Source organism: Budorcas taxicolor, chromosome 4 (genome assembly GCF_023091745.1).
Source record: "Budorcas taxicolor isolate Tak-1 chromosome 4, Takin1.1, whole genome shotgun sequence".
In the NCBI taxonomy this organism is placed as follows: Eukaryota; Metazoa; Chordata; class Mammalia; order Artiodactyla; family Bovidae; genus Budorcas; species Budorcas taxicolor.
This window is the reverse complement of record NC_068913.1, coordinates 22,063,771-22,310,678: the sequence shown is the minus strand read 5'-3', so window position 1 is coordinate 22,310,678 and position 246,908 is coordinate 22,063,771. Positions and strand designations below refer to the sequence as shown.

The window sequence follows — 246,908 nt, the reverse complement described above, 5'->3', positions numbered from 1 at the left end:
CTTTTTTCAGACAGATAAAAGCTGAGCAAATTCATCTCCAGAACATTTCCAGCAGAAATTCCAGAAGTTCTTCAGGCTAATGTGAAATGAAATCAGATGAAAGTTTTGATACATAACAAATATATAGAGAAATTTTCTTTTTCTAAAGCTACACATACCTTTAAAAGATTATTGACTAAAATAGAACAAAGTGGTGGAGGAGTACGTGGACGCGGAGTACGTCCCTCTCCATGGATACATCAGGAATACACCTTCAGACTCAGAAAACCAGCTGAGAGCAGATAAGAATACCTGATCTGAACCATGCAAAACTCAGTAGGAGGAAGGAACTAGCAGGGAAAACAGGAGTGTTAGTAGGACTGGACCTGCCTTTGGCAGGTGGGGGAACTGAAACAGGGGTCCGAGCTCCACACTGTGGCAATTGTCTGAATCAGAGGAGAAATGTTTAAGGCTGAGAGTGAAACAGCTGATCTGTGGCAGCCTAAATGGAATGAGAATCAGACAGTCCTTGCTGCAGCCATACATACCTGGCACAGGGACATGGATCAGCTAGAAGACGCAGCAGCTGCGAGCTGGAGTTTGGGGACTGTGGAGCGATCCCAGGGTGAGGGCTGCTGTTGACGGTGGAGAGACAGATTGAGGGGAGGTGAGGAGGGAGATTGTGATGGGAAATGCCTGTGGAGGAAAGCTGGGCAGCCATGGAAGCAAGGTGATACTTCTGGGTCATGCATAGGGGGTTGAGCTGGTACCATAGCCCCTCTCTCCCCACATGCCAGCATCAGCAGCTGAACAATAGAGAGGCTGGTCCACCAAATGCCTGATGCACTGAACTACAGAGCAGGACCCCACCCAGGGCGCCCCCTTAAATGCCTGATGTGCCAATACACAGAGTAGGACCCCAGCCAAGGGGGCCCCTCTATGTGCCAGACTCGCTGAACAACAGAGAAGGACCCCAGGTAAGGAAGCGCTCTAAGTGCCTTATATCAACTACAAGAAAAAAAACTAAGAGACGCAAACACATGGAGATTAAATAACAGGTTTATAAATAATCAACAGGATACTGAATAAATCAAAAAGGAAAACAAAAAAATTCTAGAAACAGATGACAGTGAAAACACTGTTTTGAAAACTCAAAACTTTGGGGATGCAACAAAAGGAGTCCTAAGAGGGACGTTTGTAGCAATACAATGCTACCTCAAGAAATAAGAAAAATATCGAATAGACAACCTAACTTTACTCCTAAAACAACTGGAAAAAGAAGAACAAAACACCCCCAAAATTAGTAGAAGGAAAGAAATCATAAAGATCCTAGCAAAAATAAATGAAAAGGAAATGAAAGAAACAATAGTAAAGATAATAAAACTTTGACAAGCCTTTAGCCAGACTCATCAAGAAAAAAAGAGAAGAATCAAATCAACAAAATTAGAAATGAAAAAGGAGAGGTTACAACAGACAGTGCAGAAATACAAAGGATTATGAGACTATTGTGAACAACTGCTGCTGTTCCTGCTGCTGCTAAGTCGCTTCAGTCGTGTCCAACTCTGTGCGACCCCATAGACGGCAGCTCACCAGGCTCCCCCGTCCCTGGGATTCCCCAGGCAAGAACACTGGAGTGGGTTGCCATTGCCTCCTCCATTATGAAAAACTGTATGGCAATAAAATGGATAACCTGGAAGAAATGGACAGATTCTTAGAAAAATGCAATCTTCCAAGCCTGCCAGGCTCCTCAGTCCCTGGGATTCTCCAGGCAAGAACACTGGAGTGGGTTGCCATTGCCTTCTCCAGTGCATGAAAGTGAAAAGTGAAAGGGAAGTCGCTCAGTCGTGTTGGACTCTTAGCGACCCCATGGACTGCAGTCCACCAGGCTCCTCCAACCATAAGCTGTTACTATTGTGTAAACTGTTGTACATAGGACTCTGTCCTATGGTGAACATGTGAAGCAACTAAAATGCTCATAAATTGCTAATGAAAATTGAAAAGTAAATTCTTTGGAGAACCATCTGGCAGCTTCTTATTAAGTTAAACATACATCTATACTATGACCCACATACCTGAAGGAATATCAAACATGCCCATAAAAAGACTTATACAGGAATATTCATGTCAGTCTTATTCTTCCTACATCAAAACTTGAAGAAAAAACCCAGCAAATATCCATCAACAGGGTAAAGCAAATGATATACATTTGTACATTCAGATAATAGATTACTACTCAGTAATTTTTAAAAAAGAAAATTACTGATAAAAACAGCGTGAAAGACTCCCAAGAATATTTTGATGTGCAAAATAATCTAGATTTTTTTTTTTTTAGTCTGTCATAAATGGCTTTTATTAGGTTGAGGAGGGTCTCCTCTACACTGACTCTGTTAAAAGGTTCTATCATAAATAGATGTTGAATTTTGCCAAAAGTTATTCTTTTGTCCTCTTAACTTGTGATTTATTATTTTTACTGTTATGTTTGGAATTTCTTTTTTAAATTTATTTATTTTTAACTGAAGGATAATTACTTTACAGAATTTTGTTGTTTTCTGTCAAACCTCAATATGTATGTGTATATATATATATATATATATATATATATACATCCCCTCCCTTTTGAAACTCCCTTCCATCTCCCTCCCCATCCCACACTTCTTGGTTGTCACAGAGCCCCTGTTTGAGTTTCCTGAGCCATGCAGCAAATCCTCATTGGCTACCTATTTTACATATGGTAATGTAAGTTTCCATGTTACTCTTTCCATACATCTCACCCTCTCCTCCTTCTCCCCATGTCCATAAGCATGTTCTGTATATCTGTTTCTCGATTGCTGCCCTTTAAATAAATTCTTCAGTACCATTTTTCTAGATTCCATATATATGTTAGAATATGACATTTATCTTTCTCTTTCTGACTTACTTCACTCTGTATAATAGGTTCTAGGTTCATCCACACCATTAGAACTGACTCAAATCCATTCCTTTTTATGGCTGAGTAATATTCCATTGAGTATATGTACCACAACTTCTTTAGCCAATCATCTGTTGATGGACATCTAGGTTGCTTCCATGTTCTAGTTACTGAAAATAGTGCAGCAATTAACAGTGGGATACATGTGTCTTTTTCAGTTTTGGTTTCCTCAGGGTATATGCTTCGGAGTGGAATTGTGGGGTCATATGGTGGTTTTATTCCTAAGTTTTTAAGGACTCTCCATACTGTCCTCCATAGTGGCTGTATCAATTTACATTCCCACCAACAGCACAAGAGGGTTCCCTTTTCTCCACACCCTCTCCAGCATGTATTGTTTGTAGTTTTTGATGATGGCCATTCTGACCCGTGTGAGGTGATACCTCATTGTAGTTTTAACTTGCATTTCTCTAATAATGAGTGATGTTGAGCATCTTTTCATGTGTTTGTTCATCATCTATATGTCTTCTTTGGATAAATGTCTGTTTAGGTCGTTTCCCACTTTTTGATTGGGTTGTTTGTTTTTCTGGCATTGAGTTGTATGAGCTGCTTATATATTTTGGAAATTAATCCTTTGTCAGTTGTTTCGCTTGCTATTATTTTCTCCCATTCTGACGGTTTTCTTGTCACATTGCTTATGGTATCCTTTGCTGTGCAAAAGCTTTGAAGTTTAATCAGGTCCCACTTGTTTGCTTTTGTTTTTATTTCCATTACTCTAGGAGGTGGGTCATAAAGGATCTTGCTTTGATTTATGTCATCGAGTGTTTTGCCTATGTTTTCCTCTAAGAGTTTTATAGTTTCTGGTCTTACATTTAGGTCTTTAATCCATTTTGAGTTTATCTTTGTGTGTGGTGCTAGGAAGTGTTCTAATTTCATTCTTTTACATGTAGCTGTCCAGCTTCCCCAGCATCATCTATTAAAGAGGCTGTCTTTGCCCCCAATGTATATTCTTGCCTCCTTTGTCAAAAAATAAGCTACCCATAGGTGCATGGGTTTATTTCTGGGCTTTCTATCTTGTTCCATTTGTCTATATTTCTGTTTTTGTGCCAGTACCATACTGTCTTGATGACTGTAGCTTTATAACATAATCTGAAGTCGGGAAGGTTGATTCCTCCAGCTCCATTCTTCTTTCTCAAGACTGCTTTGGCTATTTGGGGTCTTTTGTGTTTCAAAATGAATTGTGAAATTTTTTGTTCTAGTTCTGTAAAAAATGCCTTTGGTAATTTGATAGGGATCGCATTGAACCTGTAGATTGTGTTTGGTAGTATAGTCGTTTTCACAATATTGATTCTTCCTACCCAGGGACATGGACTATCTCTCCATCTATTTATGTCATCTTTGATTTCTTTGATCAGTGTCTTATAATTTTCTGTGTACAGTTCTTGTGTCTCCTTCAGTTCAGTTCAGTTCATTTCAGTTCAGTCACTCAGTCGTGTCCAACTCTTTGCGACCTCATGAATCGCAGCACGCCAGGCCTCCCTGTCCATCACCAACTTCCAGAGTTCACTCAGACTCACGTCCATCAAATCAGTGAGGCCATCCAGCCATCTCATCCTCTGTCATCCCCTTCTCCTCCCTCCCCCAATCCCTCCCAGCATCAAAGTCCTTTCCAATGAGTCAACTCTTCTCATGAGGTGGCCAAAGTACTGGAGTTTCCGCTTTAGCATCATTCCTTCCAAAGAAATCCCAGGGCTGATCTCTTTCAGAATGGACTGGTTGGATCTCCTTGCAGTCCAAGGGACTCTCAAGAGTCTTTTCCAACACCACAGTTCAAAAGCATCAATTCTTCGGCGCTCAGCCTTCTTCACAGTCCAACTCTCGCATCCATACATGACCACTGGAAAAACCATAGCCTTGACTAGATGCACCTTAGTCAGCAAAGTAATGTCTCTGCTTTTGAATATGCTATCTAGGTTTGTCTCCTTAGGTAAGTTAATTCCTAGATATTTAATTCTTTTTGTTACAGTGGTGAATGGGATTGGTTCCTTAATTCCTATTTCTGATTTTTCAGTTAGTATGTAGAAATGCAAGTGATTTCTGTGTATTAATTTTGTATCCTGCAACTTTGCTAAATTCACTGATTAGCTCTAGTAATTTTCTGATGCTATCTTAGGGTTTTCTATGTACAGTTTCATGTCATCTGCAAACAGTGAGCACTTTACTTCTTATTTTCTGATCTGGATGCCTTTTATTTCTTTTTCTTCTCCGATTGCTGTAGCTAAGACTTCCAGAACTATGTTGAATAACAGTGGTGAACGTGGACACCCCTGTCTTGTTCCTGATCTTAGGGAGAACGCTTTCAGTTTTTCACCATTGAGAATGATGTTTGCTGTAGGCTCATCATATATGGCCATTACTTTGTTGAGGTAGGTTCTTTCTATGGCCACTTTCTGAAGAGTTTTAATCATAAATGGGTGCTAAATTTTGTCAAAGGCTTTTTCTGCATCGATTGAAATGATCAAATAGTTTTTATCTTTCAATTTGTTAATATGTTGTATCACATTGATTGATTTGCATATATTGAAGAATCCTTTCATTCCTGGAATAAACCCAACTTGATCATGGTGTATGAGCTTTCTGATGTGTTACTGAATTCTGTTTGCTAAAATTCTGTTGAGGATTTTTGCATCTATGTTCATCAGTGATATTGGCCTGTAGTTTACTTTTATTGTGTTGGTTTTTCTGGTTTTGGTATCAGGGTTATGGTGGTCTCATAAAATGAGTTTGGAAGTGTTCCTCCCTCTTCAATTTTTTGAAGGAGTTTTAGAAGGATAGGCATTAGCTATTCTCTACATGTTTGATAGAATTCTCCCGTGAAGCCATCTAGTCCTGGGCTTTTGCTTTTGGGGGGATTTTTGATCACAGCTTCGATTTCAGTGCTTGTAATTGGGTTGTTCATAATTTCTGTTCTTCCTGGTTCAGACTTGGCAGATTGACTTTTTCTAAGAATCTGTCCATTTCTTCCAGGTTATCCATTTTATTGCCATATAGTTGTTCATAATAGTCTCTTATAATCCTTTGTATTTCTGCATTGTCTGTTGTAACCTCTCCTTTTTGATGTCTAAATTTGTTGATTTGATTCTTCTCTTTTTTCTTGATGAGTCCAGCTAAAGGCTTGTCAATATTGTTTATCTTTTCAAAGAACTAGGTTTTAGTTTTATTTATTTTTACTATTGTTTCTTTCATTTTTTTTCATTTATTTCTGCTTGGATCTTTATGATTTCTTTCCTTCTACTAATTTTGGGTTTTTGGTTTTTTTTTTCTTCTTTTTCCAGTTGTTTTAGGAGTAAAGTTAGGTTGTCTATTCGATATTTTTCTTATTTCTTGAGGTAGGATTGCATTGCTATAAACTTCCCTCTTAGAATTTCTTTTGCTGCATCACATAGGTTTTGAGTTGTGTGTTTTCACTGTCATCTGTTTCCAGAAACTTTTTGATTTCCCTTTTGATTTCTTTAGTAAGCTGTTAGTTATTTTGAAACATGTTTAATCTCTATATCCTTGTGTTTCTTACCTTTTTTTTCTTGTAGTTGATATCTAGTCTCATAGTGTTGTGGTCACAGAAGATGGTTGATGTGATTTCAGTTTTCTTAAATTTACTGAGGTTTGATTTGTGACTGAAGATGTGGTCTATCCTGGACAGTGTTCCATGTGCACTTGAGGATAAGGTGTATTCTTTTGCATTTGGATGGAATGTCCTGAAGATATTAATGAAATCCATCTTATCTAATGTATCATTTAAGACTTTTGTTTCCTTATTCATTTTCAGCTTTGATGATCTGTCCAATGGTGTGAGTGGGGTGTTAACACCTTCTACTATTATTGTGTTATTGTCAATTTCTCCTTTTATGTCTGTTAGTGTTTGTCTTATGTATTGAGGTGCTCCTGTATTGGGTGCATAGATACTTACAATTGTTATGTCTTCCTCTTGGATTGATCATTATGTAATATCCTTCCTTATCTCTTGAAATTTCCTTTATTTTAAGGTCTCTTTGGTTTGATATGAGGATTGCTACCCCAGGTTTCTTTTGCTTCCCATTTGCATGGAATATATTTTCCCATCCTCTCACTTTCAGTCTATATGTGTTTTTAGGTCTAAAGTGGGTTTCTTGTAGACAGCATGTGTATGGATCTTGGTTTTGTATCCATACAGCCAGTCTTTGTCTTTTGTTGGATCATTTAATCCATTTACATTTAAAGTAATTATTGATATATATGTTCCTATTGCCATTTTCTTAATTGTTTGGGGTTGATTTTTCTTAATTGTTTGGGGTAGATCTTCTTCTCTTGACTACGTAAGTCCCTATAACATTTGTTGTAAAGCTGGTTTGATGGTTCTGAGTTGTCTTAATTTTTGCTTGTCTGAAAAGCTTTTTATTCCTCCATCAATTTTGAATGAGATCCTTGCCAGGTACTGTAATCTTAGTTGCAGATTTTTTCCTTTCAATACTTTAAGTATATCCTGCCATTCCCTTCTGGTCTGCTGAAAGATCAGCTGTTAAGCATATGGGGTTTCCCTTGTATGTTACTTGTTGCTTCTCCCTTGCTACTTTTAGTATTCTTTCTTTGCATTTAGTCTTTGTAAGTTTGATTAGTATGTGTCTTGCTGTGTTTCTCCTTGGGTTTATCCTGTATGGGACTCTTTGTGCCTCTGGATTTGATTGACTTATTTCCTTTTCCATGTTGGGGAAGTTTTCAACTATAATCTCTTTAAAAATTTTCTCATACGCTTTCTTTTTCTCTTCTTCTTCTGTGACCCCTATAATTCAAATGTTTGTGCATTTGATATTGTCCCAGTGGTCTCTGAGACTATCCTCAGGTCTATTCATTCTTTTTATTTTATTCTACTCTTCATATGTTATTTCCCCCATTTTTTCTTCCAGCTCACTGTTTCGTTCTTTTGCTTCAGATATTCTGCTATTGATTCCTTCTAGAGTATTTTTAATTTCAATAATTGTGTTGTTTGTCTCTATATGTTTATTCCTTAATTCTTCTCGGTCTTTGTTAATTGATACTTGCATTTTCTCCATTTTATTTTCAAGGTTTTTGATCATCTTTACTATCATTATTCTGAATTCTTTTTCAGGTAGTTTTCCTATTTCCTCTTCGTTTATTTGGACTTCTGTGTTTCTAGTTTATCCCTTCATTTGTATGGTATTTTTCTGCCTTTTCATTACTTTTTTTAACTTAGTTTTGTTTGAGGTCTCCTTTTCTCAGTCTTCAAGGTTGAATCTTTCTTCCTTTTGATTTCTGCCCTCCTAAGGTTGGTCCAGTGGTTTGTTTAACCTTCGTATAGGGTGAGATTTGTGCTGAGTTTTTGTTTGTTTGTTTGTTTTTCTTCTGATGGGCAAGGCTGAGTGAGGTGGTAATTCTGTCTGTTGATATTTGGGCTTGTATTTTTGTTTTTCGTTTAGATGAGGCTTCCTGCACAGGATACTACTGGTGGTTGGGTGATGCCAGATCTTGTATTCAGTAAGCTTCCTTTGTGTGAGTTCTCACTTTTTAATACTCCCTAGGGTTAGTTCTCCTGCAGTCTAGGGTCTTGGAGTCAGTGCTCCCACTCCAAAGGCTCAGAACTTGATCTCTGCACCACCATGCACCAGCCCGGCTCCCAGATCCTAGTCCTGGCCAAAATAATCTAGATTTTAAAAAATGTATACAATGTAATTCTGTTTACATCAATCTCAAGAAAAGGCAAAGCTAATATATGATTATAGAGGTTAGAAAGTGATTGTCTCGGGTAGAGGTAGAAATGGATAAAAGCGGCATAAGGAAATTTTCTGGGATTATATAAATGTTCTTTTATTTTAATTTTGAGAAAAAAGTGTTGCATGCAATTACACAAACTCTTTGAACTGAACACTGTAGATCTTTCTTGTATTATATGAAAATTATACTTCAATAAAAAATTTTTTAATTTATACCTTAGATGTACTTTTCTTTGTCTTACTTCGTCTTCCATCCTGGAGGTTTCTGTTTGTCTTGACGTTTCATTGTAGAGGCTTAATATTCCATACTTTTTCCCCATGAGACAATAAGGTCATATTCATTAGTTTGGAGCTCTATTTGATGTTTATATCTTGTTACTCTCATTAATATTTAGTTGGGCTCTAAATTCCTGTTGTATAGAGGGTGTGCCTTTGTCTGGCCTGTGTTGCCCAGTCTTTTTGCTGCTTTATTTCCTTACCTTGAATTTTTCTTGAATTTTGAACTTATTACCAATTCTGACCTTCAATACCTGTATAAACTTTAAAGTTCCTCCTTGTGTCTATGTTTTGTTTTCATTCATTGCACTATCTCTATAACGCTGTTCCATGAATTGGAGGAAAGAAATACTTTTTTTGAAATAAATGTTAGCATTGCATACAGTACATTTGAAATTACTTTTAAGACAAGTAAATTAAAATAATGAAACTGAGCAATAAATGAGTTGATGCTTTGACTGTATTTGAATAGATGTATTTTCTTCTGTATATCTAGCCTGATTTGATCAGAAATAATTTGGATGAAATTTTAAAATTCAATACATGTTTTGTGTCATGGAAATCACTGTGTATTATATATCTTAAATTATTTTTTAGTATTTGCTATTAAATAATTGTTTTGTGCTTTATTTTTAAGGCTTTTCTGGTCAAAAACTAGGAAGAGAGTGACGATAGGCACAATTAATTATATGTATTGATTATTAATAATAAATCTTGTTAAATAATTAAAATTAAATAATGAATACTATTCAGAATTTTGAAATGGACAATAGATACAGATTGAATACTCTAAACCAAAGAGGCAAAGTTGACAGTAGCTTTGAAGAGCTGTTATCAGATAATAATAGTGAAATGCTATTTGCATTTTAATCTAGAGAAAGAGTTAGGGAAGGTTGTCAGATACTGGAAAAAAGAAATGAAAATTGTGTCCTGCAGAACTGGCTCATTAATTCCACTCAAGTGTGCCCTTTTGTACATCTAGTCACATTTGAGCAGCTTAGCCCCTCCATGTCTGACCCCAGACGTGGGCTTGAGTATTTGATAGGATGGCTATTGAACAGGATACTGGTGCCTTCTGCAAGGGAATTCAAGTGTAAACACTGCCAGGAGTCTGCAGTCAGTCCTTGGTCTTCTGCCTTTCCTGTCGTGTTCTTTCTGTCACCTTGATTTCATTCCTGCTCTGCTTCTAATGTACTCATCACCTTGCAATCGAAATTTTATATGTTTTTACGGCTTAATCATTATTTCCCAGCTAATGTTAAATGCTTAGTATATCATCAGTGCCTTACTTTTATTATTCTCATTATATTAAGAATTAATGATCTACATGGAAGTACTTCCGCCTTCCCCAACTCCCCGACAGATGGATTTGACCTTTTCCCCTAATATAATCATTCCTATGACACTTGCCAACCTATTTTCATTGAATTATTTTGGAGAGTTCATATAATACTTGGCAGCAATACTTTGAGTCACAAATACAAAACTAAACAGCAAACAGGGAACATTTGAACAGGCTTTGGCACCAGCTAAATAAACCAGTTGGAAGACACAATCTGTTGCTTGAATCTAGTACCTGATGACTAATGGAAAATTACAGAGCCTCACTTCTAACCTTGACATTGTTATAGGATGTGTTTCACAAGAGATCAGGCATGTATATGCAATAAGTAGAACACCCAAAGACAAGCTCTGTTAAAAACAGCATCTATGAGAACATTCTACTTATTTTGCTTCTCCTATCATGGCACTAGAACTTGACTAGAATAATTACGTAGAGGTCACTGTCACAAATATGCCTGCAATAATTCTTTTATTAGGACTCTAAATTATTATGTGCTTGTCTAGAATCATTGAACTCACTATGGAATGAGAACTATATGAACTTTACTATTCAGTCAACTGGGAACATAATTATGTGTAACAAACAGTGGATTTCCATATTCCTTTTTCACTGAGAAATTGCCATAAAATTTATCCTGAAGTATGAAAAGACATCACCTTCTTTTAAATCAAGCTTTGGTTCATTTCTTTTGTTCTTTAATTATGGTAGGTATGCTGTTGTGTCTCTGTGCTTATGTTTCCTGTTTGTTTTGTAAATTTTTCTGATTCTTACTCCAAGTCTTCAAAGTTTAATTGTCTTTAATAGTTATATTTTTTAAAGGTTGAAATCTTTCTTATCTGTTTCATAAAATACATAATGCCAGTTTTATATTTCCAGGTACAGTGTGTTTTTCTTTTTAGAGAGAAGGTGAGAATGTGTTGCACCTCTTTTTTTTTTTTTTTTTTAGGGATATCCATGTTCTTTGGGTAGCTGACTAAGTGGTTTCTTCAAAAGAGAGGAGTGGGGTGGGATACAGAATTCCAGTTTTGAAGAGAAGAATCCAAGTTGGAAAGAGCAGAAATATACATATGTTTTTGTGTAATGCCAAAGAATAGCTTCTTAAATATTCACTGTAAACTATTTTATACTGATAATGTAGATGTTATACAAGTAATTTTAAGCATAGTAATACAGATTGTTGAACCTCAGCATTTTTGTCTACAGTGTCTGAAAACAGGGGGTCTTAAAAAAACAGGTCTTAAAAAACAAACCAAAACTGCTGAGGGATTTCTTCTTAACTATTAAGACCCATGTGCCAACAGATGATATGGTTGATGATAATTGTTGGCATACTTAATTTTATAATTTTTACAGTGAAAGTGACCTTTTTTTCTTGGTACAAATCATTGTAAACTTCCACTGATCCTTTTTCCACACGGGAACCTCACATAGAACATAGACGAGAAATTACAATACATACACAACTACTTGCCAATTGATATTTTTTTCACAAAAAAGTAAAAATTAATTTCATTTTCACAAATTACCTCAGGAAAGAATTTTTGATCACCGTGGTGGTTATCAGCTCAGTCCCTCAGTCTTGTCCGACTCTTTGCAACCCCATGAACCAGGGCACGCCAGGCCTCCCTGTCCTTCACCAACTCCTGGAGTTCACCCAAACTCATGTCTATTGAGTCAGTGATGCCATCCAACCATCTCATCCTCTGTCGTCCCCTTCTCCTCCTGCCCTCAATCTTTCCCAGCATCAGAGTCTTTTCCAATGAGTCAGCTCTTTGCATCAGGTGGCCAAAGTATTGGAGCTTCAGCTTCAACATCAGTCCTTCCAATGAACACCCAGGACTGATCTCCTTTAGGGTGGACTGGCTGGGTCTTCTTGCAGTCCAAAGGACTCTCAAGAGTCTTCTCCAACACCACAGTTCAAAAGCATCAATTCTTCAGCACTCAGCTTTCTTTATAGTCCAACTCTCACATCTATACATGACCACTGGAAAAACCATAGCCTTGACTAGATGGACCTTTCTTGACAAAGTAATGTCTCTGCTTTTTAATATGCTGTCTATGTTGGTCAAAACTTGCCTTCCAAGGAGTAAATGTCTTTTAATTTCATGGCTGCAATCATAATCTACAGTGATTTTGGAGCCCCCCAAAATAAAGTCAGCCACTTTTCCCACTGTTTCCCCATCTATTTGTCGTGAAGTGATTTATAGACCTATGAAATTGCTAACAACAACATAGCCTAGACCTCTCTTGGGTGTGGCAAATGGGTCAACAAACAATGTGTTTTTCCAAAGTGAAAAATGTAACCTTGTAAGCATAAATCTGTTTTCAAAATTAATGTTTTAATTAGGATTTTATTCATATATTTTAAGGGATATGAATGTTCTTCTTTTGTTAGAGTTGTCAACTTAAAAAAATGCACAGTGTGAGAATTGTGAGTTAAGTTTTATTTGGGGCAAAATGAGGACTGCAGCCTGCAAGACAGCACCTCAGATGGCTCTTTGAGACTGCACCAAAGAGGTAGGGGTGGGAGAAAAGTCAATATATATGTGATTTTGGTGTAGGGGGATGCAATCAAGCATTTATCTTTGCCAAGGTTTTCTGCTAGTCACAAGGAGCTGATGTCACCATGAAGGGATTCAGTACTTTTCTAGATATGAGAAGATTCAAGGATTGGGTTAATAAAACCAGTTCCTGAAAATATCTAACTATTTGAACATCTGTTCTGCCAGTTTTCCCAGAGCATGGAGTGCCTCCTTCTTGATACTCACCATGAACTCTCTTCTTGGGGAGTTGAAGGTCAGCTGCTGCAGCAGTATTTGTCATTGGCACAGTGTTTTGTTCACCTTTGAAAAGTTTTTCACAAGTTGAAGTCAGAAGGTACTTATCTTGTATAAGTTCAAAAGCCAAGGACCTAAAATTCATTTTTATCATGACATTTAAAAAAATAATTTTATCTCCAGACACCATTGCCAGAAATATCACAAGCAGACAGTAAATAGTTGTTGAGTGCATAAAGGAATATCAAGGGAGGAACAATACTTTACTGTAATTTGAACCATATATATTTAATCCAGTTAAATGGTGCTAAAGCCTGAGATACAGAAAACAAGCCAGCTTCACTCATCATTATTATTTAGCCTTTCGTTATTACTAGTTATCCCCATTTGTGTTGGCTCCTATATTGTGTCCTCCCTCCCCACCAGTATCAATTCTTTGCCTCCCACAAAACATTTTACTGCCCTGAGCTCTTGTAAGCATTTGAACTTCTTAAGACTTGAAAGATACTCTGAAAAAAATGAAGAAACTAAGGAACCAATTATAAACTACAGAATGATAATAAGACATTATATAGTAACATGCTAATTAATAGGCACTCAGGAGGACTCATTAAAGTGGACCACCTGGTCTGACTGTAGCACTTTATTGATAGCATGTGTACTATAGAGGCAGGAAAACAAGTATCTATCTGACCCTCCTTATTTGGAACAGGGAACATCTGGCAAACATTTTCCTCCTCTGTTTCGTCCACTTCCCAGAGGAAAAGGGACTATTTATTTCAGAGATTGATTTTAAGATTAAAAACTCACGTGATTGCAATTTAGATTTCTTACTATTCTCCTGCTCTCCGCCTCTGTGTCCTGCGGCCCCACAAGCCTCTTCTTTCTAAAGCCTCATCTTCTTTTTCTAAAGCTCGCTGACTATGAATCTATCTCTGTCTATGTAGATTGAACTGAAATACTCTCTCAAAACATATACCTTTACATTCACAAGTTTATTTACATCAAAAAATTTAAAATTTGCACTAGCAAAACTCAGACCATTTTGGTGCAGTTAGAAATGCCTTGAAAGTGCCCTCCCTGCACTCACCTTGGAAATTTACAAACACTATGTTCAGTAGTGATGATAGTATAGCAAGATAACATTTCCTTACTCATATTAACATCAGTATGAAGTAAAATTTATATCAGTGGTAGACAAAAAGTATACAAAGTCAGAGATAAAAAATTTTTTAAGGACAATGCAAAATATAAACATGAAACATCATGGCATATGTTTTTTAAATTTTATTTGTAGAGTATAGTTGCTTTACACTGTTTCTATGTTTCAATTTTGAGGAGAGAAATGTAAAAATATCAGTCTTTTAACATGACGTTGCATACTTGAAACATTGCACATTTCCATGTTTGTCACACAGAATAGGTATTCTAGTGTGAACAAATGTAGGTTTATTGATGACAGTTCTAGAAAGAAATCTCCTTTAACAGGATCATAATTCTTCTGAGAAGCCCTATTCATGCTGTTTCACTGTTCTGTCTGAGCTTCCCCTATGGATTTAATTTACCTATCATATTTGGTTTTCTAAACATCTCCAGAAGGGAAGAGAGTATTTTGTTTTACTACAGCTGTTGTATTGCTTAGGTGTATGATACCTTTGTAATATAATGTAATAAGATGTATTACAGTTTAATGAGTGTTGTTTTTTTGAGTTAGAAGATCACATGTAATTGAATCAGACTGAATTGAACAGGTTGGTTTAAGTCCTGGAATGAGTAGTGCTAGATCTGCTGGGAAAGCCCACCAAAATTATTTTATCAATTATAGAATTGCACATGAAATAATGGAGACCATAATAGACTCCAGATTCAGAGGATGTTATAACTTAATGACCAAGCAGTACAGTTAAATGTCATTTTCAAATAAATAATACTATCGATCCAATGTCAGCAGCATATATACTTATAGCTTTTCTTCCTGATATCCAGATCATTTACATTAATCTGTATCCCCTCTCTCTCTCTCACTCTTTCTGTCTTTCATATACAGACACATACACAGTCTTCACAGTCTTCGCATTTAAGAGGTACGAAAGATCCTGAAATTAACTAATGTTATAGAGGAACCAAAGTCTCATTAGCACACTGCTCTTATCAACTGGTTAGTCCATCACTTATATCCTAAAATCTTTCCAACAATTATTTAAAAGCCTAAAGAATTAAGTTTCAGTCAGAATGTTTCATATTCTAAGTATCATCCATATTTTATATGGATACTAAATAGTTTATGTATTTTAAAGTAAATGGTAAATATATTTTCATTGTAACCTTCAGATTAAATGTGCCATGTCTCATTTAAAATGTCATGCAGAAAAAGAATTTCTTTATCACTTATTAGAGACTACATCAGCCTACAAGTGTTGTCACTTTTAGGTTTACTTCAGAATATTGTGGGTTTTCTTACAATGACATATTTGCACACAGGTACAGACTATAACTTGGTCATTACTTTCATTAATGAGGATTTTAAATAATTAATTATTGCCTCTTAGATGTAGTATATAATAGTTTGAAAACAAGAAAAATAAAAAGTGGTTATTTTCATGCTGTAGTCATTCCATATGCAGAGGAAACAGAGTGGCTGGAAAACACAGGGCTGAAGATTCAGACAAATGAGAGTCTGAATCCAGATGTGTGGATTTATGTATGTATGTGTGCAGGAATATATTAGCATAAACATTATAATATTTTACTTTTTAAAAAACATTGTTTTTGTGTTTTGATTTTCTTTTAAGTTTTTAATTATTTTTGACTGTGCTGGGTCTTAATTGGTTTGTGGGCTTTTCTCTAATTGTGGCAAGGGGGTTGCTACTCTCTAGTTGCTGTGTGCCGCCTTCTTATTGCAGTGGATTTTCCTGTTGCAGAGCACAGACTCTAGAGTGTTCGGGTTTCAATAGTTGTGGCTCCCAGGCTCTAGAGCCCAACCTCAAAAGTTGTGGCTCATGGGCTTAGTTGCTCCATAGCATGTGGGATATTCCCAGACCCCACCCCAGATCCCCACTGGGATCAAACAATGTCTCTTGCATTGGCAGGCAGAGTCTCTATCACTGAGCCACCAGGGAAACCCTAATTCCCATTTTAAATTTAATTTTTAGCCTGTTAATGAAAATTTATTTTGTCAAATAATAATTATGTTGTTTACTAATGATTAGAAGGTTTGGATTAGCACACTGGTCGAAGAGACATAGAAATCATTTCAAGAGTGTCATAGCATTCCTAGAAAAATGGATAGTTTCTTTCTGAAAACAGGAATTAGAACCTAGAGGCATAATTTATAAATTTGTCCTCAGTACAGTGGCCAGTGGAAGAATTTTTTACCATGTTGGAGTAGCCTTTTCCAAAACTTTGCTATACCCACAGACCCAGTTAATGTATCAGAAGCCCAGTTTCTAGACAGTGCTTTCCCACAGAACTGTCTGCAGTGATGGAAACGTCCTTTATCTGTACCATCAAATAGGACAGTCATTAGCAGCCACATTTGGGTACTTAAAAGGTAGAGACAGTGGAGATGAATTTTACATTTTCTGTAATTTTTTTTTTAATTTAAATAATCACGTGTGCCCAGTGAGTATTCTGTTGGACAGCACCCTAGAACTTAATCTTTATTGTGGTGTTCATTTTAGGAGATATTTTTAATAATTGCATTTTGACCCTTACTCTGATCATCTGTGTTACTGTGGTTCATTGTGTCACAAGCAACAGAAGTCAACTTTAAATAAATTAAGAGGGGAACTTATTAGAAATGAGTTAACTCATGAATTAAAATATGAATTGATCAACTAAGCTTCAAAAAGACAGACAGAAAGCCAGCTCCAAGGACCTGAGTATCAGGAGCCTGAGACTTCTAGAGGGGCTACTACTAAAGTGACTTAAGTTTTAATAATCATCCAGAAAGAATCTTACTGTCTTAATGGATCAGGTGTCTAATTGGATCAATTTATCCTTGATCAGAGCTCAGCTGGTAAAGAATCCTCCTGCAGTGAAGGAGACACAGGAGGCGCAGTTTACATCCCTATGTTATGAAGATCCCTTAGAGAAGGAAATGGCAATCCACTCCAGTATTCTTGACCGGGAAATCCCATGGACAGAGGAGTCTGGTGGGCTATAGTCCATGGGGTCACAAAGAGTTGAATACAACTGAGTGACTAAGCGCAGCACAGGGGTGGAGGTATTTAGGAAATTATCTTGGTACTAAAGTCAGTCAAAAGATCAGTGTAAGCTGGGTAGTCACTCCAACTTGTGCCTAGCATAAGTACTAATTTAGATCAATATTCAGGAGGTTGGCATGACCTATAGGAAAAGACTATTTACAATAGTTCAACTCTAGTGTGTGAAGTATTTCCTAAAGTCTTCCCTTGCTACTCAGGGTGTTGCATATATGGTCTCTAAGCACTGGCATCGTTGGACATTATTAGAAATGCACAATCTCGGAGTGCAACCTAGGGCTACTGAATCAGCATGTGCATTTGTTAATAAGACATTCTAAGTGATTCGTATGCACATTAGGTTGGAGGAGACCACATAAAATGTTTGTCAGGTCAGCTTAATGAAAGCTTTCACGTGATAATTTTTAATAAGATAGTACATATTTATTTACTATAAGTATATATGGATATGGATAAGGGCCACATGGCAGGCCACTGAAGGTACCTCTGGGGCCCGAGAGTGGCCTCCGTCTGACAGCAGCTAGAAGCTGGGCCCTAAGTCAGCTGCAAGGAAATTAACTCTGCCAAAAACCTGGAGGAGTTCGAGAAGAAAACTGTTTCTTACCTGAGTTACAGAGCAAGAGCTCAGCTGTAAACAGAGTGAGCCTAGGTGACATGGTGATTGCCATCTTTTGAGAAATCAGGAGACTCAGCTAAGCTATGTCTGAACTGCTGGCACACAGAAGCTGCTAAGCTACTAGGTTTGTGGCAACTTATTATATAGTAGTAGATAACTGATAAAATTCTCATGACCCATAGATGCTGTTTGGTCTGTAGAATTGGATGAAATCACTTAGAATATAATGCCCAACAACTGTCAATCCAATACTGTTTTATAGGTCACTTTTTAGTCAACTTTTAAAAGCATCTAAGTGCTGTGCTAAGTCCCTTCAGTTGTGTCCAGCTCTTTGCAATCCCATGGACTGTAGCCTGCCAGGCTTCTCTTGCCATGAGATTCTCCAGGCGAGAATACTGGAGTGGGTTGCCATGCCCTTCTCCAGGGGATCTTCCTGAACCAAAGATTGAACCCTGTCTCTTAAGTCTCCTGCATTGGCAGGCAGGTTCTTTACTGCCAGCACCACCTGGGAAGCCGTCTAAGTGCTATGTCTAAGCCTAAATCCAAGTTTTCAGGAAAGAAACTGTTATTTGGCACGCTTAGATGAAGTGTCTAATCCATGAACTAAATCACACTATCTAGGAAGAAATCAGGGCACCTAGAAAGAATACTGGCAAGGCCTCCAATCTCTGTGAGTAGGGGGAAGGAAAGTGCAGTTGTCAGAGAAGAAAGCCACGGGCTTGGCAAACACTTTCACATTTGTCTGCAAATCTGTCCCCTTGAAAGACTGTAGAATGATACATTTTAATTTTCATTTCTTGGCTACTGCATTTAGGGTCTGTATCAATCAGAATTCTGCATAACAGTTTTGCTGTTTCAAGACCTATTTGTTAAGGAGCTTAGATTCATTTCTAAAAACCACACTTGTCATAGTATTATGTATCAAGGGAGACTTTGCACTGATGTTTTTAAAAGCATGTCTGACATTCTCTGACATGTAGTGTTTTTATTTTACTTAATTATAAAAACAAACGACTGAGCACACACAAGCACACACACACACAAAGTGCATATACCAGATTCGGAGCTGGCCATGCTTCTTTCTCCTTGACCTATAAACAAAATGATCAGGCTGCCTTCATAAGATGCACTTGATCTTCCAAATTCATAGAATGCAGTAATACTGAATTTCTAAAGAGGTCAAAGAAAGGATAATCTATTTAGCAGGAGGATTGGCTGATACCACAGCCCATCCTTTAGAAGATTACTGTCACTCTATATAAGGTTTACTAGAGATGTTATTGGCTCTCTGCTCTCATCTTCTATGAGACTTTTCACTTTGGCTTCAGTCTAGGAAGGGGCAGGTGTATATGACCAAGAAATCCTTGCCTCCTGACGTCAGTGATATGTTCCTGAGGTATGTTTGTTACTCTGGCTAGATCATTCCAGTTTTCTCTTGTGCCAGTGAGTGGGGGAAAGTTTTGGAATTGTAATATGCAGGAACTATTGGTTTAGTTAACTGTGGATATCAGAGACGAACACTATAAAGTACTGGTGCTGAGGTTATTCTTTCGACATGGCCTCACAGAATTTTATGATGAAGGAGATGATACTGGTTTTTGGAGAAGGCTGATGTACTGGTTAAACGGAGGTGGTGGTGGTAAAGCATGGATCAAAATTACTTTTGTTTCAGAGAAAGGGAACAGCTCTTGGCCAAAGAGAAATACCCCCGGAGGATACAAGGGTTGATGGTCTAATCATTCTTCATCTTATGAAACAGAAACATCCAAAAAATTAAACTGTCATATACCTTAAAGAATGGAGTAGGAAATGGCAACCCACTTCAGTATTCTTGCCTGGAAAACCTCATGGACTGAGGAGCCTGGGAGGCTACAGTACATGGGGTCACAAAGAGTCGGACATGACTGAGCATGCACACACGTACCTTAAAGAATAGGTCAAAAATTATTTTAGTGTCTTTAGAATAAAGGAGGATTGCCTCAAATTTTGTCCACCTGCAAATTATTCAAAATAAAAGCAGTACATTAACTATTTTTACAAATAGTTTTCTTTTGTGTGTGTGAAATTCTCATCAATTAATTTAAATGTTCATTTGAAAATGCTTATGAAGTATGTGGTAATTAATCCTAAAGTTGAATATTCTTAGCTTTTCTTTCTAAGTAATGAGATGTTTTGTGTCTTTAGAATTCTTCATTTTATCTTGTTATAGTTTAGAAATCTCAGAAATAATGAAGTCATAACCAGAAATATAGGATAATCTTTAGTTTGAAATATTCCTAGACAAGGAAGAGACATAAGCAAAATGGCCATATAGGAATTCCTAGGACCTGTTGTTATCCAGAAACTTCAGTTTGTGTAACTATCCACACAGGAAAGTGTAACTATCCCCACTTCATAAGTGCTAAGGATTCCAGGTAAGGGATTTCAGGCCTCTGACTTATTCCAGCAGCTGCTCTTTCCAGGAAATCAAAGAGATATCTGCACTCTCTCATTCATGGCAGATTGTACTCACAGTAGCCAAGACACAGAAACAGCCTTAGTGTGTGTTCATGATGACCTCATATCTACGATGAATGGGTAAAGCAAACATGGTTTATATACCGCGTATGAAATATTATTCAGCCATTTTTTAAATAAAGGAAATCCTTAACTTTTGTTGACAATATGGATGGACCTTGAGGGCATTAGAATAAGTGAAATAAGCCAGAAAAAGAAAGGCAAATAACCATATGTTGTCACTTAATAAGTGGAATCTGAAAAAGCTGAACTTAACAGAGATAGAGAGTAGAATGGTATTTATTAAAGACTGAAGCGGCTGGGAGGGGATGGGAGATGTTGGTTAAAGTATATATTGAATACTGCCAGCTGGATACTGCCAATACTGGAGAAGGAAATGGCAACGCACTCCAGTATTCTTGCCTGGAGAATCCTGTGGATGGAAGACCCTTGTGGGCTGCCATCTATGGGGTTGCACAGAGTCAGACACGACTGAAGCGACTTAGCATGCATGCATGCCAGCTATAAGATGAATAAACTGTGGGGATCTAAAGTACATCACAGTGGCTATAATTACCAATGTGTATTATGTGGCAACCGAAATGTGATAGTACTGGGAAAATCAATAAACCACTGAATCATTTTCTCAACCAAAATTACCAGGCGATTCTGCCCTTTAGAGGAATACTCAAAATTCAGTTCTCAGAAAGAGTGGTCAAGGATGTTCGTGTTGAATAATACCTTTCACCCTACATTGAGGACTTTGAATTCTTTCCAGTTTTGCACTGTGTCCTAACAGTGTTATTGCCGAGGTGCCCGATTACACTCACTTGGTTTGGATATTATGCCAGCTTTATAAGTTATCACACTGAAGCTGAGATGAATGATATGTTCATCCTTGTCCTTCTCAAGTTAGTGCTAATATCCAAAATGATCTTAGATAATTGCCTTTTATATCCTTCAAAACATATCTATTATATGGGTGATTCATAACTTAGAATTCATTATAGGTGTTTATTTTCTTAATATACAGGCAGCTCAAAGCTACTCCAAAATCTTTGACGTCTCATAACCCATTACTGGTCACTCCACTGCACTCCAGAGAGAAGAAACCCAGCTCCACCCACCAGAACTCCAACACAAGCCTCCCTAACCAGGAAACCTTGACAAGCCACTGATACAACCCCACCCACAGTGAGGAAGCTCCATAAGAAAGAGAACTCCACAAATTACCAAAATATTAAAAGGCCACCCCAAACGCAGCAATATAACCAAGATGAAGAGACAGAGGAATACTCAGCAGGTTAAGGAACAGGAGAAATGCCCACCAAATCATTTTCTTAATAAGGGCTTCACTGGTAGCTCAGACGATGAATCCACCTTCAACGCAGAAGATGTGAGTTTGATCCCTGGGTCAGGGAGATCCTCTGGAGAAGGGAATGGCAACCCACTCCAGTGCTCTTGCCTGGAGAATTTCATGGACAGAGGAACCTGGTGGGCTACAGTCCATGGGGTTGCAAAGAGCTGGACATGACTGAGCGACCAACACTTTCACTTTCAGTTTCTTAATAAACCTATGCCAGATCACTCCCTAGGCTTCAGCTAGAATAGATTCAGGTGTAAGATATCACAGATGATCTTAGTCCCTACAGTATACTTTTGAAATTGACATCATAAAAGGGTGATACTATCCTGTCATTTGCAACTTTTAAAGAAAAATAAAGGATTTCTTCTTTTGCAAATGCATTATTAACTTTTGTAAATTATAATCAGAATTATGCATTCACTGTGCTTAACTATGCAGTGTTGAGTAGAATATTTCAATTAATTATTATTTAAAAATTTATTTTACAGAAGTAAGCACATTGATTTACATTGTTGTGCTAATTTCTACATTATAGCAAAGTAATTTAGTTATACATGCCTTCTCTTTCATATTCTTTTCCATTATGGTTTATCACAGAATGTTGAGTATAGTTCCCTGTGCTATACAGTAGGACCTTATTGTTTACCCAATCTGTATAAAATACTTTGCATCTGCTAATGCCAAATTCCCAATCCATCCCTTCTCCATACCCTTACCCCTTGGCAACCACATGACTGTTCTTTATGTCTAAGCGTCTGTTTCTGTTTCATGGAAAAGTTCATTTGTATCATATTTTAGATTCTACATGTAAGCGATAATCATGTATTATTTGTCTTTCTCTTTCTGATTTACTTCACTTAATATAATCTCTAGGTCCATCCATGTTGCTGCAGATGGCATTATTTCATTGTTTTTTTTATGACTGAGTAGTGTATCATTGTACATTTGTACCACATCTTCTTTAGTCATTCCTCTGTTGATAGGCATTTAGGTTTTATCCATGTCTTGGCTATTGTAAGTAGTGCCACAGTGAACATTGGGATGCATGTATCCTTTGAATTTTAGTTTTTTCTTGATATGAATGTTTTATTAATCTCTTATTCATTAGATGACTATTTATGACACCAAGTTAAAATGTAAAATTTACAAGTCACATGTGAATTGATTGTGTAAACCTCATAATGCTTTCTTTATATGTAAATTTAAAAAAATGAAAGAGCTATCTGGATGTTAATATTTTATTCTGTTATTCCTAAGTTGTTTTGTTGAATATAACACGTTAAAGAGCACTGTCTACCTTTACTAAGCCAGTATTCTTTATATTTTCTTTCCTTTCCTTATTTCAGTTTTTTAGTTTTCTTGCTCATACAATTAGGTTGAACCGTATGAAATTACAGTTTCTGCCTTTTCTTTTATTTGGCTTAACATAAGAGAAATTGCAATAGAAAATGAATAAATTTTTATGATACCAAGAGCATTTGTCTTTGAAGATTCAATGAATAATACCATATGTCATAATTTTTTCTTGGGAAAAAAGATAACCTGGAATTTCCAGACAAAAATTACATTTAACTGCATCAAAATAAACATTATACTTAGTTCCATTATGATTCTAAGAACAATTCATCTGGGGTTAATCATGTTGTAGACATTATTATCAATGAAATAACATTTATCTTACAGAGATGATGAATATTTCTACCTGAAAGTACACAAAGCATATTCCTTCTTGATTAATTATCTTGTCTTCAAAACTTGATATATGACCAGTCATTCAAACTACTGAATTGTGGATTTTGTGTAAATTCTATTTATTTTTACAAGTAACCTACCTTAGTAGGAGGAGCAGTTTTCTCAGAACTACAGAGATGCTGTCTCCCATTATTAAATCCTAGAGTGCTTTCATTGTAAACAACTGTTTTGTTGGTACCTATAAAACAAAAGTCAAATTAACCTAAGAACTTCTTTGAACAAGAAAAAGCAGTTTTGGAAGCTTCATTGAGGCCTTCTCAATGGGCCTTACCAATGCTTATAAGAGCAATTAAGAATATCAACAAAAAACTTGGAAAAAACAAAAAAGTTCTAGCTATTATTTCAGTGAGATAAAATTTTTAAAAAAAAAATAGGAGTTGCCACTAACGAATTTAAAAATATTCTTTGGATGGTTATTTAGCATGGGATAACAAAAATAGACATGTATGTGATTACAATAAGATTTGATACTACACACCTAAAGCTGGCTTCCCTGTTATGTCAGACTGTAAAGAATCTGCCTGCCAATGCAGGAGACCCAGGTTTGATCCTGGGGTTGGAAAGATCCCCTGGAGGAGAGAATGGCAACTCACTCCAGTATTATTGCCTGGAGAATTCCATGGGCAGAGGAACCTGGCAGGCTACAGTCCATGGGGTCACAAAGAGTTGGACACGACTGACTAACACTTTCACTTTCACCTTGGCAGGATGATTCTGCAATGTCTTTTTCTTGTTTTACAGTCAAGCTGTAAAACTGGTAGCCTTGTAAATAAATAAATAATGATAATATGCTACAGTTATATTCTATCTTAATATAAAATAATAAACAACTAGGTACCTCACTGTTTGCTCATGTTTTGTTCTAACATGATGGACTATTATACAGCGATGATGCAAACAAAATAGAGTCAGTATTAAAAACAGTATCTACTGTTAATATTATTTTGTATTCTAGTCACATTAAGATTGAGTGAAATCTTTTTTAACTGAAAATGACTTTAGTTCTGTTTTTAAGTATTGGAACTGTTGGTAGATGTATCAAGCTGTTTGGGATTTGGTGGCAAATCCTTAGATATCAGGACAGATAAGAGAAAGCAATATAAATATAGAATAAAAGAAATATAAATTTTTAGTTTTTAAGAATATTGTTTGAAGTTAGAAGAACAACAGAAAGTTTGTCTATAGTGATCCTTTATAATACTTTAAAAAAATTATGGACATGGACTGAATATAGTCATTATTAATATCTAACTAAGTTTCTTAAGTAGTTTTCAAAATGGGCCTTTCAGATATTGGCTAAATTGTGTTTTGGTGAAATTAAAGGAAAAGAAGGTACAAGATTGGCCAGTAGTTTAGTTTTTATCTTGTAGACTAGAGGTCAATGTGAATATTATTCTATCACAGAAAAATTATGTTCCATTCCTCCTCTGCTAACCTTTTTCCTTTTTTGCCTCCCTTCCTTCCAACCTCCCACCTTCCTTCATTTTTTAATTTCTCTTTTCTCCTCTCAGTGAAATTAAGACAAGGGGGAAAAATGAGTTGAGAGGAGAGATGGGAAATGCTCTTAATACCACAAAGAATTTCATTGACAAAACAACAATCTTAAAGACAAGGAATCATCTGTTAATTCCTTTGTCCATGTGCTTTGGAGGCCTTTTCTCCCCAGTAATGCTGTTTGTGAGATGATGATGATCTATCTTAGATATCCTTAGTGTTACTCTGGCCATCATGCCCACTGTAAGGCTCTTTATCCAATTTTACAGAAGATAATTTCTAGTTTGTAAACCATTGGTTATCAGTTAAAAGAAATCATGCAGAACTAATGCTTTGGCTACTGTAATTAATCTTTATACAGTTTAATTGCTGTTTGATGAATTGATCTGCATCAAAGAATGGAGTATTTATTCCAAATCATATCCTTGGTGTACTGATAATCAATTTTTACTATCATCATAGTCATCTAGAAGAAAGGAGGAAGAAAATGATATATTTTGCATATAGACCATTAGTCATCATGTTGCATATCATAATGTTTTACTAAATGAGGAATTCTGAATTCTTTGCCTTCCTACACAAGGTCAACTCTGGATATGAAATAGCAAGGAACAATTAAGAATAATAAATGAGTAATGACAAAAGTTGAGCTTCCCAGGTGACTCAGAATCTGCCTGCCAATGCAGAAGACAGTTTGGGTTCTATCTCTGGGTCAGGAAGATCCTCTGGAGTAGGAAATGGCTATCCACTTCAATATTCTTGCCTGGTAAATCTCATAGACAGAGGAGACAGGTGAGTTACAGTCTGTGGGATTGCAAAAGAGTCAGACACGACTCCACGATTAAACGACAACAATGACAAACATATTAAAGATTTAGCTCTTGTTTAGTTTATAATCTATCACATTACATTCTAACTCTTAATTCACTTATTTTGCCAAATTATTATATGTAGTATAAAATATAACTAGTAAATCTTGCTTTAAAATCTTTTAAAATTCTGTAGCTACTCCAGGATTGGATATGTTATTTTAACCCAGTGGCTCTCAAATGGGGATGATTCATTCTCTTGGGGGGACATTTGGCAATGTTTAGAGATATTTTGTTTGTCATGATTTAGCGTTTACTCTTGGCATCTAGTAGGAGGCCAAAGTTACTGCTAAATATCCTGCAATGCACAGAAAAGCCCCCTTTAACAAAAAATTATCTGGTCCAAAATAACAGTAGTGCTGAGGTTATGAAATCCTGAGTTAAATATACATTGAACACTTCCTGGGTCCTTGATATTGTGCTTAGGAATATCTGGGATACAAAATAGGCTAGGTAATCGATACACTCAAGAAGCTTGAAATTGCAGAGAAGAATTGAGTTGAAAGTGCAAATAATTATAACAATGATAAATTGATTAATATATCACAAAAAGACAAAGTCATAAAGACTCAGTAGAGTCAACTCGCACTTTCTTGGGAACTTATTTTTACAAAGAGTGCATATCTGGAAGATTGGCTAGAAGTTAAACTTTGGTTCCAGAATTTCTATGAAATTGTTATTTTTAAAAGTATTTTCCAAGTTTTCCCCCAAGTTGTAGCCAGTCTCCAAGATGATCCCCAGTTATCCTTTTGTCCTGAATGATGTGCTTCTGTGTAGGCCCCTCCCACACTGAATGGTGCTGACCTATGTGACCAATAAGATATGGAGAAAGTGATATGTAAACTCCAGGGTTCAGTCATAAAAGGTATCGCAGCTCCTACCTTGCTTTCTTTTGGATCTCTAACTGTAGAGGAATACAGGTGCCGTGTCATGAGGACATGCAAGCAGCCTTGGGAGAGGCATATATGCAGAAGAACTGAGGATTCCCACCAACAACCAGCACCAAATTGCTAGCCAGGTATGTGAGTGGATCACTCAGCTATCATCAGGCCTCAAAATGACCGCAGCCCTGACAAACATCCTGGTGCAGCCTCGTAAGGGACAATGAACTAGGACTGCCCAATATAAGCAGCTCCCAAATTTCTAATGCAGAGAAACTGTCAGAGAAAATAAATGTTTATTGTCATTTTTAAGCCTCTAAGTTTTGGGGTAGTTTGTTATGTAGCAATATATACCTAATACATTCTTAATGAAAGTTGTCTCACTTTATGCTTCTAATAACAGTGTATGAGAGCGCCTGATGTCCTCTGTCTACACTTTCTAACACAGTGTGGTGTCATTTTTTTTTTTTTCCTTTACAATGAAATAGGTTAGTTGGATTGCATTTCCTTAGTGTGGTTAAACATATTTTCACATATTTAAGAATTATTTAATTCAATATGGTATCTATTCACATACTTCACTCATTTTCTACCAGGTATCTGTTGTTTTCCTATTTATGTTTAGGGACTTGTCATATATTGAGAAAATTTGCAATTTGTGTTTGATACAAGTTGCAGATTTTTTCCTCTGGGTTTTTAAAAATGATTTTTCAATAAAAACATTAAAATTTTTTGTGGTAAAAATTTTCAACATTAAACAAATTACTTTCAGACTTTCTCCCACATTTATAAAACTCATCCCATTTCTGAGGTGACTCAAAATCCTACCATGGATTTTCTAGCATTTCTTGGTATCCTTTTTATATTTAAATATTTAATTCATCTGGAGTTTATTTTATATTAAGGTATAAAGTAAAGATTCAGCTTCATTGATTTTCTTGTTCCAAATAGTTACTCAAGTCAAAACAACAATCATTCTGAACCAATCTTTCTCCTAATTTCAAATATTTTCTTTCTTTTATACTAAATTGTGTTTGTATGTGGGTAAATTTCAGGTTTTAAATCTATCTAATATATTCTATTGGTTGAACTCTCTGCCTATGTTACGTTACTATAGAGTTACATTATTTTTATGATATACTACTTTGCAGAATGATTCTATTTACTAACTCAATTCAATATTTTTTGAGCACTTGCTGTATGTCAGATATTGTTTTAAGTGTTCAGGAAAAAGAGTGAAAATATCTTTGTGAAAATATACTTCTCAGTGGAGGAAATAGACAATCCTAAACCAAATAAGTTTATGATATGAAAAAAGCAAATTGGTATAAATACTATATTTTATATAGGATTTTCACTGGCAGTTTCTCTGAGAAGGTGACATTTCATGTGGAAATAAAATGAATATGATTTAATAGAGTAAAAGCATTGCTGGCAGAAGGAAGAATGAGTGCAAAGCTGATAGGCAGTAGAACTGCACATTTGAGGATTATTACTGGAGCAAAGTGGGTTTCCCAGGTGGTGCTGATAGTAAAGAACTCGCCTGCCAGTGCAGGGGACAAAAGAGATGCAGATTTGATCCCTGGGTGGGGAAGATCCCCTGAAAGGGCATGGCAACCCACTCCAGTATTCTTGCCTAGAGAATCCTGTGGACAGAGGAGCCTGGTGGGCTGCTGCCCATAGGGTAGCTAAGAGTCAGACACGACTAAAGCTACTTAGCATGCATACATGCACTGGAGAAGGCAATGGCAACCCACTCCAGTATTCTTGCCTGGAGAATCCCAGGGATGTAGGAGCCTGGTGGGCTGCTATCTATGGGGTTGCACAGAGTTGGACATGACTGAAGAGGCTTAGCAGCACCAGCAGCACCAGAAACAACTGAGGTGCTCATCAATGGATGAATGGATAAAGAAGATGTAATACTAAGTCAACCATAATAAGAAAATTTTGCAATTTTTTACTATATGGGTGGATCTTGAAGGCAAAATGCTAAGTGAAATTAGACAGAAAAAAGACACACTGCGTGGTATCATTTATATATGCAATCCAAAAACAACACAAAGAATACGTATAAACAGAGAGTAGAAAAGTGGTTCCAGGGGCTGGGGAGTGGGGGAAATATTGAGAGGTTGGTAGAGGGGTACAAACTTTCAGCTCTAAGATGAATAAGGTCTGCTAGTGCTACTGCTAAGTCACTTCAGTTGTGTCTGACTCTGTGCAACCCCACAGACGGCAGCCCACCAGGCTCCCCCATCCCTGGGATACTCCAGACAAGAACACTGGAGTGGGTTGCCATTTCCTTCTCCAATGCATGAAAGTGAAAAGTGAAAGTGAAGTCTCTCAGTTGTATCCGACTCTTAGCGACCCCGTGAACTGCAGCCTACCAGGCTCCTCCATCCATGGGATTTTCCAGACCTAATATAAAACATGTGGGCTGCAGTTGATAATACTATACTACACAATTGAAATTTTCTAAGAGAGTAGGACTTTAGTGGTCTCATATTTTAAAAAGAAAGCAAGGAAGAAAGAACAAAGAAAGGAATTGCCAGGCACCTGGAGTGGAGGACTCCTATACTGAACTATCCTGTTCTCAAGAAGGTCACAGTATGGAGAGAGCAGTAGTCACTAGGATTTGATGAAGTCATGAGTGATCATGAGGCTCAGTTTAGCAGTTTTATGTTTATTTGCTTACTATTCATATTTTTTCTTTTGGTGAAATATATGTTCCAATATTTCATTCATTTTCAATGAGATTGATTTATTTTTTATAGCATTTTAAGTATTATATATTCACGAAATATTCATTTATAAAATACATATTTCTCCTCTAGTGTCCTTTTTCTAATTCTGGATGTAATCCAAGATTTTGCAATGTATTTAAGCATCACATCTCCTAGTTTCCTCTAGTTTGTGGAATTTTCTCTGTACTTTCATGAAAGTTTTAAAGATTACTGGTTAAATGTTTTATAGAATATTGCTCAGTTTGGGTATAGATGATATTTTCTCCTGATTTCCCTGAGATTGTGGGTCTTGAGGAAAAATATCACATAGATGAAATGCCCTTCTCATTGCATCCTATCAGAGGCACAGAATAGAAACATGTATTCACTGGTGAGCTTTACCTTAATCACTTGTTTGACAGTGTATCTGCAAAGCTTCTCCCCTGTAAAGTCATTATTTTTCCCTTTACATAGTCTATTCTTTACAAGTTTGAGTCATTAAGTCTAGCCCAGAGAAGGAGAACTGAGCTCAGTTTTCTGGAGTGAAGAGTATGAAGATGTTTGTGTAGGTGTTTAAATGACTGTAATAGTACATATCTTTTGAGGGGATACTTTGACACTATGCAACTATCCTGTTTCTCCTCAAAGTTTTGTCCACTAATTTTAACATCAGCATATCTTGTCTGCAGCAGTTGTTACTGTTGTGTTCCAATGGTGATTTTCTGTTTCTCACACTTGTATATTTAATCTTTGGAATTCTTCTGTAAGAAGGATTTATTCTTTCTCTCCCATTTGTTTCTTTAATTCTAGGGTTTGAAAAACTTTTCCTGATAAGGTCCAGATAGTAAATATTTTAGACTCTGAAGGCTGGATTTTGAAGGCAAAATCCAAAGTATCTATTACTCTAATAGTTGCTCTAAGACATTGTTCCAAACTTTGCAGTCACTTTTAACTAAGTTGTGTCTGAACCCATGGACTGTAGCCACCAGGCTCCTCTGTCCATAGGATTTCCCAAGCAAGAATAGTGGAGCGAGTTGCCATTTCCTTCTCCAGGGGATCTGTAGTCTACTGTTAATTGTGTATGTGTAAAAGAGCGTTTCATAATTAGACAAATATTAAAAAAAAAACTGAGGCATTTGGACATTGTCTTCTGGATACATTTTAATTAATGGAACATAAAATATGCTCTTGAGAGAACTTGGAGCTGTCTAAAGATTTGACAATTGGAAGATACTTTTTCTTAGTGGAAATACAGTCTCTTAAAACTTCAGCCAACTTCAGACATAGGTTGCTATATTTTATAGATAATAAAACTGATGCTTAGAGGACTTAAATTTTGTGAGGTCCTATATAGGGCTGAGACCAGAGTCTAGACTCTAATACTAGTGAGTGGTTTTTTCCCATTATCCTTTGCTGCCACGTACAAGGAGATATGACTATGTCAGATAAAAAAAATGTAGAGTTAAACTAGTCTTTTAAAAAGTTTTACAACTATAATGATTTAAGAGTGACCATTACCTGTAATATTGGAAAAAGAAAATCCTTGTCTATTTGGTGTTTATGACTGCTTACTGCCAGGGAAGGTGGCAAGCAATAAAAGAAGTGCACAAACATAAAACAAGTGCTCTGGCTACCATTTGTTTCAGCAATTGTCAGGGAAGATAAATTAGTCAGCACAAATTCCCCAGAGGTGGCATGATGTGTAAGACTAATAAAACCATACCTGATGATTCCCTCAGAGAACGAAAGAATAACCTCAAAGAAGAATCAGAATTAACAAGAAATGAGGCCAATCTTTCACAGCACCATGAAGGTTAGAAAGATAAAGCTATAGTACTCCAAAAGCCATGAAATTACTTCTAAAGGCAATAATCGATTTAGTGGGAAACATTAGAAAACTACAAGTCAAAAGCAACATCAACAAGAATGGTAAGCCCTGGAGGTCACAACCATCCAACAAAATGCCAGCTAAGCCCTGTTTCCCTCCGCCTGCTATTCAGTTAAGATTAATTCTGTCCTGAATCCTGAGCCTGAAACAACTGTTTCCTGGGGAGAATTCTTTTCACTTACTAAGGATTACATTTCCTTCACTGCTTTTACAAAAGGGAAGTAAGGAGGGAAGATGGGAGGAATGGAGGGAAAGGGGAAAAAGAAGAGCAGAAAAAGTCTTGCATTTGTCCGTTTTCTTCCTTGATTATTTGCTTTACTTGACTGGTTGATCAGAAGACCTTCAAGGAGATAGATTAGTTCACCATTTTTTATGTTTCTCACAATAATATGTTTATTATAATAATAAGTAATGATTTTCTTGATCATTTCAAGTCTTTTCTGAGTAATATGCATTGCTCTGTGCTCTGATAGGGCTTCCCAGGTGGCGCCTGTCAATGCAGGAGACACAGGTTCAATTCCTGAGTCAGGAAGATCCCCTGGAGAAGGGAATGGCAACCTGCTCCAGTATTCTTGCCTGGGACATCCCAGTGACAGAGGAGCCTGGCAGTCCACGGAGTCACAAAAGAGTCGAACATGACTTAGCAACTAACAACAACAATAATTTTACTTATACATTTAGTTTTTGTCAAATAGCTATACTTTCTTGAAGAAACAATTGATTCTTTCACATACTTTTCCTGTTTACTCTCAAGTGCCATTACCTAGAGACAAGCACTTCCAATCACTTAATTCATTGTTCTAGTCTTTAGCTCATACTTCTAAATAACATGCACATGCTGATACTCCCTGATTTTCAGTTACAGATATCTGTTGAATTCCTTGGATGAGGTTTTACTTCTCTTTGCCTCCTCCCTTCCCATCACAAATACTTTCCCTCTTCCTGTATTTCCATTGTACATATTCATAACTGTTGGCTAAATCAACATTTAGCATCTGTAATATTTATACATACCTAAATATTAATCACAACAAAGGCTGTATATTTTTCTGGCCACATAAAATATACTTTTGATTTTCTGGGAAAAGTTATGTTGACTGTCTCCCATTGGTAGCTTCTGATTTCTCTCTATAATAACATGGAATTTTTTTTCCAGTCTCCCAAAGAAAATACACTACAGTGAAGCAGTTAGTGAAAAAGATTTTTCTAAAGACCTGTTAAAAGAGGAGACTTCAGAAGAACACGGATCATATATTGTACGCCACATAATATTTTTACATCTTTAAAAATCTCCCTGAAGAATCGTTCCCATGTCTTTTTTTCTCAGTTGCCTGATAGTGAAGGGCAACTTTTCTCAGTTGCCCTCCCTCCTAATAATTTATGTAACTCCCTATGCATAGAGCTCTCTCTAACTCTCCCATCTTTTGATTTGCCTGAATCTTTCTTTTTTTCTTTTTACTTTATGGCTGTGCTGCTGGGCATGCAGCATTTTAGCTCTGCAACCAGGGATCAAATTCACATCTCCCGCATTGGAAGGCAGAATCTCAGCCACTGGACTTCTGGAAAAGTCCTGCCTGAATCCTTTCTGATGCCATGTATTGTAGTCCTCCTCAGGCTTTTCATCCTCAAAAACAACATATGACATCAGTGGTATGTCTGTGAAAGACCTTTGTGTCAGACAGATTAGTCGGTTATTTCCTGGTGATGTTGTTTAGTCACTAAGCTGTGCCTGATTCTTTGTGACTGCACGGACTGCAGCATGCCAGTCTTTCCTGTGCTTCACTGTCTCCTGGAGTTTGCTCAAACTCGTGTCCATTGAATTGGCTGGATAGAGTTTGCTCAAACTCTATCCAACCAGCTCATCCTCTGTTGCCCCCTTCTCCTCCTGTCCTCGATCTTTTCCCAGCATCCGGGTCTTTTCTAATGAGTGGGCTCTTTCCATCAGGTGGCCAAAATATTGGAGATTCAATAGCAAACGAAGCAACTGACAAACAACTAATCTCAAAAATATACAAGCAAATCCTGCAGCTCAATTCCAGAAAAATAAACGACCCAATCAAAAAATGGGCCAAAGAACTAAACAGACATTTCTCCTGGCTAACAAACACATGGAAAGATGCTCAACATCACTCATTGTCAGAGAAATGCACATCAAAACCACAATGAGGTACCATTTCACGCCAGTCAGAATGGCTGCGATCCAAAAGTCTACAAGCAAAAATGCTGGAGAGGGTGTAGAGAAAAGGGAACCCTCTCACACTCTTGGTGGGAATACAAACTAGTACAGCCACTATGGAGAACAGTGTGCAGATTCCTTAAAAAACTGGAACTAGAACTGCCATACAACCTGGCAATCCCACTCTGGGCATACACGCCGAGGAAACCAGAATTGAAAGAGGCACGTGTACCCCAATGTTCATCGCAGCACTGTTTATAATAGCGAGGACATGGAAGCAACCTAGATGTCCATCAGCAGATGAATGGACAAGAAAGCTGTGGTACATATACACAATGGAATATTACCCAGGCATTAAAAAGAATACTTTTGAATCAGTTCTAATGAGGTGGATGAAACTGGAGCCGATTATACAGAGTGAAGTAAGGCAGAAAAAAACACCAACACAGTATACTAATGCATGTATATGGAATTTAGAAAGATGGTAATGTTAACCCTGTATGCGAGACAGCAAAAGAGACACAGATATATTGAACAGTCTTTTGGACTCTGTGGGAGAGGGAGAGGGTGGGATGATTTGAGAGAATGGCATTGGAACATATATATTATCACATCTGAAACGAATTGCCAATTCAGGTTCGATGCATGAGACTGGGTGCTCGGGGATGACCCAGAGGGATGGGATGGGGAGGGAGGTGGAAGGGGGGTTCAGGATGGGGAACACATGTACACCCATGGCAGATTCATGTCAATGTGTGGCAAAACTACTACAATATTGTAAAGCAATTAGCCTTCAATTAAAATAAATAAATTTATATTAAAACCCCAAAGTATTGGAGATTCAGCATCAGTCCTTCCAATGAATATTCAGGATTGATTTCCTTTAGAATTAGCTAGTTTGATCTCCTTGCTGTACACAGGACTCTCATAAGTCTTTTCCAGCACCACAATTCGAAAGCATCAGTAGCTCCTAAACATAAAGTGGTGGTGGTGCTGGTTTAGTTACTAAGTCACTGACTCTTTGCAACCCCATGGACTATAGCCTACCAGGATTCTCTGTCCATGGGATTTCCCAGGCAAGAATACTAGAATGGGTTGCTACTTCCTTCTGCAGGGTATCTTTTGAACCCAGGGATTGAACTTGCATCTCCTGCATTGCAGGTGGGTTCTTTACTGCTGAGCCACCAGGGAAGACCAAACATCAGGTACTTAATATTAAAAGATTTCTTGTTTACAACACATGCCCAGTGCAAGTTGGTGGGAGGGGGTCTGCACCAGGTTGATTTATGCTTCCATAATCATGGTCATAACACATTATTTTCACTTACAATTTTAGGAAAAGCAAGTCACATGTATATACTTAACTGTAATGGTTACCCTACTGTGTGCCAGGAAGGACAAACAGTATTTTAAAATAGCTCTAATGATAATTTTAACCATTATAGTAACTATGTGTGGATGCATGCTAAGTCACTTCAGTCATGTCTGACTCTTTGAGACCCTATGGACTTGAGCCTGCCAGACCCCTCTGTCCATAGGACTCTCCAGGCAAGAATACTGAAGTGGGTTGCTGTGCCCTCCTCTAGGGGATCTTCCTGACCCAGGAATTGAACCCACATCTCTTACATCTCCTACCTTGGCGGGCAGGTTCATTACTATTAGCGCCACCTGAGAAGCCCTTAGTAAGTATGAGTAAGTGATAGTCACTAAGTCTTGTCCAATTCTTTGTGGCCCCATGGACTGTAGCCTGCCAGGATCCTCTGTCCATGGGATTCTCCAGGCAAGAATACTGGAGTGCATTGCCATTTCATTCTCCAGGGTATGGTAAGTATAGGGACTCCCTATACTGCAAACAAAGGAGACTCTTACAAATAACATATATATATCTATATATCTATATATATATATATATATATAGTTACTGTTGTATGTACTTTTCCTAGAAAAATCTTGACAAAATACAACAGAAGTCCATGGTTTCTCTTATGTTTACATTTCCTAGGTGTTGTTGATCTTCTTAAATCATTAAGCTTATGTTCTCCTAAAAACTTATGAAATGTTTGCCATTTGCTGCAAATATTTTACTGCACAAGTTTCCTTCCACTTTGCTTCAGAGAGTCCAGTTATTATATTGTTTGATATTGTCCCACAGGTCACTGCAACTCTGTTCACTATTTTTCAGTTTCTTTTACTCTTCATTTTGCATAATTTCTATTAATCAGTCTTCACATTCTTCAACAATTTCTTCCATTATCTCCAGCAACTTTTCATTTAAGTTATTGACCTTTCAGTTCAACTTTAGCTTTTTTTTTTTATTGTTTTCACTTCCCTGCTGTATTCGCTTTCTACTTACTCGTTATTGTTGTCGTCCTTGTTGTTGTTCAGTCGCTAAGTCGTGTCCAGCTCTTTGCGGCTCCATGGACTACAGCACAGCAGCCCTCCTTGTCCCTCACTATCTCCTGGAGTTTGACCAAATTCACATCCATTATTTACTTATTATTACAATGAAATAAACATTTTATTTTTCTGCTTTAAACATATTTATTATTTTATTTTATTATTATTATTAATTTATTTTACTTTACAATATTGTATTGGTTTTGCCATACTTCAACATGAATCTGCCATGGGTGTACACGTGTTCCCAATCCTGAACCCCCCTTCCACCTCCCTCCCCATACCATCCCTCTGGGTCATCCCAATGCACCAGCCCCGAGCATCCTGTATCCTGCATCGAACCTAGACTGGCAATTCGTTTCTTATATGATATTATACATGTTTCAATGCCATTCTCCCAAATCATCCCACCCTCTCCCTCTCCCACAGAGTCCAAAAGACTGTTCGATACATCTGTGTCTCTTTTGCTGTCTCACATACAGGGTTATCATTACCATCTTTCTAAATTCCATATATATGCGTTAATATACTGTATTGGTGTTTTTCTTTCTGGCTTACTTCACTCTTTATAATCAGCTCCAGTTTCATCCACCTTATTAGAACTGATTCAAAAGTATTCTTTTTAATGCCTGGGTAATACTCCATTGTGTATATGTACCACAGCTTTCTTATCCATTCATCTGCTGATGGACATCTAGGTTGCTTCCATGTCCTGGCTATTATAAACAGTGCTGCGATGAACATTGGGGTACACGTGTCTCTTTCAATTCTGGTTTCCTCAGTGTGTATGCCCAGCAGTGGGATTGCTGGATCACAAGGCAGTTCTATTTCCAGTTTTTCCATATTGTTCTCCATAGTGGCTGTACTAGTTTGCATTCCCACCAACAGTGTAAGAGGGTTCCCTTTTCTCCACACCCTCTCCAGCATTTCTGCTTGTAGACTTTTGGATCGCAGCCATTCTGACTGGCGTGAAATGGTACCTCATTGTGGTTTTGATTTGCATTTCTCTGATAATGAGTGATGTTGAGCATCTTTTCATGTGTTTGTTAGCCATCTATATGTCTTCTTTGGAGAAATGTCTGTTTAGTTCTTTGGCCCATTTTTTGATTGGGTCGTTTATTTTTCTGGAATTGAGCTGCAGGATTTGCTTGTATATTTTTGAGATTAGTTGTTTGTCAGTTGCTTCATTAGCTATTATTTTCTCCCATTCCAAAGGCTGTCTTTTCACCTTGCTTATAGTTTCCTTTGTTGTGCAGAAGCTTTTAATTTTAATTAGGTCCCATTTGTTTATTTTTACTTTTATTTCCAGTATTCTGGGAGGTGGGTCATAGAGGATCCTGTTGTGATTTATGTCAGAGAGTGTTTAGCCTATGTTCTCCTCTAGGAGTTTTATAGTTTCTGGTCTTACTTTTAGATCTTTAATCCATTTTGAGTTTATTTTTGTCTGTGGTGTTAGAAAGTGATCTAGTTTCATTCTTTTACAAGTGGTTGGCTAGTTTTCCCAGAAACACTTGTTAAAGAGATTGTCTTTAATCCATTGTATATTCTTGCCTCCTTTGTCGAAGATAAGGTGTCCATAGGTGTGTGGATTTATCTCTGGGCTTTCTATTTTGTTCCATTGATCTATATTTCTGTCTTTGTGCCAGTACCATACTGTCTTGATGACTGTGGCTTTGTAGTAGAGCCTGAAGTCAGGCAGGTTGATTCCTCCAGTTCCATTCTTCTTTCTCAAGATTGCTTTGGCTATTCAAGGTTTTTTGTATTTCCATACAAATTGTGAAATTATTTGTTCTAGCTCTGTGAAAAATACCACTGGTAGCTTGATTGGGATTGCATTGAATCTATACATTGCTTTGGGTAGTATACTCATTTTCACTATATTGATTCTTCCAATCCATGAACATGGTATATTTCTCCATCTATTAGTGTCCTGTTTGATTAAAATAGCTTCCTTAACGTCTTTGTTAAATCCAACATAGGTACCTGGTCATCACTGATGTGTTTTAGGGATTGGCGCTCATCCCTCAATACCCAGGCACCTTTAATACTGATAATTCCACTTGGACTTCAGATGTCTGATCACTCACAGCAATGGTGGAACCACAGATTTAACCCTGGCAGAAGACAGCCTTTAATGGATGACCACCCCAGGAAAAGTCTAAAGCACCATGATCTGTACTCAGCCTGAAGTACTGTTGCTTTTTCTGGGGCCTACTAATACATCTGCCCAAATTGTACTGCCAAGAAATGGCTATTAGGACTTGGAGGAAACGAACTTATGGTTCTCAGGGGGAAAGGGTTGTGGGGAAAGAAGACATAGTTAGGGAGTCTGGGATAACATGTACACACTGGTATATTTAAAATGGATCACCAGCAAGGACCTGCTGTGTAGCTCAAGGAATTCTACTTAATGTTATGCATCAGTCTGGGGGAGAATGGATACATGCATATGTATGACTGAGTCCCTTTGCTGTTCACCTGAAACAACATTGTTAATTGTCTATACCCCAATACAAAATAAAATGTTTAAAATGAAAAATGAAAGAAAGAGATGACTGTTAAGGCACTGGTGACTCCTTTTACATGCCATCAGATTGAGCTAGTCTCTTTTTGGAGTGCCAGCCTGTTACTCTACAGTCTCCTCTTTAGTCAGGGATCTTAGTTGGATTATGGGGCCAGGAGAGGACTCTGCAACTTCCCTTATGTAGTTAAATATTAACTGTGAGGCCTAAGAACCAAAGTAAAGTACCACTCATTTGGGAAGTATTTACATAATGTGCTAAAAAAGTTTCATCTTTCGTGTAGATAATTCGTCAAATATTTTATCACCCCTTAGTGTCTGGGGTCTGTCTCCATGTTACCAGTTTTATAGCATATATTTTAAAATTATCTTTTAAAAAAGATATGTATATTTTTTAAAGTAAAAATAACATTTCCCATTTTATATATTTTGATAGCTTCTAGGAAAAAGGAGGGCCCAATTAGCCTGACTCACTTCTAACTCATCCATTCTGACTCACTTCTAACTCATCCATTATGGAATGGAGTTAGATCCATTCCATCTCATAGAGGAAAATGTAACCTCCCTTATCTTAAAATGTCTAAAGAAAAACATTCTTCTGTGAGTTTACTTCTAAATTCATTCATTATTACATTAACTTAAAATATTGTAAAAGCTATTTAAATTTTCCAAAAGGTGACATACAAACTTATGAGAAGTGAAAATAGACCTAAGGCAAAACCTTAATTATTACATGCATATTTGATTTGTTATTTTAATAATTTTAGTTTTAATTATTAAAGTCTAAAATAAAAATTAGTTAATGCTGAGCACATTGAAAACACTAATGTAAATTTATCTCAAAGAGTAAAATTCTAGTGAGAAACTGAATATCAACTATTAAATATTAACTTGTAGTGTCTTGAGAAAAGGATATTAGCATAATGACAATCTAGGCATTTACTCACAGCAGAATATATTTCTGATTAAGAGTATTATTTCAGGCCCAGTAAGCCAACTGAGAGCACCCATTCATTTCATGCAAACCTCTGACTAGCTGCCTATGGAAACAAATGTTTCTTGTTGCTCAACTAGGCTGGGTTCAAACTGGTGACCTGGAGGTGAAAGGTTGTGGATTCTGTTATCAATCATCTAAGTGACCCATTCCTCTAACAGCAAAGCACTGGCTCAGACAAGGGAGGGGAGAATTATTTAATTCAACTCATCAACACATTATGCCAGTCTGTTAGCAAATATCATCGTGTATAAAATATGAACAGCATAAAAAGTAGCTTCCTTTTATTGGAACATATGGAACATATGTGAGGAAAATGTGCCAAATCCAATATTCTGCAGATTGCTACGAATTGTTAGTGAGAAGATTCATTGGCAGTTCCAAGGTATTTCTTGCCTGTGACTGTCAAACAAACGCCAGTATGATGGATTGAGTTACCCCAAGCAGATCTCCTGTGAATAGTCTCTGGCCTCTGTCGAATAACATTACAGACATGACTTTTACACTCACTGTTAACATATGTGGGGAATAAGTTATTTCACTTTTCTATCACACTATTTTTTATTTCTTTGTATTAGATAACACAATAGAGAGTTAAAAAATGATTGTGGATATATAGCTAGCAGAGAAGTCAAGAACTGCAGTCTGGAATACCCATTGCTTCATAAAGATCACTCACATACATAATTTCTGAAAACAGAATATAAAAAAGTGGAGACAGAATGTTGTCTTATGATTACTTAGCAATAAATAGTCAATGCAAATATGAAATGTACTCTTGTGCTTTTGTCTGAGATAACCTGACTCCTAAAACACTGTAGCAGAATGTCTTCTCTGAAATGGTTTCAGCTGTAATTTTATGACCAATTCATCAACGGCTTACTTTGTGCCACATAGTGTTCTAGAATACAGAAATGGACAAAGCCAACAAGTTACCTAGCATTGTGTGAACATAACTGATGCCCTACTGAGAAGAGATAATACACAGAGAGAAACAAATGATAATGACAGTTTTAGTAAGTAATAGTTTAAAGAACCCAAAGCAAGGTAAGTGAAATGGGAGTCATGTAGTTTTATATCATTAGATAAGTTATTCATAAAAGGTCTGTGTGAGCAGATAACATGTGGGAAGAAGTATGAATAAAAAAGAAAGCAAGTTTCAGGTAAAATTCATTTCAGGCAGAAAGGACAATTAAAGGGCCATGCTAAGGAATTTGCGTGGAATGCTCAAGAACTGACAAGAAGATCAGTGTGTCTGGAGAAAATTGGATGAAGGAAGGAAAGGCAGACTAGGGGGTGAGAGTTATCCATGGGCTAGATCATTTGGGACCAGAAGTTATATAAATGCTTTGGGATTTGTTCCAAGTGTCATAAGTATGTTTGGAGGGCTTAAACGCAGGGATAGATTATTTACCTGTTAAAGAACTTCTCTGGCTGGGTATAGAAATAGACTCTAGAGGGTTAAGAAGTGAAGAAAACAGTTCATTGCAGTAGCCCAGGCAAGAATTCCTGATGGATGGAACCAAACGATTATAAGTAGTACTCCTACTCTGGACATAATTAATGCTGATAGGATTTTGAGTCTGAGAGGACCAAAAGCATCAAGAGTACTTATAAGAGGTTTACCTGATAAGCTGAGTGAATGGCTGGGCCATTACCTTAGATATGGAACATTAGAAGAGATGCCATTTTGAATGGCAAAGGGATCAACACTCTATTTTGGACAGGATAAATGTATGAGAAAATTCCTGTTGGATAGCTGTATTTATTTTCTATGCTGCCTCACAAATCATCACAAACTTAGTGATTTAAAACAACACAAGTTTATTATTTCACAGTTTCTGTGGGGTTGGAGTCTGGCTGTGGCTTAGCTGGATTCTCTACAAGCCTGGAAGCAAGCTACCAGCCATCTGGGTTCTCATCTGGCAGTTTGATTGGGGAAGGATCAGCTTCCAAGCTCATTCAGATTGTTGGCAGACTTCTTTTCCTTGGAGCCATTGGATTTATGTAGTCTTGCTTCTTTAACATCAGCAAGGAAAGCAAATGCAAGGAAAGCAAGACTCTAGAATAATCAGCTAGCAGGATGGAGACTTATATAATACCAGAGTTGGAGAGATAAGTTTTAGAGTTGTCAAAACATTGATATTTCACAGTCTTGGGTCTGGAGGAAAATATAATCAATGGTGACATGGAAATGGTAGTTTATTTCAGTGGACATATAGAGGGAATATTCCAGTCAACTAGAGTTTATTAAAAGGTGCAGAAAATAATCCTAAGATCAATTTTGCTACGTAATGGGTCAGTTCTTGTCTGCCTTCACATGGCTATTACTCTTAACTAATTGTTGGCTGCTATAAGAGAGTTGTGTGCTTAGTTGCTCAGTCATGTCCAACTCTTTGCGACTCATGGACTGTAGCCCGCCAGGTCCCCTGTCCATGGGGGTTCTCCAGGTGAGAATACTGGAGTTGGTTGCCATATCCTCCTCCAGGGGATCTTCCCAACCCAGGGACTGAACCCATGTCTCCTGCATTGCAGGCAGATTCGTCACCATTTGAACAAGCCCATCAAAGGTTTAGGATGTGCTTCCCAGGTGGCTCAGTGGTATGAATCTGCCTGTCAGTGCAGGAGACATGAACAACACAGATTTGATCCCTGCATCAAGAAGACCCCCTGGAGTAGGAAATGGCAACCTGCTCCAGCATTCTTGCCTGGAAAATTCCATGGATAGAGGAGCCTGACAGGATCAAAGGGGAGCTCCTCCTTTGCTCCCCATGGGGTTGCAAAGAGTTGGACATGACTGAGTAACTGAGCATGCACACATACACACACACGACAAATCCCAACACAAATACTGTTCTAAGAGCTTTTAAAAGGTCCTCTAATTTTATCCTTATAATAAACTAATGAGATAGACAATATTGCTATTTTAATTGATGAGAAAGCTAATGCTCAAGATCATAGAGTTACTAAGTTCAGTGCAGTTCAGTCGCTCAGTTGTGTCCGACTCTTTGCAACCTCATGAATTGCAGCACACCAGGCCTCCCTGTCTATCACCAACTCCCAGAGTTCACTCAAACTCATGTCCATCAAGTTGGTGATGCCATCCAGCCATGAGGTATAACTAATGGATGTGTTGTGACTTCATAATCTACACATTTAACCACATCCTTCATAGTGTCTCCCATTGTGTCCAAATTGCCTGGGTCCCAATTCCAATTCTCCACTTCTGATCACTGACTGGTATTCTTTATGCCTGCATAAATTTTTTTGATTTGTTTTCTCTCATCCTCCATCCAGATAGTGTCTAGTTACTTCCTCCTTCCCTTAAGAGCTCTCTACATATACTTTGTAGACTGCAATTGATTCAATATTGTGTAATAGAGGTTATCTTTCACAAACTTTAGTCTCATCACTAAAGACTGTTACCTAACAAATTCAAATCTGAATTAAAGTAGTGCACAAGAACAAATTAGTTAAATCTGTTAGATTGAACCTAAAGAAAGAGGAAATCCAAGAGAAAGGAGGAAGATGATTTTGAGTAGGAGAGAAAGAAGTAAACACATTCATCATTCTTACAATTATTATGCAAGTAGGCTATATGCATTATACATAAGAATAAACCAGGAATTATGACTTGAGAAATAACTTAAATATTTTAAAAGAGATGGTGCAAAACATGTCTCTCAATCATAATGGAATGCATTATAGTAGAAATTTTAGTTGATTCCTTTTTGTCTTACTGTACTTAGCTCCTGGTGAATGGTTATAACTAATACATCTTATACAGCACATTCACTTATTTTTGTTCAAATTATATAGAGGATACGGTTTAGTATATCTTTTTCACTCTAAGCATTTTTATCCTTGATCCAGTATTAGCATTAATGTATATTTCTATTGCATATTCAAATCGAGGGGTGCAACTATATAGAAGATCCTTTTTCTTACTGAAAAACAGTCCAGATAAATTATTACTTTAAAAGATCTGATATTTATAATAGTTTTTACTATGGAAAACCCCAATCTAATTTTCCTGGATAGATGTTTTAAAGAATACAACTTAAATAATTCTCAGTTCAGTTCAGTCACTCAATCGTGTCCGATTCTTTGCGACCCCATGAATCGCAGCACGCCAGGCCTCCTTGTCCATCACCATATCCTGGAGTTCACTCAAACTCATGTCCATCAAGTCAGTGATGCCATCCAGCCATCTCATCCTCTGTCGTCCCCTCTTCCTCCTGCCCCCAATCCCTCCCAGCGTCAGAGTCTTTTCCAATGAGTCAGCTCTTCGCATGAGGTGGCCTAAGTATTGGAGTTTCAGCATTAGCATCATTCCTTCCAAAGAAATCCCAGGGCTGATCTCCTTCAGAATGGACTGGTTGGATCTCCTTGCAGTCCAAGAGACTCTCAAGAGTCTTCTCCAACACCACAGTTCAAAAGCATCAATTCTTCGGCGCTCAGTTTTCTTCACAGTCCAACTCTCACATTCGTATATGACCACTGGAAAAACCATAGCCTTGACTAGACGGACCTTTGTTGGCAAAGTAATGTCTCTGCTTTTGAATATGCTATCTAGGTTGGTCATAACTTTTCTTCCAAGGAGTAAGCATCTTTTAATTTCATGGCTGCAGTCAGCATCTGCAGTGATTTTGTAGCCCCCCAAAATAAAGTCTGACACTGTTTCCACTGTTTCCCGTCTATTTCCCATGAAGTGATGGGACCAGATGCCATGATCTTCGTTTTCTGAATGTTGAGCTTGAAGCCAACTTTTTCACTCTCCTCTTTCACTTTCATCAAGAGGCTTTTAGTTCCTCTTCATTTTTGCCATAAAGGTGGTATCATCAGCATATCTGAGGTTATTGATATTTCTCCCGGCAATCTTGATTCCAGCTTGTGCTTCTTCCAGCCCAGCGTTTCACATGATATACTCTGCATATAAGTTAAATAAACAAGGTGACAATATACAGCTTTGATGTTTTCCTTTTCCTGTTTGGAACCAGTCTGTTGTTCCATGTCCAGTTCTAACTGTTGCTTCCTGACCTGCATATAGGTTGCTCAAGAGGCAGGTCAGGTGGTTTGGTATTCCCATCTCTTTTAGAATTTTCCACAGTTTATTGTGATCCACACAGTCGAAGGCTTTGCCATAGTCAATAAAGCAGAAATAGATGTTTTTCTGGAACGCTCTTGCTTTTTCCATGATCCAGCGGATGTTGGCAATTTGATCTCTGGTTCCTCTGCCTTTTCTAAAACCAGCTTGAACATCAGGAAGTTCACGGTTCACGTATTGCTGAAGCCTGGCTTGGAGAATTTTGAGCATTACTTTACTAGCATGTGAGATGAGTTCAATTGTGCGGTAGTTTAAGCATTCTTTGGCATTGCCTTTCTTTGGGATTGGAATGAAAACTGACCTTTTCTAGTCCTGTGGCCACTACTGAGTTTTCCAAATGATTCTAGATATAAAAAAATCACTTTTCATATCAGAAGTATAGAGTATGTGCCTATATAAAATTGCATGTTCATAAAGTCATCATTGATCCTCTTAAACTTGTTCATCATAGTAATCTGATCTAAAGACTTAGGTATAATGTGTAAGGTTGACTGTTCCTGAGAGGGCTTCTGAATAGCAAGCCTAGTTCCAATAATAAGTATTATTGATAGAATATATTCCCAACAAAACTAGGTCTTTATTTTACTCATTCTTTATATAATAGAATCTGCTGTCATTAAGGGGAGAAAAATTATAGTCTGTAAATGCAAGTTATCCCAGTTTGTATGATATCTACCTATGCTAATTAATTCTAATATTTTACAGTGTTTACTTGGAGTTTCTTTTACATTTTATTATGAAAAAAACGAAGTTGAATATCTAGCCTTATTTTTAAAAAATTAGAGTCATCTTTTCCTCATTATTTCTACTTATAGTACTTATATAGAATTTTTTAAAATGTTAACTCAGAACTATGCATTTGAGAGCTGACCCCTCAAAATACATAGGGAACAATCCTCCATAAGTTCACACTGCATTGGGCAAGGATGTGGTTGGCTGTTACTCACTTTGCTCACCTTCCAGTTCCCTGAAAGAGCAGAATGATGCCAAATACTACTTGCTCACACTTTCATGTTTCCTGTGAATCAAATTGTAGGTACTTTCTAACAGTTTATTGAGAACATAGAAGCAATAACAAATTTATCAATAGTGAATGAAACAATGACCAGTCGTCTCATATTTTTGTGTTCTGTAGGAAAACATCAGTGCAAGGAACCCAGGCTTGCTTCTCTGGACTCATGATTTTTTTTTTTTTCCCTGAAAGGAATCATAATTTGTGCTTTAAAAAGAAAATGTAAGTGGCTTGAAGAGATTTCACCTTTCTGGGACTTAGTTATGCAGGCTGAAGGAAAATTGAATTTAGACTACAGGTAAAACTTAATCTAAACTGTTTGGCCAGCCAGATGGGCTTCCTACTGTTTATACTTCACTTCATATTGAAGACAGCCTACATTTAGTAACAGTATTCTACAGAGTTTTCCTTAATCTTCCTGCTTGCGTGCTAAGTTGCTTCAGTTGTGTCCAACTCTGCGTGACCCTATGGACTGTAGCCCTCCAGGTTCCTCTGTCCATGGGATTCTCCAGGCAGCGGGTTGTCAGGCCCCATGTGTCTTTTTGTGGGAACTTTGAAGATTCTTTGTATCCATTTCTAGTACATATGAAAACATAGACAACCTCAAAAGTGTTAACCAAACTGACATTAAATTAATGCACTATATTATCTATGTGAAATTAAAATATGTGATGTATTCTGATTTCATTCTGGATTTACTGCTTAGAAAGTGATGATGATCTTTAACCACCATGACTAAAGAAGTTGACTCAGTCTGTTCTGGCATATCTCCTTTGAATCTCCTTTTTGCTTGATCTATGTGTCTATCCTGAGGCCTCGGTCACTAAAATGACTTCATGCTATAACTACGAAGTTTTTGTACACAAGATTTCAATGTTAATTTTTTTATTAATACACTTTACATTGTGATATAGTTTATTTCTGGAAAACAATTTGACACTTTATGAAGTTAAATATACAGTTGCTGTATGACCTGCCAGTTCTACTCCTGGGCCACTCTCGAGAAATAAAAATTTAAGTTCACACAAAAACCCATACATGAATATTTATAGCAGCTCTGTACAGTGAATGGATAAGCAGATTGCTGCACAATCACTCTGTGAAAGACTACTCAGTACCAAAAGGAACAAACTTCATACATGCATCAACTTGGATGAATCTCCAAAACATTATGCCAAACGAAAAAAAGCCAAGAGTTTAAACATTGTGTGGTTCCTTTGATGTGGCACTCTAAACAAAGACAAAGCTATATTGACAGATCAGTGGTGGCCAAGGGGAGAGGAGGGGGTATGACTGTGAAGGGAGAGCACAAGGGAGATATTCTGGGGGTGATGAAGCTGTTCCATGGGGTTTCCAGGATGGCTCAATGGGTAAAGTGTCTGCCTGCAATGTAGGAGATGCAGGTTTAATTCCTGGATTGGGAAGAACCCCTGGAGAAGAAGATGGCTACCCACTCCAGTATTCTCTCCAAGAGAATCCTATGGACAGAGAAGCCTGGCAGACTACAGCCCATGGGGTTCCAAAGAGTTGGACATGACTGAGCACGTACCCACACAGAAGCTGTTCCTTATTCTGATTGTGATGGTGGTTATACAAATCTGTCTCTATATGTATAAACATCATTGAATTGTATACTGTCTGCTGTGTGCTTAATCACTCCATCATGTCCAACTCTTTGCAACCCCATGGACTATAGCCCACCAGGTTCCTCTGTCCATTGGGATTCTCCAGGCAAGAATACTGGAGTGGGTTGCCATGCCCTCCTCCAGGGGATTTTCCCAACCCAGGGACTGACTCCCAGTCTCCCACATTGCAGGCAGATTCTTCACCGTCTGAGTCACCAGGGAAGCCCAAGAATACTGGGGTGGGATCTTCCCAACCCAGGAATCAAACTGGGGTCTCCTGCATTGCAGGCGAATTCTTTACCAGCGGAGCTACCAGGGAAGCCGTGAATTGTACTCTAATAACAGTTAATTTTACTGCATGTTAATTTGAAAATGCAATAAAAACAACATCATCACACACTCACTAGAATGGCTAAAATTTAAAAACCTATTTGGAGTCAGGTATTTGGATAATTGTTCTTCAATTTAGGTTCGTCTCCCTGGAGAGCTGCAGTCCGTGGAGTCGGAAAGAGTCAGACATGACTGAAGCAACTGAGCGAGTGAGTTTTTCTCGTGCTTAGACTGAGATTACAGGTTTTGGGGACGAATGTCCAGAGGTGAAATGTACTTTTCATCACATTTTATCGGGGATTACATCAGATCAACATGATTTGTCACTAGTAATGTTAACCTTGATCACGTGGCCAAGGTGGTGTTGGCTTTTCCCATACAGGGCTTTGAACTTATACACAGGTTGGCTAGGCAGGTGGAAGGAGTGGTCCAGAGCTTAGCCTTGACACAGTTAGAAAGCAAGCAGACCAGATTCAGTCCCGCCTCATCTCAGAGAATACTACTGTAAAGGTCGGAGCCGGGGTCACCCCTCTGACATCTGCTCTGCTCAGCCCTACCCTGGACTTCTACTTTAGGAGGGTTTGAGATTCATGGCAAATAAAGAACCTGCTGCCTCCTGCTCTCCGTTCTGCTCAGGGCAGCCAGAGCTTCTCCACAATCAAAATCACTGGACAGCTCTCTCAAATTCATACCCTTCAGCACGTTTCCATGGTGTTTCAGATGGAATCCATATCTCTCACTCAGATGTCTGATCTGCTTCTGCCCCCATCACACCCTCCCCTCACGCCTCCCTGACTCCAGCCACAGTCCCCTCATTTCTGCACCAGGAGTACACAGACCCCACTCCCAACTCGGGGCCTTTGCACTTACTCATCCCCTGCCTGGAACTCTCATTTTCCTTAGATTTCCTGATGGCTAACTCACCCTGCACATTGTGGCCCCTCTGCAGAGAGCTTTTTCTTTCTCCACTTCTCCTGGGTGGCTCTTCTTCCTTCTAGTTCCCCGCTTCATAGTCATTGGTCCACTCTGAAATCACCTAGTTTATTTGGCTGTTGATGCCCATCTCCCCTGTGAACTGTGAACTCCAGGAGACCAACAGCCTCATCTGCCTTGGTCACCACTGTTCCCTGGGGGCTAAACACAGGGCCTGGCATGCAGTAAGTTCATAAACTCACAAATGTTCTATGAATTAATAAATCTTGTCTTTTTCTGTATTCTTGAAATCAATCAGAGGTTTTAACAGGAATATACTTGTGACTTAGCATCACATATTCTATATGTTGAACCAATCAGGAGTTCAAACTGGAGGATAAATGCCAGTAACTGAAACCCCACCCAGTTCATTCAGAAATTTCCTAGGTGACAGAGCCCTATATTCCTCAAATGGAGCGGAAATCTCAACTAAACATTTGGGACTCTGCCCTTTATATACACACAAGAATATTGGAGTGGATTGCCATGTCCTCCTCCAGGGGATCTTCCTGACCCAAGGATCAAACCCACGTCTCTTTATATCTCCTGTACTGGCAGGTGGGTTCTTTACCACTACCGTCACCTGGGAAGCCCATATACATATATATGGTGGCTCAGTGGAGTTCAAACCGGAGGATAAATAACTGGGAAGGCCCCAGTTATTTACTGGGCAGGTTTCAGGGCATAGGGAGGGGGAATGGGGGAATATGCATGTGTGTGCTAAGTCGCTTCAGTCGTGTTCAACTCTTTGTGACCCCATGGGCTGTTGCTTGCCAGGCTTCTCTGTCCATGGGGATTCTCCAGGCACGAATACTGGAGTGGGTTTCTGTGCCCCACTCCAGGGGATCTTCCCGACCCATATACCCATATATATAAATATTTTTATTGTGGTAAAAGTCACATAATATAAACATACTATTTTAACCATAATCGACTATATGGTTATAGTGGCATTAAGTACATTCACGTTGTTGTGTAACTCTCAACACCATCCAATCTCCCAAACTTTTCACCTTCCTAAACTGAAATTCTATCCCCATTAGACACTAACTTGCCATTTCCTCTCCTCCGGCCACCTACCCCACAGCCCCTGGCATCTACCAGTATACTTTCTAACCCTATGAATTTGACTATTCTAGGTTCCTCGTATAAGTAGACTCAGTATTTGTCTGCACCTACTGTATATTGGAATGCATTTTTAAGTTTAACTTAATATGTCCTATAAACAGATTGCACCTTTTTTTTTCTCCCTGTGCTATACAGTAGGTTCTCAAAAGTTATCTATTTTATACACACTCTATATATGTCAACCTCAATCTCCCAATTTATCCCACTCCCCCTATCCCCCCTTGGTCACCATACATTTGTTCTCTATGTTTCTGTCTCTATTTCTGCTTTACAAATAGGTTCATCTATACTATTTTTCTAGATTCCGCATATATGCGTTAGTTTACAATATATTTTTTCTCTTTCTGACTTAATTCACCCTGTATGACAGTCTCTAGATCCATCCACACCTCTGCAAATGGCATAATTTTGTTCCTTTTTTATGGCTGAGTTATTCCACTTCGTACACGGACCACATCTCAGTCCATTCCTCTGTTGATAGACATTTAGGTTGCTTCCAAGTCCCAGCTATTGTAAACAGTGCAGCAGTGAACATTGCAATACATGTGTCTTCTGGAATTATGGTTTTCTCCAGATATATGCCCAGGAGTGGGACTGCTGGGTCATATGGTAAGTTTTTTGTTGTTGGTTTTTTTTCATTTTTTTAAGGAACCTCCATACTGTTCTTTATAGTGGCTATATGAATTTACATTCCAACCAATAATGTAAGAAGTTTCCCTTTTCTTCACACCTTTTCCAGCATTTATTGTTGTAGGTGTTTTGATGATGACCATTCTAATCACTGTGAGGTGGTACTTCATTGTAGTTTGATTTGCTTTTCTCTAATAATTAGTGATGTTGAGCATATTTTTCATGTGCCTCTTGGCCATCTGTATGTCTCCTTAGGGGAAGTGAATATTTAGGTATTCCACCTATTTTTGATTGGGTTGTTTATTTATTTATTTTGGTGTTGAGCTGCAGGAGCTTTTTGTATATTTTGGTGATTAATCCCTTGTCAGTTGCTTCATTGCAAATATTTTCTCCCATTCAGAGAGCTCTTTACATCTTATTTATGGTTTTTGTTTTTTTGTTTGTTTGTTTGTTTTGTCTGTGCAAAAGCCTTTAAGTTGAATTATGGTCCCATTTGTTTACTTTTGTTTTTATTTTCATTACTCTGGAGATGGTCAAATATATTAGATTTGTTAAAAATGTTAAAAAGAATGTACAGAGAGTTCCTGAATGCCCTTCACCTATTTTCCCTTTATATTGACATTGTACATAACCAAGGCACATTTGTCAAAATGAACAATTAGCATTGGTATGCATCACTGACTCGATGGACATGAGTTTGGGTAAACTCCAGGAGCTGATGATGGACAGGGAGGCCTGGCATGCTGTGATTCATGGGGTCGCAAAGAGTTGGACATGACTGAGCGACTGAACTGAACCTCACTATTAAAAAACAAAAACAAAAAAAACTACAGACTTTATTCAGATTCTTCAGTTTGTTTTCTAGGATCAAATTTCCATTTCAGGATACACAGTGGTGATGGTCAATGTTTGCAAGCACCAGGCTTTTATCCATTGTCTTCCTCCGTCATACTCTAGTCAGCTTGCTTAATGGTCCTGAGAATGTCTTCCTCTTCTTGATGTTCTAGTTAACAGTGTACTCATTTGAATTCGCTGACCTTAGTGAGTCCTGTGTCCATTTTGTTGAATTTCTCTTCATGGTGGAATCCATAGCCATCAATGACTATAATAATGCTAGGAGGAAGATGATGATGGCATAAGGAATATAGAGAAAGAGGTTTAGTTTAACTGTTTTTGGTAGAAAGACCTTTTTTATTTGTGAAATCTCAGCTTACAATGTAGCTTCATTACTACAGTGACATGAAAAGACCTAGGACATGTTAAACATTCAAAGGCAACAAGAATCAGGACAATTAATAGCACACACATTAAGCCTTTGAAACTGAATGTATCAGTTTAGTTTTCCTAACCAATCAAAAGAAGAGGTCATTATTATATAAAATTTGCTCTTTAAACTTATTAGATTAAAAATCTTAAGAATTAGACTTTAATATATATTTTAACTTTTATTTTATACTGGAGTATTAACAATGGTTAACAATGTTGTGTTAGTTTCAGGTATACAGCGAAGTGATTCAATTATACATATACATGTATCTATTCTTTTTCAAATTCTTTTCCCAGTTATATTGTTATGTAATGTTGAGCAGAGTTACCTGTGCTATGCGATAGATCCTTATTGGTTAGCAGTGTATACATGTCAATCTCAGACTCCCTAAGTATCCCACCTCTCCTTTTTGCCCTGATAACCATAGATTCTTTCTCTATATCTGTGAGTCTATTTCTGTTTTGTAAATAAATTCATTTGTAACATTTTTGGAATCTGCATATAAGGGATATCATGCTAGATCTCTCTATTTTAAAAATATATCTAATTTATGTATTATATATAGATGTCTACATAATACATACACATATGTACACATATACATAATACATGGCCATATATACATTATATATATATAATTTAGATGCACTTTAAAGTATTTTAAAGTGTGATACTTAAGATCTTTAATCTGCTAAATTTCTAAACAATTATATATGTGACATACACACACACAAATACATACACATTCAGTGTCAGGAATTTTATTTTCGGCACTACTTTAGCTGTCTTCTTAAAATTTTGATGTTTTATTTGCATTTTTAGAGTACCATTTATAATGGATTTTTCTGTGCTGTTTTGAGTGTATTCTATATAACTCTTTTATGCTTGCTCTATTACATTATACATACATATTTTGTGTGTGCATGTATATATATTTGTGGTAAATCTATATTGTTGTTGTTGTAGAATCATATGTTTCTGTGTTGTTGTAGAAGCAGAAAAACATCTACTTCTGCTTTATTGACTGTGCCAGAGCCTTTGATTATGTGGATCACAACAAACTGGAAAATTCTTAAAGAGATGGGAATACCAGACTGCCTTACCTGCCTCCTGAGAAATCTGTATGCAGGTCAAGAAGCAACAGTTAGAACCAGACATGGAAAAAACAGACTGGTTCCAAATTGGGAAAGGAGTATGTCAAGGGAAAGGAGTACATCAAGGCTGCATATGGTCACCCTACTCACTTAACTAATATACAGAGTATATCATGCAAGATGCCAGGCTAGATGAAGCACAAGCTGGAATCAAGAGAAATATCACGATGCCAGGAGAAATATCAATAACCTCAGATATACAGATGACACCACCCTTATGGCAGAAAGCAAAGAAAAAATAAAGAGCCTCTTGATGAAAGTGAAAGAGGAGAGTGAAAAAGTTGGCTTAAAACTCAACATTCAGAAAACTAAGATCATGTAATTTGGTCCCATCAGTTCATGGCAAATAGATGGGGAAATAGTGGAAACAGTGATAGACTTTATTTTTGGGGGTTCCAAGATCACTGCAGATGGTGACTGCAGCCATGAAATTAAAAGACACCTACTCCTTGGAAGGAAAGTTATGACCAACCTAGACAGCATATTAAAAACAGAGACATTACTTTGCCAACAAAGGTCCATCTAGTCAAAGCTATGGTTTTTGCAGTAGTCATGTATGGATGTGAAAGTTGAACTATAAAGAAAGCTGAGCACCAAAGAATCGAGGCTTTTGAACTGTGGTGTTGGAGAAGACTCTTGAGAGTCCCTTGGACTGCAAGGAGATCCAACTGCCAATGGTAAAGGAAATCAGTCCTGAATATTCATTGGAAGGACTGATGTTGAAGATGAAGCTCCCATACTGGCCAGTTGATGCGAAGAACTGACTCATTGGAAAAGACTCTGATGCTGGGAAAGATTGAAGGCGGGAGGAGAAGGGGATGACAGATGATGAGATGGTTGGATGGCATCATCCACTCAATGGACATGAGTTTGAGCAAGCTCCAGGAGGTGGTGATGGACAGGGAAGCCTGGTGTGTCACAGTCCATGGGGTTGCAAAGAGTGAGACAGGACTGAGTGACTGAACTGATAGTTAACTATGTTGTTTAGTCACTTAGTCCTGTCTGACTCTTTGCAACGCTATGGACTGCAGCCTACCATGCTCCTCTGTCCATAGGATTTTCCAGGCAAAAATGCTGGAGTGGGTTGCCATTTCATCCTCCAGGGGATCTTCCCCACTCAAAGATCGAACTGCGTCTCTTGCTTGGCAGATGTATTCTTTACTACTGAATCACCAGGGAAGCCTGTGATATATCTACATATTTGTATTATACCTATATATCAATATCTGTGTCTATACTATGATATTTCTTTCTTTTTCATTGTTAATCTTTTTATTATTTTAATTAAATTTTTATTTTTACTTTATTTTACTTTACAATTTCTAACCCCATCATTTTTGTCTTCTCCTGGGACCCTGATGACAAGAAAGTGAATTTTCTGTTACAGTCCTGCAAATCTACAAGGGTGTGTTTGTCTGTTCATCTGTTTGTCTATTTATTTATGGATATGTAGCTTTCTCTTTGTTGTTTGAACTGGTTAAAGAGTTAGATATGAAAGTCTTTTGAATGTTCTCTCTATGAAGTGCAAATAGAAAAGGATATAATAATAGAATATAATATGTCTATGTAATGAACAAATATTTATATAGTTATAATGAGATAAATGCTGTTATGGGCTATAAACTTTTATAATTAACCAATATTCTAAAGACAGGAAATTTTATTATTATTATTGAATGGGACATAAATATTACCAATCTTGCAGTAAAAATACAATGTATTGGTGGCAGAAATTGGATGATAGGCTGAGGAGAGGTGGGAGAATTATAATACTGTCATCGTCCAAAGTAGGCCATCAAAAAATCATATATGTAAATAATGGAGTAAAAAATAAGATTTTAAATTGTTACTATTCCACAGTGACTGTGTAATATATAAACTAGATGCTCATCAAACTTTTAAAATACAACTAATCTAAATTTCTGGTTATTACTACAGCTTCCTAAAACTGAATTATGGCCAGTAAATTGGAAAAAGAACTAATATACACTGATTACTGATTTCTGAAAATCAGAACATGTTTTGTTTTTCTACATTCTCCCCCATATGTTTCTTATGCAGCTTTATTTTCTCTGGAATATTTATTGTCTTTCATTTTTCTTTATGGAAGAAAAAGTGTTTCCTTTCCTCACTATATTTTTATTATTTCTTTATGGAAGAAAAAGTGTTTCCCTTCCTCACTATATTTTTATTATTTTCAGCATCTCATTCACTCATTCAATTTCTTGGTATCCAATCTGTTATTCTTCCTCAATCCTGCTGACTTCTTATTTTGTTTTGAACACTCACTTCATACTTGGACTACAAACTTTCCTATATAGCTTTTAAATTTTTTTCCACAAGATTCTGGTTTGGTTTGTTCTGATATTCTATGCTTTTCTAAAATCTATAAGATGTTCTAACTTATGAGTAAGAAGAGGTATTACTGTGCCAAATTTTTCATCTTAAACCAGAAGCTCATGATGGCATTATAAATTAGTCATGATTCAAATTCATAGCAAACACCAGGACAGGAAATAAATCATAGAAGCAATAGGTATATATGATCCATGAATGCATCTAAAGATTCTGCCCCATTTTTATGTTTGAAAAGGTGACAGTTTTAAAATAATATTTATGTAGATTTAGTATAATTGTCCTAAAATCTGAACAGAATTGAATAATCACTGGAAAACAACTTTCAAATTTGAGCAAGACAGAGAGATATTTTCATTTAGAATTGTTAATATTTTTCTTTCTCACAGTTTCTAGCTGAACTCTAATACATTTTAATTGCATCTTAACTCTACTGATCACTCAAGGCTAGTAAGAAGTGAATGTGATGATGGTGAGGAGACGTTTTAATGTAACTGATAGATTAATTAACATTTAAGTATTTGAGTGTACATAAATCTTGTGATCAGGTTCTGTATCAAATTAGTTAAAATTTTCAATGTTATTACTAAATTAAGATGCTGAAGTCTCTTAGGCTTTATTTTATCATTTGCTCCTTTATTACTGGAAAAGGCAATTGTGATAGCTTGTAAATTTTTGTAAGCTAATATTAGAAATGTTTGATAATAGCATATCATTTAGTTAATTTAAAACTTGGTGCTAATAATTTTATACTTGTCAAGTCTTCCCAAAACTATAGGAAGTGTTCTGCTATCAATTTAGCAAAATTTAAATCATTGTGAGATATAACAAGCTAATATTTGTATGTTGCAGTTCAGTACTTAGCAGACTGCTTTGCTCAAAATAGGTGTTACACTAAGCTTGAATGGATGAGTAATTTTGGGATTACTGAACCAAAACCTGTGGTTGCAGAATGAAAATATTTTGAGATAATAGAACTGGCTTTGTTTTATAGAAAGAATACTCAAAGCAGCTTTGGATAATCATTTGACAGCTTTGGGGTTTGTGTGTCTGGGAAATAGATAAATCGTAGCCTGTTATGTAGAGAACACAGAACTGTAAGCCCAAATTGAAATGTTCAGTGGCAGAGGGATAGATGAGAAAAAAATGGTTTAAAGTTCTTACTCCTTCCTGATGGTATTACTTCCATCACTAGAAATTCCTCTTATAATTTTGAGTACAGCAAGAAGTGAGACATAGTTTTCAACCCTCCTTTAAGCATGTCTTCTTTTCCTTCATGAGAAATAAATTACTGGGCACACCCATACTTGAAAATAATTGTGATATTCATTTTAAGTACCTAGATTTTCATGGAAAATTGGAAATGTTTTAGTAAGAAATGGACTATTAAATCATATACCCAGAACCCTTATAATCCCTAATAAGGGCAATTATTAATACAATTATTGATAATTAAATATTTAATATTCACTTAGCAGTTAAGTTTTAGTTAAGCTTTGTGATCCAAAGCTATATTCATATAGCCCATCTAAGAAATGTTTTCCTAACTTCATTTTCCCCAGTTAAGTAAAACTCTCTACTATCTGTCATCGGTTCAGTTCAGTCACTCAGTTGTGTCCGACTCTTTGCGACCGCATGAACCACAGAACGCCAGTCCTCCTTGTCCATCACCAGCTACTAGAGTTTATCCAAACCCATGTCCATTGAGTCGGTGATGCCATCCAACCATCTCATCCTCTGTCGTCCCCTTCTCCTCCAGCCCTCAGTCTTTCCCAGCATCAGGGTCTTTTCCAATGAGTCAGCTCTTCACATCAGGTGGCCAAAGTACTGGTGTTTCAGCTTCAGCATCAGTCCTTCCAATGAACACTCAGGACTGATCTCCTTTAGGATGGACTGGTTGGATCTCCTTGCAGTCCAAGGGACTCTCAAAAGTCTTCTCCAACACCACGGTTCAAAAGCATCAATTCTTCAGCACTCAGCTTTCTTTATAGAACAACTTTCACATCCATACATGACTACTGGAAAAACCATAGCCTAAACTAGACGGACGTTTGTTGGCAAAGTAATGTCTCTGCTTTTTAATATGCTGTCTAGTTTCGTCATAACTTTCCTTCCAAGGAGTAAGCGTCTTTTAATTTCATGGCTGCAGTCACCATCTGCAGTAATTTTGGAGCCCCCCCCAGATATATGACTATCTGTCATATATTTAATTTTAAAAAAGTAATGCCAGATTCTTTTCTCCTACCCCCCAGTTTAATCCATTGTACCGCCTAAGCAGGACTTCCCTGGTGGCTCAGAGGTTAAAGTGTCTGCCTGCAATGCAGGAGACCTGGGTTCGATCCCCGGGTTGGAAAGATCCCCTGGAGAAGGAAATGGCAACCCATTCCAGCATTCTTGCCTGGAGAATCCCATGGGCGGAGTAGCCTGGTGGGCTACAGTCCACGGGTCGCAAAGTGACTGAGAGACTTCACTTTCACTTTCTTTCACTTTCCGCAATGCAGGAGACCTGGGTTCGATCCCTGGGTTGGGAAGATCCCCTGGAGAAGGAAATGGCAACCCACTCCAGTATTCTTGCCTGGAGAATCCCATGGACGGAGGAACCTGATGGGCTACAGTCCACGGTGTCACAAAGAGTCGGACACGACTGAGTGACTTCACTTTCACTTTCACCACCTAAGTAACTCTCCTAATTAGTTCATGTCTCTCTATGCTTATTGTCAGAATCCTCAACTGGGCTGTAGTCACTACAGCCATATTCCCGCTGCTCCTCCTCTCCATTCTCCAAACAGCAGCCAGGATATGTCTTTTTTAAACCATCTCCTTCACACTGCTTATTTCCACCCTTCCCTGGGATCCTTAGGAACTCTTGGAACACAGTAGTCAAATGAGTAATTTTAGGAATAGATAAGCTAAAATATACAAATACCATCTTTCCTAGCTCTTCAAATAAGGTTGGTTTACTTAATTTTTTGTTGTTGTTTAGTTGCTAAGTTGTGTCTGACTCTTTGAGATGCCATAAACTGTAGCTGACCAGGCTCCTCTGTCTATGGAATTCTCCAGGCAAGAATACTGGAATGAACTGGCATTTCTTTCTGCAGGGGATCTTCCCAACCCAGGGGTTGAACACTAGTCTCCCTCACTGCAGGAGGATTCTTTACTGAGCCACAAGGGAAGCCCCTCCAAGCTCATATGTATGCACAGTTCTACTGTGTGCTCACTTCATGTAAGCCACTCTGATTTTCTACTTCAGCATACAATGGTTTCTCCTGCCGCACAGATTTTACATATATTGTCCCCTCTTCCTGGAATGTTCTACCCCTGCTCTTTGCCTTATCTAAATGGTGATCCTCTTTCAAATCACAATATGGATATTGCTATGTAGGTAAACATTTTCTAACTCAAATAAGCTCCATCCCCAAATTATGTATTTCCTTAGCACTAGATAGTGAAAGACAGGGAAGCCTGACCTGCTGTGTTCCATGGGGTCTCAAAGAGTCAGACACAAATTAGCAACTGAACAATAGCAAAAACCTAGGCTCATAGTTTACTGTGAAAAGCTAGGTTCTAACGCACAACCTCAATTTTGCACATAAGAGCTTCTTGATAGTTAGTAAATATTGGTTTAATACTTTCTTCTCAATTAACTACTGAATGTGAACTCTACAAAAAAAGAAACTATTTTGTTAATTGTGTCCAACATCTGAATGTATGATATTGTCTGGTAGGTAGTAGGCATACACAAAATATTTGTTAGCTGACTGACAAATAAAATGATTTAGAATTGACTATATAGTGTCATATACCTAAAATATTTTTTTCTAAATCTATTTGCACCCCTTATTATGTTGAACTTTGTCAGGCTAGTAGGTAAGGTGAAGAGAGGAGAAAGTGGGAAAAAAGATTGTCTGAAGAGCTAGAGGGGGAATTGGAGAGAAGGTAGAAGGCAAACACGGACAGTAGAGAATAACATCAAATCTGAGAACATAACAAAGCATATCCAGAAGTCTTTCCTGTTTTTTTTTTTCCTTTTTCTTTCAACACAAGTTTTGCTATTTAGAGGCTAATTAACTAGAATGGTGTCTCTGTATCTTTACCACTGTTAACTTTTGACATTTATACAGGCCATTAACGCTTCCTCTAAAGTGACCATGTGAAGGGAGTGGGGTGAAATTTAAGCCAGGCAATTTGCTTCCTGTTGACAGGGTTTGTAATATGATTGATGGGGGCAGAAGGTGAAACTATCTGGTAAAATGAGTTTTTTTGCATTATCTGTGTATTTCATATATCAATGCCAGTATTTCTCAAACTGTAGGTCAAGACTCTAGAGAGAAGGGTTACAATATAATTTAAGGGGTTTCATGTATGGGAAGTATTTGGAGGTGGAAATTGTGGCTTATATTGAGAGTATGAGTCATCTTTTTATTCCTCAGTGCTCCACAATTCCTCCTTCCTAACCTGTTAAAATTTGTTTTAACAATATTCTGCCAATTAGAGGATATAAATCTTTAAGTTGTGTTATTCATAGTGTAAGCACTTTAAAAGAAAACATTAGAGAGTGTTGAAATCACCTGTCTGTGCAATTCTGCCTGCAGCACCTTGCATAGTGCCTTAAAACCAATTTATGTCTATAGGTTGATTTGCTTTCCATTTACTCACAGGAAAAAAAAATATGATTATTATTAGAGAAAATAACCAAAATGTGGAATTGATAGGTACCACCCATCATATTGAGTATCATAGAGAAGAAAAAATAGAATGTGCAGAAAATGTTTGTTCTTTATAAATTTGTTTTGAGCTCCTGATATATTAATAATATTAAACCCTGCATTGACTATATTTCCCAAGGTCTCTTTTATATATTTCATGTTTGATTTCAGGCCTTGGTTATGCTTTTGTGTCCCATCTGTCCATTTTCTTTAACATCACCTTTCTCTATTTTACCCAAGAAAAGGATCCTTTTACTTGTGGACCATGAAGATTTATATTAGTACCTAAAATCATTCATATTGATTCAAACAACTTTGGTTGAATATTCAGTTCAGTTCAGTTCAGTTCAGTCGCTCAATCCTGTCTGACTCTTTGCGACCCCATGAATTGCAGCTCCCTGTCCATCACCAACTCCCAGAGTTCACTCAGACTCACGTCCATCAAGTCAGTGATGCCATCCAGCCATCTCATCCTCTGTTGTCCCCTTCTCCTCCTGCCTCCAATCCCTCCCAGCATCAGAGTCTTTTCCAATGAGTCAACTCTTTGCATGAGGTGGCCAAAGTACTGGAGTTTCAGCTTTAGCATCATTCCTTCCAAAGAAATCCCAGGGCTGATCTCTTTCAGAATGGACTGGTTGGATCTCCTTGCAGTCCAAGGGACTCTCAAGAGTCTTCTCCAACACCACAGTTTAAAAGCATCAATTCTTCAGTGCTCAGCCTTCTTCACAGTCCAACTCTCACATCCATACATGACCACAGGAAAAACCATAGCCTTGACTAGACGGACCTTAGTCAGCAAAGTAATGTCTCTGCTTTTGAATATGCTATCTAGGTTGGTCATAACTTTTCTCCCAAGGAGTAAGCAGCGTCTTTTAATTTCATGGCTGCAGTCACCATCTGCAGTGATTTTGTAGCCCCCCAAAATAAAGTCTGACACTGTTTCCACTGTTTCCCCATCTATTTCCCATGAAATAGATTGAATATTAATATTAATAATGAATAGGTTGAATATTAAGCCCCTGTAAACATTTTTTTTTAATTTTCAGTATATGAACATGGAAAATACTGAAAGTAAATTGTTTACCTTATCTAAACAATTGCCAGAAGAAATAAGGATTACAATGATAACATTTTATATTAGAGTTGCTTGTTATAGATGATTTTATTATAACTGACCATCCAACTTAGAGTCATAAATAAGTAAACTGATATCTGCAGTCTTATATTTTATTTTTCTATTTGTTGTTGTTTAGTTACTAAGTCGTGTCCAACTCTTTGAGATCCATGGACTATAGCCCACCAGGGTCCTCTGTTCATGGGATTTCCCAGTCAAGAATACTGGAGTTGGTTGCCATTTCTTTTTTCAGGGAATCCTCCCTACCCAGGAATCAAACCCACATCTCTTGCATTGAAGGCAGATTCTTTACCACTGTGCCACTGAAGAAGCCCTGTTTTTCTATTAGTTATCATTAAAATTAAATAAAAGAATTCTTCATTTTCCAGTAAGATATTCCTCTAAAAATACATTGCAATACTTTAATATCAATATTTAAGAACAGTTTTTGACTGCAAGTAACAGACACAAATTATCTTAAGCATAGCGGGCATTCATTAGTTAATATAATTTCTAAGGGCCTGGGTGTATCTGAAGATGACTGACAGTTGGAAGCTGTGAGGCGCACCAAGGCATTTTTTCAATTTACCTTCTAGTATCATTTTACTTATCAGATATTGCTTTCTTCATAAAACCAAAGCCATGATATACGATATCACTTCTCTTACAGTTTTGCAAGAAAGAAAAGCAAGAACCCTCTTTTTCCACACCTTGGGAGAGATTCTCGCTAACATGAAAGGATTAATATCCATAGCTTGACATGTAAGGAAGTGGTTGCATTATACTGGCCCTGTTTGCATTTCCTGCCCATCTAAAATAACTGAAGATGACAATGTAGCATACAATGGAGATATTGTTGTGAACCCAACATGTCACCCAAATGTACATAGGCAAAGTATTAATATGCACTTAAGCCAAGTTATATAATATGCACACACATGCAAACACATACAATATAATTGTGCATACTAAAATCTTAAAATAGGTTATCTGAAGTTATTTAATTGTATATTTGATAACTGTTCATTTAATTGAGATATTAATTTAAAAAAAAAGAAAGGCTACTTATGATTGCCAAGAGTGGAGGTTGTGGGAGAGATGAACATGAATTGGGAATTTGGATTGGGTAGATGCAAACTATTACAGTTACAATGGGTAAAAAACAAGGTCCTACTGTGCAGCTCGTGGAACTATATTGACTATTTTGTGATAAACCATAAAGGAAAAGAATATAAAAAGAATGTATATATGAGTGTAACTGAGTCACTTTGCTGTACAACAGAGATTGGCACATTAGAAATCACCTATCAGTTCAGATCAATCGCTCAGTTGTGTCCAACACTTTGCAACCCCATGGACTGCAGCACACGAGTCCTCCCTGTCCATCACCAACTCCCGGAGTTGATTCAAACTCATGTCCACTGAGTCGACGATGCCATCCAACCATCTCATCCTCTGTCATCCCCTTCTCCTCCTGTCTTCAATCTTTCCCAGCATCAGAGTCTTTTCCAATGAGTCAGTTCTTCGCATCAGGTGGCCAAAGTATTGGAGTTTCAGCTTCAACATCAGTCCTTCCAATGAACATTCAGGACTGATTTCCTTTAGGATGGACTGGTTGGATCTCCTTGCAATCCGAGGGACTCTCAAGAGTCTTCTCCGACACCACAGTTCAAAAGCATCATTCTTCAGTGCTCAGATTTCTTTATAGTCCAACTCTCACATCCATACATGACTACTGGAAAAACCATAGCCTTAACTAGACGGACCTTTGTTGGCAAAGTAAAGTGTCTGCTTTTTAATATGCTCTCTAGATTGGTCATAACTTTTCTTCCAAGGAATAAGCATCTTTTAATTGCATGGCTGCAATCACCATCTGCAGATTTGGGAGCCCAAAAAAATAAAGTCTGTCACTGTGTCCACTGTTTCCCCATCTATTTGCCATGAAGTGATGGGACCAGATGCCATGATCTTCGTTTTCTGAATGTTGAGTTTTAAGCATAATTTTTCACTCTCAAAGCTCTTTCACTTTCATTAAGAGGCTCTTTAGTTCTTCATTTTCTGCCATAAGGATGGTGTCATCTGCATATCTGTGGTCATTGATATTTCTCCCAGCAATCTTGATTCCAGCTTGTGCTTATCCAGCCCAGCGTTTCTCATGATGTACTCTGCATATAAGTTAAATAAGCAGGGTGACAATATACAGCCTTGACGTACTCCTTTTTCTATTTGGAACCAGCCAACATCTGCCAGATCATTGAAAAAGCAAGAGAGTTCCAGAAAAACATCTATTTATACTTTATTGAGTATACCAAAGCCTTTGACTGTGTGGATCACAATAAACTGTGGAAAATCTTGGAAGAGATGGGAATACCAGACCACCTGACCTGCCTCTTGAGAAATCTGTATGCAGGTCAGGAAGCAACAGTTAGAACTGGACATGGAACAACAGACTGGTTCCAAATAGAAAAAGGAGTGCATAAAAAAAATCAACTATACTTCAATAAAAAAAGAAAGCCTACTACTAGCTTTTAAATTTGGTCATTAATTTTTAACATGTAAGTAAATATACTTTTAATCAAAAGAAGAGTCAGAAAATATAATTTATTTTTATAAAATATTTTTAAGATCCTTATGTAAGACTAAACACTTAGAAAGTGTTAAGACAACATCTAAACAACATGTGAGTCAAAGAAAAAGATCAAAGGAGGACTTAGAAGTTATTTTCATTTGAACAAAAAATGAAAATTCAGTGTATTAGAATTTGTGTGATGCTACATGCTACTAAAGCATGTAGTAAAGGGGAAATTTGTAACAGTAAATGCCTATATTAGGAAAGGAAAAAAAGGTCTTAAATCAATGACTTTAGTGTCCACCATAAGAGACAAGAAAAAGAAGAACAAAATAAAACCAAGTGGGAAAATGAAATAAGATCAGAGCAGAAATCAGTGAGAATAAGAGCAAGATGGCAGAATAAGTAGACCCAGCCCTTGTCCCTCCCAAAGACACTGACTTAACAATCAGTTCAGTTCAGTTCAGTTCAGTTCAGTCCAGTCGCTCAATCGTGTCCAACTCTTTGTGACCCCATGAACCGCAGCACACCAGGCCTCCCTGTCCATCACCAACTCCTGGAGTTTATGCAAACTCATGTCCATCGAGTCAGTGATGCCATCCAACCATCTCATCCTCTGTCGTCCCCTTCTTCTCCTGCCCTCAATCTTTCCCAGCATCAGGGAAAGATTTCAAATGAGTCAGCTCTTCACATCGGGTTGCCAAAGTATTGGAGTTTCAGCTTCAACATCAGTCCTTCCAATGGACTTAACAATATATGGGCCAAAATACGGGTATTCCAGAAATCAAGAACTTGTGGAACCCTATGCAGGTGAAAAGTTGAGAACAGCCACACTGAAATTAATGATAAGAAATAGTTCACTTTATTCCCAGTTGCCTCACCCTTAAGTCAGCAGAACTCATTGCTGTTAAAGAGAACTTCAACTGATGGCTTCTTGGTGGTAAAGAGAAAACTGGAATAAGTGTCCAACATGCAAGATTTTCAGAGGACTGCCTAGAGAACTTTATTTCCTTCTTATATGACTTGGAACATTGCCATGGTTGGAAACAGCAGAGTTTGGATTCCTCGGGCCACTGAAAGTAAGAGAGAATAGGAGTACCTTGCTTTTATACGGAGGATCTGCAGTGCAATAGACAGGGGCCAGTGTGAGTTGGCACTATCAGAATGCACCCAGTTTATGGCTTCTTGGGTGGGAGAGATAAGAGTAGGGCATTCATCCAGGTATATCAAGGATTGCCAGAGGGAGTGGTTTCTGACTGGCCTGACTTCTAGCACTGACAGAGAACCAGGATACTTTGGATGCCTGCAGGCCACAGCATAAAAAGGAGCTGGACAACTTCATGGTGCAGTACCACAGAACCTGCAGTATTGCAGATAGACACTAGAGGGAGTAAGAGATTATGAGCTACTGAAAGAGAAAGTATTAACAGCAAATCTCTCTAGTCGGGAAATTACAGGCACAAGAACAGAGAAATTGCATCCCCCCGAAAAAGGTTTCAGGGGGCCCCAGAATCTCTAGCTGTGTTAATTGGTGAAAATCTTCCCCTGTAAAAAGCCAGCCTAAAAGTACTGAGGGAAGTGCTATTTTTTTCAAATGAAAAATAGCACACACGTACACAAAATCATGGACACACAGAGACAGGAAACTGTACAATCAAAGGAACAAAATAAATCTAAACAAACAAAGATCTATGAATTACCTGGCAGATAATTCAAGGTAATTGTCTTAAAGAAGATCAGTGGTCTACAAGAGAACACAGATAGACAACTAAACAAAATCATGAAAATACATGAGCAAAAAGAGACTATCAATGAAGAGACAAAAAGTACAAAAAAGAACCAAATAGGAGTTCTGGAGCTGAACAATACAATAACTAAATTGAAAAGCTCACATGAAGGGTTTAACAACAGATTTGATCAAGCAGAAGAGAAAAATCAGCAAACTCAATAATAGTTCATTTGAAATTACTGAATCAAAGGAGCAAAGAGAGAAGAATATAGAAAACTGAAGAAAGCTTAAGGGGCTTAGGGATATGATTAAGCAGCCATTACATACATTATAGGAGTTCTAGAAGGGGGGAGATTAAAAAAAAGGGCGGGGAGAAAGAAAGGGACAGAGAATGTATATGGAGACATAAAACTGAGAATTTCCCAAGCCTGAGAAAGCCTCTTGATGAAAGTGAGAAGGGAGAGAAAAATGTTGGCTTAAAGCTCAACATTCAGAAAACGAAGATCATGGCATCTGGTCCCATCACATCATGGAAAATAGATGGGGAAACAGTGGAAACAGTGGCAGACTTTATTTTGGGGGGCTCCCAAATCACTGCAGATGGTGATTGCAGCCATGAAATTAAAAGATGCTTACTCCTTGGCAGGAAAGTTATGAGCAACCTAGACAACACATTGAAAAGCAGAGACATTACTTTGCCAACAAAGGTCCGTCTAGTCTAGGCTATGGTTTTTCCAGTAGTCAAGTATGAATGTGAGAGTTGGCCTATAAACAAAGCTGAGCACCGAAGTATTGATGCTTTTGAACTGTGGTGTTGGAGAAGACTCTTGAGAGTCCCTTGGACTGCAAGGAGATCCAACCAGTGCATCCTAAAGGAGATCAGTCCTGGATGTTCATTGGAAGGACTGATGTTGAAGCTGAAACTCCAATACTTTGGCCACCTGATGTGAAGAGCTGACTCATTGGAAAAGACCCTGATGCTGGGAAAGATTGAAGGCACGAGAAGAAGGGGATGACAGAGGATGAGCTGGTTGGATGGCATCACTAACTCAATGGACATGAGTCTGGGTAAACTCCGGGAGTTGGTGATGGACAGGGAGGCCTGGCATGCTGCAGTCCATGGGGTTGCAAAGAGTTGGATATGACTGAACGACTGAACTGAACTGAACTGAGAAAGGAAATGGGCACACAAGTCCAGAAAGCTTAAGGAACTCCAGGTAAAATAAGTCAAAAGAGGTCCACACTAAGAGACACAGTATTAAACCATCAAAAGAGAAAATCTTGAAATCAGTAAGAAAAGCAGCTTGTCATGTGCCAGGGAACTCGCGTAAGCTTATCAGTAGATTTTCTGGCAGAAACCTTTCAGTCTGTAAAAGAGTGGGATGACATATTCAAAGTGCTAATAGGAAAAGAAAACTACAAACTAAGAATAGTGTATCCAGCAAAACTGTCCTGAAAAGATGAAGGATAAATAAAGACTTTCCCAGATAAACAACAGCTGAGAGAATTTATCATCATTAGACCTACCCTACAAGAAATTTTATAGGGAGTCCTGCAAGTTGAAATGAAAGGATACTATACAGCAATGTGAAAGTATATGAAAATATAGCTTGCTGGTAAAGGCAAATGTATAGCTTAATACAGAATGCTGTAACACTGTATTGGCAGATTAGAAAGCTTCTAATTTTGATACAAAATTTAAATGATAAAAAGCATAAAAATTAACTACAAAATTATGTTAATGCATCCACAATATATAAAGATTAATTTGTGACATTAATAATAAAAGTGGGGGTGGGATATGTTAAAGAGTAGTTTTATATATGATTAAAGTTGTTATCAATATAAAATAGATTTTTATAGCTATAAGATGTTTTCTATACACCTCATGGTAGCCACAAAGAATATATCTATAGAGGATATATAAAAGAAAATGAGAAAGAAATCAAAGCATGTCAGTACAAAAAAAAATAGCAAAAGCTTCAGATCTTTCACAGCAAGTACTGTCAAAAAACTGTGGAAAAGTGAAATGGAGAGGTATATCTACTCTTTATTCAATCATAAATAGGAATTTTATCAAATCATAAATTTTTGGAATTTTGAATCAATCATAAATTGTTTTAAGACTTTAAGAGGAGATTTAGGTTCACAGAAAAACTGAGAGGATGGTATAACAATTTCCCATATACCATTTGTACACATGCATAACCTCCTCTTATCACCATCCCCCAAGAGGATGCTGCATTTGTTACAATTGATGAACCATCGTATCATTATCACCCACAGTGCATAGTTTACATAGGGTTCACTCTTGGTGCTGTGCAATCTAGAAATACAATACACAAATATATTCATGTATATAATACAAATGTTTAATAATATGTATCCATTACTATATCATCATTAATCATCAGAGGATTTTCACTACCCTAAAGCAATGGCACCCCACTCCAGTACTCTTGCCTGGCAAATCCCATGGACGGAGGAGCCTGGTGGGCTGCCATCCATGGGGTCGCACAGAGTCAGACACGACTGAAGCGACTTAGCAGCAGCAGCAACAAGAACTTTTTACTTATTCGTCACTGTCCTTCCAGCTCTAGCAACCACTGTTTCTCCTGTCTCTATTTCTTTGTCTTTTTCAGAACGTCACTGTTGAAATCATACAATGTGGCCATTTCAAATTGGCTCATTTCACACATTTAAGTTTCGTCCATGTCTTTTGTGATAGATCATTTGTTTTAGTATTGAATAATGTTCCCTTGTCTGGATGTCCCACACTTTATTTATCTTTCTACCTACTGTTGGACATCTTGGTTGCTTTCAAATTTTGGCAATAAGGAATAAAGCTGTCTACATATAGCTTTATTATAAACAATTATAAACATTTGTGTGGAAGTTTTTGTGTGGACATGCTTCCAGCTCCTTTGGGTAAATATCAAGGAGCTTGATTGCTATATCATATGGTATGAGTGTGTTTAGTTTTGTAAGAAACTGTGGAAATCTTTTCCAAAGTGGCTGTAGCATTTTGCACTTCTGCCAGCAATGTATGTGAGTTCCTGTTGTTCCATGTTCTCTTTGGCGTTGTCAGTGTTTTGAATTTTAGCCATTCTAATAGTGTGCAGTTGTATCTCATTGTTATTTTAATTTGAATTTTTAATGGCATATGATGTTGAACTTCTGTTTATATAGCTTATTTGGCATCTTTATACCTTTTCTGGTGAAATGTCTTTAAGGGTACGGGCCCACACAAATTGATTTTAAGAGATGGTTAAATAGCATCATTGACTCAGTGGACATGGATTTGAGCGAACTCCAGGAGATAGTAAAGGACAGGCAAGCCTGGAGTCCTGCAGTCTATGGGGTTGCAAAGAGTTGGACACAACTTAGCAACTGAACAACAGCAACTTTTTTATTTAAAAAAATTTAGTCTAAACTTAAAGTCCTCAAAATATGTGCTTTTTACCATTAAATATAATGTTAGTCAATTGAACATACTTTCTAGCCATTCAATATGCTTTCTAAGATATATCGCTCAGTCATATCTGACTCTTTGCCACTCCATGGACTCTACAGTCCGCGGAATTCTCCAGGCCAGAATACTGGAGTGGGTAGCCTTTCCCTTCTCCAGGAGATCTTCCCAACCCTGGTATCGAACCCAGGTCTCCCGCATTGCAGGTGGATTCTTTACCAGCTGAGTCACTAGGAAAGCCCAAGAATACTGGAGTGGGTAGCCTAGCCCTTCTCCAGGAATCTTCCCGACCCAGGAATCAAGCCGGGGTCTCCTGCATTGCAGGCGGATTCTTTATCAGCTGAGCCACAAGGGAAGCCCTCTCTATATAAAAAAATACATTTAAGTAAATATTTTAATAATTATTAACTTTGAAAATTTATACTTTCAGTTATACAAATTATCATGGTTCACAATTAATATAGTTTTCGGTGCAAAAAAATCTGAATGGTGTATATAAGCCTAAGGCTTTTGAAATTGTATGCACTTTAACATATGAGGTGCTGCTGCTGCTGCTAAGTCGCTTCAGCTGTGTCTGACTCTATGTGACCCCGGAGATGGCAGGCCCCTCTCTCCCTGGGATTCTCTGCCATTTCCTTCTCCAATGCATGCATGCATGCTAAGTTGCTTCAGTCGTGTCCGACTCTGTGCGACCCTATGGACAGCAGTCCACCAGACTCCACCGTTCACAGGATTCTCTAGGCAAGAATACTGGAGTGGGTTGCCATTTCCTTAATTATATGATGATAAATTATCCCAGGAAAATAAAAGACAATTATTAGGAAAAAATAGGGTAAAGAGTAAAAATAGATTTCATACCTCTGTTGCTAAGATATAAGGAACTCACCACTGTTTTATGAAAGTACATCAATAATAGGATCTCTATATGCATTGTGCTTATTATAGATTGTCTACAAAAGAGAGTAGCATCTTAGTGATTGAAAATATAATCTTTAAATATGTCACAATAAAGTTTTTAATAGGCAATAATCATTTTTCTAAGTTGTTAACTTACTATATGGAATTAGTAATTTTAGTTTTCAATAAACATAACATTTGATATCCAATCAATATTTAACTTTATTTTAATGAAAATTATAAACTTGGTGACCTAAATTAATCTTGCATTGCCTGTATTTGAAAAACACTGAGGAAATTGTATGATTAGGAGAGACAAATTTGTTTGTAGTGATACATCCATTGCCAGGGTCTAGCCCCAGTGGATCCAGGGTGATTCGAAGGTGGGGGGACGGCGTCGGCATCTTTGGAAAAATACATATTTAATTACAGATATAGAGAGAGATTAGAAACGGATAGTGTAGTAGGAGATAGTGTAGTGGAGGAAAGGAGGCTGAATCCAGATGGGAATTCAGCCAGAGAAACGGGAGCAAGAAAGAAGCGACATGGGGGAATCAGTCTTTCCGGAAACTGATCCGATTTCTTTATTTTTGGGTTTGCTTATATACCTTTTGTCACATATAGGGATGAATACAGAGTCACAGGGGGGTCAGCAGTCCTGACCTTTATCAAAATCAGGTGCTTTACATAAAAAGGTCTTAGGGATTTTATGATCCTTTCTTTCTGATAACCAAAAAACTTATTTCTTCCAAAGGTGTTTTTTCTTAAACCAGGCACCACCCTCCAAATAAAGTTACATTCCTATAGGGTGAGCGTGTAGTGAGTTACAATCAAGAAAGGAATTTATTTAACCCAAGGTTAACATGATTAATCTTAAAGGTTAATACTTATTTCTCCTATATGCTTAAAGGTTAATACTTACTTCTTCCTATATGCTAGTTATATTCATTATAAGGGTAGGGAACATGGAGATTTAGCAGCAAACATCAGCCCAACAAATGAAAATCCTTTCACCAATGCTCCCCTTAAGATCTATTTAGTCTTAAGATAGTGATAAAGTTACATTTTTACATAACAAGGACACAGTGATTTATAACAAAGCACAGTGATCTATTACAAAAGAGAAAATCCATTAACTCAAAAAGTCTAGTATTGCTAACCTTAAAAACTACTATATTTCCTTTTCTATATTCCAGATACATTGAGTAATATATTCCCAGGTGCCTAAGGATATGGAGGCCTGGCGGCAATCATTGACTCAACGAGAAGAAAAAGCCCTGTGCTAATTAAGACTCTCAAAATACTCCAAAACTCTCTGTGCTGTTTATGGTTGAGAGGTAGTGAACAATCATGTGCATAGTGGCAGCAGTATGGATAATCCTGTCACACAAGCTAGTCTGTCAGCAGAGAGGTTTGACCTGAGACATCCTTGTCCCACCCAGAGCAGGGAATTAGCAGCAATTATTGACACAACAAATGAAAAACCCTTCACCAATATAATTCCTAACCAACACACTATACTAATAATTTCCAACTCCCCAAGAGAATTTGCCTTTATTAAGTCTAAAACATCTCGTGCCTCTCAGGTTGGGAGGCTGTAAACAATCACATGTGGCCGGACGAACCTATACAGGCGGGCTAGATAACCCTCAGAGGGGTCTGTAAGCTGAAACACTCTTGTCACGCCCAGGAATTTTTATTGCCTTGGAGCTGCACGTTTACTGCTTCTCCGAGAGAAACAGTTATGGGGGAGAGCCCCCCGTAAAGTCAGAGGTGTAGGTGAGAGCATAAAACAGATTCTGGTTTTGGGGTTAGATGCTTGGGAATAGGGGGTTTCCTGAGGCTTGATCACGCCTTTGGGTATGCCAAGCCTCCTTCCTCATGACCTTTGCCATGGGCGGAGTTCCTCACGCTGGCCCCCGACAATCCATATTTTCCAGAAAGTGAAAGAACTGTAAAATTATTTGAAGGGTTCGGGTCCAGGTTCAAGAAAAACAATATACATTTCCTAGATGTTAGAAAGTTCATATGTCCCTCATAGTGAAATCTGGAGAAGGAAATGGCAACCCACTCCAGTATTCTTGCATGGAGAATCCCAGGGAGAGAGGAGCCTGGTGGGCTGCTGTCTATGGGGTCTCACAGGGTCGGACATGACTGAAGCGACTTAGTAGCAGCAGCAGCATAGTGAAATCTTGCATATGAGAATAAGCCAGTTACTGCAGGCTATTATTACCTATGACATGGAAGAATTGGTACTACCCGTTATGTATCCCAACCCTGTAGAAAGGTTTTCCACCTTCCTGCTTCCTCTCTTGTCTGAGCACTCATATCCCTGGATCTCCTTATTCGGTATCACAGAATCAGTGGGGCATGGGTGTCATTATTGCCAAATATGGGTCCTTTATGACATGACAATGCAGTCAACCCTTGAACAACATGGGTTTGAACTGCACAAGTCCACAAATACCCAGAATCTTTCCCAATATATACATGCAGTAGTACACAATCTGGAGGCTGTTTGAATCTGTGAATGCAGAAAGGCAGCTGTGGAGAGCTGACTCAGTGACTTGAGCATCCACAGAGTTTGATATATGTGGTGGTTCCTGAAACCAATCCTCTGCAGATACCGAGGGACAACTGTATCACTGTTGAATATCCAGAAAAAATACATTGGTGTTCACCACTAATGTACAACCCACAATTTTCCAAATGTGTTTCATTTTTTTTAACCTGAAGTTTGCCCTTCTACAGGCAATATCTTAAAGCTCTACTCATGTGATATGTAAATACATATAGGCATACCTTGGAGACCTTATGGTTCTGTTCCAAATGACTGCAGTAAGGCAGGTAAAGCAAATCTCACAAAGGTTTAGGTTTTATAGTGCATTTAAAGGTATGTCTATATGATACTGTAGTCTACTAAGTGTATAATAGCATTATGTCTAATAAAAAGCAATGTACATACCTTAATTTAAAAATTGTTTACTAATTTAGAAAATGCTACCATCATCTGAGCTTTCAGTGACTTGTAATTTTTTTGCCACTGAAGGGTCTTACCTCAGTGCTGATGGCTGCTGACTGATCATGGTGGTGGTTGCTGAAGACTGGGGTGGCTATGGTAATTTTTAAAAATAATACAGCTATGGAGTTTGCCACATCGATTGACTCTTCCTTTCATGAATGGAAGAGATCCTTTCTCTAACATGCAACTGTTTGATAGTATTTTATCCACAGACCTTATTTCACAGTCAGAGTCAGTCTTTCAAATCCTGCCGCTGTTTTATCAACTAAGTTGATGTAATATTTTAATTATTTGCTGTCATTTTGTCAGTCTTCATGACATCTTCACCAGGAGTAGTTACCATCTTAAGAAACCATTTTCTTTGTTCATTCATAAGAAATAACTCTGTGTCTGTGGAAGTTTTATCATGAGATTGTAGCAATTAGTTACATCTTCAGGTTCCATTTCTAATTCAAGTTCTCTTGTTAAATCTACCGCATCTGCAGTTACCCCCTCCATTAGAAATCTTGAAACCCTCAAAGTCATCCATGAGGGTTAGATCAACTTCTTCCAAGCTCCTGTTAATGTTGATATTTTGACCTCTTTCATGAATTTCCTTAATGTCATCTAAAATAGTAAATCCTTTCAAGAAGGATTTCAATTTACTTTGCCCAGATCCATCAGAGGAGTTAGTATCTATAGCAGCGATAGTCTTAAGAAATGTATTTATTAAAGAATAAGACTTGACAGTTGAAATTACTCATTGGTCCATGAGTTACAGAATGGATGTTGTGTTAGTAGGCATGAAACAATATTAATCTCATTGTACATCTCCATCAGAGCTCTTGGTGATTAGGTGCATTGCCAATGAGCAGTAATGTTCTGAAAGAAGTCTTTTTTTCTGAGTATAGATCTCAACAGTGGACTTAAAATATTCAATAAATTATGTTCAAAGTAAATGTGCTGTCTTGTAGGCTTTATTGTTTCATTTATAGAGCACAGGCAGAGTAGATTTAGCATAATTCTTAGGGGCCTTAGAATTTTTGGAATGGTAAATGAGCACTGACTTCAACTGAAAGTCACCTGCTGCATTAACCCTTAACAAGAGAGTCAGCTTATTTTTTGAAACCAGATGCCATGCACTAATTATGACTATCTAGCTATGAAAGTCCTAGATGGCATCACCTTCCAAGATAGGCTGTTCTACCTATCGAATAAGCTGTCCCATCTACATTGAAAATCTGTTGTTTAGTATAACCACCTTCATGAATTATTTTAGGTAGATCTTCTGGATAACTTATCGCAGCTTCTACATCAGCAGGGGCAGATTCACTTTGCACTTTTTTTTCATGGAGATGGCTTCTTTGCTTCAACATCATGAATCAACCTCAGTTCAAAATTTCCTTTTGCAGCTTCTTCACCTCTCAGACTTCATAAAATTGAAGAGAGTTATGGCCTTGCTCTGGATTAGGATTTGGCTTAAGGGAACATTGTGCTTAGTTTGATCTTCTACCCAGACCACTAAAACTTTCTCCATATCAGCAATAAGTTTGTTTTGCTGTCTTATCATTTGTGTGTTCATTGGAGTAGCATTTTCAAATTCCTTCGACAACTTTACACTCACAGCTTGGCTAACTGGTGCCAGAGGCTTAGCTCTTGACCTATTTTGGTTTTCAGCATGCCTTCTTCACTAAACTTAATCATTTGTAGTTTTTGATGTAAAGTGAGAGGTGTATAACTCTTTCATTCACTTGAACATTTTGAAGTCATTCTGGTTGTTAATTGGCCTAATTTCAATATTGTTGTGTCTCAGGGAATAGGGAGGTGTGAGGAGATGAAAACATTTGAAACACTGTGAGAATTACCAAAATGTGACACAGAGACATGAAGTTGAAAAATACTTTTGGAAGAATGGTGCCAATGGACTTGCTCAATTGTGAAAAATGTAATATCTACAAAGTGAAGCAGAATAAAACTAGGTATGCCTATACATGGGGCTTCCCTGGTGGCTCACATGGTAAAGAGTTTGCCTGCAATGTGGGAGACCCAGGTTTGCTCCCTGGGTTGGGGAGATCCCCTGGAGAAGGAAATGGTAACCCATTCTGGTACTCTTGCCTGGAGAATCCCATGTACAGAGGAGCCTGGCAGGCTACCAGTCCATGGGGTCACAGAGAGTTGGACACGACTGAGCAACTAACACTTTCACTTTATGCCTATACATGTCTTCTTTCCTCTTTGAAAATGTTATATTAAAGTATATTAGATAACATACAGTTATAGGTACTAGTTATAGTTCTAGGTAACTGTACAGTTCAGTGACTTTTTTACAAGATGAATACACTTATGGTACAACATGTGCGTGTGTGCTCAGGCATGTCCAGCTCTATGGACTGTCATCCACCAGGCTCCTCTGTCTATGGAATTTTCCACGCAAGACCACTGGAGCAGATTGCCATTCCCTCCTCCAGAGGAACTTCCTGACCCAAGGATCAAACCTGTGTCTCTTACATCTTCTGTATTGTCAGGCAGATTCTTTACCACTGAGCCACCTGGGAAACCTGTGCTTATGGTAACCATCACCCAAATCCAAATACAGAACACTGTCCATCAGCCAAGAGGACTTTTTCACCTTCCTATCAGTCATTAACTCTGTCTATTAAAAAGTCACTGGTATGCTAGCTTCTACTACCATCGTTTGGCCATTTTAAGTTTATGTAAGTAAAACCACACAGAGTGCACACTTTTCTCTGGCTTATTTCCCTCTAGACATTATGTCTGAGAAATCTGTCCATGTTGCTGCATATAGAAGTAATTTGTTATTTATATTGCTGTATAGTATTCTATTGCATGGACATGTGACCATGTAATTACTATACAGTGGAAGGATATTTTTACCATTTTGCCTATTTTGAATAATGCTATATTTACTAGGTGTGTGTGTGTGTGTGTGTGTGTGTGTGTGTGTGTGTGAGCATCATTTTGGGGATGGTACCTAAGGGTAAAATTGCCAACAGCTCATAAGAATGTATACATTCAGTTATGCTCAGCTTTTTTAGAAACTGAAGTAGTTTTCCAAAGTGTTTTTGTGTAAGTATGAGCAGTGTAAGAGAATGTTAGTTCTGAATTTGCTAGCCACCACTTTTTGTGGTCACACTATCAATCTTCTCAATGTGTAGTAGTGTCTTATTGTTGTGCATATTTGCATGCCCTTATAACTTATGATATTGCCTATCCCTTGATTTTATCATTGGTCACTTAGGTAAGTGAACTATCATTAATGAAATGCTTGTTCAAATCCTTTGCACGTTAAGAAAAAAATTCTTCCACTTTCTTGCTAATTGGCAGGAGTTTTGTTACATCATAGATGAGTACTTTGCCAAGTATATATGTTTAAAATATCTTCTTCCAATTTTGTCTTTTGATGAACATTAGTTCTTCATTTAAATCCAGTCTAAATTGAACACATGTTTTCATTTATAGCTATTGCTTTTTGTGTCCTATTTAAAAACTACCTTTCATTTGGTTACAAAATTATTCTCCTATGTTATCTTCTGAGTTGGGGCTAAAAGTAAAGATGATTAAAATGGAGAAAGAACAGAGGGATTAGAGTGTTAGACAGATTATCTGCATCATTAGTTTTCCAACTTTGCTGTACACTGAGACAGGTGGAAAGTTTTTAAGCCCCCAATGCCCCTGCTGTACCCCAAATTGACTAATAACAAATCTCTTGGTTTGGTACCTAGGCACTGGTATATTTAAACTGGATTAGAGAGCATTTAGGTGGGGAAAAATTGAGCAAAGAAAGAACTGCATGGGAGCAAGTACTGTGAATGTCAATTTGAGCTAGACTGTGGGCGCCACAGAGTGAAGTAATGGTGACTATCATGGGAATTAAAGCCATGGCTTGTAGAATTTTGAGTCCAGAATAAAGATTCATATTGAATTCAGCAAATAGCAGGGCTGAGTAAGTTTTTTGAGGAAATTAATATGATTCACTAATCCATTAAGAGGATTAAAGTGGCATGGGATAGAGGTGGATTGTAAGTGAGGGAAACAAGAAAATTTTCAAATTAGTACCTGTGTTCTGGCTCTTATAACTCTGGTAATTATCAGAAACTGTGTGGTGAATTTCACATGTATGGGATTTTTCTGACAAGAGGATCTAAAGCTACCATCAGATTTTCGAAGGAATCTGAAATTCCCAAAGGCTAACAGCAAGTAAGTTAAAGAAGGAAATCAGTTAGTAGTTATCATGTTTTGCCACTTAAAAAGTTATTGAACACACAAACCATGAAAAGGGAAAACTGATGGCAGAGATGTTTATGGGTGGACTAAGAGGTGTCAGAGGCTGAGTGTGTGTGTGAGAGAGAGAGAGAAAAGGGAAGAGGCAGAGCGGAGGGGAAAAGAACAGTGAAAACACAACATGAATTAAAAGATAAGACAACAGGAAGAATAGATACATGATTAAGAGGAAAATAATGAGTAATGGAAGAGGTATTAAGATTTTATAATTTTATTTTTTAAATTTATTATTATTATTATTATTATTTACTTTACAATGTTGCATCAGTTTTGCCACACATCAACATGAGTCCGCCACGGGTGTGCACGTGTTCCCAATCCCGAACCCCCCTCCCCGCCACTGCCCCCCCCCCCCACCCCCACCCCACACACACACCATCCCTCCGGGTCATCCCAGTGCAACAGCCCCAAGCATCCTGCACGCTGCATCGAATGGCTGTGCCAGGTCTCTGTTGCTGTGGCAAGCTTTTCTCTAGTCGCAGCGAGGGATGCCTACTCTCTAGTTGGAGGAGCACAGGCTTTTCGTTGTGGTGGCTTTTCTTGCTGTTGAGCATGGGTTCTAGGGCATGCGGGCTTCAGTAGTTGAAGTTCCTAGGCTCTAGAGCACAGGCTCAATAGTTGTGGCACACAGGCTTAGTTGCTCCACAACATGTGGGATCTTCCCAGACCAGGGATTGAACCCATGTCTCCTGCACTGGCAGGCAGATTCCTTACCATTGAGCCCCAGGGAAGCCCCCTGAGGTTAAGATTTTAAAACTTGAGTTTGACAGACAATTAGATATATAGACTTGAACTTCTAAATAAATTGTATTGAAATGATCAGAAAGAAAAATCAATAATCAGTTCATGAACGTGAAAGTAAAAGTTGCTCAGTTGTTTCTGACTCTTTGCGACCCCATGGACTATAGAGTCCATGGAATTCTCCAGGCCAGAATACTGGAGTGGGTAGCCTTTCCCTTCTGTAGGGGATATTCCCAACCCAGGGATTGAACCCAGGTCTCCCGCATTGCAGATAAAGACCAGCTGAACCACAAGGGAAGCCCAATCAATCTATGGTCCTTATATTTTTACTGTAACTATTCAATGGGTATAATTTTCATTTTAGCCGTTTGTTCTTTCTATCAAAAACTTGTTCTTTTATTTTCTGCTTGGTGATCTACACATTAAATAAATTTAAAAATAGGTATTGAAAACAGAATAAGATCCTTTAACAGATTTTTAAAAGTAATTATTTTAAGTGATAAAATTCTGTGCTAAAAAGTTTAGATTTAGATGCAACTGTCAAAAGAGCTTAGGAATTCATTATAATTATGAAGGAATACATTTTTTAACTCATTTTCTCACATAGAGGTAGGAAAGAATTATTGCACAAAGAGCTGATAGATGAGCTGAATCATATCACTACTTCACAGGTAAGGCTAGTGTGAATGAAATAATGTGTTTGATGGGAAAAGTTGACAGGTTCCTAACGTTAAACATATTACATACGTGTAGAGACAGAATAATGGCATTTGGTACCCTTGGGTTAAATAAAAAAATCCATGAGAAAAATCATAGACTTGGTTTTTGGCAGGTTGTGTTTGTAAGGTAAAACCACATTCATTTTATAGTAATAAAATAAGCTGAATATTGCTTGAGTGTAGTCTTTGCAAATAGCCATCATTTCAGAGACTGGGTCATCATAAAGTCTAGCAGTGTTTATCATTATCTTACCACTGATAGCTTGATAGCTACAGCTCCAATAAGTCTTTTGTGATAAAATTAAATTTTTATTTTCTAAGACTTGACAATCTGATAACTTCCATAGGGCTAAATATACTAGGTGATAAAAGCTTAGTTTTCTATATCCTCTGTCCTCCTGATTTTGATGTTATGCCTTCAGGTTATCTACTGGGCATTCTTGAAATTACTGAAATTGGAAAACTTTAATTTGCATCCTGCCGGAGGCCAGCGTGAGGAGCTCCGCCCATGGCAAAGGTCATGAGGAAGGAGGCTTGGCATATGATGCTGTTCCCAAGCATCTAACCCCAAAACCAGAGTCTGTTTCATGCTCTCACCTACACCTCTGACTTTACGGGGGGCTCTCCCCCATAACCGTTTCTCTCGGAGAAGGAGTAAAAGTGCAGCTCCAAGGCAATAAAAATTCCTGGGCGTGACAAGAGTGTTTGAACTTACGGACTCCTCTGAAGGTTATCTAGCCCGCCTGTATATGTTCCTCCGGCCACATGTGATTGTTTACAGCCTCCCAATCTGAGAGGCACGAGATGTTTTAGACTTAATAAAGGCAAATTCTTTTGGGGAGTTAGAAATTATTAGTATAGTGTGTTGGTTAGGAATTATATTGGTGAAGGGGTTTTTCATTTGTTGTGTCAATAATTGCTGCTAATTCCCTGCTCTGGGTGGGACAAGGATGTCTCAGGTCAAACCTCTCTGCTGACAGACTAGCTTGTGCGACAGGATTATCCATACTGCTGCCACTATGCACATGATTTGTTCACTACCTCTCAACCATAAACAGCACAGAGAGTTTTGGAGTATTTTGAGAGTCATAATTAGCATAGGGCTTTTTCTTCTCGTTGAGTCAATGATTGCTGCCAGGCCTTCATATCCTTAGGTACCTGGGAATATATTAATCAATGTATCTGGAATATAGAAAAGGAAATATAGTAGTTTTTAAGGTTAGCAATACTAGACTTTTTGAGTTAATGGATTTTCTCTTTTGTAATAGATCACTGTGCTTTGTTATAAATCACTGTGTCCTTGTTATGTAAAAATGTAACTTTATCACTATCTTAAGACTAAATAGATCTTAAGGGGAGCATTGGTGAAAGGATTTTCATTTGTTGGGCTGATGTTTGCTGCTAAATCTCCATGTTCCCTACCCTTATAACGAATATAACTAACATATAGGAGGAATAAGCATTAACCTTTAAGCATATAGGAGAAATAAGTATTAACCTTTAAGATTAATCATGTTAACCTCGGGTTAAATAAATTCCTTTCTTGATTGTAACTCACTACACGCTCACCCTATAGGAATGTAACTTTATTTGGAGGGTGGTGCCTGGTTTAAGAAAAAGCACCCTTGGAAAAAATAAGTTTTTTGGTTATCAGAAAGAAAGGATCATAAAATCCCTAAGACCTTTTTATGTAAAGCACCTGATTTTGATAAAGGTCAGGACTGCTGACCCCCCTGTGACTCTGTATTCATCCTTATATGTGACAAAAGGTATATAAGCAAACCCCAAATTAAAGAAATCGGATCAGTTTCCGGAAAGACTGATTCCCCCATGTCGCTTCTTTCTTGCTCCCGTTTCTCTGGCTGAATTCCCATCTGGATTCAGCCTCCTTTCCTCCACTACACTATCTCCTACTACACTATCCGTTTCTAATCTCTCTCATTATCTGTAATTAAATATGTATTTTTCCAAAGATGCCGACGCCGTCCCCACCTTAGAATTCCTTGGATCCACCGGGGCTGGACCACGGCAGCATCCCTATTGTTGGTTATTTTTCCTAGCAGATTTCAGCAACCGGGAAGCAAGCTCAGAAATGGTAGATAATTGTTAGGATTTTCGTAGATGAGTGGGTGGGAAAACCAAAGAGGAAGGCAGGGAAAGATATTGAGTGTATTTGAGTTGATAGGTAATGGGATCTGAGCTGAATAAGAAAGTTAGTAAACATAGGATAAGGTCACCAAGCAGCAAAGAGGTAAAGAAAGACCTGCCCATCTCAGATGTGTTGTAGAACCTTGAGAGTGGGAATAATTAAACAAGATAATAAAAATATAGTATTTATATTTAGAGTATATGGATTTTTTATACAGTTGATACTCAATAAGTACTCTTTCTAGTGCCCACTATCTCCTCCTTACTCTGAGGATAAAGGGAATTTTATGTGTGATATTATTTAACTTTGTTGATTTATAAAAATAAAAAAATACATTGTGCTTTAAAGTAATTCTTAATGATAAATAAAAATAGACACACAATGGCTATATCATGTTAGGAAATGAATGTAATAGAAGATAGTGACTTTTAAATAATGAAGAAATATTATTTTTACTTTAGTATTCATTTTTAGAGTCTTTGTAATGATTCACTGTAATTATAGCGTGCATATTTTTGCAATGTACTGGCTAAGCCCAGTTGAAATTAGAGGATATGAAGTGCTAAACCACTGTAAAAGAAATAATATCACATTAATAAGTTTGGTATTCCATGTAGATTAAGCAAGCTAAGGTGTTAAATTATAGATATCCAAATTATCTTTATTATCATTTTATAAGAAAACCTACTTAAAGGTAGTATACAAATATACCTACAAATGTAAATAAAATGTGCTATAGTAAATTAGCTTATGATACCAAGCCTTCTTATATAATGTATTCTATTATTCTTAATAATATTCTATTATTAATATAAAAGAAATAATAAGGAACTAATATATCATAATGGCTTTTGTAAACATAACTACAACTGCTTTTGTAAAATGCAGGATAATAGGATAAAAACATTAAAATGCACATCATTAATTTATGATGAATTATAATGCCTGGTATGTTCCAATTAATCCTTGGTCAAATCTATTTTTAGCTTTGTTAAAAATTACTTAAACTTTGTCAATTTTGATATCTTTATTTCCCCTTACCCACCCATAGTGTGGTTGCCTACCTTTTAATGAAGAAGAGAGAAGGACAAATATTGAACAAATAGACGTGAAGAGAGGTTTGCTCTATCATTTACTTCTACCACTGACAAGAGTGTCAGAATTTGTGCATGGATTTTGTGTCAGAATTTGTATGTGGATTTTGGTCAATAAGAATAGGCTGAAATTTGTGGCAAAGTAAAATGTGCTGAAACTCAGATGGAGTGTCTGCATGAAACTGATGCCCATGCATGTGTAGGACTCATGAAATTACTAAACTTTTTAATCTTCATCTTTACTCAGAAAAGAAATCGATAGTTCCTACCCTCAAGGACCTTATTATCTAGAAGTATAAGGCAAGGCAAATGTGTGTTCAATAAGTAAAATGATATTCAGGGTGTATGAAGCTGAGAATGTTTTCCTCAGACTAGGGAATTCAAGGGAGCTTCATAAGAAAGATAATACTTCAATGGAAGCTAGGTGGGCAAGTTGGACTGAATTCATTCAGGGAGGGTGTGTGGACCAGTGTGAATAGAGATAAGAGTTGTAGGTGGGGCCAGGATAGTCCAGATAGATCAGATCCTGCAAAGGTCTGGAGGTGTGAGGGAATATTTCACATATTCAATATTAAATATAATTAAGTATGGCCAGGAGTGTAAGAGAATTATGAGGAATGATGCTAGAATGTTGGGTAGGGGCATATTGTGCAGGGATTTTTATGCTAAGGCAAAGAGTTAGATTTTATTGTTCCACTGGAGAAGAGCCATTGAAGAAAAAACAGTGGAAAGATTTTTAAAAAGGCTCCTCTGGTGGCAAAGTGAAAATGGATAGGGCAGTGTATCTGGATGAAAAAGAAAAATTTAGAGACTTAATAACCACACGCAAACTGAAACGGCCAGTGTAACAGAAAATGATGTTTTCAAATACCTTATTGCAACAGAGGAAAGAATCTTTTTCCTCTCATCTTGTCCTCATGGTCTTTCTTTTTTTTTTTTTTTATGGTAAGCTTTTATTTATTTATTTTTTAAAATATAAATTTATTTATTTAATTTTATTATTTTTTCTCTCCTAGTAGAGCAGTTTATTTTATTTATTTTTTTAATTTAAATTTTTATTTTTACTTTATTTTACTTTACAATAATTGGAGGTTAATTACTTTACACTATTGTATTGGTTTTGCCATACATCAACATGAATCCACCACAGGTATACACGTGTTCCCCATCCTGAACCCTCCTCCCCGCTCCCTCCCCGTACCATCCCTCTGGGTCATCCCAGTGCACCAGCCCTAAGCATCCAGTATCATGCATCGAACCTGGACTGGTGATTTGTTTCATATATGATATTATACATGTTTCAATGCCATTCTCCCAAATCATCCCACCCTCTCCCTCTCTCACAGAGTCCAAAAGACTGTTCTATATATCTGTGTCTCTTTTGCTGTCTCATACAAATGATGTATGTGAGTTTGTATATGTGAAATCAGTGTTTCCTCTAGAGACTCCACCAGGGAGGAATCCACTTAGAGGGTCTTTCAGGTTGTAGGCAGGATCCATTTCCTTGGGCAAGGAGGGTTTGCATGGCTGCTAAGTTGCTTTAGTCGTGTCCAACTCTTTGTGACCCCATGGACTGTAGCCTGCCAGGCTCCTCTGTCCATGGGATTCTCTAGGCAAGAATACTAGAGTGGGTTGCCATGCCCTCCTCCAGGGTATCTCCCACACCCAGGGATCGAACCCATGTCTCTTATGTCTTCATTGGCAGGCCACTTCTTTACCACTAGCGCCTCTACTGAGGACATCAGGTTCTTACTGGCTGTAGGCTAAAAGTTGTTCTCAAATCCCAGTGGCTGCCTGTAGTTCCCTGCGCTGTGCTGAGTACATGACAGTTTGCATATTGAAGTCCAGCAAGAGAGGCTCTCTCCCATCTGTGGACTAATGTAATCTAATTGTATATAATTTAAGGTAATTATGAGAGCCTTTGACTGCGTGGATCACAACAAACTGTGGAAAATTCTTAAAGAGATGGGAATACCAGACCACCTTACCTACCTCCTGAGAAGTCTGTATGCAGGTCAAGAAGCAACAGTTAGAACTGGACATGCAATAATAGACTGGTTCCAAATCAGGAAAGGAGTATGTCAAGGCTGCATATTGTCACCCTGCTTATTTAACTTATATGTAGAATATATCATGCAAAACGCCCAGCTGGATGAAGCACAAGCTGGAATCAAGATTGCCAGGAGAAATATCAATAATCTCAGATATGCATATGACACCGCCCTTATGGCAGAAAGTGAAGAAGAACTAAAGAGCCTCTTGATGAAAATGAAAGAGGAGAGTGAAAAAGTTGGCTGGAAACTCAGCATTCAGAAAACTAAGATCATGGCATCCAGTCCCATCACTTCATGGCAAATAGATGGGGAAACAGTGACAGACTTTATTTTGGGGGGCTGCAAAATCACTGCAGATGCTGACTGCAGCCATGAAATTAAAACATGCTTACTCCTTGGCAGGAAAGTTATGACCAAACTAGACAGCATATTAAAAAGCTTTGCCAACAAATGTTCATCTAGTCAAAGCTATGATTTTTCCAGTAGTCATGTATGGATGTGAGAGTTGAACTATAAAGAAAGCTGAGTGCCGAAGAATTGATGTTTTTGAAATATAGTGTTGGAGAAGACCGTTGAGAGTCCCTCGGACTGCGAGGAGATCCAACCAGTCAATGGTAAAGAAAATCAGTCCTGAATATTCATTGGAAGGACTGATGCTGAAGCTGAAACTCCAATACTTTGGCCACCTGATGCAGAGAACTGACTCCTTGGAAAAGACCCTGATGGAGATGACAGAGGATGAGATGGTTGGATGGCATCACCGACTCCGTGGACATGAGTTTGAGCAAGCTCCGGGAATTGGTGATGGACAGGGAAGCCTGGCGTGCTGCAGTCCATGGGGTCAAAAAGAGTAGGACCCAATTGAGTAACTGAACTGAACTGAATCATGAGAATGATATCCTATTATCTTTGCCACTTTTCTATTGGTTTTTATTAGTTGGGAGGAAGCCACAAATTCTGCTTGCATCCAAAAGAATGGGATTATAGAAGGATATGCCTCAGGAGGCCAACTTATACTGTATCCTCCATACATACATTCATGAAACTTTCAATCAAAAGTGAGAATCTAATAAGTAATCCTGTTAAAATGGAACAATCTGTTATGCTTCGGGGGCTTTGCTAGTGGCTCAGATCATAAAAAATCTGTCTGCAGTGGAGGAGACCTGGTTTCAATTCCTGGGTTGGGAAATTCCCTGGAGAAGAAAATAACTACGCACTCTAGTATTCTTGCCTGGAGAGTTCCATGGACAGTGGAGCCTGGCAGGCTACAGTCCATGGGGTCACAGAGTCAGACACAGCTGAATGACACACACGTGCACGCACACGCACACACACACACACACACACACACACCCCTTATGTTTCAGAGAGTGAACTTTTTTTTTTTAAATTTTAAAATCTTTAATTCTTACATGTGTTCCCAAACATGAACCCCCCTCCCACCTCCCTCCCCATAACATCAAAAATACAATTGGAATCATCGTCTGTAACTGTACACTATTTTCCTCCTGCTTATAACATTCTGTAATTTTCTAACACACTTGGAGTAAAGGCCAAAGTCCTCATCAAGGTTTATAGACAAACTTGAATTGGCCCCTATTAAATCATTTCCTGTGATTTCCCCCTTTGCCCTTGTGCTCTAGTCATATTCCGAATTTTCCTAGATGTGTGCTTTTGAAATAATTATTCCCTCTCTCTCCTTACCTTCTCCTTGTCAGTGCCAACTCAAAGTCAATGTAACTTTTCCAGAAAGGCTATAATCTAGAATTTTACCAGTCATCATTGAGTATAACCTGGTTTCTGTTGTCTTTTGGAATCAATAATTTATGGTATTTTCTTCTGGTCTATACTGGTTTTGCTGGTTAGCCTCCACCTCCTCTACAGTTGAATATAAATTCTACAAGAACAAAGTCTTAATGTGTGTAGTTCATCTTATTATTGCTGGCACCCAGAGCAGTTTGTCTCATTGGTGGGGATCAATATTTATTTGTTGAATGAATGAAAATCCCCCATAAATCTTCTCTGGAAACAGCTTTTGTCATTACTTAAGAAATCAGATTTGAATTATAAAAAATGCTTATTTTACTTCATGTGTTTTTGGTTTGACTCTCTACATAAATTTTCAAAATCTTAGCAAATATTGTAACTTGCATTTCTTCAGTAATCACCGTAAAAACCTCATGTTCTGAGAACATCATTTATAATGCTGAATATATGTTGGATGTTTGTCCAGACATAACCATTCTTTTCATTGCATTGCAATTGTGAATTAACTATTTGCCTTATTTACTGATTAGCAAGTCATATTGTTGCTAACTAAATCTATTTCAACCATGTAAATGATTTCTTATTCCAATAAGAAATAAGGAAGAAACTGATTGCAGCTATGATTCACTTGCATTCTTAAAGAAATCCGTTAATGGTAATGCTATAAGATTCAGTTAGTCAGTCCAGTCGCTCAGTCGTGTCTGACTCTTTGCGACCCCATGAATCGCAGCACGCCAGCCCTCCTTGTCCTTTACCAACTCCCGGAGTTCACTCAGACTCACGTCCATCGAGTCAGTGATGCCATCCAGCCATCTCATCCTCTGTCGTCTCCTTCTCCTCCTGCCCCCAATCCCTCCCAGCATCAGAGTCTTTTCCAATGAGTCACCTCTTCGCATGAGGTGGCCAAAGTACTGGAGTTTCAGCTTCAGCATCATTCCTTCCAAAGAAATCCCAGGGCTGATCTTGAGAATGGACTGGTTGGATCTCCTTGCAGTCCAAGGGACCTCAAGAGTCTTCTCCAACACCACAGTTCAAAAGCATCAATTCTTCGGCACTCAGCCTTCTTCACAGTCCAACTCTCACATCCATACATGACCACTGGAAAAACCGTAGCCTTGACTAGATGGACCTTTGTTGGCAAAGTAATGTCTCTGCTTTTGAATATGCTATCTAGGTTGGTCATAACTTTTCTTCCAAGGAGTAAGCGTCTTTTAATTTCATGGCTGCAGTGATTTTGGAGCCAAAAAAAATAAAGTCTGACACTGTTTCCACTGTTTGCCCATCTATTTCCCATGAAGTGATGGGACCAGATGCCATGATCTTCGTTTTCTGAATGTTGAGCTTTAAGCCAACATTTTCACTCTCCTCTTTCACTTTCATCAAGAGGCTTTTTAGTTCCTCTTCACTTTCTGCCATAAGGGTGGTGTCATCTGCATATCTGAGGTTATTGATATTTCTCCCGGCAATCTTGATTCCAGCTTGTGTTTCTTCCAGCCCAGCGTTTCTCATGATGTACTCTGCATAGAAGTTAAATAAGCAGGGTGACAATATACAGCCTTGACGTACTCCTTTTCCTATTTGAAACCAGTCTGTTGTTCCATGTCCAGTTCTAACTGTTGCTTCCTGACCTGCATACAGATTTCTCAAGAGGCAGGTCAGGTGGTTTGGTATTTCCATCTCTTGAAGAATTTTCTTAGCTATAAGATTAAGACTATCCCAATGTGCTTTAATACAAATAGCCCAGAAATTTTGGTGATTTTAGGAGTATACTACGACCTTTGAAAGGGATGTGATAATGCCATTACCAATAAAAAGAAAGACTTTTGATCAAGTAAATATATTCTGGGACTGCTTCTAGCTTGTGCAGTGCTGCCTGGTGACGAGCTTGATTAAGAGGTTGGTTTGTGTTTGGAGTGTAATCTATACTACTGATGATGTGGACTGGAGAATGTAGAAATCTGGAGAGGAACTGGATAAATAATGAGTTGCACAGAGCTTTTATCAGGGAATCTATTCAACATTGAAAAACGTGGTTAAATTTTTTTAATATCAAGAAATTACCTTTAATCAATTCGTCTAAGATTAAGAATAAAACAAGCCATGTTTTCTTTTCAGGATACAAGACTGAAGCCTGAACTTACAAAGCATACTTAAATACACAGAGATTCATAGACACACTCATTTAATACCTTGTATCACAGTAGCTTGTAAAAAAGTATGCAAAAATTTATATATAATTAAGATCAAGGTGTAAAAATGCTGGCAGTGGACTCTCCAGTAAATGCCTATTATCAGAAACTCACCTGAAGGAGCAAAGCTAGAGGCAGGTAATTAATCTTCAAGATTGAAAGTGTTATAATAGCAATTGTCCTTTTTGAGGTATATAATTGAATTTTGAAGAACATAGAATCATCTACTTTTAGAGGTGAAAACAAAGAATGTGTATGGATTTATGACATTTCCTAAGCATCATTTTTGTTTTTTAATGAAGAGATTCAAACTATTAATCTAGGTGAGATGTGTATAATGACCGATCAAATTGTATCTTGGAGCAGGCTGTCTAAATAGCTTATGATCACACACAGTGACAAAGAGTTTTACTAGGTTTCATCAGCAAGGACTGCATGAATGAACGGAAGGATAATTTCTCCCCCTATATGAGACAGGTTCTTTTCTTTCTGATGCTACCACCTCAAAAAATCTTTTCATGAATTATACAAAGCTTACAGCACCACTTGCAATCAGACAGTACTTGCATGCCCTTCAGTGATAAAGTTTCAAAGAAAGTCCTTCTTCTTGGTGAAAAAGGAGGGAGGGGAAAGACAGCTTCATTCAGTGTTCAGCACAGTATACAGGGCCGAGCATTGTGATGCATTATAGGTTTTGTGTGCGTGCTCAGTCACTCAGCCGTGTCTGACTCTTTGAGACTCCATGGACTGCAGCCCACCAGGCTCCTCTGTCCATGGGATTTTCCGAAAAAAGAATACTGGAGTGGGTTGCCATTTCCTATTCCAGGGGATCTTCCTGACCCAGGAATTGAACTTGAGCCTCTTCCATCTCCTGCTTTGGCAGGTAGATTCTTTACCACTGAGCCACCTAGGTAGGAAGCCCACTATAGGTTTACATGGATAATAAAATACAAAGTTTTCTTGCCCTTTGGTGTTTTCCATCTGTTGAGTAAACAAACAGGTTTTTTGTTTTTGTCATTTTAAAACAACTTGTGCTAAGCCTCTAAATGAACAGTGTTCTCAATGTAAAGCAATGGAAAACTTGTTTAGAGAGAATGTTTTGAGAGGGCTTCTTTTGAGGGTGGGTGGGTTGGCTTTTAAGCTAAGATTTAAAAGACATGGCAGAGAAATCACTGGGTGCAAACAAGTGAATATGTCTTTATATGACACAAGAGAAAAAAGAAGGAAGGTCACTAGAGAGATGAGTCACCCCCTGCAGATGAGTCAGTTAAGAACAATGACACATAGTCATTAGATTAGGAACAGGAAGGGTTATAAGTTGCTTTGGCAAGAGCAGTTTCAGTTGAGGGTAGAGAATGAAATTCAAATTGCTCAGAATTGAGGAATGAATTAGGGCAAGGCTGGTGGTAGTAAAAGCAAAGCCATGAATACAACCAATATCAAAAGCAACTTATTTAGCCAATTTCATGTTGCTGTATGATCTCAACACTTGACAACACAAGTTGTAAGTTAGTAGCATTATTCCATGGTAGGTTATCATAAGAGAGTATTACATAACCATTAGATGTAATGTGAGCAAATATTTAACAATATATGAAAAAGCTCACTCATTTATAAATTGAAAAGTGGAATGTAATATTGGCTATGCAGAAATCTTTTAAATATATGACTCTAACACATCTGCCTATGAATATGTAGATATAAAAATAGATGGAACTTTCACGGTGGTCCAGTGGTTAAGACTGATGATGGTGGTGGTTCAGTTGCTAAGTGGTGTCCGACTTTTGTGACCTCATGAACTATAGCCCACCAGGCTCCTCTCTCCATGGGATTTCCCAGGGAAGAATATGAATGGGTTGCCATGCCCTCCTCCAGGGGATCTTCCCCACCAGGGATTGAACCTAATTGTCTTGCGTTACAGGTGAATTCTTAACCCACCAGCCACCAGGAACTCCCTATGGTTAAGACTGCTGCTGCTGCTGCTAAGTCGCTTCGGGTGTCTGACTCTGTGTGACCCCAGAGACGGCAGCCCACCAGGCTCCCCCGTCCCTGGGATTCTCCAGGCAAGAACACTGGAGTGGGTTGCCATTTCCTTCTCCAATGCATGAAAGTGAAAAGTCAAAGTGAAGTCACTCAGTCGTGTCCGACTCTTCCAGACCCCATGGACTGCAGCCTACCCGGCTTCTCCGTCCATGGGAGTTTCCAGGCAAGAGTGCTGGAGTGGGGTGCCATCGCCTTCTCCGATGGTTAAGACTATGCACTGCCAATGCCAAGGGGAACTTGGATTTGATTTCTGATCAGGAAACTAAGATCCCACATGCCATACTGTGCAGCCAAAATGTAAAACAAAAGAAATAGAGAAAGATGTCAATATTGGATAGCATTATTTTATATTATGTTCTATATGTGTGTGTGTATAAATGTAACTATAAGAGTTCATATTCATTGACTATAAACAGGTGTTATATAAGTATAAACAGTTGTCATCTCTGTGTGATTGTTTTATTGACATTAATTTTTAACAATGAATGTGTATCTTATAATCACAAATTAAAGATTAAGCATCATTAAAAAAATGTAACAAGCTCTAAACTCACATAGACTTGCTTCAAATCTATGCTCTGGTAGTCACTAATTTATCTTCCCCAAGTTACTCTTTAATCCTTTGTGAAAGCAGAATTAAGTAGATGCCTTGTAAGATTTGCAAGATCATATTAACAATATATTAAAAGTTCTAGCACTTTAAAAATGATTATGCTGTCAATAATTTACTGCTACAGGCTGAATGTTTGTGTTCCTTCCAAATTCATATGTTGAAATTTAATCTTCAATGTGATGGTAATTGGAAGAGGGACTTTTGGGAGGTGATTAAATTTTGAGTGTTGAGCTCTCAAGAATGGGATTAGTGCCTCCAGAGAGCTCCCTGCCCACTCTGCCATGCGAAGACATAACAAAAATATATCTGCCCATGAATTAGGAAGCAGGCTGTCACTAGATGCCAGATCTTCCAGCATGGTGATTTTGGACTTTACAGCCTCTAGAACTATGAGTAATAATTTTTTTAAATGACCTGATTTGTGCTGTTTTTGTTGTAGCAGTCCCAACAAACTAGGGCACTTCCATAGATTTTTTTTTTAAGTTATATATTCTTATATGTATATATGGGCTTCCCTGGAAGCTCAGTTGGTAAAGAATTCCCCTGCAGTGCAGAAGACCTTGGTTTGATTCCTGGGTCAGGACGATTCTCTGGAGAGGGATGGGTTACCCACTCCTGTATTCTTGGGCTGCCCTGATGGCTTAGATGGTAAAGAATTTGCCTGCAATGGGGGAGACCTTCATTCGATCCCTGGGTTGGGAAAATCCCCTGGAGGAGAGCATGGCAACCCACTCCAGCATTCTTGCCTGGAGAATCCCCATGGACAGGGGGAGCCTGCAGGCTACAGTCCATGGGGTTGCAGAGTCGGACATGACTGAGCAACTAAGCACAGAACAGCACATATGTATATATACTACAATATGTATGTATAATTTTAATATGTATGGAAAAGTGAAAATGAAAGTGTTAGTCACTCAGTCTTCTCTGACTGTTTTTGACCCCATGGACTGTAGCCCACCAGGGTCCTATATCCATGGAATTCCCCAGGCAAGAATACTGGGGAGGGTAGCTATTCCCTTCTCCAGGGGATCTTCCCAACCCAGGGACTGAACCTGGGCCTCCTGCATTGCAGGCAGATTCTTTACCATCTGAGTCACTAGGGAAGCATGTATCATATATATCATATACCTCCAGTAGGATGTATTAAAAAGAACAGTGGTGCAATAAACTAGGAAAAGAAGAGAATTTTAAGTAAACTAATGGAATTATTAGGTAAGCTAGTTGGTACAATTCTATATGGTCTGATACTTTTAGAATAAAAATAGTAATTTTTACTTTTTAATAGGAGAAAGGTTTTATCACCTATAATATATATCCTTCAAGGATTTTTTGTATTTTTAGGTATATTCAGGAAGTATCCTGTCATCACTGACTATGTGCATACATAGTCTACAAAACCCAAATGTGATTCATTGAGGTACTAAAGGTATAATTATGCTTCTGGAATTTGGAGTGTAGAAGGATCTAAAAGTGAAATGAAAAGACCCATTATAAATTGGGCCCACAAAAATGAAAAGCAGTGATTTTTCTGCACTACTTTATAAAAATCGGAATCAGGTCATTCGGTTATTTTTACTCTAAGGTTAGGTTAAAAGATTAACTCCTTTTCTTCTTGTGATTAAGTTTGTGCAGGTTTTATAGTAAAATTTATGTCTTCTTTAAAAGTTATAGCAAAAGAGAATAAAGTTTTCCTCACCTAAGGCTACTATGAAATTGCAACTCAGAGGGAATTTCTCTTTCATATACCTTCTGTCATCAGTGCAGGTTCATAAATTTCAGCTCTTTGTTTGAGTGTTCTATAAAAATGGAAATCTAAGTTGAGTTTGGTAGATGCCTATTTATTTATATAAAAAGCTCTGTATACCACATATGTCCATTAATGATCTTTTCCTCTATTTATTACTGCTAAGCAAGTCTGATATTTTGGCACATAGATGAATGTGTTGGCAGACACATTCCCTTCCATTAAGATAGTTGTAATCTGTGATAACATGGATGAAAACAGCCACATAAAGAGTATTCAGGCAAAAATATGATACCAACTTTGAATAAGAAACAAAAGTAATAAACTGAGGGTTTATTTGGTTTATTGGTGCATTTTGGAAGAAATCAGCAAAGTAGTAATAGATGCATATGTAAATAAGCTCAGAAAAAGATTGTTATCTTCTCCTGTGTTCCTGGGGAGAAATTCAGGGAAATTATGGGACTTCAGTGATTGTTTGAACAGTAAAAGGAAATACATCAGAGAGAGCTTTGGGGTAGATACTGTTGATATCACATAGATTTCCCACTGTACAGTGATGAGTTTCATTCACCATGAGGATAAAATTGGATTATATATCAACTCTCAAAGTACAGTTATATGATGGAGTTATTATCACCAACCATTAAGAGTCCCATTGCTGGATTTGCTAAGACAGCAGGGAGCAATATGGACAAAACATCTGGTATTATTTAAAAGCACATCCTTTGCTGTCAGGAGATTCCATTACTGGCTTGGCCACTCCATCATAACAATCTCTAAGCCTTCTTTTTCTTATCTGCAAAACAGATAGAGTAAATAGTCCTTGCAAACGCTCTTGTACTGGTTTATGGTTTATGGTAATGGTTTATGGTTCAGATTCACCACCAAACCCATGAGACACAGTATCTTTTAACCAGTGCCAATTTTTTGTTTGTTTGTTTGTTTGTTTGTTTAGCTTTAAGGACACTTCACACATAGCAACAATATGCAGAGGCTATGGATTCCGCATGACCACTTTTTTTTTTTGCATGTACTACATATATTTATACATATATTTCCTTGTACCAGGTCTTAGTTGCAGCACATGGGGTCTTTGATCTTCTCTGATGCATGCAGGTTTTTTTTTTTTTTCTATTTTGGCATGTAGGATTTTTAGTTGCAGCGTGCAAACTCTTAGTTCCGGCATATGAGGTCTAGTTCCCTGACCAGGGATCACACTCAGACCTCCTGAATTGGAAGTGCAGACTCTTAGCCACTGGACCACCAGGGAAGTCCATAGCATGTACTGCTTTTGATGTCCCAGTCATTTCACACTTGGGACGGTGTGATCATAAGATGCTGGACAACCTAGGCTTAGAGAGTAATCAGCGCTGCAATCCCTGTAGCTTTTTCCGCTTGGTCACAGTCACCTCAGGTGCTCATAATTAGCTCAATCTTCGGAAAACTTGCTTCTTATCAATAGAGATTATTCATTACTTGCTGTGGACAACAAAGCAAGTGTTTGGTTCAATACGTACTTCTTGACTGGATTCTCACTTGTTTTCTATGTGGCATCCAATTTTTCTCTAAATCTTGTGAAATATATTGCTAGGAGAATTGACTGAGTCAAATTCTCAGGCATCCCTGATAAGTATCAGTCAACAATTACCCTTATTAATAAGATTCAAAATATGAGATTGATATTTGGTTTTCAGGTGTTTTCTGACCAGATTCTATTTAGGAAATGATATCTCTAACTGTACTGCTGCTACTACTAGACACACACACCTTTAAAGCTTTTCTTAGTATCACACCTGGAAGCAATTTTTACATTGCTTTCTAATCAAGAGTTGAAGGTAAATAAACATTTAGACATATACTTAAGAAGCTATCATAGAGAAGTGATCCCATTTTGGTATCAAAACTGTTTTTTCCACAGCATTGGATTTAATTCTAAGTCTCCACTCAAGCAAAGTTGCTAAAGATCTCTTTCTATTTTGAGCATATTACTGGAATTGTAAATTTTAGTGAAATTTACAAATATAAATGAATGTTCCATAATGTTTATTTATATACTCAGGAACATGTGCTCAATTGTATCTGACTCTTTGTGAGTCCACCAGGCTACTGTCCATCGGATTTCTCAAGCAAGAATACTAGAGCAGTTTGCTATTTCCTTCTCCCAGGGGATCTTCCTGATGCAGGGATTGAACCCGGGTTTTCTGCATTGCAGGTGGATTCTTTACTGCTGAGCCATTAGGGAAACCCGATTTATGTACATTCTTATCCTTCAGTGTTACAGCTCAGAGGTGAAGCAGATGGACAGATGATTGTATTTTGCACTGTTAGTCTTCAGAGGACCATATAAGTAGAGCAAGGAAGGGAAGCGAATCACGTTGCTTTGTCTGCTTTTTTCAGGGCTGCTTTTCTTCCATTACTTTTTGAAATCCATTAAATAGAGAAATATCATATTTTTAGTATCTTGGGGTCCTTTGGTCCACGGTTCTCTTAGTTTTCAGATTTTAAACCTTTTGGAGAAAGTTGTGAAGAAAAAAACGTACTTTTTATTATGACATTGTTTCTTGTCTCTCTTCCATTTCTGCCACTTCTCTTCTCTCCTTTTGTTTCCAACTTAGTCTGATAGTATGACAGCTTGAACCAACCAGTTCAATTCTGAAAAAAAAAATACAAGGAAGGTATAATATTAAAAAGTACAAAATAACACTAACCAACCAAAATCAAGCAAAAACAGAACAACTTCCCTTGCTTTGTCCATCAGTTCCTAAGTGTGTCTCTTCTTAGAAAGGCTGTTTCTTTCCCTACAAGGAGAATCTCTTCTCTGTGCTTTATTTGTTTTGGTAAATGGTGTAAGAGTTTCTGTGTTAGGAGAATAAATATTTTTTAATATACAGGCAAAAACTACCTTTCAAAGGAAATGTGCCAGGAGATCAACAGGGGCATCTCTTCTGTCTTCAGTGATTTTGGGCTTAAATGATGTGACTGTTTATTTCCCAGCAAGAGTTAGGACTTTCAGACTCTCAGTAACAGACAATGCATTAGTTTCCCAGTTAGCTCATGACTTAATCAGGACTTATTTCCATCCTAGCTCATGCAGACATGATAGTAACGTATGCTGAGGCCCTTGCATCCTAGTTTGATAAAAAGAGGAGGAAGTTATGATCCAGCTTTATGGGAGCAAGAACATGAATACAGCTACAGAGCTATATCTTGCAATGAATAATTATCTGTATATTATCTGAATGCTTTAGAGAGAAAAGTCATGGATATGTCCGTGGTGGCTAAATGATAGAGCTGTATGCTTCACTTGGGTACAGCAACATGAGAAGTCTAACTGACACAATATAAAATTCAGTGGCATTCTGGTCCAGGTAATCTGCCCACCATGAAAGAATCCTGGCCAATGATTGGTATTGGGAAACGGGTTACAGATAGTACTGTTCCCGTCATAATGTGACAGCAAGATTTAAGACAAGACAGGATATCAGAACCAAGCAAAGAAGGTGTGATTCAGAGACACGTTCCTTCCCTATTTGAAAGTTGGTACTCAAGTTCTGAGATGGAGTTAGAATCACAGATTTAATATATTAGGCGATGCCTGCTGAGAAGTTGATATAAACTGTGGCTGTACAGGGCTGGACATCACGTACTGTGTGTATGACTGAGAAATCAGTTATCAGCCCTATAGAACTGTAGGCAGAGAAGATTGGCGATAAGCCAGTTCAACATCTCATTTACAAGCTCATTCCCACCCTTCCCTGGGATCTTTAAAAACTCTTGGAACACAGTCTCAAAAGGAGTAATTTTAGGATTAGATAAGCTAAAATATATAAACACCAACTTTCCTAGCTCTTCAAATAAGCTTGGTTTAATTAATGTTTTTTGTTGTTTAGTTGCTAAGTTGTATCCAACTCTGTGACCCCATGAATCGCAGCACGCCAGGCCTCCCTGTCCATCACCAACTCCCGGAGTTCACTCAGACTCACGTCCATCGAGTCAGTGATGCCATCCAGCCATCTCATCCTCTGTCGTCCCCTTCTCCTCCTGCCTCCAATCCCTCCCAGCATCGGAGTCTTTTCCAATAAGTCAACTCTTTGCATGAGGTGGCCAAAGTACTGGAGTTTCAGCTTCAGCATCATTCCTTCCAAAGAAATCCCAGGGCTGATCTCCTTCAGAATGGACTGGTTGGATCTCCTTGCAGTCCAAGGGACTCTCAGGAGTCTTCTCCAACACCACAGTTCAAAAGCATCAGTTCTTCGGCGCTCAGCCTTCTTCACAGTCCAACTCTCACATCCATACATGACCACTGGAAAAACCATAGCCTTGACTAGACAGACCTTGGTTGGCAAAGTAATGTCTCTGCTTTTGAATATGCTATCTAGGTTGGTCATAACTTTCCTTCCAAGCAGTAAGCATCTTTTAATTTCATGGCTGCAGTCACCATCTGCAGTGATTTTGGAGCCCCCCCCAAAAATAAAGCCTGTCACTGTTTCCACTGTTTCCCCATCTATTTCCCATGAAGTGATGGGACCAGATGCCATGATCTTCATTTTCTGAATGCTGAGCTTTAAGCCAACATTTTCACTCTCCTCTTTCACTTTCATCAAGAGGCTTTTTAGTTCCTCTTCACTTTCTGCCATAAGGGTGGTGTCATCTGCATATCTGAGGTTATTGATATTTCTCCCAGCAATCTTGATTCCAGCTTGTGTTTCTTCCAGTCCAGCATTTTTCATGATGTACTCTGCATATAAGTTAAATAAGCAAGGTGGCAATATACAGCCTTGACGTACTCCTTTTCCTATTTGAAACCAGTCTGTTGTTCCATGTCCAGTTCTAACTGTTGCTTCCTGACCTGCATACAGATTTCTCAAGAGGCAGGTCAGATGGCCTGGTATTCCCATCTCTTTCAGAATTTTCCACAGTTTAGTGTGATCCACACAGTCAAAGGCTTTGGCATAGTCAATAAAGCAGAAATAGATGTTTTTCTGGAACCCTCTTGCTTTTTCGATGATCCAGCAGATGTTGGCAATTTGATGTCTGGTTCCTCTGCCTTTTCTAAAACCAGCTTGAACATCAGGAATTTCACGGTTCATATATTGTTGAAGCCTGGCTTGGAGAATTTTGAGCATTACTTTACTAGCATGTGAGATGAGTGCAATTGTGTATTAGTTTGAGCATTCTTTGGCATTGCCTTTATTTGGGATTGGAATGAAAACTGACCTTTTCCAGTCCTGTGGCCACTGCTGTTTTCCAAATTTGCTGGCATATTAATTAGTTAAGCTAAAATATATAAACACCAACTTTCCTAGCTCTTCAAATAAGCTTGGTTTAATTAATTTTTTGTTGTTGTTTAGTTGCTAAGTTGGAGAAGGCAATGGCACCCCACTCCCGTACTCTTGCCTGGAAAATCCCATGGACGGAGGAGCCTGGTAGGCTACAGTCCATGGGGTCGCTAAGAGTCGGACATGACTGAGCAACTTCACTTTCACGCATTGGAGGAGGAAATGGCAACCCACTCCAGTGTTCTTGCCTGGAGAATCCCAGGGATGGCGGGGCCTGGTGGGCTGCCATCTATGGGGTCACACAGAATCGGACACGACTGAAGCGACTTAGCAGCAGCAGTTGCTAAGTTGTGTCTGACTCTTTGCGACCCCGTGGACTGTACCCTGACAGGCTCCTCTGTCCGTGGGATTTCCCAGGCAAGAATACTGCAGTGGTTTGCCATTTCCTCCTCCATGGATCTTCTGGACCCAGGGATTGAACCCACATCTCCTGCATTGGTAGGTAGATTCTTTACCACTGAACCACTAGAGAAACCCTAGTTGAATTAATTATTTCAAAACTTGAAATATCACCAATAATTCTGCCAGGGTTTATTTCTCAAGCAGCAAAGACTTTAGTCCATGATATAAGCACTACAGTAGTTTTCAATATCTGACACTCATACAGTAAACCCTTCTATCTGATTTTTTTCAAAACATAGAGTTCTAGGGTTCTCAATGCAGGAATTCTAGGGTTCCTTGGCCTGACAGGTTTGGATGCTATAAGGATATTATGGATACTCTTATGACTTTAAGAAAATGGATCATCCTATTTAATTGAGATTTTAAGTTTATAACTTGGTCAGTTAGCATCACTGACTCAATGGATATGAATTTGAGAAAACTCCGGGATATTGTGGAGGATAGAGGAGCCTGGTGTGCTGGTCCATGGAGTTGCAGAGTTGGACGTGGTTTAGCGACTGAACAATAACAACTTGCTCCCCCACATGTTACAAATACCATTAAAACTGTAGATGTTACATTTTAAACTTGATGGTAAGCTTTTATACTTTATTTTGCTGTATTTACATAAAGTTAATTATATATAAGTTATTTTATGGAAAATATATCCAATTTTATATTATTCCTCTACTTGCCCACTTTTTTTCCTATTAGAAACTCTTCAGTAGTCTGTCTCAGTTCCCAAACTTTGCTATCAAAATCATCTCCAATACTTACTTAAAAAGCTGATATCTTTGTCCAACTTCAGACCTACTTCACTAGATGACTTTAATCTAATGCAAAATTTAGGAAGCAGTTAATTGTAGATCTGTTTCTCACCCTGCCATTTCTTCACTCTATAATTGAAGAAGTTCATTCAGAATTCAGCAAACATTTGTTGATTGCCGTCAGAGTGCTGGAGACTGTGCTAGGTACCAGTGGTCCAAAATAAGCAAGAGATATTTCTGTCTTCAAGAAGTAATCATACACCAGAGAGTTCTAAAGCACAACACAATGTCATACATAGCACAATAGTTAAGTGAAAAGTGCAATAGTAGCAAAGAAAAAGAGCCACTGCCCTTTGTACAGAAAAGGAGGGTACATTATTTCACAAAAGATATGACTTGTGAGATGGGTTGAAGTAAGTTTCTGAAGAAGTAGACAGACACCCTAGGGAGAGAAAAAATAAATATCCCTAAATGCTCAGAGAGAATGAAAATTTCTGGCAGTTGGGGCCTACCATGCATAGGTAGAAATCTAGGGGCTTGAGAAGGGCCCTATGAATTATAGTAAGCACACTCTTTTAGTCTACAGGTGATGAGAAATACTGAAAGATTTTAAGGAAAATGATATGACCAGGTGAAGGTCTGCAGCTGCTTATGTATTACAAGGCAAATCATTTCTTAAAAGGAAGATTGTACCTTAATATCTCCACTGCACCAAAACAGCAAAATAGCATTGGTTATTATGAATGAATGTACAATGTAAAATAATCAGCTTTGATTTTTAAAATGGAATTGATTGGATTACTTTCATCCAGGGCACATAATCAAAGATTCTAGTGATCTTGCTATGGGCAATGTTCCAAAGGACAAAATCTCTGTATTTTTATATAAAGTTTAAAAAGCAGTTATTAAGTTTGTAAACATCTGAAATGAAATAGTGTTATTTTTTAATTCCCCTCTTTCCTATTGGAACTTTTTGCTTGTGTAAAGAATTCTTAAATGCAGTAAAGCTGTGACAGTCACAAGTACTGTCACAAACCAGAGTCCTTCATCAGCTCAGAAAGTTCTTATTTAATCTTCAGGGACAAAGGAGAAATGAAAAAAAGTCTCAGGACAGGCCAAGGAGATTCACTTACTATTTATAGAATAACCTTATGTTGGAGAGGATCAGCTTTTCAAAGAGAGGGAACTAAAGCTTTCAGTATATGTTTAATAGGAATGACATCATTGTGAAATATAAAGAAATAACTCCAAAATGAAAGGAATCATTTGTAATTCTAAAAGAAGAATGTAAAGAATAAATATAAAATTATCAATGAGCTAAACTTTAATGATTCTGTCATCTATTGTTTCATTTATTATTCTCTCTGGATGTTTATCTTGAGAATATTTTCTTAGGCAAGTTTTGCTATCCCCTCAAGACGTGTCCTAATAGTAAGATATTACAAAGTTAGCATCACCTTTGCACCCTGAATATCAGCTCTACACCCATGTTGAATTTTTGCAGCTGTAAAAATTGATGTGTTAGTGCATAGTGGCTTTAAAGTAATTATTCTAAGTAATATTTAAAATAATTTTTAAAAATTCTACTCTTGTGGATCATTAATCCTGCCCAGTTTAAACTCTAGAAGTGTGAGAGATACTCTGTTCCTTTTTTGTTTGAAACCAATTTTATGGAGCTATAGTTTTTTGCAGTGCTTTTATTATATAACTGGGCCCAGAAGATCCCCATCCCCCGTCTGTTCACTATAATGTTTTCTTCCCATTTTATTCCAGAAGATGCCAAGACAGCCTCCTGGTGGGTTACCTTGGCAACCTCATGTGTCATGTTTTAGAACGTCCTGGGGCTGCAGTTTTATTTCCATTTGCATGCACTTCAGTCAGCTAACTGTAAATTATAAAGGTCTTTTGTAGTATCAACCTCTTTTATTTTTACAGAGTGAAAAACAGATAATTAAGATTACTGTTCAGTAAAATCTATTTATATTTAGGACTATATATAGGAACACTTAGGTTATTCTTACCTAAAGTCATGGTATTTTTCACAAGCATGTCATAAACTGATGCTGTAACGGCATATAATATAATATGCAGTGTATTATACACATAATATAATACTCAGTGTGACTGCTTGATCTCATCTTTGAAAAGCATGTCACTTTACAATCTTTTGATGACAACCTAGTTTTATTATATCAAGCTACAGATTTCCAATCAAGCAAATATTGAAAGTATATCATTTAGTGTTTCTCATCCGAATAGTCCCATCTCTTTAGCTATATCTTTTAAAAAGTGTCATAATTTTTTTCTGTAAGCTTAAAATACTTTTAAGAAATTTTTGCAGAAAATAGCATACAATTTTTGTTAATCTTTCAAAGGTAGACTTTTGCATTTTTATAAAAAGCAAGATACATAGGTCTATAATTTGAGCAAAGTTATATATAAAATTGATAACAAAGCTAAAATGAAAAGTAGTTCTCTGTGAAACTCCAGCATTTGTTAGGTATCAAAGTGAGGGCAATGAATCAATGTTTTCAGTTCAGGAAGAAAGCTACAGTCCTGCATACTCCACCGTCTGCAAGATAGTTTTTGCTTCCTTGTGAAGAGTTTAGGCATTCCATGATGACTGATAACATTCCAAGAAAACATTATGCTATGAAATTGTTACATTTATTGTTTGACCCAGCCTCAACGTTACTTTGAAATTAGTTACCATCTCTTTCAAAGAAAGGACCTCTGAAGAGCTTTTCTAGGTAATTTGGAGGACCATCATAGACTGGGCTAGCTATATTTTCCCCGTTCCTTTGTTAGGGGGATATACTGAATATGCATCAACATGTGCAGGGTGATTCAGTTTGTATTCTCTTTTATAGTGCTTCCTTTTAGGCTTCATTATTCTTAGTAAGCCATATATTAGCTTTGAATTTGATGAAGATGGTCGAAATAGATCGATTATCTTTGTTCATAAACTTTTTATTTTCCAAAATCCTCCCCATCCTAAAAGTATTAGGAGAGTCTTCTAATATGGTGCATCCATTAAGGATGTCTGTATCTGAATATCATTTTTTTGGTCAATATCCTTAAAGCAATATGGTTTCTTTAAATATGAATTTGTATTGGACAATTCAATACCTAATAAGGGCCTGGAGTAAAAGATGATTTTTTTTTAACTCCAAAGAGGAATAAAATTAGCTTGATATTTTATTTATTGGTTTGGAAATCCTTTGGAGATAAGAAGGAGACAGAAGGACTGGTGCCCAGACTAACTTTGACAGTGTCATTCAGCTTGTTCATTTTAGATCAACTACCAATAAACAAGTCTTGTTCTTATAACACTATTAAAATCTTCTCCAGACTTCAGCTGTTTGTGATACCAATGATTGCTTCCAATTTTTTTTTAGGTGAACAGTTTTAATGTTTGCATATCAAAGGCAGATTGTTTCTCCTATAGCCACAGTAAGGTTGCATGAGGGTGTATATATGCTCAGTTGTGTCAGACTCTTTGTGACTCCATGAACTGCAGCCCGTCAGGCTCCTCTGTCCATGGGATTTCCCAGGCAAGACTACTGGAGTGGGTTGCCATTTCCATCTCCAGGGGACTCTTCCTGACCCAAGGACTGAACCTGCGTCTCCTGCATTGTTGGTAGATTTCTTACAACTGATCTTCCTGGGAACCCCACAGTAAGGTTCAGTTCAGTTCAGTTCAGTTCTGTCGCTCAGTCGTGTCCGACTCTTTGCGACCCCATGTTAGCTAGCACTAAATGACAGGTGCAATAGTTATCTCTGGTTCTAAGCAGCCATGACTGAGATCATTGACCAGATCTTCTAGTCAATGAAATGGTTTTTCATTTTAAATATTTTCAGATGAATTTATGTGCAGATGGATGAGGTAAACATCTTTTTCAGTTCATGGCATATTGTCAGTCAACACTGTTCCATGCAAAGCTTCTTTCTTATTTTCATTCTTTCTCTTAATTTTTTATAATTTCATTGTGGTATAATTTACATATGAGAAACTGAACCCATTTAGATTGTATGATTTATAAGTTTTGACATGTGGAAACATCTATGAAATTACCATAGATATAGATTTAAAGTCCATTAACAGAAGAGCCTCTTCGTGTATTTTGATCCTCAAAGTTTTCTTTTTTTTTTTTTGACAATAAAGACTCCTGAGGTGCCCAGAGTCACACAGTGAATTGCCTCTAGCCTGAATCTTAAATTCAAGTTTATCAATTTCTGGTCTTCAAGTCTCAACATGGAATATAGAGTTTCTTTATTAAGTGTCTTGAGTCTAACTGTGTATTCTAGACAGGTCATAAATCATCATCAGGTCTGATCCAGGTGAGTGAAGTAGAGAAAGGCATACCAATTATGAGTCAAGTTGGATGGCTGGAAAGAATATAAGCCCCCAAACAAACAAGTCTTTACTCTTGTTTATTTGTGGCTGTTGAGGAAGGACTTTATGTTTTCAGAGCTTCAGCATCCCTTTCTTTAAGCTTGAAGGTCAATTCTTGGCCACGTATTTCAGACACCTATGAGTAATAAATAAGGTGATAGATATGAAAATTCTTTGAAATTTGCAAAGTGTAAGACACATGAAGAATTTATGGATGGTAAAGTGAAGTCTCTGGGAGGAAAGTAAGTGTGTTTATGGGGTGCCCATAGAAGTAAGTCAAAACTAGGGCTCTTACATACAGTCTAGTTAATAATGATAATCCCATGATCTTCATTGAATATTTTTATTTTAGTTAGTAACTTTGTTTCATGACAACATTGCTTCGCATTGCTACAGATAGAATTAATCTCTGAAGTAACATGAATACATTTAACATAATTGTTTTAGGAGGGTTTTTCCTCCATGGTCAGGAAACTAAAGGCTGGAATTAGAACTTTTATCAGAAAATAAGATATATGCATGCTAATTCAGTATATAACATCTTTTCATTAAATTGATTTTGTAAACAAAAATTTGTCAAACAGTTATGTCATATTTGTTTTCCATTTTTGTCAGATTCAATCTATAAATTTTTCATACATTTACATTTCAGGCAATTTATAATTCTCTTGATTAGTGTATCTATCCATTTCCCCATGTACAGGACAACTAATTTTATTTTTTCCCTGGGGTCTATTTTTAATATTTGTTCGAGAAAAGAAGTAGAACATAAAATGCCAGTAAAGAAATTACCATGTGTGTCATTTGCTTTCAGTTTTATATAATATAGGTAAAGTATGTTAGCCCCAGGAAAACCATAAATGTCTTCTTACTACTTAAAGCATATGAGGACTAACTTATAATGTAAAGAAGTAGATTTTTTTTCCAAGTTACTTTTATAATAAAACTCACTTCTTGAATAATTCAGAGAGGTGGTTCTTCAGGGGGAAGAGGAGATGGTTTTGCTCCAAAGGAAGTGAAAATATTAGTCCCTCGGTCTTGTCTGACTCTTTGTGACCCCCATGGACTGTAGCTGGCTAGCCTCCTCTGTCCATGGGATTCTCCAGTCCAGACCCTGGAGTAAGTTGCCTTTCTCTTCTCCAGGTGATCTTCCCAACCCAGGGATGGAACCCTGGCCTCCTGAATTGCAGGTAGATTCTTTACCATATGAGCCACCCAGAAGCCCTTTGCTCCAAAGGAACCTTTGGTAATATCTGGAGATGTTTTGGTTTTAACAAGTGAAGGGGTGCCGCTAGTATCTAGTCAGTAGAGGCCAAGGATTAGGCTAAACATCCTACAATGCACAGGACTGCCCCAACAACAAAGAATTGTCCTGCCCCAAATGTCAATAGAGCTGATAGTGAAATCCTGGCTTAGATTCAGTGGGTGACAAAATCTCATAATTGGTTGAAAGACTCACTGAGGATTGGGAAAGGGAGAAATTTGAGAGAGGCAGATTGAATAGGCATAAAAGGAAGTCATGATTTCAGCATCCAGTGCTATGGTTTTCACATTAGTTTAAAAAATTAGAGACTTTCAAACGTTAGAGAAACAACCCACGTAGACTTAAAAATAAATCACACCTGAAAGCTGTTCTAGCAAGGGTGTTGGGAGATAAGCTTGGTTGGTCGTTTTGCCCTTCATAGATCACTAAGGGTGTCCGGGAAGGAGAAAAAAATGGAAGGGAAAATGTAGTAAGAGCAAAATCCAAAAAGGTAAGCCTGTGAAGGGAATAGCAATACTGTGGAGTTCTTTGTTATTGATTTTTTGTGTGTAGTTTATTGGGTGGGTGGGGGGAAAGAGCGAGTGAGTGGGAAAGTATTCGCCAGTCTCTCAACTTTAGACGGTGCGGTGGACCCCGTCACAGGATCGGAGAGGGGGCTGGGACCCAGGGTTTGGGTTCTGAGCATGGCCACTGGTTGCAGGATGTATATCTCCGGGCTTCGGCGGACGGGACAGGGGCTGTGGCTGCGGCCGGGTGCGCACCAGCCCTCTCTGAAGGCAGGGCTGTGTTGGGCGCACGGAGAGAGGAGCGCAGCCCCGGTCTCACTCCTGGGGAGCGCGGGTCTTGAGCGCGTCCTCTGCCTGACTCCCGCCTCCACGCCGCGCCCTCCCGGTGTCTGCCAATTCCCCGCCGCTGCGCCCGCAGGCTGAATGAGTATCTGTTGCTCCTGTTCGTCGCGTCTTTCAGGACCCCACGGGGAGCTCCCTGTGCCGGCTCCGGATAGTTCACGGAGAGGGCGGCCCGCAAGGCCTCTGCCCTGTGAGTTTTCCGCCAAGAAGCATGCAACAGTGTTGCTTCGAAGTTTTTTTCTGTTTAGACAACATCCCAAGAACTGAAAGTTCCAAAATAGTTCTCCTTACACCTTATTATGGCACCCCACTCCAGTACTCTTGCCTGGAAAATCCGGAGGATCCTGGTGGGCTACAGTCCATGGGGTCGCTAAGAGTCGGGCACGACGACTTCACTTTCACTTTTCACGTTCATGCATTGGAGAAGGTAATGGCAACCCAATCCAGTGTTCTTGCCTGGAGAATCCCAGGGATGGGGGAGCCTGGTGGACTGCCGACTACGGGGTCGCACAGAGTCGGACACGACTAAAGCGACTTAGCAGCAGCAGCAGCACATTATTACTATTATTATTATTTTTTGGAGGAGAGGTGGGGAGAGGTGGACTAGGACATGGAGAAACTGGGGGAAATTTGACCCAATGAAAACAGTAAATATTTTAATTAGCGTATTTATCCTTTACTTTCCTCCTTCCAAGCTGTTATCTTTTATTCCTTTGAACAAATATGACCTAAAGTTAGACTCAGTGAAAACTCAGGCAATCTTGATTCCAGCTTGAGCTTCATCCAGCCCGTTTCTCATGAGATACACTGCATACAAGTTAAATAGGCAGGGTGACAATATACAGCCTTGACATACTCCTTTCACAGTTTGGAACCAGTCTATTGTTCCATGTCCAGGTCTAACTGTTGCTTCCTGACCTGCTTACAGATTTCTCAAGAGGCAGGTCAGGTGGTCTGGTATTCCCATCTCTTGAAGAATTTTCCACAGTTTGTTGTGATCCACACAGTCAAAGGCTTTGGCATAGTCAATAAAGCAGAAATAGAGGTTTTTCTGGAACTCTCTTGCTTTTCTGATGATCCAGCAGATGTTGGCAATTTGATCTCTGGTTCCTCTGCCTTTTCTACATCCAGCTTGGACATCTGGAAGTTTACAGTTCACGTACTGTTGGAGCCTGGCTTGGAGAATTTTTAGCATTACTTTACTAGCATGTGAGATGAGCACAACTGAGTATTCTTTGGCATCACCTTTCTTTGGGATTGGAATGAAAACTGACATTTTCAAGTCCTGTGGCCACTGCTGAGTTTTCCAAATTTTCTGGCATATTGAGTGCAGCACATTCACAGCATCAGCTTTCAGGATTTGAAATAGCTCAACTGGAATTCCATCACCTCCATTAGCTTTGTTCATAGTGATGCTTTCTAAGGCCCACTTGACTTTGCATTCCAGGACATCTGGCTCTAGGTGATTATCTGGGTCATGAAAATATTTTTTTGTCTAGTTCTTGGGTGTATTCTGGGTTTCCCTGGTGACTCATATGGTAAAGCGTCTGCTTGCAGTGTGGGAGACCTGGATTTGATCCCTGGGTTGGGAAGATCCCCTGGAGAAGGAAATGGCAACCCACTCCAATACTCTTGCCTGGAAAAATCCCATGGATCGAAGAGCCTGGTAGGCTACAGTCCATGGGGTTGCAAAGAGTCAGACACAACTGAGCAACTTTACTTTCACTTTCTGTGTATTCTTGCCACCTCTTCTTAATATCTTATGCTTCTGTTAGGTCCATGCCATTTCTGTCCTTTATTGTGCCCATCTTTGCATGAAATGTTCCCTGGGTATCTTTAATTTTCTGGAAGAGATCTCTAGTCTTTCCCATTCTATGGTTTTCCTCTATTTATTTGCACTGATCACTGAGGACGGCTTTCTTGTCTCTCCTTGCTATTCTTTGACTCTGCATTCAAATGGATATATCTTTCCTTTTCTCTTTTGCTTTTGGCTTCTCTTCTTTTCACAGCTATTTGTAAGGCCTCCTCGGACAGCCATTGTGCTTTTTTTGCATTTCTTGGAGATGGTCTTGATCCCTGTCTCCTGTACAATGTCAAGAACCTCTGTCCATAGTTAATCAGGCACTCTGTCTATCAGATCTAATCCCTTGATCTAAACCCTTGAATTATTGTCAAATTCAGACTTGAGTTGAAGAAAGTAGGGAAACTCACTAGAGCATTCAGGTATGACAAAGACCTTATTGAGGGTAAAATACAGAGGGGTCTAATTAGACAAGTGAACCTAGTTTAATGGAATAATCCTGTTCAGCTGAAACTAGGACTTGGTAACAAAATGGTAAAGTTGTTTCAAAAAATTTAAAAACGAATTCCCATTGTCTCTTACCTGCATCTAGAGTTACTGTTGATGTTATACGAAAATAAAGTTTAATGTTAATTTTGCTAATTGTTTTTAAACCCTCCCTGGCACTGTGCTTATCTTACTGAGAGATACTTAGGAGGAGTTCTGTGAATGTAATTTATTTGAAAGAGGAGAATTTGTAGGGTGGGGGGAGCAGAGTGGGGAGCATAAGGCCACTTATTATTTCATTATTGAAATAAACTAATGCCAAATCTGTAAGCTAAGCTACTTTCAAAAAAACTTCAGTTTCATGTATGGTAGGGTAAAAGGAGGCTGAAAATTTTTGTTGGAATTTTGCTAACTAATTGTGTAGTCTAAGACCAGTAACTTAACAGTTTGGGGGCAGTTTCTTCAACCTTAAAAGATAGTCAGTGGTTTGATTAGTGGGAATATATAACTGTTTTTCAGGCTGTAACATGAATAATCATCTTCCTCACTCCTAACAGCCTTAGGTGGACCCGGTGAAGGTGGGATGATGCTTCCCAGGTGCTTCTCATCATGATCTTTTCCCCTACCCACCCTATCAGGAGATTCTTGAATCCTTATAAGACTAAAGACTGGGTAAGTTGTCTAACTTTACAAACTGCTGAGTATTTGACTATTCTGCCAAATATTTTCTTTAGTCATAATGTTTTCTTAAGCAAAAGTAGTAACAACATAGGTTTAAATTGGGTTGAGTGGTGAATGATTTACCTTAGAGTTGTATTTGAAATGTTGTTGTTAAGTTGAAATATGTCTAAACGTGAGTGTGGCACATACATGTTAAAGGTACTGTGTGTAGGCCTAGACATTCAAGAATGAATACTGTTGAAGTCTTTCTGGGCTACATAAAAATACCTTTATAAGTTAATTAAACCTTTAATTTCTAATTTGGTTCACTTGTATCTCCGACCTCCTGGATAAGGTCCTGTGTAAATTGGGCTCATTTGAGCCCCTTCTTGGCCTTAAGATGTGCACTGTTTTCACTAAAATTTACCTTGAATCATTATTTGCAATGAATTTTTATTTTGAGTACCTGAGATTTTTTTATGATTGATATGCCATGCAAATAAATTAATCTGATTTATTTATATGGACTGCTATAGTATTGAATGTAGACATGTTAATATATGTGAAGGTGAGTATAATATTAAATTTGCTGTCTGATTAGATCATGAATATATATATGTGTGTGTATGTATATATATAATTTTGAAGGTTTGGAGATTTGGTACTGCATTTCCTGGTAGATATTAATAATTTGAGTCAAAAAAGACCTCAGCCATTGATGAGGTGTTACTTGCAATTCCTTAGGTGGGATGAATAATCTACGCAGCTGAGATTCTATAAACCTGTTCATCAGATATTTCCAAGGTTATATTTGGGTAAATTCTCCTTGTTGTCTTTAATCTCTAAGATATAACAAGTGTTAACATTGGGGAATTTGAACTAAGGAATACAAGAATTGTGCCAGTGTGTTGGGCACATTTCAAGTCAGATCTGCACCATTCACATAAGACTTGGAAACAAGATAATTAATGTGTAGTTTTCAATAGAGTTTAGCAGTTACTAGGAAGATAAATTAGGGGTAGCTAGAGGTTTGATGAAAATGTTAAGATCTGTGGAGAGGCTTGTTTGGGTCGAATTAACAGTGCTTCACCCATTTTCTATGGAGGAATGGAATGAAAGCGTTTTTGAAGGGAATGTTTTCCCATCACCTGAAATTAAGTTGGGGAAAGTTCACAGTATCTGTTCATAGGGTTTGGTAATGTTTGTTGGCATTTGGAGGTTCATAATTACATGTATTTAAAAAGATGACACAAATGTCCCTGCCTGAGCAGAGTTAGGAAGCTGCATTAGGAGTAAACTGCAGTGACATCTTTCCTGGTAGCTCAGTCGGTAAAGCATTTGCCTGCAATGTGGGAGACTTGGGTTCAATCCCCAGGTTGGGAAGATCCCCTGTAGAAGGAAATGGCAACCCACTCCAGTACTCTTGCCTGGAAAATTCCATGAATGGAGGAGCCTGGTAGAGCAAAGCCTGGTAGATCGCAAAGAGTCAGACATGATGGAGCAACGTCACTGGCAGTGACATCTGTCGTGGGAGAAGGCTGTATACATTTGATTGATTCTTGGGAAGAAGTTGGCCTGAAAACATTTAGAAAGTTTTTCTAACCAGGAAGACCAAAGGTGGACCTCTGGAAGTGAATAGAAGCCACCAGCAGTGAGGAATATTTCATGTCAGAACAAGTTGAGTGTTCTGTTGGGTGTCCTTGGAGAAATGGACAGATGTGTTCCTTCTCACCCCAGTCAGGATTTGTCCTCTGTTGCCCAGAAGACTCAGCCTCCATATGACATTGGCACCTGCCCCTTCCTCCATGTGACCCCTAAGGGTGACTGTCTAGTGAAGGGGGAAGGACGCAGAGAAGAAAGCACCTAACCTGGTCACTGCTACAGGCTTATTAGCCTGAAATGGGCTCAAGATGGGAAAAGCAGAGGTTTCACCTTTATGAAGTTTGAAATTTGATTATTACATTAGGTGGACATTTTAGCTAGCAAAATGGGATGATCCTTTTGATGAAAGGGAATTGGAAAACTGTGGATACTTCTTAAGGTTTTATCTAGGAACAGGAAAAGAATTATCCCAGAGAAGAAGGTTGAAAGACAGTGGGAGAAAGTTTTTTATGTTTACTAGGGAGTCTAACTTCTTTAAAGAAATGATTATTCTGTGATTCCTTTGTCTTTGGCTCAGCTGTGGGATCTTGGCCAATGTGCTTAATTTGTCCAAAGCTTTGGTTTCTATAGCAGTACATGGGCATAATATTGGTACCTATCTCAAATCTTATTGTGAGAAACAAATGTTACTAACACAGTGCCTGACACAATGTAGAAAGTGAAGGTGAAAATCTCTCAGTCGTGTCTGACTCTTTGCAACCCCATGAACTGTACTGTCTATGGAATTCTCCAGGCCAGAATACTAGAGTGGGTAACCTATCCCATTGCCAGGGGATCTTCCTGTCCCAGGAATTGAACTGTGGTCTCCTGCATTACAGGTGGATTCTTTACCAACTGAGCTATCAGGGAAGCCTGATGGTTCAGTATCAGGCACAGTTAGGTGCTAATTTATCTGTTTAGGTGAATTATTAGAACGACTTGGCTGAGGCAATAGAAATCAACAGATTTCGAGCTTGGGCTGAAGAAAGTGGTGACCAAAGGCACAAACTTGTCTGATGCCTTGCCTCTGGCTACTACTCCCAGATGTGAGGAAGGAAGCATCAACTTGCCTAACCAGGTTTTTCCAACACCTTTAAAAGTAAACACAGTAAAACAGCTTCTTAAAGATACAACCGAATATATATCTGTCAAAATAGGGGCACAAACCAGGGCTTCTCTGGGCCATTTATATAAAATAGTTTTAGGGGAAAAATAAAGATTCAGGTGAAGTTGAAAATGGAGTCCAGTTGTTGAAGGCAAAGGTAATACTTAATAGTCAGATCGCATAGAAGTCTAAACCCAAATGCCAGTGAATTATTTTCAGATAATACCACATTAAAGGCACTTGTGGCTGTGGATAATATGTAAACATTTGAAATCTCAGAACCACTACTTTGGCTTCAAACACCAGGCAGGTGTTTAAATGGTGACCAAGGAATAGCCTCACTTTTGCTTTCTTTGAGTTTATATGTTCCAGTTGTTTGTGAAAAAATAAACCAATGTATTATGAAATTAAAGATATACACTAAACTCCAGAGGAGTGACATGTGGTTAGGAAGGCACTAAAAATATGCAGATGGATTTTGCTATTCTCATAAACATAAAGGCTCGATTTGGTTTTGGCCTTTTTGTTAACTTTTAGTAAAATTACACGTAAGTATCTGCATACCAGGGAAAAGAATCCCAATTAAAACATCCAAAAGAGAAGGCATCCAGCTCACTGTGACTTGTTCAACCACACAAATTGAGCTATAATATGTATAGATGTATAAAAGAATACCCATGGTGCATTTTTCTGTTCTTCAAAAGAAGTAAAAGTACCTGGCTCTTTGATCTTGTGTCTAGTCTCTTGCCTTTTTAAACATGGTTCCAAGGACACTTATTTCTCCATAAATATGTAATCAGTAGGAGCTGACAAAATAACTTTGTGCAACTCCTTGTTCATTTTCCCTCCACAGCTTCATAGCTCTTAAATTAGAGATTAAAAATATTCGAAGTGTGGGAGGCAGAGGATCAGTGCAAATCCATCTGAACTTGAAAGAATCTTTTGATATTTTTAACAAAGTGTCCATATTGGGATGAACAGTATCATTATCTTCTCATGGAATAAACTACTGTTTTTAGAAACGAACCCAAGTTATGAAGAGCAGTAAATATTATAGTTTTAGTGACAATGTTGTTATAAATATAGAGTTGTATATTTTAAAACTTATTTTGTTTCTGTCTTGTCTTCTGAAAGCAAGTGTTTAAAACAAGCCTGGAATGTAATTTTGAATCGACAGTGCACTCACAGGTCCTTCTCCCTCATTTTATAACTGAATCTTAGATTGAGATTCTACATTGATTAGTAGGACTTGGACTGGAACATAAACCTTGCTGTACATCTTTATGATAAAAAGAAGTCCAGGAGAATTAAGATTCTGTGACAGTGACTTGTTTTTTTTAAAGGTTTGGATTTTGGGGGACAGATTTAGGTAAGTGAGAATAACTTAATTTGATATAATATTAGTCTTATTTAATAAAGGAATAGGAAATAATAGTTTTAAATCATTTATCTAAATTATTTTAGTTTAGAGATGTAAAACCATAGTTTGAAAATATCAAAGAATATTTGAGAGAACATTTACCTGGATAAAGCCACAGGAATTACTGTTTATCATTCTTTCCTTCTTTAGTAGGATATGGCAATCTTTCTTAAAATTCTCAATATTTTTCAACATTTTCTAGGTTGTAACTTTTGTTGAATTAAAGCACAATTCTTAAGGAATTTGAACCAGCTTTTTCATTTCAATTATTTAATTATTTTTAATAGTACTCATTTTATAACATTAATTTCAGTGCTTGATGTATTGAATATTTTATTATGTGCTGCTGTATGTACTTGAATGTTCAAATTCTGGTAAACTCTAGTAGTTCTGAGCAACATCATGTTTGTCAAATTTACTAACTGCTTGGCATACCATTTTTCTTAAATAGCCTTATAGGCATTTACTGAACTGTGTACTAAAAATAGTTTATTCATTTGTAATCCGTATGATACTATATTGGACAAGGGAATGGCAACCCACTCCAGTATTCTTGCCTGGAAAGTTCTATGGACAGAGGAGCCGGGCAGGCTACAGTCCATGGGGTCGCAAAGAGTTGGACACGACTGAAGCGATTTAGCATGCACACACACGTAACACTATATATGTATAGAAATTTATTTGCCAATAAAAATCCCACCTATCTGATAATTTTTATAGATAGAATAATAATTGTTTAATAAATAACATAATTGGCACTCTGAAAGGAATCAAACTGGATGAATTAGATCATTTGTTATTTTTAGTCTAGGCTATCTTTAAACTTCAATTAAAGAGGATGTTAAACTTGTTAACTTAAATGATTTGTAAGGCAAATGATTGTGTTGCCACTTGTTATGAAATCAGTAGATTTTGATATAAAGCAATGAATTAAATAACCACTCCATTTTCTTTAAAAGCACTTGACTTTCTGTAAGTTTTAGAATTGCATCTACTCTTCAAACTCCTTTTCATTAAATTTCTCTTCAGCCACCATGATTTAAGGTAAAATACCTTTTGTAGTGGATAAGAAGTGATGCCCTTAATTTAACCAACCATGTGACAGACGTGATGTGAAAATAGTTAAGTAACAGTGAAAGCTATTCCTAGAGACAAGTCAAACACACTGCATAGTTTCACAGGAATTTTCATCTGTTTAATGTATAGTGACGTTTGAATCATTGGGAGTATTTGAAGAAAGGTTTGGGTCATTAAATAAAGGGCAGATGGTAGTTCATCCATGTTGGTTTCTGAAATTGGCTATAAAATGTATCATGAAATAAATTCCTCCCACTTGCTATTTTGTCCCCCGTATGTTTGATACTGTGCATGTGAATATCAGGCTGAAATAGTGGGACTTAAGTACTTAATTAGGTGACTCAGAATTCGATATTAAGTATAGGAGTATGGGTCATCTCTAAATATTTTAAACCTTGTGGCTAATATATCATAATATATTTAAGGCATGGTTGAAACTGGATTGTCTTCTAGTAAAAGTTCAAGAATCCAGAGTTGGATTTGACTGTTTTAAAATTACATGCTCATTAACTTATAATCAGTGCTGTTGGTTTATCACAAAACAGTATTCTTATTAGCAGAAATCATTGTCACCATGAGAGTACTTTCAATCACAAGCACTAGAGATTTGATACTGACACATGTTGAGAGGATGTCGCATTCAATTAAAACAAAACTAGCCCATTAATGGTGAAAAATGTGTTTTCTGGAGCCAGACAGACTCTATGCAGATCTTGGCTTCACCATTTCCTAGCCATGTGATTTTTGAACAAATGGCTATCCTCAGCTGTCCTCCCATGAGGCTGAGTTTGTGAAATGACATATTTATACATTCTGCAGAGTCTTGCTCTAAGGGTTGAATGACTTAGTATATATCAAGTGCTTAGAATGTTGCCTAGCACATTTGAATTATCAACAAATATTAGCTATTAGTTAGTTCTCCCCTTCCCACCCTCCCACTTTTTTTGTCCAGCTGCAGTGCATTTCAGACTACTTTGTGCCAAATTCTCACCTCTTGCTTTCTCCTGCTAGATTCATATCTTTTTGGTTTATGGAAGAAAGTAACTTCTCTAAGACTGGATTATGTGTGTATGGTTATATAAATATATGTAAAGATGTGTGTGTGTGTGAGAGAGCCATATAAGTAATATTTTGGACAGTATATCAGGAGGATTTATAAGATTTCTCTTTAAATAGCCATATTCTTGTTAAAGACAGGAGTTTGGACCATTCTACATATGTACTTAACGTTTACAGATCTTAATAAAGCACTGATATGACATGTACATCTTTCACTGAATATATTAGATCACTTGCTCCCAAACTTCTTAGAAGATGCCTTTAATGATGACAGATCTCTGAACCAGCACATGATAGTCAAAGAAGTTTTTTCCTCAGAGGACACCAAAAAGTTGATGTGGGAAGCTTTCAGTTTAGTGGTTAAGACTGACTGAGAATTGCCTTTGCTACTCAGCAGCTGTGTAATCTTACACAAGTTACTTAGTTGCAACTCCTCTTTAAAACAGCTTGAATTTTACATTCTTGTAATCCATATAAATGCTTTATTATATTTCAGACAATGTTGCTCATAGTTCAAATGATTAAAACAGAAGCTGGCAAAGAGCAAAGCATGCAAAATGAAATTGCAATTCTATAACTCTTACCAATTGTTTCAAATGTTTACCTTTATTTTATGAAGAGAATGAATAAAAAACCTCACAATTATTTCCTCCTAAATGAAGCATTCTGTAAGGACATCTCTGGTAGTGGACCTCTACAGCATTTTTACATATGAACAACAATTTTTTTTTAATGAAAGTAGCATTTGCATAACAGCTTGTCTTAACTTTAATTTGGAAACATTAAAAATTAATGTCAAGGTACAAAATTTGGTTGTATCCCACACTTGAAATATTTTTTGAGAACTTAAAAAAACCTCAATGTCACATGATTTGTTAGTTCTATAAGTGTTTACTTCCCAATTTTTCTACAGAATAATCAATCAACTCAAAAGTCGTGAGAAACTGAATTTTGCTTTGGCTATGGAAACAGCCTCAGAAATACCAATTCTAGATATACCTAACCACATCTTGTCTGGCCAAGATCTAAACAAAAAACGGATCCTATAATAAAAGCAAATTTTTGAGTATAGGAAAAAGCAATTTATGACTTCCCCAGTGGCAGATTGAACAAATGCTGAGACTTTGGAGGAACTATTAATGTGGGAAAAATAAAAAGACATGCTTCTTTCAAAGATCCGCTCCCTTAAGGTTAATCTCAGCAAATGAGTCACCACATCAAACCCCAACCCAGAAAGTTGTGTTTTTTAATAAAAGGTTGGCAAAATAGAAGTTTTATTCTCCAAATGTGCAAGTCCACATTTTACTAGTTTCTCAGAACATTAGATAAGAGACCCATGTAAAATGAAAAGAGGTGGGTTTTGAGCTAAAAATTAATTCTGAATGAGCCATTATTAAAACTTTCATCCTTGTGATGGACCAGCTGCCGGACTGCAGGCTCACACTGAATCACTCAAGGCTTACAGAACACCCAGTGTGTGCTGGGCACTCAATAGTGCAGCACCATCTCTGGGATATATTGAATAATCACAGATCTCCTTTTAGACATAAATAATTTTACTCTGCCCAGGACCTTTTCAAACAAAGCGGAGGAAAGTATAAAATGAATCATTTACTGGAATTGGCTTTACTGCTTGGAAAGGAAACTTATTTGTAGGCTCTACTTATAACTGTGACACAATAATTATGAAACCCCTTTCAGTTATATAAAACAAATGCTAAAGGCTTTTTAAAATATTCTCACCAAGAAATAAAGGATCTTTTAGAAATACTTTATAAGACATCTTGCCAGAGTAGTGACATGTAAAGACGTTTATAGCAGCTACAAGTGTCTGCATTGTGCAAAGTCACTTCAGTCGTGTCCGACTCTGTGCTACCCATGGACTGTAGCCCACCAGGCTTCTCTGTTCATAGGATTCTCCAGGCAGGAATGCTGGAGTGGGTTGCTGTGCTCTCCTCTAGAGGATCTTCCCAACCCAGAGATTGAACCCACATCTTTTAAGTCTCCTGCATTGGCAAGTGGGTTCTTTACCTCTAGCACAACCTGGGAAGCCCACAAGTATCTAGGGAGCTGCAAAAACAGTTACATTGTTGTACCTATGTTTTAAACCACATTCTGCCAAGAAGTAGAAAAGCATAAGAGAGGAGTGTTTTTTATTTGCTTGTTTTAATTAATTAAAAAAAATTTTTTTACTCTTTTTTCAAAGGTTTGTTCTGGTAGGAAATGGAGAAGCCCGATAAAAATTTATACTTATTATAGATAAGTCCAAAGTTGCCTTGCCCCCTCTCCTTTTTGATTTGTATTGGACTGTGGAAGGACAAGGGAGTAGAAATGAGAAGGGAGTAATCTGGCAAGCGAGTACCTACAAGATGGAAGTTGTAGAGACTAGAGAACAAGGAGATAAAAGGTTTCTGTCATTTAGAACACAGAAAAATATTAAATTAAAATTCTGAGATTAAGTAGAGATAACAATGGTGTAAAAGGTATTCATTTTGTAAAGAAAATATTTTTCTACATAATTATCTAATTTAAAAGTTAAGGTTCAAAAAGATCCTGTGCTCAAAAGTATAAAAAGAAGTAAATTAACTATTTTAGGTGCAGACAAACATTCATCTTACTTCCTTAAACAGATTCTTATGTGTTGCTAATTAAAAAAACTTATTTTGTAATAGTATTTTAAACTAGTGATTAGCAAAGAAGTAATAACTCTCAATTTACTATATATTTGCCGTCTCTAACTTTGCATCTCTTGCTTCCTATTAAAACCATTCCTGTCAAGTCCCATCACTCTTAAAAAACTACCACTGTTCACTTTTATCTTTTTATAGTTAGTTTTGTTGGATTTTCTTTTTTCTGGCTATTTTTTATGCATCTCTATTACCTCTGTTTTACGAATATGACTTTTTTCTCTTTTTGAATGGTTGAGCACACAAATCTCCCTTTTTCTCCTTTTTCTCCCCAGCTTTATTGTGATATTATTAACAAAATTGTTGAGATACTTAAAGTGCCCATTATCATATACATTGAAAGGATCCCCCCTAGTTAATTATCACACATTTGCCTCAGAGGTTTATCTTTTGGTGTGTGAGAACATTTCGGTTTACCTCTTAGCAAATTTCAGTTAATAGTATCACACAGTAGTGTTATCAGCTGTAGTTGCCATGCTGTTAGTTAGACCCTCAGATCTTATAACTGAAAGTTTATACCCTTTTGCCAACATTGTCTTATTTCCCCCAACCCTTAGCAGCCACTTTTCTACTGTTTCTGTGAGTTTGATGTTTTATTTATTCCACATAAGTAATGCCATGTAGTCTTTGCCTTTCTGGCTCTGATTTGCTTCACTTAGCATAATGTTTTAAGGTTCAGTGCAAATTGCTGCAAATTTCAAGATTTCCTTCTTTCTCATGGCTGAATGATATTTCACTGTCTATATACACCACATCTTGTTATCCCTTCCTCTGTTGATGGGCACTTAGGTTGTTTCCATAGTTTTCTGGCCATTTAAAACATCTCTAAGTGAAGTGAAAGTTGCTCAGTTGTGTCTGACTCTTTGCGACCCCATGGACTATTCAGTCCATGGCATTCTCCAGGCCAGAATACTGCAGTGGGTAGCCTTTCCCTTCTCCAGGGAATCTTTCCAACCCAGGGATGGAACCCAGGTCTCCTGCATTGCAGGTGGATTCTTTATCAGCTGCGCCACAAGGGAAGCCCTAGAATACTGGAGTGGGTAGCCTGTCCCTTCTCCAGGGGATTGTCCTGACCCAGGAATAGAACCAGGGTCTCCTGCATTGCAGGCAGATTCTTTACCAACTTAGCTATCAGGGAATATTAAGTTTCTGCCTCTTCGATGATGTCCTTTAAATTTTTTTCTTCTGCAGCCCTCACCCATTTCACTAATTAAATTATGGATAATTAAAGTTAAAGAATGAAATGATTATTCTCTATGAGTACATTTTGTGATTTATAATCATAAAAGAACTCCAACCAGAATGCATGTCTCAGGCATGGATGCAGTTTTCCACTCTTTTTTCAGTGCCCATAATAGTGACAGACACAGCATTGGAAGTAGAGATGAGGATCAAACAGTGAGAAATTATGTTAAAATACTACATTGTAGTTGTTGTTAAGTTGCCCCGTCATGTCCAACTCTGTGATCCCATGGACTACAGCATGGCAGGCCTCCCTGTCCCTCACCATCACCTGGAGTTTGCCCAAGTTCATGTTCATTGCATCGGTGATGTTGTCCAGCTATCTCATCCTCTGATGCCCTCTTCTCCTTCTGCCATCAATCTATCCCAGCACGAGGGACTTTCCCAATGAGTCATCTGACCAAAATACTGGAGTTTCAGCATCAGTCCTTCCAGTGAACATTCAGGGTTGATCTCAATTAAGATTGACTGGTTTGATCTCCTTGCTGTCCAAGGGACTTGCAGGAGCCTTCTCCAACACCGCAGTTCAAAGGCATCAATTCTTTGGCATTCTGCCTTCTTTAAGGTACAGCTGTCATAATCATATATGACTACTGGGAAGACCATAGCCTTGACTATACAGACCTTTGTTGGCAGAGTAATGTCTCTGCTTTTCAACACACTGTCTAGGTTTGTCGTTGCTTTCCTGCCAGGAAGCAGTCATCTTCCGATTTCATAGCTGCAGTCTTTGTTTGCAATGGCTTACTAATTAACTGTTTTTAAATATGAAGGTACACGAGACTTAAAGGTGGGGAGAAACCAGTGGAAGGTGGTTATTAATAGGTTTCCTTGAAATAACCTCGAAATTTATGAATATGACAGGTGTTCACAAGTATAGGGGTGATTATGGGAATCTTATCAAACTATAATAATAATCAGAAAAAGTTAATTGTGCATACATTAAAAGAATCAAAATGTCATAGTAGGTAGTGGAGAGGTGGACATAGGACGTTATCTTAAAAAATGAAAGAAGAACTTACGGAGGTATTTTCCTCTTACTTTTTTAGGGTATTTTCTTATGATTTTTCAAACAAAATGACAGGATGTTATGACGTGATCCTTTAACTTTGAATCCTACATTGCAGTCAGTATAAGAATCTCTTTTAGAAACAGGCACTACCCGTTTTCCCAAAGATTTTTAAAATTAATGCTTTGATATTAAAATTAATCTTTTCTGAAACTTACCATGGTGGATTCTTTCTTCAGCTTTTAATTTGTTTAACTCTGATATATCACCATTTGTCTATGGCTTTCCGATTTATTGTAAACAATACACTACTTTTAACATTTTACTTTGTAAATGATTTAAATATTGTTATCACAGTATTTTCAAATATTATGAATATTTGAAATATTCACAGTATTTCACAGTATTTCTTTCAAATATTTTACAGTATTTTTAAATATTGTTATCACACTCTAATTGACAGTGAGGGACTGAACAGTAAGACTGAGCAATGAAGATGGTAAACAAATAGTAAACTGGGGGAGGTATGACTGCTAACCTGCTTCACAGGTCATCAGTTCACTTATAAATTAGTTTGGCAGTGATATTTTGCTCTTCTATCCTACTTTATAAGTTCACAGTGTTTTGGAAAATGAATGTTAGAGTAATGGGAAATCCTGATAAATATTTGAAGCTAGAGGTGTATCAGTTCAGTCGCTCAGTCGTGTCCAACTCCTTGCGACCCCATGAATCGCAGCACGCCAGGCCTCCCTGTCCATCACCAACTCCCAGAGTTCACTCAGACTCACATCCGTTGAGTCAGTGATGCCATCCAGCCATTTCATCCTCTGTCATCCCCTTCTCTTCCTGCCCCCAATCCCTCCCAGCATCAGAGTCTTTTCCAATGAGTCAACTCTTCGCATGAGGTGGCCAAAGTACTGGAGTTTCAGCTTTAGCATCATTCCTTCCAAAGAAATCCCAGGGCTGATCTCCTTCAGAATGGACTGGTTGGATCTCCTTGCAGTCCAAGGGACTCCCAAGAGTCTTCTCCAACACTGCAGTTCAAAAGCATCAATTCTTTGGCAATCAGCTTTCTTCACAGTCCAACTCTCACATCCATACATGACCACAGGAAAAACCATAGCCTTGACTACACGGACCTTTGTTGGAAAAGTAATGTCTCTGCTTTTGAATATGCTATCTAGGTTGGTCATAACTTTCCTTCAAAGGAGTAAGCGTCTTTTAATTTCATGGCTGCAGTCACCATCTGCAGTGATTTTGGAGCCCCCCCAAAATAAAGTCTGACACTGTTTCCACTGTTTCCCCATCTATTTCCCATGAAGTGATGGGACCAGATGCCATGATCTTAGTTTTCTGAATGTTGAGCTTTAAGCCAACTTTTCCACTCTCCTCTTTCACTTTCATCAAGAGGTGCATAGAAAGTATTCTTAAGGGCAAATTGTGACTTGACTAAGGATCAGGTGTGCCATTCAGGGAAGCTTTCTATCCACCAGTGTCAGACTTCTCTGCCATTGGCAAGGTGGACGATCAGGTCTCTGAAGGTATTCGTCTGTGGGTGCATACCAACCATGTTTCATATAATTTCACCCAGTTTCACACGTCACACACTATTCATTCCCTTTTCTTTTCTCCCATTCTCTTCCCTCTCCCCCTTTCATGACTGGTGCTGTCTTTTAAAACAGTTTCTAGCTGCTTTCTTTTTGAGATATCTATTTTTATTTCAAGATAGAGTTTTTCCCTTAACTTTTAATTTTGTATTGAGGTGTAGCTGTGATAGTTTCAGGTAAACAGAAAAGGGACTGAACCATACACAAACATGTATCCTTTCTCCCCAGATTCTCCTCCCATCCCATCTGCCACATAATATTGAGAAGAGTTGGATGTGCTATATAGCAGGTCCTTGTTGGTTATCCTTTTTAAGTATAGCACTGTGTGTACATGTGTACGTGTCCATCCCAAACTCCCTTTCCCCTTTCTTCCACCCAGAAACCATAAGATCTTTCTCTAAATCTGTGAGTTTCCTTCTGTTCTGTAAGATCATTTGTATCATTTCTTTAGATTTCCCATATAAGGGATGTCATATGGTAGTTCCTCTTCTCTGACTTACTTCACTCAGTAGGACAATTTCTAGCTCCCTCCATGTTGCTGCAAATGGCATTATTTCATTCTTTCTAATGACCGAGGAATATTCCACTGTATGTATGTACCACATCTTCTTTACCTGCTCCTCGATTGATGGACATTAAGTTGCCTCCATGTCTTGGCTCTTGTAAACAGTGCTGCAGTGAACTTTGGGGTGCATGTATCCTTTGGATTCTGTTTTTTCTCTGGATGTATGCCCAGGAGTGGGATTGCAGAGTTAGACAAACAATTTTGAGTAACTTATGCTTATAGAAAAATCAATTAGAATGTACAAGATTTCCATATATCCCGACCTCCACCTTCCTGCAGTTTTCCCTATTAACATCTTGCATTGGTATAATACATTTGTTAAAATTGATAAATGAATGTTAATACACTAACTTTATTCCACTATTTATATTAGGATTTGCTCTTTTGGACCTTCTGTGGGTTTCACAAATGTATAATCATATATTGGCAATGAGAGTGTTGTGCAGAGTAGTTTTATGCCCTAAGAATTGGCTGTGCTCTAGTCATCCCTCCCTATCTTCCAATCCCTGGAAACCACTAATCCTTTTGCTGTTTTCATACTTATTTCTTTTCTAGAATGTCGATAGTTGGCATTATAAAGTATATAGCCTTTTCACTTGGGCTTACTCATCAGTTTTTTTGGTGAATCTCCATTCTGATTGTTTTGCTGAGGTCTTCACACCTCTTCCAGTGTTCTTCATGGAAAGCATCTTAAATGATTCCATAAATGCTCTCTCATTTATGTGGCCTTGATCGTGTCTATGGAAAATTCTGATAAATACATTTTCTTTACAGCTGAGTACCAGCTGACCAGTGGGGATTAGTTCTTCACTGTGCTTTTTATCAAAAAGGTAGCTGTTGTTTGACCTTAGCCTGGAAGATGGAAAGATAACAGGCACTCATTCAGGGGATCTCCTTCCCTTACAGAAGCTCCTCTTTGCTGATATGGAGTTGGCAGATAGTGCTTCCCATCCTTCCATTCTTCAAAAAGACTCTACTGTAAACCCTCATTAGTGTAACTGAGGGGTTTAAGAGTTGTTTTAAAAAATTCTTGTCTGGAACTTTACTTTGAAAGCTCATTTTAACATCATACAGCAGAAGCAACTCAGAATATATTTTTTTCTTCAAATATTCAGAAATTTATCACGAATCCTACTTTTTCCTTTGTATGCCAAGATGACACTCAAGGAGTGACTTTCCCAGACCCCTTAATGTCGTTTTTCCTGTTTTCACCTGGATACCATCTAATTGATAGTTCTAAAATATGTGGAATAAAGCAAAACTACCAGATCAGCAAATACTACAAGAGAAGGTACATGTTTGTGACATATATACATCAAATGAAAATAATATAAACTTAACAATTTTAACATTTTACCTATGAGAAGAATGGATCATGGGATTCTAGAATAAAAATAGTTATGAACCAAGAATTCTTTGACTCCCCCAAGGAAGTAGTCTTCTATAAAATATCAGAAGAAAATAATTTACAAATTATTATATATATATATAAACAACTTTTTAGGTTTCTATACTGTTTTCCTCTTGCTAAATATGAGAGCATGACCTACTTTTCTCCAACTTGTGCCTCATTGGGTATTTGGTCTATTTTATACACAGCTATTTTCTCTTTGAGTTACTCTTCTACGGAAAGCACTTCCCAAAATGACTCATTAAAAACAGTTCTGTGAATCTTAATCAGAGATTCGTAGTTTGTATTCATCTAGTTCACAACTCTGTGAATTGCCAATTTTTGTTGAATTATTTACATAGAAATGAGTACACTTTAACTGTTCATTAATTGGCAGTATCTAATATTATCTTCTATTTGCTACTTGTCTTGTGGACATTAGGAAAATGATTTTGAAATTCAGTTGGCATTTTGGGAGTTTGGCCTAGATAATCCTATTTCTGGAAAATCACTGATTTATTGCAGAACATACCTAAAAAAAAAAAATCTCTTCTTAAAGGTATATCGCTCTTTTCTTTAATATCCTTAATACAGTCAGTGGACTCTTTTTGTTTTAAATTGTTTCCCTTCTAACAGCTGATTATCTGGAGAAACAGGCTAACATTAGCCAACAGAAGGAAGTGAAATAAAGTCGCTCAGTTGTATCCAACTCTTTGCGACCCCATGGGCTGCAGCCTACCAGGCTCCTCCGTCCGTGGGATTTTCCAGGCAAGAGTACTGGAGTGGGGTGCCATTGCCTTCTCCAGAGGATCTTCCCCACCCAGGGATTGAATCCGGGTCTCCCGCATTGTAGGCAGACGCTTACTGTCTGAACCACCAGCGAAGTAAAGGTGACATGACATAGCAGATAAGAACGTGGAACTGGGAAGCCAAACTGAGGGGATGTGAGTCCTTGTTTGTCATCTCCTGAGTTACTTTGAGCATGTTTCTTGACCTGTCTGTAACTTAGTTTTTTAATGTATGAAAACCAAACAAAAGTGAAAGTGAAAGTGAAAATGAAGTCGCTCAGTCATGTCTGACTCTTTGCAACCCCATGGACTGTAGCTTACTAGGCTCCTCGGTCCATGGGATTTTCCAGGCAAGGCTACTGGAGAGGGTTGCTATTTCCTTCTCCAGGGGATCTTCCCAACCCAGGTATCTAAGCTGGTCTCCTGCATTGCAGGCAGATGCTTTACCATATGAGCCACCAGGGAAGCCATGAAAACCAAATAATAGCACACATCTCATAGGGTCAAAATGAAGATTAAATGAGTTAATACATGGAAAGGGCTTCTCAGTATCTGGGACGTTTAAAACACTCAGTGAATGTATGCATTTTAGTATTTGTAAAGTCATGAGGGGAAAAAAAGCCAAATCCTATTCTTTGTCTAGCAGTATGAGGAAATGTCATATTTTCAGTTTTTTCCCCTACATAAAGAACAAAGGAAAGTTAATCAACTCAAATTCTGTGATTACCCTTCCCACCAACCTGGCTTGAGAAACTATTGGCTTAAGAAAGCTAAAAATATTAAAAATCCAACACAGGACACTAGAATTTGAATTGACAAGGTCTTTTAAGAGGTATTGGCCATGGTTTAAACCATGCGGAAAGGGGTTCAGAAATCTCTTTTGCTCATCAGAATGTTTAATCTTCTACCTTAGGGAAAGAAACAAAAGTCCTCAGTAAGTGTACATTCTATTCTGAAAAGAACTTTTTCCAGAAGGAAATAGTGTGTCAGCTTCTGATGGGTTTCCGGAGTTTGCTTCCTTCACTTGCCTCTCCAGAGAGGCCTCTGTTTGAACCCCTAACAATGAGGAGGTTCTATGCAGTCCCAGAATCTATAGCTAAGAACTGGTGCCCTTGATCTTCTGTTAGCTTAAATTACCGTCTTTGATTTTATAACAAGTTAATCTGAAGGATTACTCACATTCTGCCATTCTATCTACTTTTCTTTTACATGTTTTCTTTTCCCTGGTTTGCACTTCTTACAAACCTAGAGATGAAAAGCACAGGGAGCATGGGTTCACACAGAGCATTGCAGTGAGGGAGAAGCTGAAGTGTTTTCCAAGCTCTCTACAACCAACCCCTGCAGGCCTCCTGCCGATACTCATGCTATACAGAAAGGTTTCAGGATAAAAATTCAAAGTGATATCCAGAAATTGTTTAAAATCTCAAGTGACTAAGTCGATAGTTACTTGTTCTATATCAGTGTAACTTTAAAATGGCGAATGGTTTCTCCTCATAGGTATCTTTTTCTAACAATATATATTTAACAAACAATATCCTATAAGGTCAATAATGTTACACATTTAGAAACTAACTGACCCTCAGATTTCAATACTGGTCATAGTTCTACATGAATCAATACTACATCTCAAGTTAGTCTTTACATTGACCAGAACAGTCGCCACATGCATAGTAGTTAGGTGTCACAAAATAAATCAAATTAAGGAGTGAGTGGAGAATGTACAGCTTTTTATATAACATGATATGCGATACTTCCAGTCTTGGTTCTCTATCACGTTTTGACTTTTATCAAATTATTCCAATAGCTAAACCATTAGCCACCTGCTCGTTAAGTGAAATAAAACAGATAAAATGTCTTGTACAGGGTCTGGTATATAAAGGCATTCATTAAATATTATAATCTTACCTTCTTCAATTTCTGTCTTTCAAAATAGGGGTATTAAGAATTTAATCAGTTTCTTTAAGTATGTATAATACTAGCAAATTTGATGTTGGAAGAGAGTACTAAAAAGCTGTTTTATGATATAGCTGGTTTATTCATTGAGTGGGGAGTTGAATGAAGGTTACAAATTGGGAAAGCCCAGAAATATTCTACAAGAGCATTTTATTTAAAAAAAAAAAAAAAAAGTCCCTCCCTCATCTGCCCTCCTCCAGGGCACTGCCCATATAATTCTGGAGGTGTGAATGTGGGAAGTTTCCTTTCCCAAGTTTCCAAGTTTACCTTAAGACTTAATCACAAAAGGAATCCTGGTGACTCAGATGGTAAAGAATCTACCTGTATTGTGGGAGAACTGGGTTCGATCCCTAGGTCAGGAAGATCCCCTGGAAAAAGAAATGTCAACCCACTGCAGTATTCTTGCCTGGGAAATCCCATGGACAGAGGAGCCTGGTGGGCTACAGTCCATGGAGTTGCAAAGAGTTGGACACAACTGAGCAACCAACATTTGCAGTCACAAAAGGAAAAGTACAAGTGAAAGTTGCTCAGTCGTGTCTGACTCTTTGCGACCCCATGGACTATACAGTCCATGGAATTCTCCAGGCCACAAAAGGAGATCTCACTTTATTTTTCAGGATGTGCAATATCCTTGAAAAATGTTCGGGATTAGTTGGGAAAGTAGACAAGTTTGGACAGGGTAGTGCCAAGAATGATGACGCATCTGTAGTTTTTGAACTCAAATCCCTTACTTCTCCTTCTCTCTGTCCTTGCTTGATTATTCTTAGAAAAACTGCCTTTTTAGCTGAAACTGTCAGAAATTGCCCTTCAATGATTTTGTCATTGCTTTAAGGCCTAAAGCTATTATCCTCCAAAAGAACTCATAATTATATCATGCATATGTTCTCGGTTGCTGAGCCGACTCTTTGTGACCCCGTGGACTGTAACCTGCTAGGATCCTCTGTCCATGGAGTTTTCCAGGCAAGAAAACTAGTGTGTGCGTGTTCAGTCACTTCAGTCGTGTCCAACTCTTTACGACACCATGTACTGTAGCCCTCCAGGCTCCTCTGTCCATGAGATTCTCTAGGCAAGAATACTAGAGTGGGTTGCTATTTCCTCCTCCAGGGGGTCTTCCTGATCCAGGGATCAAACTTGCATCTTCTTTTCTCCTCCATTAGCAGGCAGATTCTTTACCACTGAGCCACCTGGGAAGCCCTTATAATTATATATAAGGGTTGATTATTATAACTTCATGAACTTTAATATAAGGGACCCAACATCTATTCCTGCTTTATTGATTACACCAAAGCCTTTGACTGTGAGGATCACAATAAACTGTGGAAAGTTCTGAAAGAGATGGGAATACCAGACCACCTGACCAGCCTCTTGAGAAACCTGTATGCAGGTCAGGAAGCAACAGTTAGAACTGGACATGGAACAACATATTGGTTCCAAATCGGAAAAGGAGTACGTCAAGGCTGTATATTGTCACCCTGCTTATTTAACTTATATGCAGAGTACATTATGAGAAACACTGGGCTTGAGGAAGCACAAGCTGGAATCAAGATTGCTGGGAGAAATATCAATAACCTCAGATATGCAGATGACACCACCCTTATGGCAGAAAGTGAAGAACTAAAGAGCTTCTTGATGAAAGTGAAAGAGGAGAGTGAAAAAGCTGGCTTAAAGCTCAACATTCAGAAAAGGAAGATCATGGCATCTGGTCCCATCACTTCATGGGAAATAGATGGGGAAACAGTGGAAACAGTGGCTGACTTTATTTTTCTGGGCTTCAAAATCACTGCAGATGGTGACTGCAGCCATGAAATTAAAAGACGCTTACTCCTTGGAAGGAAAGTTATGACCAACCTAGACAGCATATTAAAAAGCAGACACATTACTTTGCCAACAAAGGTCCATGTAGTCAAGGCTATGGTTTTTCCAGTGGTCATGTATGGATTTGAGAGTTGCACTGTGAAGAAAGCTGAGCGCCGAAGAATTGATGCTTTTGAAATGTGGTTTTGGAGAAGACTCCTGAGAGTCCCTTGGACTGCAAGGAGATCCAACCAGTCCATCCTAAAGGAGATCAGTCCTGGGTGTTCATTGCAAGGACTGATGTTGAAGCTGAAACTCCAATATTTTGGCCACCTGATGCGAAGAGCTGACTCAATTGAGAAGACCCTGATGCTGGGAAAGATTGAGGACAGGAGGAGAAGGGGATGCCAGAGGATGAGATGATTGGATGGCATCACCGACTCAATGGACATGGATTTGGGTGAACTCTGGGAGCTGGTGATGGACAGGGAGGCCTGGCGTGCTGTGGTTCACAGGGTTGTAGAGTCGGACACAACTGAGTGACTGAACTGAACCGAACTGAAGAGTTAAGAATTCTTTTTTTTTTCTAATATTTGAATTTATGGGTTCTCTTTCTGAAAAGCCTAATCATTTTTTTTTTGGACTAGATTTTCTTTAAAATTAATCATCTGCAATAAGTACTAAGTTGCTTCAATCATGTCTGACTCTTTGTGACTCTGTGGACTGAGACCCACCAGGCTCCTCTGTCCATGGGGATTCTCCAGGCAAGAATACTGATGTGGATAGTCTTTCCCTTCTCCAGGGGAGATTGGGATCTTCCCAACTGAGGGATCAAACCCAGCTCTTCCGCACTGCAGGCAAATTTGTTGCCATCTGCACCACCAGGGAAACCCAGGAAAACTGGAGTGAGTAGCCTGCCTCTTCTCCAGGGGAGCTTCCTGACCCAGGAATTAAAACCTGGGCCTTCTGCATTGCAGGTGTTTCTTTATCAGCTGAGGAACCAGGCATACTTGCTAGTCTTGGATTTTGAGCTAGGTTTCTAGGAAGTCATGTTACTGTCTGGTTTTATCCTCACCTACCTCAGTGTCCTTTCCCTACCACTGCCAATGTGATTATAGTCATACCATTATCCTGGTTCAAAATTCTAGAAACAAGCTGGGTATTTTAGTCATTAAGGAATTCATTTTTTTTTTTTTTTAGTTTGCCATTGGTATTGTGATCATATTACAAAAAAAGGAATTCTTATTTTGTATTTATCATAAAAATGAAATAAAAATTAATGTTGATTTTCTTAAGAAAGATATGTGATTTTTATTTGCTTTGGCTTTCTTTTTTTAGTATTAGATGTATTTTAAAAATATTCATTACTTTATGAAAATCCTTCATGGTACCCCAGTTTTGTTTATAATATTTTGTAACTTTTTACCAATGTTAAAAACTCTACTTACTTTTCAGATTCATTGTTTTATGTTTGCTCACAGCTCTGTTTCCAGATGTATTGAGGTATTTGCTATTCAGTTTTTTGATTCATATTCCTTTTTTGCCTCTGCATATTTGTACTGTTCTAAATTGAATACCTTTTTCCTTCTTTGGTGCTAACTCCTGTTCTTCCTTAACGGCCAGTGCATGTATATATTACTGAACTTTGTATCATACCTCATGATACATTTTCTGGCCTGCCCCCCCTTCCCCCCCCCTTTTAGATAGTGAGCTACTTGACAGCAGATACTGGAAACTAGCTTCATCTGGAACTAGTAGGTGCTAGTCAATGAATGAATAAATTTGTAGCCCAAGAGCATTTTTTCGTGCAAAGTGGGCCTCCTTTACCATATTTAACTCTTTGAAGACCAAAGTTTCTAACTAGGAACAAAATCTCCATACTTGAACCTGAGGCAGGTGCTTTCCTCTATTCCTTTTCCTCCTTCCTTGCCAAGATATTCCTTCCCCACTTCCTCTAAAAAAATTCAAAGCTGGAGGTTGGGACGAATAAACATGAATGTATTTATAGATGCTCTGTTAAGAAAACAAAACAAAAAACCTCAATGCCCTCCGAGACTTTTCGGCACTAATGACGTTCCTTCTGTCATTTCTTATTGTAGGCTAGAGTAGAGTGTAATTTGAAATCTGTAATATAAACAGATTTCCCTATTCAGAGGAATATCTGGAATATTGTTTTAGATGAAGTTAATATCATATATTGTGCCTATCAGTTTTGACATAATCTAAGAAATATTAAAAAGGTATAACTTGTCTGTGTTTAATATAGATTATAATCTTACAACACAGAATAGTAACATAGTCTCACAAGGGGGCTCTTAACTGTATGCATTGCTGCATTGGAAGTTTATTAGAAGAAATGGAAGAAATTGATCACTCTTTGGAAATCAGTTCAACTGTTTTGCAGGGTTCCCTTACTTAGAAAGAAAGCCCTTATTTTCCTTCAAAACAATGCCATTTTGTTTCCTATTTTATCTAACTAAGGAACATTTTATTTGTGAACCAAAAAATAATTCCCCATACAACAAGTGCAGATTCATTAGTGTGAATTTAGTTAATTCTTGTCAACTATAAGTTTGAAATATGAAAATAAGTGGCTGTAGAATAATGAAAAGGCATGTTTTTCCTCAGGTTGTTTTTTTCTGCTACACTTAGAAAATGGGGAAGAGGAAAGAGAAAAATGAGAATGAGGGGGAGAATGAGAGGGGGTGGAGAGGAAAGGGGAGCGGGAAGTACCTCATTCAGTTGTAACACATCAGAAGGTGAGAAGGCAAACATGCGTTTCTGAGCTCTAAATAATATCAGCATCTGATGGGAATTCTGATATGACAGTGATAGCTTCACTAAATCGTTGTGATAACATAGTGCTTGGGATTTGATTTCAAGGACTTCAAGATGTTTCATGTTCTTGTATCTGAATTTTTATATAGTTTATTTTCCTTCAGAATACCAACCATTATAAGAAATGAAGCCAATTTTGGTAACAAGTGTTTTAGTCATAAAACGAAAAACCCCACAAATGTTAGTAGTAAGCTACTTGAATGACCTATGTTGGTTGAACAAGCAAGGAGACAGTTTTCTTTCACTGATTCATTTCATGTTCTGTTGACTTGGGCACTTATATTTTTCCTTTATAGTACAATATTTTTAAAAATTAGCATAAATATTATGCAGGGGTGGAAAATGTTTCCCTTCTAGTTTCTTTGATTGACCTAATAATTAAATTGATATAAGACAGACTAAGAGAGAAACAAATTTAGTTGTATACATATGAGAATCTCATAAAGACTTGAGACCTGAAGGCAGTCAGACAGTTTAGGCTGACATGCTGGCCTGAGCTAAGGGTAGAGGTAAGGGCTTGGGGCTTCAAAGGAGAGGGCTGATTCATAGGAGGAAGATGAAAGCAGGTGTTTGGTGACCAGGTTTTATGCCACTGTGTAGGTAAGCCTTTCAGATAAAGTTTTCTTTGGTAACAGATCTCTTCCTGGCCATTTTCTCTATTGTTGATGTTTGCTCGCTAAGTCGTGGTCGACTCTTTGTGACCCCATGATTTGCAGCACGCCAGGCTTCCCTATCCTTTACTATCTCCCAGAGTTTGCTCAACTCCTGTCCATTGAGTTGGTGATGCCATCCAACCCTCTCATCCTCTGTTGCCCCCTTCTCCTCCTGCCCTTGGTTGAGCTACCTATTATACCTTGGAAAGAAACAAACAAAAAAAATGTGTCATGTCACAAGAATGGAGATACTCAAAGTCCTGATATTTGAGCCCGATGTCTTCTAGTGTTAGTTGCTCAGTCGTGTCCAACTCTTTGTGACCCCATGGACTGTACCCACCAGGCTTCTCTGTCCATGGGATTCTCCAGGGAAGAATACCGGAGTGAGTAGCTATTCCCTTCTCCAGAGGATCTTCCCAACCCAGGAATTGAACCCAGGTCTCTTGAATTGCAGTTGGATTCTTTACCATCTGAGCCACCAGAGAAGCCGATGTCTTCTAGAATTAAGCTAACTAATCCCTAGGATTTTTCATTTACTTGAGCCAGTCCATTATCTCTTCTGTTAAAATATTATTCATTTATTATTTGGCCGTGTTAGGTCTTCGTTGCGTCATAGGAGATTTTTGTTGTAGCACAGGAACTCTCTACTTGTGGTGTAGGCTTCAGTAGTCATATGTGGGATCTTAGTTCGTAACTCGGGACTGAAACCACCAGGGAAGTCCCTTATTACCTTTTCCTTTAATCACTTTCGTTTTCGTACTTACATCATCCATTCCTAATGGATGGTATCTGTAATCTTGATTTTAAATCTCATTGTCAGACCATAATTTTATCTTTCCAGTTTTCTCCACATTACTTCACTTCTTCAACTTCTCTGAAATTGCTGTTTCCTTGACTCTTCAATGCCTAACTAGATATTTGCACATAGTAGGTCTTGATAGCTATCTCAAGTGAATGAGTGAATTGAAGAAGTTAGTGATATGACTCTTCTGTTTAGCTCTCTCTTCTCTTTAGATTTATTTAATTTCATTTATATATGTCATAACCATTTTCCTGGCAGTACCCTCTACTTCATTATCTACCATTTTCATCTCATGTCCTTGGTAAAACATTAATGTTTCATCAGTCTAACTGTCCCGTCTTCATGATTCCACATAGGACCATGCTGCCTGCTATTGTAGGAAATGAACTCTATCACAAAGGAGCTCTCTTAATTCTCACCTACACACCTAAAATTTAACTTCACACAATATTTTCTTTTTACCTTCTGATACAATGAAAAGACCCATGTGGGCTCTGGGTTTCATGTCTTCCCAGCTGGTTTGAGATCTTTTATTTATCAGTTATTCCTTTGTCATACTATATCTTTAACCTCAGCCTTCCTATTTTTAGTTTTTGATACATATTTGTTTTCTTATTGTTCCTGCTTCTAACTCATATTCCCTTCTAGTTATTTCTCCCCTCTCCCTCCTCATATACAGACTTCTTGGAAGAGTTGTCAACATATCTTACCTGAATTTTTTTTCACCTGCCATTTTATTCAGTTCAGTGAATTCTAGTTTATTCCTGTGTTCTTACCTGATAATCCCTTCGACAAGAAAACCTAATAACTTTTCTCCACCATTTAATAGATCTTACAGATGAAATACTGGACAGTTTTCATTTTACTTTTTTATTCTCGGTTTGAAATTATAGGCCTTAGTTGATCTTCCTCTGTTAAACTGTACAAGTTTTCTGCACTTTAAATTCAGTTTCTTGATCTTGATAATAAGTTTCCTGTTATACTTACACAAATAATTGCATATTTGCTCGATTGACTAATGTCATTCTCTTCTACCAGCTTGTGTGTACTATTTTGTTCATGCTTTTAGCTACAGCATCTCATGTTTCTCTTGCTGTATAGAATTGATTAAAATAGATATTTTTAAATGAGAGTAGAGTGATTATCTAACTCAATATGGTAGGCAGAATAGTGGCCTCCATAGATATTGGTGTCCTCATCCTTAGAACTTGTGAGCATGGCATTTTTCATGGCAAAAGGAATTTTGCAGGTGCAATTAAATTAAGGATGTTCAGATGGGGAAATTAATCCTGGATGATCTGGGTGGGTAAAATGTAACAAAAAATAGTCCTAAGGGAAAGAGCAAAGCAGGAGAATCTGAAAACATGACAAAGATGGTGGAGTGATATAGCTACAAGCCAGGTAATGCAGGTAGCCTCTAGAAGTTAGAAAGTCAAGGAATGATTTTTCCCTTACAGCCTTCCGACAAAAATGCACCGGACGCCTTGATTTTAGCTTTCTGAGACTCATTTCAGACCTCTGCCTCCAGAGCTGTAGGATAATAGATTTGTATTTTTACCACTAAATCTGTGGTAATTTGTCATGATGGCAGTGAGAAACTAATACATGGACCAATTTGATCTGCCTAATACTGTCAGAGACTTGTGTTCTCCTAAAGATAATGACCAGATTCTTCACATGAATGACATATAGCATCTAAAATTGGCTTTTAAAAATTGCATCAGCTTTATTTTGATCATATACTAATAACCTTAATAGAATTTTACAATTCTAAAAAACTTCCAGTTCCCTAAATAATTACATTCTCCTTTGCTTTGCCCATTCTGATCCTTGGCCTCAAAATTCCTCCCATCAGACCATTTCCTCTAAAATCGAGTATATGTATAGTATAACTATAGGAAATATTGCATGGTCATTTCATGTATTATTTACAAGATGCATATAATTTAAAATAATTTTTATATCTGTATATCTGTTGAATATCCGTCTTATTGTTGTTCAGTCAATAAGTTGTGTCTGACTCTTTGCAACCCCATGGACTACAGCATGCCCGGCTTCCCTGTCCTCTACTATCTCTCAAAATTGTTTGAACTCATGTTCATTGAATTGGTGATGTCATCCAATCACCTCATCCTCTGTCGCCCGCTTCTCCCGCTGCCCTCAATCTTTCCCAGCATCAGGGTCTTTTCCAGTGAATTGGCTTTTTGCATCAGATGGCCAAAGTATTGGAGCTTCAGCTTCAGCATCAGTCCTTCCAGTGAATATTCAGGGTTGATTTCCTTTAGGATTGACTGGTTTGATCTCCTTGCAGTCCAAGGGACTCCCAAGAATCTTCTCTAGCACCACAGTTCGAAAGCATTATTTCTTTGGTGCTCAGCCTTCTTTACGGCCAGCTCTCACATCTGTACGTAACTACTGGAAAAACCATAGCTTTAACTATACAGGCCTTAGTTGGCAAAGTGATGTCTGATTTTTAGCACTCTGTCTAGGTTTGTTGTAGCTTTTCTTCCAAGGAGCAAGCATCTTTTAATTTCACGGTTGCAGTCATTGTCCGTAGTGATTTTGGAGTCCAAGGAAATAAAATCTGTCATTGTTCCCACTGAATATCCTAAACTGGTTAATATGAGGTTTAACCATAGTAAGTAAACGCCAGAAGGACTTGGAGTTTATCCATTCCTACCTTATTCACATTAGACAGCTGAAGCTGAGGAGTCATCAATAATGTGACCAATATATTTTATCTGATTGAGGATAGTAAAGTGAGGGAGATGATAAACCAGCTATTGTAACCTCCTTCATTACTTTTGAAAGAACAGACAGAGAGGCATAAACTTTCCTATGAAATACACATATTCCAATAATTCTGACAGCTCAAATATTATGATAGATGTTAAAAGGGATAGAAAAAAAATGGGGATTGGAGTTTTTTCAATGGTCTTTCTTTCTTAATTCTGCCTTGACTGTATTGGAGACGGTGATGATACAGATGATGAATGATGATGGTGGAGGTCTTGATTCTGGGATGGATCCAAATTTTGTGTGACCTAAATTAAATCTGGAGCAATTTGGGGAGTTCTCTATAAAAAATATCTGTGTCTGTAATCACAAATGCAGGTTTACTTGTAAGATGATTATGTAGACTGAGAAAAGATATCAGAGTTATGTCTTCAGAAGCTGATAGATACCATGGTCATTGCAGTATCCTAAAAATAATGTAATGTTATCAATTAACTGTCTTAAACACTTTTAGAACATATTTTTCTATGTTTTGAGTGCATATTCTGACCACTTATTCATATGACAATAATTTCATATCTTTTTCTATAAAAAGAACAAAACACCAAAGTATTTTCTCTAGTATGACTGTCTGAATTTTTATTTAAAATTGACTGTATAGAAGAGTTTCTTTCAGCCCCACAACTTTTTATTGATGTCATGTAAAATTTTAGGATTGTCAGAGTTGAAAGAACCTCTTTATGAGTAATTTTCCAACAGCCGTTTTGTGACTACATTTAAACATGCTTCTCTTCTAATACCCACATAATTCTAGTCCTGGGCTCTGCAGGGAACATTTGAAATAACTGTGATCTCTGTCCATGTACATCCATGAGAGAATCATTCACTGAGTGGTCACTAGGAATATGCTTGAAAGTCATTGCTAGGGCTAGATAGTTAGCAGTTACATAATGTATGAATGACTGAAACTCACGTATGTTTGTCATATTTGTTCCCAAATCAATTGTCCCTTAGCTGAATATCAAAACAATGCTTGTAGCCAGTTCAGTGGCACCCAAACTATGGGAAGAATCATGGAGCAGAAGCAAAATGAAAGAAACAGTGGTCTTAATTGGAAGTGAGTAAAATCTAATTTGTAAAATATTTTGCATACCACACGACCATGTGAACATCCTTTTTGACATCTGTAGAATTTGGGAAGAGTTTGATGTCATAGAGAGCCTAGACTGTTTATCTCATTAGCCCTGTTGCACATTTAACTTTGATAATATTTTCAGTAGTGTTTTAGAATTTGCATGAGTCATGGCCAAAGATAACAAAATTACTTTCTTGGGAGAAAACATTTCAGAATTCTCAAGAGTGGAAGCTACTTTTGAATTTTGAGGAAATAAGGTAGGAATAGTGGTATGGTGATAGAGTTAAAAATGGAATAAGTCTCAGATGTTGGCTTCCAAATTATTGCTGAATAATTAAACACATGATGCTTGCTTCTTTTTACACTTTGTCTATGCTCTTTTTCATCATGAGTTTGAGTACTACTTTTATATCAGTTTAGACAAAAATGTGGAAAAACACTAAACAGAATGCAGTGCTGTGATTTCCCACTAGATAGCTCTTCCAATCTAACACCATGTAAAAATATTATTTGAATATCTGATTCTTAAAAGCTATTCTGCTCTAATGAGATTTTAATAGTGTTTTCTTTGATTGTGTATGCTTGATAACCTGATACAATACTGCTGAGTTTGCTGTAAAACAAACAAAAAACTATGTATATCTCAATTACATAGCTAGACCTAGAGTGCTATATTAGAACTCAAGATACTTCACAGAGATGGAGTCCAGTCATCATTCAATAAGAAATCGGGAAATGCAAGTTTAAGTATCTTGTAGTAGGAAAACTTAAAGATATCTTTAAAGCTTGGAGAACAGCTACCTCTGAGCTTATGAACTGTAGGAGTTTCATAAGTGCTGATTGATTGTATCAGTGTAAAGTAGTCTCACTTCAAACTATTTGATTTAGGAAAACTATAATTAAAAGAAATAATTTAAAAAGTAATGTCTTTTTGGTATGAGATCTTTTTCCTGACATTTTCAACTAAATAATAATTTTACAATAATCTTTTGGGAGAAGAAAGTAAGAAATTGAAGATGAAAGACTTTGAGGAATAGTTTTGATGATACATATTCTTAAATTGAAATCTATACTTCTGTGTCTAGAGCATGGATGCCTGCAGTAACTAGTGCCATGCTTGGCATGTGTTTGACCATATTTTGATGATTAGTGCTGTTCACCGAATGTTGTCGACTCCCTGCTTTCTGGGCATTTCATAGGCCTGACGTTCTCCATAAGCTGAAGCAGTCAGATGTCATGCTGTTTGCTTTGGCCGATGGAAAGTGAGCAGAAGGAGAAACCTGAGAGCTGGCAAGTGGTACAGAACTGTCTACTCTCCTTCCTTCTCCCCTCTCTCCTCTGTCTTGGCAATTGTCATAACATGGAATTGAAGCCTTCCTCAGCCTGAGTCCCTGAAACAATGGGGAATTGTTTGTAACTGCAGCATAACCTAGCCTATTCAGACTACTGTAACTATAGAAACAGATAAAGATTCTGTTTTACTTTGTATCATATTCCTGTTAGTTCACATCATCAATGTTGTTTGGTTTCAAAACGTACAGACCATTCAGGCCTTGGGGTTGAATTTGAGCAGTCTTCTCTGAATTAATAAATTACCCAATAATGTAAACCATATTACCCAAATAGTCTATATTGTATAAATATTAGTAGCTAAGATAAACTTTGTATGTCTGTTTTCTCCCCTATTCCAAGCATGAATAGAAATATTTAAAATAATTATAAAAGTTATGCACATATGTACATACAATTTTAATCTGTAAAGTTAGGCAGAAGTTCAGTTAAATAGCGTAGGAGAACCTTTACTGTATTAATGATGCACCGACTACCCTGATAGCTTTATGACTGATTTAATAGAAATTTTTATCAACTGATTGATAAATCTTAGGCTACACATGGAGATACTGTGATGTCATTTAAGATAAAATATATTTAAGCTATGAGCTTTGCAAATTCAGTGGTTGAGAATCCACCTGCCAATCTAGTAGAGGTGGGTTCAGTCCCTGGTTGGAAGATCCCGTGGAGAAGGAAATGGCAACCCCCTGCAGTATCCTTCCCTGGGAAATCCCATGGACAGAGGACCCTGGTGGCCTGTTGGACATGACTTAGTGACCGAACAACAGTATTTAAGCTAGTGGTTAGTACTTTTGGAGATAGAATTTTTAGGAGATGACCTTTTAAAAAATTCCGTGCTTTTAATAATGCATAACAGTAAAACAAAACTGCTAGTTATGAGTGGTCATTTATTCATATATTTTCTTCATGTTTATACAAATTTGTCTCTTTCATATGGATACTGAGTTCAGTCATGTTTTTGTAAGAAAGTGGAAGTGAAAGTCGCTCAGTCGTGTCTGACTCTGGGAATTCTCCAGGCCAGAATACTGGAGTGGGTAGCCTTTCCCTTCTCCAGGGAATCTTCCCAACCCAGGGATTGAACTGAGGTCTCCTGCATTGCAGGCAGATTCTTTACCAACTGAGCTAACAGGGAAGCCCTTTGTAAGAAAGGTGTTATTCAAAACTTAGCTGTAATTTCAGATGATCTACAGCTGTTGCTGCTGCTGCTGCTAAGTCGCTTCAGTCCTGTCCGACTCTATGAGACCCCCTAGACGGCAGCCCACCAGGCTCCCCTGTCCCTGGGATTCTCCAAGGCAAGAACACTGGAGTGGGTTGCCATTTCCTTCTCCAATGCATTAAAGTGAAAAGTGAAAGTGAAGTGGCTCAGTTGTGTCAGACTCTTAGTGACCCCATGGACTGCAGCCCACCAGGCTCCTCCATCCATGGGATTTTCCAGGAAAGAGTACTGGAGTGGGGTGCCATTGCCTTCTCTGGATCTACAGCTAATCAAGAATAATTTTCTACATTCTGATTTTTTTATCCCAATATTTAATACTTTCAAAGAAGACAAACTTCAAAGAGCTCAATTTTATATAAAGCCTTGTAAGAGTGGGAATGTGCAAGTTATTAAATCATTTATGATTGTCAGAGTTACTCAATATTTTCTAGGAAGTTAACTGGACCAGGATAAGAAGATATATATTTTACTAAATCCATACAGATAAGCTTATCACTTCTTTCAAAAACAATTATTTATTTGCATTTCTCAGTGCTGTCTTTCAAATATAGTGAATTGTATTCTTTTGGAACTTGGAATAATTCCTTCTCAGTTCCCCAGTGCTTCCAGATTACTATCTGGGGCCCAGATTCTTCAAGTCATCTCTTTAGATGGACTGCAGACCTCTAGTTCAGTGAATCCTAATTTGCTTTGAAAGTAGACTCCAATGGAAATCTGTTGGAAGCTGTGAATCTTCTCTCTCCCCCTTCCTCCCTAACCTCCCTTAAAATTCCTGCTCCCACCTAGGCTCCCAGTCAGCTGTCTTACTTTGTGGTGGGCTCAGGGTGTAGCTTCAGCCCCACTGTTGGTAGTGAGGTTGGCCCACAGGCGAAACCCAGCTTTCATATTTGATTCCAACTCATAGGTTTCTATCCTGGTTTCAGGATTCGATTTGTATACTTGCTTCCCTCCTGCCCCCTCCAGAAAGGTGTATCTCCCTTAATTTCTGAAAACCAAGAAAAAACAAAGCTTGCTTTATATCTAATTCAGTTGTTTTGTAGCAGTAAGACTCTTTATGAGCTTCCCTGGTGGCTCATCGGTAAAGAATCTGTCTGCAATGAAGGAGATGCGAGTTCAATCCCTGGGTTGTTGATCTTCAGTTGCTTAGTCATGTCTGACTCTGTCACTCCATGGACTGCGTTTTTGCCAGACTTCCTTGTTCTTCACTATCTCCCTGAGTTTGCTCAAACTCATGTCCATTGAATCAGTGATGCTATTCAACCATCTCATCCTCTGTAGACCACTTCTCCTCCTGCCCACAATCATTTCCCAGCATTGGGTCTTTCCCAGTGAGTTGGCTTTTCTCAACAGGTGGCCAAAGTATTAGAGTTTCAGCTTTGGCATCTGTCTTTCCAATGAGTATTCAGGACTGATTTCCTTTAGGATGGACTGGTTGGATCTCCTTGCAGTCCAAGGGACTCTCAAGAGTCTTCTCCAGCATCACAGTTTGAAAGCATCAGTGCTTCAGTGCTTAGCCTTCTTTATGGTCCAGCTCTCACATCTATACATGACTACTGGAATAACCATAGCTTTGACTTGATGAACCTTTGTTGGCAAAGTGATATCTCAGCTTTCCAGTAGGCTGTCTAGGTTTGCCATAGCTTTTCTTCTAAGGAGCAAGCATCTTTTAATTTCATGGCTGCAGTCACCATCCAAAGTGACTTTGGAGCCAAGAAAACGAATCTCTCAAGCTTTCACTTTTTCCCCATCTATTGCCATGAAGTGATGGAACTGGATTCAATAATCTTAGTTTTTTGAATGTTGAGATTTAAGCCAACTTTTCCACTCTTCTCTTTCCCTTCATCACGAGGCTCTTTAAATTCCTCTTTGCTTTCTGCTATAAGGGTGGTTGCCATCTGCACATCTGAGGTTATTGATATTTCTCCCAGCAATCTTGACTCCAGCTTGTGCTTCATCCAGCCCAGCATTTCTCATGATGGACTCTGCAGTAAAGTTAAATAAGCAGGGAGACAGTATACAGCCTTGACATACTCCTTTCCCAATTTTGAACCAGTCCATTGTTCCATGTCTGGTTCTGTTGCTTCTTGACCTGCATACAGATTTCTCAGAAGGCAGGTAAGGTGGTCTGGTATTCCCGTCCCTTTAATAATTTTCCACAGTTTGTTGTGACCCATGCAGTCAAAGGCTTCAGCATAGTCAATGAAGCAGAAGGAGATGTTTTTCTGGACTTTTCTTGCTTTTTCTATGATCCAATAGATGTTGACAATTTGATCTCTTGTTCCTCAGCCTTTTCTAAATCCAGGTTGTACATCTGGATTTTCTTGGTTCATGTACTGTTGAAGCCTAGCTGGAAGGATTTTGAGCATTACTTTGCTAGTAGGTGAAATGAGTGCAATTTGGCAGTAATTTGAACATTCTTTGGCAATGCCCTTCTCTGGGATTGGAAAGAAAATTGACCCTTTTTAGTCGTGTGCGCACTGCAGAGTTCCCCAAATTTGTTGGCATACTGAATGAAGCACTTTAATAGCATCATCCTTTAGGATTTGAAATAGCTCAGCTGAAATTCTATCACTTCTACTAGCTTTGATGGTACTAATGCTTCCTAAGGCCCAGTTGACTTCACACTCCAGGATGTCTGGCTCTAGGTGAGTGACCACACCTTCGTGGTTCTCCAGGTCATTAAGACCTTTGTTTTTGTACAGTTCTTCTATGTATTCTTGCTACCTCTTCTTAATGTCTTCTGCTTCTTTTAGGTCCATGCTATTTCTGTCCTTTATTGTGCCCATCTTTGCATGAGATTATCCCTGGGTGGGGAATACTTTTCAGAAAATATTAACTAACATACTGTCCAAAGCTGAAACACAAACGTAATTTTGGACATTGGTTGACACTTTATGAGATGCATTTTAATTGAAACAATTATTTGACTCCTGAGAATGTTGAGATATTTAATTGTATAAAATTGATTTTTATTCCTGTCAGTATTGCTATAATTGTATGTGTATATATATATATACTGTGTACAGCTAGTTCTACATATTTCTTTATACGGCTGACTTTCCTACCTGATTTCATCCATTTGATACCAGTGTCTCTTGAAGACCTAGTACAGTGCACATTGCAGTGTGTACAGAGAAATGCTTAAGATGAATGTGTTCATTATTAGCTGGTATTATGGTTGCATTATAAGTTATGAGATTTGACCAGTTGGGTTTATTTTGCTGTTAACATTGTTTCATTGGGTAGCTTAATTCAGTCCAGGTTACACAAAGAGTTACTGATTAAATTTTATGTGTTAGGCTCTTGGGCAGGAAAAAAAGTCTTTATTGCAAGACTGGACCTTGACTGACATTTGGGAACTTAACTATAAAATAGTTCCTTACAGTGATATGAAACTTTAACTAAATGAGAAAAGGGGCTCACTTTGCCTAGACTGTATAAACAGTGTGATTTACGCGGAATATCTGTTTTTCTTTTGTGAGTGGGATTTTGCTATTAGTCCCATGGACAGAGGAGCCTGGTAGGCTGCAGTGCATGGGGTCGCTAAGAGTCTGACACAACTGAGCGACTTCACTTTCACTTTTCAGTTTCATGCATTGGAGAAGAAATGGCAACCCACTCCAGTGTTCTTGCCTGGAGAATCCCAGGGATGGAGCCTGGTGGGCTGCCGTCTATGGGGTCGCACAGAGTCGGACATGACTGAAGTGACTTAGCAGCAGCAGCAGCAGACAGAGAGTACCTTATGTGATGAAAACCCTCTACAGACCATTCAGCCCTGAAGTTCTAGTGAGCTGCCCTGGTAGACAGTATTTTGCATGTGTTATCACAGTTTCATGCTGGAGGGAAAAAAAAAAAAAGCATGTCCTGTGACTCCAAAGGGAGAGTACTCTTTTTTTTTTTCCTTGCCACCCTGCACACTGTGTGGCATGTGGGATCTTAGTTCTCCATCCAGGGATCAAGCTCATGCCCCCTGCACTGGAAGCGAGGAGTCTTGACCACCGCACTGCCAGGGCAGCCTGAGCAGACTCAACATCTTAACTTGGTTTCCTCTGGTCTTTGGCCCATACACCTTTTCCCTTTGCTATTCTGCTTTGTCTGTTTTCTCTGTGATAAATCAAAGCCATGACTCAACTGTATGCTGAGTCCTGCGAGTCCTCTAGTGAACTACTGACCATGAGGGTGTCCTTGGGGATCCGTGATACATAAGTTGTGCATCAGTTCTAGGGAACAAATAGAAAAGGGACACTTGTCCTTCAGGAACTTAGTGGGAGGAAGGAGGCAAGTTTGTATGGGTGTGTGACATTGAGATAGATAATATCAGTATAATTTTGTTAATAAGTATAGATAACAATATTGTTATGATAGCATTGAAAAAGGACATTGTTTTAAAGGTTCAGGATAGGTTTTTTTGAGTCAGATTTTGAAAAATGAGAAATATTTTGCCAAATGAAGGAAGAAAGAAAATAATCCTGAGCAGAGGGACTAGAATATGTAAATAGCAATGGTAGTAATAATGGTCACAAAAATAACAGTAAACACACAGTGCTTACCAAAACCTGTTTTAAACCCTTTATATATGTTATTTAATCTTAATAGTAATCATGTGAAGTAGGTGATAACTGCTTCATAGAGGAGGAAACTTTAGCACAGAGGAATTAAGCACATTGTACAGACTCATAGCTGGTGTATAGTACCCTAGAATTGAATCTCAAGCAGACTGCCTCTTACTCCATGCTATTGTTCTAAGGAAGGAAAGCAAGTGGCTATATTTAATACATTTTTTTTTCAGTTCCAAGCTTTAGACATAGAAAAGGCTTTCTGAATTATAACATTTCTTTGAATTGAGAGTTTCGCAGCATAAACTTCTAATTTCAATAGAGAAGTACAATTGGAATCATAAAATAATAGAAAATAATATAGAAAAGCATGTTTAAATATGTAATGCAATCTGAAAGAGGCAATGTAGATATTTAGCATTACTTCCTTTGTGCATGTGTGGCCCAGTGGTATCCTCATGTTGCCTAGATCAATGATAAAAGCCTGTTTGTGTCTCAGTAATTGCTTTAATAAATAACATCTATCCTCCCTTTGGATAATCTTTAGGACATTCTTTATTGTTATAGTTGACAATATTTTCAATGGTGAATGACTTATTTTTTTATCTTTGTTTTTATCTGTGTATGCATATATATATATGCCTTCAGACTTGTTAAATAAAAAGTGGTGAATATAGCATTTTATCCAACTTTTTTCCCAATTGATGAATAATTTCTTGAAGTTTTAGAAAAAAATGAAGAGAATTAATATGCTACTTTTGGTGTAAGCAGTGTCTTTTTTTATATTAGAAATTTGTTTATTACACTTCCTTATTAGTTTTAGTTTTTACTGGAGGATAGTTGCTTTACAATGTTGTGTTGGTTTCTAGAACATATCAACATGTAGACAATATGTCTCCTAAGTAGGTGACAGCTCTCAGGAATCTCTCCATGTAGATGAGAAATATTTTATTTTATTTTTTATTTTTTTAATTTTTATTTTTACTTTATTTTACTTTACAATACTGTATTGGTTTTGCCATACGTTGACATGAATCCACCACGGCTGTACATGCGATCCCAAACATGAACCCCCCTCCCACCTCCCTCCCCACAACATCCCTCTGAGTCATCCCCATGCACCAGCCCCAAGCATGCTGTATCCTGCATCGGACATAGGCTGGTGATTCGATTCTTACATGACAGTAATGAGAAATATTTTAAAGCAGTAGACAAAAATGGAGAACAGAGAATAAGGGAAAAAGCAATATGACTGACACTTAAGTTTGGGGGAAAACTGTTCTTAATTTAAAAGAATAGAAGTTTTTCATAAAATCATTCTCTGAAAGCTTTAGAAAATAAAGTGCTACCTTTTAACTTATTCTCTCTCAAAACCATAATAAGGCTTAGAGATACATATCAAAAAGATAGGCATGTTGCATGCCAAAAACCTAAATATCTCTAGATACATTTTGTATTTCAGCATTCTTTGCTTAATTTGACTGCAGTATAATCCTGACTCATTGTTTAAAATTGCATTTCATTTTATCTATTATTGAATTATATTTAATCTACATATATTTCTTGTGTACAGCATAGTTATCCAACACTTATATATGTTAAGATCACCATGATAAGTTGTTATACTCTGTCACTGTTTAAGCTTATTACAGTACCATTTACTGTATTTTCTATGATGTGTATTGCGTCTCCATGACTTATTTTATTACTGACAGTTTGGGTCTCTTAATCCTCTTCAACTCTCTGGCAACCGGCAGTTTGTTCTCTGTCTCCATGAGTCTGTTTTTCTTTATTCTCTTTTGTTTTGTTGGTTCATTGTTTGATTTTAGATTCCAAATATAAGTAAAATCACAGAGTAATTGCCTTGGACTTATTTCACTAAGCATAATAGCCTCTAGACCCATTTATGTTATGGCAAATGGCACAGTTCATTCTTATGGCTGAGTAACATTTCACTGTATAATATATACCACATCTTCATTCATTTATCATTGGACACTTCAGTTGCCTCCATTATCATTGGATGCTTACAGTTGCTGCTATAAATAATAATGCTGACAAAGGAGTGCATATATATTTTTAACTTAGTCTTTTCATTTCTTTGGATATATAGCCACAGACAGAATTTCTGGATCATATTGTAGTTCTATTTTTAATTTTTTGAGATGCTTCCATACTGTTTTCCGTAGTAACTGCACCAACTTGCACTCCCAGCAACAAGTTTTTTCCTCCACATACTGACACTTGTTACTTTTGTCTTTTTAAAATGGCCTTTTTGACATCGTGCTTTAAATTTGCATTTCCTTTTTTTTCAATGACTTTATCATTTTTGACTGTGCTGGGTCTTGGTTGGTGCACAGGCTTTTCTGTAGTTGTGGCAAGTGGTGCACAGACTTCTCCTTCTGGTGGCTTTTCTGGTTGTGGGCTGTAGGGCATGCGGGCTTCCATAGTTGTGGCACATGGACTCAGAAGTTGTGGCTTCTGGGTTCTAGAGCAGAAGCTCATAGTTGTGGCATGCAGGCCTAGTTGCTCTGCAGCATGGGGCATCTTCCCAGATCAGGGATTGAACCCACTTATCCTGCATTGGCAGGTGGATTCTTTATCACTGATCCACTGGGGAAAGTCCTGCATTTCCTTTAAACATTTTTTAAAAATTGTTTTTGGCTGCACTGGGCCTTCCTTGCTGCCTTTTTTCTCTAGTTGCGGCAAGTGGGGGCTGCTCTTTGTTGCAGTGCAAGGGCTTCTCGTTACAATGGTTTCTCTTGTTGCAGAGCACAGGCTCTAGGTCAAGTGAGCTTCCGTAGTGGCAGCACACAGGCTCAGCAGTTGCAGCACGTGGGCTTAGTTGCTCCACAGCATGTGGAATCTTCCCGGACCCATGTTCCCTGCATTGGCAGGCAAATTCTTATCCACAGTGCCACCAGGGAAATTCCCTGCATTTCCCTTTTGATTAGTGATGTTGAGCATCTTTTCATGTACCTGTTGGCCATCTATGTCTTTTTTGGAAAAATATCTGTTCAGGTTCTCCACTTATTTTTTCAGTTGGATTGTTTGTTTGATATTAAGTTATGTTATTTAAGTGTTCTGGGTATTACCCCTTAGTGGATGTAGGATTTGCAAACATTTTCTCCCACTTTGTTTTTTGCCTTTTCAGTTCTCTGTTGCTTTTCTTTGCTGTGCAAAAGATTTTAAATTTGTAGTCTTGCTTGTTTTTGCTTTTGTTGTACTTACCTGAGGATATATATCTAAAAATATATTGCCAACACTGGTGTCAAGTAGCTGACTGCCTGTGCTTTCTTCTGCAGGTTTTATGGTTTCAGGGTTTACATTCAGGTATTAATACATTTGCGTCCATCTTTGTTTATGGTATAAAAAAAGTGGTTTAGACTTATTTTTGCACATGTTCAGTTCAGTTGCGCAGTCATGTCCAATTCTTTGTGACCCCATGGACTGCTGCACGCCAGGCTTCCCTGTCCATCACCAACTCCCAGAGCTCGCTTAAACTCATGTCCATTGAGTCGGTGATGCCATCCAACCATCTCATCCTCTGTTGTCCCCTTCTCCTCCCACTTTCAGTCTCTCCCAGCATCAGGGTCTTTTCCAAGGAGTCAGTTCGTCGCATCAGGTGGCCAAAGTATTGGAGTTTCAGCTTCAGCATCAGTCCTTCCAATGAATATTCAGGACTGATTCCCTGAACTGAGCACAGAGCTAGATAGGTAGAGGGATAGTTTGAAAAATGGCACTCTCTACTGCTTCAGTCCCTGGAGAAAGTTCCAACAGATCATTATCTCTTTGGCACTTTGCCTACAGTTCGTTTGTCAGTCCTTTTCTTGTGTGGCCCTAGTACTTTTTAAACTCCTGCCTTCTGTGCCAGGTCTCAGAGCGAGTGAGTTTGTGCACAAGCCCTTTAAGAGTGAAGTCTGTTTTTCCCCAGCACTTAGGCTCTCCTGAAAGTAGGTCCTTCTGGTTGTCAAAGGCAAATGTTAACGGGCTCATCTTCCTGATGCTGGTCCCCAGAGCTGGGGTGCATGATGTGGGGCTTGAACTCCTGCTTCTTTAGAGGGGACTCTGCCCTCATACCTCCCTTTTGCTTGTGGGTTGCTACACTGGGGATATGGGTCCTGACTTGACTTCATCTCTGTTCCTTCCACCCATCTTGATTATTTTCTTTTTTCATTATGTCCTTAGTTGTAGAAGAGCTTTTCTGCTAATCTTAAGGTCATTCTCAGAGTTTCTCTAGAAGTAGTAGTAGTTTTGGTGTGTGTCTGTGGGAAGAGGTGGCGTCAGAATCTTCCTACTTCACCATCTTGATCCTGCCTCAGAATTCATTTTTAATCTACCTGGGAAAATGAAATTTTCAAGTGACCTGACACATATGTATGAAAAATGACACTTTCATAGATAGAGAATGAAAACCACAACCTACATTTGAGCATAAGGATGAAATTCATTTACCAGTAGAGTAATTTTTAGGAAAATTTGCTTAATTTATAGTTATTAAAAATTTATACTTATGTATAAAAAGGATGATATTAGTTTCATTTGGTCTAATTATTGAGTCTAATACTCAATATAATTATATGCCTGGAGTCACAGTGTGTTTTTTAAATTTCAGTCACTGTTAAATTTTTATTCCTAGAATGATCATTTGGTTAATTTTTATAGTTTACACCTCTCAACTGAAGACCTCCAGCTTGTTATGTAATCACATGACAATACTCACAATATTTATTTTAATAGTTATATCTTTTTCTACCATGGGTTTGTTTCCATTGTCTTTTTCCCATTTGGCCTTGAGTAATTTGTTCTTTTTTCTTGATGTGCCTGAAAAATGTCAATGAAATGTTCTCTTTCCATAATGTATGAAAAATTTAGGGGTAATTTTCGTTTCTGAATATTTCTTTTTTTGAGTGAATTCACTTTTGCTTCAGGTAGAGAGAACGGATTAATTATATTAATTCAATTCAACACAATTGTAGAATTTCAGTTCAGTCTTAGAGGTACTGATCTGTGTCAGCTCTGAAATAAGTACGTTGCTTATGTGTGTGCATATACACACAAATATCAATGTAAGTGTTTGATATATAGTCTTGTTTGGTTGTGTAATTGATATCAGCATTCATGGGTCCTAACTGGGGTGTTTATCAGGACCGCTTCTCCTTGACGTCCTTCGACTCCAATTTGTTGCCCGAGTCCCAGTAGAAGCTCTGTTCAAGTTTTCAGCCCCTACCCTTTGCTTCCCAGGTGGCTCAGTGATAAAGAATCCACCTGCCAGCGTAGGAGACACAAGAGAAATGGGTTAAATCCTGGATCTGGATGATCCCCTTGAAGTAGGAAATGGCAACCCACTCCAATATTTCATGGACAGAGGAGCCTGGCAGGCTACAATCCACGGTGTCGCAAACAATCAGACACTACTGTACACAACACCACCACGCTTTGCTTACAAATTGGCAAATGATTTTAAAGGGAAAAGCAGTAATGAGTGGTGGGCTCTGTCCTTTGTACTTCATTCTCTCTGAGACTAGGACCTCTCAAGCCCACAGCCTTGGTAATTCTTAAGTGCTTTCGAAATGATGTCATTTGGATTTTAGACAGTTCTCCCAAAATCCGTGCTCAGGAACTTTGTTCGGCAAGCATTTCTGCAGAGAGAGCGCTATACGTTAGAGAAAAGGAAAAATATAAAGCATGCTTAAGTGTGTTATTTTTTGTAGAATTAGTGATAATTTGAAACACTTGACTATTAAACATACTGTGCAGTAATACCGTATTAATCTGTGAGTGAATAAGCTAATGTGCTTAACAGATACTTAACATAGAATGGATAATTTCATTCAGTAATTGCTTTAATCTGGATTTCCTAGCCTAGATTATAGTTTATATTTTAAAGTGCAGTATCATGCCATTCAGAGAGTTAAATGCATAACCTGTGCCTCAAGCTCCCTGCTATAGCTAGAATCAGATGTCAACAGGATTCCTATTGTGAGTCATGCCTGAAATTAATCTTTTTCTCTTTTCATTATTGCATTCAGTTTGTTTCTTTCTTGTAATGAAGTGGTAATGAGTAAAATGCTTGGGGTTGAGTGATAGTGAATGTAATGATGACAAATATAAAAAAACCCCGAAAATATATATGTGTATTCCTTGCACTTGTCTGTTAGTCTCAGTGCAAGTTCACATTTTTTATGAAAATGTCATTTATTTCAGTTCCTAATGAGTCCCCTGTCCTTCAGTGAATTAGAGGAAATGCTGTTTTATTATTTCACTTAACTCAGCACAGTGAATTACCATAAATGCACATTAGTGTACCGTTTCCCTGCAAGCCTATTTCACATAGCTTGGCAAACAAATGAGAAAGACACATGAAAGGAATCACATAGTATTTTAATCATTCAGCAGCCCTTTTTACTTACAACTCTGACATAACATTTTAGCAAAACAATGAGGTAATGATTGAAGAAAAATAAACTACAAATTACTCTTTGAAATATTTGATTCCAGAATTTCAGATGTGGTTATTTTTACCATAATCTGTAGGCCTTGATGCTTTTTATAGATGGGTGTGTGTGTATCAGTTTAAAAGGAAATACATTCCTCCTCATGACCACCTGCAAACCACAACCATCAGGGTTCAGGGACCATTCACAGCAGGAAGGGCTGGAAGGACGTTAACACCAGTAGCATGTATGCATACTAGAATAATAGAGCATTGCTTATGCCTGAAAAGTCAGTAGTGGCCCAGCTTTCACTTGTAACATATATAACAACTAGTGCCATCTATGGGGTCGCACAGAGTCGAACACGACTGAAGCAACTTAGCAGTAGCAGCAGCAGCAGCAGCAGCATTCTACATGAATAATTTGTTGAGGCTATTTGTCTTTGACAGGTAGCCCTTTTTTAATAAATAAATTAATATTACCATTCTTTATTTCCCCATACTGATCATTATCCCCCAGAGCTGAAGAATTAAAACATGCAGTTCTGTATAAATCTCCTTGTTTTATTATTTGCTTTTGCATTTATTCATATACTGAGTAAATTCTAAAAAATGCAGCACATTCTTATTAAAATGGATTTTTGGTTTTCATCTTTTAGTACTAAGTAGCTTTCAGTTATATAGAATTTCTTACAGGCATGTGAACACATTTGGTGCTTTGAATACACTGATTACTTTAACCATGCTTTGCATTCTGTTCTTTGCACATGTTCTTAGTTACGTGCATACCGTATGCATCAATTGTTGAATTAAGATTTATAGAAATAGATGCTAGCCACCAAGAAGCTCTGCATCCAGAAAAGAAAGATAAACATTTTAAACAGGGTAATTATGATCATCACTATTGTAATTAACTAAGACATATTGAATACACAGAAATATATTGAATACACTGAGATATATCAAATACCCTGAGATACATTGAATACACTGAGATATATTTGTATGCAATAAAGTGCTTAGAGTTCCTGCCATTTTAGCTTTACAAGATGAAGGTTGTAAAGAACAGGGGTGAAAAAAAGTTCTTTACAGTCTTGGTCCAAGAGTATTTTATAATATGTGACTCCCAAGTCCTTACATTTAAGCAATTTGTATTCATAGCTTTTTAAAATGATTTTATTTATAAGATTAATTATCTATTGGTAATTAAGGTACTTTGACCTTAAATATGTCAAAATATATGGGCTTCCCTCTTAGCTCAGTTGGTAAAGAATCTGCCTACAATGCAGGAGACGCCGGTTTAATTCCTCTGTCAGGAAGAAGATCCCCTGGAGAAGGGATAGGCTACCCACTCCAGTATTCTTGGGCTTCCCTTGTGGCTCAGCTGGTAAAGAATCCACGTGCAATGTGGGAGACTTGGGTTTGAACCCTGGGTTGGGAAGATCCCCTGGAGAAGGGAAAGGCTACCCACTTCAGTATTCTGGCCTGGAGAATTCCTGGGACTATACAATCCGTGGAGTTGCAAAGAGATGGACATGACTGAGTGACTTTCACTTTCACTTCAAAATATGTTTATAATATACTTGGTTCTTATTTCCACATGCCAAATACGGGAGGCGACACCTGCTGGCAAAGGAGCTTCCATTCATCTCTTCCACTTTGAGATGTTCTGAGTAAATTTTTCAGATATCTTATTATCTACCCTGAACGAAGCAACTAACGAACAGATGGAAACATACTGAGAGTTAGGCACCATAAGGCTGCACTAATCAATAATATGTGATTTCTGTCTTCTGAAACCTTACAACATGAAACTAAATAACTTTGCTAAATTGCAGTTAGAGTGAATAGAAAGGGTAGAGGTGAAGTTTCCCTCAGAGAGCTTTTGCTCTTAGAACAGAGAAGGTACTGAATTTCAAGGACATCCAAGAATTAATCTGTCCTCAAGGAGACCCTCAAGAGAATGAACTTCTGTCTTCTGTCACATTTCAGAATCATCCAGTGATCTCTTATCTTTCACCCTAGACTGGACACACACCAGACCCAGACTTTAACATTGCTTTCTCCCTGTGAGCTCCAATATGTTATCTGCTCCTTTTTTCTTCCCCTGTTGCACAGAATTGACCTCTTCAAGTTACATATTTAAGGTAAGAAAATAGTTTATTTACCAAGTAAACTTTGTCTTCTCCAGACTTAATCGATGTTTCAAAAATAAACCCTTCTTTGGCTTTAAGTTTTTCAGCTTCCTCTGACAGGAAAAAAGTGGGGGCAGGTGGGGAGCTGCACCAGTGTATCCACATTTGGGGAAAGGGCTTGGTGCTTACTCTGAAGTCGATTTGTATGCTGATGTATGCCAATCAGTACAATAGAATTCTCTAATAACAGAATTATTATGCTGACTCAGGTTAAATTGTTAGCTCCTGTGGTATGTTTATCTTGTCCTCCAGCACCGGTGGTATAAATGGGTTGATTTCACCATACTGCTAGTGAATATGATGAATGTTAAAAACCAGTTTATTGTTTTAGTCCAAGACCAAATACCTTTATAAAAAAGGAAAACATTGCTAAAAGTGGGCTTGAGGTTGAATTCCCATAGGGTTTACATAAATAACATGAGTAGACCAATAATTAAAATATGAGGAGGTAAATGCCCTCAAGCACTGTTTTAATGATAGACACATTCCAAGAGGGCTCTTACCTCCTCAGGGTAAAGACTGGAAGCCCCTTTTCTGACTCTCAGACAGAGGAGGGCATGGCATCTCATTTCAGTTGTCAAGTGCACATTTTAGGAGGAAAAACATCTAGAAATACACAGAAGCCTACTACTTTTCAGGGTGGAAAAATAGTGCAGCTATAAGGATCAGCTGCTTAGATTTTTTGGTTTTATTTTGTTTTTGCATGAAATGAACTTGTGAACATTTTGGCCAGTAGCAGCTTTTAGAAATTAAATGCTTTTGATGAATTTTAGGCAGAAGGCCTATATTATGCCTTGGATTGAAGCTGTAAAGAATTTAGGGCATATCTCATTGTTTGCTTTTCATAGGCACTTATATGTGCTATTAAGTCACAACCGTTTTGTGATAATTCATTTTGGGATATACTTCATTGTAGCCATCAAGTTATGAACAAGTTGATGCTGTCTTTTTCTGCTATGCAGTGCTAAGCCTCTCCTCTGAACTGGCTTAGTGCCTAGGCAGCTCCCTCCTGACATGGCTGCTGATGACCTTACCAGCTTTGTGCACATGCCCCTGGGAAGGTTTGGTTGCAGGGAATTCCTTATAAGAACCTACATTTCACCATCAGCATTTCCCTGAGTTAGATAATTCTTGCTAGTAAAATTAGTAGTTCTAAATGCTTGTGTTTCTTGAACCCCTAGCATGCATGCATGCTCAGTTGCTTGCTGCTGCTAAGTCGCTTCAGTAGTGTCCAACTCTGTGCGACCCCATAGACGGCAGCCCACCAGGCTCCCCCGTCCCTGGGATTCTCCAGGCAAGAACATTGAGTGGGTTGCCATTTCCTTCTCCAATGCATGAAAGTGAAAAGTGAAAGTGAAGCTTAGTCACATCCAACTCTTTGTGACCCTGTGCACTGTAGCCCACCAGGCTTCTCTGTCTATGGCATTCTCCAGGCAGGAACACTTGAGTGGGTTGCCATTTCCTCCTTCAGGGGCTCTGTCCGAGCCAGGGATCAAACCCATGTCTCCTGTCTCTCATGCACTGCAGATGGATCCTTTACTGCTTGAGCCATTGGGGAAGCCCCCTTTGAACCCCTAAAGATTCTGACTAAATTGGTCTCAAGTGAACTGAATGTATTAGTTTTTTTTTTTTTTCAAAGTTCCTGAGGTGGGGAACCCAGCATTAGGTGATTTAGGGAGAAACCCCAAATCAGTTCCCTCAGAGGAGGGGAGCATGGTGCCCTCTAACTTTTCCATGGACTTGGCCATTCCACTTACTGCTTTCTGTCCAGAGGTACTTGCCAAGTCCCACCTTTTGACTAAGCCTTGCTTAATTTTGGGTATTGAATCTTGCTTTTGCGTGTTTTGTAGTTGTTCAGATTTCTTCTGGTTTCCTAGGCTGTGGCTGTGCAAGCTTTTAGACAGTTCACTTGGGCTTCACATCCTGCAACTGGAGGCCAGCCTGATCTTGGGTGAAGTCAGCCTGTGGCGGCTTGAAGCTCAGTTTCAGTTTCCCAACCAGAGACTGAAGTCAGGCCACAGCAGTGAGAGTGCTGAATCCTAGCCGCAAGACCGCGAGGGCCTGTGACAACACCCTGATCCATCGCTTCTACAAAGAGATGGAAAGTAGTGAAACAAGTTAAGTGTTTATCATGAGGGAAGACTATGTGTCAATAGACTCACAGGGGCTGGCTCAGAGGGCGTGAGTTGCACCCTCAGGGTAGTATGAATCACTTTTGTGGGGTACTTTCCCAGGCTTCTTCTGGCCAGTCATCTGGCTTTGCCTGTGGGTGGGTTGACATCACCTCCTATAGGTGGCACCCCCCCAACCCCCCACCTTTTTGGTCCCTGAGGAGCCTTTCTGTTCATGTGTAGTTGGTAAGGTTTCCTTGACCTTGAGAATGAGAAATATGTGATCTCTTTATCTTTTATCTGGACAAGTCTTAGCTCCTCCTGGCTCCTGCTATTATCTTCATCTTGGAGTATCAGTCCACAGGGTCCAAAATCCAGCTGCTCAACCTGGGGCCCACCTATCCCCTGCCTCAAGCCTACTCTCTCAGCCAAGAGACAAGGCTGGACTGTAATCCATACTGTTACTAGATATATAGGCTCATGAAAGCAGTGTGTGCATTTTACCCCTTGTATTGTGTACCCCCCAATTCAAAGTGTTTGAATCCCCTCTGCCCACCATCCTCTTCACTAATCCAATGAATGTATATTAGCATTTTAGTGTACGTGCTGTGCTGTGCTGAGTCACTTCAGTCGTGTGTGGTCATTAAAACAATAAAAATGTATATTGTGGCATTAACCTTCCTTTTGGATTTTTTCAGTTATTCTCATCAAGACAAACCAACAACTAAAATATAAGGATTAAAAAAAATTAATGCATTGCTTACTTGGCAAACAATGTAACAAAATATGTGTGTATGTATTTACAAGTTTCCAGTAATCTGGACTTTAACACTGTATGGTGTGACTCCCAATGATACTAAGATTGCTCAGGATATTTTAGTGGATTTTCAGATGGCTCAAGTTATTTGAAATCAGATTTGTGATACTGTTATCTCTATAAAGTAGTACTGACACACATATAAACCTTTAATGACTTAAGTTTACACTCTTGTAGTTATAATACTTTCTGCCCATTACTCACTATTCAAGAGGAAGTTTTGGTAATATTTTCAAAATGAGCTAGACTGTAATCATTGAGGCAAAAATCCACGATTCAGTGGCAGAGGTTAGGTGATTAAGTTGTTTGAATTATTTGATTTGAAGTAAGGGAAACCAACTTGAGATCCTTCTAATAGTGAGGGCCATGGGGCCATAGCCATTACTTTACATAAACAGGAAAAACCATTGTGACTTTCCATCCTTCCTTTTCATTCCTCCATGGATGTCTTGTTTCACTGTGTATTTTTGCAAACAAGGTCTCTCTTCTGCTACATCCACTTGGTGGGATATGGTTACTCCTCTTTACTTAGGTTACATGTGGTAGATTGAAACATATTCGAAGTGTAAGTGGCTCTGGAGAAGATAATCTGTTTCAGTTTTGCTCGAGTCCACTAGTCACCAGTGACGACTTGGTTTTAGTGTATTGAGCACTGACTTCTGGGGGCTTGGACTATCTCGAGAAAGGGGTGTGAACTAGGACACACAGCCAGCTAGTGTCAATTCCCATTTTGGGAATGCACAAAATGGTCAGATTTTGCTTGTGTGTGAGGTTTAGCATTATTATTTGCAGCTAGATTTTCCTTGGCCTAGGGATCAAGACCCTTGTCATCCAGCTCACCAATTATACACAGGGACCCCGTTCACCTTCTTTTCCTGTATTTACATAGTTGAAAACCAGTCTGCTACTTCCTATTTTGTCCCACAAAAACATGACTTGGTATCTTCCATAACCCAGGTCTGGGCCAGCTCATGATGTACCTTGGTTTTTAAAAAAAAAAAGAAAGACAGAATAAGATAGCATAGGTTGTTCCTTTTTCCTCTGCCTTTCCCTCAACTATGACCTATGTTACTTTAGCATCAGGTCCAGCATAGTCATCAGTCATCATCGTAATTTTGATAATATTTAATGTTACTGAATGTTCATTACATGTGCAAGACTAGGCAGGTACTTTGATTGTCCCATTTAATGCTGATGACAGCTATATAGTGAGACACACATCTCCATCCTACAGACTGGTTAACTGGATCTTTGAGAAATTCTAGACAAAGTATGAGGTGATCGTTCTGTATTCCAACCCTGGACAGTCTGACTTCCAGTCCAGTTTTCTTTACATAAGGATTGTGAAATCTGCCGGTGTACAGGCCAGTATCCCTTGCCTCCACATTCTTTATCCCAGATACATGTCTCAAGACCTTGTTGGCCTGCATAATGTTCCTCGAGGGTAGTCCACTAGGTCCCACAATTAAAAGATTCGTTTCATGAAACACTGACTTTGCTAGGGAGGGTATAATGATTGAATATTTATCCTCTGCTGTGGGCTGAATGTTTGTGTAATACCCCATTTATATGTTGAAATCATAAGCCCCAGTGTGATGTTACTTGGAGGTGGGGCCCTTGGGAGGTAATTAAGTCATGAAGGTGGAGCCCTCTTGAATAGAATCAGTGCCCCTATGAAAAAGACGTGGGAGCTTTCTCTCTCTGCTCTCTACCACGGGAGGATACAGTGAGAAGATCGCCATCTGTAAGCATCTCAGAAATACTTCTCTCTAGTTTGTAGAGAAACTGCTTAAACCGCTTTGTAATCCCATATTTTGCCCAGTTCTTGTTCCTGTTTGTACTTGAAATATTACCATTATAAATCTTGAAAATAAAAAAGATCCTGGTTGTTTGCAGTCCTAGCAAAACACAGTATCAATATAATATATTTCAATTTCTTTTCAAAACTATTAGGATGTATTTCCACTGGTAAAGCAATTGGGTGCATTTTTTTTTTTTTAAATCAAGAAGCTCATGGTTCATTCCTTACATATTTTCTTACAATGTAGGCAAACACAAACGAGGCAAACACAAATCCTCCAGGCACTTTCAAAAAACTCATTGTTCCACTATGCTAATTTCTGATTTCTCCCTAGGGGAACATAATGTTAAGTATAGCTCTGTATTTTGGTGGCTAGGGCAGCTAAGACTCTGTATTCAACTTTTGCAAAAGACAGAGAAGAAACATTCTTCTCAAAAGCAAATTGAAAAGTTCAAAGGCCCAGGTTCATTCCCAAATGGTGATTTGACTGTTTTCTTAAGATGAGTTACTCTCTGATTCAGTGAAAGGAGGGTACATAATGCTTACCTCTAGTAACTACCTTGCCAATGTTTTTTAAATGATGCTTCTGGGATGCAGTTGGATGTCAGTGGTCCTTTTATGCTTATGCGTGGGGCACACCCCGGTTTTACATCTTGAAGTAGCTTAAGAGAGAATAAATATAGGAATATTAGTTTCCCACTACTGCCGTAGAAAAGTAACAACTTTAGTGGCTTAAAATAACACAGATTTATTATCTTACATTTCTGAAGGTACAAAGTACAACCTGAGTGTCACTGGTATAAAATCAAGTTGTCAATGGGGCTGTAGTCTTTTTAGGAGGCTTTAGGGAAATATTTATTTTGTTGCCTTTTCTAGCCTCTAGAGGCTGCCTGTATTCTCTGACTCATGACCCTCTTCCTTCATTTACTCTGTCCGCCTCAAAGTCCTTAAGCATGTCTGCCAAGTCACTTCTGCAGTGTCAGGTAATGCATCACAAATCTGGGTGTTACCATGTGGATAACTTCTACAGAAAGGTGGACATTCTTCTTGCCACAGAATAGTTTAAGACAGCCGTGAAAGTGAAAGTCAATCAGTTGTGTCCAATTTTTTGCAGTCCTTTGGACTATACAGTCCATGGAATTCTCCAGGCCAGAATGCTGGAGTGGGTAGCCTTTCCCTTCGCCAGGGAATCTTCCCAACCCAGGGATTGAACCCAGGTCTCCCGCATTGCAGGCGGATTCTTAACCAGCTAAGCCACAGGGGAAGCCCAAGAATACTGGAGTGGGTAGCCTATCCGTTCTCCAGTGGCTCTTCCTGACCCAGGAATCGAACCAGGGTCTCCTGCATTGCAGGCAGATTCTTTACCAACTGAGCTATCAGGGAAGCCCTGAGACAGCCGAACAAAGAACTGTTAGGTAAAATGTGCAGATTAATTTTGGGTAGGATTTTTCTCCCTCACATAAATGATCTTTCAGTTATCACCATGTGAAGTATTTTTATTTCATTTTACTTTATTATTTCTACTTTATGTGAAAATTGAGACTCATAAAATTGTCATATCTTGCTTCTAGTTATAGGAGAAGCTAAAGACTTAGTTGAGCCCTCTAATTTAAGACTTCTTCCTCTTATGGCTATTCTAGATTGTTCATAAGGTAACAGAAAATGGATGTCCTGGAAAATTATAGGTTCATTTTTGGTTCAGAACACCTCTGGGAATGTGGACTGTCTACACAAGTACTTCAGATTCCTTTTAATGAGACTGATAACAAATGTTCCCTCTAACTTTTAAAACTATGAGTAAAATATGCAGTCAGGCCAAGGCAGAATGTATTTGAATAAATACTCAGGACAAAGACAATTGAATCTGAAAATCTTAATGGTATACCGATCATAGGACTACCCACCAGTTCAGGAAAAAATGAGTGAATAGGTCATGTCATCCAGTGCTTCTCAAACTTTGAGCTATATATCAAAATCATCTGGAGGGTTTGTTACAATGATGATGGGCAAGCTTGACACTCAGGGTTTCCGATTCAGTAGCTCTGCAGTTAATTTGCATTTCTGAAATATTCTCAGTTGATCTTCAAGATGCTGGTCTGGGACCATACTTTCAGAACCTGCGGTGATGACTTTTAATTTAAGAGAGAAGTTTATATTTCAAGAATGAAATCAAGATGCTTCTGAAGGGCTCCTTTGCAATCTGCTAATCTTCTTGGCTTCTTGAGTTAGGAACTCTTCCTTTATGCTGGATGTAAGTCCGGACCTGAAGTGGGAAGGGAAAGAAACATTTATGCCTGCCAGTTCCTGAAAGGGAAAAGGAATGGGGCTTTGATATAAACAGATATAAACTGCAAATCTTTTTGAAAAACTTTAGCTCCCTATCTTAAAGGAAACTGCTTAACATCCGTTCCTCAAATAATTTTCCCATCAGTGATTCAAGGACACAGCAATATTTGAAAACTAAGGGACTAAGGAATTCTTTTGTGGTATATGATTTTATACCTTTATTACCATATTTATCTTCAAATCTTAGATTTGATTCTTATCTTTACTTCTCTGGAGTTATACCGTGAACTATGATCATTATCTTCATAAGTTGAGCCTCCAGACTGACTCCAGCCATATGTCTGCACGTCTCTGGTGTTGACCTTTTGCTCCCTAAATTGACTGTGATTAGAGGGCATTGGGCTTAGGCACTGTCAGCTACCCTGGGCTAGTTCCTTCCTGGCTTTCTGGACCACAGTCTCAGGCAAGCTATTGTCAGGCAAGCTAAAGCGTACTCTGTTCTCTCTCCAAAATACTTCTAATTGTGCCGTTCAGAATAGCATCTGGAAAATAATGCCTGATCATCTAGGCAAGATTTACTTAAGTGATTTAGTATAAATTTTGTTATTTTAGCCAAGTTGTCCAGTACTGAGAGTTGCTACTAATACTAATGTTTACAGAAGTACTGATGGCATTTGCAATAGGGTGAGTTCAGATGAAATAGTAATAGTTACAGAAAAGAAATGGAATTAGTCATATAATTTGAGTGGTTCTGACTTCCACTAGAAGTGGATGTCAGGATGTCATGAAACAAGGCAACATGATGGACAATTCACAAAGTTGTGCAGATCAGACTAAACTGCACGCACAGTGCGCTTAATTCCAGAGCCATGTTTTTAGAGACCTTCTTGAATTCCTATTGTTATCAAGAAAATAATCACATGGTTGATCCACATCTGCATTTCTGACCACCAGTCTAGCTAATCAGTACACTTGGCACCACGCAGCTATTTTATGAAAGTTTCAAAGCTTCTTTCTTAAAGGCATAAATGAAAACTCAAATGTCGGAAACCTGGTGGCCATTTTGAAAACTTAGCACTGACTATTTATTTTCACTACAAAAATGGGAAAAATGCAGTCCTAATGGAAAAACTTACATACATTATTAATTCTTATAAAACTGACCTGGATATGAAATAGGATTTTGCTTTTTCTGATGTGATCTTTAACAAGAACAGAGTAGCAGAAGGTCTGAGCATAATTCTAGAGCACCATATGATCCAACAAGTAAAATGTCATAAAATTTTCAGTACTGGGTAGAATTCTCACCACTCATTAAACTGAAAAATGAGAGAAGCAAGACTTCTACTGCCACACACTTTGATAATGAGCCTAGTTTTCTTGATACAGAAATAAAATACCCATTCTATTCTCTTTTGAGCAATATCTTTGAAATATTACTAACCTCCATGGCAGAGGTTGCTTAATCTGCAAATATATCAGCTAGCAAACCATTATTATTGCTAATAACCTTTATTCACATTACTCAGAGAACTGCTACTTATACCATTCTCTAACAAATGGAGTTACAGCATCGTAGCCGTACTGAAGCTTATTAAATTTTTATACATCACTAGTCCTACCTCCCTTAAGGTTTAGCTTGTATTTTTTCTCTTGTCTTTTTATCCATGAAGGCATTTTCTTTCTACTAAGGACAAATATTAAGTGAAAATTTGATGTTGTTTAGTAATTCTTATCTGTCATTTTATTTAAAAAGTCATTAAAGCATGAATTCAAAGTGGATATGTGAAAATATGGTGACTCTGTTAACAATATTTTAAAAGTGCAAATTGTTTTGGTTGTATGAAAGTTGCCAAACTCACTATATAGTATATAACTTAAAAATAGCAACCCTCCCCCAATCCTTTAGCTTGACCTGCATGGTTCATCATTACTATATCACAACAAATTCTTTTCAACATGGTTATTTTTCAAAGTTGAGTTTAGAAAACATAGATTTTTTTTAATCCTCTTCCATTCATTAGTTTTTCAAGGTCATTTCTTTAGCTTTTGCTATGCAGTGTTTTGGGCTTCCCTGAGGGCTCAGTGGTAAAGAATTTGCCTGCCAATGTATGGGATGCAGATTCAATCCCTGGGCCAGGAAGTTCCCCTGGAGAAGTAAGTGGCGACCCACTCCAGTATTCTTACCTGGGAAATCCCGTGGACAGAGGAGCCTCTTAGGCTACAGTCCCGGGGTCACAAAAAAGTTGGAAACCACTTAGTGACTAAATAGCAGCAACAACGCAGTGTTTTGGTATTTTCTACCAAAATTTCTGCCATATAGTATAAAAGTACTTTAAGGGAATGACATATAAGTAAAACAGAACTACTTTCAACTTCTAATAATTTGCCATTTCTTTCATAAATTTCCAGAGGGAAAGCAACCTTTCAGTTAGCAGTAACTATTTGGCCTTTGGCCAAATATGGTAAAAGAGACTTGCTAATCACATTCATAGTAAAATAATTTACTAATTATTCATATGCTAGTGAAGATCAGGTGTGTCTCAAGTCACAGATAGACCTTTTAGGATCAAGGCTTGAACCAGAAGTCAGGATGTATGTTGTGAAGATCAGGAGAACCAGTTCTGTTTTCCAGCAGGTCAGGAAAATAAAGTCTACATGTTTTCACAGTAGCTGAAATAACTGGTGACTGATGGGCAGGAAAAAGCAAAAGAGTTCCAGAAAAACGTCTATTTCTGCTTTATTGACTATGCCAAAGCCTTTGACTGTGTGGATCACAATAAACTGTGGAAAATTCTTCAAGAGATGGAAATAACAGACCACCTGACCTGCCTCTTGAGAAACCTATATACAAGTCAGGAAGCAACAGTTAGAACTGGACATGGAACAACAGATTGTTCCAAATAGGAAAACGAGTATGTCCAGGCTGTATATTGTCACCCTGCTTATTTAACTTCTATGCAGAGTACATCATGAAAAACACTGGACTGGAAGAAACACAAGCTGGAATCAAGATTGTCAGGAGAAATATCAATAACGTCAGATATGCCGATGACACCCACCCTTATGGCAGAAAGTGAAGAGGAACTAAAAAGCCTCTTGATGAAAGTGAAAGAGGAGAGTGAAAAAGTTGGCTTAAAGCTCAACATTCAGAAAACGAAGATCATGGCATCCGGTCCCATCACTTCATGGGAAATAGATGGGGAAACAGTGGAAACAGTGTCAGACTTTATTTTTGGGGGCTCCAAAATCACTGCAGATGGTGACTGCAGCCATGAAATTAAAAGACGCTTACTCCTTGGAAGAAAGCATATTCAAAAGCAGAGACATTACTTTGCCGACTAAGGTCCATTTAGTCAAGGCTATGTATGGTTTTTCCTGTGGTCATGCATGGATGTGAGAGTTGGACTGTGAAGAAGGCTGAGCAGTGAAGAATTGATGCTTTTGAACTGTGGTGTTGGAGAAGACTCTTGAGAGTCCCTTGGGCTGCAAGGAGATGCAACCAGTCCATTCTGAAGGAGATCAGCCCTGGGTGTTCTTTGGAAGGAATGATGCTAAAGCTGAAACTCCAGTACTTTGGCCACCTCATGTGAAGAGTTGACTCATTGGAAAAGACTCTGATGCTGGGAGGGATTGAGGGCAGGAGGAGAAGGGGACGACAGAGGATGAGATGGCTGGATGGCATCATTGACTTGATGGATGTGAGTCTGAGTAAACTCCAGGAGTTGATGATGAACAGGGAGGCCTGGTGTGCTGTGATTCATGGGGTTGCAAAGAGTTGGACACGACTGAGCGACTGAAACTGAAACTGATGGGCTTATGTCCCTGAATAGTCAGATTTTTAATGATTAAAGAATATTAAGTACTTATAAGCAAATGAGGATGAATAATTTGGTAAAGTAGCATTTATAAAGCCAGGTTCAACATGTAAAGAGCTTTGAGGTTGTAACTCCCATCCTTTTAACAAGTAAAAAGCTGAACAAATTGAAAGTTAATAACTCTATAGATTCATCAAAGCATTGGAACCACAGGGCAAACTGCTGCCCCCAAACTGTAAACACAGGCAAACACAGAGAATCACAGTTTACGGGAAGCAGAATCTCTTTCTGTACCTTGGTTGGAACACTTAAAGTGTAATTAATTATTGGAGACTAGCTTGACAGAGAGAACGTTTTGTGAGCTTAACCTTAGGAAAGCCTCCACACTTCCGCAAGTTTTATCACCAGGAGCCCACCAGTTTCTCAGGTAGAAATTAAAGTAACATTCCCTCCATGCTTTAAAAAGGGAGAAGGGGGAACTAACCATTTTGAAATAAACTGAGGCTTCTACTCATTGAAAACTATTTTACCAGAGTCTAATTGACTTGAGTTTTACCAGAACTAAGTTCCTTGGAGGAAGGGAAATATCTAAATCTGGCCCCCTCTAGCCTTCCTGTCACCTAAGGGACAGGAAAAGATAAAAACTGACAAGCACTTGTGAAGGTCATCAACCAGGGACACAACCTCAATTAAAAAAACTGAAGCTTAATCATAGGAATATAGAATGCCCGTCCCTATCTGCCACATACCTAACCACCACATCAATAGGGCTTCTGTAAAACAGTGAAAGAACTGTAAGCATCAGGCCCTATTTAAGAAGGAATCTCTAGGGAAACCAGTAGACAACAAGGGATACAAGACCAAGGACACCAGAGGAAATTTTTGCCTCTGAAATCACACGCAGCAGAGAATAAAGAAAACTCTAAGCCACACACTAAAGAATTATTTACCTCCTTTTACCTAATACATCATATCTGGCTTTCAACAGAAAATTGAAAAGTATGCTAAAAAGCAAAGCATAGTCTGAACAGACAAAGCAAGAGTCAGAACCGGACTGATGGATAACAGATTTGGAAATTATCAGACTGGGAATTTAACTTTCATTAATATGCTAAGGGCCCAAATAGAAACAGTGGGCAGTATACAAGAACAGCTAAAATAATCAGATTAAAACTTAGAGATTCAAAAGGAAGGGCTAGAAATCACAAACATTTAGTCAAGGAAAAAATTACATTTAGTAGGCTAATCAGCAGGCTGGAAAGAATCAGTGAACTTAAAGGCATGTCAGTAGAAAGTTGAACTAAAAGGCAAACAGAAAAAAAGAAACTGAGAGAGAGTAAATGTTTCTTAAGCTACAAAAATAATGTCCATTGAAATTGTGTAATTGGTGGGAGGGTATATGTGTATACTTGTGTGAGTTAGTTTTTTTAAAAAACAATCGTGATGTCCATACAGTTTTGGGAGTTTCATTTATCCAGAATGGTGTTTTGTGGGAAATTTTACATGCCACCATATAATACATTATTTTATTAAAGTCTGCTATTTCCTACCTCCAGCCTTCTATGCCTTCTTAGTCTCTCAACTGTATTTGTTTATATTTTTTTCTTTCATATAGAGAATGCATTATCATCTAGTATGGAAATGTGTCTGTATGAGTTTGGTAGGGGGAAATTGTGGGAATCTCACCAAAATGTTTAATACTAATGTGCATCTCCTGAGACAATCTGCTTTACATATGTAGGTTTTTTTGTCTGATGATTTCCTCAAAACAACTAAAAAGGGACTTTGGAGGAAGTTTAGAGGTTACTTTTTAAGGAAAGAAGAAAAACAAAAGAAGAAAAGTGGAAAGGGATATATTAGGGTAAAGGAAGTAAAAGAAAGTTCCAGGATGAGTGTTTTAGGGAGAAAAGGACAGAAAAAATAAGGAAATAATAAGGAAAATAATACTTTCAAAGGCATAAACCCAGGTTCTCATGACTTTTTGTCTCTTTCCTAATTGTATGGTATTGTCACTGGATTCTTAATAGGCCAGGAAAAACTTAACTTGGGAAAAAATGGAGGGAACATGTTAGGAGATGTTCTCAGTTCCTTTTTTACTTTCAGTGGTATTAATTTTCCTATCTTGTCCCACCTGCCCTTTGCAAGACAGAGGGGATACAGACATAGCTCTGAAGTTAGTATGTATGACAACGCTGAAATTCATCACATTTTCTGAGGCAGTAAAAATTTATTTTGAAATAGTGGACTGCAGTGTGCAGTATATCACAGTGTACTGCTTCCTTATTTTTTACATTACCTGGGTTTTAAGATGTTGTTTTTGTTAGTTTCTGTTTACTTTCAAATTATGTTTCTATGACAACAACTTATAGATATAAAATTAAACTTGATTTTTTAAACTGGTATGCCTTAAAAATAAAACCTTTCAACTTTTCATCTTCTTCATCTCTTTTATTCAGTAGAAAGAACATTCGGACACTATCATAGCCCTAGGCATATTATTCATGAATTCCAACGGCTTGAGCTCATGATTAACAAAGAGAAACCTTAACACTGAGTTTTTGCTATGATTTCTTTTTGCTGAGATGTTAAAATATAGATCTAAATTAAATTTGATTACATACATACACGTGTGTGTATTCTATGTAAATCTTTTATATAGTCTACACATGACATGAAGAGTGAGTCTGTAGATGGTAATTGTCAAAAATTTTAAAACTTATATTGCTGTCTTCTCCAGTATGCACTTGCATCTCTACTAACTTGAGTGGAGTTTTATAAAATTGGTTGTTCAAATTAAAAAAAATTGGCTAGTCTCTCATTTATTTCATACTCCATTCATTCTAGGTTCTTTTTTTTTTTTTTTCCAGTTCAGTTCAGTTGCTCAGTTGTGTCCAACTCTTTGCGACCCCATGGACTACTGCATGCCAGGCACCCTGTCCATCACCAATTATTGGAGTTTACTCAAACTCATGTCCATTGAGTCGGTGATGCCATCCAACCACCTTATCCTCTATTGTCCCCTTCTCCCGACTTCAATCTTTCCCAGTCTCAGGGTCTTTTCAAATGTCAGTTCTTCGCATCAGGTGGCCAAAGTATTGGAGTTTCAGCTTCAACATCAGTCTTTCCAATGAATATTCAGGACTAATTTCCTATAGGATGGACTGGTTGGATCTCCTTTCAGTACAAGGGACTCTCAAGAGTGTCCTCCAACACCACAGTTCAAAAACAAATTCTTTGGTGCTCAGCTTTCTTTATAGTTCAGCTCTCACATCCATACATGACTACTGGAAAAACCATAGGCTTAACTAGACAAACCTCTGTTGGCAAAGTAATGTCTCTGCTTTTTAATATGCTATCTTGGTTGGTCATAACTTTTCTTTCAAGAAGCAAGAGTCTTTTAATTTCATGGCTGCAGTCACCATCTGCAGTGATTTTGGAGCCCCCCAAAATAAAAATCTGTCACTGTTTCCAGATCTATTTGCCATGAAGTGATGGGACCAGGTGCCATGATCTTAGTTTTCTGAAAGTTGAGTTTTAAGCCAACTTTTTCACTCTCCTCTTTCACTTTCATCAAGAAGCTTTTTAGTTCTTCTTTGCTTTCTACCATAAGGGTGGTGTCATCTGTGTATTTGAGGTCATTGATATTTCTCCTGGCAATGTTGATTCCAGCTTGTGCTTCATCCAGCCCAGCATTTCTCATGATGTACTCTGCATATAGGTTAAATAAGCAGGATGACAATATACAGCCTTGACGTACTCCTTTTCCTATTTGGAACCAGTCTGTTGTTCCACGTCCAGTTCTAACTCTAGCTTCCTGACCTGCATACAGATTTCTCAAGAGGCAGGTCAGGTGGTCTGGTATTCCCATCTCTTGAAGAATTTTGCACAGTTTGTTGTGAGCCACACAGTCAAAGGCTTTGGCATAGTCAATAAAGCAGAAAGAGATGTTTTTCTGGAACTCTCTTGCTTTTTCGATGATCCAGCAGATGTTGGCAATTTGATCTCTGGTTCCTCTGCCTTTTCTAAATCCAACTTGAACGTCTGGATGTTCACAGTTCACGGCCTGGCTTGGAGAATTTTGAGCATTGCTTTACTAGCCTGTGAGATGAGTGCAATTGTGTGGTAGTTTGAGCATTCTTTGGTATTCCCTTTCTTTGGAATTGGAATGAAAACTGACCTTTTCCAGTCCTGTGGCCACTGCTGAGTTTTCCAAATTTGCTGGCATGTTGAGTGCAGCACTTTCACAGCATTATCTTTTAGGATTTGAAATAGCTCAACTGGAATTCCATCACATCCACTAGCTTTTTTTTTTTTTTTAATTGATTGGATGTAAAAAATACACTCTGTGCTAAAATATGTCACCTAAAGTCTTTGCCTTAGAGCAACTGACTCTGGGTATAACCTCTCATGGAATATTAACAGCATATAAGAATACACTGAAAAAGTGTTAAACTTCCTGAAAACCTAGAGAGTGTTATAGTTTTCAGTTTTGATCTTGTATTTTTCTTATTATATACATTTATATTTCTTCTATTTGCTCTTAATCCTGAGGAATCTTTCCTACTTAAGGTTTTATGGTAATTTTATTGATTTTAATCTCTCAATGTAGATTCCACTTGCAACATTGTAATTGTGATATTTTGAATGCCATAGACAGAGAAGAAATCTTTCTGGTGATTCCTGCCAGGGTCCAGCCCCGGTGGATCCAGGGAATTTGAAGGGTGGACGGCGTTGGCGTGGAAAGACTTGTTTATTGATTGATATAAGATTAGATTAAGAAACTATAGCGTAGTAGGAAGATTAAGTGGAGGAAGAGGGCTGAATAGCTTGGTTTACGCGGAAGACCAATAAAATTCCAGACAAGGAGTTTGCACCATCTACGTTGGGCCACCGGCGCCCGCTTGAATATCTAAGGGTGCCTCGCCTTAAGCTCCCTTTCGCGTGGGTCTTAACAGCCAGGGCAAGTAAGTAGACCTGGCGAGCCTCCGCGCCCCAGGTGGAGATTCAGCCTGAAATTAAAGTAAAGAGCAGAGAGAGGGAAAGGGAGAGAAGAAGAGAGAGAGAAAGACACAGGGGGAGCCAGATTCCCAAGAAACCAGGCCGAGAGACTAGTTTGAGAAACTGGTCCGAGAAGCTGGTCCGAGAAGCTGGTCCCATCCTTTATTGTTCAGAAGGCCTTTTATACTTTTGATAAAACATGGAGATCAATGGGTAACACAAAATTATGTAGCGTTCGCAACTCAGACTCTTTCTTTATATCATTTTGTATACAAAAGGTCTCAGGTGATTTACATTATCTTCTGGCCAAGAGGCTTGTTAACACTTTTTGACTCTCTTCCTTAATGAATGTTAATTTTGTTTCCCCTGAAGTGTTTTTCTTTAATCTGCATCTCCTTAAAGCGCTAAAGTTACATCTCTATAGAGCAAAGGCGCAGTGGGATATAACAAAGAAGGTGCTTAACTCAAAGATCTAATGTTGCTAATACAAGGTCTACTACTTGTTTTTCTATATACCAACTATATCTAAAATAAAGGATATGAAAATTCAGCAGCAAGCATTGACTCAACAAATGAAACTTTTAATCCGTCCTGTTCTAAAGATTTTGACTCCTCGGAAGCCCCTACATTCCTAGGATGTTTTAAGCTTCCCGTGCCTCCTGCGGTCAGGAGGCCTCAAACAATCACACGCGCAGCTGTATGAGTCCTGCAGGCAGGCTAGAAAGCCATCGGAGGGGTTTTTGGATTGAAACACTCTTTCAAATGCAGACTAAAGCCCTGAATTGACTTTTTCCAGAGAATGTCAGAAGAGTGGAAAAGCAGAGCACAAAACCCGGCAGATTTTTGTTGGGGTACATGCTTAGGAATTTCCAGAGGGGTCCCTGAAGTCTGAGCACGCCTTGCGTATGTCAGCTTCCTTCCTCATGACCTTGTCACGGGCGGGATTCCTCACACTGGCTCCCGGCAGATTCCCATTTTACATTTTAGGAATCTAATATTGTTGAGAGCCATATTTCAAGAGAAATAAAATGGTTTGTAATCCATGAGGTGCTCTGTGCTTTACTTGGCCATCTACATACCTCTGTCACCTCAAGTCAATTTTGAGGAAAAATATGAAACTAGGGAGGCCTGACCCTTGTGACTTGGCCTTGTGGGTATTTCCCACTCATTTTTAGTACATCACATTTAGAATGCTGTTGAAATTTGCCATTGACTGTGGCATGGGGGTGGGACTATACCTTCTCTTGGCTAGATTCTATTATAACATTTTGTTCCCAAAGTGAGTATATAGACTATTAAGGGAAATTTAATGAATTTACTGTAGGCTTCAGGTAGCTGACCCAAAGTTCCCATTGCTTGGTTTGATAGATCGAAGATGAGGTGGCTTAGCTAGCTGACTGCTGCTTGTCACATCCACATTGGTAACTTGAGGTAGGTATGTGTTGTGGGGAGATGTCATAACTGAACATTTTAAACTTCAGTCTTCATTTCTGCCCCTTTCTCTAGTGCTCTCAGTCTAACCCCTTTGGGAGGCCCTCCTCGCAACCACACACGTACACAAATACACAGAATTTCCCAACCCCTCTTTCCAGTTATCCCATGTGTCTTTCAAATTTTGTAGCCTAAAGCACATACTAAAGTCTTTTCTCATCTTGTTTTTTTTCTGCTGGCCTTGAATAAGTGGATGCTTTGTACTAGTGTTTGTCTTCTGACTGTTAGAGGAGAATAATGAAGACTTTTGTCTCCCATTTAGAGGAAATAGATGTTGTTGTGGGTAAAGGGTTTTTATTCCAGGCTGAAGCTCATTTTCACCCAAAGTATTTGAAGTCAACACACTCCCCACTGTGACGACTCATTTATTTCTAAAGGTCCCCATCTGGTCTCTGTGAGAAATTCATATTCTTCCTATTAACATAACTTTGACCTTACTTGTAACAAACAAATAGCTAATAACTCTGGACTTACCAGAATGCAAGAGCACCCGCCTTTCCCTGCCCTGGGCTATGTTAAAAAATTGTCTTATATTAATAGGCGGTGAAAGGTGGTATGCATATTTGCCTGTCTTCAGTTTCTATATTTCTTCATGAATATTAGGGATGAGAAATAAATTCAATCCAGCAAGTCAGTTCTTAAGAAATAATTGGTCCAGTGTTGTACTAAAATTAGTAAGCTAGGAAACATAACCTCTAAGACTCATTTTCTTCATTCCCACTGTCATCAGTATAGATTTTATATCCTCTGTCCAATATAGGAATATTTCCAGATGGCTTTATGGAACTTTCATTTTATTTTATTCAAAATTTCATGATAAACTAGAATAAAATTATAAATGCTTTTGTTTATGCAGGAAGAATAACAGGATAATCTAAGAAATCTAATTTAAGCATCTATGCTATGTGTTTTTCTGAGGATAATTAAGATTATCATTTCAGTTACTTAGATCTCTGTATCTTTTGGGAACTGTTTTTGGTTAATGTTGAAAAAAAATACAATAGCATTCATGGCAGTCATCCTCAAAGAATGAATATTTTCACAAATACTATGTTTTGTAAATAGCCACCAGATACTGGAGTTTCTTATGAAAATGAACTTCATGTAAAACTTTCAGACTTTTACATTGTTTGTAATATTTTGATAAGTAATGTATATGAGAACTTTAATTTTTCCAAATGTTCTCATATCTTGTCTTTTACCTGCGCTGTGACATCTGCTTCTTTCTCTGGTTAGCTGAAGCTTTTTATTTTAGTCCTAATCTTTCACTAATGTGTTACTGTGAGATGTAGCAGGTAGAACCTATTCCTCATCCTGGTATCTACAATTTGTTTCGCTCCCTTTCACTTCATCTGTGTGTTTCTAGATAGTTTTTTTCTTTTCTTCTTTGCCTTTTGTCTTGACTCTGTCATTACCAAATATCTTCCTCTTTCTTTTTATTTTTCTAAAATTATCTACTCTAGCTATATTTTCATCATTTTATTGCTGAACTTTACCTCTTTTCCAAGGGTCTTATAATAGGAAGGAAAATGATCTACTGATACTATGTAGAGTAAGAAGAATCACATCTTGTCCCTTCCCTGTTCAAATGAAATACCTATATCCATTTTGTGAGTTTATTGATTACCTACAATGTCATGTGCCAGATACTGCTAGGGGCCCTAGGACACAAAGATAAGCACGCTGTTGTTCTTAAAGTCAAGAACCTTTTAAAATAAATGCCAGAGAAATGTCTGATTCAGGTATTGCTTGTTTTTTGATGACAGATAATTCAAAGCCTTCAGACAATTATGATGGCAAATTATTGTAGATCTCCATATCCAGATTTAAATCATATATACTAACCAGTTCTTTTGCATTACTGCAGTGTGAATGTAGTCTGAACTACTGTTTCTAAATAATTGAAAATTTTCTAGATTTTTGACCTGTCTTATTTTGGAGTAGGAAAGTATCTTAAATAAATCACATTTTCTCTTCTTAGTCTTTTATGATTGATTTGATTTAGGATATTGGAAACAGTGGGGAATATGATTATCATGTTACAGCAGTTGGAGGGTAACATTACAAAATAGTGGCCAAAGTTAAAAGTCATTTTTATATGAAATAATAGAGTGAATATTATGGTCACATTTTTTCAAATTGTGCTTATTTAGGAAATGCAATTAATGATGACTTAAGAGACACAGATTTGATCCCTGAGTCAGGAAGATCCCCTGGAGTAGGCAGTGGCAACTCACTTCAGTATTCTAGCCTGGAAAATTCCATGGACAGAGGAGCCTAGCAGGCTGCCATCCATGAGGTCTCAAAAAATTGGACCTGACTGAGTAACTGAGCACACAATTAATGATATTTTTATATTATCAGGAAAAAAATTAGTTGACATTAATTTTTTACTACATGACAGTTGCTCTGCCCTGCATGTGTTACCCTATTTAACATTCTAGCTGAGCTACTACTTTGTTATCAAATACCTCACCATTTTATTCTACTATGTTCCATATGATGTTAGTAACTTGTGTTAGACATAGTTCAGTTCAGTTCAGTTCAGTCACTCAGTAGTGTCTGACTCTTTGCGACCCCATGAATCGCAGCATGCCAGGCCTCCCTGTCTATCACCAACTCCCGGAGTTCACTCAGACTGACGGCCATCAAGTCAGTGATGCCATCCAGCCATCTCATCTTCTGTCATCCCCTTCTCCTCCTGCCCCCAATCCCTCCCAGCATCAGTCTTTTCCAATGAGTCAACTCTTCGCATGAGGTGGCCAAAGTACTGGAGTTTCAGCTTCAGCATCATTCCTTCCAAAGAAATCCCAGGGCTGATCTCCTTCAGAATGGACTGGTTGGATCTCCTTGCAGTCCAAGGGACTCTCAAGAGTCTTCTCCAATACCACAGTTCAAAAGCATCAATTCTTTGGCTCTCAGCCTTCTTCACAGTCCAACTCTCACATCCATACATGACTACTGGAACAACCATAGCCTTGACTAGACGGACCTTTGCTGGCAAAATAATGTCTCTGCTTTTCAATATGCTATCTAGGTTGGTCATAACTTTCCTTCCAAGGAGTAAGTGTCTTTTAATTTCATGGCTGCAGTCACCATCTGCAGTGATTTTGGAGCCCAAAAAAATAAAGTCTGACACTGTTTCCACTGTTTCCCTATTTCCCATGAAGTGATGGGACCAGATGCCATGATCTTCGTTTTCTGAATGTTGAGCTTTAAGCCAACTTTTTCACTCTCCTCTTTCACTTTCATCAAGAGGCTTTTTAGTTCCTCTTCACTTTCTGCCATAAGGTTGGTGTCATCAGCATATCTGATGTTACTGATATTTCTCCCGGCAATCTTGATTCCAGCTTGTGCTTCTTCCAGCCCAGCGTTTCTCATGAAATAGTTAACACCAATAAAATTTTGTATTATCTAAGTATTTTTGTGCATAGATAGTCTTTTCTTTGTGATTAATTTATGTGCATATCTTAAAATAAAATTTCTTTAGAAATAATTGATTCAGCCAAGTGTCTTCTCAAATTCTTCCCATCTTCTAGATGCTGCAATTTATAATATGCTTTCCTATTCCTTTTCTGTTCAAACTTTGGTCCTCATGTTAACATTTTTTTTTCCCACAATATCAATACCTGCTTAAGAATATAATATTAGGACTAGAAATCATAAGAGTTCATGGAGAGTAGTAAGAGAATACTGCCATTTCCCACTCTGCTGTTCTCTGGTATATTTTACTTGGACCTTATCCTTCTGTCCTGCTCCTGTGATTCTCAAAGTCCTTGTTTTTCTCTCAGTTTGCTTGAGAGCCTGCTGAGATGACAGGTTCTAAAATAAGGTTTAAATTTACTTCCATCTCTTATATTTTCAAGAACTCTTCATTATATCCTCTATGTTTTCCTTGTAAGTGGAGATGAGATGGAATGTGAAATGAGTGACATAGCTGTTGGTAGTAACCAATCTTAGAAAACAACAAGAAAAGATTTTCATTTAGGGAAAGGATTATACAGGAAAAAAAAAAATGTAAAAATATACAGATGCAGTAGACCAAGAAGGAAATTCTAAGTAAAAAATAATCCAGTATCTAGGCCAAGGGGGAATAAAACTGATAACCTAATTGCTTGGATACATAGAAGAGGGTGGTAGATAATCAGTAAATTCAGACATGTTCCACACGTCTTTATAAATTATTTTCCTCTAAATCTCCAAAATGTACTCCTTGTCCTTTACTCTGTCCACTTGGTACAGCTGCCTTGCTGGATCCCTTGCCTTAAGACTTGGAATCCATCAACATGAAATTGGCTTTGTTTTCCTTTCAGGAGGATCGGGAAGGGGTCAGATTATTTCCAGCTTTAAAAGTATATCAGGAGCTAGCTGGCTTTGTTGCCCTGTTTGTTACCAGATTCTTTTTCTAAAACATAGTCTATTACATAACACCATGCCGATGTGTTCACAACTAGAAAATTATTTCTTAGAGGTTTTCTGGGTTTCTTTCATTTCACATTTTATTAGAAGGAAAATTTCCCCAGGCTTATTAGCATATATGAGTGATTGTGACATACCTAAAAACAGATTCCCAAGCTGTATTATAAGATGTGTGACCAGAGAATTCATGTCAACTCCCAGCTCTAACAACTTTACTGATTTTAGTAAATTTATTTTTTTTACATAATTTGTAATAAGTTTATTTGTTAAAAGTATAAACTATGTCCTGACTACTAATACTGATGTCTGTTTAAACATAAAAATAGAACAGTATTTAGGCATGACCTTAATTCCCTGAGGGCTTCCCTGGTGGTTCAGATGGTAAAGCGTCTGCCTGCAATGCAGAAGACCCAGGTTTGATCCCTGGGTCAGGAAGATCCCTGGAGAAGGAAATGGCAACCCACTCCAGTATCCTTGCCTGGAGAATCCCATGGACAGAGGAGCCTGGTAGGCTACAGTCCACAGGGTTGCAAAGAGTTGGACATGACTGATTGACTTTACTCACTTTAATTCCCTGAAAAAATTTCAAATATTACCTAATACTTTATACAGCTCAGTTTTCCTTAATGAATTAACTGTGGTCTATTTCTAGTGTGATCTGTTATCAATTGTTTTTCTTTTATCATGAAAAATTTTAACCATTCATTCACTTACTTGATAAAAATTGGATACTTTGTTGTAGGTAATCTGTTATAACATAGCTTTAAACAATACATATCCAGGCTCTGCCTTCCACAAAACCAGGGAGTTAGAGATTCTTTTTTTTTTTTTTTAATTTTTTGACTATTTGTTAATAACTACATCCTTATCCTGATAATTTTTCTTTGTAGCTAGATAAAATTGCTGCAATAATTTCTATTAAAATGTCTCTTGTTTAGGGAATATACCACAGTATAATAAAGGCTGTATATGATAAGCCCATATTGAACATCATACTCACTGGTAAAAAGCTGAAAGCTTTTCCTCTATGATCAAAAACAAGATAAAGATGCTCACACTTGCCATTTTTATTCAACATGGCACTGCAAGTCCTAGCCAGAGCAGTTAGTCAGGGAAAATAAATTAAAGGAAAGGAAGAACTAAAACTCACTGTTTATAGATGACATGATAGTACATATAGAAAACTCAAAATTTTACCAAAATTGGAACTAAAAAAAGGACTCAGTGAAGTTGCAGGATACAAAAGAGCATACTGAAATCTGTTGCATTTATATACTCCAATAATGAACTAACAGAGAAATTAAGAAAACAATTGTGTTTACAATTGCATCAGAAAAAATAAAATACTTAGGAATAAGCTTAGCAGAGGAAATGAAAGCCCTGTACTCTGAAAGGTATGAGACACTGATGAAAACAGTTGAAGACACAAATAGAAAAGTATTCTGTGCTCATGGATTAAAAGAATTAATATTGTTAAGTATCCATACCACCTAAGGAAATCAACAGATTCAGTGCAATTCCTATCAAAATTTCAATATCATTTCTCACAGAAATAGAACAAGCAATCCTAAAATTTTTACAGATCCACAAAAGACCCTAAATAGTCTTAAATAAATAAAAACAGACACATAGATCAGTGTAACATAACAGAGAGCCCAGAAATAACCTCACTCATAAATAGTCAATAATTTACAGCAAAGGAGATAAGAATATACAATGGGGAGAAGTGAATCTCTTCCAAAAGTGGTGTTGAGAGAGTGGGGCCACTCTTATGCCATATACAGAAATTAACTCAAGTGGATTAAAGACTTGGGCCTCAGACTGAAGCCACAAGATTCCTAAAAGAAAACATAGCCAATAAACTCCTTGACATTGTTTTTGGCAATGTTTTCTTTTGATCTGACAACAAAAACAAAGGAAACAAAAGTAAAGATAAAAATGTGAGAATGCATCACACTAAAAATTCTGCACAGGAAAAGAAATCAATAAAATGAAAAGGCAGTTATCTGAGTGGGAGAAAATGTTTGCAAATCATATTTCTAATAAGACACTGATAGCCAATACAGGGGGCTTCCCAGGTGGTACCAGTGGTAAAGAATCCACCTGCCAGTACAGGAGATGTGAGAGTTGCAGGTTTGATCCCGGGGTTAAGAAGATCCCTTGGAGTAGGAAATGGCAACCCACTCCAGGACTCTTGCTTGGAAAATCCATGGATAAAGGTGGGCTACAGTCCATGGGGCTGCAGAGATTCAGATGCAACTGAGCATACATCCAAAATATGCAGAAAGCGCACATAGCTCATAGGGCCCACCTGCAAAAAAAAATCTAATTTAAAAAGTGGAGGAGGATCTGCATAGATATTTTTCCAAAGAAGACATAGAGATGTGTCCACCAGGTACATGAAGAGATGCTCAGTGTCACTAATTGTCCGAGAAATGTGAATCAAAACCTCCATAAGATATCACCTCACAGCTGTTAGAATGGCTATTTACAAAAAGAGAAAAGACAACAAGTGTATGGAAGGATGTGGAAAAGAGAACCTTTGTGTGCTGTTTTGGGGAATGTAGATAGGTGCAACCACTATGGAAAATAGTATGAAAGTTCCTAAAAAAATTAAAAATATAACTACTGTATGATCTAGTGATTTTACTTATGGGTATTTATTCAAAGAAAATTAAAATACTATCTTGAAAAGATATCTGCACCACATGTTTATTGCAACATTATTTACAATAGCCAAGTTATGGAAACAACCTGTGTCCCTCAGTGGATATATGAAGACAATATGGTATGTATGTATAAAATGGAATGCTATTTGACTGTAAGAATAAAATTTTTCTGTTTAAAACATCATGGATGTACTTTGAGAGCATTGTTGTTGTGCAGTTGCTAAGTTGTGTCCAACTTTTTTGCTATCTCACTGACTGTATAACCAGCCAGGCTCCTTTGTCCATGGAATTTCCCAGGCAAGAATAGTAGAGCGGCTTGCCATTTCCTACTCCAGGGGATCTTCCCAACCGAGGGATCAAACCTGCATTGGCAGATAGATTCTTTACCACTGAACTGCCAGGGAAGCTCTCTTGAGGACATTAGGCTAAGTAAGTCAGAGGAAGACAAATGTGTTATCTCACTTGTATGTGGAATAAAAAGAAAACCAAAACAACAAAAATGAACCTCATGGATACAGAGGACATATTGGTGGTTGCCAGAAGCATGGGTGTGGGGCTTGGGTGAAATGGGTGAAAGGAGTTAAAAGGTATAAGCTTCTAATTATAAAATAAGGTATGCAGATGTGATTTTTATCATGGCAACTATATGTTACAACAATATATTGCATATTTGAAAGGTACTGAGAGAATATATCTTAAAAGTTCTCACCACAAGAGAAAAAAGTCTGTAAATATGTATGGTGATGGATCTTAACAGACCTTATTGTGGTGGTCATTTCACAGTGTATAGAAATGTTGAATTATTTTGTTGTAAACCTGAAACTTGTATGATATATGCCAATTATACCTAAATAGAAAATGTAATAATATCTCTTTATATTATAAAAATATATATTAATAACAAATAAGTTATACCAACTCAATGGTATACATATATCCTTCTAAGTTTTCTATGCATTAAAGTTATATTTTACATACAAGTGATCATACTGGCTTTCCTGTTCTACAGTTTTTCTCTCAAAATTATGTTAGATATTTTAAAAATTTCAATCTACTTAATTTCTTTCAATTATAATATTTTCATTTTCATTGGTTGGCTGATATCCCATTGATTGGATTAATCATGCTCCAGGAGGTGAATATTTGCATTTTTTCTCAATTTTCACTGTTTTAGACAATAATGAAAAACAACACCAAATTTCATTGCTATTTTAAGTCTTTGTCAACAAAGGTCCATCTAGTCAAGGCTATGGTTTTTTCAGTGGTCATGTATAGATGTGAGAGTTGGACTGTGAAAAAAGCTGAGCACTGAAGAATTGATGCTTTTGAACTGTGGTGTTGGAGAAGACTCTTAAGAGTCCCTTGGACTGCAACAAGATCCAACCAGTCCATCCTAAAGGAGATCAGTCCTCGGTGTTCACTGGTATAACTTATTTGTCTTCCTGTGACTTACTTAGGCTAATGTCCTCAAAAGAGCTGAAATTCCAATACTTTGGCTACCTTATGCAAAGAATTGACTCATTGGAAAAGACCCTGATGCTGGGAGGGATTAGGGGCAGGAGGAGAAGGGGACGACAGAGGATGAGATGGTTGGATGGCATCACCAACTAAATGGACATGAGTTTGGGTAAACTCTGAGAGCTGGTGATGGACAGGGAGGCCTGGCGTGCTGCGATTCATGGGATCGCAAAGAGTTGGACATGACTGAGTGAGTGAACTGAACTGAACTGAACATTTGATATTCTTTGATTATGAATAAAGCAGAGCAATTTTTCTCGTAGATCAAATGCTTTATTTTCCCATATGTAGACTAGCACTTCATCTGATAGGTTTCTGTTATAAATTTGGAATCCTTCATACTCACTTCTACATTTTCCCTGTATTCTCCAAAAGAATTATAAAAACAAATTGCCCAGGATCCTTTTTTCCTAACTGTTCTCAATTGTATCTATGAGAGACATTGAAAAGATATTAGTTTTTAGAGAACTAAAATCAGAATTGAAAGCTGGACCATTTTGGGTTGACTTGTGCTTAACTCTGGGAGTTGGTGATGGACAGGAAGGCCTGGTGTACTGCAGTCTGTGGGGTCACAAAGAGTCAGACATGAAAGAGACTGAACTGGACTGAACTGAAACTAATCTGTTGTACAGATTTGGTTTTGGTGAACTAACTGACCTGATTTGGTTGGTTTAGGTCAATGGATTACCACCAAATATTTGCAACTGTTCTACTGAACTCAGTCCATATGAACGTTATGCAAATAATTTTCAAGCAGCAAGCAGCTGCCATAAACATGAGAACAAGTGATTCAAATGTATAAGTGACTCAGTACCATTCAGGAACAAAACAGCAGTTTCTGTAGTTTCTCTTTGGTGGTCACATTTCTGCTGGTGCCTGTACGAGTTGTGCTTTATCAGTTGATAGAGTAACTGAGCATGGAACCTGGATGCATGCTGCCTTTTAATATTGATCTCCTGTTTTGAAGTGTAGTGAACTTGATCATTCTGAACTTCAGACAGCAAAGACCAGTAACATAAGAATTGATGGAAACCAGTCTGGGTGATAATATTATCGAAAAGGCAAAGAATTTCATCAGAGATGGTAACTAGTTCTTTAAACTAGCCAAGAGCACAGTTTAGAAATGTGATTCCTAGAAATGTATTGGTTTAGGACAATTGATATATAGATTTTTAGTATATTAAAGTTTTATGAAGATGATTCTTTATCTTCTTGATAAATATAACTCCTTTGCTAAGAGGACACTGTCATAATGATAGAAGAGTTTGCATAAGGGTATGTAGAAGAATTCATGCTGCATATATCAACATATTCAGTTCTAGGTGGATATCTTGATCATTTAAACACATGGTAAAAAATAAAATGTCTACGTAAATATGACTTGAGTGATTTTCAGGATACGTATTAACCAGAAATCTTATCTGGAATGGTATATGTGTGTGTGTGACATGGGGTTTTCAGAATTTTTGAGAAACTTCTTTGGTGAATGTTTCTTAAGATGATGAATATATTATAGTTGGGATTTTGTATCTGACTTACATAGTCTTGACCTGCTTATCTGTGAAGCAGAGTGAATAATCAAAGTCTGTCTTAGAAGTGTCAATCCTTTTTGCATCAGGGATCAAAAAGTCTAGAGGTAAGCAAAATACCAGGATAGTGATTGTTTCTAAAGATTGCTTAGCCAGTCTAAAGAGAGTCATGGATGGAGAAACACAGAATAATGTAAATATAATTCTTTTTCCAATTTCAGATTCCATTTTTGTACTATTTCTGTTTTATTCTGGATATTTCAGGATAGCCTGTGCAGTCAGATATTGTATTTAAGAATTGAAGAAGCATTAGCTATCTTTAAGTGAATAGAACAGTTTTCATAAATAGAAGTATATTTTATTTATTCTTTTTTCTTCTAATGAAAATAATTCAGATCATAGCTGACTCTAAATACCAGAATATTATGACATTGTAAAAGAATCACTTCATTGAGTATTAGAAGCAATTAAGTATAGTCTTGGTTTTGGTCAAGTCAAAGAAATTATCTTTTTATCTTGGTATTCTTGGTGAGCGGAATTTTAAAGTAAAATTAAAAGTGATCATTCTATGAACTCTACCGAGTCTTCATATTTTATTAACCTTATCATAAATAACTAGTCCTTATATTAACCCTTCAAATAAGAATTATTAGCAGTGTTCCATATGTAGGAAAATTCAAGCTTTGAAAGACACAGTTTGTATGAGCTACTAGGTGTCTGAGAGTTTCAGGATTTGAACCCAGTCCTTAAACCATCCAAAGCTTATGCTCAGGAATAATAGTCATTACCATTACCAATTTTTTAAGAGTATTCATAATTTTGGGACTTTCTTTTCTTAGCATTGTTTTTTCTTACCATCCACATAGATATTTGTTAGAATAAAAGAAATAAATGTTATCAATTGAGTTTTTTGTTACTTTTGATTTTAAAAATACTATTTTTGATTTTTCTTGCAGTAATGTGAAATCCAAGAACCAGTAGTGATTGGACTGAAAAGTGTCCCCCATCATTCCTTCCTCATTTCAAATAACCAACAAATATCATTCTTTGAAAATTTACCTTAGTTCCATTGATAGCACTTGGAAGCAAAGGTGGAAATCACTAAATAGGACTTTTATTTGAATAGCGCATTGACTAAAAAGATGGAATCGAAATGTTAAGTAACTTATCCTTGATTAACACTAAAATTTAACATTTAAATGTTTCTTGTGAGGACAGCATTGGGGGACAGCAGAAGTTTTTATCTACTTCCGTGGTATTAAATACCACTGCCATGCTTGACTCTCACCACTTATGCTCTAATATAGCCCAGACTAATGGATCCAGTTGCCTAATTGACGTTTCCACTGAGATTTATCAATATTTTAAAACTTCTTAACGTGAAGTAAATACACATATGGAAGAGTGCCCTCCACCCCAGTAACTATTATCTTAATGTTTAACTGCTGCCCTAACACTTTATAGTAGTCATCAAGATTTTAAATATACATTTATATATTAGTGATGAATTATTAGCTTAATGCCTGTTGGCATAAGCTCTGTGTTCCATCACTACAAGGTTTTATTCAGCATATGTATCAATCATCTAGCAGACTGCCTGATACTTAGTCTAAATAATACATTGAGTAATGAAGGGACTATGTAAAATACAGCCAATTTGTATTATGTACACAGACCAGTTTGCTGATACATATAGAATTTTCTGATTAATTCAAGGGATAGGGAGAAAGGGAGAGTTAATTCTCAATGGTTATTGTACCCACTTTTTTTGCCACGCTATGTTGCATGTGGGGCTTTTAGCTCCCCAAGCAGGGATTGAACCCATGCCGCCAGCATTGGAAGCATGTAGTCTTAACCACTGGATCTCTGGGGAGGTTCCTCTGCCCACATTTTCTAATAACAGGGTTTAGTTAAATGTCTACATTTTCTTCTGGTCTTTCTGCTATTATTCAGCAAAATGAAAAATAGTATTTTCTTTATGTGTAACAGATAAAAAGCCCATGTACAAAGCCTACAGTATTTTTATTTACTTTCTCTTGAATAAAGGATGGAGAGATTTGTAGTTTTAATTTATGTAACAGCCAGCCAGGCATGAGCATTTTTATAAAAACGCCATCAGACTGGCATCGGAAAATCATTCTTTCAGCATGTGTCATTAGTTGGATCTCTCATCCTTTCCAGTTTATTTTTCTTTCCTGTTTAACACTTTTGTTCCCTCTCTCCTTTCTACCTGCCCTTCTTTCTTTCTTTTTGATGTCTACCGAGTCTCTAGGTCTTTCGGGAGTACCCTTGGGGCTTGCTCAGCACTGGTGGCCCTTGGGGCTGATCAGAAATAGAGCAGCATATAGTTGATCAAGACCGTGTTGTGACTACTGGCAGATATCCTATGTGTATAATTACTGTTTAGGGCTTTTTTGGTTTTTCTGTTGAATGGTCCCTATTGTGCCTGATTTGTTAGTTACTGGTTTGAACACTTACACAGTAAGCTGCAGTTCTGTAATTTAGAGGAAATAACCCTCATGTGCCTATTTGCAAGTTTTTGTAGTTGAAGACTTCCCTTCAAAAAGGATACTGTAGATAAGTCTTTGAAAAAACACACAAAGTATTCTATGATACTATTACCCAGGCTAAATGTCACTAAAGCAAATTAACAATAAAACAGCAAAAGCAAGCCATACCTTCTGTTCTTTCTGCCTATAGAATCTCTTTACTGAAGAGTGAAACATTATCACATACTCTATAGTAACATGACTTTGTATGTTTGATTCTGTTCTGTGAATGACCCACAATTGTATGTGAAACCATAGAGAGTAAAATGATTTTTTATATTAATGCTTGAATCTAATAACTCATCAAGAAAATGTACTATAAACTATATTTTATAAACAAATGCTTAAATTTCATCCTTCAGTTTAGTTCAGTTCAGTCGCTCAGTCATGTCCGACTCTTTGCAACCCCATGAATTGCAGCACGCAAGGCCTCCCTGTCCATCACCATCTCCCAGAGTTCATTCAAACTCATGTCCATCGAGTCCGTGATGCCATCCAGCCATCTCATCCTCTGTCGTCCCGTTCTCCTCCTGCCCCCAATCCCTCCCAGCATCAGAGTCTTTTCCGATGAGTCAACTCTTCTCATGAGGTGGCCAAAGTACTGGAGTTTCAGCTTTAGCATCATTCCTTCCAATGAACACCCAGGGCTGATCTCCTTCAGAATGGACTGGTTGGATCTCCTTGCAGTCCAAGGGACTCTCAGGAGTCTTCTCCAACACCACAGTTCAAAAGCATCAATTCTTCGGCACTCAGCTTTCATCACAGTCCAACTCTCACATCCATACATGACCACAGGAAAAACCATAGCCTTGACTAGACGGACTTTTGTTGGCAAAATAATTTCTCTACTTTTCAATATGCTATCTAGGTTGGTCATAACTTTCCTTCCAAGGAGTAAGCGTCTTTTAATTTCATGGCTGCAGTCAGCATCTGCAGTGATTTTGTAGCCCCCCAAAATAAAGTCTGACACTGTTTTCACTGTTTCCCCATCTATTTCCTATGAAGTGATGGCACTCATCTCACATACTAGCAAAGTAATGCTCAAAATTCTCCAAGCCAGGCTTCAGCAATACGTGAACTGTGAACTTCCAGACGTTTAAGCTGGTTTTAGAAAAGGCAGAGGAACCAGAGATCAAATTGCCAACATCCGCTGGATCATGGAAAAAGCAAGAGAGTTCCAGAAAAACATCTATTTCTGCTTTATTGACTATGCCAAAGCCTTTGACTGTGTGGATCACAATAAACTGTGGAAAATTCTGAAAGAGATGGGAATACCAGACCACCTGACCTGCCTCTTGAGAAACCTATATGCAGGTCAGGAAGCAACAGTTAGAACTGGACATGGAACAACAGACTGGTTCCAAATAGGAAAAGGAGTACGTCAAGGCTATACATTGTCACCCTGCTTATTTAACTTATATACAGATTACATCATGAGAAATGCTGGGCTGAAAGAAGCACAAGCTGAAATCAAGATTGCCGGGAGAAATATCAATTACCTCAGATATGCAGATGACACCATCCTTATGGCAGAAAGTGAAGATGAACTAAAAAGCCTCTTGATGAAAGTGAAAGAGGAGAGTGAAAAAGTTGACTTAAAGCTCAACATTCATAAATTCATCCTTAGTCATCCATTATTTTAAAAATAAGTGCTAAGTGAACGACAGTAGCTATTTTGATGATCAATGTGTCATCTGATTGCACACATTAATTTTTTTAAAGAATCAATAACATTATTGAAGTATCTTTTCTGTAACCTTCAAATTTAACAGTCAGATTGATAGTCTACTCTAAGTTAATATAACTACAAAGTACTTATTTAATATTATTGCTCTAGTTTAAATGTATGCATGTGTACAAGTGCCTGTGTATGCTTATACTATATAACCTGAAGTTCTTAGGTTTTGATTATGACTCTTCTAATTTAAATAGCAAAGATGGTAAAAGCAGAGTATCATAAATCTGTCAATGGCTTTACTTGAGATTATTTTTACTTGAAGCTTCAGCAATATTTTTTCAAAACGAATATTTAAAGAAGATGGCCTTCCATACACTTTGTACCTGACCCAGTGCAATTTCTGCACCTGCTGCCCAGGGATAACTTTGGTTGTGGATGCTGTGGGAGTGATGGACAGCAACATGATGAGTTCAGGACATGCTGAATAGCTATCTCTGTGATACAGTGTCAGTGTGAATGAGAGAACAGTTCCCTGACTTCTATGTGACTGCTCTTTTTAAATAAGTTTGACTTTAATTTAAAAAAAAAATGAAAGTGGGAATGTAGGGAAAGTATGGTCTACTACTCAGGGGTAAAGCGTTTTCTCTTTTGCATTATTTATTTTCTAAACTGTTTAATGCTAGGCAGTAAGTGGTGTGGGAAAGTTACTAAGGGGATATCCTGAGGCCTGCCAGTACAACTCAGTTTAGAGGGAAAAAATTTTAGTTCCTTAAAAATATTTTTTGGTAAAGAGTAATTGGTAAGTTAATGTTTTTAAAGCACTCACAACTGCTTAACTGCCATTTTTTTACAGTCCATCATATGACTCCCAGGATGAGTACATGCCAAACATTTATGCAACTGATTATAGAAAGAGAGCTATGTTGGCATCAGAGAAAGATTATTGGGAAAAGAATGGCTAGGTTAGTTACATAACTGATTAATGTCCTGTAGGGTGTACATGCTCATTTGTCCAGTCATGTCCAAGTCTGTGCAACCCCATGGACTGTAACTGCCAGTCTCCTCTGTCCAAGGAATTTTCCAGGCAAGAATCCTGAAGAGGGTTGCCATTCCCTTCTCCAGAGGATCTTTCTGACCCTGGGATCAAATGCATTTCCTGCACCAGCAGGCAGATTCTTTATTAAGCCATCTGGGCGGTGGCCCATAATCTTGGGGATTCCCTTTTCTACCAGACAAGTCATTGGCATCACTATCAGATGAAAATCTACCAGTTAACTGGTAACTTTACCTCCTCTGGGCTTTTAATTAATGAATATGTCAAATACATATTCTCCTTAGGCTGGTTAAAGAATGCTGTAGTGTGATGCTCAAAAACCCCTAGACTGTTTTCCCTTTGCCTTATTTCCAAGTGTGAATATTTTTTTCTCAGTGGCAGTCATTGATGTATAAAAAGCAACCTATAAATGTTTTAAAACAAGGGAAAATGTAGTATGTTTAGGGTGAAATTTAGAGACTAAAACTCCTCTGCATCAAATAGAAATTTATTTTATTCCCAAGAGTTGGGTGTGGGGAGGAGATGAAATAACAGAGAAGGGACCAGAAATAAAAAAAACATAAAGAAAAAAGGAGATTGAGCACTGCATAAGGGAAGGCTAAGGAAAACCCATAGTTGTGGCACTACCAAAAGGGATTTTGAGAGTGGAGATAGCTAGGATTTGAAGTTACTTGTACTGTTCAGTGGATGATATAATTTATCTCTTTGTCTTCCATTCTTTAGTAAATTCTGTGCTCATGAATGTTGTGTGTATGCTTTAATTTGAAAATTGGTGAATGATTTTCTGTATTGTATTAAGTTGCTTCTTTGGTGTCTGACTCTTTGGGACCCTGTGGACTATAGCCCACCAGGCTCCTCTGTCCATGTAATTTTCCAAGCAAGAATACTGGAGTGGGTTGCCATTTCCTACTCCACGGGATCTTCCTGACCCAGGAATCAAACCAGCATCTCTCATATCTCTTGCATTGGCAGGATTCTTTACCACTAGTGCCACCTGGGAAGCCTGAATGATTTTATAAAGAGATTATTTATAAATAATATTTATAATAATAGATTATTTATAAATAAATTTATGAATATATTTATGTATTCAACAATGACTTTTGAACCCAACTATGTGCTGGCCATGTATGAGTTGCTGGACATACTGAATGTAATTGAACAAAGAAAATAAAAATGAGCCTTTATAGAATTTATAGTTTAGTGTGAAAGTCAGATAGTAGTAGATGAACACATCAGTATGTAATTGTAATTTTTGGTGAAGGCTATGAAAATAGGATACAGTGATAGAGATTGATAGGTTTAGAGATCTATTTGAATAGTTTGGCCTAAGAGAGCTCTTCCTCTGAGGAGGCCTTCAGGCAGAGCTGAAGTACGGACCATCGATGAGGAGGGAAGACGTGTCCCTGGGTGTTAGTTGCTTAGGGCTGCCAAAGCAACCACAGACTTGGTGGCTTAAAACTACAGTATTTACTCTCTCCCAGTTCTGGAGGCTCTAAGTCCAGAATCGAGGTGTCAGCAGGGATGCTTCCTTCTGCAGGCTCTAACAAAGATCCAGTCCCTGCCTGTCTCCTGGCTCCCCATAGCACCTGGTCAGCCTTGACGTTGCTTTGCTGGTAAATGTAGTCCTCCAGTTTCCACCTCTGTCTTCACAGTGCCTTCTTGAGAGTGGCTGTGTTAAATCTCCCTCAGCCTTTTTCTTAGAAAGAGACAGTCACTGCATTTAGGGATACCCTAAATCCAGGATGAACCCATTTGAGATTCTTAATTGCCTCTGTTCAGCACGAGGCAGAGTCTAGTTTCTCCTGTGCCGAGACAAGCATGTGCTAAAGAGTTCAAGGAAAGAGGATGTTTTGGGGGAGAGGGAGAATGGGTCATTATCCAGTTGACGTGGTGGGTGATGCTGTCATGTTGCCAGCTATGAAAGTGAGTAGAGCTGGAGAATAAGCCTCATGTGAATTTTCAAAAGCATGAGGAATAATTTGGGCTTTACAGGGCCTAAACAGGGATTGAAGTTGTCTGTGAAATCCATCTGATGTTCAGCTCATTGTTACCTTTTCTCACAGTATTGTCAAAAGTCTTGTGACTTGATGAGCTTATTCTAACTGGGTATGCTCTTCTGCCTTATGTATAAATTGTCTGCATAATTACTGCTTGTGATTTTCTTGCCTCTTCCGAAAGGGTCATTTTTCATGGTCCTTGCCTCTCTTGTTTTGTTACCACATTCCATTTCTGAAATCATCAATGCCTCATGATCTATTTTCCATATCACATCTTTGACAGAGTGAATCAAAGCCATAGTGCAGTGGTATTATACAGGTTGTCCAGACCAGCTGAGTCTTCTCCTATGATGTCTAAGTGTACAATATGCATATATCACCACTTTGAAAAGCAGTTTTAGGTTCCTTCACTAAGATATGCCAATAGAATTCAGCTTGGAGTATAAGATAACTGGCTTTGAAATACTGAATCTGAAGAACTCTTGTTCAAGTAGACCGGTTCCACTAGTGTCGATTTTGTCTCATGTTAAGGGAATGGGTTTAAACTCTACTCCATGAGCATCATTTTATATAATTGAAGACAACTTATAAAAAGGTTGTACTGTGAAACCTTAGATTATAGCTGCTGGCTTCCTTAGATACAAATAATAAAGAGACTTCCTTTAACCTCTCTCTTTTTTTTCAACTGGTCATTTTTTAAAACTTATTTTTGGTTGCGCTGGGTCTTCATTGCTGCACGTGGGCTTTCTCTAGTTGTGGTAAGTGGGGGCTACTCTTCGTTGCGGTGCAGGGACTTCTCACTTTGCTGGCTTCTCTCGTTGCCGAGCCTCAGCTCTGGATGCACAGGCTGCAGCGGTTGCAGCACACAGGCACAGTCATTGCAGCTCCTGGGCTGCATGGGCTCAGCAGCTGTGGTGCACGGGCTTCCCTGAGGGGTGACGAGTCTTCCCAGACCAGGGATTGAACTTGTGTCCCCTGCATTGGCAGGAGGATTCTTGTCCACTGCACCACCAGAAAAGTTCCTTTCTTTAACCTCTTACATGTGACTTTCCAAATTCCTTTCCAAATAATGTGAATGTCCCAGTAGCATACTGGCCTGTAGGTAGGGTTATATAATCATTGTTAATCATTCTTCAGCATCTTAAGGTGGATGCCTTTAACATTGTCAGCCACTAACCTAAATGCTGAAATAGTAACATTAATAAGACCCCGTTTAGGAAAACTTTTGATCAAATGAATTTTTTGCATTTCTGAGTAGTTTCTCCTGCTTATAGTTTCCTCAAAGTAATTTAACAGCAGCATCCCTGTAAAGGAAACCAATTGATTACTGGTGTAAGTGTGGGGACTGTAACACTGAGAAAATAATTGAGAAGGACAGAACAAAGTCAATTCACTCATACATATCCTGCGTACCTTCCTTCTGCAAGGCAAAAGGAAATAAACATTAGAAAGGTTTAAGTTGGTCTTTCTGTCAAGCAATTGAAGGACATACTTATATAAAAAAAATGTAAAATAGCAATTTGTACTTTGAGAATGTTCCCCAAATGTGTGCTTGGATCCAATGTGGAATATACACTGAAGGACTTTGGGGAGCATACAATAATTTTCAGTAGTTTAACTGGAACTATGTCAGATAGCAACTTAAAATTTAAAAGCAAAGCAGATGAATTAGGGTTATAGATAAATGAAGAGAGCAAAAATACAGCTTTTCATGCGAGAGCAAAAATACAGCTTTTCATGTGGGAGCAAATGAGATGTGCCTCACTGCTAAAATGAAATGTGACCCAAAAAAGCAGTTTGGAAAATAAGATTGTTTGTTGGGATTGCATTTAAATATGCTTAAGAAAATAGCCATGCCTTGTGACAAATGTGAGATGGTGTAGAATAATTTACTCAATACTGTTTTGTGGGACCATTTTGTAAATCGTCATGTTAGATTTATTTTTCCCATTAAAATATAAAAAGCTCCTCACAATTTATATCCCTTAAGAGAATTATAAGTTATTGGTTTATTGCATTTCTTATATTTAACTTGAAGCTTGTTTGGTTGTTGTATTTGACCTTGAATAATGAGAAAATAAACCTAAGATTAGAGTACTATTTTCTTTGTTTTATTACTTTTATTTTTTTCCCCCTTTTGGGTAAATTAATGTATGTTTCTAATGTGGGGACAAAATTTAGAGCAGGGGAATAAATCAACAGAAGGGAGACTGTCTTTTTTTTTTTTTTTTCTGTAAATAAGGGTGTTTTTAGATAAATTCTAGCAGTATGAGGACTAAATGACTAATTTTTGATAAGAGAAACAAAAATCAAGACCAGAAGTCTTTATTTTTTATTAATTAATATCCTTTGTATAAAAGTTTTAAAGATGTTTCTTTTTCAGGTAATTATATATTAAAATTCATCTAATGTTAAAATTAGGACAGTAGGTATTATTAGATTTTAAATAATAGACAATATAAAGTGTATTCTTATAGAGTTTCCTTCTAAGCCCTAAGTAAAGTTATCTGGTCCACCTTTCTGGCAGAATTGGTTGCTTAGCTTAGCCTGTTCCTCAGAGTGAGGGAGAAAGCCTCAGCTCAGACTTTCATCAGCTCCACTCTCATTTTTGTAGCCTCACTTTCCTCTTGGTAAAAACGTATGAGTTTTCATACTTCTGATAATAGCTATAAAATGTGCTGCTCAGTAAGATAAGACTGTAGGATTTACCATAATTTGTATATCTTATGGATTTTGTCCATACTTTTGTTCAGAACTGTGAAGGAAAATTGGACTGAATGATTTGACAGGGAAGACTCAGTTGAAGACTCTTGCAGTGGCCGGGGGAGGGAGATGGAACTCAACTCTGCTCAAATAAAAGTCTGGAGGAGATTGTAAGCCGTGTAGTGAGCGAGTGAAAAACTAGTGAGAGATGTATAGAGTAGGGAGGAGGTTGGTCAGAGTGACTAGGCCAGTTATTTGCAATTTGGTGATTATGGCTTCTAACTGGAGCACTGTCTTTCTGGCTGAAAATAATTCAAAGGGATGGCTTCCATGTCTTCCAGAGAGGCATTCTGGGTCATCAGAATGGCAAGAGGCTGGGAGATTTATATCTCAAAGGGGCAGAGAAAGAATACAAAATAGCAAGTAAGAGAACTCATGTCACTTTTCTAAAGTGAAAAGAGAAGTCAGAGGCTTGTGAAAATGAGTGTAAGTCACTCAGTCATGTCCAACTCTTTGCCACTCCATTGACTGTAGACCCTAGGTGACTCTATCCATGAAATTCTCCAGGCAAGAATACTGGAGTAGGGTGCCATTCCCTTCTCTGGGGATCTTCCCGACCCAGGGATTGACCGAGTCTCCTGCATTGCCAGCAGATTCTTTACTGTCTGAGGCACCTTATAGTCAGAAGGAAACCTGTCTCAAGTTGAGTCAAATTTGGAAAACTCAGCAGTGGCCACAGGACTGGAAAAGGTCAGTTTTCATTCCAATCCCAAAGACAGGCAATGCCAAAGAATGCTCAAATTACCGCACAATTGCACTTATCTCACACACTAGTAAAGTAATGCTCAAAATTCTCCAAGCCAGGCTTTGGCAATATGTGAACCGTGAAATTCCAGATGTTCAAGCTGGTTTTAGAAAAGGCAGAGGAACCAGAGATCAAATTGCCAACATCCACTGGATCATGGAAAAAGCAAGAGAGTTCCAGAAAAACATCTCTTTCTGCTTTATTGACTATGCCAAAGCCTTTGACTGTGTGGATCACAATAAACTGTGGAAAATTCTGAAAGAGATGGGAATACCAGACCACCTGACCTGCCTCTTGAGAAACCTATATGCAGATCAGGAAGCAACAGTTAGAACTGGACATGGAACAACAGATTGTTCCAAATAGGAAAAGGAGTATGTCAAGGCTGTATATTGTCACCCTGCTTATTTAACTTCTATGCAGAGTACATCATGAGAAATGCTGGGCTGGAAGAAGCACAAGCTGAAATCAAGATTGCCGGGAGAAATATCAATAACCTCAGATATGCAGATGACACCACCCTTATGGCAGAAAGTGAAGAGGAGCTAAAGAGCCTCTTGATGAAAGTGAAAGAGGAGAGTGAAAAAGTTGACTTAAAGCTCAACATTCAGAAAACGAAGATCATGGCATCTGATCCCATCACTTCATGGGAAATAGATGGGGAAACAGTGGAAACAGTGTCAGACTTTATTTTTGGGGGCTCCAAAATCACTTCAGATGGTGATTACAGCCATGAAATTAAAAGACACTTAATCCTTGGAAGAAAAGTTATGACCAATCTAGATAGCATATTGAAAAGTAGAAACATTCTTTTGCCAACAGAGGTCTGTCTAGTTAAGGCTATGGTTTTTCCAGTGGTCATGTATGGATGTGAGAGTTGGACTGTGAAGAAAGCTGAGTGCTGAAGAATTGATGCTTTTGAACTGTGGTGTTGGAGAAGACTCTTGTGAGTCCCTTGGACTACAAGAAGATCCAACCAGTCCATTCTAAAGGAGATCAGCCCTTGGTGTTCTTTGGAAGGAATGACGCTAAAGCTGAAACTCCAGTACTTTGGCCACCTCATGTGAAGAGGTGACTCATTGGAAAAGACTCTGATGCTGGGAGGGATTGGGGGCAGGAGGAGAAGGGGACGACAGAGGATGAGATGGCTGGATGGCATCACCGACTCGATGGACATGAGTTTGAGTGAACTCCAGGAGTTGGTGATGAACAGGGAGGCCTGGCGTGCTGTGATTCATCAGGACGCAAAGAGTCAGACAAGACTAAGCGACTGAACTGAACTAAACTGAGGGATGCTTAAACCAAAACTAAAGTCAAGATCAGTTCATTGGCTATGCCTCCAGAGGTCATCAAAGAAAGTATTCTTTTTATGAAGACTGTTTCATTTCCAAGTACAGTTAGCCCTTGAACAACACAGGTTTGAGCTGTTCAGGGCCACTTCTATGCAGATATTTTTCAATAAACTAAAGTACTACACAGTTCATGGTCGAATCTGTGGATGTAAAAGTGTGAATACAGAAGACTGTGTGCTAATCCCCTAACACTTAGGCCTATTAGCATCTTAAAACATGAAAATAGTCATATTGCTGCCATCACGGGTTCCTGGGCTTTTTCTGTATATTCTAAACATATAAAATAAAAGTCCTGTGGATGGAACTGTGCACCGCTCCCAACCCCAATTCATATATTGAAGTTCTAACTCATAATGTGTCTAATGCTAATAATACTGTATGTGGAGAAAGGGCTTGTAGAAGGTAATTAAAGTTAAATGAGGTCATGATGGTGCAATCTTAAACCTGTAGACTTGGTGTCCTTAATAAGAGAGATTTCTCTCTGTGTGTGTACTAAAGTACTACACAGTCCATGTGGGGACATAGTGGGCAGCCATTTGCAAGCCAGGAAGAGAGGGACGCGTAGAATCTGACCATGCTGGCACTCTGATGTTGGACTGCCAGCCTCCAGAATTGTGAGAAAATAAGCGTCTATTGTTTAAGCCACCCAGATCCTGATACTTTGTTACAACATGCTGAATGACTAGTACAACAATAAATATAATGAGGTAGAGATAGTTTGACATATTCTGAAGCTTGGTCTTAGGGGAAATTTACCTAATACCTTCAGGTTCAAAATAACTTTTTCTTTGCAGGAGGATTGATAGGGATTTTCAGTGACTGAGGGCTATAACCCACCTGCTAATTTTTCAGTTTTCTGCATGTATTTGTTAGACAGTGCATCATTTTTTTGGCACCACACATCACACCTGGGAATTAATTTAAAGTAAGGATAAAGGCAGCTAACAGTGGCTTTTGAATCAGGACCTACAAGAGAATCATTGGAATCCAGTCCTGCTTCTCGAATACCTCCATGTGGTAGAACTGGGATATTTCATACAAGTTCCTGAATAACTTTGACTACCTTGGCTACCTTGTAAGAGCTTCTCGCCCTTCTTAAATTTACCATGTTTAACACATGTATTAGTTAGAATCAGTTTCAGCTGAATATAGCATAACAAAAGCATCTTCTAAATTTTTTCCACTAGCCATGAGTAAGTGGTGGTGGGGCTAGGGTTGAGAGATGAGAATGTAGACCCCATGTATTTAGTTTCTTCTTATTATCAATAAATTTCCATTAGATTGTGATCCCACTGGATGAAGGGACTGTGCCTCTCATTTACCTCTGTAGAGATTAACTTCTAAAATGTTGCCTGGGACATAATCTCAATATGCGAATGAATGAAATCATGAGTAAAAAGATTTGAATTTTGAAAGACAAATGAAGTTCCATTTTGTGTACAATTTTTTAAAAGTCACAAAAAAGAAAAAGCCCACAAGCCTTCCCTTTTAGGTAATAGAGAACTATTGAATGTTTTCAAGATAAAACATGATAAACATTTTTCATACTTATCACATATCTTGTTATAAACACTGAAAGATATAATTAGTAGAGAATGATTACTTAAAATTTTTTGATTTTGGAAACTTTTAAACTTTCATAGATTTTAAAACTTAGTTTATTAAGAAAAAATAGATTATTTTTATAGAAATGGCTAAGAATAAGGTAAAAATACTTAGGCTAATAATTAAAGATATACAGCTATATGCATTGTTATTTTATTTTTTGGTTTTGAACAAAACTGAAGCCCCTTTCATGCATCAGTAACCATATTCTTACTTCTAACACATAAATTAATTTAGCCTTGTGTGCCTGCATGCTAAGTCACTTCAGTTGTGTCCTACTTTTTGCAATCTGATGGACTGTAGCCCTCCAGGCTCCTCTGTCCATGGGATTCTCCAGGCAAGAGTACTGGAGTGAGTTGCCATGCCCTCCTGCAAGAGATCTTCCCCATCCAGAGATCGAGCCAGTATCTCCTGCATTGATAGGTGGCTTCTTTAACATTAGTGCCACCTGGGAAGCCTCATATAGGCACGATCAGTTATTTTTAAATTTGCAGCCCCTGCCGCTCTCTGGAGGCTGATGGGTGGGACTCAAAAATCCCAAGCTTTTAATCAGAGCTTGGTCTTTCTGGTGACTGCCATCCATTCAGGAGCCATCCAGGACCCTATTCAGAGTTGTGTCAATAGAACAAAGGATACTCTGAATACTCTTATCACGTAAAATTTTTACAAGGGTTTTAGAGCCCTGTGTGAAGAATGGATTCAAAGACAATATTAGAACAAGAGATTGTCCTAGTATTCTTTTCACTTAAGATGTTACAAGGGTTTCAGGGGTTTTGTGCCAGGAACCAAAGGAAAAATCAATACATATATATTTTCTATTACCTCATAACCTGGAAAATATTTATTGTTTATAAGACAGGTTCACTACCACCCCCCACCATGTCCTTTCAAATCTTACCTTAGAGGAATAAGGGAAAGCATTTTATTGAAATGCTCTCACCTTCTCCAACCCGTATACACTTGCTTTGGGCCCATATCTTCCATGTTTCCTCTTTATAGGAGGGAAAGGAGAGGCTCTCTTTATGGAGTCAGTTCCTTCTCCTGTGCTCCAAATCCCAACACATCATTCAGTGTCTGAGACCTTAAGCATGGATTTTTCCTTTTCTATAATCGTACCTTCAGTTTTTCCCTTTCTGCTGGATTCTTGCTCATCAGCATGTGTATGTATGTTAAAATATCTCTCATCTTTAAAAACTCTTCACAGATCCATATCCTCATCCAGTTAGCACTGCTAACAAACTCAAGAAACAAGGTTCTTCTTTTAGTCTCAATTACCCACTTATTTATACTGTTTCTGATTTAATATCAGTAGCTCTCAAACTTTGCTGACTGTTAGAATCATCTTAGGAGCTTTAGAAGAATTACTAATGACCAAATATCTCCCTCAGAGATTCTGATTTGATGCATGTGTAAGGAGTCTGATTCTGCAGTTTTTTAAAGTCATAAAGTGATTCTGATGTTCAGCCAGGTCTGAGATTCAATACTTTAAATTCCATCTTCAGTTAATTTTCATCCACAGCTGTAGCTTTATTTTCTTTGTAACTAATATACGTCTATATTTTAGACTTGGGGAACTTTTGGCATATAGTTATTGGAGTTTTTAGGAAATCTGAAATCTTGAACTTGACCGTGAAACACTTGGCATGGTTCAGTGTAAAAAAAATGAGGAGTGTTTTAGCTGGAGAGATGGGTCTAGCTGTCTTCTTCATGGATCATGTCCCAAGAGTCCAAACTTGGGCAGTGTTTGGAGTTCTACAATATGGAATACTGCTTGAAAAATTGTGACCTTAGAAGGAAGGAGCCTAAGAGGAAGGGAGAGCTCTAAGAAAGGAAAGAAACAAGATTTCAAGAGAGGAAATTACAGAGAAGAAAAAATTTTTAATATTTTTTCCTCTAAAAGCTTGTTGCCTTTCTCCCTCAGTCCCTTAATGTTTCTTAGGCTACCACATTATGAAAGGTTGGCAACCATAGAAGTAAAATGAGGCTGGTATAAACCTTTCTTGGAGCTTTAATCTGATTTCAGCAAGAAATCTGACGGGTTTATAGAGGGGAAAATGAATTACGTGAATGAGTCTGATACAGTGCTCGACAGAAAGTATGGGTTTGCCTTTCTTGAGGAAATATCTATGGGCAACTTCTTCTGATGCTCTGGACAGTAAATTTTAAAATTCATAAGATGTATGTCTTCTATACATATCATAGAACAATAAACTTTCCTTTTCCTTTTCCATATTCTTGTGAAGGATTCTTTGTCTTAAAGATTTTCACAGAATAAATAATGGAAGACAGGTAAAGGATTTTCAAAAATATGTATTAGATAACTTCTTTTACTTTAATGCAGTTTAATTAGTATATTATGTTTGCAACATTGTTTTTCATAAGGCTGACCTTAGTGTCTTGAGAATGCCAGCTAATTAAATGTTTACCCTAGTCACATGTTCTCCCTTAAACAGTACAAAACAAAGTCTTCCATGCTGTCTTGTCATTATGATACAAAATAATTCTGTTTTTTCAAAATCCAAAATCCTTTTTATTTTAAGAAGTATAGTTGCTAAAAAAAACAAAAATCAGAATTTTTTTTTTAGGTAAATGTTCTTCCACTAAAAGTTTTTTTCCTGGAGAATTATTTTAGACTAAGGATAATGTTTTACTTAAATAGCAAGAGAGATTTTAACAGTTTTAATTTCTTTTTTAATGGTGTCAACTTCATTCTATAAATGGTAATGTAACATGATGCTTACCTGTGATACAAAGTTTAATGTATAGATTATTTGACCTTAAATTCAATTGTAGTTAAAATTAATGATTATATATCTTGAAAATTGTGTTCAATTTGAACTTTTCATGTATTTATTTACATTAAAATGCACTTCAAATGTTGTTAAAGTAAATGATTTAGAGTGAATCTCAATAGTCTTAGGAACAGTAAGTGCTCTTCCTTGAAAATACTCATGAAAAATTTCATGTCATTCTAGTGTTTAATTTTAGTTTGCTTGTCTAACCCCATCTTAACTAAACAAGGAGTCTAATTTGCTTATTTAATTGTTTAATTATGACTTTGCTGGCAGTTTCTGTGTTGACATGTCTTATAAAATTCTGACTACCAACTGAATTGAAATACATGCCCCCATATATTTTAATGTCCTCATATATTTCTCTGTATTAATGTTTTCTTCAGTTCTTAGCATTTAACTGTAAAACATTTAATAAGATTTAGAGGTGAGACCATAATCCTGAGAACACAGTTTTCTCTGTTATTACTCTTGAGTAGGCAGCTGCATGTCAACACTCCTGACCTCAGAAGGCCTCAGCCATCCTCCTCCTGCTCTGTTTCCCTTCTCTTGCTACCCCCCACCCCCACATTTTCTTCTAAATTAAACTGTCATGAGTATTATTACAACCTTTGAATCCTTCATGGCTTTTTCCATAACACTTTTAATAATATGAATTCCTCCTTTGTCAGCAAAATTTTCACAATTAAGACACAGATACTTTGAAGGCTCTCTAAGCAATCTTCTAAAACAAAGCCTGACTTTAAAGCAGTTTATGTTTGCGCACACTGGATATAAATATATTTGTTGTAAGCCAGATTTGCCCAAATGCTGTTCTCATTTCTCAGTATGTAACTTTCCATTTTGCACAGAATAGACAATTTCTAGTAATTTAGGGATCATTAATATGATTTTGAATATAATATGTAGCTATGACTGTTTTTCAAATATGTTGTTTTAGTTTATGATGGTTGACTATCAACTAATTGAATAAGTGCCTGAGGGCATCCTTCTCCAACAAACACAAGGGGGAAAAAAAAGATGAAATAAAAAAGAGGATGTTGACATTTTATGAACAAGTTATGAATACATGATTTCAGTACAACTGTGTATAGTAAAACTTGAATAGATGCTAAGAATAATTTTATTGTTGTTGTTTTTTATGTTACTGTGTTTTTAAAAGAAATCTGCAGGAACAAGCTAAGGTTATTGTGTGTCTAGTTATAGATCTTTTCTAGTTGTCCTGTTTCCTGATTTTAGGAAGACAAAACCTCTGTAAACTTTATCTTCATAATATTTTTGTGACCTATGTGCACCAAACTGAATACTTTCTGCTTATTTTCTAGCTCTCAAGTCACTCTGGTTTCAATAATAAAATCAAAACTTGAAGCAGAAAACTTATTGGTAGCTTCTTACAAATCTTGGTTGTAAGTTTGACTCAGGTTGTTGTTGCCTTTATTGCTCATGATCCATGGAAAATCTTTTAAAATGATATATAATATACTTTATTATTGTATATTTGAGTCAATCTCTTCTTTCATGCTAATAGTTTACTATTTTGTTTTATCATATGTTAATCCAAAGTATGTTAATAATTTTAATAAAAATTAAAGTGATGGAAAAATTAGATGAAAAGTCACTGATAGAGTTACATACTAAATTTCATCTTAAGTTTATTTTTTAAACTGGAAATTTACATCGAGCATTTAAAACTTTGGTTACATTATACTGAGAAATATTTTGTCCCATACTAAAATGAGAAAGAATGAGAATATTTAACTTAAAAAATAAAGTGTTTTACTCCTTTTATTTCAGTATTTCTTGTGTTCCACCTCAAAATATATTTTTACTATTAATTTAGAAGATCAGACAAAGCATCTTAGACAAAAATTTACAAGTGTTTTGCATTTAAATTAGTAAAAATTAAATTTCATGATTTTTAAAAAGGAAATTCTAGCTATATTCATTTGGAAAAAAAATGTATGAAGACTAATGATTTTAAGGTATATCTAATTATAATCTGGGCAGGGAATTAGAATTCTTTTTGTGATGTAATAAATCACTTATTTTTGTAATCTTCAATATAAAGGAGAATTTTTCTCCTGATATTCATTGTGGGCCTAAAAATACCAGTTCTTAGAATGTGACATCACTTGGCTAATTAAAAATGTCAGCCATACTTAGCTGTGAGAGTACTATATTTATAATTTGTTTTAATTGAGTATAGTTGACTTATTGTATTAGTTGTGTCCAGTTCTATGCGACCCCATGGACTATGGTCTGCCAGGCTCATCTGTCTATGAAATTCTCCAGGCAAGAATACTGTAGTGGGTTGCCATTCCCTTCTCAAGGGATCTTCCCAATCCAAGGATAGAACCCAGGTCTCCTGCATTGTAGGCAGATTCTTTACTGTCTGAGACACAAGTTTCAGGCGTACAACATTATGCTACCTTATATAAACTTATTATAAAATATTGACTATATTCCCTGTGATGTAATATATCTTTTAGCTTATTTTATACTTGTTTGTTCAGCTTAATCCTCTACCCCTATCTTGCGCCTCCCATCCTTCCTCTCCCGCTAGTAACTGCTAGCTCATTTTCTCTATCTGTGAGTCAGTTTCATTATATTCATTCATTTTATTTTTCAGATTCCATATATAAGTGTTCAGTTCAGTTCAGTTCAGTCCCTCAGTCGTGTCCGACTCTTTGCGACCCCATGAATCGCAGCACGCCAGGCCTCCCTGTCCATCACCAACTCCTGGAGTTCACTCAGACTCACGTCCATCGAGTCAGTGATGCCATCCAGCCATCTCATCCTCTGTTGTCCCCTTCTCCTCCTGCCCCTAACCCTCCCAGCATCAGAGTCTTTTCCAATGAGTCAACTCTTTGCATGAGGTGGCCAAAGTACTGGAGCTTCAGCTTTAGCATCATTCCTTCCAAAGAAATCCCAGGGTTGATCTCCTTCAGAATGGATTGCTTGATCTCCTTGCAGTGTTAACATATAGTATTTATCTTTGTCTGATTTATTTCACTAAGCATAGTACCTTCTAGGTCCACTCATGCCGTCACCAACGGCAAAATGCGATTTCTTTTTTATGATTGAGTAGTATTCCATTGTGTGTGTGTATACCACATCATCTTTGTCCATTCATCTGTTGATGAACACTTAGGTTGTTTCCATATCTTGGCTATTGAAAATAATGTTGCTATGAACATCAGGGTGCATGTGTCTTTCCAAATTAGTGTTTTTGTTTTCTTCAGATATATGCCCAGGAGTGGAATTGCTGGATCAGATGGTAGTTCTATTTTTAGTTTTTGAGGAGCTTCCATACTATTTTCCACAGTGGCTGCACCAATTTACATTCCCACCAACTATATTTATAAAATCATATACAAAGAAATATAACTGTACTCTTCTTTTTGGATCTCCTAGAGGAAAACATCAGGCCAGAAACCATACCACACTTGACTGTAAATGACTGGGTGCAAGACCAACTTTCCTTAATAACTGTAAGAATTCAGATTTGCATTTGATGGCACAGAAGAATCTCTATGTTAGAAGGTACTGTACTTCTGCTACAGCATAAATTCATACTCTATGATAGGGAGTTGTCTTATTGCATTGTTCCCATAAGAATTCTACTGTGTGTCATTTAGTAACAAGAAAGATAAATTAAGAGTTGTGTTTTTTTTTTAAATGGAATGGTGGGACATGTGAGAAAGTATATGGAAACTTTGATATCATTTTCTGTAGCTTTATTCCTAAGATGTTTTGCAGTTTTTTACTTGTAGCCTTAGGAGAGTCCCGTCTTTAAGCATTCCTGCCTTATCACTGAGGGAGAAAAGCATATATTAAGCAACCTTGTTCCCACTCTTTAGACATTTTTGTTGATTATCAGATATTTTATTTCACGTTAATATATGAATGCATACAGCTCTGTGGTTCACAGTATTCTCAAGAGGAACAAAGACGAAGTTAAAAAAACAAACAAAAAACAAAAACGAGCATGGCTTCTTCCTGAGATACTTATAGGTAAGATGTTCAGTTTTGCAGTTCCTTTCTGTCCCCAAATGCTTTTTTCTTTACTCCATAAAAATATGGACATTCTAACTGAAACACAGTGTATCAAATGATATCATCAGTCTCAGACAGAAAACAATTAGCCTGGCATAACTTTTGGAGAAGGAAATGGCAACCCACTCCAGTGTTCTTGCCTAGAGAATCCCAGGGACGGGGGAGCCTGGTGGGCTGCTGTCTATAGGGTCGCACAGAGTTGGACATGACTGAAGCGACTTAGCAGCAGTAACAGCAACTTTTGAAGAAGAGAAAGCATTTAAAGTCCACAGTAGTACTTTGTACTCACAAGCAGCATTCGAATTATAAAAGCCTGGGGTGAGCATGGCTGCATGTTACTGATGAGCTCAGCATCACTTTTTTAAGATTCACTGTAATCAGGTAGATTTGACCATTTTGCAACTACAGACTAAATGCTCATCTCACTCCTTCCCCATCCTCACCAACAGAGAAATCTAGAGAGTGAAATATATCAGCTCAAGTCCAGCAACCCTGCTGAGAGAAATATCTTGCAGTTCTCACTGTGAATTAGTAGCATATTTGTACAGAGAAGACAGCATGCTTTATCACACAAGATGGGTACTCATTCTATTTCTGATTAACTTGAGTGTTTCTGCATTATTAGGTACAAATCATCAGTAATTTAAATTGTCCCACAAACTAACAAGGAAATGAGATCTCTGTGCCTTTAGAAACATCACAATGGCTTATGAAGTTAGATAAGTAAGATTTTAGCAGAGATTCCTGAATATTTTAAACTCTGAGTGCGGCATTTGCTGCTTTATATGTAGTGAATGCGTAAGTACAGACTGTGCATTTACTTAAACATTCAGAATTTGTAGAATCTCTTACATGCAGTCAATGTTGTGTTAGGTATTAAGGATATAGCTCTTTGTCAAGATAAGATCAGTTTCTTCAACAAAAAAGTAAAATACAGTTGAATGAAAATTGAAAACAAGTAAAAATATTTACTTTTTATTTAATGGAAAAGAAAGAACTTAGGACTGACAAAACAGCCAAGAAAAGCAGCTGCAAAAACATTGTCATCAGGGAGAAGGAAAAGTATTACTCACTCTCCCACTTCAGGAAAAAACAGCACTCGGGGGGTGTCAGGGTATTCAATCTGGCCAGACAGTGAGTGCAAAGAGAAAATAAATGGGAACTGTTTAAGTCAAGTTAAAAAAAACTCCATGAGAATATTTAATTGGAGGCCAAAAGCCTACAGTTCTACATGCTTGTAAACAGTGTGTTCAAGCAAACTCCTAATTAATGTATACTTTGAAGACTCACCACTCTTTTGATTTATATAGAGAGAGTAGCTTAATGTATTTCTCTCTGATGGTTAAAATAGCTAACTTTGCTTTAGCTATGACATACTTTATTTCTGTATCTTAACTGAATACCAGAAGGTATTTATAAAGTAATCATCTAGCAATCATCAGTAATGAGGTAGTAAGTATGCTGTGTGAATGGTGTAGTTGGGAGGTCTTTGTCTTTTCCATTATGTCTGTTAACATTCATAGAGATTATTTTTTTATTACTGAAAAAATAATTGGTCATTTATTATTGGCAGTTTATTTCAAAATGAACGTTTTGCAGCCAAGTAAGGCAGATACGGCAGTTAGAAGTTATAATTTTAAAAATTAACCGTTAATGCAGTTTTATATACTGTACATTTGTTTTATTTCTCCTGTGATTGTGAAATAAAAATCTGCACAATTGTTTAAATGTGATAAAATATAGAGACATACAAAAGTGAAATTAAAGGCCAATTTGGATTCTAGGACGTAGGGTCATTGCGAATTTTTTGGAGAGCTTCCTTGCAGATTCAACCCAACACATACAAGCACTAAAACACTTAAAAACATACTTGGCATCCATTAGCATATGTAAGATTCATCTGTGAACAGCTTATCCTGGAAGTCTTAGCTCTCTTTACTTTTCTATTTCCCCATTACCACTGGCAATATTGTGATAGCCCAGGCAAGCGTTTTTCAAATAGTGTTTTCATATTGTTTTTGTTTTACCTTGTGTGTGTAACACACTATTGTTTGTCACTTTTTCTTTATACTTAGAAATTTTGAAGCATCTAAATAATGGAGGAATGGAATAGTCTCTTCTAATACCTTTGTGTATGTATGTGTGAATATTGTAAAGAAAACCTTAGATGTTTTTGTACCCATAAATATTGATACCTCATATAAATATCTCTACCAGAGGATTTTGAAAATATAACCCTTATATGTAACAATAAAATAGTTTCTTAATGTTAAATCCATACTTTTCCCTAGTCATCTCAGAAATGGCTCTTTACTGTTGGTTTGTTCCAATTTAGATCCAGAGTCCAAACAATACATTCAGTTGGTGTGACCTTCCCTTTTTTCTTGCCATTTATTTGTGCATAAACTGTGAGAGATGGTTCCAACAGTGACTTGTCCCACCTCTGAATGGGAATCACAGCTGGAAGTGCCATAAACTTCAGTTATTCACCAAGTTGAGAACACTGTGTGACTGATTATATAGTTAAAACCCATGCACTGCAACTACTTAGAGCTCTGGAGCCCAGGAGCCACAACTGCTGGGCCCACACGCTGCAGCTACTGACGGCCGTGTAGCTAGAGCCCGTGCTCTGCAACAAGAGGAACCACCATGAGAAGCCCACACACTGCAGCGAAGAGCAGCCCCACTCACTGCACTGAGAGAAAGCCCATGCAGCAGTGAAGACCCAGTGCAACCAAGTAAATGAATAGAAATTCTGAAAAAGATATAGAAGATTGTGACTTTGCAGTGGGGAAAGACTTCCTAATAGAACCATAGAAGCACAAACTATAATGAGGAAAAATACTAATACATTTGATTGCATCAGTCATGGTTTTATTCAAGCCCAAAAAAAGTTAAATTGGGAGAAGATACCTGCAGCATCCAAGCCAATAAGAGATTGTTATGGAATGTTCTCTCCAATTTATATTGAAATCGACATTCCCAGTGTGACACCATATGGAAGGCAATGGTGTTTAGAGTAGGTCTTGAAGCAGGGGGCGCTGCTGATGGGGTTAGTATTCTCATAAGAAGAGGAAGAGAAGCCAGAGCGCTCTCGCTACCATGTGAGGACCGAGGGAGAAGGGCTTCACCAGAACTGGGTCTTACTGGCACCCTGATCTTGGACTTGAAAACCTCTAGCACTATGAGACATGTCTGTTGCTTAAGACACCCAGTCTATGGTATATTGTAATAGTAGCCCATGCTGAGTAAGACATGGATAAATCTGAAAAAGTTTTGAGGGCACTAATTTACATTAGCAAGAGAAAACAGGTAACACAGAAGAAAGCGAGGTATATAAATAGGTAGTACACAGAAAATGGCTAACAAATATGTAATGATTGGTGAATGTAAGCTAATCAGTAATGAAAAAATTACAAATTAAAGTAACTGATATACTACTCTATATGGAATATATTTTTAAACATTAGAAAATTGAATTTTTAGACTGTTTAGGAAATAGGGGATACAAGTTTTCATGTAGTTTCGATTGATATATAAACTAACAATAGGCTCTCTGGAAGGTAATTTGAAGGTTTTGTGAAATTAAGCATGCTAAAATTCCAGAATACTGCAATTGTATTCTTAGTGCTTAGAGGGTGGAGAATTTCTCAATAGATCTATAGGGGAGCTAGTATAAATACATTTAGAGCATTGTTTGTGCTGTCAGTTCAGTCGCTCAGACATGTCCGACTCGTTGCGACATCATGAACCGCAGTACACCAGGCATCCTTGTCTGTCACCTCCCAGAGACCACCCAAACCCATCTCCATTGAGTTGGTGATGCCATCCAACCATCTCATGCTCTGTCATCCCCTTCTCCTCCTGCCCTCAATCTTTCCCAGCATCAGGCTCTTTTCCAATGAGTCAGCTCTTCGCATCAGGTGGCCAAAGTACTGGAGTTTCAGCTTCAACATCAGTCCTTCCAATGAACACCCAGGACTGATCTCCTTTAGGATGGACTGGCTGGATCTCCTTGCAGTCCAAGGGACTCTCAAGAGTCTTCTCCAACACCACAGTTCAAAAGCATCAATTCTTCTGCGCTCAGCTTTCTTTATAGTCCAACTCTCACATCCATACATGACCACTGGAAAAACCATAGCCTTGACTAGACGGACCTTTGTGGCAATGTAATGTCCCTGCTTTTTAATATGCTGTCTAGGTTGGTCATAACTTTCCTTCCAAAGAGTAAGTGTCTTTTAATTTCATGGCTGCAGTCACCATCTGCAGTGATTTTGAAGCCCAGAAAAATAAAGTCAGCCATTGTTTCCACTGTTTCCCCATCTATTTGCCATGAAGTGTTGGGACTAGATGCCATGATCTTAGTTTTCTGAATGTTGAGCTTTAAGCCAACTTTTTCACTTTCCTCTTTCACTTTTATCAAGAGGCTCTTTAGTTCTTCTTCACTTTCTGCCATAACAGTGACAGTGTCAGTGAAGTCGCTCAGTCATGTCTGACTCTTTGCGACCCCATAGACTGTAGCTTTCCAGGCTCCTCTGTCCATGGGATTTTCCAGATAATAGTACTGGAGTGGGCTGCCATTTCCTTCTCCAGGGGATCTTCCCAACCCAGGGCTCAAACCCAGGTCTCCTGCATTGTAGACAGATGCTTTACCGTCTGAGCCACCAGGGAAGTCCACAGGCTCCTTAGACACTGCGAAGTCTGTCTTGGACCGTATTTTCTACCACATTCAGCCAAGGTGAATTCATGTGATAAGGTGCACACAGCTCATCAAGAAATGGCTACAAAAAGGTGAAACTGTTTTCATGTTCCCATCAGTAAAAAGCTCTGTAACACAAAAAGCACTGTACTTAAAAGTTTTGACTCAATCAAAACTAATACACAATTTTGATGCCATATAAAAATTAACCTGGGATGTAATCATTGATTCAGTTTTCTTTTTATTCTGAAAAAACTAAAAGAAGAATAAAAATCACTGCTTTTCCTTAATTAAGCAGATACTTTGTGGATAAGAATAGTGTCATCTGCATATCTGAGGTTATTGATATTTCTCCCGGCAATCTTGATTTCAGCTTGTGCCTCCTCCAGCCCAGTGTTTCTCATGATGTACTCTGCATAGAAGTTAAATAAGCAGGGTGACTAAATACAGCCTTTTCCTTTTTGGAACCACTGTGCTGTTCCACGTCCAGTTCTAACTGTTGCTTCCTGACCTACATATAGGTTTCTCAAGAGGCAGGTCAGGTGGTCTGGTATTCCCATCTCTTTACGAATTTTCCACAATTTGTTGTGATCCACACAGTCAAAGGCTTTGGAATAGTCAATAAAGCAGAAATAGATGTTTTTCTGGAACTCTCTTGCTTTTTCAGTGATCCAGTGGATGTTGGCACTTTGATCTCTGGTTCCTCTGCCTTTTCTAAAACCAGCTTGAACATCTGGAAGTTCACGGTTCATGTATTGCTGAAGTCTGGCTTGGAAAATTTTATGCATTACTTTACTAGTTTGTGAGATGAGTGCAATTGTGCAGTAGTTTGAGCATTCTTTGGCATTACCTTTCTTTGGGATTGGAATTAAAACTGACCTTTTCCAGTCCTGTGGCCACTGCTGGCATATTGAGTGCAGCACTTTCACAGCATCATCTTTTAGGATTTGAAATAGCTCTACTGGAATTCCATACCTCTACTGGCTTTGTTCGTAGTGATGCTTTCTAAGGCTTACTTGAGTTTGCATTCCAGGCTGTGTGGCTCTAGGTGAGTGACCACACCATCCTGGTTATTGGGGTCATGAAGATCTTTTTTGTCTAGTTCTTCTGTGTATTCCTACCAACTCTTCTTAATACCTTCTGCTTCTGTTAGGTCCCTACCATTTTTGTCCTTTATTGTGCTCATCTTTGCATGAAAAATTCCCTTAGTATATCTGTTTTTCTTGAAGAGATCTCTAGTCTTCCCCATTCTTTTGTTTTCCTCTATTTCTTTGCATTGATTACTGAGGAAGACTTTCTTGTCTCTGCTTGCTATACTTTGGTACTCTGCATTCAAATGGGTATCTTTCCTTTTCTCCTTTGCTTTTTGCTTCCCTTCTTTTCACAGTGACTTGTAAGGCCTCCTCAGACAACCATTTAGCCTTTTTACATTTCTTTTTCTTGGGGATGGTCTTGATCACTGCCTCCTATACAGTGTCACGAACTTCCATCCGTATTTCTTCAGGCACTTTGTCTATCATATCTAATCCCTTGAATCTATTTATCACTTCCATTGTATAATCATAAGGGATTTGATTTAGGTTATACCTGAATGGTCTAGTGGATTTCCATACTTTCTTCAGTTTATGCCTGAATTTTGCAGTAAGGAGTTCATGATTGAGCCACAGTCAGGTCCTGATCTTGTTTTTGCTGATTGTATAGAGCTTCTGCAAAGAATATAATCAGTCTGATTTTGGTATTCACCATCTGGTGATGTTCATGTGTAGATTGTTCTCTTGTGTTGTTAGAAGAGGGTGTTTGCTATGATCAGTGCGTTCTCTTGGCAAAATTCTATTAGCCATTGCCCTGCTTATTTCATTTATTTTTATATGGATATTTTCATCTTCCAAATTTCTCACAATGTGTACATACTTCTTTTAAAACTAGAAGAAATATCTAATTTATAATATTAAATGCTTCATTGTTTAATCACTCAGTCATGTCCAATTCTTGCCACCCCATGGACTGTATACAGCCACGCTTCTCTGTCCATGCAATTTCCCAGGCAAGAATACCAGAGTGGGTTGCCATTTCCTTATCAATTAAATACTTAATCATAACCTATGCTAGATTCCTTGCTCAGGTAGGTAAAGCTAGTACAGTTAGAAAAATGACAGAAGAAATATGAAAATTACCCTAAGTATAGAACTGCTGCTGCTGCTGCTGCTGCTGCTGCTGTTGCTAAGATGCTTCAGTCGTGTCCGACTCTGTGTGACCCCATAGACAGCAGCCCACCAGGCTCCCCCATCCCTGGGCTTCTCCAGGCAAGAATACTGGAGTGGGTTGCCATTTCCTTCTCCAATGCATGAAAGTGAAAAGTCAAAGTGAAGTCGCTCAGTCGTGTCCGACTCTTCGCGACCCCATGGACTGCAGCCCACCAGGCTCCTCTGTCCATGGGATTTTCCAGGCAAGAGTGCTGGAGTGGGGTGCCATTGCCTTCTGATATTGAGAGCCAATTCTTGCGAATTATATGGCCCAAGTATATACAGATATCACCAGACCAAGTGAAAGGAACTTAGGACAGTGGTTTCTCTTGGAGATTTAGATTTATAAAGGGTTATTTTTCCTGTTGCGGCACATAGTAGTTCTGACACACAGATTATTTTTAATATACTAAAGCTTGTGTTTCAATACCATGAGTGAATGGAACATCAAATTATACATTCTTGGCACCAGATCTCTTAAGGTATTTTCTTGAGTTCTGCTTTCTAAAACTGCTTTTAGAAGTTTTTATCTTATTAATTACTCTTTTGAAGAGAGTATAATGCTATACTAATTAATATGAAATTAATCATTTGAGCCTCAACATATGCATGAGAAAGAATACAAAACCTGAGAAGTCCCGGGTTTTGTAGTCTCTCTCCATTAATATCCACTGTACCTTTTGTGGTTATACTCCAATTCAGTTCAGTTCAGTCACTCAGTTGTGTCCGACTCTAGGTGACTCCATGAACTGCAGCACACCAGGCCTTCCTGTCGATCACCAACTTCCACAGTTTACTCAAACTCATGTCCACTGAGTTGGTGATGCCATCCAACCATCTTATCTTCTTTTGTCCCCTTCTCCTTCTGCCCTCAATCTTTCCCAGTCAGGGTCTTTTCAAATGAGTCATTTCTTCACATCAGGTGGCCAAAGTATTGGAGTTTCAGCTTCAGCATCAGTCTAATTAGATGGGAAAATTCTTTATTTGTGTTACTGTTGTTGCTGGGGCAGCTGACATTACCAGAAACCTCTGAAGCCTAGGATTTTTCTTTCTTTCCTGAAGGTGCCTCAGGTCTGTTATGAACTGAGGTAATTCTGAGGGACTTAATATCAATGAATACATCTATATGGACAAACCATTTAATATCTCTTTTTGGAAACACTTTTTCTCCATTCCAAAGAGTCCTTCCATGTTTGTTTCTACTTCACATTTATAACTTTAAGAGAATCAGAGGTATCAGAAGAAAACTGTGACAGTAATGGTTAAGTATACACATGAATTCTGGTTTCAAAAAACAAGAAGTAAAAAAGGATTGAATTCAGTGTGGTCAAGTGGTCTACTGAATTTTTGAGGATTATCAATTGTTGAAATTGAGAATGTTACTATTAACCACATAGGTATCTAGTATTTCTCAGAATTGAAGCAAACTATAAAAGCAGGGTGATCTCTTAAAATTACCTCTCCTACCCTGGGGCTTGACATTCTTTTAAAAAGCTTAATTGCTAGAGTTTCACAATGACTTTTTTCTGTCTCCAGTTGTTGCTTTAGAATATTTTCTTCTACATTCTGCATTATTATTCAGCTCCTTTGCTGTTGGCTTTGTCTGCCTTAGCTAACAAATGAACCCAAGAATGAAACTGATACTGTGAGCAAGAGCCTACTAATTAAATGGCCCAAGCATTTGCAGACCAAGAGAGAACTTAGGATAATGGTTTTTCTAAGAGGATTAGATTTACAAAGTGCTGTTTTCTTAGCACATTTGAGAATTAGGGCATTAGTGATTCTAATGCACAGATTATTTTTAAAATACTAGAGTTTGTATTTCAATACCATGAAAAATATCTTGTAAAAGATTTTTGTTGCATAAATGCTGCATACTGGGAAGGGTATACTAAAAAAAATTGTATGCTCCATGGACTCTCACCTGTTAACACTGAAACAGTGTTCTTTGAGTGTGTGAAACTGTTAATTGAGAGTAAATGTTCAGACATTTTCATGGCAATTTGACATTGTCATGATGTCTGATCACGTGGTCAGTGATGGTCATGTTGAACAAGGTATAAACCATTTAGGGCACTGTTGAGCTTGAATGTTTAGTCACAGAGAAAAGAAATTATATTCCAGTCACATTAGGGCATGTAATAGTTTAAGATTATTGACAAATACCACCTAGTAAAGTACAAAATTTGGAATCCACTCACAACTGTTATTTAAAGATGTAAATTTAATTTAAATGCAGGCTAAATTGTTGAAACTGGCTTCTGATGAAATTTTGAAGATTAATTTGGAAAATAAACAGTATTATTAGATAGAAGTTAATAACCTAAGCTTGCTGAACTTGCTTTAAATGCTGTTCACTCCTTGCTATCAGCATGCCTGTGTGAGAATGCTTTCAAATGCAAATGATATTTAACACTTAAAAGTATTTTGTATATACATTACTGCACACAAATAGCTTTTTTGGCAATTCAATACAGATTAGAAAAATAAGCAAAAAGCAAGGTTGTCACATAAAATATTTAAATATTTTTATATATGCTGTTTATTCAAATTGTGTGTATAGGTATTTAGTATGGGGAATTACTGTTTCCTGCTAACTTTTAAATGCCAAAAAATGTTTTAAGAGTCAGATGATTTTTTACATTAATGACCCATATGTATTAATATGTTTTATTTCTATTTTTTAAAATTGGAGTATAGTTCCTTACTCCAGTTTATAGCCAAGGCTGTGTATTGTCACCCTGCTTATTTAACTTACATACAGAATATATCATGAGAAATGCTAGGCTAGATGAAGCACAAGCTGAAATCAAGATTTCTGGGAGAAATATCAATAACCTCAGACATGCAGATGACACCACCATTATGGCAGAAAGCAAAGAAGAACTAAAGAGCCTCTTGATGAAAGAAGAGAGTGAAAAAGTTGGCTTAAAACTCAACATTCAAAAAACTAAGATCATGGCATCCAGTCCCATCACTTCATGGCAAATAGATGGGGAAACAGTGGAAATAGTGACAGACTTTATTTTGGGGGGCTCCAAAATCACTGCAGATGGTGACTGCAGCCGTGATATTAAAAGACTCTTCCTCCTTGAAAGAAAAGCTATGATCAACCTAGACAGCATATTAAAAAGCAGAGACATGTTACCTGAGATCTTCTAACCTGGAGTGGACGCCACTGGGACCCTAAGCTGTTTGGAATCTGGGAACCATCTTATCACTACGTCTGGGGAAACTGTCCATGAGCCAGGCAGAAGGGTAGTTGAAGATGTTTAACATCAAATTCAAGGCAACCAAAGCCTAGTTTTACCATCCTACTTCATCTCTCTCCATCATCTCCAGAGGAATGAAGCAATCTGTCAGCTGTAGTCTTTATCATCATATCGACTCTCCTTATCATTGATTCACTTTGTATTTTTCTTCAGGTCACTGTCCTAGTGAACCTCTCTGGGTATCCCCTCAGTGTGGAGAAACTTTTCATCTTTAACCTAGATGTTTTATCATCGGTGCTGTATAGATGGAGAAGTCTTGAGGCTACTGTAAAAGTAAAACTGAAAACCAGAAGCAGGAGGCTTAAGTCCAAATCCTGAGAACATCAGAGAACTCCTGAATCCAGGGAACATTAATCAATAGGAGCTCATCAAACGCCTCCATACCTACACTGAAACCAAGCCCCACCCAAGGACCAACAAGTTCCAGAGCAAGACATACCACACAAATTCTCCAGCAACATAGGAACACACCCCTGAGCTTCAATATACAGGCAGCTCAAGTTACTCCAAAACCACTGACGTCTCATAACCCAGTACTGGTCACTCCTTTGCACTCCAGAGAGAAGAAATCCAGCTCCACCCAGCAGAACTCCAACACAAGCCTCCCTAACCAAGAAACATTGACAAGCCACTGATACAACCCCACCCACAGTGAGGAAGCTCCATAATAAAGAGAACTCCACAAATTCCCAGAATATAGAAAGGCCACCCTAAACGCAGCAATATAACCAAGATGAAGAGGCAGAGGAATACCCAGCAGGTAAAGGAACAGGAGAAATGCCCACCAAACCAAACAAAAGAGGAAGAGATAGGGAATCTACTTGAGAAAGAATTCCAAATATTGATAGTGAAAATGATCCAAAATCTTGAAATCAAAATGGAATCACAGATAAATAGCCTGGAGACAAGGATTGAGAAGATGCAAGAAAGGTTTAACAAGGACCTAGAAGAAATAAAAAAGAGTCAATATATAATGAATAATGCAGTAAATGAGATCAGAAACACTCTGGAGGCAACAAACAGTAGAATAACGGAGGCAGAAGATAGGATTAGTGAAATAGAAGATAGAATGGTAGAAATAAATGAATCAGAGAGGAAAAAAGAAAAACGAATTAAAAGAAATGAGGACAATCTCAGAGACCTCCAGGACAATGTGAAATGCTCCAACATTCGAATTGTAGGAGTCCCAGCAGAAGAAGACAAAAAGAAAGACTATGAGAAAATCCTTGAGGAGATAATAGTTGAAAACTTCCCTAAAATGGGGAAGGAAATAATCACCCAAGTCCAAGAAACCCAGAGAGTTCCAAATAGGATAAACCCAAGGCGAAACACCCCAAGACACATATTAATCAAGTTAACAAAGATCAAACACAAAGAACAAATATTAAAAGCAGCAAGGGAAAAACAACAAATAACACACAAGGGGAATCCCATAAGGATAACAGCTGATCTTTCAATAGAAACTCTTCAGGCCAGGAGGGAATGGCAAGATATACTTAAAGTGATGAAAGAAAACAACCTACAGCCCAGATTACTGTACCCAGCAAGGATCTCATTCAAATATGAAGGAGAAATCAAAAGCTTTACAGACAAGCAAAAGCGGAGAGAATTCAGCACCACCAAACCAGCTCTCCAACAAATGCTAAAGGATATTCTCTAGACAGGAAACACAAAAAGGGTGTATAAACCGAACCCAAAACAATAAAGTAAATGGCAACGGGATCATACTTATCAATAATTACCTTAAACGTAAGTGGGTTGAATGCCCCAACCAAAAGGCAAAGACTGGCTGAATGGATACAAAAACAAGACGCCTATATATGCTGCCTACAAGAGACCCACCTCAAAATAAGGGACACATACAGACTGAAAGTGAAGGGCTGGAAAAAGATATATCACACAAATAGAGACCAAAAGAAAGCAGGAGTGGCAATACTCATACCCGATAAAATAGACTTTAAAACAAAGGCTGTGAAAAGAGACAAAGAAGGCCACTACATAATGATCAAAGGATCAATCCAAGAAGAAGATATAACAATTATAAATATATATGTACCCAACATAGGAGCACCGCAATATTAAGACAAATGCTAACAAGTATGAAAGGGGAAATTAACAATAACACAATAATAGCGGGAGACTTTAATACCCCACTCACACCTATGGACAGATCAACTAAACAGAAAATTAACAAAGAAACACAAACTTTAAATGATACAATAGACCAGTTAGACCTAATTGATATCTATAAGACATTTCACCCCAAAACAATGAATTTCACCTATTTCTCAAGTGCTCATGGAACCTTCTCTAGGATAGATCACATCCTGGGCCATAAATCTAACCTTGATAAATTTAAGAAAATCAAAATCATTCCAAGCATCTTTTCTGACCACAATGCAGTAAGATTAGATCTCAATTACAGGAGAAAAACTATTAAAAATTCCAAGATATGAAGGCTGAACAACACACTTCTAAATAACCAACAAATCACAGAAGAAATCAAAAAAGAAATCAAAATATGCATAGAAACAAATGAAAATGAAAACACAACAACCCCAAACCTGTGGGACACTATAAAAGCAGTGCTAAGAGGGAAGTTCATAGCATTACAGGCATACCTCAAGAAACAAGAAAAAAGTCAAATAAATAACCTAACTCTACACCTAAAGCAACTAGAAAAGGAAGAAATGGAGAACCCCAGAGTTAGTAGAAGGAAAGAAATCTTAAAAATTAGGGCAGAAATAAATATAAAAGAAACAAAAGAGACCATAGCAAAAATCAACAAAGCCAAAAGCTGGTTCTTTGAAAGGATAAATAAAATTGACAAACCATTAGCCAGACTCATCAAGAAACAAAGAGAGAAAAATCAAATCAATAAAATTAGAAATGAAAATGGAGAGATCACAACAGACAACACAGAAATACAAAGGATCATAAGAGACTACTATCAGCAATTATATGCCAATAAAATGGACAATGTGGAAGAAATGGACAAATTCTTAGACAAGTACAACTTTCCAAAACTGAACCAGGAAGAAATAGAAAATCTCAACAGACCCATCACAAGCATGGAAATTGAAACTGTAATCAGAAATCTTCCAGCAAACAAAAGCCCAGGTCCAGACGGCTTCACAGCTGAATTCTACCAAAAATTTCGAGAAGAGCTAACACCTATCCTACTCAAACTCTTCCAGAAAATTGCAGAGGAAGGTAAACTTCCAAACTCATTCTATGAGGCCACCATCACCCTAATACCAAAACCTGACAAAGATGCTACAAAAAACAAAACTACAGGCCAATATCATTGACGAACATAGATGCAAAAATCCTCAACAAAATTCTAGCAGTCAGAATCCAACAACACATTAAAAAGATCATACACCATGACCAAGTGGGCTTTATCCCAGGGATGCAAGGATTCTTCAATATCTGCAAATCAATCAATGTAATTCACCACATTAACAAAGTGAAAAATAAAAGCCATATGATTATCTCGATAGATGCAGAGAAGGCCTTTGACAAAATTCAACATCCATTTATGATAAAAACTCTCCAGAAAGCAGGAATAGAAGGAACATACCTCAACATAATAAAAGCTATATACGACAAACCCACAGCAAACATTATCCTCAATGGTGAAAAATTGAAAGCATTTCCCCTAAAGTCAGGAACAAGACAAGGGTGCCCACTTTCACCGCTACTATTCAACATAGTTCTGGAAGTTTTGGCCACAGCTATCAGAGCAGAAAAAGAAATAAAAGGAATCCAAACTGGAAAAGAAGAAGTAAAACTCTCACTGTTTGCGGAAGACATGATCCTCTACATAGAAAACCCTAAAGACTCCACCAGAAAATTACTAGATCTAATCAATGAATATAGTAAAGTTGCAGGATATAAAATCAACACACAGAAATCCCTTGCATTCCTATACACTAATAATGAGAAAGTAGAAAAAGAAATTAAGGAAACAATTCCATTCACCATTGCAACGAAAAGAATAAAATACTCAGGAATATATCTACCTAAAGAAACTAAAGACCTATATATAGAAAACTATAAAACACTGATGAAAGAAATCAAAGAGGACACTAATAGATGGAGAAATATACCATGTTCATGGATCGAAAGAATCAATATAGTGAAATGAGTATACTACCCAAAGCAATCTACAGATTCAATGCAATCCCTATCAAGCTACCAGCGGTATTTTTCACAGAACTAGAACAAATAATTTCAAGATTTGTATGGAAATAAAAAAAACCTCAAATAGCCAAAGCAATCTTGAGAAAGAAGAATGGAACTGGAGGAATCAACTTGCCTGACTTCAGGCTCTACTACAAAGCCACAGTCATCAAGACAGTATGGTACTGGCACAAAGACAAACATATAGATCAATGGAACAAAATAGAAAGCCCAGAGATAAATCCACACACATATGGACACCTTATCTTTGACAAAGGAGGCAAGAATATACAATGGAGTAAAGACAATCTCTTTAACAAGTGCTGGGCAAACTGGTCAACCACTTGTAAAAGAATGAAACTAGATCATTTTCTAACACCACACACAAAAATAAACTCAAAATGGATTAAAGATCTAAACATAAGACCAGAAACTACAAAACTCCTAGAGGAGAACATAGGCAAAACACTCTCTGACATAAATCACAGCAGGATCCTCTATGATCCACCTCCCAGAATTCTGGAAATAAAAGCAAAAATAAACAAATGGGATCTAATTAAAGTTAAAAGCTTCTGCACAACAAAGGAAACTATAAGCAAGGTGAAAAGACAGTCTTCTGAATGGGAGAAAATAATAGCAAATGAAGCAACTGACAAACAACTAATCTGAAAAATATACAAGCAACTTATGCAACTCAATTCCAGAAAAATAAACGACCCAATCAAAAAATGGGCCAAAGAACTAAATAGACATTTCTCCAAAGAAGACATACGGATGGCTAACAAACACATGAAAAGATGCTCAACATCACTCATTATCAGAGAAATGCAAATCAAGACCACAATGAAGTACCACTTCACACCAGTCAGAATGGCTGCGATCCAAAAGTCTGCAAGCAATAAATGCTGGAGAGGGTGTGGAGAAAAGGGAACCCTCTTACACTGTTGGCGGGAATGCAAACTAGTACAGCCACTATGGAGAACAGTGCGGAGATTCCTTTAAAAATTGCAAATAGGACTGCCTTATGATCCAGCAATCCCACTGCTAGTCATACACACTGAGGAAACCAGGATTGAAAGAGACACGTGTACCCCAATGTTCATCACAGCACTGTTTATAACAGCCAGGACATGGAAACAACCTAGATGTCCATCAGCAGATGAATGGATAAGAAAGCTGTGGTACATACACACAGTGGAGTATTACTCAGCCATTAAAAAGAATACATTTGAATCAGTTCTAATGAGATGGATGAAACTGGAGCTGATTATACAGAGTGAAGAAAGCCAGAAAGAAAAACACCAATACAGTATACTAACACATATATATGAAATTTAGAAAGATGGTAATGATAACCCTGTATGCGAGACAGGAAAAGAGACACAGATGTGTAGAGTGGACTTTTGGATTCTGAGGGAGAGGGAGAGGGAGAGGGTGGGATGATTTGGGAGAATGGCATTGAAGCATGTATACTATCATGTAAGAAACGAATCGCCAGTCTATGTTCAATGCAGGATACAGGATGCTTGGGGCTGGTGCACGGGGATGATCCAGAGAGATGATATGGGGTGGGAGGTGGGAGGGGGGTTTATGTTTGGGAACTCATGTACACCCGTGGTGGATTCATGTCAATGTATGGCAAAACCAATACAGTATTGTAAAGTAAAATAAAGTAAAAATAAAAATTAAAAAAAAAAAAAGCAGAGACATTACTTTGCCAATAAAGGTCCATCTAGTCACAGCTATGGTTTTTCCAGTAGTCATGTATGGATGTGAGAGTCGGACTGTAAAGTAATCTGAGGGCTGAAGAATTGATGCTTTTGAACTGTGGAGTTGGAGAAGACTCTTGAGAGTCCCTTGGACAGCAAGGAGGTTCAACCAGAATATCCTAAAAGAAAATCAATCTTGAATATTCATTGGAAGGACTGATGCTGAAGTTGGAACTCCCATACTTTGGCCACTTGATGTGAACGGACTTATTGGAAAAGACCCTGATGCTGGGGAAGGTTGAAGGCGGAGGAGAAGGGGACCACAGAGGATGAGAAGGTTGGATGGCATCACCAACTCAATGGACTTGAGTTTGAGTAAACTCAGGAAGTTGGTGATGGACAGGGAACCCTGGGATGCTGCAGTCCATAGGGTCACAAAGACTGATGACTGAACTGAATTAAACTGAGTATTACAAAAAAGATCAGTTTCTAAAATTTCCCAGAAAACTAGTTTTCATTTGCTGCTTGTGTTCTTTTTAAAAGTGTAAATTTTAGGATTAAATTTTAAGTTTGGCTAAGGTAAAATGAAAAATTAAGTCACCTTGTGATTTTTCTTTTAAAAGAGTTCAGTGAGTAAACTTTATTTTAGCCCCAGACTGGTTATTTTAATTTAACAGAAGTGACTGTGATGCTGTAAAGGATTTGGCTTTTTAAATAAAGATGACAACAATCAACAAATGGCATCTTCAATGCTCTTCTGGGCTGAGTGTGCTGAATTTCAATGATGTAAAGTAAAGGCATAACTCCACTCCCAGATTAGTGGGATTTCAGCCTTAGATGAAGCACAGAGAGAACTGTGGATAAAATGTCACGGTCAGAGGATAATTAGGGAAATCTGACATGGAAATACCCAAGGTGAAGTGGAAAAGCACAGTTGTGCTAAGAATCCAGTGTTGAAGGCAGGAAAGGTATAACTTGCATAGATATAATGGGTAAGTCAAGAACAGGAATGGTTCAAAAGGAAATAACATAGCACTGTAAATTTGAAATATGAGGTAAGCCTCAAGTGCGAGCTACACACATACTTTTAAATTTTCTAGTAGCTATTTTAAAGAGTAAAAAAAAGGTGAAATTCATTAAACATTTTTACCAATATATCCCGAATATTATTTTGTAATTATACAAAAATTACAAGTGAGATACTTTATATTTTTCACCAGTCTAAGTCTTCAAAATTTGGTGTGTATTTTTTTTTATCAGTGTGTATTTTTGACTTTGTATCTCATTTCATAGTAGCTGCATTTCATGTGTCTACTGACCATTGTATTAGGTTGTTTCTTTGGAAGTGAACAATTAAATTATTTAACTTGTAATTTTAACAAACTAGAAATTTTGAAGTAGAATGATTTTGGTGTATCAAATATGCCACATCACAAAATTTAAATTTTGCCTATATTGACCTGTTAGGGTAAAGATAGGAATTTCCAGCGCTCATTAAATTCTGAGTAACCTGTGTTTATAGGTGTGTTTATGTTTGTCTGTATAAATAATGGTATAGAATGATATATGAAAACCAATTTCCTCAATGAATTAAGGTTTTTAGTGTGACAGGGAATAGAAGCTATTTTTCTTCATACATTTGTAGATTATTTAATTTGTTATAATTATTGTGTTTTGAGTGCTTACAAGGATTGGTCACATAAGCTAAATTCTTTACTAGTTTTCATTAGTTTCGATCTGAAAACAAGACAGGAATTTAAATACAAAAATTATGGACTTCACAAAAGTTGCACAATACTTGGCTGACTGGGCTTTAAAATAGCTTGTTTTGTTTGATCTTTATTCCAGTCATTTAAAAAAGGATTGAATGAACAATATTATTGTAATAGAATCAACTTGCTTAATTTAGTCACTGTAACTCATTATATATTTTTGCAATAGGTTTCAATTCCATTGTAAAATGAAGTGAATTTTGTTCCTAGCTCACATTAAATGCCAGTGAGAATAAAACCAACCAAAAATTTCCGTGAAACTCCTCTTTGAACAATAGGTAAAGAACCAAGGGAAATCAGTGCATTGGTTTTTTGTGACTTGAGGATACCTTTCAGTGTGTTCTCTCGTTTGATAAATAGTTAATGTGACTTTTTACCTACTGCGTGGGACTGACAGACACTAAGGAGTTATAAACCCCACCCCACTCCTACGTTTTTTCCTGAAACATCCTTTATGGTCCTTGAATAAAAGATAATCTGCAAAATGCTGAAAGCTTTTGTTTACGAATTGACTATACTCTGGAGATAAATGTCTATAGTAAGTTCTACCATCTGGTACACCTGTTTAAAACAAGAAAGCGTCTTATATACAATGGTTTTGACAGACACTCATTTTTTAATGGGCAAGTCAGGTTATCCTCAAAGGTACTGAGTAGGGAAAGCAGTCATGTATTCAAGGACTTGAATTTTCCTTCTTTTAATTTCCCATTTCTCCATAACTGCTTACAATTAGCATTCATCTCTTTCCTAATGCTTTGGAAATTAGAATGTTTGTTATACTCTGCAGTTGTTAGATTGCCTAAGACAGAGTGAATTTTAACTTTAAATAATCTCAATAAAATTATCACTAAAATGCTAGCATTTATAGTTCTTTGTGCATTTTTACTTGGTAGAATCTACATTCCTTGAAGGAGATTCTGATATACTTAGAATATAATGGAAACTCTTGTCTCAACTTAGCTCTTAATTATATTAATTTTTATGATTTTTTAATGTATACACTAGACCTTTCGGAAATAGTGTACATTGTAGATTAAAAATTGATTATGGAAATTTTCTACAGTAAGGACAGTAAAGAAACACATATTTAAGAAAAATTAGGAGATAGGAAGATCTGAGTGTCAATTTGTATTAATCCCACAAAGTAATACTGAGCTTGTGAAGTTTTATTACCATCATGTGATAAATATGCAGAAGGTATAAAATAGCTTGATTGAAGCTTTCTTTTTACATATTTGCCACAGGGCTCAGGTTGGTATTTAAAAACATTAAAATCTCTGTGTGACCATTTCAGGCATGTTCACAAGTATTCTTCTGAAAATAAACCTCACTTCTGGACAAAAGAGAAAAACTGAAAGGTATCATAGAATATTATTACCTGAATTGATTGATTTTCAAATCATGTATTAAAATATTAATGGCTCTACTGACCTAACAAATTTACACTTACAGATTCAGATGACTTTAAAAATAGAATTTTAAAGGTAGATTCTCTCATTTTTGCTTTATTTTACTCAACCACAATATCATATTTTTGCCATATAAATCTTTGAATATGTTAAAGAATTTTGTCTTAACACAGATTTTTTTAAAAAGCTTGAAATATTTCATCATTTTCACTAAATAGAATAAAATTCTGAAACACTTTAAGTGAACTGAAAGTTGCTCAGTCGTGTCCAACTCTTTGTTACCCCATGGACTATAGCCTGCCAGCTCCTCTGTCCATGGAATTCTCCAGGTCAGAATACTGGAGTGGGTTCCCATTCCCTTCTCCAGATCTTCCCAACCCAGGGATTAAACCCAGGTCTCCCACATTACAGATTCTTTTACCATCTGAATCACCAGAGAAGCCCCACAATGCATTAAGATATATTCTAAGTTAATAATTTTATGTAACTTTTTATTAATAAATAATTTGATCTCTAGAACAATGCTCTGAACTAAGGAAAATAAATGCATGGTTATTTTCATTTTGTAAATGAAGAAATTTAGGCCCAGGGAGGTTAAGTGAATTTTTTAAGGGTCTGAATGGGTCCTCAACTGTTCTGAATATTATATATTATAAAACATTGGTCAAAAATCAATATAAAATTATAGAATGAATAATCCTATACTTAAAGCATGAGATTAGCATTTTTTTAGACTGCACACAATGAAAGAGACATATGATACAAGGAAGATATACATTTGAACAAATGTAACAAAGTTTCGTAAGTTAAAATGGCAATAAAAAGCCTTCTAAAATAAAAGCAGATTAATTATGTTCTAACTAATACATAGCATAAAATTGCATGTAGATGATTGACTGGTTTAATCATTCTTTCATGGCAAAGATATTTACTGAGTGCCTACTGTACATTAAAGACATGTAGTAAAAGCTTGGAACACTAGAGTGAATGTCTTCTAGAAAGTCTTAGAAAGTTGTCTGTATAGTTATATACAAGTTGTATAGTCAACTTGTATAGTCTCATAGATCCTGTCAATATATAATGAGGATACATACTGACCATTTAAGGGCTTCTCTGGTGGCTCAGACAGAAATAAATCTGCCTGCAATGCAGCTGAGACCCAGGTTTGATCATAGGGTGGGGAAGAATCCCTGGAGAAGAGAATGGAAACTCACTCCTGTATTCTTACCTGGAGAATACCATGGACAGAGGAGCCTGATGGGCTACAGTCCATGGGTGTTGTAAAGAGTCAGCCACGACTGAGTGACTAACACACACCCACCATTTAAATGCTGTGTAGTTCCTTCATAATAAAATTTTTTCAACATAATATAAATGTGAATTATGAACAGGGGCATAGTAATGATTACAACTGCTATGGTTTAATGTAAAACAAATTGAGTATGTTTGGTGACATGAAAGAAAAAACCCTTCCACAACATCAACAAAATATGAACTGGCAAATAATCTACAGAGTGATGAGAAAGAGAAGTTGGAATGAAGATACTTTGTCAGTTCTAATTATCCTAATTTGAAGAACCAAATAGGCTCACCAGATGTTACTACATGAGTTAATTCTGTCTTCAACATTAAAAGTAATTAACTTACATGCTTACACTTGTGCAATTTCTTAGACTGGAATTAAATTCACATGTTATGACTTTGTATAATGCTGTCTTAAAACAAAGCTCTTATTAGAATAATGTAAATTCCTTGCAAATGAGAAAATTCTGGTTATCTGCTCATAGGCTGTCCTCTGAGGAGACTGTCCAGGGCAGAGTTCACCTCTCCCAACGTTTGTAGCAGAGGGTGGGGCTTAAACCTTGCCATCCTGCTTCTGTTTGTGGCAAAATGGCTACTGCTCATTGGTTCCCTTGACATACTTTCTTTGTCTTGTCAATGCCTCCAGAGCCTCATAAAGAGAAAGCACCATAAACTGAGGTGGTGATGTTGTAGCTGTATCTTCTACCCGCTGGTCATCTTATTGACTGTAATAATAGCAGCTAACCCTTATTGAAAGTCAGGAAATTGCCTTAGTGCTTCACATGTATACCCAGCTTTTTAATCCTTACTTCAAGACTTTTTGTTAAGTTTATTCAAGACCTGTATTTAACAGATAAGCATCCTGAGGCCCAGGGTGGTCAGTGGGCCAGTAAATACCCAGTGATCTGAAATTTGAACCCAGGCTATCCAGATCAGAAGCTATGCTTATAACAAGTCATGACTGTGGGGCAAAAATATTTTATGATTTCAGGTTTCCTATACTCATGTTCATGTTTTTAACCTAATCTTCCTTAACCCAGACTTTTTAATTCATAAAATATGAAAATGAGTCTGTGTCCTGCTTCTGTTAGGTAGTTAGAGTAGGAAAAAGGAGTCCAAAATAAATAGAACTGAGCTGTAACCGAGCTGTAGCACTGGTCTGCCATTTCAAATTTTTGCTGTGACAAGACAGAACTGAGGAAATCACACACTCCCCTGACATATCTGGTGCCGTTTCTCAGATTTAACCTGGCTGAAACAACCTTGTCTTGGCTCCTGTGAGGCAGAGGCCAGGCACAGCAGAAGGCCAAATCGGCGAAAGCTCCTGTGGTGGATGTCAGGCAGACCGGACGGCTCAGTGAGGTGCATAGCACCAGGGACCTGAGTCATGTTTCCCGTTAGCTGGGAAAAAAAACAGCATTCCTTGACCAAATTAGGAAGACTTCCCATACACACCAACCAGAAAGAGACAGGACATGCGCTCATCCTGCCTAGCCAATCATGTAACACCAGCTACTCCTGTAACTGAGACAAAGAACCGCCATACTTCTTTGTTCAGGGCTCTCGTCAGATTCTGCCGTGTCGGATGAGACTTGAGCCCTAGCGCGCTAGAAATAAAATTCCCTTCTTGCCTTTGCATTACTGTGGTGGTCTTGTTCGCTCTCTCGGTTGGTTCGGAGATACGGGCTCGGTGCATAACATTTGGGGGCTCATCTGGGATCTCCGGCCTACCAGGGAGGACAACTCTCCTGGTAGAAGGGAATAATCTCGTTAGGAGTTGAGAGCTCTGAGCACTGGTGCTAGCAGTGCAGAGGCCTAGATTAAGTCCGGGGCCCAGTATTGTACTGGGGAGGCATCTAGGTGTAAAGTGAGGAGGCAAGTCCAGCGTAAGGCCGGGTCCCCGGTAGCGAACCGGGAGGGCAGCTGGCACCGAGGACGTCCTGACGGTAAGACACTTGCAAGTAGAGAAGGGGTCTCTAGTGCTATAAAGGAGACTGAAAGTAATATTGAGAGTTGGAATCTGTTTGTTGTGTCGTCTTTGTGACTCTGTGTGCCGGCACTGTCCGTGTGAGTCTTGTTGTCATTGTCCGTGTTCTCTGTACCCATGGGGCAATCTACTTCTACTCCGCTGTCTCTGATGACCTACCATTTTTCTGATTTTAAGTCTAGAGCTCAGAATCTTTCGTTACTGGTGAAGAAGAGCAAATTGGTGACTTTCTGTTCCGCCGAGTGGCCCACCTTTGACGTCGGATGGCCACAAGAGGGAACCTTCAATCCCCAAATTATCCAGGCAGTTAAAGAGAGGGTGCTTACCCCTAGTCCTGCCGGGCACCCAGACCAGACTCCCTACATTCTGGTCTGGCAGGATCTAGTGAGAAACCCGCCGGAATGGCTTAAACCCTTTGTTCTCGCTCCTTCTAAACCTCCTAAACCTCCCCGTCCCTCTTCCCCGACTCCAACCTCGCTAAACCCACAGGTGCTAGTCATGAAAGCTTCTGAAGAAAAAGAAAAAAACAGGACGAAAAACGACCTAAGCCAGTGTTCCAGGAATCTTCTTCTCTGTATCCTAATCTGATTGACCTGGAAACTGAGTTGTTCCCACCCCCATATGTGGATCCACATCTACCCTTGCTTCCACAGGTTCCACAAGTTTCATCGGGAGAAGCCCGGAGGAAGGCAGAGCCCTCAGCTCCTCCTAGGGAAGGGGGCCCCACCCAGGGAACTTGGGGAAGAACAAGGGAAGTGGCCAGCGCAGCGGAAGAAGAAGGCCCGGAAATTCCCTCCTCCACTGTTCACGCGTTTCCGGTCCGGGCGGGGCCAGCCAGAGAGGGCGGGGAACGGACATATCAGTATTGGCCCTTTTCCACTAGTGATTTGTACAATTGGAAAACTCAGACTCCCTCTTTCTCTGAAAAACCACAGAGTCTTATTGATTTTTTAGAATCTATCCTCTTTGCTCACAACCCCACTTGGGATGATAGTCAGCAACTGTTACAGGTGCTTTTCACTACAGAGGAGCATGAGCGAATCCTGTTAGAAGCTCGGAAGAATGTGCCAGGGGTAGATGGGAGGCCCACAATACAGCCTAACCTCATTGAGGAGGGGTTCCCCTTGGTGCAACCCCACTGGGACTCCGAATGCACTGAAGGTAGGGAGCGTCTCCGAGTGTACCGTCAGACTCTCATGGCTGGCCTTCGAGCGGCTGCCAGAAAGCCAACTAATTTGGCCAAGGTAAATTCAGTGAGGCAAGAGCCAAATGAGAGCCCGGCAGCCTTCCTTGAAAGGATAATGGAAGCTTTTAGACAGTATACTTCTGTGGACCCACAGGCAGATGAGTCTCGAGCAGCAGTTATGCTAGCATTTGTGAATCAGGCAGCCCCCGATATTAGGAGAAAGTTACAAAAGATAGAGAGGCTGGGTGAACAGTCCCTGCAAGATCTAGTGAGGGCAGCAGAGAGAGTTTTCAATCATAGAGAGACCCCAGAGGAGAGAGAGGACTGCATTAGAAGGGAAGAAAGAAAATTTAGAGCTGAAGAAAACCATAAGAATCAAAAAGAGCTGGCTCAGATATTTTTCGCCGGAGTTGAAAACAAAAATAGGTTCCAAAAAGGGAAAAAGCTAGACTCAAAGACTGAGGAAAAACCTGCAAGGCATAAGCTTGAAAAAAAACCAATGTGCGTTTTGTAAGGAGATTGGACATTGGAAAGATAAATGCCCCAAGAAAAACCTAAAAGAGGGGCCCCAAAATCCCAAGAACGAGACTCCCTCTCTAGACAGTCATATCCTCTACGCGGGTGAGGATAGTGACTAGGGGGATCAGGGCTCGATTCCCCTCCCCGAGTCCTGGGTAACTATAAATGTGGAGGGGAAATCGGTTGGCTTCATGGTGGATATGGGAGCTCAATACTCAGTCTTAAACCAAAGAGATGGACCCATGTCTAAGAAAAGTAGCTGGGTGCAGGGAGCAACCGGAACTAAGCGATATGGATGGACTACAAAGTGGCATGTGAACTTGGGGGCCCACCAAGTGACCCATTCCTTTCTGGTGATACCTGAGTGTCCAGTACCCTTGCTGGGAAGAGATTTACTGTCTAAAGTAAATGCCCAAATTCATTTTGACCACGGGCAAGTGTCAGTTTTAGATGGAACCGGGCATCCTCTTCAGGTCTTGTCTCTGGCATTAAAGGATGAATACAGACTGTACTTGCCAGAGGCCCCAGCGACAATAAGTCCTGAAGTACAGCCATGGGTTCAGAGATACCCTCAGGCCTGGGCTGAAACAGCAGGAATGGGACTGGCCAAACAGAGGCCCCCTATTATTGTGGAACTGAAAGTGAGTGCCACACCTGTGAGAGTGCGGCAGTATCTCATGAGTCAAGAGGCTCAGCAAGAAATTACTCCTCACATACAACGCCTCATAGACGCTGGGGTCTTGAGAAAGTGCCAGTCCCCATGGAACACTCCCCTGCTTCCCGTAAAGAAGCCTGGGGGAGCTGATTTTAGACCGGTTCAAGACCTGCGAGAAGTCAACAAATGGGTGAGTGATATTCATCCTACGGTTCCTAACCCTTATATATTGCTAAGCAGCTTGCCACCAAGCTACGTTTGGTATACTGTTTTAGATTTAAAAGATGCCTTTTTCAGTCTGCCTCTTGCCCTTGCAAGCCAAGAGATCTTCGCCTTCAAATGGCAGGAAGACGGTGGTCAGACTCCTGTGCAGCTGACATGGACTCGCTTACCACAGGGTTTCAAAAACTCACCCACGTTGTTTAACGAGGCCTTGGATGAAGACCTCCTTGAGTATCGGGTTAAACACCCTACCATTGTTTTATTACAATATGTTGATGACCTTATGCTGGCAGCGACTATGGAAAAAGAGTGCCAAGAGGCAACAGGTGACCTTCTCCAAACCTTGGGGACTTTAGGTTACAGGGCAGTGCCAAAAAGGCCCAGATTGCCAAGCAAGAGGTTACATACCTCGGTTATAAGATAAAACAGGGCCAGAGGTGGCTAACACAGGCTATGAAAGAAACCATCCTCCAGATCCCTGAGCCGGCCAACCCTAGACAAGTGAGAGAATTTCTGGGAACGGTGGGATATTGCCGATTATGGATCTTGGGGTTTGCAGAAAAGGCCAGGCCCCTGTATGAAGGGACCAAAGAAAACAAAGACTGGAAATGGACTGAGTCAATGAAAACGGCCTTTCAGGAGCTCAGGCGTGCCTTGCTAGAAGCTCCTGCCCTTGCCCTTCCTGACCCATCTAAGCCTTTCCAATTATTTATAGATGAAAAGCGAGGGATAGGAAAAGGGGTACTAACACAGAAGTGGGGACCTTGGAAGCGTCCCACAGCTTACCTTTCCAAGAAATTGGACCCAGTGGCAGCCGGATGGCCACCTTGCCTCTGAATCATCGTGGCCACCACGCTCCTAGTCCATGATGCTGATAAACTGACTTATGGACAGAGACTCTTGGTCTACACTCCTCATGCTATAGAGAGAGTTCTGAAACAACCCCCAGGTAAATGGATTTCCAATGCCCGCTTAACGCACTACCAGGCCCTGCTATTTGACACCTCACAGATTCATTTTCAAATGCCCTGCACTCTAAACCCAGCTACTCTTTTGCCCAATCCAGAGAGGGATAGCCCCCTCCACGATTGCGATGAGATACTGGCCGGAGTAATGGCAATACGGAAGGACTTAACAGATACGCCACTGGATAACAGTGAGCTAATATGGTTTACAGATGGAAGCAGTTATGTAAAAGATGGACAGAGATGGGAGGGGGCCGCAGTGGTAGATGATTCTGGATGACTGATATGGGCGGAGACTCTTTCCCCAGACACCTCAGCACAAAGAGCAGAGTTAATTGCCCTGATTCAAGCATTAGAGAGAGCTAAAGGAAAAAGAATAACTATTTTTACTGACAGTCGCTATGCTTTTGGCACGGTACATATCCAGGGCCCGATATATCGGGAACGGGGGTTTTTGACAGCTGAAGGAAAAGAGATTAAAAACTTGCCAGAAATCCGTCCACTTCTGGAGGCTGTGCAGTTGCCTCGGGCTGTGTCAATAGTACATGTACCTGGACATCAAAAAGGGGACAGCCCCACGGCACAAGGAAATCGTGCCGCAGATCTGGCAGCTCGAAAAGCGGCTGATGAAGACTTTATCGCTCCGGTGTTGGCGATCGGACTTCCACCCCCAGGTATGGGAACTTTGCCCCCAACCCCTGAGTATTCATCCACAGACCTTGCCTGGATCCAGGAACGTCCCAACCCCCAACAAGGAGAGGATGGATGGTACCGAGACTCCGATGGTTACTTGATACTCCCTGCTCAATTGGGACGGCAACTGTGTGAGCATCTACACTCGTCTACTCATCTGGGAGAGAAAAAGACTCTTTTTCAAACTGTGCGCCTGTGATTCCCCTGGCACCAAACAACTGTGAAGAACATAGTGCATGCTTGTAAGGCATGTCAACAGATGAGGCCAGGAAAGAGGCAACACGCAGGACTGAGGTATCGGGGAGAAGGGCCAGGGCAGCACTGGGAAATAGATTTCACCGAGGTAAGGCCAGGCAAGTATGGTTACCGGTACTTGTTAGTGTTGGTAGATACCTTCTCAGGGTGGGTAGAAGCTTTTCCTACTAAGGGAGAAACTGCAATGGTAGTGGCTAAAAAGATTTTAGAAGAAATAGTTCCCAGGTTTGGCCTGCCGGTGACTGTTGGCTCTGATAATGGACCTGCTTTTGTGAGCCAAATAGTTCAGAGCCTTGCCCTAGCTCTGGGGACCAAATGGAAATTACATTGTGAATATAGCCCACAGAGCTCGGGGAAAGTTAAAAGAATGAATCGGACCCTAAAAGAAACTTTAACTAAATTGGCTATAGAGACTGGCGGGGACTGGGTGACTCTCCTTCCCTTCGCCCTCTTTCGCGCACGTAATACTCCTTATCAGCTTAATCTGACCCCATTTGAAATTCTGTATGGGCGACCTCCCCCTGTATGTCCAATATTTGAAGGAAAGAAACTTCCACCTCCTACTTTGGGACAATTCCAAGAGGCTTTGATGGCTTTGGGCAAAGTGCATTCTCACGTCTGGAAACTGCTCCGGGAAATACATGAGGGTCAAAACAAGGGGACTATCCCCTCATATAACATCGGCCCCAGAGATTGGGTGTGGGTCAAAAGGCACCACACCAAGGCACTAGAACCGAAATGGAAGGGTCCTTATGTTGTTCTTCTTACCACCCCAACTTCCCTAAAGGTCGACGGTATCGGGCCTTGGGTGCACTGCCACCACGTACGCCCAGCTACTTCAGCAGAGCAGGAAGATGCTAAAAAAGAATGGGAAGCGTCTCTGCACCCGTCCAACCCCCTGAGGCTGAAGCTCCGGCGTTGTCGACAGGACCAAGGCAACTCGTCTGGACCATCTTATGGATGACCATGTTACTCTGCTCCAAAGCTGCCAGCGTGAACCCACACCAACCCGTCAAAATCACCTGGAAACTGCAAAATGGACTAACACGTGAGATGCTTAACTCCACCACCACAATACATCCACCAAATACTTGGTGGCCAGACTTATACTTTGACCTTAAGCCGGTGGTAAATGTACCTGGGAAGAGGGGCTACCTCCAGAATCATGCATTCTGGGCATGTCCAGGTGCACCCAGGCACAACTGGAAGATCTGTGGGGGGATACAGGACTCTTATTGTAAATCTTGGGGCTGCGTAACTTCTAATGATGGGTCGGAGACTCCAGGGTATAGACGGTGGGATGTAGAAAATCGGGACTTGCTTAACTTCTCATTTGTAGGACCTGTACCTCCGTACTCCGATTGGGAAAAGAATCATAACTTTGCCCAGGTGAAAATAAGGTTTAACGTTGACAAAGCAAAAAAAGAGAAGGCCTGGGTCAATGGGATATCATGGGAACTTCAGACCAGAGATGACCTGACTACTTATAATGAGATCATTGTTGTGAGTCAAGTTTTAGAACCGGTACAAATGTATAGTATTGGTCCAAATCCCGTTGAACAGGTCCATGCAACTCTCTACCCGACAACCTCCCTACCTACATCCCAGGGACCAACCAAAGACCCAGAGGCGGGCCCCCTTGCTAAACTTGGGCAAACAGATCCACTATGGAAATTAGTAAAGGCAGCTTATGCTACCTTAAATCAAACCCATCCTGAGGCAACTAAATCCTGTTGGTTATGTTACAACTTAATTCCCCCTTATTATGAGGCAGTAGGCCTCAACTCCTCTTATGACCTGGCCAACGGCACCGATCCTCCCCAATGTCGATGGGGAGAATGAAAAGTAGGCCTTACAATGAGAGAGGTATGGGGAAAAGGGTTATGTATAGGCAAGATATTATCAGAGAGGTCTCCACTGTGTGCGCATGTCATTGAGCCTATGGACTTGCCCATAGCCAGGTGGCTAATACCATGGGTGGGAGGATGGTGGGTCTGTTCACACACGGGGCTGACTCCATGCTTACACAGCTCAATCTTTGACCCTAAAAAAGAATTCTGTGTTATGGTGGCTGTGATACCAAAGATACTGTATCGACCAAAAGAAGCTGTGTATGATTATTGGGCCCACAAATTGACTCTTAATCAACAAGAAAGAGCTTATAAAGTTAAGAGAGAGCCCATTACTGCCATAACCATAGCAACTATGTTCGGTCTGGGAATAGCCGGGGCTGGAACTGGAATAGCAGCTCTGTCCATGCAAAGTCAAGGATTTAACTCTTTAAGAGTGGCCATAGATAAAGACATTACCCGTATAGAACAATCTATTAGTCATTTAGAATCATCTTTAACTTCACTATCTGAAGTGGTCCTGCAAAACAGCAGAGGTTTAGATCTGCTTTTTCTGCAACAAGGAGGACTTTGTGCAGCCCTAGGAGAAGAGTGCTGTTTTTTATGCTGATCACACCAGAATAGTCAGGGAATCTATGGCCAAAATGAGAGAAGGATTAGCCCAAAGTAAAAGAAAATGTGAGGCTCAACAAGGGTGGTTTGAGTCTTGGTTTCAACAGTCCCCTTGGTTGACCATCCTAATCTCCACATTGCTGGGACCCCTATTAGTACTTCTATTAATGCTTACCTTTGGGCCATGCATTATCAATAGACTTGTAGCCTTTGTAAAGGAACGCATAAATACAGTACAGCTGTTTGTGCTTCGGCAACAATATCAGACTGTGTCTCAGGAACCAGAGGAAGATTCCTCTGTATGATCTAAGAACAGGGGGGAATGTCAGGCAGGCTGGACGGCTCAGTGAGGTGCATAGCACCAGGGACCTGAGTCATGTTTCCCGTTAGCTGGGAAAAAAAACAGCATTCCTTGACCAAATTAGGAAGACTTCCCATACACACCAACCAGAAAGAGACAGGACATGCGCTCATCCTGCCTAGCCAATCATGTAACACCAGCTACTCCTGTAACTGAGACAAAGAACCGCCATACTTCTTTGTTCAGGGCTCTCGTCAGATTCTGCCGTGTCGGATGAGACTTGAGCCCTAGCGCGCTAGAAATAAAATTCCCTTCTTGCCTTTGCATTACTGTGGTGGTCTTGTTCACTCTCTTGGTCGGTTCGGAGATACGGGCTCGGTGCATAACAGTGGAAGCTGAATAAGAATGAGAAGAAAAGCCAGCGCAGTGGAAGTGACAAGAAGCCCAGAGTGCCAGAAACCCGGACAGCAAAAACAAACTTGGCAGAAAGCTCATGCGGCTCAGTCTCAGATTCCAGGACACCTACGGTTAAGGTAGGAGGTCCTCACTCCTATGGCTGGAAGGACATATGGCTAACAAAATCTTAATTCCTTTACAGTCTCTTGTTTCTTGTTTCAACTTCAAATTGGCATTTACCAAGAGCATTGCCAATGCCTGAACAACAAAGGCATTTGCCATCTGCCTCTATAGAGACTGAACCCCATGCTGCTGTAGATGTTGACCTTCAAAAAACCCTGAGGGAATTCAGGGTGGAGTGAGGCACTCTTGCTCCAAGGAATCTGGTGGGAGAGGTCTTTAGGTAGTTGGATGTTTTTAGGAACAGATTTTATTATCTCAATCCTTACATCTCATTTCTAGAGAAACACTAAATCCCTTCATGATGACATCAGATCCTCATAACTAACAAAAAACTTTTGTAAAATGAGTGCTTCATGGTATTGAACTCCCCCTTCACCAAAACTTCATATATTAACTTTCCCCCACTGCCGCTTTGGAGCAGCTTCTCAGAGCTATCTGAGATGCTGCCTCCTGGGCTGCAGTCCTCGTTTTGCCCCAAATAAAACTGAACTCGCAATTCTCAAGTTGTACATCTTTTTTTTAGTTGGCACTTGTTTCCTCAAACTCCCTGCAAACAGTTGTGCAGCAGTGGGTACAATTGAGAAACTCTGGCAGGGGCTACTTACTAGCTGTTTCCCAAGGGGGCGGGGGTTATTTTGTTCTTAATTTTCTTTGTGCCAAGGATCAGGCCAAAGGAAACTGAGCACAGGTCCGGTATTTAGCAGATTTTCCAGAAGGTTATGAAGGGGATTCCTTGGCATGTTTTTCCCACTGCTTTTTCCTCCCATCCTCTAGCTCCTCTCTCAATCTATGCCACTGCTTACAAAGTATTGGGCAGGTCATCATCTTTTCATTTCTGAAAGTTGTTCTTGAGATAATTTACCTAAGATTGTGACTCAAACCCACGTGGCAGGGAGTCTGTGCTATGCTTACTCAGTCATATCTGACTGAGATTTGAGCCCAGCTACAATCCACAGTGCCTGGTTTTAGGATCTAATGAAGCTCAGGTTCTTGATGTCTCATTGCAGAAAATTCACTGAGAGACACAGCGATATGTAAGAGGTGGATTTGTTCCAGTTCAGAGAGAAGCACATTCTACAGGGTGTGGCCATCTCAGAGGGCAAGTGCAGTGGCCATGGAATGTGGTGTGGTTAGTTTGGGCAAGCTGGGTGATTTCCTATGCTAATGAGTGGGAGGATCATTCCAACAATTGGGGAAGCACCCACTCCTTGGTCTTTTGACAATGCCTTGGAACTATCCTGCCACCTCAGGGTGTGTCATGTAGCTTGCAGATTGAGGATCAGGGTTTAGTTGAATTTGACTTGTCATCTTGGACCCATTTGATTTTAATCTGTTTATGTTGTGCCCTTGGACTATGTCATTCTTTGAAAAGTTGTGCCCTGCCCCCTTCCTTCCTGTTTCATGCTCTTTTCCTGAGCCCCTTTCAGGCCCACAATGTTGCCTTTACAATCTTCTGGAGGGACAACCAGAAAATAGTTGGCCTTTGGGAGGGAAATACTGTATAATATCCAATCCCTCTAGATATTCAGGGCTTCATCTTTCATGTTTCCTATAACATGTGCAACAACAGCATCTCTCAGTGGACCCACTAGGGCAGGTGACAGGCACACAGTGCCTGCTAGAAGTCCATCTGTTGGTGGCATCCCTTCTAGGGCAATTGGGCTTCCAGGGATAATGTTTGGCACTTTGGAAGTTAGCTCTGAAGGCCATTTGGGCCCCAAACCTTGTCACCCTTCTCCTAAAGTTACAAACATAACCCCAGATCAAATCTACACTCCACTTTTATGAAACATCTGGTCTGTTGCCTCTAATCAGTTTGTTCTTAGTTCAGTTCAGTCACTCAGTCATGTCCTACTCTTTGTGACCCCATGGTCACATGCCAGGCCTCCCTGTCCATCACCGACTCCCAGAGTTTACTCAAACTCATGTCTATTGACTCACTGATGCCATCCAACCATCTCATCCTCTGTCTTCCCCTTCTCCTTCCACCTTCAATCTTTCCCAGAATCAGGGACTTTTCCAATGAATCTGTTTTTCCCATCAGGTGGCCAAAGTATTGGAGTTTCAGCTTTAGCATCAGTCCTTGCAATGAATATTCAGGACTGATTTCCTTTAGGGTTGACTGGTTTGATCTCAGTCCAAGGGACACTTAGGAGTCTTTTCCAACACCACAGTTTGAAAGCATCAGTTCTTCAATGCTCAGCTTTCTTTATAGTCCTACTCTAACATCCGTACATGACTACTGGAAAAACAGTAGCTTTGACTAGATGGACCTTTGTTGGCAAAGTAATGTCTCTGCTTTTGAATGTGCCATCTAGGTTGGTCATAATTTTTCTTCCAAGGAGCAAGAGTCTTTTAATTTCATGGCTGCAGTTACAATCTGCAGTGATTTTGGAGCCCCCCAAAATAAAGTCTTTCAATGTTTCCATTGTTTCCCCATCTATTTGCCATGAAGTGATGGGACTGGATGCCATGATCTTAGTTTTCTGAATGTTGAGTTTTAAGCCAAGATTTTCACTCTCCTCTTTTACTTTCATCAGGAGATTCTTTAGTTCTTCTTCGCTTTCTGCCATAAGGGAGGTGTCATCTGCATATCTGAGGTTATTTATATTTTTCCTGGCAATCTTGATTCAAGCTTGTGCTACATCCAGGCCGGTATTTTGCATGATGTACTCTGCATGTAAGTTAAATAAGCAGGGTGACAATAAACAACCTTGACGTACTCCTTTCCCTATTTGGAACCAGTCTATTGCTCCATGTCTGGTTTTAACTTTTGCTTCTTGACTCGCATATAGATTTCTCAGGAGGCAGGTCAGGTGGTCTGGTATTACCATCTCTTTATGAATTTTCCACAATTTGTTGTGATCCACACAGTCAAAGGCTTTGGCATAGTCAATAAAACAGAAGTAGATGTTTTTCTGGAACTCTCTTGCTTTTTCAATGATCCAAGGATGTTGGCAATTTGATCTCTGGTTCCTCTGCCTTGTCTGCATCCAGCTTGAACATCTGGAAGTTTCTCTTTATGTACCATTGAAGCCTGGCTTGGAGGATTTTGAGCATTACTTTGCTAACATGTGAGATGAGTGCAATTGTGCGGTAGTTTGAGCATTCTTTGGCATTGCCTTTCTTTGGGATTAGACTAAAAACTGATCTTTTCCAGTCCTGTGGCCACTGCTGAGTTTTCCAAACTTGCTGGCATATCGAGTATAGCACTTTCACAGTATCATCTTTTAGGATTTGAAATAGTTCAACTGGAATTCCATCACCTCCACTAGCTTTGTTCTTAGTGATGCTTCCTAAGGCCCACTTGACTTCACATTCCAGGTTGTCTGGCTCTAGGTGAGTGATCATACCATTGTGATTATCTCAGTCATGAAGATCTTTTTTGTACAGTTCTTCTGTGTATTCTTGCCACCTCTTCTTAATATCTTTTACTTCTGTTAGGTCCCTACCATTTCTGTCTTTATTTTGCCCATATTTTCATGAAATGGCTCATGAAGATCTTTTTTGTACTTACTAACTCCTACAACCAATGTTGTCCCCTTGTAGGCAACATTGTTCCACCCCTCTTGTTATTAAAATACTCTTAATGCTCCTAACAGGACCAGATAACCCATTTTCTTTTTCATTACTTCTGTTACTATCTGAAGTTGTTCTATGACAATGAAATGTTTACCATTGGAAACACTCTATACTGCTCTTATTGAGGACTAGGGGAAGAAATCAGTGAATTACATTCCCTCTGAGTGAGAAGAAGATAAGGCTTATGGCTGTTTCACCAGGTTCCCAGTCTCAGGGCACAAGCTTGGATTGGTTTACATCATGATATCTATTCCCATCCGTGGTGGGCAACCCAGCAATGAGTTGATTACAACCCCTTAATCCTACCCAGCACTGGTTATGCTTCAGACCTTAGAGACACCCAACTCCAGCCTGGGGGTCCCAGGAGATCGACCTGCCTTGACCTACCTAGGGATCTGGTCCATGGAATGTTGTCACGCCTCAACCTGCTCAGGGATCTTCTAGCCCAGGGGTCCCAGGAGGTCAACATATCTCGACCTGCCCAGAGACCCAATTCTCAGGAGGCTGACCTGCTTCGACTTGTCCAGGGATTCAATCTACAAGAGGCTGTCATGCCTTAACCTTCCTGGAGATCTGCACCCTGACCCAGGGATGCCTGGCTCTCAGGTTGCAGCAATACTGGGTAGGTTAAGCTTCAGAAAGACTCACCTCCAAGGAAGTCCACCCATAAAAATGGAAGGAGGCGTATTGGTTTGTTTTTTGTTTTTTGTTTTCATTTTTTTCCCCTCCCTTTCATCACTGTCTTTCGGGTGGGAAATAACCAATCCATTTCCTGACAGATGCCCTTGAGATGCATCCTTGATAACTGGAGGATGTTTGATCCTCTAACTCTAAGGAGAAGTCACTTAAAATTCTTTTGTGTCACTGCATGGCCATGGTCGGATGGGAGTTTAAAGTACAATACCAGCTATACTTATTCTTCAAAACATAAGGGAAATGGACAGAGATCCCCTATGTCCAAATTTTCTTCCAACTAAGAGATATAAAGGAACTCTGTCTTAAGTATGGGATTGGAGTATGCCCTAAAAGTGAGCCTAATATACAAATGGTGTTAGACACAGACAACCAAGAGAAGGAAGCCCCCTGAGAAGGCTCACTTCCCATGGCTCCAAGTCGCCTGGTTCTCCTCCCTTGTACCCAAGTGTACCCCCATATCTGGAGCACCCCCTCCACAAATGCCAACTCGAGTATGTCCCTTAGTTGGAACTGGAGGGGAAATTGGACAAACTTGGATCCCTAAGCCCTTCTCCCTCTTAGAACTAAGATAAAACAAGACCTAGGAAGTTATTCAGGTGACCCAGGCAAATATACAGATGCATTTCAACACATTGCCTTGGCCTTTGACTTGACGTGGAAGGACATCATGGTCATATTTAGTCAAACTTAATCTGACCCTGAGTATGCTAGAGTCTTAAAGGAAGCTTGAAGGTATGCTATGGGGCTTCAAATGTCAAGTGATAAATACCTAGTGGTGGAAACTGCGGTCCCCTCCTCAGATCCTAACTGGAATTATAATGACCCTGAGCACATCTGGGAAAGGGATCATTTTCTGATCTGTGTAAAGGAAGCAAAAAGTAATCAGCTGTGCCCAGGTCTCAGCTATAACTCAGCAGCTCAGTGAGAACCCCATTGCCTTTCTGGAAAGGCTACAAGAGGCCTCCAAAAGTTTACCAATGTGGACTTAGACTCTTATGAGGGGACAGGTGGTTTTAAAGGACAAGTTCCTGTCCCAGTGTGCATCAGACATCAGGATTAAGTTACAACAGCTATAGCAACAGGGCCCTGCTGCACCTTTAGGTGGTCCAGACAGCCACCAATACCTTTTATAACAGAACAGGAGAGGGAGGCAAGGCCCAGGAAAGAGAGGAAAGGAAATAGACAAGATATGCCCAGATGCTGGGTGCCCTCCAGGGAAGCCCTGTGGCAAACCCTGAGTCCTTGAAGGACAAGGCATGAGGCAGATGCCTAATCTGTAGATGGGCGGGACACTGGGCCAAAGAGTGTCCAAACCATGACAAGTCTCCTGAAACTGCTTGCTACAAATGCCATCAATTTGGACATTGGGTGGCACTCTGCCTAGGTACCCAAGAGCCTCAGGGCCAAGCACCAAGCCTTCCCTCACGATTGTTCAACAAGTGGTCATCTCTTGTCTCACTTGCCAATTAAATAGCCAGATGACACCACCCTTATGGCAGAAAGTGAAGAGGAACTAAAAAGCCTCTTGATGAAAGTGAAAGAGGAGAGTGAACAAGTTGGCTTAAAGCTCAAGATTCAGAAAATGAAGATCATGGCATCTGGTCCCATCACTTCATGGGAAATAGATGGGGAAACAGTGAAAACAGTGTCAGACTTTATTTTGGTGTGGGGGGGGGGGGGGCCTCCAAAATCACTGCAGATGGTGATTGCAGCCATGAAATTAAAAGATGCTTACTCCTTGGAAGGAAAGTTATGACCAACCTAGATAGCATATTAAAAAGCAGAGACATTACTTTGCCAACAAAGGTCCGTCTAGTCAAGGCTATGGTTTTTCCAGTGGTCATGTATGGATGTGAGAGTTGGACTGTGAAGAAAGCTGAGCACCAAAGAATTGATGCTTTTGAACTGTGGTGTTGGGGGACTCTTGAGAATCCCTTGGACTGCAAGGAGATCCAACCAGTCCATTCTAAAGGAGATCTGGGTGTTCTTTGGAAGGACTGAAGCTAAAGCTGAAACTCCAGTACTTCGGCCACCTCATGCGAAGAGTTGACACATTGGAAAAGACTCTGATGCTGGGAGGGATTGGGGGAAGGAGAAGGGGACGACAGAGGATGAGATGGCTGGATGGCATCACCAACTTGATGGACGTTAGTCTGAATGAACTCCAGGAGTTGGGGATGGACAGGGAGGCCTGGCGTGCTGCAATTCATGGGGTCAGAGAGTCGGACATGACTAAGCAACTGAATTGAACTGAACTAAACTGAACTGAAGGAGCTCGAAGATCCCACCTGGCCCAGCCCACCCAACGTGGTGGGAACTACCCAGTAGAGGACTGGCAGATGGATTTTATCCAGATGCCAGTTTCTCAAGGGTATAAATACGTATTGGTCATGATAGTTACATTCACAGGATGGACTGAAGGCTTTCCCACCTGGACTGAGAAGGCTGAGGAGGTAGTAAAAAAAACTGCTCCATGAAATCATTCTGAGATTTGCTCTGCCCAGGTCATTACAAAGTGACAATGGGACATCATTTACTTCTAAGGTCACCCAAGGGGTCTCTAAAGCATTGGTCTTAACTTATTATCTCCATTGTGCCTGGAAGCCTGTCTTCAGGAAAAGTAGAAAAGCCAACCAATTCTTAAAACCAGTGATAGAAAAGATAACCCAGGAGACCTTCCTGGGATGGAAGGAGGCTTTACCAATAGCTCTCCTCTGCACCCGCATTGCCCCTAAGGAACAGGTTGGTCTCAGTCCTTATGAGATGCTATATGGGAGACCTTTTGTTTATGTCAATGAATTCTTCCTAGATCCAGAGGCTCAGACTGTCCGGTCTTATACCATGGCCACTGAGCAATTCCAGCAAGATTCCACACTTGTAGGATGTCAACCAGGACCCAGAAGATTCTAAAGAGCCACCACTGTATGCTCCAGGGACTCAAGTTCTAATTCAAGTCTGGAAAGATGGGTCCCCTAAAGCTCAACTCCAGCCCACATGGAAGGACCCCTACCCTATAATACTTTCTACCCCCACAGCAGTCAAGGTACCAGGACATGACTCCTGGATTCACTACTCATGAGTCAAGCCGTGTAAGAAAACAGAAGAGGACACTCAATACCCCTGTGAGCCCCTGGAAGAACTCAGATACCTATTTAGGACTACAAATAAGTGCCATTCTAGTGAACACCCCTAAAATTAAGTTTCTGGGGATAAGATTTCTCAGAATAGCTCTAAAGATCCAACACAGCTTGGCAGGGGTTGTACTCCAAAATAGACAGAAGGTAGAGATCCTCATCCCTGAACACGGAGGGACCTGAGGCATTTAAATTAGACATGTTGTTTCTGGGTAAATACCTACAGCTAAGTTAAAGAAAGTCTCACAGTCCTCAAGAAAAACATTCAGATCCTTTGGGATTTCAAAGAACAATCTGGAGAGTCCTCAGGGTGGCTACAATCTCTCTTTGGGGGAATCCTCCTCCTGGTAAGGGAATTTGGAGTCGCCTAATGCCCCTCCTAATCCCTGTTATCACCATATTGATGCTGCTTATACATGTATTGCTGCTGCTGCTGCTAAGTCGCTTCAGTCATGTCCGACTCTGTGCGACCCCATAGACGGCAGCCCAGCAGGCTCCCCTGTCCTCTTATCCATGTATAATCCATGCATTATCAATTGTCTAACTGGTTTTTTCTCTGCCCATGTCAACACTCTACAACATGCAGTGCCAGTTCAACAAGGATTTATAAAACTACCGCCAACCATGGAAAAGGTCTCTCACCCTTAGTTTGATACCGCTGTAGGTACTCTGAATCTTGAGACTAGCCAGACAGGGAGGCCCAATGCTCCACGCTATCCCAGTTCAGCCAGGAAGTAGCCAAAGAGAACTTGACGCCCATATTCCCAAAGAATTGGGCCTCCCGTCTCTTTAGGGAGGAATGTTAGGTAGTTAGAATAGGAAAAAAGGAGACCAAAATAGTGGTGGCCAAAAGACAAAGAAGGGAAAAACCCATGAAAATAGAAAAAGGAACGTCCGAGGATCAGAGTGAGAATCTTGGGAGAAACAAACAGCCCTCCTGGCTAGCCCAGTTTACGTAGGTCAGGCTCAGGGGGAGGAGGAAAAGCATATAAAAAGAGGAGCCAAAATTGAGCTGCTGACTTCTCCACACTTTTTTGGGGTCAGCCCACCCTCATGCCTCAAGGATGCATTTTCCTTTGCTTGCTAAATAAAACTGAGCTGTAACACTGGTCTGTCCGTTGCTTCAAATTTTTGCTGTGGCAAGACAGAACTGAAAAAATTACACACTCTCCCAACACTTCCATCACAGAGTTTTCATTGGTGACAAATTTTAATGTATGAAAAAATACTTGGAATACTTGGATACTATACTAGTGTAAAGATTATTACCATTTGGACTGTTGAAAACCTCCTTCTTTATTCAGCTGTTCTCTTTTTGGCCTTGTGACAGTGATCTTTTTCAGCTTTTCTAACTGTTCCTTTTCTTTGTCTTTTTCTGGCACCATTTTAAAACCCACAGGAAGGTGTAAAAGCCAGGGTCTTATCCTTGACTCTGAGAAATTGAGATGTCACCTACTCTGACTTCTATTTCTTTTTTTTTTTAATTACTAATGGGGTGTATCCAATTAACAATGTGATAACTTCAGGTGAACAGCAAAGGGACTCAGCCATACTTATATGTGTATCCATTCTCCCCCCAAACTACTCCATCTTCTAGGCTGCCACATAACACTGAGCAGAGTTCCATGTGCTATGCAGTAGGTCCTTACTGGTTACGCAGATTAAATGTAGCAGTGTGTACATGTCCATCCCAACCTCCCTAACTATCCCTTCCCCTCATTCTTCCTCCTGGCAATCATAAGTTCTTTCTTGAATGAGTCTTTTTCTGTTTTGTAAGTAAGTTCATTTGTATCATTTCTTTTTAGATTCCCTATATAAGGGATATCATGATATTTCTCTTTTTCTGACTTACTTCACTCAGGATGAGAATCTCCTGGGTCCACCCATGTTGCTGCATATGGCATTATTTCATTCTTTTTAATGGCTGAGTAATAGTCCACCTGCTCAGACTTCTTAATCTTGCAGATAAAGAAACAAGTTTTCAGAGTAGTCATCTGATGCCACAGGTTAATTTTATCAGAAATGGCATTTATTCATGTATTTTATTATCTTATCCAAAGTCCTTCCAGAACAATGCTGGGCTGATTCAGTGGCAGGGGTGGGGCCACATCTTGCTTTCACATCAAAGGATACTAAGTTTGAAAGTTTGTAGTTAAAACATAATTTCAAGTTTAAATGTTTTAAAACTAGTTCTGTATAAGATTGCAAGTCGTAGTATCACTTAAAAGCAGAAAATGGAAATTGAATTGATTCCATAATAAAAAGATATGTAGTATCAGGGAGAATAACAGAAACATCTGTTTTTACATCTTTTGGGAAAGGGGGGGAAGAAAACTGATTAGTTTGGGACTGATCCAGATACATGTCATTTTAAATTGCTTTCTTCTGTTTACCAAAATAATGCAATTAGTTGGAGTAACTAGAATAAAGATAGATTCAGAACAGATGTCTGGCAATAGACATTCACACTATTAAAAACTGTATATGAAACTGCCTGCTAGGCACATTCATGCAGAAGTAAACGCTGGGTCATTCTCAAGAAAAATGAGCCTTGATTGAAGTGCACAGATCTAGCCACACATTTCATTTTTAATCAATAGAGAACATCACTTGCTTCAGCTAGGCAGAATGATGTGGTTTGGACTTGGAGGGAGAATAGGCAGAATTACTCTAGAGATTGACACAAATTTTTCTTTTTACAATTTTAAAGATTTTGTTGTTGTTGTTGTTATTTGCTTTATCTTCCTTTCAGTTTGGATTGTGAATATACATCTCTCTACTTCTGTATATGTATTTACACACAGATATACATCCCCTCATAGAGTTAAGCTATAATATATATAGTAGGTCTAATTTAGAGATATTTTCACTAAAAACTTAATCCATTTTTTTTTGTCTAGATTTTTTGAGTAAGGAAAGGAGAGTGGTTGTTTTTAATCAAGTCCAAGCTGTGTTCATTGCACTACAGGCCATTAAATTGGAGACTAGGTGTTGAGACAAGGATTAATGACTTTATTTGGAAAGCTGGCAGACCAAGAAGATGACAGACTAATGTCTCAAAATAACCATCTTGTCAGAATCTGGATGCCAGGTTCTTTTATAAAACACAGAGTAGGAGGAAGTAGTAAAGTAAAAAGGTCATGAGTCTTGCAGAGGTCTCCTGGAATGGCCAGCCTCAGAGAGGGAATGTGTTAATTTCATCCTCCAGTAGCCATTCACAGTGGACAGGATCAGACTATTTCTCTGAACAAAGGCACTTTGATTTAACATTCAGGCGGATGGGCACAGTTCCCTGAGGCAGGCCATTATGTATAGACAGTATCCTTTTAGTAAACAAAAGCAACTGGAAGCAGAGGTTAAAATAAAAGAAACAGATTCAACAAAGAGTCAGATTTTGTAACAGTTACAAGGTTAGTCTGAAATGGCAGCAATGGATTCTAACCAAAACATAAAGGGATTTTTATTTGAATTAACAGAGTAATATAAAAGCAAAGTGCTAGATTTAAACTCAGTTAACTATCTGAGGACCTTTGGGCATTTTCTTAGTAATATGACTTCATTCATAACCTGCAAAGAATAAATATTACAGAAATTATATTCTGTAACTAAGTACTAGTTTTTCTTTCCCTGAAGACTTTAAGTATTCCTTAAATATTCATTCATTCTTTTAAAATATTTCCTGTATGTCTCTACAGTGTATGGGTCAAGCATTGTAAAGAATGAATATAGTCTCATCTTGCAGAATTTGAGTTTTAAAGGATGCAGATTTATAACTTAAAAATCCAGGTGATTTGGGCCTGTGGGCAGGAAACTTTTAGTTTGCTCTATGAAAACAGAATCTATTCAGTGAATCCACTCTAGTGTGGGTGAGGATCTGGGCAATATATAGGGGTTAAGGGAGGTATTATGTGGCTACAATTTGAAAAGCTTGGAAGGTCAGCAGAACCAGGTTATGAATTGTCTAATGAATTATGCTAAGAATTTTGAAACTCATCTCATTGACAGTAGCAAGCTGTAAAATGGTTTTGATATGGAAATGAATGAACAGATTTGCATTTTAGAACATTGTTTGAATTGATTTGTCAATTAGGATTCTTTTAAGACAGGATTTATTCCCTTTAAATTTTGATAAAGCTCCATGTCAATAAAGTCTAATCAGATACTGCAAAAAAAAAAAGAAAAAGGTGGGGGTGGGATTCGGTCTTATTCATTTCTGTTTGAGAGTTATTTATTTTGTACTTAATTAGCTATATTGCAGCTTGCTAGTTTCTGTGAAATGTAAGACTCCTTGAGACCACACTGAAGATTTCTGAGTTTTTAAAGTGATAACACTTTGAAGAAGAATAATTAAAGAGTAACCCCAGGGTTAGCACAAGTTTGCCCGACATACAGTGAGGCCAAACAACCAAAATGTCAGAGTTTGGGGCAGAGGAAGGTTTTATTGCAGGGCCATGAAAGGAGATGGGCAACTCATGCTCTGAAAATCCCAAGCTCCCTAAAGGGTTTCAGGCAAAGCATTTTTGAAAGCCAGGTCAGGGAGGGGAAGGTTGCAAGGTACTGTTATGCTCAAGGTCCCAATCACCAGAACTGAGAGAACAAGACATCAACAGCAATGCAAACGCAAAAAGGAAATTTATTGCTAGCTTGAGCCAGGGCCCAAGTTACATCCAACGCAGTGGAGTGGAACAAGGGCCCTGAGCCCTGAATTACAGCAGTATTTATAGGCTTAAGACAAAGACAGGGAGTTGGCAGGGGCGAATTGGTTGCAAGGGTTCCTTAGCATCTACTAATTGGCTAGATTTTCGCACATGTGGGCTTTCTCAGGGGGTTTTCATCCTTGTCCTGATAAGCTTGAACCAGGCTACAGGGAGTATACTGATTGGTCGAGTCCTGGTGCCGGCGGAGGATGATCTCAGCTCCTCCTTGGCAATAACTCAGCCCCTCTGTAAAGGAGACTTAGGCCTACCTTGGCCCCCTGAAGCCTGTCATGGCACCTGTTTGGTCTTAACAGGTCCATGATCAAATCTTGCACAGTTCTTTTGTTGGCTGATGGTGAGGTAACAGGGTGGTGTCACAGGGTTTAACTTTATCAATCCTTAGGCTCCAGGAGGTCTGGGGCTCTGTGCTCACGGTCATCAAATAGTTAACATCTTCCATCTGGGATGTGTGTGTGTGTGTGTGTGTGTGTGTGTGTGCGAAAGAGAGAGAGAGAGAGAGAGAGAGAATCTGTAAAACAACTCAAGAAAGATCTGCATCAAATACTATCCTTTAGGTACTTCAGAAGAGAGCTTAAGCAGAGGATATGGGGAAAAACCCCTATGGGCCTGCTTGATTAAAACCATATTCTCTTGATTTATAGGATTTTTGATCATTTGTTGATTTATAGGGTTGTATGATCATTGGTTGACTATTTTCTTCCATTTCCTTTTCAACCAATGCACATCTTCTTACAAAAGTGCCTTGAAACCATCCTCTTGATCTCTCTTTCTCCTATGGAGTTTAATCTCCTGACAACCTTGGGTTTCTCCAAAAAAAATTCTGTTTTGTGCAGCTGTCTTTTGAATTTATGTCTACAACACCCAGTTGCCTTGGATCTTCAGTCTAAATAGCATCTAGAAGACAAATATATTTCTTTCTAGAAATCAAAGATGACATAAACAGATGGAGAGATATTCCATATTCCTGGGTAGGAAGAATTGTGAAAATGACTATACTACCAAATGCAGTCTACAGATTAAATGCAATCCCTATCAAATTACCAATGGCATTTTTCACAGAATGAGAACAAAAAAATTAACAATTCATATGGAAACACAAAAGACCCTGAATAGCCAAAGCACTCTTGAAAAAGAAGAATGGAGCTGGAAGAATCAAACTTCCTGACTTCAGGTTATACTACAGAGCTATAGTCATCAAAACAGTATGGTACTGGCACAAAAACAGAAATATAGATCAATGCAACAAGATAGGAAGCCCAGAAGTAAACCCATGCACCTATGGGTACCTTATTTTTGACAAAGGAGGCAAGAATATACAATGGGGCAAAGACAGCCTCTTCAATAAATGATGCTGGGAAAACTGGATAGCTACATGTAAAAGATGAAATTAGAACACTTCCTAACACCATACACAAAGATAAACTCAAAATGGATTAAAGACTAAATGTAAGACTGGAAACTATAAATCTCTTAGAGGAAAACATAGGCAGAACACTCAATGACAGAAATCAAAGCAAGATCCTCTATGACCCACCTCCTAGAGTAATGGAAATGAAAACAAAAGTAAACAAGTGGGACCTGTTAACCTTAAAAGCTTTTGCACAGCAAAGGAAACCAGAAACAGGTGAAAAGAGAACCCTCAGAACGGGAGAAAATAATAGCAAATGAAACAACTGACAAAGGATTAATTTCCAAAATATACAAGCAGCTTATACAACTCAATGCCAGAAAAACAAACAACCCAATCAAAAAGTGGGAAAAGGACCTAAACAGACATTTCTCCAAAGAAGACATACAGATGGCTAACATATGAAAAGATGCTCAACATTGCTTATTACTAGAGAAATGCAAATCAAAACTACCATAATATATCACCTCACACTGGTCAGAATGGGCCTCATCAAAAAGTCTACAAACAATTAATGCTGGAGAGTGTGGAGAGAAGGGAACATTCTTGCACTGTTGGTGGAAATGTAAGTTGATACAGCCACTATGGAAGATGGTATGGAGATTCCTTTTAAAAACTAGGATTAAAACCACCATATGACCCAGCAATCCCACTTCTAGGCATATACACGAAGGAAACAGAAACTGAAAGAGACACATGTATCCCATTGTTAATTGCTGCACTATTTTCATTAGCTAGAACATGGAAGCAACCTAGATGTCCATCAACAGATGAATGGATAAAGAAGTTGTGGTATATATACACAATTTTAGTCATTAAAATGAATGGATTTGAGTCAGTTCTAATGAGGTGGATGAACCTAGAACCTATTATACAGAGTGAAGTGAATCAGTAAAAGAAAGATAAATACCATATTCTAACACATATATACGGAATCTAGAAAAATGGTACTGAAGAATTTATTTACAGGGCAGCAATGGAGAAACAGACATAGAGAATAGACTTATGGGCATGAGGAGAGGAGGAGAGAGTGAGATGTGTGGAAAGAGTAACATGGAAACTTACATAACCATTTGTTAAATAGATAGCCAACAGGAATTTGCTGTATGGCTCAGGAAACTCACACAGGGGCTCTGTGTCAAGCTACAGGGGGTCGGATGGGGATGGAATGGGAGGGAGGTTCAAAACGGAGGGGATATATACATACCTATGGCTTATTCATGTTGAGGTTTGACAGAAAACAGCAAAATTCTGTAAAGCAACTATCCTTCAATAAAAAATAAATTTTAAAAATGTTTTTCTAAATATTACTGATTGGTTTTCATTGCATTACTTTGATATATCATCACACTAAAACTGGCTGTACCGAGAAATGTTTAACAACTGACTCTTAAGAGGGAAAGCATGCCCTGATTTGTAGCTCCTGTCCGTGGTGCAAATAATTCCATCATTGCAGATTCCACACTTCCAGCCTGACATAACTGTGAAGTGATGTTCAGAAAGAGATATTCACAGTGGATGGTTTTAAGTTGGTATGAGCCAGCTCTGGCACATTGCTGAAACATTTCCTTCCCGCAACACAAGGCGATTGAGTGGGACAAAAAATGTAGAGGGCAGAGAACTCTGAAACCCCATCATGCCTCAGATGCATTGAACAAGAATAAAATGACCCAAGAGAAAATGAATTTGAAAAAATTGTTCCAATTTTAAAATATTAACAATGTTCCTTCACTTCTGGGCTTAGAAGCTAAGAATATAGTAGTAGTTATCTCTTAGTCTATTAACTTGCTTTCAGTTTTGAAATCTAGTCCATAAATCTAGCCATTAGAGAGCTATTTCTAAAATACTAGTGTGGGGAGAAAAAATAATCTTCCCTCTATCCATCTAAGTTCTTGGCTGGGACCCACCTCTTCACTCCACCTTATAAAAAATGGATTAACAGTACAAGAACAGAAGTTTAATAAAATGTATATGTCTTGTATATGTGGGAGTTACCCAGAAAAAGTAGCTCCTTCTATGGCCCAAGCCTTTATCTTAAATACTATTGCAAGGAGAAGGAAGTGTTGAGATTGGGATGAGGGGAGATTCAGTTATGGGAGATGAGTATGCAAACCAGGGTAAGCACAGGTATGATTGTCATGAAGACTTAAGTCCCTGCCCTCTTTATTGATAAAAGAGTTTCTACAGTTTTGCTAATCCCCTTCTTCCTGAGATAATGAGGAAGACATTCTTACAAAGGGAAATTTCCCTCATAAATGTAAATTTTTCTTACAAAAGGGTAACGTCTCAGTTTTCAGAGTTTTTGTCAGATCCGCTGTTGATTAAAAATAATTTCATGCCAGAGAAGCATATTTTGGAGTGACAAATTCTGCTTCCCTTCACTACCAGAATATGTTCTGCTCTTCTGCCCGCTTTTTAAATTAGTCTGTTTAATTGGTATTGTGTTTATTTTACTTTTTCTTGACCTGCTTATGTTATATTCAAAAATTAGAAATACATAAAAATAAATATAAAAATATCATAGTTCTCTAACAAGTAGGTCAATACTGTAAATATTTTTGAGTTTCCTTCAAATCTATCTGGTCTCTGATTCTGTGTGTACATTTGTATATGCGTAAAATGTATTTGCAGATCAGATTATACTGTGTACAATGTTTGTATTTGTTTTTTCTTAAAAACAAATGGGTATTTTCTATATGAAAAATTTCTAGTAAACCATCTTGGTAGTAGTTAGATCATATTTTGTGGTAAGTATCATGTTAGATAGAATAGGATAAAGGAGTCCAAAATGGCAGTGGCTAAAAGAAAAAGAAAGGGAGAAGCTCGAGAAAACAGAACAAAAGAAAATCCAGGAACCAGAGTGAGAACTTCAGGTGAGACAAACACGCCCCCTTCTTGACCAGCCCAGTTGGCTTAGGGCAGGCTAAAGTAGGGGAGGAGACAAAACATATAAAAAGAGGAAACTAAGATGGATTGAGGCCTCTCCTTTGGGGTCAGCCTGCCCTCACACCTCGAGGGTATACTAACCTTTGTTTTTTGAATAAAATTGAGCTATAACTGAGCTGTAACACTGGTCTACTGTTTCAAATCTTTGCTGCAGTGAGACAGAATTGAGGAAATGAAAAGTTATGACCAACCTATATAGTATATTTAAAAGCAGAGACATTACTTTGCCGACTAAGGTCCATCTAGTCAAGGTTATGGTTTTTCCTGTGGTCATGTATGGATGTGAGAGTTGGACTGTGACGAAGGCTGAGCGCTGAAGAATTGATGCTTTTGAACTGTGGTGTTGGAGAAGCCTCTTGAGAGTTCCTTGGACTACAAGGAGATCCAACCAGTCCATTCTGAAGGAGATCAACCCCGGGATTTCTTTGGAAGGAATGATGCTAAAGCTGAAACTCCAGTACTTTGGCCACCTCATGCGAAGAGTTGACTCATTGGAAAAGACTCTGATGCTGGGAGGGATTGGGGGCAGGAGGAGAAGGGGACGACCGAGGATGAGATGGCTGGATGGCATCACAGACTCGATGGACGTGGGTCTGAGTGAACTCCAGGAGTTGGTGATGGACAGGGAGGCCTGGCGTGCTTTGATTCATGGGATCGCAAAGAGTTGGACATGACTGAGCGACTGAACTGAACTGAACTGAGACACTTCCCTGACAATCAGAATAAATTATTTGTGTATTTTTGAAATTTAAGAAAGGAGTTTACAGTTATTCAGTATTATGAATAATGCTTCTAAAACTAAATACCTCAGATCGGGACTAAACCCACACAGCCCAGACTCA

The 246,908-nt window shown here is 38.4% G+C and overlaps 1 protein-coding gene across 1 annotated transcript; it reads left to right on the top strand.

Moving 5' to 3' along the window:
* The first annotated feature begins 108,412 nt into the window (after nt 1-108,412).
* On the top strand, nt 108,413-228,082 carry LOC128046893 (uncharacterized). Its single transcript, XM_052639079.1, is given in 6 exon segments — nt 108,413-108,430; nt 222,399-223,384; nt 223,386-224,689; nt 224,692-225,938; nt 225,996-227,081; nt 227,363-228,082. Coding segments are annotated over 6 exon segments (5,361 nt in total).
* Nucleotides 228,083-246,908: the final 18,826 nt, after the last annotated feature.